This window comes from Falco cherrug, chromosome 7 (genome assembly GCF_023634085.1).
Source record: "Falco cherrug isolate bFalChe1 chromosome 7, bFalChe1.pri, whole genome shotgun sequence".
NCBI classification, from domain to species: domain Eukaryota; kingdom Metazoa; phylum Chordata; class Aves; order Falconiformes; family Falconidae; genus Falco; species Falco cherrug.
In genome coordinates this window covers 31,707,455-31,981,852 of record NC_073703.1, presented here as the reverse complement: position 1 = coordinate 31,981,852, position 274,398 = coordinate 31,707,455, and the positions used below count along the sequence as shown (strand labels likewise).

At 44.4% G+C, this 274,398-nt stretch overlaps 6 protein-coding genes across 14 annotated transcripts; 3 read left to right on the top strand and 3 right to left on the bottom strand.

Moving 5' to 3' along the window:
- The first annotated feature begins 4,546 nt into the window (after nt 1–4,546).
- SIX6 (SIX homeobox 6) lies at nt 4,547–7,247 on the top strand. Its single transcript, XM_055717413.1, has 2 exons — nt 4,547–5,526; nt 6,871–7,247. The coding sequence occupies exons 1-2, from the start codon at nt 4,955–4,957 to the stop codon at nt 7,037–7,039; spliced, it is 741 nt and encodes a 246-aa protein (XP_055573388.1). The 5' UTR covers nt 4,547–4,954; the 3' UTR covers nt 7,040–7,247.
- A 38,351-nt stretch (nt 7,248–45,598) lies between these two features.
- Nucleotides 45,599–48,801, bottom strand: SIX1 (SIX homeobox 1). Its single transcript, XM_005437308.3, has 2 exons — nt 47,998–48,801; nt 45,599–46,977 (listed from the first exon to the last, which is right to left on the bottom strand). Exons 1-2 carry the CDS (start codon nt 48,555–48,557, stop codon nt 46,689–46,691), a joined length of 849 nt encoding a protein of 282 aa, XP_005437365.2. The 5' UTR covers nt 48,558–48,801; the 3' UTR covers nt 45,599–46,688.
- A 21,562-nt stretch (nt 48,802–70,363) lies between these two features.
- On the bottom strand, nt 70,364–81,808 carry SIX4 (SIX homeobox 4). The gene is made up of 3 exons (XM_005437296.4): nt 80,938–81,808; nt 78,614–79,302; nt 70,364–76,204 (listed from the first exon to the last, which is right to left on the bottom strand). The coding sequence occupies exons 1-3, from the start codon at nt 81,801–81,803 to the stop codon at nt 75,408–75,410; spliced, it is 2,352 nt and encodes a 783-aa protein (XP_005437353.1). The 5' UTR covers nt 81,804–81,808; the 3' UTR covers nt 70,364–75,407.
- Nucleotides 81,733–206,330, top strand: MNAT1 (MNAT1 component of CDK activating kinase). Of its 4 annotated transcripts, XM_055716749.1 has the most exons (9): nt 82,739–82,890; nt 118,739–118,891; nt 120,521–120,594; nt 129,237–129,340; nt 133,473–133,613; nt 139,309–139,434; nt 168,787–168,908; nt 176,021–176,114; nt 205,840–205,968. In XM_055716749.1, the coding sequence occupies exons 1-8, from the start codon at nt 82,802–82,804 to the stop codon at nt 176,076–176,078; spliced, it is 867 nt and encodes a 288-aa protein (XP_055572724.1). In that variant the 5' UTR covers nt 82,739–82,801; the 3' UTR covers nt 176,079–176,114; nt 205,840–205,968. The 4 variants fall into 4 exon arrangements, with proteins under 4 accessions (XP_027658361.1, XP_055572724.1, XP_055572723.1 ...); XM_027802560.2 differs by lacking the exons at nt 82,739–82,890; nt 176,021–176,114 and adding an exon at nt 81,733–81,809 and having other exon boundaries at nt 205,840–206,330; XM_055716748.1 differs by lacking the exon at nt 176,021–176,114 and having other exon boundaries at nt 205,840–206,330.
- A 146-nt stretch (nt 206,331–206,476) lies between these two features.
- On the top strand, nt 206,477–261,569 carry SLC38A6 (solute carrier family 38 member 6). 4 transcript variants are annotated; one of them, XM_055716745.1, is made up of 16 exons: nt 206,477–207,632; nt 216,941–217,062; nt 217,822–217,895; nt 222,124–222,176; nt 225,133–225,172; nt 236,071–236,149; nt 240,920–241,002; nt 241,473–241,531; nt 246,285–246,350; nt 246,540–246,593; nt 248,146–248,225; nt 248,888–248,988; nt 253,304–253,428; nt 254,260–254,404; nt 254,532–254,626; nt 255,756–261,569. In XM_055716745.1, exons 2-16 carry the CDS (start codon nt 216,989–216,991, stop codon nt 255,834–255,836), a joined length of 1,209 nt encoding a protein of 402 aa, XP_055572720.1. In that variant the 5' UTR covers nt 206,477–207,632; nt 216,941–216,988; the 3' UTR covers nt 255,837–261,569. The 4 variants fall into 4 exon arrangements, with proteins under 4 accessions (XP_055572720.1, XP_055572718.1, XP_055572719.1 ...); XM_055716743.1 differs by lacking the exon at nt 206,477–207,632 and adding an exon at nt 216,035–216,242; XM_055716744.1 differs by lacking the exon at nt 206,477–207,632 and adding an exon at nt 216,040–216,236.
- TRMT5 (tRNA methyltransferase 5) lies at nt 207,655–216,028 on the bottom strand. Of its 3 annotated transcripts, none has more exons than XM_027802556.2 (5): nt 215,238–215,891; nt 213,548–214,197; nt 213,008–213,132; nt 210,814–211,468; nt 207,655–209,832 (listed from the first exon to the last, which is right to left on the bottom strand). In XM_027802556.2, exons 2-5 carry the CDS (start codon nt 214,032–214,034, stop codon nt 209,768–209,770), a joined length of 1,332 nt encoding a protein of 443 aa, XP_027658357.2. In that variant the 5' UTR covers nt 214,035–214,197; nt 215,238–215,891; the 3' UTR covers nt 207,655–209,767. The 3 variants fall into 3 exon arrangements, with proteins under 3 accessions (XP_027658357.2, XP_005437352.2, XP_055572717.1); XM_055716742.1 differs by lacking the exon at nt 215,238–215,891 and adding an exon at nt 215,904–216,028 and having other exon boundaries at nt 207,656–209,832; XM_005437295.4 differs by lacking the exon at nt 215,238–215,891 and having other exon boundaries at nt 213,548–215,212.
- Nucleotides 261,570–274,398: the final 12,829 nt, after the last annotated feature.

Genomic DNA, 274,398 nt, shown 5'->3' with positions numbered 1-274,398 from the left:
TTTCCCCCCTCCCCCCCCCCCTTTCAGTGAAAACCCTGATAGAAATGGGGGGTTTTAAGCAACGTGAAGATTTTATTTAAAACACAACTTAGTTTAAAAGGAGGTAAAGGCAGCAGCCAAAGAAATCCCAACGGATTCGGGACTTTAAAACCAGGCCCATAACTACACCTTAAAGAAAATTAAAGATAAATCTTGGGCAGTAGACCTTTCTGCCTGCAGCCCTGGCCTTGACCAGGTTCGTGTACAAGGGAGGTCTTTCCTTTCAGTCCCAAAAATAATTCAGTTTTTTGAGTTTTCAGTGCTGCTTTATTCTAACATCAAATGTACCAGCCACGGTCTGATACTTTGTATTGCACGTAACCTAAATAACATGCCGAAGGACAAAGTTCTAATGAATAGACGGACTGAAAGTGGAAAGTGATGAACATCTCTGTCAGTCGCACAGCATTTTAGGGCGTCTTTGGTGCTTTCGATAGTTATCAGTAATTTAAGTGAGGATCCAACCTGCACACTCTCCCTAATATTAGGCAGATTAGAGCTTTAAACATAGCTCTTTTTAGGAAGAAAATGAGCAATTGATAGCTGCTATTTCAACAGTTATGGCACTCTTAAAAATAAAAAGGTGAGCACACGAACCACATCGAAACTCGGGTCGTTCCGCTATCAAGCATCCCCTGCCACATCATCCTGAGCTTGTAGTCCGCCCTCCACCGAAGCTCCCGGGTGGCTCGGTGGGAAACGCTCCCGAAACCCCCTGCCCTGGTCCCTGGAAGGGCTGACATTTCCAGTAACCTTTTCTATAGGCGACAGCAGGCACTCTCCTCCGGCTGAGCAAGCCTCCTCACTCCCCGGTGCCAGGTCCAGCCCTGCCAGACTCGGAGCGCTCCCCGCCACCAGGCCAGGTCCTGCCGGTACCGAATCAAGGCCAAAAAATTCCGGTTGATTTCCCAGGTACCCGCCCGAGGGACTGCCTGCCCTGCGGCGCTCAGCCAGCGCTGCAGAGTCGCTCAGCATCACCGAACTCCCCCATCTCCGGCAATCCTACCGACACCTTTACAGTGGGGCTTCTCATTCCCAGGGGTATTTTTTTAATGGAATACTTAACGCCAGTCAAAGGTTCGAAAAAATTATTCGCACCTCCGCTGCGTTTCGAAGTTCCATCCGCATAAATAATTCCCAGGGACTGAGATTCGGGGACCCAGGGTAGCTGATAACAGCTGATATAAAGGTATATAGATCCGTTGCTCAGCATATTTATGCTTGAAGGCTCAGTCTGTAGGCCAGAGAGCACACCGTGTCGATGCAGACCGGCGGGATGATATGGATTGCTGGCAGCCTTTTTGATAAATATTTTTTAACGTACAGTTTTATTCCTCGTTCTCCAGTGGGTTCATATCTGCAGGGTTAACTCCTCACGCTACCTGTAGCAAGGGTCAGAGCCGTGACCTAAATTAAGGTAGTCACCATTGCCGGCTATTAATGTCAGGAGTAGTGTCCCTAGTGTATGGGGAGAAAAGGAATAAAAAGGGGGAAACAAGAAAGCAGCAAAAAGCGGGCATGCCCGAGCTCACACCCAGGCTGGCAGGCAGCAATAACGAGCCCCGGGGCCCGAGCCAGGAGCCCGGGCACCGCGGACCCGGTGCTCTCCCGGGAGCCGCTCCCGGGGCACCGGCTCCCGCGGGGCTGGGGGGGCCGCTCCTGCGGGCAAAGCCCGGCCCGGCCCCGCAGCGAAGCTCCTCCGGGGGAACCTGCCGGGGTCCCGGCCACCGACGAAACTCTGAGGGGGTGGGGAAGGGACGGAGGGGCCCCTTGGAGCTGGTCTCTCTCTCGGCGCTGGTGGCCCAGAGCAAGGTCTTTCCCCAGCCAGGGACAAGCTGCTGCCCCCCCGCCCCGGACTGTGCCACTTCCCAAATGCAGACCCCAGCGTTCACAGCTGAAGAGGGCTCAGAGCTGCTGGGGCTGGGCTGGTTTTCCCCCTCGGGTCACCCTTTAAATGGTTTAGCACAGGGTTCCTGGGTCCATTTCGGTGTTGTCTTTTCTTTCTCTTCCTCTCCCCTCCCAGCAGAGCTGCCAGCATCTCACCGTTCGGGCCGGTTTCTGGGGAGGAAAAGCCGGGGATCGGGGGGGCAGCCCCTCGCCCCTGAGAACTGCTCTCGCTGCTCTTAATGAAGATTCATTTCTTTAGCCTACAGTCCTGGCTTTCATTATGGAGCCTGTCTCGCTCTGCTCATGATCATTAAGCTGCAGCCCAGTAACTCCCTCGCCAGATCATGTGCATGCTTTAAAAAAAAATGAAAAAAAAAAAATTAAAAGGGAAAAAAAGAGGGAAAAATAAAAAGAAAGACCATTAGTAATATTAGTCATCGTCGTCATCATCATCACCATCATCATCTGGCAGGTCTAAATTAGCTACCCATTATCACAGGCTTTCCACCTGTTTTTTCCCCACCAGCCCCCGTCCCGGGCCGCCCCCGAGCGGGGCTGCGGCGGGGCAGCAGCTCCCCTGCCCCGGGATTCGCCCGGCGCCGCGGGGGTCGCCGCCTCCTCCCCCGCTGCCGGGGCAGCGCGACGCTCACACCGCGAAGGTTTGGGCGGGGGCGATTCCTGTCCGAAAAGGTTATTTGGGATCTTCCATGGAGCTGCCCAAATTACTATTTTTCCCTAGCAGAGAGGACAGGGATGGGGTGGAAGGAAGGTCTCCCTCAGCAGTATCTATAGATAATATTTTCTTCTTCTCTGGCTTTTTCTTCCCATCTTTTTTCCCTGAGCAGATCGGCAAATCAAACCTGGGTCTGTAAAGTGATGCCGAAGAGTCTTCCCTTTTATTTTTTAAGTTTCTGTGGAGTGTCGCTGAACTCGTGAGTTTTGTGTGTGCTTTTATGTCTCCCCAGCTCTGTCGGGTTTTATGAAAATGAGCAGTATTGAAAGCTTTTCCATCCCGCTAGCTGTGAGCCTCACATAAATGATGTAAATGGCTCGAAGGGTTTTTTTCAAGTGAACTGTGTAGATCTGTGAAAATAATATCAGGGTTTTCCGTCAGAATGAGCTTAGCACTGTACTGAGGCGTACCATAATCTGACCCGACACCTCCGACCATCTGCGCTATCTATCTGCCTTCTGATTTACCAAATCTTCACAAGCAAAAGACAAATTGTACTTGATACTAAAGAAAAGACAGCGAGCCCCAGTCCAGCTCCATTTCTGCGGAGAAATGATTGGAGAAAATGTAAATCTGTTTAATTTCGGTCTACGGGCAACTAGCAAAGAAGCTTTCTTTAAGAAGGGAAGAAAGGAAAACAAAAAAAAAAAGGGGGGGTGGAGAAGAAAAGAGAAGGGGGAAAGAGACAGTAACAAGATATCAAATTAAGAAGGGATTTCTTTGACAAGCGTTCTAGGGAAAAAAAAATGCATTGCAAAAAGCAGAGGAGAGAACATACTGATCTTAATTCAAAATATATGCTGCCTTTCCGAGCATGGTCCCTAATGTTCTCGGGAAGAAATTGCCACTGAGCGGCTATATGTAGAATAAAGAATGGCTTCTTGATTCCTCCCCCCGCCCTTCTCTCCAGAAAACAAACCCTGTCCTCACAGCTTCCCGGAAAGCGGTTTCATCCCTGCCCCGGCTCGGCTGGGGGAGCCCCGCTCCTACGAGGGGGCGGCCGGGCGCTCACCTCGCCCCCCACCGGCAGCCGCTCGCTCGGGGCGCGGGGCGGGGGGAACCCGCGGGGAATGATTACTACTAGGTGATCAATATTTCAAAAGATTCCTGAAATCTGTGTAAGTCGCTGTCCTGACCTACAAATGACTTCTCACTCCCCGCGACTGTTCTCGGCGTCTATTCAGGACCATTCAGCCGAAAACAATAAGTTTTTAAATGTAGAAGAATAATAATAGTAATAGTAATGGTGGTAATAATAATAATAATAATAATAATAATAATAATAATAATAATAATAATAATTTAGTTGAACGGAGAAGGGCGCTGGGCTTTTTGCAGATAATGCCTTGTCGTAACAGAGACGGGAAGACACCTATAGGGGCAAGGGGGAGAGTTTTTTCCCTAAATCTTGGCTTTTCTCGCGGTCCTCCCGCTGCATCCATTGTCACCCGACACTCCCAGCATCACTGTTACTGTTACACAGCCGGTTTTTTAACTGATTTCTCAGCTCTGCCTTACTCCCCTCTCCGACCCTGGCTGCGCCAAGCTCCGTGCGTGCAGCACGGGGCCGGAGCGCCCGGCTGTACCGGGGAGGGGCGGGGGGGGTCCCCGCCATCTATCCCACTGCTGGGACCGCTCCCTCCAACTTTCAGGCAGCAAACCGCAGCGGGTGCCCCCTCCCCGCCCCGCCAGCCTACCGCTCTCCCCTGCCCGCAGCGGCGGCGGGGTGGCGGCCCTGGGGCGCGGAGCGGGACGGGACGGGGCGCCGCGGGGAGCGGGGCGGGGAGCGGGGCGGGGAGGTGCTGCGGCCGGCGGCGGGGGCCTTCCGCCGTGATTGGCAGCGGCTGGCAGTGAGTGGCAGCCCCGCCATGGAAACCCGGGAGCCAATCTGCCGAGCCCGGCAGCGAATCAGCCGCTCCCGCAGCAGCGCGGCGGCGGCGCGGAGCTGGGCTTGTGTCTTTTATTTTTTCCTTTTTTTCCCCCCCCTTTTTTTTTCCCTCTTTTTTTCCCCCCTTCCCGCCCTCCCCCCACGCCCGCCCTCCCCCCTGCTCCATCCTCCTCCTCCTCGCCCCTGCCCACCGCCCCCAGTCGCCGGAGCCGCCGAGCGCTCCCCATCGCCTCTCCGCCCTCCGCCGTCCCTCCCGCGGCAGCTCCGCCGGCGCCGGCGGAGGCAGAAGCGGAGCGAGGGGCGGCCGCGGGGGCCGCTGCCCGCTTCCCCGCCGCGGGGGTGTGCGCGGCGGCGGCGGGCATCGTCGGGGGTGCGCGGAGCGCGGAGCGGAGCCCGGCGCCGTCTCCATGTTCCAGCTGCCCATCCTCAATTTCAGCCCGCAGCAGGTGGCCGGGGTATGCGAGACCCTGGAGGAGAGCGGGGACATCGAGCGCCTGGGGCGCTTCCTCTGGTCCCTGCCCGTGGCCCCCGCGGCCTGCGAGGCCCTCAACAAGAACGAGTCGGTGCTGAGAGCCCGGGCCATCGTGGCCTTCCACACGGGGAACTACCGGGAGCTCTACCACATCCTGGAGAACCACAAGTTCACCAAGGAGTCCCACGCCAAACTGCAAGCCCTCTGGCTGGAAGCGCACTACCAGGAGGCGGAGAAGCTGCGGGGCCGACCCCTGGGGCCCGTGGACAAGTACCGGGTGAGGAAGAAGTTCCCGCTGCCCCGCACCATCTGGGACGGCGAGCAGAAGACGCATTGCTTCAAGGAGCGGACGAGGCATTTGCTGCGGGAGTGGTACCTGCAGGACCCTTACCCCAACCCTAGCAAAAAGCGGGAACTGGCTCAGGCCACGGGACTTACCCCCACGCAAGTGGGCAACTGGTTCAAAAACCGCAGGCAAAGGGACAGGGCAGCAGCCGCTAAGAACAGGTAAGGGGCTGCCCGTCCCGTCGGGGCATGGGCCCCTCTTCAGGGAGGCTTTGCCCCCGCCCGCCGAGGCCGGGGGGCTGTGGGGGCCGGTGCGGGGCACTGCGGCCAGCCCTGCCTCGGGACACGGGGAAACGAGCCCGGGAAGTTTCTCCCCGGGAAATGCAGCGACATAAAGTAAGAGCACTGGGAAAAGCCTACGGCTCTTTTATGTATCTATCTATCTATCTATCTATCTATCTATCTATCTATCTATCTATCTATCTATCTATCTATCTATCTATCTGTCTGTCTGTCTGTCTGTCTGTCTGTCTGTCTATCTATCTATCTATCTATCTATCTATCTATCTATCTATCTGTCTGTCTGTCTGTCTATCTATCTATCTATCTATCTATCTATCTATCTATTTATTTAAAAAAGGGGGGGGGGGGGGGGTCCTCCCCCCGGCTCCCCCTTGGCCGCTCCTGGGGGACCGGGGCGGGGGGGAAGGCGACAGCCCGCCCGGGCACCGTGGGCGGCGAAGCTGCCGTGACCCCGGCAGGACCTGGAGGCAGAAGGGCCGCAAGCAGCGGCCAAGCGGAGCGACCCCCGCTGCAAAGTTTTGCCCGGACATAGACGCACCCGATTCATGTATGTCCACCCGGAGCGGAGCCGGCAATGCCGCTCTGCGGACCCTGCTCGCTTGCAGGGAGCCGCCTTGCCCTAAACCTCAGCCGGAGCCAGCCGGCATCGTTTCTTGGGATATTTTTCTTATTTCTTTACTACTCCTCTTTTTTTTTTTTTTCCCTTTTAATCTTAAAAAAAAAAAAAAATCACGGCTCTAAATGCACGGTGCTACCCAGCACTAGCGGCAGAAGCAGGTGCCCCGGGAAGCGGGGAAGGGAGCAGTGTCCCCCGTTAGCTCCTCTCCAGGAGCCCGGAGCGGGATTCGCATTGTCACCCCGCAGCCCCACGGGCCACTGCGCGCAGCCGGGCGGCCGCACGTCTGGGAAAGGGGCGCTACCATCCGCAGCCCCTTCCCATCGCCTGGGGGGGGACAGGTGTAAAATCTGACGAGGGGGAACCGGGATCGGGGTACGCTGCTGGAATCACCGACCCTTCGGGTGAGGCCCGGTTCGGGGACAAGTTGCGGAGGGGGGTCACAGCCGCCCCGAGCTGTGCTGGCGGAGGAGCTGGGCTGGCCCTGGGGCGGGCGCCCCGGCAGAGCCGCCAGACTGGGGTAACTGGTGTGAGCTGGAGGTGGGGGCTCCGGTCGGGGGGGCCGTGTGGGGGAAGCGGGGGTTGCAGGCGGGTCCCCGGGGCGCGGAGGGCCGGGCGGTGATGCTGTGTGTGCCGGTTCCTTGCAGGCTACAGCAGCAGGTCCTAACGCAGGGCTCGGTGCGCTCGCTACAAGCGGAAGAGGAGAGCGGCGGGGAGGCGGTGGGGGCCGCCTCCAGCCCCGCGGCCAGCCTCTCCAGCAAAGCGGCCACCTCCGCCATCTCCATCACATCCAGCGACAGTGAATGTGACATCTGACACCACCGCCATGACAAACCGGGGGGAGCGGGAGGTCCAGCTAACCGGTGCCTGCCTGCCTGCCGACGCGACCGGAGCAGCGGGGCTGGCAATCGCCCGCCCGCGGTCGCCAAACCCGGGGTACGGGGCGCTCCCCAGCCACATGCCGCCCGCCCGCGCCTCCCGCCCAGTCCCGTAGCAGACTGCATTAAAAAACGTGATAAACATCGTTGTCGCCTTTATTTCGAGGGATTTGCAGAATTGATGCCTAAAAAAAAAAATATTAAAGAAAGCCCAGAAAACTTTAAACAAACAAAAAACAAAACAAACGGAATGCCAAGTTGCAAAATGTCTGAGCTCCTGCTCTTATCCCGCGGGGATGTTTCATGTTGAAAAGACGTTGTTCTTTTGGTTGGGTTTTGCTTTACTTTAAAGGGTTTTTATATATATATATAATGTTTATTTACTTATTTAAGGGATTGCTATGGTAGATTTTTTCTATTATTATTATTATTAATTATTATTATTATTTTTGGCTTGTTCTCTATGTGCACAGGTGACTTGTAGAGCATGTGCAGGACGAAACTGTATGAAGCAGCCTAAAACCATAATAAAATATTTGGTGAACGACCCTCGCATCTGCTTTGAAATGACGGTGTCGGTCTCAAGCCCGCCGGTTTACGCAGAGCAGATCTCCGAGGCCACGGGTATTTCAGCATCAGCTCGGCAGGAACAGAAATAACCGGCTCCCCGGGACCGGGGGTGATGGCTTTGCAAGATGGGGAGCCGGGGGGAGCCGGGATGAAGGGAGGGGAGCGGGGCCGGGGCTGGTGGAGGATGCAGGTGCCCAGGGAAGGGATCCTACAGCTTCTTTTCTGCCAAGGGCTGAGGCTTTTAGCATTATCGGCGGCAAATTTTCCGACGGGGACGAGGAAAAAGGAAAAAGGAGGGAAAAAGGGGGAGAGAACGGGTTAGGGAAAGCCCAGCTGGAGAAACCAAGCTTCCTCCCTCACCTGGCAAATGAGAGGAGAAGATGGGGAATTAAGAGCCCTCCATGCCTGGGGAGGGCCGGATCGGGGGCGAAATAATCCTAAATCCCGGCCCCTGCGATGTGCCAGGGACTGTCCCCACCATCCGCCTCCCTCGCTTTGTTTTGCGGCGGTTTTGCTCGAGGAGACCAAACGCCAGGTCTAAGGAGCGTGCTAAGCTTTTCCCCCCAGCAGAAGGATTTTATATTATACAATTTGACATTGATCTTTAAATCGCCTGAGCTGTGCTTTTTTTGTCTGCTCGGTCTCGTCGCGTTTACTTCCCTGTCCTCAGAGAGATGCCTCCCCGGTAAGCTGATTGCTCGGCTCGTTTGATTTAGCAGGCGAAGCCTTGCAGCGGGGGAAGCCGGGCAGAGCCGACCCGCAGCGGCTGCGGGAAATGCCTCAGCCGCTGCTCGGCTCCGCTCCCCTGCAAAGGCAAGGAGGCTGCCGGGCGGGCACGGGGGCTGCGGCAGCTCCCTGATAGATCAATCTGGTCGTGTTGCCTTTTATCGGGATGTACATTCCCGTCTCGGCAGCGGCTTTTCCCCCTCAGCCTAAATTTGCATTTAAAGCTTGAAAGGCGTTGCCATCGTCGATGGCTAAATCTGCGTTTCATCCCCAATGCATGCGCCTTGGTTTTCCTCACAGACCATCACAGGGACGGGGCAGGTAGCAGGTATTTATTAGCTGGTTTTTTAAGTCCATTTATAAGCAACTCTTTCCCTGGTGGTGTGTAATTCAGGGCGTCGGAAGAGGCAAGTAAGCCGTGTGTTGCGGGTGCGGGAGCAGCGGAGGGCAGGGGCGGGGAGCGGGGGCAGCGGGGGGGTTTCCAGCTCCCTTGGGGGGTACCCACCTGCGGGAGGGGCCGGAGCGCACCTTGCACCCCAACCTTGCGCCAGGTTTGTTGCCTCTTAAACCCCAGCGGCTTGGTCCCCGACTGAGCCATGCAAGAGGAGCCCGGCTTTGCTGCCCAAACCTCAAACGAAGTGAGGGGGTTTGCCTTGGTTTTGGCCATGGTGGCTTCGCTGGCGGGCAGCGCTTCCCAGCCACGAGGTTTTTGAAGGGAACAAAAGAGGGGTTTGCCCTTAAAACGGAGTCGGCTGAAACACACCGTCTTCGTCCTTTCCTTCCCCGGGAATCGGTGGAACGGCTGGCAATTTCTCCCCTGGCTTCTGCGGGCGCAGCAGCCGGCGCGTGTTGTGGGAATTAAAGCTTTTTAAAGAGACACAGGGAGCGGGGGAAGATGCTGTGAACACACACGCTCAGGCTCTGCTAACGTGGAATTTCTAACTAAAAAAGCTCTCATTTGGACAATAGGCAGCGGCGTGAATATTACCTGTTTCCACAGAGGGCTGTGCAAAGCGGTGCAAAGGCTGCTGTGCCTCCCGAGGGGGTTCCAGAGGGACCCTGCCGGGGATGCTCCGCGCCCCCCGCCAGCCGCAGCGCGGCCACACACCGACTCCTTCCCGAACGGCGGCCGGGGAGGGGAGCGGAGCACGGAGCCGCCCTGAGAAGAGCAGCCCCGCTCCCGGCCTTGCTCGGTGAGGGAGGATCAGCAGAGCCGAGCATCTCCCAGCCCCGCTTACCCACCGCCGGAGCTGCGCAGCGGCCGGAGCCGGGGCTGCGCCGGCCGCGTTTGGCTGTGCCGGTAAAACCCACGGAAGAAAAACACACCCCTTCCCCACTTTTTTTTTTTTTTTTCCTTCCCACATTGAAAGGCAATGCCCTTCCCCTGGCATTTTCGGTATTTTATTTTTTTTCCTGAAGATCAGCCCAAGCCGTCGCGCTCCGGAGCCTTCGGTTGTTTTTAAAATAATAATAATAATAATAATAATAATAATAATAATAATAATCAGGGAAGAGGGTGGGAGCTTGTATTTACATTAAACAAAACGCTCAGAAAAGGGTCGCTCAAAAGTCTGCCTTGACCCCTCTCTCCTGGGTTTAACAAAGAAGGAAAATATTGTATCAAAAGTGGAGTGAATGGGGAGGGCGGAGAAGAGAAACAGCTTTTCCTCTCTTCACTTGGGGGGGGGGGGGCGGGCGGGGGGGAGGGGATGGATGTTTGAATATTTCCGTTTCTTTTGAGAAGCGGGGCAGCTCCGGGCAGGGCTGAATGGGAAAGTCTTGTAAGCGGGCTGGGAGGCTGTCAAACTGCTCACAGTAATCACTGCTAATGAAGGGGTCTCCAGCCCTCCCTGGGACAAAGGATGCTTACGAGTGCTTGCCAGGGCTGAATAGCTAATAAGTTTGCAAGGGGGAAAAATGAGTGAGCTGTCCGTAAATTGATTTCGCAAGAGCTAAAAAAAAAAAAAAAAAAAAAAAGAAAGCAAAAGGCTTGCAGGTTGGGGAGAGCCTGGCCCCGGTGCAGCTGGGGACAGAAGGCCCACTTATCTGGGGCGCATTGTCCCAAGCTGGGTGCTACAGAGGAGGGCTGCTGCTGTTTGTGGTGGAAACCGGTGTGGAGGGAGGGGTGGGGGGTGGGCAATGCAGGAGCTCTAGAAAAACCACAGCAGCCTTTCCAGGCCAGGAGCAGTACCCCAGCTGCTGCTGGCACACATGGGTGCTCCCCGCACACCGATCTTCGTGCTCCAGTTTGCACGAGCCTTGCAGAACGCTCATCCTCCCCTGTCCTGCAGCCCAATCCCACAGAAGGGAGTGCCTGTTCCCTAATTCTTCTGCCACTGCCTTTTCCCTCTCATCTAACTGCAACATTTTCTCTGCAGAACAGAAAAAGGGGGGGGTGTCTGGAAAGCTATTGAATATTTTGCCACCACCAGCACCCCACTTGGCTGGGAAGGCTCCTTTACAATGGGTCTGCTTTGGCATGCTGGCCTGGGAGCTGGAGGTTAGAAAGGAGGCTGGGTTCATTGGGAAGCACCCTTGTGTGACAAGAAGACTGTATATGTCATAGCTGGGGGAAGCATGAGAGTGAGCTGCATTTTGGACCTTTCATGCATCCAATTAAAGGCTTGGGAGGATCAGACTATTGCAGATCCATTTACCCCTGGCCAAGGCAGGGGTAATACCGTGAGAGAGAGCATAATACTCCCCAGTGATGCCTGTGCCTGCCTGTCAGCAATGCTGGATACTGGCTTTTCTACATGCATGTTCTTTCTTTCTTTTCCAGGAAATCTAAATGTGTTTGCTGGAGGGGAAGGTAGAAATGTGGAAGGCTAAAGGGAAAAGGCACTGTGGGGTGCAGAAGCTGCCAAATTGACCTGTCCTCTCTCCTGTCCCCTCCGCAAAGCCACCCCACAGCCCCAGCACCCACAACACAGTCTGAACCCTGAGCTGACCTTGGGGGCCCAGAGGGCAAGACCTAGCTGGGAATCAAGGGAAGAAACATGTCATCTTAGATCCCCCGAGGGATACAGCACTTTGCACTCTATTGCCATTTATTCTCAGCATCAGGGTGACAGATAAAGCCCTTGGATTTCTGTTCCCTTCTGTATCAGGACAGGCTGAAAGACCCCCAATAAAAGGCCAGGAAATGGCTTCCCTTCCTTCATCACTTGCTGTATTCAGCCTAAGGCCCCATCAAAAGGCAGATATTCCTATTTTAACTCTGCTGCCTTCTGATCTGTGACACAGACTTCTCTGACACACACCTTTCCCTTCAAAAAATAAGATTTGGAGGGAAGTTTCCAACTTCAAACTTTATAAAAGCAAAGTGGGTTTACATATTTGTCCCCTCTGCCTCTTCCCAGAGGTGTGGGAGAGGGGCTGTGGCCTCCACACTTTGTTAGTTTGTCCCCTTACAATTAGCAGAGCTGGTGCCACTCCATCCTGTTGGAGTCAGCCCCGAGGCATCAGCTCTCACCACCACTTCCATTATTTCTGTCCCTAAAAACAATGCCAGTCACCCAGTGCTCTTGCCTTGCAGGCTCTTCTCACACGGTATAAAGTAAAACCCAAGGGGCTTTCCTTGCATTTTGGGATTGCCCCATAGTGCTGAGCTAAACCCACCCCCGTGGTCTTCCCTGCCATGACCCACACACATGGCAAATGGGTAGCATGGGATCTGCACCCTCCACACTTATGGCCAGAGAAAAAGCATCTCCTCTGCAGCAATGCCCAAGGAGGTGTTAGTGGGTCCTCCAGGACTGCCTTCCCACCGTGCCTATCCCAAGCCAAATAAAGACAGTGATGGTGTCAGACAGGAATGGGAGCTTGCTGTCACCAAAATCTGGATTTGAAGTTTACCTTCAGACAAGCAGGACAGCCTTGTCAGGAGGGTATCCACATGGAGACCAGGCTCATGAGGTGATCTCTCTCCCCCAGCATGCCTTCATCCAGCGCAGACTCCTGACTGGAAAGCATCTGGCAGCAGTTTAGTTCTTTATTGTCACAGTAGAGACATGTCATGGAGCAGGCAGCCACTTTGCCATGTCTGCACTATTAAATGACACGTCCTTGCAATGCTGCCTGCTGGTGGTGGGCCCTGCTCCATGCTTTTCAGCCCTCTCACCCTCCAAATTGGGTGGCAGTGTCCATCCTGCTGATGGGAAAGGCTCCGCACCCCATGCTAGCTGTTGAACTGGTCCCCAGGGACCATGTGGGACAGTTCTTCCCAGTGTGAGGCAACCCTGTGCCAGGGACTCTTCTAACGTTTTAATAGGATAAGTGTTGAACCTCAGTGCCCTTATATGTGTTCATGTACAGATACAGCCAGACTAAATCACTTGAGACATCACAAACAGCCTAAAGGATTTAGACACATCTCTTTATTTCCATTTAAAGCTGTTCCTCTTGATACTTTTTTTTGTTGTTGTTGTTATTTGTTAGTGGCCTGATATGAAGCGAAGATGTGAAAAGAGAGGTTATCATAATCTAGCAGTATGAGTAGAACAGGACATCCATTTGTCCTGAGCACCCACACCATATTTGCCCTAGTCTCAGAAGTTCAATCCCTTTGAAAACTTTACGCGAGCTGAATGCAGGTTTTGGAGGGGAGCCCCCAGGAGATACCGCCACTGCTGAGATCTGCATCTGCATCCTCACAGACAGGTATTGATCAGCAGAACAAGCTTCTCAGCCTTTATTCAATAACTCCATAGTAACCTGCAATGACACACTATTTGGGGCTTCACTAGGATAAGTGGGGAGTTTTATTCTAGCAGTACCATCTCTTTTTCAAGACCAGTTAATTTCAATGGAGAGCTCTACAATGGGAGAGCAGGGCATGATTTTTTTCAGCTGGAAGACTTTTGCTGTGTTGAATCTTCTTTCAATGACCATTAGTGACTTGATTCAGAACAAACCCACCCCTTTCCTCCCAAAGCAATTATTGAAACGCTTCCATACCACATAGTTGTAATACTAAGGTAGCCGAGGACAGTATGACAGGTCTTCTGGAACATCATACCATAGGGTAATTCCCTGTTACATGTGCAGTGAAGCCAACCACACAGAGACACACAGATCTGGTGCTTTCCAGGCACTTCAAAGGCACACAAGGACATGCAACCATTCCTCAGGGAGCAAACTGTCGTGTCTATAAGCTGGGGAAAAAGCCCTCTTATAAACATCTCTATTAGGACATTTATACTGGAAATGGCTCTTCAGGCCAGGTTGTATCTTAAGTCAGTTTGAAGGCTTTGTGCATTGTTCTTCAAAATTACTTTGGCTCGCAATCGCTTTCTCGTGTGCCTGCTCCTGTGCAGGTTGGCAGCCAGTCCCTGGAGCTGCTGTGGGGTTGATGTCCCCACAACTGACATGAAGGAGGTTGGTCTCTGCAGGACACCAGCACAGTCAGTAGAAGAGAGATGTTCTCAGGTAGATGGCTCAGAGCACCTAATCCCACCCTAGTTAGGCTAGCGCAGTAATCCAGCACTGTCACTCTGGCTCTGTTGCCCAGAGAGACCATCCCACCCTCCTCCCCCTCCATCCTTAGCAGGAAGAAGATCTAGACAGTTTTAAGCAAGATCAGATCTCTAATCAAGTTCACCGTCTGTGAAAGCTTTCCTCTGCCTATGGAGTTTCTGTGAGTATTGTTCTCTCTCAATCAGTGATCCTTTTTATCCCTTGACATCCGCAAGCACTGAAGGAGTGATGCTAATCAATTTAGTTGTTAAATGTAAACTGCTGGAGTATTTCCCAGGAGACTTGTTTGGCAGGTCACTCTTGAGTCAGAAGTACTTCAGGACTTCAGTGGTGTCTTCTGTAGGGAATGGCTCTTGAAGCAATACTAGAATCACATTGGTACTTATGAGCACATGGTTCATGGCTCCTTGGTGAATCTGCTCACCCATTTCCAACTTTTTGAAGCTGTTTTTCCCAGTAATATTTCATTTAATTACTATGCAATGCTAATACACATTAACAGAATCCCAGAATGGTTGGGGTTGGAAGAGACCTCTGGAGGTCACCCAGCCCAATCCCCTGCTAAAGCAGGGTCACCTACAGCAGGCTGCACAGAGCCGCATCCAGGGGGGGTTTGAATGTCTCCAGAGGAGACCCCACAGCCTCTCTGGGCAGCCTGTGCCAGCACTCGGTTACCCTCAAAGTAAAGAAGTTCTTCCTCATATTCAGGTGGAACTTCTTGTGTTGCAGTTTGTGCCCGTTGCCCCTTGTCCTGTCGCTGGGCACCGCTGAAAGAGCCCGGCCCCGTCCTCTTGGCACCAGCCCTTCAGGTGTTTGCATACAGCGCTAAGGTCCCCTCTCAGTCTTCTCTTCTCCAGGCCAAGCAGCCCCAGCTCTCTCAGCCTTTCCTCAGAAGGGAGATGCTCCAGTGCCCTCATCATCTTCATAGCCCTCAGCTGGAACCTCTCCAGTAGTTCCTTATCTTTCTTGAACCCAGAAGGTTCTTGAGTCCAGAACTGGACACAATACCTACTACAGTATTTTAGCTGGTGTCTACCATTTTCTTTTGGCTTTGCTTCTGCTGGAAACTCACTGTCTCCAAGAGCTGAGAAGTCAACAGACTCACTTCTCTGTTCCTAAAACTCTTCATTAAAGAGCTGAGCTGCAGGAACTCAGCTAAAAATCTTCCTTACATGGCATCATTGGTGTGCACAGGACTTGGATATGGTTCTTCACCCTGGGTCCCTGCAGTGTTAGGACTTGCCTGTCACCCATCTTTCATCACCCATTGACTTTCAAGTGTCTTATCTCCAAAGTAAGTGTTTGTAGGACTGGGGCTTTAAACAGATGAAATATAGAACATTAAGGTTTGTAATGCAGCCTGAGAGTAAAGTGAATGAGCTGCTCTGTCTGTGGCTTGTTTTTTTAGAGACAAGTATTTGTTCTATTACTTATTGATGTTGCTAATTGCCATCTGAGGATTTGGATGGGAGGGGGAGCAGGCTGCATTGCTGAATGTGAAGCCCTCCTGAGATAAATGAGGTCTGAGAAGTAAAGAATTTGCTGTAGCAGTCCTGGAATATGTGCTGCATTTTGCAAAGGCACCCAGTGCTCTGCTTCTCCATGCAGAAAGATTGCTGCCAGTCCTCAGCTCTTTTATTTAGAAAGCCACAAAAACTAGTTTCTTCATTTTAAAGTCCTAAATTTGAAAATGCTCACCCAAGAACTCAGGTTTGGGGCATGTTTGAAGGGAGAAAAAAATCAATTTTAAAACATTTTTTAAATATCTTTGATTTGTAAAATCACATTTAAATATGTTTTCTCAGTGTGGGATCAGAACACCCCAGCTAGGAAATGTTTGCTTTTCTGAATCAAAGGCAAAAGTCTTCTCCCTTTCTCATGCCCACACACATTACACACACATACACACACAGAGGGAGGAGGATACGAGGGATGGAGCTCTTAGTGTTCTGTCTAAACTAAATGTTCATTACAGAAATAAACGTGCTTAGAGGAGAAAAAATCACGATTGCATCCACATTCGACATTTAATAGGTTATTTCTTTACATGTATAGCAAACATCTTTTTATATAGCTGATATCTCTCGTATCGGAGCATGAACATTAACCTCCTACAATTCACCTTGGTTTGCAAACTGTAAGAATCAATTCACCTAAGATGGATGTTCACATCTAGTTAGCTTTCTGCATTATCTCAGCTGGAGAGGTCACTAAAAATAGTTGTATAGCACTTTAAATTTTCAACAGGGAGACTTTATTATCGTTTAGATCCATCATCGTTACTTTACCTACCATGGTTCTTCCAGCTGAAATAATGCACAGAGCTGGTAGTGGCTAAGTGTTTTCAGAGTTCATGCACTGATGAGCAGGACAGCTTGGACAATATCTGAATTGCTAGCAACAGCAAACTGAGCAAGCTGCATGGACAGTGTAACACTGGTTCAGTAAATCCCCACTGCTTCAACTATTTCATCAAGAACTGCCTCTTTTTTTCTGCTCTCTTGCACCACAGAAACAGGAGTGAGCTGTCACTGTGTGCTACCCTGATAGGGCAAACTGTTATCTTCATGACTAGCGGACCTCAGCCTCCCTCTGGTCCCACTGAAGTCAACGGGGTATCTGTGCCAAGAAGTATCGAGGGGCTGCACAGTCACATCCACATTGTGTGAGACAGGGTCACAGAAGAAAGGCTGTTCTTAGTGGTGCAGCATGATTTTAATTTGCTATTTTTATTACTTTTAACAATTTCCTGTGTTTTCTTAGGAACAAGTCACCTTGCTGAGGCTCTCAGGGCCTTTCAGGCATTAGAACTTGCTGTTCACATAGCCTGTGCTGTACATACATATGGATGCGGGTATATGTTTGGGCTGTTCAGGTTTCGTTGTGGTACTAGATTGACCCAGTCATTATAAAGTTCTTAAGCTTCACCTTCCAAGCACACACACGTGACAGCACAGTGCCTTGGCGCAGCTGCTCACACTGGCATTGCTGATCCTGTTTGCAGTTGTTGCAGATATTTATTTAAGTGATGGGGGTAAGGCTTAGAGAAGACATGAAATGCCTGGGAGCATCAGCCACGTATCAGAAGACGCAAAGAGCAATGGAGCAGACTCCCTCATTACATTGCAAAGTAGGTGTAATTAATGAAATGCTTCTTTCATTTCTTTAATAGAATGGTATTAATTATTTGTTGCATAGATAAATGTTCTTTCCTTCAGCATTAGTTGCTGAGCTCTATGTCGCATCTCGCTGTCAGTTCATGCCATATCCAAACACATCTTAAGATTAGCAACAGGTTCCTGTTGACTTCAGTGGCCATTAGATTGGGTCCTGCTACAGCCACACAAACCGGCAGTTTTCTGAGGTTTAATTAACTGGACGTAAAAAACTTTGTAACAAGCTGCACAATAGAGCCTAAGAGAAATCTCCTTCCACCCTTGCAGTTCTGCATCATAACTCTGGAAGAGGCTGTGCTAGCAGGCGCTAAGGAAATCCAGGCAGTATCTCACTGTCTTGGGGCTTGCTGAAATGGGCTACAGCTTGTCTCCCAGAAGCAGAAGGAAACTGTCTCGGGGTGGGTATCAAAATGAACAGGACTTTGGCCATGTCAAAGAAAAGGTGTAGACTTAACTTTCTCAGTCTGAGTGGTATATAAGTCAAATGGAAGTTAGCCATCGAGCAGGAGTTTGGGAACATTTTCAACTGCTAGCATCTTCTTGAATGATGGAAGAAATACACATCTGTGGTCATTGTGTGGTCATTTTCCTGTCTCCCATTTCTGCCCCAGAGAAGTTTCAGGAACTGGTCTTAGAAAAATGAGCTACCTGAATTTTTTATCCTGCAAAGGTTTGTTTATGAGGAGAATCCTTCAATTCCTGCTGTTCATACAAGTCAGGACCAACCATACCCAGCTGGCATCTTCTAATAGCCCAAGGATGAAAGTTCCAGGTTCCAAGGAAGTTGATGGACCTTCAAGTCAGGAATACACCAGATTAACAAAGCTCTTAGTAAAAGTCAGCAAACGCAGAAGTCTGTAAACTGGGGGCTATATTGACATGATGGGTTAAACACGGCTTTTGTGTCCAACAAGGATGAGGCACACAGATGGTCTAGCATTACACACACTCACAGAACAGCTGTGTCCCTGCCTCAGCCCCTGATCCCAGCCTCCCAGGCTCAAACTGCATCCCAATGGTCTCTGCCAGCCACCCCAGCATACCGGCATCCCTGTGGCACTGAGACACTAGAGGTGCCAGATCCCAAAGCCAACAGGAATTGGTGCGAGTCTGAGGCACTTGAGGGAAGTGCTTGGGTGTTTGCATGGTGGATCCTCTGCCCTGCAGTGGTTGCCTGTTTGCTCATGACAAACCCCACCTTGTCCATGTGCTCTTTGCTTTAGTATCATTTCAAACCCCATGGTCCCCTCCTTCCTGCTTTTCCTCCTCCCCAGCCCTCTCCCATCACCCACTGAGAGCCCTTCTCCCTTATCTCTCTGGAGCTTATCTAATCCCCACCTAGGCTCACAAAAACACCTGGCACCAACATACTGCTGTCATATGGACCCCTCTGCTAATGCTACACACCTTCTTCTCACCCCCTGTCTGCCCTCACCATACTGAGCCCAGAGGTCAACATGACCTGACAGCAGCAGAAGATGCCAGGAAAGAACAGAAGAATATCACAGTCCTGTAAGGCTCCCCCTCAGCTGGGGACTTTCCAAGCCAGAAGAGGATTTCTCTACTGCAAACCTCCCTTTGAATGGTGAAAACTGTTTACTAACTGTAGCATCTCATGTCTCAGCATATGGAGCCCATGGTCAGCACAATGGGTTCTTGTCCAGTTCATAGACACTCCTGTTCCACAAAGAATTATATCCTAATTCTTGGTCGAGCTGCGTTAATTGTCACAGCATCACCTGTCTGGAGGCTCTGCCATGATCACTTTTTTTGCATCACATGTAAGAAGAAATACAAACAAAGCATTGTTTATCTCCTGCTGTAACAATCACTCATCTCTTAGAATCACACAAATCCCATGAATTTTCCCCATTCAATTATTAACAATTAAAGCATTGATTGTTTTCAATGTGGATGTCTTCTTGATGCGAAAGGCCCAAGTAAAAACAAAGACCACCACACGAGAGTTACAAACTCTGTGGATAATGCATTTTAATCAACACTGGATCCCTCTTTTTTTTTTTTTTTTAGTTTATTTTGTGGAGTTTAGGGCTGCAGGTGAAAGATTTAGCTAGCTGGAGAAAAGCCTAATAGCACTGAAAGAAACAGGGGTGATTTCAATTCTCCTTTGAAAGAGAGATTCTCCTAATGGTTTTTCAGTCTCTACTCTCATTCTATAGAAAGACTGATTTCTGTGCCATACCTCAAAGGAGCATTTCCACATGGAATTCCCAGCAAAGTGGTGGGCAAGTGAGCATGGGGCTGCAGACGCCTCAGTCCATGTCGAGTGCAGAGCCTACCAAAGCTCTGAAGGTGGTCTTGGTGGAACAAAGGGACAAAGACATGATGGTAAGCAAGAAGCAGAGGAGCCAGTACCTGACATACAGACCCTGACGGGTGCTATAACACATTTAGATTTATTTGCACCCCCGTTTGCATCCATAGTCCTCTGGTAGCTCCTCCGAGTGTGCACAAGGGAAGAGGTTGGCACCGACCCCTGTGTCTGTGCAGCTGATTTCAGACCCCAAGGACAAGCATCTACTATTTCTCCAGTAGCACGAGCGGGTCCCCTGGCACTGCCTCTGGAATAAAAATGCATAAATTCAGGCTGAGGAGAGGAGATGATGCTGGAGCACACAAAAACCAGCCGGTGGGGACTATCCCTTTGCCTTTTGGGAAGGGGCAGCAGCCTGGATTAGGGTTAAACGGATTTGTGCTTGCAGGACCCTGGGCCTCTAATTGGTTTTTTTTTTTAATTCCTGTAATCCTGGATGATTTGGAGCAGATGCTTCGAGATTACTGCCAAGGCCCAAAGGTGACTGCAGGAAGAAAACAGTCCGTGCCTGGCTGGCAGCAGTGCAGCAGGCTGGGGGTCTCACTATGTTAGGGGGGCTTCTCCCCTTTTCCACTGCTCAGAGGGGCTGCGACACCAGTGGGATTGGTCTGAGCTGGGTTTTGGTCCTGCGCCAGGATTTTGGGTGACTGGAAGTCGCCTTTGCCATCCCAGCAGCCTGCAGGCATGAGAGGATGGAGCCCATTCCCCAGGAGGTGGCTGATGGGAAAGACAAAACCATACGGAGTTGCCAGAGAGAGTTTATTTTTCCTGCCTGCTCCCAAGCACGTGTGAAAATCCCCTGGGTGTTGGCAGAAACCCTCGCACCTGAAACCCCAACGCAAGGCCGCGAAGGCACCCCAGCAGCCAGCCACAGCCTTGGTGGGTCCTGTGGAGAGACTTCTGTATTACCCAGCATCACAGGAGGAGGCTTCAACTGCTGTCAAATACAACACACCAAATATTGACGGGAACAGACTTTTTGATAGGGCCCGTTGTGATAGGACAAGGGGTAAGGTTTTTAAACCAAAGGAGGATAGCTTTAGACCAGATCTAAGGAAGAAATTTTTTACAATGAGGGTGGTGAAACACTGGAGCAGGTTGCCTGGAGGGATGGTAGATGCCCCATCCCTGGAAACATTCAACGTCAGGTTGGACAGGGCTCTGAGCAACCTGATCTAGTAGAAGATGTCCCTGCCCACTGCTGGGGATTGGACTAGATGGCCTTTAAAGGTCCTTTCCAGCCCAAACCATTCTGTGATTCTGTGATTCTATGATAACCTATTATACAGGGGCTTGTTCTTGGCTTAGCATCATCTTGAAGCTTTTCTCCAGGTCACCTCTGGAACTGGGCAGCTCCTGCCCAGCTTTCACAGGAAAGACCAAGGGGCAGCATTGGACAGAGGTGTGGGAGAGGAGGGCAGTGAGTTTGGTCCACAGGATAAGTGAAAATGAAGTTTCTCCTATACCAGTTCAGGGACTTCTGAGGATATCTCAAAAAAAACCCAGCCTATAACCACCTTCTTCACAATGTAAAAATTAATTTAAGACGATGCCCAAGAATACTTGGTGAAGTCCTTGGGTTTTGTTGGCCCAACAAGACTCCTTGCTGTCCACTCACTAGCTCTTCCATCCTCTGCCTCTTTAGAGCTCCAGGTAGGATGAGATGTAACCTGGATTTGATCTTTGGGAAGCGGTTGCCTAACCTGATATAAAATATTAGGAGCCTGCGTTCAAAACCAATTCTGTCTTTGTCTGTGGATTCCAGCAGTAACTCTGCAAGTCTCTAATGCTGCAACTTCAAGCAACCATTTAGGCTAAAATTTCTTCTCTGATTTTAAATATTTAACAAATACCATACAAAGATATGTGGTATCTGCAATATTCATAGCCCTGGTGGCAGGCTGAAAACCTTTGGATTTGGCATGGGGTTATTTGAGGTTTTCCTTTGAAGATCAGTAGATTTCTGTTGTTTCTTTGTCATTGAACATTCCCATAAAACATTAATAACATGTAACTGATAATTCATAGCCCATTTGCGATAATCTGATGGCCCAGAGATGGTTGCAGTAAACAAAAGCATATCTTAAATAGCTTAAAGCAAGATGTGTGTACAGGCTGACTTGTATGTGGCAGAGATTAACTACGATTATTAATAATTACAAGCCCCAAGCCAGGAAAGCACTTAAGCACAATCTTATGCCCCATTGGCTTCCCAGGGCAGCCTCTCCATCAACACCCGGGAGACTTCAGCATGTACCGAGGCTCAGCGCCGGCCTGGGGTGCGTCGGAGCCAGGACCACTGTGCCAGGGCTGCAAGGACCCCCTAGCATGAAAGCTGCCATGCAGGTGGGTGGCAGCAATGCCTTCCTCATGAGATGGGTGTTGCTTGGAAAGGAAGAGTTTCTCTGGTAACGTTAACATTAAAGGTTTGGATAGAAAAGCTTACAGCCAGGCAGTTTTATCGCTGCTCAACAAAGCCGGCTGCTTAGAGAGGCTTTGGCTCGGGCTATTTAAAGGTGCCATTGATCCCCAGCCTGCTGCCTGCTGCTAGAATCTCCTGGGCTGCAAGGGAGTGAGACCTCAGGCCGGCTGAGGGTGGCAGGGAGAAACGGGGTCCAGGCCACACGGGCCCCAGGAAAGCATGGCCATGTGGGAGCACTGAAGGTGTTCATGGTGATGTTGGCCACCAGAAGGAGACCCATGAGCGGTGCTGTGGCTGTGTCCTCACACACAGTGTCATGCTCCGGAGCTGTCTCGGTGTCCAGGCAGGGCTCGTCCAGCTGGCACCAAGTGTCACCTCCCACGACACAGCAGTAACCGCAGGGATCAGCCACACAAATACCGGCCTTACCGGTCCTGAACCGTGCTGGGGCCGGGCCAGCCCAGGTGGCGGCAGGGGCAGGCAGCAGCAGCGGCGGGTCCCCCCGCTCGGGGGGGAGTGTCTGCAGGGGACCCCACGGCCAGGGCGAGGGCAGAAGGAACCGGAACCGCCGGGTCTTTGTCAATTCTATTTTCTCCCAGACAGGACCAGCTGAAGCCAAGTTCTGGGTAAGGCTCTGGGCTCCAGTTCCCACTTCAGCCTGCCCCCACCTGATTAAAGCTGCTCCCACTGACACAGCCCCTGACTCCTGGCCCCGCCCAGGAGCAAAAGAGTCTGAACTGGGGGGGGGGCACCCGCGCACTGTGCCGGTGCCCTGCGGCAGCTGCTGGCCCCCTCCGGCCGCCGCTCAACCCAAATCCCGGCTCCCAGCCTGCGGAAGGAAAGGGAATCCCTGCCGGGCGGGCGGGGAGAGCGGGGCAGCGGGGGGGGCGGCAGCGGGGGAGCGGGGCAGCGGCGGGGGGGAGAGGGGCAGCGGGGGTGGGGGGCAGCGGGGGAGCGGGGCAGCGGGATAGCGGAGCGGCGGAGCCCCCGCTGCGGCCCCGGCCCCGGCCCTGGCGCGGAGCAACAGCTCCACCGTGTGCAGAGACGGGAGCCTGAGGACACCGGCCGCGCTCAGCCACCCCTTGTCACATCTATGCCTTCATTTACTTCTTTTCTTCCTTTAATTGAAGGAAAAAAAAAAAAAAAAAGAAAAAAAAAAGCAAGCCAAGACACCGCCGCTGTTTCAAAGGGCACCTCCGCAGCCGGCGCTGCAGGAGCGGTACCTTCGGCACTGCGGGGCTGGGGAACGCGGTGCCTGGCACTGCCGAATACAGCCGGCACAATCCTGCTGCACGGCGTCTTGCCAGGGCCTGCCGCAACACTGCGTGGGCCCCGTTATTTGCTTTTAGCCCACTTTTGAACACTTGCCAAGGGACAGATTCTCCCTGATTACCCTTTTCTGCTTCTTCCAAAAGGACAAGGTCGCAGATTTGTCATTCTTTTGGTTTGACTTGTCATTCCTCCAAGGGCTGCAACCGTTCAACAGTCCCATCGGAGTCTACCTCTTGCCAAAACAGTCCAAACACAACAAACCACAAAACCGTATTTTGTGCTCACTCAAATATGCTTAATCAGTGTCTGAGGCCATCCTTTTGACAGACCTCTCAGCTGGGTGCCAAGCACGGCCGGGTCCATGCTCACCCAGGGCAGCCTCAGAGCGCTGCAGGATGGTGTTTCTCATCCACATAGCTTAGCAGGAGCCTGGGCAAATGCTCCAGTTGGAGCACAATTACAATTACAATTAGCCGTGCCTGTGTGATGCCAGGTATCGCTCTGGCTGGTGGCTGTGACGGGGCAGTGTTTGAGGCCACTGCTCCTACTGGGCTGGGACCAGCTCTGGGAAACTCCGGGAAACCCCAGGGATGGTTTGTAGGGTAAGGGTTGGCAAACCTCACCTCCCAGCCTGGTGAATGAAAACACGGGGCCATGCTAGAGCTATATAAGAAGGAGGATCTCTGGGGGCAAATAGGCTGTGTTCATTGTTCCCCACTCCCTGGGGGTTTTCTCTGGCTTTGCTGCCCTGCAAAAGGCAAACCTGCCTCACATGGCTATGTCAGTTCTGGGTCAAGTTATAAGGCTGTTTCTTCCTGATGTTTTTGGTATCTGCTGCCATTCCCACAGACACACACAGCGAGATCCCCTTGCTACAGTTGTTTGCAGGGAGGGAAGCACATTTATTTCCCTAGTGATCTCTGCAGATGTTTGTTGCCCTTCCCCAATGAGGTCGGGTGGCCAAACACCCCTGTAGCCCCCAGGAAGGCAGCAGTGGGTGTCAGGGTTGAGGGTTGAGCGTTCCAGGCCAAATCCCTGACAAAAAAGCACTTCACACAGCCTTCCCTCTTTCCAGAGATGTCTCTGGCTGCAGCTGATGCCAAACCATCTCAGGAAAGCTCTAAATCCTGTGGAGTCTGAGCTTTGGAGGGGAAGCCCAGGTCTTTTGATGCCACCTTGTGGAAACCTCACTATCCTGCCATCACCAGTGCCAGTGTCACCCGTGGGCCAGGTCTGTGGGCAGCAGGTTGGAGTGCCGATGGCTGGGGAATATTTTGGGATGAGGTTGGGTGCAGCTGATATCATTTAGGCTCAGACATGCAAATAAAAGCTGCTCTGGAGAGTCGATTATCCCAGCCGAGCAGGCGTGTGAGAGGAGTGCAGGACAGTCTACTGGCTGTTGGCAGGAGTTGTGTTGTGATCACAGTGGTGGTGAGAGACAAGATGAAGATCAGGAGCCTTATATCAGATCAAATGATACACTCGGGGAAAAAACAAATCAGCTGTTGGGCGTGTGAGTGCTCTGGCTTGTGCTCCTGGTACTCCTTGATCCTCTTGTGGCAAGTGGTGTGGCAAGAAAAGCAGCTGTTCTGAAAAGGATGGAGAAACCTTGAACAAGCTTTAGCCATGTAAATCCAAAACTGCAGTGCAAACCCGTGCAAGCTCAGCAGCCAGCCAGCAAGGTCCAAATTCCTGCCCATGCTGCCTGGAACAGAAAATCCTCCATGCCTGCACTGCTGTGCACGTCTGTGCTGGCCTGAGGTGAGCAGCAGCCCCCTGGCCAAGTCCTCTCCCATGAAGGGGAACTGGGTAAATCACGGTGGGACGACATCACCAGGAGTGCCCTTGGCATTTTAACATCTGGACAGGATCAAGATCCTTATTAAATGCAATCACAAGTGCTTTCTGTTCATAAAAGCTATCCCAAAAAGAGGGGGAGCTGAGTGTGCCCCTATCCACTGCAGCCCTAAGAACTTCAAATGCATTCTGCCCAGGAGACTATCTTTGCCAGCAGGTTACAAGCTGCAGGATACTGGATTTATTGGAGGATAAGAAGGGAACATCTTCCCTCCTGTTGAATCTGGACAACAGCAAAGTCAAGAATTTTCCTCCACTCAACAGTAGAGGAACAGTTTACTGTCTCCAGTATGCAAAGATTTTGGCTAACCTGCCAGGTAAAGTTAGTGCCTGCGTGGCACTTCTCTGAAAGACAGGCAGAGCTTTTCTCAGCCATCACATGGCGTCAGACATCCCCCAGATTACAAAATTTGCACAATCTATGCCTTAAAACTTTTGGAATACCTTTCTTTAAGCTTATACACCCTGATTACATGCAAGCTCAGTAATTCACCTCATATCAGTATCTTCTGATACCCAGTACAAGCAGCTTTATGTAATTTTTAATTTGCAAAGTATAGACAATGAACCTTTAAAATCTGAAAATAAATAGGAAGAGGATGTATTTTTGTGTGTTTTCCTGTATTTAACTTCATCTTCCCTTTATGGTGACATGGTCTGGCTTACAGTTTAGAAACCACAATAACTTCAAGGACAGCAAAAGCTGCAAATTAAATTACCATAAATCAGGTGCCCACATCAAATACAGTCAGTGAAACCTGGCTGATTTACATCCAAGTTGTATTTCAGGACATTGGCTTTTTCAGTGTACTCTTGCAAACTCCTATTACCACCTGGGGTACTTTGGAGGAGTACAATCCACATAGGAGGTCAGCAGCAAAATAGCACTTGTTTTCCAGATGCAGAACTGGAAACGCAGCAGCATGATTGCTGCTTTGGGATTGAAGTCCCAGGGATGCCACCCTGCCATTTGCATGATTGAAAAGGGGATTTATGAGAGAATGAGGGAATACCTGCTAAGATCTGTCCTGTACCGTGAACCTGCAACAAGCTGGATACCAGCAAGTGTGAAATCCCATGGAAGAAGACATAACTAACGCCAAGACAAAAGCTGTGAAAACGGGACCCTCTGAAAAGTCAGGCTAGGATTTCTTTTTTAGCAGCAGTCAGTTTGCAGCATGGTATAAATGTTACCACTTGAACATCCCTTCGTTTGTACCATTGGGATCACATTTGAAAAGGAGCAGTATGCTTTCATGTTTTCCTTTCCTTTAAAAACCTTTAGGATTGAACCACAAATGTATTTTCACATGAAATCCAGCTCCTCTGCCTGAGAGACCGCATAGACGGTCAGTAATATAATGTTCCTTCCCAGGTCTGACGGAAATGTGCCTGCATTCATAAATTTAAACATCTGGCTCCACTGCAAAGTAGGTCAGAGCTCATCTGTCAAAGAAGGGTTTGCCAGAGATACAGGGAATTGCATTTTCTCCCTCCTGTCTTATTTGTGCAGCAGCAAAGGGAGAGCAGCCATTCCCCCCATAGGTGCTGGGAGGTGGTGGCTGTCCCCCAAGAGTGAAAATATTTCCCTGCAGTGGAATTAGACCAGTCCCTTGCCAGTGTGTCCTGTACAGCTCCCTTTTAGGTGACGCTCCTCAGATTTTTCTGTGATGCCACATCAGTTTGTACCAGTCCAACCCAGCACACAGATTTGCTGCCCTGAGCCTTGGCAGCACAATGAGAAGGAGAGATCATGGGAGAAAGTCTGTGTATCGGCTGGTGCTTTGGCTACTGCTGGGTGTTGGCAACGTGCTGCAGGCACAGCTATCACCCCATCATTTAGGTGCCATCAGGTATGACCATGGCCAACTCTGCATTGACCAACTCTGGGATGCCTCTCTCTTTAACCTGAGCATCATTCCAGCCCAGCAAAAAAGGCTTTCCAAAAAAATTTATAACTACAGAAAATGACCAGAAAACAGTTGTCTCTCTGACAGCCTGCTCTGGGAGGCAAAACCCCCAGGTCTGGGTGCAATCTCTCCAGCTCATCGGTGTGGTTGCCGGCACCTGGTCAGCCCTGTGTTATCAGCCTGGCCACATCCAGCCCCACAAGCACGTGCCCTTCCTCGTGCTGTCAGCAGAGCCCCCCTCCCCGCAACGCACAACCCTTGGCACCGGCTTTGCGTCTCCTGCCCAGAAAGCTGCAGCGGGAGCATTTCGGGTTGTGTCAGGGAATGTCTCAGTCCAGCTGTATTGCCCACTCCGAGCAGCTTCCAGCTGCTGATCCTGCCCTGCACATCTGTACCCATGCCCCGTGCTGGGAACAGGTCCCAGAAACACTTCAGACACCTCCCAGCCTAAGAAAATAAATACCCAAGGCACATGCTGCAGCCCAGAGGTAGCACAGCAGGGCCACTGTTGTCTCCCAGGCCTGGCAAATCCCCCAGTAATTAAAATCATTTCCCTGCAGTCAGCAAAGGGAAATGCTGTGGTTCCCAGCACCGGCGTCAGGGAGCTGACTCAGGGGTAGGTGAGTGCATTGGGCTGAGCCCCCTGGGGCGAGGGGGCTGCTTACGAAACAGACACCCACAGAAGTGACCACGCTGGCTGGCAGCTGCTTCCCCTCTGAAAACAGCCAGCTGGGGAAGGGCTAACCTCTGGTCCTTTCTGGGAAAGCCAGTGTCATCGGCGCTCCCAAGATAAGGGTCATCCAGCTTTGCATCACTGGGCTGGAGCTGGTGCTGAGCTCAGGCAGGGTGGCAGGGGAGGTTAATGCTGATTTGGATCCAGAGCAAAGCCCGAGCCAGCAGTCTGACCCCGATTTACTGCAGAGCTGCAGAAAATTGGCAGCAATCAGTTCCAATCCCGGCTTTCCAGGGAGGGTTATCCAGCTAAAACCAGAGTGATGGGGTGTGAATGATCCCGGAATCTCAGCAAAAAGCTACTGAGGAAGAAGAAATGGGGGAATGTTGAGAGACACAAGGAAAGCATCAGTCATGAGATAGAAGGGTTCAATAAGGAGTAATAAATCCCCCACCCTTCTCTTTACAATTAAGAGGGGTCAAAAGGAAAGTGTGGAGTTGAGCCTGGGTGTAAGGCCATCCACCTCACCCACACCACAAATGGGATGCACTGCCAAGCCCCCTTCCAGCACTACCCCTTCGAGACTTCATTTGCATTTTTTCAGAGGAGGCTGGCATTGCCTCGATGCTCCCCACCAGAGCAGAGTCCCGCTGTGTCTGCGGGAAGAGGCAGTCCCTGCCCCATTGCTTCCCCAGCCTCCGCAAACGCAGCTGGAGCAGGGCTCCGGGAACTGCTGCCTTCAGATTATTTCCATTTAGCCAAACAGCTTGGGAGGGAAATGGCCGGCTCTGCCAGGGAAATCTCACCCTCAGCCCTGCCCTGGCTCACTCTCCCTGGTGCAGCAAGGAGCAGGCACGACATGGAACAGCCATGAAGCATCTGCAGGCACGTGTGGGTCTCACTCATGGATGGAAAACAGCTACGGAGGGTGCTGTGGTGGAGGACGGAGCAGTGCAGAGAGAGGGACGCCTTCCCACACCAGTGCCAGCCTCTCCTGGAAATTTTTCTTTCAAATAATTTAACATGAGCAGTAAAAAGCAACAGAAGGGACACAGTGTCCTCACTGTGGCCAGGAGCAGAGATGCTGCTGGGGCTGTGGGTCAACAGAGGCACCAGGGCACAGGTAGGCACCAGCTCCAGGAGCATAGTGGTACCTGGGGACGGACCTCACCTCGGCTTGCACATCAGCTCATGGACCACTCAGGACACCATCAGCTTTCTACAGAAAAGCCAAATTTGTTTGAGCCTTCAGAAGTTCAGCCCATTTGGAGCGGGGTGAGCTGTGTCCATGGAGGTGGCATGCAGGGATGCCCTTTTGGGGGCTGTACCCCACAGCGATGGGTTGGAAATAGAGGAGGAAGAGGTTAGACCCAAAAACATAAGATGTCTGAGAGATGCCCATGTGCACATACGGCTATATATTTGCAGCCCTCAGCTGCTACAAATGATGGCAGTCAGTGTTTTCCTACCCGGGGGTAACGGCATGTATACGTAAGCATGTGTGCCCATATGCAAGGGAGTCAAAAGAGATGGCAGAGAAACTGGGCAATCGGGCAAATATGTCCAATTTTTACTGTGAGGAAGGACAAGAAAGGATGCCTGTAAGCATGTCGTAGATGTCCTGCGCTGTATGTGATTTCCTGGAGGAGGCCGAGCATTATTTCTGAAAGCAAATGACCCAAACTTCTCCACATTAAAACATGAATGAAATTTCTCCCATGAATTTCCAACACTCACTTTCATCCCAAACAGTGAGCAAGCTACAAAATATCAGCCCTGCCTGTGGAATAAAAAATCCAGAAAAAATGCACATGCAGAAAACTCAAATTTATTGCTAAGTTTTCAGGCAGGAGGGATGTGACTTGGGTGAAACATTTACATTTCTTCTGCCGAATCATATTCAGACTGGAGTGTGACAGTCAGGAGCCCCAGCCCTTAGGGACAGACCCGCAAGGAGCACTCTGCCCTCGTCAGCCCTTGGATGGGGCTCTCTGTCCCTGTGCGTGGTCCAGCAGCTGGTCTGCACCTAGAGACGTGACCTGCTGTTGGGTCCAACTCACGCAAGGAGTTGATGTCCACAGCACCTGGACTTCAGCTCTCGTGAACCCCTGCAGGCAGCTGGACCTTGGCCTCAAACTGACCCAAAATTGCTGTTTTGGGTTCCTTTCAGCAAACTGAAGGGTTTTTCATTTTGATCCATCCCCCACCCAAACCTAAAGGATCCTGACAGCTTGGACTATTGTGTCAGCTGACTTCTCCATCCAAAAATAATAATAGTTTTGGTGCAAAATCCTCAGCCTGCTCTGTTTTAACTGTCCCCAGAGCCCTGTAACTGGGAGGGGTTGGGGGTGGGGGTGGCGGGGATGCCTTTGTGTCCTCTGGCATGCTTTTGCACATGGAAAGAAGAAAAAGCTTTTCCTTACCTGAACGCTCGTTCGTGTTACTGAACCTCTTTGAAGCTGAGCAATAAAAAGCCCCTATATCCAGGAGCAGGGCTCCCTACCAGCCCTTTAAAGTCTCAAATGCAAATTTCACCGTAACCATACAGAAAATGTGGAAGGCTGCTCCAGACTATTGCATTGCTGTCACAAGTGAGTGGTTCTTCAAATAAATACCCTTGGACCAGGGAAGAGCCTCATCCCACCTGCTGGGTATGAGCATCTCCTTGCCAGGGGCTCCCTCAGCTACAGGGCTGCGGTAGGCCCATGGCCACGTGGCTCTCGGCAGCTCACTGGCAAAAAGGCTGTAGGATGGCAAGAGGAACACGGATGAATGCCAAAATAATAAAATAAATAAAAAGCTGTGCCCTTGCACTGGAATAAATAATTTAACAAGGGAAGCTGGGACAGTCCTTGCAGAAAATGCAAGCGTGTGCTTGTGTTTATCTGAAATTCAGCAGCGGTGGCGGGGGACGCGAGCTGTGTATAGGTACAATAAAATACCCAGAGCCACCACAGATCTCTAGCACGAGATACTGCAGTGGCTTTTTCACATTGCTTCATTTTCCTTCCAATTAGACAGAAAATGGAGCAAAAGCCAGGGGTGAGGGGTGGCAGTCGGTGAGAGCAAAGCCTCATTCGCACAAGGGAGTGCACAGTTAGCACCCATCACCCTGTTCAAATGCACCCTCCAGTCCCTGCCTCCAAAACCAGGAGCAATAATAGACCTCAATCACATATGTGGTCTTAGCCTGTAGGCCCATGGAGCAATGTAATGGCTCTTTCCATCTGCTCCATGGGGATATGTCTTAGCTGGAGCCCAAAAGAAGCTTGAGAAACATATCTGAATGAGCAGGGAAAAGAAGATGCACAGAGATATCCAGTCACAGCATGTGTGGGAGAATGATGAGCATGGAAGGAACAGAGCCAGATTTGGGTGTGTTCATCCTAGAGTGAGGCAAAGAGAAAACTTTTAAAGTTTTAGTAGGTGGAGGCACTGAACCACCATGCCTGAAATTCAGGACACCTCAAGGCACAACAACACTGGCAACCAGGTCAAATGGACACATGGGAAGAGCATCTCTCAGAGCTGCTAGAGATCCTCCACATGGCCTTGGGTACATCACTCTGTCTCCCCTTGAGTTCCTCAGAGACAGTTCCTTCTCTGCCCCGCCCCCCTTCTTTACCCTACTGCTAGCTCTTATATTAAAGGAGCTGCCACATTCATATACCAGCTGCACTCCTAAATGGGCCGATCACTCCACTTACTCTTGGCAAGAGCTGAGTTGCCCAGGTAAGAAAGAGAACAGGCAGAAAAACAGGCTACAGTGCCCAGGTCTTCTTCTTTCCTGGACCAGCCTGGTTCCTCCAGGTGATGGTCCAGCAGCTGGTCCCAGCCCAGCTCTGTGAGAGCGCCTGCCCGGTCCAAACACAGACCTCTGCCCAGCTACAGCCAGGAGGCACCTTGGGAAAGTATGAAAACAAGCAGGGAGAATAAACATCCGGATGAGGGCTGAGGAGGGAAACCAAAACACTGGGAGAAGCCAGGAATAATAAGAACCAAAAACAAATAGAAAAGAACTAACGGGAGCAGCAGATCTAAAAATAAAATGAAAGAACAACAGCAGGGTGGAGGGACCAAGATATTTCAGGGGACTGGCAAGGCATGTAGAGCTTTCAGGGCTCAGTTTTACTCACCCCTGGGGCATAGCCAGCCTCTCCTCTCACTGCCTTTTCTCCCAGATGTAGGGGAGGATGGGGAGAGTAGGCTGGGACTCCCAGGAGCTGTTTGAGTTGTAGGATCGACAGCAGCCTGCTGCCCACCCTTGCCACATCTCCCCTGGGGACAAATGAGTTTGCTATCCAGGAGCAGGATGCAGACGTTTTCCCAGGAGCAGATGCCCCATCCAAAGCCCTTCTTAGCTCCTGCTGGAGATTGCTCATCCCTCTGACCCACCTACGTGCTGGCCCATGGGGCTCGGTGAGGCAGGCACCACAGCTGCTCAACCCAAGTCTGGAGGGAGAAGACGTGTCTCCTATGCACCCCAAATCAGTGTTGTCGTGGCTGGAGCTGAATGCTGGTTATCCCAGGAACTGTCCCAGGATGGCTCTGCAAATCCTGTCAATTCAGAGCCATTCACTTACTCTAACATTTATATCCAAAGATGAAACCACTGAAAATCAAACCCTGAAACATCCTTTGTTGGCTCAGATTGCCTGAAGCACACTGGCCGCTCAGGCCTAGATCATACAGAATCAGTAGGAGAAAGGAAATAATTTATTTTTTCTTTTTCTCCCCAAGGAATTACCTCAGCTCTCAGTGGGAAGGCTGTACAGGACAGACTCTGTCCTGGCTGGACCGTATGGGCAGGGAGCGTGGGGTGCCCAAGCCTCCTGTGGGGAGGCAGTTTCAGAGATGGGCATGGGGCCATTCAGAGGTGGCTTGAAACCTTCCCCTGGCAGCTGCAGCAGGGCTGGGACCTGCCTCCACTTTACCCAGGCTGCCCACAGGGCTTCTCGATAAACACATGCTCTCCAAGGAGGGTCCAAACTCCTCCAGCACAGAGGCCCTACATGGAATATTCAGACATTTGTTTTTCCTTTGGGATTTCCCCCATTTTTCACCTGTTGCTCAGGGCTGGGAGCCTGCCCTTCTCTGCCACCAGTTACCCATTCACCCTGCCACCAGCACTGGCTCCTTGAGGTGGCATTTCCACGATGGGACTCCAGGAGCTGCAGGGAGTCCAGAATCGCACTGGATTAAGAGAAAACACTTCAGCCACCTCTTGGCCCTTGACTCAGAGCAGTTCCCCTCTCTCGAAAGCAAGATGAACTGGGTCTTCTGAGCTGGGTTGTGCTGCTGCCACCAGACGCACCACACCACACCTCCCCTTTCCTGCTCTTGGAAACCCTCTGGTCTCACCAAGGCTGCAAGTCCACGGCCACCTAATTAAAACCAATGGTGAATTTTAAAGACGAGAGAAAATAGAACAATAAAAATAAAAGAAATCAGTCTGGACAGAAGGCCAAGGAGGCCATGTGCCAGGAAAGTGAGCTGCCTGCCAGTTTGGCACAGAGTGAATGCTTGGCCTGTTGAGATGAGATGCTGGAGTGGGGTGCACTGAAAAGGCACTTACTGTCTTCGAGGGGCAAAGGAGCGGTGGGGAAGGGGCCAGGGATGAGGACCAGACAGAGCCCGAATGATGGCCAAATCCCAAACACGCACTCACAGATGAAGATGGGTGGTGGGGGAAGATCAAGACGTGTCCCCGCCAGGGACTTGGGTGGTGTTTGTCAGCACAGCCTCATAAATGACAATACTGTAGCTGCTGCAGACAAGCTCCCACCAAAACCAGAGCTGGAGATACACAGAGTGAAGGACAGTCCCCACCAAGCACGCTGAGGGTATTGGGCTGTGGAGCAGCAGGAAAAGGCTCCCAGCAAGCCGGGGAGCACGCAGCAATGGGGCAAGGAAGGGAGGGATGCAGCCAAGAGCAGCATGTGATGCACCAACCCTAAGAGTCAGGGATTCGAAGGATGGTGAAGGCCCCAAACGCCTTTGCCCTGTGTGGGAACAAGACACTCAAACCAGCACTGGGTGCTGAAATGGGGGTGTGAGGTGGGCAGTTGCCCAGGTGCTTCCCATGCACGCCACACCTTGGCAGGGTGGCAGCCTACAGGTTCCCCCCAGGCCGCCCGACACCAGCAGTGGAGGAGGTGAGGAGGCTGTGCATGACTTTCCCTGCTTCCCACCTCTGGCAGCGCATGCTGGCAGGCGGCATGGGCTGCTTTCCAGGATCCGGTCTCTCCTTGGCCCCTTTCCCCAGCTCCCCAGGACACAGCACAGCAGACAGTAACATGCCCGCCTCTCCGTGGGCTGGTTTCTTATGACCCAATGAGAGGAGCCTGTGAAAGGAGCAGCTGCAGCCAAGTTTCCCCTTGTTTTTACTTTCCCTGTTTCATTTTGTCTGGGTCCAAGTGGTGGGTTTCGAATCCAGCCTTTTCCTTTTGCGGCTCTCCTCCGCTGGTCCCAGTGGCACTGTAAGAAAATGTTAAGTTGGAGACAGCCGGCACCTCCCTGGCTCTGAAAGCTGCACCCAGCAGGATCCCAGCCGGATCCTGGGTTGGGCTTGCAGAGGGTAGATGGAAACACACCGCCATTTCACATCTCTGCTGGGGAAAAAGGAAAGCGAGTTGTTCAATGTGCAAGTCTGAGCTGTCAAAGATGGGATTTTCCTCCCAAAAGTCCCCTATTTCTGTCTATACACTTCCAGATGTGTGGCCGCAGCAAGGCTGGACTGGCTGAGCTTTTCCAGCAGGTTTCCCCTAAAAACCCTGGCAGGCTCCTCCACCGGCCCTTGTGCACCCCATGCCCTGGTCGTGCGCTGCTGTAGCTGCACCCTTCACCCTGCAGCCTACTCAGGATCAGGCCCTTTGCAGCCCTCCTTCCAAAAGTGGGTTGCCCGTGAGAAATTAGCGTATTTCATACACAAACGCACATGGGTAGAAGATTAAAAGGCAAACACGGGCTTGTTGCTCTCTCCCGAGGCCTCCCGGCTGCGTCCAGATTTGCTGGGGCTGCGTCCCCTCCCCTGCTCTCCTCTGGGCATTGCCTGCCCAGCTGCACAGCATCTCGGCAAGCCGACAGGACGAGTGACGGGTAAACAGAGCTTTTCCATGGAAACATTTGTTCAACAAGGAATTGCAAATTGTCATGGCGAGTATCTGGTTTCCTCCAAAGTTTTTTGTTGTTGTTTCTGAAAGCTGCCCGGCCACTCTGGCTTTTGTGACCATTTTTTTCCCCCTAATGCTTAATTTTCAGCAGCTAGGATCTCCTTGCTACTTTTCTGTTTACCTCTTCCTTGGGTTTCCATCTTTTTTTTAACATAAACAGAGGCAATGGCATCTCCTTTGGGCTTTTCTCCAGAGCACAAACCCTCTACCACACTGAGAGGCTAATGGCAATGACTCAGGACAGGACACTTGGCTTTTGAGTCTGAGAAGAGTCTGAATTGGAGAGGTGGGACTGGGCAACCTGCTCTGGGCCACATCAGCACAGGGACACGGAGGAAAAATCCTGGTTCCTCACAGAGCCTGTAAGAAGCAGCGATAATTTGGGCTAACGCTGGCTAAAGCTCCTAAATGACACACTTAAGCACAGGAGGAAGCAAGAGCCCACATCAGACTATCCAGAAGGAGATAAGAGACAATGTCTGCATGGTGCTTGGGTCTACTCGGAGTGCTGTGACAGTGTGTGTGGGTCCCCAGGCACGGGGACCCCAGCCCAGCCCCGTGGGCACATCTCACCCCATCCCCTTGACGCCACGCTGCTTTTTCTCCCGCTGGCTTTTTCCTGCTTAACTTGGATGGTTTTTTTTTTTCCCCGAGCAGTTCTGGGTGTCCCCCGGCATGTGCTCAAGGGGCCAGCGGGGTCCCCAGCAGCGGGCGGCGGTGACAGCAGGTGGCACTGCAGCCCCAGAAACGCGCCGCAGCCGCCCCGGGAGCTGCCGTCCTGCCCAGCCACACTCACACTCCCACCCCCACCCACACTCCCACCTATACTCACCCCCACCCACACTCACACCCACACTCCCACTTCCACCCACACTCACACTCCCACACACACTCACACTCACATCCACACTCACACCCACACTCACACTCACAGTCCCAGACCCGGGCTCAGGCAAAGCAACCCCCTGCACCCTGGGGCGCATCCCCTGCGTGGGACCACACCAACCCTCACAATTTCACACGCCGTGAAGCACAAGAACATGGGTTATTATTCTTAACCCATGCCAGAGCAGGGTGTCCAGGGGAAATCCTGTGCTTGAGTGGGGGTTTGATACTGGGATGAGACCTGGAGCAGAGACCCTTGCTCCTCTGGCAATGGGACTTACCGCTCGCTTTTTGGGGTGCAAGAGGCTGAACATGCATGTTTCTTGCAAACAGGGAAAGTGGGAGGAGGCAAGCAGTCCAAGAAATCAAGGTAGCCCACACAAAGCGCAAGTACTGGCTGCCACAAACCAGGGGGATTTAGGGAAGGAGCCCAAGCTGCTGTAAAACAGTGAATGTGAACACAGGGTTTAAAAACCCCAACAACATCCTTGCATGAACTATACTGATTTATGCCAGTAAATTTCTACCACTCTCTCCTGTTGTGCCTACTAAGAACATAACGAGGGATGCACCACAGCCTCTGTTCCCATCCTATAACCACTCTGCGAGTTCAGGCTTTATTTTTAGCCCGGCTTCTCCGGGGCTTTGTCTGATCTGATTTCTCTGGAGAGAAGATTTTTTCTGCTAAATGCCACCCTCCTGCTAGAAACTCCCGTTCTCCCTAGCATTGCTGAAGGGGTTGACCTTTCCAAGCACATTTGAAAGATAATCGGGTCAAATTTGGAAAAAACTGGCAGCCAAATAGAGGAGAGAGAGACCTAAAAGAGCATCCCAGATAAACAAGCGGGCCTCAGACATTGGAGTAGCTGGTCGGTGGCCTGGGGGAAGTCAGGCTTGCTGCAAGAGGAAGGAAAAAAGGATATTTTCCTTCTTTCTTTCTTTGATTTGGCTGGTGTATTATTGCCAAGCTCTTTGTGACTTGCTTTCAAGCAGTTTGCTGTGAGTGTTCAGTGTTGGTTAGTGGTGTTTGGTCTCGTGATGTTGTTTCTGGCTGGCAGTTGGTTGAGCTCATGTCTTGTAATTAGTGGGTGGGCTTGAGGAGACCACTGCGGCTTCCGATCTCTCAAGGAAAGGGAGAAAATAAGCAGGATTAAGGAATTTTAGAAAATTATAGACATTTTCATTTCACGTAAGCTTTGCCAGGAACACCAAGCCCTGGAGGATGTCCACTGCAGGGTGCGTTGCCCATGGGCAGGACTAAAAAACTTTGTTTCTCATCATAGGCACCCAAATAACTCTATGTGTGTCTGTGTGTGTGTGCACACAAACCCAGCATTGCCTGCCCAGTGGTCCATGGGCCAGCAGTGGCTGTGGGAACACCGTACCCTGCAAGATTAAAGGGATACAGGATACATTCCATCTGCAAACAGAGTTTTACACAGATTTCTTTTTTATAGCAGGATTACTGTAACTAGAGGGACCTCAGGGATGTGGAGGGATGTTAGAGCAGGCAGAACGCTGGCTCTTGTTCACTTTTAATCAAGCTGGTCTGTTGAGATGACAATGCTGCGTGTCCAGACCAGCCCACCTGAGCTGTTGGACCCCACTCGAGCTAATCCCCTGCTCATTCACATGGTCATTCCTGCAGCAGAGAGAGACACAAAACCAGCCACAAATGCACCAGGAAAATGCCAATTGCGAAGCTGCAACAACTGAGCAAGACGCATAGGAATAGACATAGCACTCAAAACTGCTTTTCACTGGGGTGTCTATTTGTCGCTGGTTTAGGGACCTGGTAGGGAACTAGGACCCCAGCTCCCCAGCCTGTCTCATCCAATACTCCAGCGGACATTTCCGCTACACATATTCGTTCAGAAGCATTTAAAACTCAAAAATAGTTAGTACTTGGTGCTAAACATGCAAAATAAATGCAAATGCTGTTTCAGGTGGGCATTTACGCTCCTGCATCTGCTGCAGGTTGCGGGATCAGGCCATCCCATTCCCATCTCAGTGGAAGGAGGTGCCACCTCCAACATTACCAAGAAATCCCTGGTTGCTATTTTTCCCAAATAAGTTTTTTCTGGACAAGATTTGATAACAAGTTTTGTCTTGAGAGAAGGACTGACCTGGCATTCAGAGCAGAAGGGATCTCATCAGCCAGACACAGGCACGTGCCCCAAAACAAGGCTTTTTGAACTACAGTAGATACAAAAAAATGATGTCTACTTTATAACTACAAACACGGATCTAATCCTGCACATCTTGCTCATGGGAACAAGTTGTTCTATGGAGTGGCTCTATCAAGTGCATTTATCTCTATATATACATGTATACATATATGATATGTTTATGTATTCTGTCTCCCATTCAGTGTAGATATTAACCATGTGCTGTTCCACCCAAACAATGTTAGAAGTGGCCTATGCCTTGCTGGCGATGACTGCTTCCACCATCACTCACATGGTTCTTGTTTGCAGGGTTATTGCACGAGAGCTGCCAATTGCAAGTCCCTTGGCCCTAAAAGAAAGGGGTTTTACTAAAAACCAGTCAACTTTGGGCAAGAGCCCATTGCTTTCCTACAGCAGGGCGTCAGGCAGCAACTGTCACCCCATGGGGACATCTCACCCCTGAGATGGTGTCCTTCACCGGCATCCCTGTCGTGCTGCATCCATCCAGAACTGGGGAAGTACTCCAAACCAGTCAAGGACCTCTCTCCCTCCCCCCTCCCCCTTTAATACAGCAAAATAACCGTGCGATTATTTTTCCACATGAAAGTGCCCCGGTGTTCAGGTGGACAATCTGACTCCGGCTGAGCTGCCTGGAATCCCTGTGGTTTTGATTTTCAGCAGAGAACAATCTTATCAGCCCAGATTGTACACAGAGATAGGGAGCCTTGGGGTAGGGTTGCATAAGCGCAGATTGCCTCAGCTGGGATGGGGAAGGCTCCTCACTCGCTGTATTTATTTGTTTTCCCCACCGCGGGTTTCAGGTTCTCCCGGTGACCATCATTTCAGCTTTCTTTCCCCGCTCATTGTTTGAGCAGCCGAGCCTTCCTCATGGATCACTGGGCAGGACGTTCGGTTTAAGCCTGGCCTCAGCCCTCAGCCGCTTGCACACTGCCTTCAGAGCTTTCTTGCAAATAGGGCGTTTTTCCCCCCATCCCACTATGATTCTTCTCCAGGCAAGGATAGGATGGGCCCCAGTTTGGGATGGATGTGATTTCCCCCTCCCTCGGCACACCCGTTTTGGCCTCTTCCCCTCCTGCCAGCTCCTCTTTCAAATCTGGCAATTGCGTGGGCACCTTGTCTCCGATTGCAAAGGCAGGATATACAGTTTCCGCGGAGGCCATTAGCAAATAGTTGTGGCTCCGTAACCCTGGCAGAAGAGGGGGATGAGGATGGAGAGGCATCCTGAGCAACGCAAAGCCCCCCAGCCATCACTCATGAGAGCACTGGGGGTGCAGACCCAGAGACTCGGGCATCCGAGGACGGCAGATGCTGCAGTGCTGACGTGGGGGTCCCATCCCATGCCATAAGATGCTCCTCTCCCAGGGCAGTCCCCTCGTGTGCCACCCAAGGGCATGCAGCAGCAGGGACTGAATGCACCCACGCAACCTCTGTGCTGGGGCTCTGGGATGTCACTGGGACCTGGCATAAAAAGTCACCATGCAAGTTGGAGTGTGAGTGTGTCTTTCAGAAAACATTTTAAGTTTGAAGTTAGCCCTGCAGTGGCATGGGAGCCATCATGTGCGCATTGAACTCCCCTTGCTGTTGGAAAACCTTAGGTCTCGGTTCTATCCACAGCTTTTGCTCCTTTTGTGTCTTTTTCTCCTGGTTTAGAGGACTTTAAGAAATCTGCCTTGTACTGATGCCTTCAGATCATGCAACTTACCTCTTTTCCTTCTCTAGGATAAATTACCAAACCTGACACACCCAGTACCCAGAAGGGACCACTGTGACTACCTGGTTGGATGTCTGGTGTGCCATGAGCCCAGATCAAGCCTGCTAAACATCTCCTAGAAACTCATCACAGTGCAGGGGGTTGATTCTTCTCCCTGCTAAAATGTACACCTCCCTTTTAGGCTTGAATTAGGCCATGAGTGGGTGCAGGCCAGAGTGGGGTAGTGGGGGTGACCAGCTGCTGGACATCCTTACCATGATCATCATGTTTGCTGTCACAGGCTTTGGCCACAACACTGTCGTCCCCCCACCTGGTACCAAGTTCCCACCGGCTGGTGACAGTTGAGCAGGCCAGCAGCAGAGCCCCAGAGCCCCTTTGCTGAAGGTGTCCTCCAGCCCCAGCCCTGCCTGTAGGTGGGGAGCTCAGAGGCAGAGCAGAGGTGGGGGTCTCCAAGGAAGCAGACTGCAGATTTCTCTTCCCGTGCCCTGCTTTGCCTTTGCCCTTCTGGGGGCTCTTTGAACCTCATCCAAGTTACCCTTCGGACCTGGAGGCCTCAGAAGCAGGTTCTGCACACCAAGGTAATAGATGGGGCTGGTACAGCCCAGGGTGGCATCAGCTTCTTGGCCAACATGTTTCACCAAATATGTCTGTCCTCTTCATTACGCACCGTGTCTCCTGGGGACAGCACAGCTCCAGCAACCCCACGTCCTTTACCTGCACTCTTCCCTCCAAGAAATAATCTCACATCCCTGTCAAGCACCTCCTGGGTCTTTGGGGAAGTTGGCTTGCAGGGCACTTCAGCCAACAGATTCCTCCTGGCTCAAGCCTCAGCATCTCCCCCTCCCGCAGTGGCAGCAGTGATGCTGTCCCAGCAGTAGAAAACCACCATGTGCTTTCACCCCCATGCACCCAACAGATGCCAGACATCCAGAGGAGCATGGAGCAGACCAGGGCATCCCCACCCCAGCTCCACTGCAAACAGCATGTGGTGCAAACCATCAACGGTCCTGTGTTGGTTGGAACAGGGTTGGAAGTCACCACACTGGGGGACAGAAGTGTCCCCTGCAGCTGAGTGCTGCTGAGCCCGCACCCTGTTCCTGGCTCCTGCTCGCTTCAGTTCTGCTCCTGCAGAGGAAGGGCTGAAGGGAAACCCTTCCAAGGCAGGCAGAACGCAACCTCTGGCTATGGAGAACCAAGCAGCCCGTGGCCAAACGCTTGGGCAAGTTCTGCAGTTTCTTTGTGCGGGTGCCTCTGCCCAGCCCTGGAGGGCTCGCAGGAAGGGAACAGCAGTTTTTAAGCTGGTTTTCCCTCCCTCTTGCACTCTTTCTCTCCCTGCTTCCCCGTCGGCTCCAGGAGATTAGGCATACGAAGATCTTAATTCCCTAAATACATCTCTGATTTGTTCTAGCATGACACAGCTCTTCTGTTCAATGAGACACACGCCAAGGCTACGCCTGTCCACGGCCCTGGCACTGCCACAAAATCCCTCCCGTGCCCACAGGGGCAGTGCTGTGGGTTCCCGTGGCACCCACCACCCCGTACAGGGCAGCAGGAGCAGCAGGAGGGGACAGGCATCCTTCGGGGCTCAGGAGAAGTGCCCTGATGGTTTGCAGATGTGATTTCATTTTTCAATTGTTTCTAATTTGCTTGGGTTTGGGGTTGGGTTTTTTTTTTCAGTTCTAGAAAAGAGACAATTTCTTCAGGGAGTGTTAGCCACAAGCCTCATTTGGCATTGTTTTTTAGTCAATTGGTTTTGTCTTGTATTATTAGGAATATTGTATTACATAATGATAAGCTGCGGCAACTTATTATGGGGGCTATAAAGGGAGGCAGCGTGGGCGCGCGGAGCACCAGCCGCCGGCGTGGGGCAGCCACCCTCCCCGCTTTGTCATCTGCCCTTGCTCTGACCTTCAGCAGGTCTGCTGTCTCCCTGGGTCTCAGTCTTCCCTCCTGTAAATCAGAGCCAATACACGCTCCAGCTATTAGCTTAAAAGCTTTTCCATCCTTAAGTCAGAAAAAGACATTTTTCTCCTTTCTTCCACCCTGAGTGGCAGGCGTGAGGAGCTCCTATACCTTTTCTACCACGGCCGAAAGCTGTCAGAGACTGGACAGAGCCCTGCAGCAAAGCAATCCTGATCCCTGCAGAACCAGGCTGTGGATGAGAAGCTAAGGCAGAGCTGGGAAGGAGCCGCTCTGCCCACGGAGGTTTTGTCCAAAAGCACTGGACAAGTGAAAACAGGAAATTGTAATTGAACTAAATCTGCCTCTTTAACCTCATTATTAGGATTGGGATTATATGCTTCAGAGAAAGTTCAACCTCTGTTTAAAATCTGGGGAGGTGGGAGCAAATACTACAGCAAAAACCATAGAGAGAGAGGAAACGTTCCTGCACATGGAGACAAGACCAGTTGAAAGGACAGGGTGACACGGGGTGGGGGTTCAGCCTGATGCCCACTTTCCAGACAGCATCCAACCGCTGTCAGGGTGAGCGCTGAGAATCTCTGGGGAACCTGGTAATTTGCTCTCTCTGCCTGAAGATTAAAGCAAATTTTCCTCCATTTCCATATTTAAAATTGTGTCCACGTCCAGTTGGGAAAGATGACGGTGTCTCAGGTTACTGTGTACACTTGAGCTGAACCAAAGTTCCCATAGATCCGGCCTCCGCCACCTCTACTCTCCCCACACAGCACCTGGTGCCCTCAGAGAACCTGATGGCTTTGACCCCAAGCAGGAATAGCAAAATCCACCCTTGAAGACAGATTGCCACAGCCAGGCCAGCCAAGCACTGCACCGGCTGTACCTTTACTGCTGCTAAAGACGTCCCGGTGTGTCAGGCAGGTTAGAGCACCTGCCTGCCAAGGCAGCGTCTACAGAGACCCAGCCTCCAGCAGTTTCACCCCATAGCGAGCTCTTCCTCAGGTGTAAAATCACCGGTGGTGAAGCACTCCGGGTAGGCAGCCAAGGAGGTTTTCCACCTGCGCACCATCCATGAGCTGCTCTCTATGGAAAAGTAGGAGTAAGGGAGAAGCTCAGAGGTGAAGAGTTATCTCAGGGCACGTGCTGTTTTCTTTACAGGTCTGCAGAGTCCGAAGCACTTCAATAACAGTTAAACAATTGTTAAATAGTACTTTATCTTCAGGCCGGGTAACAGCACAAGCAGCCACTGGCTGTCTGGTGACAGGCGGCTGGATAAAACCATCTACCCGGGCAGGAGGCTGTCCAGATGCCTTGGCCCAACGCTGCCTGTACCGCACACCCTGCCTCTTTCCTGCCACTGACATTTCCAAACCCATGTGCTCAAAATGAAGCTCTGACGTCTGGCTGGGCAGGCCTTGTCTGCAAAGACACAGAGCACAAAGGTCTCCAAAACCGCATCCCAGCTCTGGGCTCCCAGCGTGGCAGCTGAGGATGCACAAGCTTTAGGGAGCAAGGCCTGGAAATGTTGTCTTGAAACCCACCAGCTGAGCGACTCTCGGCTCCTCACCAAGGGCCTCTGCGGAGGATTTGCCAGCACGTGGCTCAGGGTTGTGGGGGCCAAGCGAGGGACCGTACCTGGCCCTCTGCGGGGCCAGGGGGTGTTGGGGAAGGGGAGCCGGGCAGGGGCAGGGGCAGACAGGCAGCTCGTGCATGGGACAACGCTGGCTCAGCGTGACCCGGGAAATGAAATGAGGAGAGAGGAGGGGGGCTGGCTTTCTCCTTTGGTGTTTGTTTTTATACACTGAATTTCCTGCTCAGGGAATCTAAGAGTAACCCCCCTCCTCTGGGCTGCCCCCCGACGCAGAGGTGAGCTGGGGAGAAGCAGGCTGCCCGCCTGACTCTGCCGGAGGAAGAGACGCTTACTGTAGAGGTGACCTTTCTAAATCCCTGCTTTGGACAGACATTTCCAATAAGTGCTGAAGAAAAGCCTGCCAGTTCCAGCTTTCTCAGCCTGCTCTCCATTTTCCTTCCATCCTCTCCAGGCTGAATTTAATCCGAGAAGGTTCCTTTGAGCTTTTGTGTGTTGCTGGGGGAGATGTGGGCGCACAAGGGATCGCGTTACAACTTTCATTTCCTGAAATGTTTGAGGGAACATCCAGGGTTTTATCCACACATCAGGCAAAGTTGAGGGCTCGGGTTTCAGGTCTTGTCACTCAGCTGTCACCAAACAAATGAGCCTCTCAGAGCTGGAGACTGAGAGAGCTACCTGCTATTCGTGACCCCGAAAGCAGGTGATCACTCATGGGAAAAGCAGGTAGAATTAATCATTCCGCTGTTCTCCATTTCCTCCCCTTTTTTGGCTGACCTGGACACAGTGTGAAATCTGTCCTGGGGGGTGAGCAGGAGCGGGGCGGGGGAGTTGGGGGGTGGGGGGGTGGATTAACTCCTTCCTGCCAGTGGGAATACAAAGCAGAGCTAGGTGAGAAACAGCCCTGGGCTGCCCCTCCCCGGGCTGACTTTGCTGTGAAAAGCTTGCTGCGAGGTCAAGCCTAACCGAGGACAGCTCAGCAACCTGCGCCTGGCTCAGCTCCAGCGCCTCCCCGGTCCTACCTCCCTGCCGGGGAGGCCCTCGGCACCCTCCACCCCTCCTCGCCACCACCCGCCTGTTGGTAGCCTCGCTCCTCGCCCTGTCAGGGAAACGGAGGGTCGGGGCGCGGGCAGGGCTCTGCAGGCGGGGGGGCGCAACGTGCACCGGGCTGCGCGGTGTCGCGCTGCAGCCGGCGGGCCTGGCAGCAGCCCCGGTCTGCACTGAAGGGGGGATGTGGGCGAGGGGACACCCCCTGGAAGCTTCTTCCCCCCCCCCCCCGCCCCCGAAAGTCAGCCCTGACTACTGCCTGCGCGCAGGAAGCGCCTCTGCGCGGTTTGCTTTGAAAATAACCCCTGGTTTGGGAGTCCCCGCTTGGCTTTTCCGCAGCGCGGGGCTGGAGCCCCGGGCAATATTTATCCTTCCTCCTCACCGAGCCCATGGCTTGGAAAAAACTCCTGGAGCTGGAGCTTATCCATCCTCGGGGCGCAGAGCCCGCGGCTGCTCACCCTGAAACCTTCCCTCATTTCCCTGGGGGTTCCCCGCTTTCTGCCCGAGGCGCTGGGGGCGGCTGCGCTGCTTCATGGCGGATCACGGCGGGGCTGCATGAGCCCACCGGGAAGGGCGGTGAGGGCCGCCGGCGAGAGCGATGAGGGTCCCCGGGAAGGGCGATGAGGACGAGACGGACCGTCCCCCAGGGCGCCCGCGGGGAGCGGAGCGGGGCCCGACTCCGGGTCCCCTCCCCGGCCGGGCTGCCGGGGCCGGGCTCGCTGCAGACGGAGGGGGCTCCGTGCTCGGCCCCCGACGTCGGGTTTTGCCTCGGTTCCCCCAGCGGTCGCAGATGCCCTCCCACCCGCGCAGTCTGCGCACTCAAGCGCGGCATTTGCGCCCTCCGCCCTGCTCCCACGGAGCCACGTTGGGTTCTGCCCCGGGGGCGGGGGCCCCCCCCCCTGCCCCGGCCATGCTCCCCCAAAGAGTCGTGGGCGCAGGAAGCCCGCCGGGGTCCGGGCCAGGCGCCTCGAGGGGGCGGCTGGTGCCAGGCCGGAGAGAGGAGGGAAACCATCTCCGCAGCCTGGGCCCCGGGCCCCTGGCTTCCCCGCAGCCAGAGCCAAAGAGGGCGGGGGGGGGGGGGGGGGGGAAGGATCCGCCGCCCAGTCCCGGCTCGGGTGGGGGGGGCGGTCCGCGGGGGGTTCTGGAGCGTGCCCGGCTGCCGGCGGGCCCGTTTGAGGACCGAGCGGGAGGGCGCGGAGCGCTCCGGCCCGGCAAGACCCTCCTGCAGAGGGTGACATTTCTCCACGGCCCAAGACCCCGAGAACAAACACGGCAGCGACTTAAATAAACACGCACTTAATGATGCAAAACGCTAACAGGGGGGACCGGCACCAGCGGCCGGGCCGCAGCGAGGCCCCGACGGGGTGGGCGGCGGGGGGCAGCCGCTCCCTCACGGCCGGGCGCCCGGCTCCCACGGGGCGGCCCCAGGCGAGGCGCTCCGGCGGGTCCCCTGTCCCCATCCTTCCTCGGGTACCAAGGCACCGGCTCCGCTGCAGCCTGTCGGCTGGGGGGTAAGGGTGGCCAGAGGGACACGGGCTGGCCCTTGCAAAGAAAAGCGCAGCCTGGGTGTTCTGCCATCAGCGTTGTTTAATTTAGACTGTTTAGGTACAATAGAAAATAAACCTGAAAGCACATGCGATTTTTGGTAACAAATACTCGAGACAGACAGCGTCGTCCGCGGGCTCTCTGCAAGCCGGAGGAGGAAGGCGGTGAACGGGGACAGACGGGAGCAGGCGACGTGGAGCTGGCGGGACAGCCTGAAGAATACTCGTTCAGGAGGAAACGGCCGTCGACTTTTATTAGTAGTATCCTAATCTTTAGCCACATCGATGCATTTCACCACCGAGGAGAGGGAAGCTGGGGGCGCGGGCCCCCGGGAGCTCTCTCGCAAACTGCCTCGCACAGCCGCGTTAAGACATAGGCACTTGTTAAAACTCTAATACTGCAGCTTTTGCTTCCCGCCCCCCCTTTTTTTTTTAATTTAAACTACATCGAAATCTTTCTGGTAAGGCTAAATATGAAAAATGTAAACGTAATTTCCCCTCCCTCATCCCGCTATAACACAGGGCTCAGGACTGCGGTTCGCTCCCTCTGCCTCCGTCCCGGCTCCTCGCCGGCCCCGCGGGACCCGGCCGGGCTGCAGCAAGGATGCGCCGGCCGCCCCTGCCCCACCGCGCTGCGGGACTGGGATTTATTTGGCTGGAATCGGGTCCAAGTGGGTTGTTTGGTTGTTCTTTTTGTTTTAGTTGGTTTTGGGTTTTTTTGTTTGGGGTGGGGTTTTTTTTTTGTTTGGTTGTGGGTTTGGGGTTTTTTTGTTGTTTGGGGTTTTTTTTGGGTTTGTTTTTTTTTTTTTTTTTTTAATTCCCGTTGGGACTAGCTCGTTTGAACTCGAAGGGCTGAGGGTTTCTGCCGTTCTCTGCGTTTGGCTACGTGGAAAAAATAAAAATCATGGTGATAGTGGGAGACGCTGGGGGGGGGGGATGGGGACATGGACACTGGACCAAGAGCCGAAGTGGGGTTGTGTGAAAAGAGCCGAGAGTCCCGTCAAGAATCAGCGGGTGAGCTGTAAAACCGGGTGCTGTCCTTTATGTACAACCCAGAGCCTCTGTCCCCAAGCAGAACCTCCTCTCCCGATCCTCCGCCCGCCCGCCGCGGGCCTTTAGGATCCCAGATCCACCAGGCTGGACGTGAGGGGTCCCAGCAGCGAGTCCTGGAGCTGGTGGCCTTGGAGGCTGTGAGGGGTCTGGGATGCGGCTAAGCCGCTCAGGGTGTAGCCGGAGCTCCTGGCGTGGCTGAGGTTCCCCTGCAAGAGCAGGACCGAGTTCTGATCTGGGCTTTGGGGAGGAGAAAACTCTTCCTCGGAGCTGGACATGAGGGGTTTGCTCCCATCCAGAGGCGAGAGTTGGTTCGGTTTGTTGGTGGCCGCGTTGTTGTTTTCCGTGTTCTCCCTGGGGAAGGGGGTGGGGGTGGGGGGAACAAAAACAACAACAAAAAAAAAACCCCAACGGGGATGTTACGGCGGGCGGGAAGCGCCGGGGCTGGGCGCTGTGCTAATGCCCCCAGTAAATCCTTCGCGTTTGATTTCATCGTGGGAGCAGATGCCTCTCCCCAGGAAAAAAGCGCCTAATATTATCATAACGGATCGTCCGCGTTTCTTTTTGCCCCCTAGAAATAGGTGTACACCGCACAGCCCGCTAGTTTGGGTGAGGCGGAAAAGTGGGAGAAGGTGGGGGATTTTGGGGGGGCGACTTTTCTCTTTTAATTGAAAGTGAAAGCGCAGCTCGGGGACGAGCAGGGTGCGGGATTTTCTCCAGGAGGCTCGGTGGGGAGGTTGCCAGAGGAGACAAAAAGTGGGGCGATGCCCTCCGTGGCCAGCTGCTTTGCCGGGCCGAGCCGCCGCCCCGCACCGAGGCCACCGCGAGCGGCACCGGCCGGGGTGGCCTCGGTGCGGGGCGGCGGCTCGGCCCGGGCAGCGCGGCTCCATCCCCGTCTCCCTCCGGTTCCTCCCTTCTCCGTCCCGGAGCTTCATCTGTCTCCTCCTCCGGGCTTCGGAGCTGCCCTGCCCGATCCCCGGCAATACCCGCCCGCTTCCCCGGGGCTCCGGGACCGCAGGCAGCAAACAAAGGCGGCCCAGCGGCCTGAGGAGGCCGGTGAGGGTCTCGCCGCTCCCCCGGGCAGGTGGGGTCGAGCGGCGGGGAGCTGGGTCCGCTGGATCGCTGGTGGAAAACCCACTTGGGTTTCCACGGAGGGGCAAAACGCAACGCGGTTTAGGAAAAACTGGGATTTGGAAGGAGCGAGGTATTTTCGCCGCTCCCACGCCATCCGCCGCCGGGCGCTCGCCGCGCTCCCGGTCGCCCCCGGCACGAGGAAGCGGGGAGAAAAGGGGAGAACGGATGGGAGGGAGGGGGCACGGGGAAGCGGGGAGAAAAGGGGAGAACCGAGAGGAGGGGGTGGGGGGCGGCACGTACCTTTCCTTCGCCTCCGCCGCTCGGTCCCGCTGCCGCCGGTTCTTGAACCAGTTGCTGACCTGGGTGGTGGTGAGACCGGTGGCTTCCGCCAACTCCCGCTTCTCCCGGGGGGACGGGTAGGGGTTGTGGGCGTACCATTCCCGCAGCACGCCCCGGGATTTCTCCTTGAAGCAGTAGCTGGTTTCCTCGCCGTCCCAGATGGTGCGGGGCAAAGGGAATTTTCGGCGGACGCGGTATTTGCCGACGGCGCCCAAGGGTCTGCCCCGCAGTTTCTCGGCTTCCACGTAATGTGCCTTCAGCCAGAGCTGCTGAAGCTTGGGATGGTTGTGGGGGGAGAACTGGTGGCTCTCCAGGATCTTGTAGAGCTCGCGGAAGTTGCCCCGGTGGAAGGCCACCACCGCCTTGGCCTTCAGGACGCTCTCGTTCTTGTGCAGGTGGTCGCAGGCCGGCAGCGACCAGAGGAACCGGCCCAGCCTCTCTAGGTTCCCCCCTTGCTGCAGCACCTCGCAGACGCAGGCGACCTGCTCCTGCGTGAAGCCAAACGACGGCAACATCGACATGGCCGAGGGCGGCGGCAGCGGCAGGAGGCGGTGGCGGGCACCCCGCGGGAGCGCGGCGGCGAAGGGGCGTGGGGGAGCCGCCCGCCGGTCCCGGTCCCGGTCCTGGGCCCGGCCCCAGAGCGGGGAGGCGCGGCGGCAGCCGGGGGCGGGCGAGCGGGGATGCTCGTCGCGGCGCCGGGGGGACTTTGTCCCAGCTCCGCCGCCGCCGCGCTTAAAGCGCCCGAGCCCCCGCGCCGCGCTGATTGGGCGCCCGCGGCTCGGCCCCCGCCGCGGCGGGCCCGGCCCGGCCCGGCCCAGCCCAGCCCAGCCCAGCCCAGCCCAGCCCAGCCCAGCCCGGCCCGGCGGGCAGAGCCTCGGCACGGGCGGGCGGGGCCTGGCGGCGAGGACACGGCCCCGGCCTCTGCCGCCGCGGCTGCGCTTCTCGCCGCCGCCTCTGCGCGGGTGCGGCCCCGGCGGCGGCTGCGGGGGGCGCCCCGTCGCCCCGCACCCCCCGGGCGCATCCCTGGGGAAGCTGCTCCCGGCGGGCTTCGCCTTTCTTTCTTCCACTCTCCTTCCCACCACCCCCCGTCCCAAACCCCTGCGCCCCCTCCCCCGCCAAGCCGGCCCGTATTTAATTACATTAACGCTGGGGATGAATAAATAATGTTTTAGCGAGTAGCTAAATAACGCGCGGGGCCGTGCGCCCCCGCTACCCCCGTGCGGCCCCCCTGCCCCCGCTGTGGCCGCTGGGCCGCGGGGGGGTCCCGGCGCGGCAGGTCGGGGCGGCCCCGGGGAGCCCCCGCGGAAGCCGCGCAGGCGGCGGGCGGCAAAACTGCACCGGCCGGCGGCGCTTTAATTAGCCTCATCCTCATTTACACACCTCGCTCAAAAGCAATTATTTGAAAAATTAGAAAACAATTAGGCTCCCTTAGCAAAGGTAATCTATTGTCGGTAGCAGGGCCGGGCTGGGAGATGAGGACAATGCGGTGAGATAAGGGCAGGGAGCGCTGGGAAGAGGGTGTCTTTATGGCTGTATTTATCTTTGATTAGATAAGTCGAAAGCCGCGTTTTAAGCACACTCCAGAACGCTCCTGATTCAAGAACGAGTGCGCTCCGCGGGTGCTAATAACCATCGCGGGGCTCTTTAAAACCTGTTTGTCTTCGCCAGAGACGTTGGGATTTATTGGACTTCAGATGCTGGAAGGGAAGAGCAGCCCGGCTGCGGCCGAGGCGGAGCAGGGCTCGGAGCCGGGGCGGCGGCGCTCCCCTGCCCGCTCCCTGCCCGCGGCACGGCGCCGTGCGGCACGGCACGGGAAAGGCCGGTCCCGGGATTTTCCCTAAATCCGGATTGTTGTTTCTCCCATGTACTTCGCGCCTCGGGGCTGTTTAAAATAAGCCCCTGCCACCCAGTCTGTACAGTGCCTTTACTATGTGCGCTGGAGTCAGGGCGCTTCTATATCCCATGACCATGTGTCTGGTAATTTTCCCTTGCCATTTTATTTTAGTACTTATGATGTTGCAGATGAAGTCTTAAAGAGCTGCAATGTCCTCCCAGAAGGAATGTCTGCTTGGAACAGATCCTTATTGACAAGGCAGCTGTGTGGGGACCGGAACGGAGCCTTAAACCCGGCTCTAAAAGCAACTAATACCCTAAAGTCTGGAGCAAGTGCGCAGAATTATAACGCATGGACTCGCAGCCGCCCGCGGCCGCGTCCTGCAGGAGCAGTGCCCTGCCCCGCCTGGGAGATGGCCTCCCCCGTCCCTCCTTTTCTATTGTTATTCATTTAAAATATTTTTCTTTCTTTCTTTCGAACAAGGCGCTCAGCTCAGGAAAAGCACGGACCTGAGGTTTTGTACCTTCAGGATGACAGAAGTGCAAAGCGGGGCTGGGGAAGCTCCTTGCCATCTTAACGACAGCGCGTTTCTCTTGCCCTCACATTTCTCCTCTCTCCCCCTCTTTTCCCCTTTAAAAGGCCGACAAGAACACACACCGCTCCGGCTGGGAATAAGCAAATTATTCCGATGCGGCCGACGGCGGAGCTGACAGGGACGGGCGAGGGCTGAGCTGAGGCTTCCCCGCGATTTCTAAGCGGGGCTTTATGCTTGTGTGTCACTAAAATTCACCCAAGAAGGGGACAGACTCGCTGGGCTCTACCTGAGAGTTATACACTGCGGAAGAAAACCGGTCAGCATCCATGTTAATTATTGCCCGGGGCTGGTTTTCCTGAGAATTGGAAACCTTCCACTTCAAACCACGGGAAAAGGTAGATGAATTCCCAGACCACCCCATCCCATTTAGCCCTTGAAAAATCACCCAGAAAAAACAGTTTCGAGCCACTATAAAAAAAAAAAAGCAGATGCAAATAACTAAATAACAACACAACGGCGCGGAGCTGCCGCCGGCCGCTCCTCGGTGATTTATTTTGTTTCTCGGCGGCGATGGCGCAGCGCGGGGGGCTCTCCCCGCTGCCCACCCCGGGGGCAGCGCTTGGCTTCGCACCCCCGGCGGGCTCCCCACCGCCGGGCCTGGCAGCTCCGCGCCCGCGGAGAGACGGCGGCTGCCCGAGGGGCCGGTACGCGGCCGCGGGGTCCTCCGCGCCTCGGGGCGCCGGTCGGCGCCGTTTGTGCTGGAAATTAATTTATTCGCTTGTTTATTCGATGCGGCGTTACAGCGCGCAGAGCGGGGATGGAGGCGGATCCCACGCAACGCTCTGCCGGTTTTCCTCGATTTCGCCAGAAAACCCAAAGCAAAGCGCAAAAAATAACCCGAACACGACTCCCATCTCCCCCCCTCCCCCCCCTTAGAAATAAAGTTTTTCCCCAACCAAATTTTTTTTTTCTTTAAGTGTGAGGGTCTGGAGGAAACAAATAGCGCAGCAAAATAAAATCAGCGGCATTTTTTTCGGAGCCCCGTCTCGGCGCGGTGATAACGGGGGCTGGAGGCTGGGAGCCGCCGGGGCAGTAACACAACGCTGCCCCTTTCCGAACCTTTCGAAGGCGAAATCCAAAACCGACCCATTAAGTCAATGAGGTTTGTGTTGTAGAGGGCTCCTTTCCCATCCACTTGCTGTTCTGAAAAATAGATCGCATTTCGTTATCTCGAGTGAGGATCTGCAACGTGATACCGGATCCGCGCTGCCTTCCCTGCCGAACGCGAGGCGCAGGGGAGACAGCCAGCTTCCCCGGCTTATTCCTGAACAATAAAGGATTTGTATTTTCTTTCTCTCCCTCTTTTCCCCCTCCTTTATTATTCTATTTTTTAATGAGGAAGGACGAACCCTCTCCATATGCATCGCTCCTCTCCTGCAAGAGCCTTTGGCCCGGTGCGCCTGCAAACCGGTGCAACCTTTAATTACTTGTTAGTAAATTGCCCTCCAGACACCTGTAAAAACAAAGCCGGTGTCCACGGGGCGTGGGCCGTGTCCCTGGCCGGGCCCCCCGCTCCTGCGCCCGGGGGTGCCCGGCGGCGGGGGTCCCCCGCCCCGAGCGGGGTCAGGCCGGGCCGGGGCTGCCGGAGGAGGGACGGGACGGGACGGGGCGGCTGGGCGAGGGGCACGGCGAGGCCTTCCCGGCGTGGCCGATCCCCAGGGCACAAAGGGCTCTTTCTTCGCGCACTTAGCGGGACATTTTTCAAAGGATAAGAGGTGACCACACGTTGGGTTTTTTTCTCTCCGAGGGCCGACATGTCTGTCTGTCCCTGTCCCCCCACACCCTTATTTTGTCCCGGTTCCCCCCCGCCCCCCCCCTTGCCTGCTCCTTCATGTACCTCCTGGATGCTGACTCTTTTAAGCTACGAAGAATTTCCTTTGGGGAGGTGAAACCCTCCAGCTCCTCCTGTTCAGAGGAAAGTGCTAGTGATGGTAATACGGGGTGACACTAAATAAACAGTTAAAGCAGGACTGGAAAGATGGAGTTAATTATCCAGTGAGCTACATTTAAACCGAGACCAGGAGGGGCTGATTTGTTTTGGCGCAGGGAACTGAGGAGACGAGCCACCAAGGTCTCCTTGCTCCTCTTTGGAGGCTTCTTAGTTGTCCTTGCTGTCGCCGGCTCAGGGACCAGCGTCCTCTGGCCCGGGTGGGCGAGCCCGGCAGGGCCCCCCCGCGCCGCCTGCCCAGCCCCGGGGCCGCGGCGCTGGGCAGCTTCGGTGCGTGCGAGCGGGAGGCTTCAGGGGGTCCAGAGGTGGGCTTTTTCCATGTTTGTTTGCTTTTTCCTTCCCCAGAAGTTAGATAAATTACCGTCTGTGCGGCTCGCCAGTGCCTCTGCTCCTCAGGTAAGTCTGCATACGAGCAGCAGCCCCGCGATCAGCTTTTGTTTTTTTCAATTTTCCCTCCTCCTTCCTTCTTTTTTCTCCTCTTTTTTTTTTTTTTTTTTTTAAGAAGTCTGATATTAATAATCCCCGTATGCCCCGCTTTCCGGGTCATTACGGTACTGCTGGTCTCTAATCAATCCTAATGCGATGGCAATTGGAGTCTCTGATGAATGCATCTCAGGTTTCTTGTAATGGCTCTACCACATTTTCCTGGACCTCCTTCTTTAACCTGAGATGCCAGGGGGACGTCTCCGTTCTCAGCTGCTGATTACTTCAAGATGTTTGGGCTGGTGTGGGGAGAGAGGGAGCGAGCGAGGCAGCCTGCCCCTGAATAAGCTGGAACCGAATTGGATGAGCCGTTTCCTAAATCAAAGGACAGCGGCGGGGTTTAACTCCTTTTCTGCACGGGAGCCCGGGCTCTCCTTCCAGCGGCACCGGCCCCGCTGCACCCCCCCTGCGTGGTCGTGTCTGCCTGCGTGACACGACGCTCGGGGACCCACGCGCCTCCGGGTGCGCAGCTCCCCCATCAGCTGCCGTGTACCCCCCGCAAAAGAGGACCCCTCCCCGCCATCCCCAGCCGCTCACATCTCCCCAACACCCCCAGTGCTGCTGGCGGGCCCGCCACCCCCCCCCTCCCCCACCACCGGGGGCTGGGAGCTTCCTGCGGGCTCGCAGGGACCGCGCAGCAGCAGCGCGGTATTAGCGAGGCGATTCGCGTTTTCGCGGCATTGTTTTCCTCCCATTTCTCAGCATAATGGCATTTGCCGTAACCCGAGACAATGATAATTGCATCTTCGGGCGTGGGTTTTTTTTGTGTGTTTGGTTGTTGTTTGTTTTTTTGTAGTTTTTTTGGGTGTTTTTTTGGTTTTTTTGTTTTTCTTTTTTAAATAAAATAATGTCGCTCGGATTAGGCTGCGGCCAAGGTGGGCGCTGGGCTGCCGCCGGACCGATCGCTGCTTCCCCGGGGCACCAGCTCTTCCCCGCACCGGCGAGAGGTCCCTCCGTGGGAGCGAACCCCCCCGCAGGCCCCCCGCGGCCGGCAGCGCCACATGCCCCCATCGCCACCCGGCCCGGGGGGCGGCCCCGCCTGCGCGCCGATGAAACGCGGGTGTGCCTGGGGGGGATACGTATTCCAAACGAATAATTTAATTTCTCTGCGCCGGGACGCGATGTAAAGATTAATCCCCAGCAGGAGAGCAGCGAGGGTGAAAGACAGCCCCTTCTCCCGGGGGGCTGGGCTCTGCGTGGGCAGGCAGGAGCACGGCCGCGGGTGGGATGTATGTACCGCGGGTGGGATGTATGTACCGCGGGTGGGTGGGTCCCAGCTGTACCTCAGCGGTGCCACATGCGCCGTGAATGAGTCATTCGCAAAACCGAAACAAACCACGCACGCCTGCTCGCCCGGGCGAGGCTGCTTCGCCGGGCCGGTACGCGCCCCCTCCGCCGTGAGCGGCGGAGCGCGGGACCCCCCGGGGGGGGGAGGCTGCGGGGCACCGCGCCGATACGCGCAGGACAGAGCGCGGGCGCGCAGGGCTGCGCGGTGCGCGCAGCTGGGAGCTGCGGGGCGGGACGGGGCCCTTCGGGGCGGGCGGGGGAACCGGGAGTGCGGGGGCAGCGCCGCTGCAGCCACACCGTGCACACGTGTAGCGCGCACACGCGTGTGCGCCCACCACCCCCTCGCACCCCCCGCTCCGTGAGCTCACCACCCCCCTGTGGCCCACCCCCCGGACTGACCCCCCAACGTCCACCCACGTGCACACCATTGCCTACGAAGGCGTGTGCGCAGACACGCGTGTGAATGGTGGCTCACGTGTGCACAGACATCCCTGTCCACACCCACGTGTGCATGCCCACCCCCCCATGCTCCCACCCACTCACAGGTGGGCAGGTGCCCATGGGCACACACGTCGAGCCCTGTGAATCCTCCCACAGCCCTGTGTGCATGTTCCCACCCACGTGCCCACACCCCACCCATGCGTGTGCCACCCACATACACCAGTGACACCCACCAGTGTGCACACGGGTCTTCCCCACAGGAGTCTGGGGCAAGCTGGGTGCTCCGGAGTGGCATGTGGGTGGGTCCTGTCCATCTCCCCCTTAGGTGGGGGCTGGGGCAGCAGGGTGCTGGACACTGGGAAAGCTGAAAAAAAATCTCAGATCCCCTATTTTTGGGGGGAAAAAAAGGCAGGGGGTGTGCAGTGGTTTTTTTCTGCAAGACATTGCAATGTTTTTTGTGCAAAATGCTGAAAAAAAAATTCAGAGGGGAAAAAAACCAAAGCCATTTGGAAGGGGGCTGCCAGGCCCCCCCTCCCCCCCACCCCTCCAGGTTGAGGAAAGTGGCCCAGGGCTGGTGGTGTCCCCCTTGCCACCCCACAGGGCCCCCACCAAGGCCCGGCCACCCGGTCCCCACAGCTGCAGTGGGACGGGGGGTCAAACCTGGTCCTGCTCGCTGTGCCCTAAGCCCCCTCCCACAGCACCACCCTCACACGCTCATAGCCCGCTCCCAAAGCAGGCGCTGCGGGGGGCCGTGGGTGGGCGCCGGAGTTCACATGCAGGGCTCTGTCTGCTGCGCGCTTTGTGTTCGGGCATCGGACAAATACTGTCATTGCTGGGGGACTGCGCTGATTGCAGTTGGGCCAAGGGGAGAAGCACCGTCAGCCCTTTGGATGGGCACGCGTGTGGTTTTGGGAGGGTGGCTGGGCAGCGGGTGCCTGTCCGTGGGGATGCAGGGTCGGGGGCCTGTCCCGCACCCGCTGCCTCAGTGGGTTTCTGAGCGAGCTGCAAGAAAGGGACCTTTCACCTCTCATTAGTGATGCCATCAGCGGCTTGGCAGAGCAGAGCTGAGGTCATGTTACATATGGCACACAGTCTGTTCAGTGCCGGCAACGCCAGCTTTGAAATTTTAGAGAGGGGAAAGGTCACCTTGCGTAAGCTGAGGTCTGGGGGTCCTCCACTCTGTCTGCGCCTTGGGTGGGTCTCCATATGCCTCCATTGTCGCCAGCCTTGCTCCGTCTGGCCCTGAGAGATGCTCAGCCTGTCTCCTCTTCAGCCTCCTGAATTTGCAGGGAATCACTTAAATGAAGGGAATATTTTCACACTGCCTTTTCTTTTCCCTTACAGAAAGTCTCTCCCAGCACTGTTGGTTTTTTTTCTCCTTTCTCTTCCCAGCATAAACCTGTCTCTAATGACTGATTATTTTTCCAAACAACATATAATGCAGCTTTCCAGGAGAAAATTAGTTGTCTTTGTTTATCAGCAGATCTGCCCAGATGGATAAGTTTACCTTTCTCAGATGTGGGTATATAATTTCATAGACCTTCAAAAGTGTCGTGCTTCCATGGTGATTAAAACTTCTCGCTTCTGGATCTTGCTGGGGTATTTCAGGTTTCATGCCACTAGATCTTAGAAAAGCACATCTGTACAGTCATATTTCTTTCATGTGAAGAGCCAAAAAAAAAGCAAACCCAATGTATTTTATGTTTGGAAAGATATGACACATTATGTTAAATTAATTCCTGGTGTAATTCACTATGTTGAATTTTGGTAGGATCCTGTCAGGACTTCATCTGGAATGATTCTGGAGGTGGTGATTGTGGGGAAGAAATGACCGTTTTCCCACGTACGATGGCCAACAGCATAAGTTCATGACCCTTCTCAGCCCCACTGCAAAATCTTATTTTGCAAACTTAATTTTTTAAATACATGGGGCCTGATTCTTAAGCTCTTAAAGTAACTGGGATAGGAGTTTCTGGCATGCAGCTGTTGCAGAGAGATCTTCAAAAGGACATTTGCTTCTACACAGGTCATAACTAAAAAGGCTCTAAATGAAATAGATGCTTATCTTGAGAATCCTGGGGAAGCTGGAGCTGAACCAACATGCGGTGTGGATTCAGGATACACCTTTCTGCCTGCTCCAGTGAGGCATCCAAACAGCCACATTAAAGGGAGCTCATTCCAATTTCCTACTAATAGGGCTACTTGCGTGGATTTTAATTTTTAAATAGGAATAATCTGCTGCTGCCTGTCAAAGAGAAGGGTTGGGAGCAGAGGTATGAGACGGCTTATTTTCAGAAGTGGGGATGCTGAGATCTGTCTGCTTTTTGTCACAAATGATGTTTTCCTAGCATGGGGCTGAACTGCACTCTTGGTTATTGAGTGCAAATCTGTTGATTTAAATGGAGTTTGTTGCAAGTGGGAACAGGATTTAGCCATAATTTTCCACTGCTCTCTAATCACTGTAGTCTGAGGAAAGCAACATATGTATAGTGGTAGCTGAGATACAGGAGGGGTGGAAGCTTTCTACCAATGAGAACCACATTAAATAATTAATTCCCAATTGCCTTTCTACATTAGTGCTTTCAGCTAAAAAAGCTGGTTGGCTTTGTAAAGCCCCAGGCAATGAAACATTTGGTGCATTGTCAGTCCAGAAGTGGAGGTAATAGATACCCAGGGTGGCTGGAAAAGTGCTGCTCTCCATCCTGCCATTTACATATTCCAGCTGCACAGCCTCATTCTTCATCCCCTCCTTTGCCTTACTTAAGTTTAAGAGGATAGCATCTCTTCTGAGGTGGCTGCTGAGGAAGCCAAAAGTGTATTTATTTTACCCAAACCAGAAGAACTTAATGTTTGAGTCTAAAACCGGAGTATACAAAAGTTGTTCTCTTTTTTTACCAGCAGACCAAACCTGATGGGTTAATAAGGAAAGGGATGAATTTCCCCCTCCTTTCCCATTTGCCCCCCTTGCCCCAGCTGCTGGTCCCCCAAGCTCAGCCTGTCTTCTCAGGTCAGGTTGGGATCTTCTGGGCTTGTACATCATTTTCAATAAAGATCTTGCCATGAGAAATGAGTTAACAAGCCTTTTGATGTGCAAGTCATCAGAGACCGCTCCGCTCACCTTCTGAGATAAATATACGTGTGCGTGTGTGTATAAAGCTGAAGAAGAAAAGGAAGCGTTGGAATAAATTGCCTAGGGAGGTGGGAGATTCTCTGTTCAAAACAGGTCTAGACAAACATCTGTCAGAAAATACCGACATCTATTTGATCTTGTCTTGGAGCTGGGGAAAAGAGTGAATGGTGTTGTCAAGTCCTTTCCAGCCCTGAGAGACCAGAGGTGTGTGTATGTACGTGTGCATGTGTGTAGGTGTGTATGTGTGTGTGTGTATATATTTTCACACTTTTGGTGACAAGCTTTTGGCCTCCATGATATGTTGTAGCAGTGAATCTTGTAGCCTCATAACACACAGGTTTTCTGTCTCTCGGTTTCATTAAATTTGAGTTTTGATTCCGTTTAATGTCCTTTGTGCCTCCAGTGGATCAGATCACAGTGTTTAATCTCCTGGCTGTATTTTTCTCCACTCCCCTTTTCTTCAGCTCGTTTCACACCAAGTGAAGTTCCTTCAATTCTGGGAGCTTTTTGATGACTTCACTTACTCCCAGAGCGCATCTGCGAACCCACTTGGGGCTACACTTCTTGAGGTAAGGTCATGACAGTAGAAACTTCTCTTTATTACTAGATGCAATAGACAGGTGCCTGGAGAAGCTGTTCGGCTGAGCAAGGGGATGGCATGAAAGATTTGGGATTTTTTAATTATTATCTTTGTACACAAACACTTTCCAAAGCATTCCTGTGCTTTAAAGACAATGTGGTCATTGCTTCTGCTGGCATCCCTGTAACTTCTTTTCAAGCATGCAAACCTCAGCAGGACTGCTGGAGCTGCAGGCTGTGTTTGAGGAGTGTGTTGGCAGCTTGCTTGTGTTTATGCATGGAGGACAGGGAGCTACCAAGGGCCAGGACTTGGGGCCCTTTACACGGGAGTCAGTATTAAATGCTTCTCTTCAAATTCATTTGAAAGCAAGTTTTATCACTGTGACACATGGAGGCTTCCCTAAAGACGGGGTCTTGTGCAACTCAGCGTTGGAGACAGAGGAGAGGTGGTTCTGTGATAGAAAGTTTGTACTCCAGGTAGGTGTAAAAGGGTTTTGCAGGGCTGGTGTGGAGGAAACTATACAGTAGTAATTCCTCTGTCACTAGCCCCAGAGCACACTTACACCAGGTGATGCTGATATTCCCTGCAACACCTCCGTCCCCCAGAAGCTGCACCCCTGGACTGTGGTGCACCACTGCAGCTCCCTGGTGAGCCTGACTGGAAGTATGAGATGCTGCAGTGAGCTGCAGGAATTAACACCAAACTTTGTAGCAGAAATTGAACTCTGAATTTCTGAAGCCAAATGCTGCGGTGAATCAGGCTGCAAAACTCTTTGTGATCTAGGCTTTTAGCCCTCCCACTAGCCTTGGTGAGGTTTAAAAGCTGACTTCTCTTACCTATCCATCCTATCCTTCCGAAAGATATTTGTCCCCCACAGCAAAGGCGTGAGAACAAAATCTAGCAACCGCATTTGTAACCTGACTTACTAGCTGAAGTCCCCAGCTGCTGCAGAGTATGTTAGTGCGGCAGGTTGTACTCTGGGATGGTGGTGAAGGGAGCACACCGCTGCTTCTCCAAGGACACGGCGAGGCAGCAGCCTCCAGCCTGAGGACATGCAGGGGCCGTAAGCCCTGTTACTGCCTGAGCATGAGCAGCCAGAGCCTGTGAGTCTGTCCATGGGCAGGGTTTGAAAAGTAGCTGTGAGTCAAGCCCGCTTCTTGGACTTACCCTCCCGGCAGATGGGGAGCTGAGCTCTCCTGTGTGTTCCTTCAAGGACTGAGAGCAACAGGGAGAAGAAGGTGGTTTATGAGCTCCTTGGGTAGCAGGGTGTACAAAACCAGCAGGGCTCTTCCAGGTTACGCTACATCTCAGCTCATGGTGGCATAATATAGTTTTGACATCAGGACAAGGAATTCCTTGCAAGCCAAACTCTGGCAGAGCTTCTGTAGGCAGCCCAGTAAAGCCAGAGGGGACAGAGGGGAATGTGACTGTCCCCTGTCAACACGCCTGAGAGGAAAAAGCTATTTAAGGGGAAGGACAAAATAGGCACAGGACAGATGGGCACAGGCTAGCTGTGAGCACACGTGAGCGGGACATTGGAACAGGGTCTGTAGCTATCGGTACGTGATGCTGTGCAGCAAGGATGAGAGAAATTGCGCTGGTTTTACAAAGGAGCTCAGAGTGTGTATGAAAGGGCTGAGATGGGGTGGCCCCTGCTCTAACCCTTAGTATTTAAGCATCACTTTTCATGAAGTTTGCTTGCGCAGGGTCAGGCAGGCATGACAGCAAAGGCAGAACTGCCTGGCCAGCGAGTCCTATCAGCCCTTCCAGCAGTGGCACATCTGCAGGTACCGGAGGCATCAGCCATGTCAGATGGTCTTTCTGGGGAAGGAGGAGGAGGAAGGAGTGGTCTTGCCCTCATTTTGTTTTCTACATTCCTTTTGCTAGTGAAGGGCTACCGTTGTGGCTGGGGCAGTGTGTCTGATGCCTCTTGGGCTTGTACTGCAGCCAGCGCTTCTGATTCTGTCTGGCCACATATTGTATTTGGCTGGTTGGCTTTCTCTAAAAACTCCTCTTTTTTTTCTTTTTTCCTTTGTGGCATCTTTATATCTTACAACAGGCACCTTTACAAGAGATTAAAGGTCTAAAACTAAACAGCTGTTTCATAGGCAAGCTTTAACACAGGTAACAAGTAAGAACCCCTCGTAAAAGAGAATTTTGGGGGAGTGCAGGTAGCACTTTTAGAACATTTATTCCATAATAATGAGGAATTACAAACAATTCTCTGTATGTCATGCTAACCAGCAGGAATTATTCAGGTAATTAAAGACTTAAAACTATTTTAGGAGAAACTAGGAGAGAGTGAAGCTACGTGGACCCCAAAAAGTTTCTCCAGTGATGAGAGAAAATCCATATGTGTTTGAATGGGGAGTGGATGCAGTTCAGCTATGGGCAAGGGACGAGAGGAGCCACAGGTCCTTTATGCTATTTATTTGTTTAACCCTCTGGTAGAAAAAAACCCATTGGAAATGTAGTCAGGGCTGTGCTGGAAAGGGCTTAGCACCGTAGGCCCAGTATACTGAGCTTAGTGGAAGCACTTCAGAGCCTCGCTGGGCCCTGGGAAGAGGGGAGAGCTGGATGGCCAGGACAGGGCAGCCACCAGACCGGTGCAAGGAGCAGGGATCCCTTGACAGGGAGATCAGGAGTGGCTTTGTCCTACTGTGGACTTTTGTAAATGCAGTTTTAACTCAAGCCCCTTCCTTTCAGTGATTTAGAGTAGATCTTTGCCCTCCCTCACCTAAGAGGATTTTTGGGGGCAGGTATAGTTCCCGTGTTCTCCTGTTCTCCATAAAACTCTCTGGCTGGTAAGTCTGGGGAGCTGCTCGCCTGGTGGGGAGTTTTCTCCTCCGGCATCCATCCTCTCCTGCTTGGCACAGGGGTGGGACATGTTAGCAGGTGCTGGGAACCCGCAGGAAGGCCAGGCTGGGGGTGACCGTGGCTCAAAGCCCTTCCCAAGGGCTGGTTTTGGCAAATGCCAGCCTGAGCCAAGGGCACAGAGAACTCCTCACCCCAAGGGAACAGCTTGGTCCTAGCCGCGTGAAGATGGCTCTGAACGGAGCTGGTGGGCTGCAGAACAGGCTGAGGCTGCGGCCGTGCTGCGAGGTGCTTGGTTACAAGGAGTCCAGGGCAGTGGTGAAATGAAATGCAAGGGGACAGTAGCGTGGAGGTGGATTGGGTAATTAATGCACAGCTTGATTAGGAACCAGAGCCAGGTATGTGAGTCCTGCTCTCCTCTTCTCCTGTTCCTGGTGCTGACCCCTCTTGCCATGCCTGCGATGTAGGAGGCTGCTGGAGTACACTATAGGAAAAGTAAATATTGTTGTTTCAAATAGAGAATGTTTTTTTCTATAGCAGAACAGAGGGTGCCTTCTCTTTCAGAAGCCACACTGAGCTTGGGGGGGATTGTAACCCACACAGCTGCCAGCGAGACTGCTCTTTCTGATAGCTGCAAGCCCTGGTGCCTGGCATGCCACCTTAAACACACAGGTGACAAGAGTGTGTGACAAGGTGTGTGTGGGGCTGGTGTGAACACATCCAGTGGCTCAGAGACAGTCCCATCACCTCCTTCCTGCAAGCGGGTCCTTTGCTAGTGTTTGGGCTCAGTGTTAAGCAAGGTGCCCAGGGCAGGATGGAGTTGCTGCGGTGCTGATGGGAGCTGTGTGGTACATTGCAACAGGAGCAGGCACTGAAGCCAGTGATGCTGGGGGAGAGGAGGAGTACGAGCTCTGCCCTTCCTCACTGAAGCTGTGCAACCCTTTGTATAATCCCTTTAGCTTTGATGGCACCGTAGTGATTTACAGCACTAACGCTTTGATCCAGAACATGTTGGACCATGGGACACGAATTAAACTATGAGAGATGACTGTAAAGCACAAGTTTCCATTTGTGGCCAGCTATTTTGTGAAGACGTGACCGCAGCCTGGTGTGAAGATCTTGCAGGAGATGAGGGAAAACCAAGCCAGTCTCAACAGATTTGTTAGAATGTGAATGGGAGCGCAGCAGTGTAAGTGCTATTAATAGGATTTACACAGATTAGTAAACTAATCTGTGCATTTCAGATTGGATTTCATAGTATGGAAAAGAAAATTAAGCCACATACCATGTAGACTTTCCAGGCAGTGATTTGTGAGTATGATCTATTTGCTGGTAGAAGTGGCTGCTCAGAAAAGTTGTGGCAGCTCCATCGGCTGAGGCAGTGACACCCACTGTGAACACGGGGGAGGAGAGCATGGTGTAGGGTGCAGAGCTGTGCTTCTGGATTTGGGAGGCAGACAACAAAAGGAGTAGCACCACAGTCAGTTTAAGTAGTGGCTCTTAAAAGCCACTACCAGGTAGTGAAGCAGTGTCCAGGCTTGGTTCTACCACCACTGGTGCAGAGTGGTCCCCCTGGCTCAGCGAAAATGGATGGGGAAGAGAGATGGGAAGAAGAAAGGCTGGTAAATAACTTTCCCTTCTCTGTACATGGCCTGGAGAGGAGCAGAATTGGGCAAATGTTGTTGAAGTGGGAAGTAAAAGGCCTTATCGAAGGGGAAGGGCAGGGTGCTATTGCTGCATCCTGCTCTTGCTCCTCCTGGTGCCAGGGTATGGAAGGTGGGAGGTGGGCAGGCACAGGGGGGCGCGAGGCATTGGCATAGCTTACAGAGGGACCGAGCACCCAGGCCAGTTCTGGGAACTCACCGGAGTAAGGGGTAAGTTTAATAGTATCCTAACAATGCAATATATAAGAAATATATTTCAATATATATTATTTGTTCCATCAGTAGGGTCTAGCTTAGTATTTCAACTGTGCCATTCCATCTGGGTGAATCTTAGCCTGGCTATACCTCTGGCCAGGAGGGATGGAAGTGCGATTACTGCTGTTGTACTAATGGGGAGATGGAAATCCAGATGTTTAGAAACTGGACTTTTGGTTCCCTGCGGTTAACATCAGCTAATCTCGGGAGATAGTTACAGTTCAAGTCGTCTCTGGGTCAGGCTTGAAAAATAAAGGATAACCCATCTTTCTCTTTGTGCTCCCTCTTATTTTGCAAAAATACAAGCATCTGGAACACTTCAACCCCCATTACAGTCAGGGCCAGGGGAAAAACATCATTACCCTTTCAAATTACTGTTTTAGGCCAAAGCTTTAAAACGCAGAGTAAGCCGAGCAGCTCAGTGATTTTTGCTTCTTGCAGCAAATAAAAATCTCAAAGTTGATTTGGTTTGTGTGGGAGAACAAGTGCTTCAGGGTTTTCTTGGGCCAGGGTTGAAGGTGGTAGCTAATACAAGGCGCGTGGTGAAGGTTTCTCTCCTGATTAGCCTGCCTCCTTTCCCGCAGCCCTTGAGGTTTGTCTTGTCTTTGCTCTCAGTGATAACTCAGCTGACAACTATTTGTTACAACTAGGAACCATTTGCTTGTGATAATTATGGCTACACTGAAATGCAGGTTTGTAGGCAGAGGTGTATGTAGGTGCAACATTGAATCGGGGTCTTGAGTAACCCGGATGGGGCTCCTTGTGCTGCCAGCCTTGGTGGGAGCTGCCAGGCACAGGATGCTCTGGAAATCCTGCCTGGGTATACAGGGACATAGAGTGGGTTTGCTCGAGTTCCTTAAAAACAAAACTGATGTTCTAATTGCTGATTTTAAGAAATGCATCTGTATGCTGTTTGAGGGTGGGTGAGCGGTTTGTTTTTAGGTCTGTGAAATGTTTCCCTAACTTGAGTTATACAGAGGTTTTTTAAAAATCAGCTGATACCTTTACTGATTAGGCTGCATCAGTCTAGTAAATTAACCCAGAATCTAATTTTAAGTTTATGGGAATTTGAATCCCAAGGCAGCTTTGACAAAAATTCTCCTAAATTTTTAGACCATTTATTGATTTTATTTCTAAAATGATACCTTTTTGATACCCTGGTTTATTCTCTTGGAGTGTCTTGTTGTGCACAGTATTAACAGACCCAAAGGTTCAGAGCATAAGGTAACACCAGCTTTGACACAAAAGGCTTGTGTACAGTTAGATAGACAAATGTGAGATACCCATATTTATATGTATTCTGATCTGGAGACCTTCAGCACCTCCAAATTTATTTATATGTTTTTTAAACCCAGGAATTTAAGAACAAAGTTTTAATTCCTAATTTCTTAAATTAGGAAGCTGCAGCCATAACCCCCCTGCCTGCTTCCCTTCTCTCACCAGCTACTAAATATCGCAAAGCTCATAAATTGTGAAAGCTGGCAAATCAGAACATTGCTTAGGTTTAAGACTGGGACCTGGGGCCAGGAGGTTTCAGTCCTGTATTACCTGGAATATATTGTTACTGACAGACTCCCTGGGATTCAGTTTCTACCAGCTATGAAGTGGGATTCTCAAATTATGTCATGCCAGCCTAGTTGCCTTTGATAACATGATAAGCCGTTTGGAAAGGGAAGAACCATTAGATGTGACACAACTTGGCATGCGTCAGCCTTTTCATGCCGTTCCATGCCCTGACGAACTGAGGAAATGTGATCTGGGCAAAGCCCCCGTAGGATGGGTGGGAAATTGTTCTGAAACAGCGATTATCTTGTGGTTCCAGGTCAGAATACCACGATCTCTTGAGCAAGGGTTTCTACTCAGCATGGTGCTAGTCAGTATTTTCAGGAACACCCTGGATGTTGGAAAAGGGCGTGCTTATTAAATATAGAAAATACACTAAGAGGAGGAAGACTGGAAGACAAGCTGGCGATTCTGGATGAGTGTCACAGGGTCCTGAAACACGGGCTGTGTCTGTAATGGAAGTAGAGCTTGCAAGACAGGAGGCACTCCTTCCACTGGGCTTGGCTCTGCTAAAACCTAAGCAGGAGTGTTTAGTTTTGGGCTTAGGTATGGCTCTCCTAATGCCTTCCAGTCTTGTGAGTCAATGTTGTTGGCAGCTGCTTATTTCACAGGGATATTTAATTTATTGTGGCTTGTAAAAAGATCCTAAGAATTGAGAATAGTTACAAAATGAAGTAGGCTCCACACTGTACTTTAATCTGAGGGGCTAGTCCTCCAGTCCGCCAGCAAATGAATATTCCTTCTTCATTGTAAGCATCGTTCACCTGAACAATGTAGCCCAAACTGCAAAGATTCAGATCTTTGCAGGGAAATTTGAAAGAAACAGGAACACTTCCAAGCTATGTATATGTTAGCTATACTTGCTGCCATTACTGGATAACAAGCCTAAACCAAGAACAACCAGTCAAGAAGTCTCATTTGCTGGGACTGCCATTTCCAGAGGAACAGCACAGAGCTCTCCTGGCTGGATACTTCGGCTAGCCCTGCCTTTGGTTTGTACAAAAAAACCCCAGGAGCTGTAAGAAGTTATTCCTAGAAGCTAAGGTCAGAAGGGGTTTACTGAGGCTGCCAGCCCCGATGCCGTGTGTAGCAGGACATGCCAAATGCCCGCCTGGCACCTCTCTCCTGGGCCAGTAAATTGTTGGCGTTGCCCTGGCAGAGCCTGAGGAGGGCTGGCTGGCATGGCCCTACCTCTGTCCTGGGACCAGTCCTGGGACTGCTGGCCAGTGCAAGGCGATACTGGCCAGTGCCTGGCATGTGCAGCGTGCCCCATGCTCCCAGGAGCGCTTCCAGCAAGGCTGGGCAGTTCTTGATAGTGATAGCTGGAAATAGGCAGCTGTTGGCAGCCCGCTTCCAGGTACCGTTGTTTTGGGGAGCCCTGGGTACCGCTTCCCTTGTGTCACAGGGGGCTGAGGGGCTATGGGGAAGATGGCAAATGACACCAGCCCCTAAACACCCCCCAAACACCCCCCTGGGAATTTATCTGGAGGGTCCTGAGGGGTCCTAACCAAAAGGAGCTGTGGGCAAGACACTGTGAGGGCTCAGCTGAAATGCCTCAGTGCTTGCTGACCTGGGGATGGAGCTGCTGTGGTCTCTCATCCAGCCCTCGTCCTCGTGGGCAGATGTGTAAAAGTGTGCCTTACTTCCCTGGCCCAGCCGTGGCTGCTTTCTTGGCCAATCTGGGGGAGACCAAGCCCTGCAGGCAGCGTAAGAAGCAGAAACACAGCAAACAACGTTTTGAAGCTCTGGGGAGAACATTATTACATTTATAGGCAAGAGGAGGAGAAGGGCTATAGTAGCCTTCAGGAAGCTAATGCCATTCCCTATATAGGGGTGATATGTGTGCAAATCCCTCCACATGCAGATGATGTCACGCTCCTAGAGTTTGCAGCTCTTACTGAGACTGCTCCAGCAGGCTTCTGCTCCGAGCATGGCACTAACAGGGCAGTTAACCCCTGCTGCCTCTGCTGTTCTGCCACAAGCTTTGAGCAAGGGGACGACATGCTCCTGCGCTGTTTAGTAGCAGACCAGGAATCTGCACCTGTCTGGGAGTGCTGAGCCTCAGCCTGGTTCACTTGCTGAATTTTGGGACCAGGCTCTGTTCTACGTTGCCTGCAAGAGAAAGCAGAGGCTGCCTCTTCAGCAACTTCATAGTGAAGCTTAAAATAATTTATTTTTTGAGAGACTTAATCCAGTCAGTGCTCACTTCCACCTGCATTCACACTGTCCATATCCTTACCTATATCCATACGCGTCCATTGCAAATGTGCTCGGGTTGGTATAGAAGGTGTTGCCTTCCAGAGCCACCTTCTGATCCCCCTGCCTGCCCTTGTTTGCTTAGGCAGCAGTAAACAGCAAAACCCCCAGCATCTTCCTAGGACATGGGTAGGCTTTTAGTCATCTTTTGTTCTTGGTTTATTATTTTAAGAAACCACTGGCTTAGGACATGCAAGAGCATGCACAGCTCAGGCTCTGCACTAACCCATCCTCACCTCCCGTTAGCATCTCTCTCCCTCAGCTCCTCAGACTTGGTGGGAGACAAGTCAAACCTTTCTCAAATTGCCTTGGTCTGGAAGTGGATGGCTTCGGAGTCGTTCAGGGCCCACGTGTGCAGCATCCTGGTGGGGCAATTCAGGCAGGAGCGGTTTCTCTGGAGCCTGAGTGTTTGCAGGCTCGGTGATCCCGGTCCAGGGCCAGTCTAGTTATCCACAGGGCTTCGCTAGAGGCGTAGGTCGCTATCGGTTGGCATCAGAAGGTGGCTGTAAATATATTAAATAAATGAAAGAAGCAAACTCAGCTGCGGCGTAAGCAGCAAGTCCTCCTGCTGCTGTCAGGGGGCATTGCATCCGAGCCGGATTGGGCTCCTGGGGAGGCGGCGTGAGCCAGTGGGCAAAGCAACAGGGGGAGTCAGAGACCTGGCTTTGCAACCTGCCTGCCACCCACTGCCAGCATCGCCCCGGGCAGATCGCCTCTTCTCCCCTGCCCTCCCTGCCTGGGTTGCTTTTATTTCTGTATCCTGTAAGCTCCGCAGGGGAGGGGCTGCATTTTCCATCTGCAAGCGGGATAAGGATACCACTAACACCGAAATAATTGGCTGTCAGTTTGCAGAGTAGAAAAGAAAATGGTGCAGTGTAACATTTTGAAGTCCTTTTGGGTAATATAAGATCTATTGCAAAGCACTTTGGCTGCAACAACAAAGCTTATCGATTAGCCTGAAGTGTTCCAAATTGGGTCTTTCTGCCCGAGAAGTAGCAGGATGAAGAATTAAAGTACTTACACAAGAGAATATTGTACATGAGTTATTGAGTAACCATCAGCTCTACTCCAGCGCTGCTCAGTTCCTCTGGACTGTGTGCAACTTCTGAACATTTTATCTTTTTCCTTCAGCATTCGCGTGCGTGTGCCAGCTTCTGCAGCATATAAACTAGGTGCTATTTTTATTGAATCTGGCTTTAATGTAGTAGATTTTTCACACGTGTGTTGGTTTTTTTTTTTATTGTTGGTCTCATTCCTGAACTTTCTGGCACCTCTGAGTGTAAAGTCAGTTATGTGCACATTGTTTGGCAGATGAATTCCTATTTCTGGGAATCATTTTCCTTCTAAAATGTATTTTTGTATTAAAAATGTGATCTGTATCCATAACTGAGATATACTGTCCTAAGACTCCAGCCCAAAGATTTCTGCAGCCAGAGACCACAACAGGGGATGCAGCCCTGTAAGGAGACCTACACTTTCCAAGCTGTGAGCATTAATATGATGATCTTTTTTTACTGACCCAACCTCTGCCTCTTGGAGCAGGAAAATTCCCTTCTGATCTGGCATCAGGGAAAATCCAGCCAGAAACAGAAGGTAAGAAGTGTTGTTTCCCTTCCCAGCTAGTCTCCCTGTTAGATCAAGAGCAACCACCTATCTCACCGAACCTCCCTACTATCAGCTTTATCCCAGCTACTGCCTTGGCAGTCCTTGGTCCCCACTCCAGCAACCCCAGGCCCTGTGGGAAACGCTCAGGGAGCCAGCTGCCCACCCTTCTGAAGGTGCTGTCCCCCTTTTCTCCATCTGCGCACAAGCTGCCAGGGAAGAAGTAACCGTGGCTGTGTGTGGTTTTCTCGCCCAGGGTGACCTGGAACACATCTGCAAAGCCCTCCAAAGTAGCAGGAATGCGCTCCGTTAGGACATGATTCATCCTGCATACCGCATGGGTGGCTGCTCAGGGAGAATTTTGACATTTGCATACGCTGAGACTTACCGCTTCTCAGTTGCCCTCGAACCCCTGCACTTTGTCTGGTCGAGCGTGCGGCAGCTGCGCAACAGAAACCCCCTCCCGGAGGGGATCTCCCCCAGCTGGAGCCAGCCCAGCAGCGGTGGTTCTCCCCCCAGCTGCGTCATGGGGCAGGAATGAGAGAAGCCGCTCACAGCCAGGTTGAAGGATGGCTTTAGACCCTCAGCCCCTGCTCCAAGCAAAACTGGGATGGAGCTGCTGTCCAGGGCTTGATCAGGAATTTGATATCTGCAGGGCAGGAAAATATTATCACAATCCTACTGCTCAGGCAAAAACAAAGCATGGCAAAGGGAACCACTACAAACAGGACTGAGTCACGCGCGCCGCTTCTGGGAAGGAAAAGGAGTTGGGCAACAAGGCAATTGTCTCTCTCTACCTTAGGGCTGCTCCCGGCAAACTGGATTTACTTTGGCAGCTGCAGAGCGCAAGGCAGGTCAGCCCTAGGCAGAGAAGGGAGATGGTCCCAGGGCCGGGAGGTGACTACCTGCGCTTTGCCACCGGGCCCGCTGTCAGCGGCACCGCGCAGAGCAAGCAGGATGCAGCTGCAATAGATGGGAAAGACGGAGGAACTGTGAGTAACAGTAAGAAAAGGTAATGTCTTAGTAACGATTAAAAATATAATAGGTATATACAACTGGATCTAACCATTTAAAAAAAAAAATTCATCTCACAGACCTCATCTGGCTTCCTATGGCCTAAATACAATTTAGGGGGTGAAAAGGTGTTTTCCTGCTGGCATGTGTAGGCTGTTAAGTATCTCTAAAGTATATATAGCTTCATTGAGGGAAACTATTTCACCTGTACAGGTTAGTCTCCTTGAACTTACCGTCAGTCATTTTGGCATCAAAACCGTAACTAGGCAATCCTGGTACTTGGAGCACAAATCTAAAGTAATATGGCAATGTGTTTACAGCCTTTAATATCAAGGGAACAGAAATTTCAGGCTGTTCTCAGAAGTGCCAAAACCAGGCCTGATACCAAGTGCAACACTTTAAAGAAAAAATTCAGCAAATACGAATTTAGCAGATAGGAATTTACCCACCTACACAGAAACCCTGACACAGAAAGCATCCCAATGCCATGGGAGCCACCAGTAAACACTGACTAGTTCTCACTAGTAGGTGGGAATATGTTCCTATAGTATCTATCTAATTATGGTATAAATTTGGTTTCAGATACAGATGTAATAGCTAGGTTTGATATGAAACAGATTTATGGTTTTTAATTTTGTATTTTAGAAACAAAGTTAGGGTCTGAAAAAACCCACTCAAGCCAATAGAAAGTCTCATTCTAGCCTACGTAGGCTTTAGACCAATTCCCTGGTGAGCACAGGTGTTCCTAGGTGCCACCACCATCATGATGAGTCATTAAAAGCTGTTTCTAGTTTAGATTGCTTTTCTAACACAACATTCAAAGCCCTCACATGATATCCAAATAGAAGTATTTACACAAGATGTGTATAAATATAAAGTTTATTCAGTATAGTGTTTAGAAAAATAAGTTCACATCATCTCAGAATACAAATAAAACACTTAACTGTCCAGGCACAAACCCCTATTACAGTACAACAAACATACATACTTTAGATCTCTTTGGTTGGGTAATTAAGCACAGATATGTTTGATGATACACTCTGGGGCGGCATCACCTAACAGTGCAGTAAAGTCTCTGATTATTCCCTCCTCTAATGCATACATTCCGCTTAAGTTTCATATTTGTTGTAAGGCACAATAAACCCATATCACAGAAATAACTGGTTAGTTCTGGGCAAACAGTACATGCAGCAAAAGAACAATCATCCTCTGAATGTGAATCCTGAAAGTCAGAAGATTCACCCCCTCGAGTTCAGAAATTTAAGAAGCTAGTTTTAAATTATATGAAACATACAAGTAAGGTATAAAATATCCTTCAAGATAACTGCTAGGAGATACAGGAAGACTTCAGTTCTCCTTGCTTGTAAAACATCATTACTTTTGTTTCCAGAGTTATAAAATCACTATTCTTTTTACAATTTGAGATGCTTCTTGACCACAAGCACTAGGTGATTCATGCCCCTGTGAGTCCTGCACAAGTACTTTGTATGAAACTGGAGGGATACACCTTCTCGGTTGTTCATCTGCCCTTGCTAAGAAACGTGCACAGGCACTGGAAATCTACATACGGGAAAAGCTCCTGTGCACATGGGGCCAAATTCTGCCCTGTTCAATTTAACTAAGAACAGTTACTGAGGTGGTTTTGCAGGATTTAAAGTCAGAACCTGTCAAGTTATCATTAATCTCAGATTGATGGTAGTAACAATAAAGAAGGTTCCAGCCTTACTTCTGGGTAAGGTAGCTTTCCAAATGAGTCTTCCTGAATCCACAGGTAGGGTAAAGTAGTAAATGGAAAGAGGTATATGTTTCAATAGGCTGTGACTGTTAGGTTATAACTGTCTGAGTGTCAGCCTTCTGCACTGGTTCATACTGCCACCGTGTACTGGGCCAAATCCGTCCCTGACCCAACTCCAGTGAAATGAATGGACCATATTCTCGGCTGGCGTGAAAGTCAATGGAACTGTGCTAGTTTAGCCCAGCCGAGGACCTGGCCGATACATGTCCTTGATTTATGGGGCTGAAATGTCCTTTTAGGTAACACCACAGGAATAATGCTGCGAATAGTCCAGACAGAGCATTCAATTTAATGTATTTCTGGTTCTCTGCAAAACTCTGGGTGAAAGAGGCAGCCTTAATTAAAAGTAGTAAAGAACAAAGGGTTTTTTAACATCATGCTTTGTAGGAATTTGCTTAAACTTTAAGTGTATTTTTCAAAGCTGGGTCTGGGATCAGAAAAGTAGTAGAATTTGGCAATGTTTCCTGTAAGATTTCCAGTGGACTTACAAGTTACAAACATATGTGAAGCTGAAACGATCCTTTATTCTCATCTGTAACAGAGAGGGAGGGAGAAGGAATATGTATGACATACCTTCCATTTAAGGAACACAATGTGATAATAAGGACTGTGGGACTTGGACACTCACTGCCATTCATGAGTGTAAGAAATGAGCATCCACATCCCCTAAACACTGTGTAAAATCCTCAGTTTTGGAATCAGTGGAGCAATGCCTTATTTACAGCAGCCGAAGATCCGGCCCCAGATACTTTTCGGGGCTTTGTGTACTGTCTATTTAGAGCAGTTAGCCTGCTTGCTTGAGGGCCACATAATAAAAACTGACCCTTATTTTACAGTAGGATTAAAACTACTATTTAAATATCTATTTTAAAAACACTGTACCGTGCAATGAGTTTTTATATTGTGCATATGTACCTGCAGAAAACATGAGGTTATAACTACATTATCTGGAGGGAATGACAATGGGAGAAAGAAAGAGTAAAACATAATAATAAAATAAGTTACTTGATATCTGGAAGACTAGAATAGATTAATCTTACTTTGTCCCAAACCACTGCTTTTATGTACATCCTCCACTCCCACTGAGGAGCGGGAAGTCTATTAGAAGTACCAGACACTCCAAGATACGCACCACTGTAACAACATACAGAGTTTTCATGTCAACTGTGCTGCAAAGTCATGGAATTCAGAGCCTCAGTAACACAATGAATGCAAAGGAGAAAAAAATATAGAAAAAAAAGTAACAGGTACTGGTGTAACACCACATTCTTTTCAGTTATGAGACCTGATCGCATCAACAACAAGAGTGCTCCGAAATACTCTGTAGTTTGCCTCCAAATACAGTCTGAGCTTCACGGGCCAAATGTTAAGGCCCAAACAACTCCTTCAGAGCCACGCACACATGCTCCATTAATACAACAACGACACAGGGTCCTTCTAATTTTCCAAAGGGTTGAACAAATGAATGCAAAGCAGATACAGCTACTGTTACTGTCATCATCATCTTGGTTTTACGGGTGAAGAAGAGGTGGGAAGCAGATTGCTCATGCTGGAGCCCAGAGATAAACAAGCAGAGTGGAGAGGAGAACTTTGGACCATCAGATTCCCTACTCATGCAGAGATCCCATGAATGTGAAGGGAAATTGTGCCAAGGGAACATACAGCTCCACGTTCTGCTTGCGATAATCTCCACTTTAAAGCACTTGCCTTAGACACTCTTTTTGCTTGGGAGCATGCGGGGACAGCCAACTGCTAATGGGTTGTTTCTGTTTGCATAGCATCAGCATCTCCGTACAGCTGCAAAGCACACCCCTTGCACACTCGCTCTTCCCTTTCCCTGCAGCCCTAGAGACTCCGGCTCACAGCGTGGCCTCCAGTGCTCACCAAGAGCTCAGCTTCAAGGTTCCACAGAATACCTTGCAAAACGTGCTGTATTCAATATAGTGCAAAACAATAGCAAGGATGCCTACGCCATGCTCACAGCGCACAGAAAACCCCCTTCATTCTGCGAAGGCCTTCCACAGAACCAGTTAACACCAAGACAGAAACAGACTGGGTTTTCTTTCCTTTCCATTTTTTTGTCCTTTATAAATGATCTTGTTTTGTCCTAAACACAATTCAGAGCCCAAGAAGCTTATGAAAACATTTCCCATTGCCTTCCAAAGGCTTCAGACCAGGCTCCTGATGAGGATGAATACATGCTTTCGTTACTGTATATATTCACATTAGAATAAAAAAATAACAAAACCAAACCACAACGATTAACAGCATGTAATTTTTACACATCTGCATTCTTCTTAATATTTTAAAGCTTAAGGATGTGCTTTTCCATGCTACAAAAACTCCTCTGGAGGAAAGGTAAGACGTGTTCCACCTGCCCAGAGCCCTTCTGCCTCTGCTGTCCTCAGCACAGCACAAAGGGGCGAAGGAAGAGGAGACCCAGCTGCAGCCAGGCGGAGACCCTGCCTGCTCCCACAAGCCCTTTGGGCAGCTGCAGTTCCCCCCATCAGCCTCCACACGGCTTATTCTGGAAGGATATATAAATACACGCTTAAGTGCACTCCTGGATGGGGGCCTGCTTGCCTGAACAGCAGCTGAAGCCCTCCCACACGGGCTGTGTGGCCAATGGGTTCGTGTAAACATGGGGCTCCCTTCCCTGGCCTGCCCATCCAACCTTTCCTGCTCATCTGCCTGAGGCTAAGACCTTTCCCTCAGCATGACAGCTCAGCCCATGGTCCCTCTTTGGACTCCTCCTGCCCTGTTGACATGGTGCAGAAGGACCTATCTTTGGCTCTCTGCACCGCTAGTAAATGTCACCCATGATGACCGCAAGACTTAAAAACTCTTCTTACTCGTGCAAGTAGGGGCACTGAGGTCAGCGAGTCTACTTGCAGAAGTAAGGCATCAGGATTTGGCCCTGAGGACGGATATATGCAAATCAGTGTTTTTATTCCTCCTGCCACTGTGCTTTAGTAACAAAGATAAGGCCACTAGGAAGAAAGGCACATGGAATCCTGTAAAAAATACACAAAAAGGTTCAACTAATTCGCAAATTACTAACAAAACAAACAAAAAACCCCTGAACACAAAGACAGAGGGGGTAGAGACAGGGACCTCCTGGGTTTGTGAGACTGGGAGTTCATTTTCTAGTTTCAGTGTGATTAACATTTTACTTTTACAGTCTATTGCTTGAAAAACTACAAAAAAGTAAAACCTTGTCAGAAATAACTACGTTTACTTCCTGCTCAAACAATAAAAATAAATTAAACAGCCAGAAAACGTTTTTCTTTTCAATGCATTGTGTCTAAAGTGAAAGGGAACATAAACCATAAATAAAATCCATTGTACTAATTAAAAAAAAAAAAGTCTCCTTTATAACAACTGAAACAATATTTACATTCATACCGGAGAAAAAGCTTCTGAGTTGCATAATTAGAGTTTCAGATGATGCTTTTTCTGGTGCACTGACAAAATGCTAGCTGTAGCATTTAGAAGCCTGTACACATTTGATGCGAGATTTTTGGTTTGAAAGCAAGTCTGCTGGAAAAAAGCAAACACACCAGTAACAATATTACTTATGATTTTGTTTCATTTCTTAACCTCAAACAACATAAAAGTAGCCGGTGAGGTATCGTCTAGAGATCCTTAAAAGTTTCTCAATGCCCACGGACTAGAAGTAAACAGCAAAAATGACTGCATTGTTTCTACCTTTTCGGAGCGAGATTTTTGTTTTCTATCTAAAGTTAGGAGTGTATACTTACTGTTGAGAGTATGTTGTACTACGAAGAGTCTAGTTAAATTATCAGGGTAGTATCTCATAGCCAAATCTGTACCCATTCGCTCGGTATTTGCCCTGGCATTTTCTTTCTCCTTTAATCTGCCTAAGAGAAAACTGCATGCAAACCAAGGGTGGCAACCTAATTCCATTGCCAGAGATTCCTCTGTACATTGATTCAGACCACTTAAATGTTCTTCTGTTTTCTTTAAATGAAAAAAACACCCAAACCCCACCAAACAAAAAAACCCCAACAACCCAAAACAAACCCACTTTGGGATTGTTAGGGCCTCAACAGGAGACTTATCTATTAAAACAGAAAGCAAGAAAAAAAGTTACAAGTCTTGCATATCTTCATCCATCTGAACTGTCTGCAGTTTGGCAAGTTCTTTTTTGTCTGTTTCCAGTTCTTCACAAACTGTGTCAACCATGTTACTCATAACATACTTGGATTTTGAATCCATCATCATTAAATTGCCAGTTGACTTACTCTCAGCATTAGGTAAGAAATTCTCTTTGACATCAGGTACGGCTTGCAGAACTAACCTGTGCTCTCTGACAAAATCTTGATGTACTTGTGCAGAGGAGTGGCTGACACGGTCTCCACTTGTAGAAACTATTTCTCCAAGTGTGGGCTGTGCTGTAGAAATGGACAACAGATCTTGACTGGTAATGAGGGAACAGTTCTGAAGGGTTGCATAGTTAGTGTTGCTGATAGATATCACCGTAGAGGTACTGGTCACAGGCGACGACATGGACTGGCTCTCTGAGATACCAGAGTTCAGTTCTGCAGCATTTAAGAGAGTTGGTGGTGTGAGGGAAAAGTTATGTGAGGGCGTTACATTCACTAAGGAGGAGGCCAGGGACTGGAGTCCTCCGCTGGATATATTTTCAGAAGACATGTTTACATTTAGTTGCGTGTTCTGACTGACTGGCATCAACTGAGAAAACACAAGGCTTCTTTCCAGTCCTTCTTGCTTGACAGAGCCTACCGCCTGGCCTGAATTGGGAACTGTATAAACAACTGCACTTGGAGCAAGGGGGCTGAAGAAGACCTTTCCCTGCTGCACTGCTGAAGATTCAGTTGTAAAAGTTCCTCCATCAGACGTGCTGGGATTTACTGAAACGTTACCTAGAAAACCAGAAGCAAAAGAAAGGAAAACACAGATTATAGCTGGCAAAGAGCTGTGCGGGCGTTTTGTTAAGATGTTTTGGTCTTTTTCATGTCTGCAGTAATGCCACACAGAATAGTGTTGTTTGTAACAGGTGAGAGAAAATTTGGTATAAAGAAATAAAAGCCATTAATAGAAAGTGCTTCTAGAAAGGAAAAAAAAAAAAAAAAAAAAAAAGGAAAAGGTTCTGGTATACGAGGTATCTTTCAGACTCTCATTAAGGGGCAAACAGTCCCCAGTCATGTGATTAAAATGAACGTGCTTTGGCCTTCGCTAGTTGCCACCACTCAATTTCTAAGAATAGAAGCATGAAAAGCTATTAAAGATAGTTCAGTGACAGACTACAGCTTGTGTGTGGGAACTGGAGACACGTCACATGAAATCCACTACTGGATTTCTGCTGGGCAGAATCTACTGAAGTCAACCTGCAAAAAAACCACCAAAACCCAGTAACTTCTATTGGGTTAACTAGGTAGTCTGTCCATCAAGCCCTCAGATGTAACATCTTTCACCTTGCTTTATTGTGTGTTTCTAAAAACCTAACCCTACCACATCTACCACGCCACGAAAATTCACCCAGCGACTGCCTACCCTCACTGAAAGCCATGGCACTGCTCATGTGATAATGTAGCTAGCCAAAGCAGGAAGAGGCAGCCAGAGGTGACCCGAAGTTGGTTTTACTGGACATGCCATGAAAGTTACACCTCTCTTTCTCAAAAGCAGTTTAATCGTTATTTTAAGAAGCTACAGTTGGAGACACCTGAATTTTTTACAACCGCATTGAAAAAGCGTTTCTCACCTGGGGAGTATATTAACTCCCTATTAATTTCTGTTGATCAATGATGATTTTTTAGAAGATCTTACTCATATGTATAAGCTAGAAGAATAAAGCAAGACAACTTGAAGTTACCTGGCAGTAAGATATAATTTACTGTACTGTAGCTTGCTTAAAATAGCCTGCAGCACACCACTTGGAATAGACAGCCAGCTATCCATCCATCTCATGTTAAGAAAAAGAAATCAAAGCAGCAAGTACAGATCCTGACTTCTTACTGCACCAGGCTAGACACACAGTGGATCACTCTCCAGTGGGCATTGGCATTTTTAACAATGGGAAACATGTTCAGAGAAGAGCTTATTATTAATCCTAAGACTTTCAAATACAACAGTCCCACACTAGTTAAGGGACAGAACTTCCTCACCTTTCCTGGCTGTCCATTTATGCCTTGGAGCACACGGATTAAATGGCTTTTATAATTACAGGTCGTATTCAGACCAAATGTCTTCTCTTTTTCATCTTGTTTAAACTATGCACAAATAAATTCCAGTGACTGCGAGTGCCGCATTTTAGGATCTTTTAATTATGCATCCATTTAAAATGTATTTGTACAGCTTCAGTGTTCCTCCCTGTCTTACAGCAAGAATAACTCACATAAGCTAACATGAGCACAATTTGATTTTCATTATAATACTCACAGCTCCTGAAACTAGGGATTCGTTCCAGTTTCATCATTTTCATAACCAAAGATACAGTGGCTAATGAGTAACAAAGCTGTTGGGTTGTGCTTTATAACTGACCTGCTTCAAAACAAGGATCCAGAACTAGGCTTGTGCTCCCCAGGGATTCTTCCTGGCTGGCTGCAAGTTTCAGTCTATGGTATGTTAAGACAAACTCCAAAGCAAGCTTGGGGAGGAGCCTGCACACTTGGCACGTGAACCTGCCATGACGTATTTCCCTTGGACCGAGGGCAGTTTTATCCAAATACCCTCGCGTTTTCTATCTACAAGCTATTGCACATTTCTATTGTTTCCCTGCAGTTTAGCCTTTCTTAATTATAAGACAGAAAATGTAAGAGTGTAACTGCTTGGTCTTGTTCTGTCTATAGTCACTTAAAATTTATTTTTATGAAATGCTTTGGTTAAAAAAACCCAAAAAACAAAACAACCACCACAAGAACAACAGTAACAATTTCCAGCTGCTGCAATTTTCATCTTTATGAACCTTCTCATTAAAAGAATTCAATGGCAAATGGGGGATATTCTGAATTACTGAAACGTGTAAAGTTTACAGATATTTGTGAAGGCTGGTATCACAGACCTCTTGACAACAGTGTGAGATGAAAGGGCTGTAAATTACCAGACCTCCTTCTCTGCTCTTAGTAGAGGAGCTCAGCCTCGTGTAACAGTCTGCCCATGAGCATAACACACAATAAAGGCAAGCAAAAGGTACTGTTTTAGGTACTGCGCATGGCTGTGGCTGAGATACATTCCCAGTACCTTGGAGGAAAAAAGACCACAGCTTTTAAAACGCTATGTGTGCCTGATTCCAACGTTTTCTCATACCTCTTGCTGTAAGACAAAACTCTTACCTTGTGAAGCTGCCACAGAAACAGGAGGCAGCTGCAGAGAAGAAAAACCGATGCTTCCGTTCAGCAGCTGGCCATTTGTTCCTGAATTGGGGATCTGGACAATGCCATATTGGTTTATTTGGACAGGAGCAGTAAAAGTAACTACGGAGCCTCCATCTTGGGAAGCAGCAGTTTGTATGCTTTCCCTTTTCACCTCTGAGCTTGGTATCAATCCTGGAAAGGAGACCGGGATGTTGCTGGGGCTGAAGGTGGCTGCTGCCGCATTGGGGACCGAAGCCTGAAGGAGTTTGAAGTCCTTGACATCATCTGATGAAGACGACAGTATGTCAGTAATGGACACCCCATTGCTTACAACGCTCGACGTGGTTTTGGGCGAATTTAAGGTAACCGTCTGCGAAGCCCCCACGCTGAGTCCGTTGAGAATGACACCGTTGGGTCCCTGAAGAAAAGAGCTACCATTGAGAAAGACAGGAGAGGTACTGGCAGGCACGAGGTTTCCATTCAACAAGACGCCAGATGAGCTCAAGGCTATTTTAGTGTTTCCGAGCTGCTGCATGTAGACGGGCTCCATGTGGCTGGGAAGGCTGAGGCTGGTAACGCCATCGGATGAGCTGGAGAGCGGATGGGGAGATAAATCCTCCTGCCCCTTACTGGATTCATCTTCCGTGCTAGGGTTGCCGTCAGACTCGCTATGGGAAAAGACGGAGATGACACTGCATTACCACAGCCTGCCAGCAAGCCCTGCACCCAGGGGGGCTCCTTGCTCCCAGGCACTTTGGGAGAGTTTTCCCGAACGATTTTTCTCCAGCGTTTTGCCTTTGCAAGGCACTTTAAAGGAATTTAAAGTCAAGGGGGATGTTTCTTAGAAAAGGGCACATCAAACGCTGGCCGAGGAGGAACTTTAAAGACAGGGTGATAGACTTGTAACCCCCCCACCCCCCGCCCCGGCCAGCCCCGCCGGGCGGGCGAGCCGGCTGCCGGGCCCCCCCGCCGGCCTGGGGTGCCCACACGTGCGGGCCCGGCTGCAGCCATTTGGTAACTCGCTGGGCAGCAGCTGCGGGAGGCGAGAGCGGGCCGGGAAGCGCCGCCCGACCCTCCCGGCTTCAGCCCGCCGCCCCCGCCGGGCCGACCCCGGGCCCCCGGCCGCGGGAAGGGGGGAGGCCCCGCAGGGGGCCCGGCCCGCGCTGCCCCCAGGTGCCGCCGGCGGCACCTCGGGAGGGGGTGGGGGGCGGCCTTTGTGCGGCGCCCCGCGGGGCCGCCCCGGCCCCGCCGAGCCCCTCCGCCCCGGCCCCGCCGGGCTTTTTTTGCTGACTGGTCCGCCCTCGACTGCATTTTTCGGTCGCTCCCTCCCTCCCCCCTCGCCCTTTGATGTGTCCCGCGGAGAGGGGGCCGCGGCGGCACAATCGCGCCCTTGGTTGAGAAATGCCTTGGGGCCCTCCGCCGGCCGCCGCTTTTTTCCCTCCTTTCCTCTCCTCTCCCTTCCTCCCCCTCTCCCCGCTCTTTCTCCCCCCCCCCCCCGCCTCTCCCCTCCCTTCCCGTCCCTGCCCCGGAGGAAGGCGGGGGGCGGGAGCAGGGAGGTCACCTCCACCTGCCCGCCTCGCGGCGCCGAGCCCCCGCCGCGGCCCCTCCGCCCGCGGGGAGGGAGGGAGGGAGCACGGCGCGGGGGGGTGCCGAGGCAGAGCCCCCGGGCCGGGCGCGGGCGGAGCGCGGCCGGGCTGGGGAGGCTCTCCCACCCCGCGGGGAGCGGCCGGCCGCGGGGCTGGAGGCGGAGGCCTGCGGCGGGCCGGGTCAGGCGGTGCGGCCGCTGAGGCCCGGCGCGGCCGGCCCCGCTCCCCCGCTGAAACCCGAGCCCGGCCCGCTCCCGAGTCAGGTTTCAAAACAGAGCGAGCGGCGGGACCCCACACCCCCGCGCGTCCTCCGGCCGCCGTCAATGATTAACTCTGTCAGGCGCGACAATTAAATAAAAACAAGGCGGGGAAGCGACCCCCCCCCCCCCCCTCCCGCCGCCCTTCCCTTCGCCGCCGCGCCGCCCGGCGGGTCACTCGGCCCGGGGAAGGGGTGGCGGCGCGGGCCGGGCGCGGCGGGAGCGCGGGGCGGCGGCGGGGCCCGGAGAAGTTTCCCCGCGCTGCCGCCGCGGCGCGGCTCCCTCCCATGCCTGCGTGCCCGGGCCGGGTGGGTGTGTTGGGAGCGAGGGAGCGGGGAGGGGGAAGGAGGGGAGGACGAGGCGCACCGAAGGTAAGCGCCATGTTTGCAAGGGAAGAAAGAGCCGGGAGAGGGAAGGCAGGCAGGCGGGAGAGGGGGCGGGGAGGAAAGTTTGCCCTCACCTTTTGGACTGGGTCTCCGAAGGGTTGCGGTCCCGCTGCCGGCGGTTTTTGAACCAGTTGCTGACCTGGGTGAGGGACAGCCCGGTGATCTTGGCCAGGTTGCGCTTTTCGGCCGGCGAGGGGTACCGGTTCTGCTTGTAGAGCTCCTTCAGCGCGTTGCGGGACTTTTCCTTGAAGCAGTAGACCGTCTCCTCGCCGTCCCAGATCGTCCTGGGCAGCGGGTATTTCCTCCGCAGCCTGTACTTGTCCACCGCCCCCAGGGGTCTGCCCCGGGCTCGCTCCGCCTCGGTGTAGCGAGCCTTGTACCAGAGCTCCTGCAGGAGCGGGTGGTTGGAGGAGTCGAAGTTGTGGCTCTCCAGGATGCTGTAGAGCTCGGCGTAGATGCCCTGGTGGAAAGCCACCAGCGCCCGGGCTTTCATAAGGCTCTCGTTGCCACGTAGCAGATCGCTCGGGGGCAAAGACCACAGGAACCTGGCCAGGCGGTCCAGGTTCCCACCTTGCTGCAGCGCCTCGCACACGCAGGCGACGTGGTCCGGGGAGAAAGCCAGGGGGGTCTGCGAGGAAGAGGAGGAGGAGGAAGAAGAAGAAGAGGAGGAGGGAGACGAGGCAGCGTGGTGATTCCTGGCCAGGAGTTCCGTGTGGAGCAGTACCTGGTCCGCGGCTCCCTCCTCCCCGGCGGCGGCGGAGCCTGCGTGCTCCATGGGGAACGGGGCAGCGGCGGGAGGGGGCGGCGGCGCGGGGTTCAGGGCTCCCGCCGCGGCCCCGTCGGGGGGCACCTTGCTGGCTTCAGAGAGGATTTCCATCACATTTTCCTGCTTGATCTCCACCGCGCTCGTAATCTCGTCCGTGGGGGAGGCAGAAGACATGTTTCGGTTTGTTTTCCTTTTTTTTTTTTTTTCTTTTTCTTTTTTTTTCCCCCCTTCCCCCCGTCCCCTTCTCCTCCTCTCCCCCCTTCCTATCTCTCTGGAAAGTCCACTCCTCCTCCTCCTCCTGCTCTCGGCCGGCTCTAGCCGATCAGGTTTCCTCCCGGCCACGCAATAACCATTAAAGATAGCTGCTATAGCAAAGTAGTGTAAACGGGCTCCTCTCCGCGGCTCCCCCCAACGTGACTCCCAGCCCCGCTGCAATACTATATGGCACCGCAGCCTGCTGGCCCGGCCGCGCCCGCCCATTGGCTGCGCCGCGCCGGGGGGGCGGGGGCTCCCGCGTCTCCAGGGCAACCGTCAATCAAGCGGCCCCGCTCCTCTCCTCTGCCCCCCACCCCGCTCCCTCCCCACCTCCACCTGGAGCGCGGCGCCCCACCACAGGGACGCCCCCGTGGGCGGCGGCTCCCCTCACCTGCGCCGCCGCCGAGCGTCTTTCCCCGGGCCGGGAGGGCGCTGGGCTGCGAAGAATGAAAACTGAGGGTGCGAGGCGCCGCCGCGGTAGTTACCCGCGGTGAGGTACGGCGTTTCGGCCGGGCCGGCAGCAGGGCTGAGGGGAGCCCCGCCAGGGAGCTACCGCCCCGCAGCGGCCTCCTGTTGATTATTCATTAGGCGGGAGCGCCCCCCGCCCCCCCCCGTTACAACCGGAGCTCTCGGGCCGGCCCGGCCTGCCCCCCTTCGCGCCCCGGCGCCAGGCAGGTGCTGCCCGGGGCGGCTCGTACCTGCTGGGCCCGGCCGCCGTGGCCCTCGCCGCCGCCGGCTGGCCCTGCCTGATAGTGCTCGAGGCCGGGAGGGGTGCGGAGCGAGCCGGGCCGGGCCCCCGCGGCGGGCGGAACGAGCAGGGCGGCAGGCGGTGCCGACGGGCCCCTTTGGCGGGGGCACCGCGCGGCGGAAGGCGGAAGGCGCGGAGGGAAGGAGAGAGGGAGGGGGAGGCGGCGGCCATGGATGACCAGGGCTGCCCGCGGTGCAAGACCACTAAGTACCGCAACCCCTCCTTGAAGCTGATGGTCAACGTCTGCGGGCACACGCTGTGAGTGGGGCCGCCGCCGCGCCCTGAGGGGGGCCGGGGGGAACGGACGCGGTGAGGGGAGAGGCGCCCCGGCCTGGGGCTGCTCCTCAGCGAGGGGGACCGGGCGGCGGGGCCTGAGGGGAGCGGTCACTCGCCCGGCCCCGCCAGTCCCGTGCGGGCGTTTGCGAGGCGGCTGCGGGCCGCCCTGTGCCCCCGTTGGCCTCTCCCGGCGGCAGCGCTGCAGCCGGCCGTTCCGCTAGGGGCCGGGGGCTGGGTCGCGGTGCGCGGCTGAAGCACTGCTGGCGGCCGCTGCTCCGGAGCGAAACGCTCGCGGGGAGCACACGGGGCCCGGCTGTGGGGCTGGTCACCGGCTCCTGCCTCGAAGGGGTGTGAGGCCTCGGGTATGAAACGCGGAACGTGGAGAAAGATACGCGTTCATCAATTTAAACACTTATTGTTTCTATTTAATACTGTGCTTGGATAATTAAGGAAAGAGCCCCACCTGGTTTCTTTTGGTTTTTTGTCGTGTTAATCCTCCTGAATGAGGAATGCTTTGCCTGAAGGCTTGATGCTGGTTTCAATGTTGGAAAATCCTCTCGTGAACCTGTGGTGATTGTGTTGTTTACTCATTCGGTATTTTTTTGCAGCAAGAGTCATGGTTTTTTTTCTTTTTCCCCAAGGTTGAAAGGTTAAATAATTCCCACCACTGGCTTTAGCTGATTTAAGTCATATGTAGTCTGAACTCATTCACTTTCAGATCTGGATGTCTTCAGTGTGCAAGTTTTCAAGACTAAATTCTTTCTGGGCACACATTTTAGAAGCCTCATACTGCAGTAGTAGCCCTTTCTGGTTTTTCAGTTGTTTTGTTTGTTTTTTGTGTCTTTTCATCTTTCTGGTGATGTGTGTATTGAGCTATTTATATTTTCAAACTACATGTGAATTACATTCAAAAGATGCAGCCCAAAAGCTTTTCTTAACTTGATATAGTACTGCAAGCAAAGCAGAATGAACTGGGTTGCAACAAAGGATTTTAAGTTATTTCCTTAGAAAAAAATGTTAGTTTTCATCCAGTTGCCTGACTTGCGTTGCTACGAGGGAAGGTGTGGGAAAGCAGCAGATGATCTCCTGGTAGTGGTGGTATAGGAGAGGGTGGTGGTATCAGGAGTGCCCCATTGGTGACAGTGATGCTGGCTGTGTAGAAGTGCAGCATTAGTTGGAGTTCAGAAGGTAACAGCCACATTCAGCCAAGGCTGTGCAGCTTTAAAATGATGCTTCTATCTTCTATTTCAAGGAAGATCGAAGGGCTAGTGGTCTAGATGACCTTTTGCTTTCAAGCTCCTCCAGAGCCACTTCCAGCAGAGGACAGCATGTTTCAGTTTGCTCTCCTGCTTTGGTTTTCAGTGGGTTCTTTTTGTAGCTGAGCTTTGCATAAGAAAACTAGTCATGTTTCACGCTTTACTGGGTCCAGCTGCTGACACCGTATTTGGGGTCTTGTCTTGCTTTCCTTGTTCCTTGCCAGTTGCCCAAGGACTGCCTCTGCTTCCCCCAGCTCTTGTTGTTTGCACTTCTGCATTTGCCAAGCATTTTATCCAAGGCCAGATCAGTAGCCTGCATTCTGCATGGCCCAGGGTTGAGCCAGCCGGGTATCTCTGCAGGGTGCTTGCCAGGAGAGGCCTATGCAGGCCCACCCAGTCTGACCTTACCTGGACCCAGCAAGGTCTGTTAGCCCCTCCTTTACCTTCCCAGCAAAGTGTGTCTATGCAGCTGGGCACCGCTGTTTTAAAGTGTATGTGTAGTGAGGGTAAAGTTGAAGTCACTGTGTGCGTAGGATCTCTGGATTTCTTTGTTTTTGTTGTAATTAAGGACTCAGTCTTGATGTGGTTCAAGTGGGGTCACTTTTCCACTGTAATATCATTCCAATAATTCCTTTAAAGGTTATGTTTTTATCATTATTTCCATATGATGTTACAAAGCCTTAATGGTGGAAGTAATTTTTTAGTAATGGTTAATAAATTGTCATAATAACTGATCTAGAAGCTGGAAGCTCAGATGAGGTACCTGTGAATGAAGTATGAGGGGAAAAAGGGGAGGTAATTGATATTTGTTCTTCCATAAATTCACCGTGTTTCAGGCATGAGGAAAGAATGTTTAACTCTCAAAGCAAGTGAGCTAATATAAGTTTCTGATGGAGATTTACCCTTCTTAGGCAATCTATTCCAATAGTTTGCTGTTCTTGCCATTGAAAATACTTCTTCTAATTTCAAATCCAATTTATTTGATATAATTTAAGCATTTAAGAATTCTATTTGTGCATTTTATACACCTTGTGAACTCTGTTACACCTCTTCTGTAGGAATGTGTCGCATGTTTTGGGGGCTTTCTCTTTGGTATTTTCCACACTTAAGAAATCCCATTCCTTCAGTCTCATCTCTTCAGTGGTTTTTTTTTATTATTTTTTAAAATTTTTTTTTCTTACATCTGTGGGCTATTCTCACTGCTTTTCTTGAGGCTTTTTCCACTTGGTTTGCATTTTTCTGGAACACTGGAACTGGACACGGTGCTCTATCTGAGTCCTTAGTACAACAGGCAGAGCCAAAATTACTTTGTGTTCTTTTCATATGATACTTGCATTTTGTATATCTTAATAGGACAATGAGTCTCTGCATATTTATTTATCTTTTTTCAGTGATATGTGTGATTTATGTTCTGCATAAGCCCCAGATTCTTTAGCGCTTTACCACTCAACATATCTCTGGGCAGAACAGTATTTAACCTTGCCTTCTGTGTTGTGTTATGCAGCTGATTATTCTTACCTTTTTGCTCTGTCAAACAACATATTTCAAGTGACTTTTGCACTTGCTTCAAGTGACTTTGGATTCTGAGTCCCTCCATTAAAGTGCTTGTGACTGTCCCAGATTTTCCTCTGTTAACTTAAGAAAATGACCTTTCTTTCTGTCCTGATATTTTCCAAGAGGTCTGGGAGATCTTCAGAGTTATTGCTTGTGACCATAAGAAATTAAAGTAAAGCACAGCAAAATACAGGCTTGCCTGCAATAGGTTCCTTGCTAAATAGCCTTCCCACCCCAAGTTACCTTTTGTAGCAGTGGAGAATGCTAAAAGATTAGAGCTGTGTGAATGGGCTCAGTACCTATTTTCTCTCTGACTGACATAATGATAACTTATCTCTGGGTATGGGTTTCTAGTCATCTCTCAGTACTTCAGCATGTACTGCATTCGTTTAGGTTATATGGCTGTCAGTTTAAGAGTGTCAAAAGTCCAGTTAAACCAAAACGATATTGCCTTTAGTTGCGGTTTTTCTACCTATGTTGTTACAGTGTCATTGGAAGAAATGGTATTTGCTTGATAAGATTTGTTCTTAAAAAATTTTGTGTTGAATCTTAACGTTTCATTATCTGAAATACGCAGGTTGTTTGATTATTTCAGCATCTTCCCAGGATCTGTTGGTAACCCTGGCTGGTCCATGTTTCCCTGTGTATTTGGTTTCTTGTTCTTTAGAGGCAGGTGCTTTTGCCCTTCTTCAGGCTGTTGAAACATAATGCAGAGAGCAGAGATGATTGTTGAGGACTGCGTTTGTCAGTTTTCAAAGGGTAAATATATGTCTACCAGATTCGACAACCTTGAAGTACTCTTTTAATGCTGTAACCCCTCAATATAGTCCATAGGTTTATGGAAGCTTATTAGGTTGTTTGCAGAAGCATATTGCCTTTATCATGCTTTCTGTTTGAAGTTTGCCAACAAATACGCATGGGAAATTCAGAGTCTTGTCTTTGTTGCCTTGGGAGGTTTGGAGCAGTTGCTCTAATGTGTTTCCCAGTTCTAGCTTGCGTTCTTGCTCCTTTTGCTCTGGTATGAGTTACGTTAGCCAGGTAATACATTTTAGTGAATGAAGATCAATACAGAAAATGTCCCAGGTATTTTGGCATCATCTGTTAGAGATTTTTCCTTCTCGTTGAATAGTGGGTCGATGTGCTCCTTTTTAACGGCTCACTCTTTCACTGCAGACCTTCTGAAGGAATATTTTCATGTTACCTTCAGTGTTGCCTCTCAGTAGTTTCTTTCCTAATGCTTTGATCTTTCCCGTTTTGTTAACTGTGCTGTTCAGTTTATTAAGTGACCTTCAGTGATTTGATTGTGCAAAATCTTTTGAAACTCAAATCATTAAAGAGCCTATACTGTAGCGGAGATGATTTGTTGGTAAGCTTCAGATCTTCCTCCTGGGTTTCAGATAGCTTGTGGTTTTACTGCTAGTTCATTTTCTTTATTTTGTAGCACTGTTTTGCCCTTCTGAAGGATTGCAAGAGTTGCCTTCTTATGCTTTTTGTCAGCCGAGTTGTTTCAACTTTCATGTTCTTAGCTGGTTCTTCCCCTTTGATTAGAATGAAACTAGAAGAGCCTTTTTTATTGTTTGTTTGGTTCCTTTTTCTTCTAGTCTCCTATATAAACAAAGTTAATCCCAAAGTATTTGACAGTTTGTTGGGCAACGTGTGGCCTGTTTGTTCCTTCTTCTCTGACAGAGGCCTGCAGTGAGGGTTCCCCTTGCTGTGAAGTCCTGTGCTTTGGAGATTTGGCTGTTCTTTCTTCTCCCCTTCCCCACTTAAATCTCTCATCTGGGGTAGATACTATGTGTTAGAGTGCCTGTCCTGGGCTCCCATCTCTCTCTTAGTGTGACCTTATTCCTGCCAACACGTTTTGTCTGGATCTTAGCACCAACTTATGCAGATAGCATTTCTCCTCCCTTGTCCTTTACCTGTGTCAGTGTGCTTGACCCTATGTTAGAAGAACTCACAGTGACTTTCTCCTCATGCTGCATGTTTGCCATGCTCAGTTTCCCTGTGGTCAGTGGGGCTCTGTAATGTGTTCGTGGCCACTTGTGGCAGGACAGGGTTCATGTGCTGATAAGCACAGTGGTGCCGTGGTGGAGATAAGGTACAGGCAGATGAGTGCGAGAGTGAAATTGGACAGTGTGTCTTGACTGTAAACATCCTTCAAGTTGGGCTTCCGTTGCAGTTTATTCCAACGGAACTAAGCCAAGCCTTACTTACAGTTATGGCAATGGGTTTTTTTGGGGGGGTTATTTCTTAGGATTTTGTTTTCCTTGGTTATTGCTTCTCAACCAGTATCACCAAAAGTGTAATACCATGTGTTTTTGGCATTAGAGTAATGTTAAATAGGCCTTTTCCACTATAAATCTTCCCTGTCACTGGAAGGGAGAATGATAAATTAGCAGTTAAAAGTTGTTCTAGGATGAGACTTAGTATGGAAATGCTCAGTTCAAGAAAAATGAATGTCTTTTAAAGTTTATTTTCTTAAGTATAACAGAGGTTCAAGGCATCAGATACTTGGCTTTAGAGATGCTTTTGTGCAGGGGAAAGTGTGTCTGATTATGGAGCAATGCTTGATTAAAGTTCTGCAAGTTTGTAAGGTGCACTGATGGTTTTGCCTTCTTTTAAAAGTTCACTATCAAGGATTGTATTCAAAAACCTTTGTGTGTGCATGACCATGTTTGATTATTCAGGAGGTTCCTAATGTCTTTTCTGAGCGTACAGATGCTGGGTGTGTGCTTGCCAATGGAGTTGTAATCCACCTGGCTTCATTTGAGACCATGAATTATCTTTTACTCTGCCTGCCTGGATTTCATTGCCTGTGTTGAGTTTTAGGAGGCAGGTTAAGCATATCCCACTGATTTACTTACATAAAGAGGAAAGGAAATGCATCCACCAAAAGCTGCATTAAAAGAATGTTAAGGTTGTTACTGCAAACAGGACTGGGTAAAGAGATTTACTGTTGGCTGTAAACTTGGACCATATGGTCTCCAACAATCAGACACAAAAGTCTTAGGTAAAAAAAGTAGTTAATTGGGGCTGCTGGTTTAGCTTTGTTGTCCCACTGCCCACTATAGGGAGGAGGGGGGAAACTGGTACGTAAAGCTCTCTTTAGGAGCCAGTCTTGCTGCTCCAGCTACCTGTGACCTATCCTGACTTGTAGAGAGGAAATGTGGGTGTCTACAGACCAACGAAAGGAAAGAAACTCGCTTTCCTCCCCAGTGTCGTACCAGCTGTTGTGCTGTCTCTGCGAAGTGTCTTTCCCATGCTTGACATCTCTGGGAGACAGGGGCACAGGTACCAGCACAGCCTCTGCAGAAACTGATAGGCTTGATTTCAGCTGCTGCCAGTGTAGTATTTTTCAGTTTTCTGCAATCTTATATGGTAGTTAATGAACTTGCTCTGTTAGAAGCTTTTCTGGTGCCTTTTTCCTGTCTGAGAGAGACTTAACGGAAAGGTGTCCAGACTTCTTATTAAAATGTCTTTTTTTCCTTTGTTTTCCCAGAGGGACATGTGTTTATTTCTTGTTTAATTTGTTAATAAGGTTTCCAAATGAAGACAGCAAAAACACCAATGCTTACTATCTCTAGGCCCGGCTTTGTGTTGCTCAGGGGAGACATCAATTTACCGAGTTGTGTTGTGGGGATTCTGTAATCTGCCCTGCACCCTGTTATGACTGTTCCAGGGATTCATTAGGGGGTAAGTGCATCCTCCGAGAACATTAATTGCAGTGCCAACGGCTGCTAAAATGAAGAAACGGAGGTTTCATTATTTGTATATTTATTTTAATGTTAGGAGCATTTGGAGTTTTGCGGCTGTCAAATTCCCCAGGAGTTGGAAGTAGGAACATCCCTGGTGAATAGGGGGGAGAGGGGTTTCATGCCAATGTGTGGGGCTGGAGTTGTTGGAAAAAAGTTCAGAATCTTCTTGTTTAAACTCCTTCCAAGTTAAAGGATTGCTTGGCTTCCTGCTGCATTCTTCTCTGCAGTGTGGTTCAAGAAAATGCCTTTCTTCTAAGATGGGGGGGGAAGCCCTGGAGACTGTGGAAAATAGCGTAAAATTGTATTTCAGCCAAGTGAGTTTGAGTGAAGAAGTCTAACTAGAGGTAGGCAGTGAGGATCTGTCAGACCTGTAACTTTTACCTTGAGCATGTGGGAATTAGGTGCTTAAATACATATTTAATTTTATTTGGCAAGCTTTTTTTCCTAAAGAAAGTATCTTACATGCAAGGTATACAAGCACAATGATACTGTAGTCAGGGCTGTCATTTGGAATGTAAAGGTTGGCTGTGGTGTATATGATTTTTAGGGCACCAGTTTTCTTTTAATACAAAAGTGGTATGCGAGCTCGTGAGTGTAGATGGTATGAGTAGTGCTGGTTGAACTATAGAAATCTGCATGTAGATGCAGAACTTGTGAACAGGCAGCAGGCACAAGGAAAGAGCCACCAGCCTCTGGTACTTACTGGACCCTTGCAGGAGCTGATCTAGCTTGCTAACCTAGCAGAAAATAAACTTTTTTTTTCAGGTTATTGTGGTGGTGTTTGTACAGGTCTAGTGAGTTGAAGTGGCTTGTGAATGGTTAGACAGGCATCAGAGATGGTGCAGGGTAGTCTGTAGGAGCATGTGTCCACAAGTAAGGTAGGAATAGGGTTGAAGGAAGAACCTTCCTATAGCATAATGGTAATTTAGCTTGCACCATTTTGTGAAGCTGCATGCTTAAAAAGCTGGCTTGTCTGAGAGAGAAAGTGCTCTGTTTTGTCTCTTAGGCTTGTTTTCTTGCTGCTCTTGCCATATCACATCTCAAATTAGATTCCTGGGTGGGAGATCCTTACTTGGATGAAAAGCATAAGTACTCTTGGTGGACTAAAGCAGATTGGGACTACATATAGCTAAAAATCTCAACCAGAACAGGAACTTTGTGTGGTCCTAAAAATGCCTACTTTGCTTTGGGGAGATAAGTAATGAAAACTCTGTAATGTATTTAATTCCCAACAATTTACATCTCAAGAGAATTCTCTTCGTTTCTTCTGGGGGAGATGGGAGACACGCCAGGGAGGTTTTTAGTCACGTTTGTCAGTTCTGCCATGGGAGGTTAGATTAACTGGTGCTTATTTGAAATAGTTGCACAATCATAGTCTGTCTGCATCCTCAAAGTGAGAAACTTTTTAAAAGTGGAATGTATTCTCTCAGAAAGAAAGCTTTTTCCTGACTTCTTAGGGAATAAAAATCTAGGTCATCTTTCTTCTGTGTCTTTTTGGAGTTATTCCTGTTTTTATTAATTGGGATTAGATGCTCTTTGGACTCCGTTCCATCCCATTACTCTTCCAAAGTCTCTCCGAGTTAGTCATGGGAGGTGATTAAATCACTGCTGAAATGCCCAAGAGGTTATTTCCTTCTGCCATCTAGTTTTGACAGTGAATATTTTCTTTTAAATTTGGCTCTGAATCATGGTCTTAATACTTCTGAGGATCAGAAGTGGTGTTAATGTTTCAGTTACATTATTCTTTTGGTTTAAAACTGACATATTTAGAAAGTCTTTCTCTGAGCTATCAGTTGGCATGTCTGCTCAGCAAAGCTTGCAGAGCTCTATTCTTCATTTCTATTAAGTACATTTTGGAAATTTAAGTTGCAGTTCTGCTTGTGAGATGTGACTTTGGCAAAAGGAAAGCTATTGCTTGTATCCTGGGTCTCCAACGAGTAAATTGAAAAGTAAAATCTTCTTTGATTCTGAAAATTCAGTCTGGCTAAGTCTGCAGCCTGGGATCCTGTAGATGGCTAATGGGTTTGGGTGTCCAGCTTCAAACATGCTCGACCCTTTTTGTTGGCTAAATGCTTACCACGGTAAGGTTGAGTATGGTAAATGTTCAGTATGGTAACGGTCTAACACAGGTGTGGTAGATCTCTATGGTTAAAATAAGCGTTTCTCAAAAAGATGGCAAACACAACATTTTAAACAATTTGATATTAGACAGCTTTTTCTTTTTTCTTTTAATTGCATCTACTGCATTATAATTCAAGCCAACAATTCTGTGGGTTTGTGAGGAAGAAGGACATTTGACTTGCTTCTGTGTGGTTGCATTAGCTGTCAAATGTTAATAAGCCATATGCATAGATTTAATATTTATGAAATTAAGCAAATATATTCGTGAGTAATTTAAAAAAGCATGTCTCAGTAATTGTAAATTCACAGTAGAGCAGATCTGAAAGGTCCCTCCTGGCGTACTCAGGAGTTGCATTTGTGTGTGTGCTTTTTGTTGGAGGAAGGATTGTTTTTTTTTTTCCCCGGGACAACTGAAAGCGATGTTTGAAGAAAAGCTAGTTCAGCAACATATCCAGTGTTCAGATCTAGTTAGGAAATTAAGAAATAAAGAAAAAATGTCTTCCCTGATAGTAACAGGGTATGGGACAGGCAGGGTGCTGAGCTTGTGTTGTGAATGCCTAAGTTTCATGTTGCTGGTTCCCTTTTTGGTGTGATGATATACAGGAAACAGTGGATGTTTCTTCACGGAAAGGCCACTCTGGCTGTAGTAAAAATCATAAGTAGTAGTCCTTAGGGTGAATTGAATTTTGTAATGACATCTACTTGGTTTTTCTTTTTCAAAATTTTTGCAAGAATTACATTTTACCAGACCAGATCTGAGCAGAGACCTTAGGAATTGCTCCGGTATATGACAAAATTAGACTGTAATTGTTGTAGCCAAGAACATTTTTTGATACTTGAAAATTATATTCTAAGTTGTTCTTCCTTTGAGTATAACACTTATTGGGGGAGAGAGAATTTTTTGGGAATTCTTGCAGTCTTTTTCCAGTGGAATACAGCTAAGTTCAGAGAGGTGAGAACAAGATGCCTGTGCCACAAAGGAACAATGAGCAAATTCATCTGATCTGATAAATATTTTGGCTCCAAATTGGGAAACATGTAGATAATGATTCTTGCTGTTCCCACAGTCCTGCCACAATGATTGGCACTCAGGTTAAATTCTATATCTAAGCATTTGCAGAACCCTGGACTTAATGAGAGCATGACAACTTCTTCAACATTATAGAGGAAGACAGTGTTTCTGCAGAGAGTTAGGAAATAATGGGGATGGGGCAGAGTGAGAAACAGGTGTTTTTTTGTTTGTGTTGTGTGTTTGGTTTTTTAAGAAGCAGTGTTGAGGTAGAAGTTCCAAAGCCCTAAGAATATTCGTGTCTCCATTTTTTTATTAATGCCAAGCCAGGCAGCTAGGCTGTCAGTTTGGGTGGCGAAGAAGGACTGGTGTTCCTAGACAGCAAAAGGCAAGGGAGTGGTTTGGCTAATGTTGACACCTCCAGACTGCTGAGCTGGAATGGGAAGTGCTGGGTCTAATTGGGCAGGAAGGTTTGGCACTGGGGTTAAATGTGTCGTAAGAGCCGTTAGCAGAGCTGGGGTGAAGAAGGATGACCTCTGGTCCCAGACAAGTGCAGGCAGACTCTCATTTAGTGTCTTTGTCATCCTTACTTGCAATGTGTTGTGTGTCTTCTGTAAATAAAAAATAGTTACCTTTGTGGGGATTAGGAGCTGAACAATTTGTAGGGGTAACTAACAACTAGATAGTCTTTAGTGTGAGTATACGAATAGCCCTGTGTGAATAGAATTGTTCAGATTCTTTTGGGAGTAGCTGTCTGTAGGCTTAAAAAGACTAAAAAAAGTAGTCCTTACACACCTTGGATGGTGTCAGGGAGGACTGTTGATGGCAGTTGTGTAGTTTGATAGGCCTGTGACTGATGTACTGTGAACTGGAGGAGGGAGGCTGCCTTTAAATGCCCGAGATCCCCTTTTTCCTGGAAAAAAATGAAAAGTTATCTTTAGTTTTGGGATATGGTTGTATTCTGTAAGGGGGGGAGAGAGGTTAACAGAACTGAGAGCAGTGGCAGGATGAGTTGCTGTTGCTGTGAATGTCATCAGCTGAGCAGACTTGCAGGAATTGAGGAGCTGGAGAGATACTTGTCTGTTGAGCTTGATCTAGAATTACTGTGTTTGTTTGAACCCTTTTGTTTCCACTTTTGCAACAAACCCTGGGCTAAAATTTTGCTAAACAAATCCCTGGTTTTGGGGAAAGGTAATACAGGACAGAACAGCAGACGTGGCCACACTTAGCTGTCTCCACATGGGCAGTATCTCAATGGTGTATGAGTGGAACAGCCCCATGGAGGTTTATTTCTTGTGGTGAGGTTAGGGAACTCAAATTGCATGGAGTCTGTGTGGGAACCTTTGCTGCTAGCTGACAGCTTTTGCAAAGGAGCCTTCTCTTTTGCAAGGAACATGTGAGTGGGAAACATCTCGTGGCTTTTTGGGAAACTCTGTTATGCTGTAAGGGTGTTGAAAGGGGAGGCTGACTCCCAGTCTTAACTGTGTGGCAGTAAAAATCATGAGGGGGGCTTGCTTAGAGGGAGGGGTATAACTATGTGAGGACTTGGGAGGAGGGTTTAGGACCACCTGGGAAGACTGAGGAGAAACTGGAGCTAAAGAACCGGAGGAAGTTGTGAGGTTCTAGAAGGCTGAATGCATGGGGAGCTGGCGGCTATGGGAAGAGCAGAGGTAAGGATGGTGCGTGCACATGTCTGTGTGCTTGCACGTGGGGTGAAGGGGTGTAGGTGTCTAAATGGAAATTAGCTGGGCAAGGAGTCTGTGTCTGGATCCAAAAGTCTTGGTCAGGGGAAGAAGGAAGGGTGCAGAAGGGGTTGGCGTTCTGGTATTTGGCCTTCCCTCATTGGGCTGGAGCAGCACCCGAGGTGTTTGAGTTACTTTACAGAGCCCTGGGGTGGAGTTGGCTGAGTTCCTGGAGCCTGGCATTTCACAGGGGCTCCAGCTGTGCCCCTTGGACTGCCCTGAAGCACAGCCTGTGTGCAACTGCTCCTGCGCTCGCTGGGAGCTGTGCTTTGAGCAGAGGAAATCCTATATAGCACTAATGCTAATCAACTCTCAAATCAGGAATGTGAAATTTGGGCATGCTTCAAGCATTAATTACTGTGGCTTAATTTCCTTATCTGGTAATGTGGGGATAATACTACCTCATGGTGGTTTTGAGAAGGTCAGTTATTTAATGCTGACTATGCATGCCAAAGAAAACTAGAGGTGGAAAAGAAAAAGTCAATGTGTCGAAGCAGGATTTGAACAGGGCAGAATAAACAAGGTCTGAGGAGAAACCAGCATTGTCTGCATGCACGTTAGTGGAGCATTGCCTATCCGGAGGGCTGAAAGAGGTGGCAATCCTAACAAGCTGGAAAGAGCAGCCCTACATCTCTGTTCCTGGCAGGCTGTGCACGTTAACTGTAAGGAAAACATGTAATGCCTGGGCCATATATTGTGCAGGCTTGTTAGAGGAATAACATGACACTGAGGCCTCTATCCTGCTGCCTGACTTAGTTGACATAAGGTAATGGATATCGAGGGAGTGGATGGGGAGGAGCTGAGTAACTGCCTGATTGCATAACCCTTTTTTTCCAAAGGAAACTGGGCTAACGTAATGTGGAGATATAATAAATTTATACTGTAGTGCATGACCACAAGAGGGATCAGACCACTTGAATTTTCACTTCTGCATTTTTGATTCTGCGTTCTTTCATATAGCTTGGTTATGGGTGTTTTATGTATGGAGATTTTAGTTGTCTGACTTGCTGGTAACGCTGGAGATCTAATTGAACAGTGTCTAGTTTATTTATTTTCTGTCACAGGTCTTTTTCTTGGTTTCAGTCTCTGTAGTAAAAATAAGACTGTATTACTGTGTGACTTTGGTTGTTTTACGTTTCTACTTGCACAAGAGGTTATGTCTATTATTTGCTAGGTAAGACTTCATTTCCAATACTCTTGTTACATCTTCTTAAGTGAATATTTTGAAGATGACTCTGCCATTAAGTGAGTTCAGAACCCATACAGAGTCTGTATTTTATATGAGCTTGATCATTCAAACCTGTTTTCTAACTTTCTTCCAATTCCTCTCTTGTATAATTGGCAAATGTATACAATACAAGTGCTGATCTGAAAGTAGTCATTCATTGAACATAATGGACCACAACTGCTTTCTCTTACACCTAATTAGTCCAACATTTCATTTTAAAATCCATATGTATTTTAGGGTAGTAGAAAGATGCAAAATTGCCTGAAGGAGAATTGCCCCAACTTTTTTCTACTCTGTGTCCTTCCTTCACAAATATAGAAGCAGCTATATCATTGAAAATTTAATGAAGCTTTCATCAATATAATGCTGTGCCTCTACATTCTCTGAAACATATTCATATTTAATGAGCTTCTAATTCTAATTTCAGGTAACAGGAACAACTGAATATAACCATAAATCTGATTTGTTTGTGAACAGCGTGTCCCATGTCATTTACAATTCATAAAGTAGTCATTGGTGACCAGTGTGGTAAAGCACAGGAAGAGTTGTACATCTGAGCATCAAGCAGCTGCTATTTAAATCTGCTTTTTGGTAGTTTGTTAAAAAAGTTTTCTCAGACCCTTATTTTTATTTTTTCATAAAAATATCACAAAAACCGCCTCAACAATGACCCTAAAGCAATGAGGTTGTTGTCAGTGTCATATTTGAGTATTTCTATTTCATGGAGTTTTTTAATTCTTAGCAAGCCTTAGTTAAGTTAGCTCCTTAGTTAAAAATGTACAATAGTGGGAAAATATTTTTGGATGTGTGGGAGAGCTGGTAATTCTGAACAAAATATAGAATTGTGTATAATTAATTACAGGAGATGGAAATAGTCTAGGAATAACTGTGAAAATATCCTACTGCACTCTGGACAGTCTCAAACTGAAGGTTTCTATAGAGCATGAAATAATGTTGCAGTGCTAGGCTTGGCTGGAGGCAGCAACAAGGCTTGTTTTGGCTCTTTCTTACTGGGAGTGAATTGTAATGCTGAAAAGATGGTATTGTTTACCAAATTTTATGCAATAACAACACCTATGAGTGCATAATTACATTTTCAATTAAAATAAGAAAACATTAACACTGAAACATTGTTTTGATCATGTGAAAATACTTTATTGTTCTGTCTTCATTATTTAATTTATGGTCCTTTTATTGTTTCTCATAATCATAATTGACGTTAATCCATTAATATTTAATTTGTGTTTTGGAGGTTAATTGCAGAAAAAGGCCATATAATGTGATGCCATTGAATATAGAAACATAAATTTTAATAACCGAAAACATTGTCTACTACACATAGTATTGCCTTTGTAATAATACAAAAGGCAATGTAGAGAATAGTATTCACTCCACCCCCTTTTTTGGCAGTATGCAATTTTCTGTTTCATCTGTTAAGAAGTTTTTTTTTTAATATTTAATAAAACTACACTTGCATGACATGTTAATATCCTGGTAGTTTTTGATTATTCTTATTTTCTCGTGTTAATTTACTTGGAGCATTACGTTAGCAGGGCTAATCAGACTGTTTTCCCACATATATTTTTAACCAACTTTTTATGCACACTTCAGAAGCCTCACAAATGAAACACTGTATGTTGAGAGTATTCTGTGGATATTCTTACTGTTTTGAGTATGTGTAGCAGCCCCAGAACCTTATTCAATCTTTAGCAAGACTTAACACCTGACCTTCATGGTCTCCTCTTGGAGCAGACTGAGAGTTGTTGGACTGGCATCCCTTGGGAGGTGCAGCTCTGGTGCTGGTGTCCTTGGAGCTGCCAGTGTGCTCTGATTGCCACTGGCACAGGCTTGTGGGGAGTCGGTGAGAGCGGTGGTACACAGCCAGATAGGATGGGGCAGGAGTGATCTGCCTTTTGTCTCCTCAATCAGCTGTGCCCTGCTGCGATTTGAGCCCTTGCCCAGGGGAAGCTGTAGCAAATGCAGCGCAGCCTTCAGTCAAGGACTCTGTTGTAATCCCTGGTCCTGATGGTCTCCCAGCCCCTTGCACATGTGCCAGCAAGAATGCTGCTTTTTTACCTTCTTAATTCTTCCTTTACCTGATTTTAAAGGCTTTCAGAAACTCTTTCCTCACGAGAAAAGATCTGGTGTGGGCAAGTAGATCTGGCATCTCTTGAAGAAGGAAAATGAATTTGTTTGCTGTACCAGTCTGTTCTAGGCATTTCATGCTGGGCCATGTCAGATATGTATCGGTGGTAGATACTTCCACTGTATACTGATTTCTTTATTTACTGAATTCATGATGCCAATTAAAAAATACAAATTTCTAATTAAAATTCTTGTTTCCTAGCTGTTTGGGATGCAGAGCAGTTCAACAGCAGCGTGGATGAAAGAACAGTGTTAATAAGACTGTTGTCTCAAAAGACTACCTCAGTTCATCAGGTGCTTGAATGCCACTGTAGTCTTACTCATGTAAGTAGCCCATGGAAACAGACTCCTCATGTGAGGATTATTTTTAGGATCAAAACCATACTATTTATTTTTACTTCTAAAAATTGTACATCAGTTTTTCTGACAGTTGTTTTTCTGTGAAATAGTTTACTTAACACATACAGACAGTTTATTTAAGATAAGTTGATAGGAGTAGACTCGGAGTTTGTCCTAATGCAGTCACTTTTCATATTTAGCTTGGATTATACAGTAGAAGCTGAAGGTGGTTGAGATGAGGGAGTTGTGTGTAGGGTGTTTCGTGTTGTGGGTTCCCCCTGCCCCCCTTTAAATATTACTGGTGCAAAAGTCTTAAATGGCTGTTCCTCATCTTCTCCTGAGTGACATCTGATCTTTTTATTTGGCAGTCTTAAGCACTGACCTCTTTTGACTAGGGGATTGTAATAAATATACCAGTCCATTTCATGATGAGAGTGCCTTGTTTTGTGCAAGTTTGGAGGGGCTACCTTAATAAAACTCTTGATTTCTGCAGATTTTTTTTCAGATTCTTTGAAGATAACTTAAGTATTTTTACCTGGAGTGTCTTGTACATCAAAACAAAGCTTGGAATGTAGCTTTTGAATTTAAAACCCAGAAGGTAGAAAATTCCAGAAAAAGGATTTCTTGTTCAATATTAGCTTGGTTCCTCTGTATATATGGTAGCATGCTATTATTGATGTAGACTGCTAATTTTCAGCTTGCAGGACCTGTTTTGTACCATATTCAGGGAATATTTTGATTAGTTATTTTCTAGACATTATCAGGCATATTCCCTTTCTGTAGTGCTCAGTGTTTCTGCATATACAACCTTTTATGCCCATGTATTTCTCCTGTGATGTAAAAAAGCATTGCTACCTCTGTCTTACTGATGAGAAAAATCATGATGATTTTACAGGGCTCTCTAAATTTTGAAGTGTGGTATAAGTGGCATGTTAGAACGTCTTTCGCATCTACCCTTCGTCTTCAAACATAACCTGCTTCCGCAGCAAACAAAAATAGCCTTTTGAGAGCCTTGTAATGAAAAGTGTTAAACTTAGACTGTGCCAATCCTATGAATAGCTGTTGGGCACTCCAGAAAAAGGTATTTGCATTAGTTAAGGTAATTATATTTCAGCTTTGCTCTGTGGTATAGTTTTGGAGTTTTTTAGAGGTTTTACTTTGTGTTACAACACTGAGCTCACAAATAACTTGTGATTTGTGCAACCTGGTGTTTGGGCAGGTAATCCACTGGATCATCTCAGTGCTACTGACCAAGATGAAAACTGAGGTTTTGGTCCTTGGAAAAGGAAATTGGGTTTAAAAAGCAGAGTTTCAAAAGGAGTGGGGTTTTTAGGGTCATGAGGTGTTTTTTGCTTTGTTTTTCTTTTATCCGCCCCCCCCCGATTATTTTTTCTGTTATGCTTTGTTATCCAGTCTCTCACACAGTTATATTGGCACATCTGAGGGGCAGCAAGCTACAATGCCAGGGCAGCAGGTACAGGGAAGGGATGGGGATATGCAGCAGCAAGGTCTGTTTTGCCACGAGAGAAAACCTATTGTGCAGCTGCCCCTCTGTGTGTGTTTTTTCTGTGGGTCCTCTTTCTGAGACTCTGGTAGCCATGTGCCTTCACATGCTGGTTTTGACTATGTATTTTTAAGCTGAATCATGAACAGAAGGGTTGCACTTTGCCAAGCATCTGCGTTCGTGCCCTTTCAGTGGTATTGTTACTGCTTGTGCTCAAGATGTTGTTACTCTTCCTGCACTCTGCTGCTAGTGCATACAAGCTTTTTGTCTGGCCTTGTTGGTCTAAAGTATTTTTATGCTTTGTACATGAAGATGTAGATGTCAGATATCACAGGTTATGTATAAAGGCTACAGGAAGAAAAGAGGAACCGTGATGTGGTTAAAACACAAATGTGTGTTGACTTCCACTTGAGTCTCCATGGTTCCCTGTGTCACATGCCTGTCGCATCCTTGAGTTCCTAACCTCTTTATCTTGACAGTGAATGGTGAACTGGTTCAGGGAGGTGATCCATTTTCAGGTTTTAGACTAGTTATCGGCTGATTTAGCTCCTTGTACTATTCCTGGGCACATATACTGTTGTACAGGTACTAGGACTTGAATGTGGGGTGGGAAACTATGACAGCCCAGATTTAAAAGTAGGATAAGCTACTGTAGGACTAGATGCTACCTTGCACTTGTAGTAGCCACATGTGATGCCAGCAAAAATAAATAAGTAAGTGTCTGTATTAAGTACTTGTATGTGTGTCTGTTGATAGCTTCAGTGCTGTGGAAGGAGGGTGTTGTCTTGGTAGCATTCCTACAGCATACAGTGGCCATGTAGGTGTGTGGCAGCCATGCAGAAAAAAATCTTTGATCTTAGATGATCCCACACCATTTCCCCAATGCATACTGTGGGAGTTCAGATGTTTGGTTTAGTTGACAGCCTGAGAATGCAGAGGCTCTGTTTTTCTTTTGCTCAAATGCTGTATAGCTTGGATTTGGATTTAGCTTAAACAAATTGCAAGGAACTGTCTCTTTATGTTATGTAAAGTTCATGTTCCTGAAAATAAAAGGATCACTTGTGGATTACTGGAAGTGTTGCAATTTGATGAAAGACTGTGCTGGGGAGGATACAACTTTCTCCTTGAAGTAGGAAGAGTTTTCAGATTGCTTCTCATTCAGATCTTTTAATAGTCCTTTCAAAGCCTGGGTGGTGGTTGTGTGTGTGTTTGGTTTACAGTGACCTTCTAGCATTGTCACCAGTGTGAATGAAAAGCTGGCATTAGATATTACTGAGGAAGATGGTCATTGCACCTTATGGTATTTGATAAGAGTGATGGTTTTCATTTTACTTAGCTTTCTTTTTTACAGAAATGAAAGTGAAGATAATACAAAGCAAAATCTGTTTGGATGGTAGGGGGAATGGAAAAAGCCTTGAATTGGCTGTAGTCTGAAAAGCAAACTAATTTTGGCAGGGGAGGTGAAGATACAGCAGGAACAAAAAAGCACCATTGTCTCCTGACTGAGTTGATAGTGTCTTGTGCTAACTGAAGTGCTGTTTCAGTTTTGAGCTGCAGGGTGGGATGGGGAGTAACACTGACATTTGAGCTTTGTGGAGCATACATTTAAGCAATAGTTTATTGTGTTTACAGCTCTTAATATCTATGCTGTTTTTCTTTCCCCCTGGGAGTAGAGTAGGTGGGCTGGTGTCAGGGAGCGTTTGTGCTGTGTCAGAGGGTGATATGCATGTATGCAAGTCATCTTTGTCCCCTGTCTTTGGAAGCTATCCCACAACTTTGATCTGCAATGTGTGCAGGTGGAAAGAAGGACAAGGAAAAGTCTTGCTCACATTAGCCTCTTGAAAATACTTTGTGTCCCTGGCGTGCTAAACTTGGGGTCTTTTCAAAGGGTAATAGATGCCATATAGGTGAGTCAGCCTTTTGTGCTGAGGGCCAGGTGCTTGACTTATTTTCAAGCTGGCATGCTAGGACACACTGGCATTCATCACGTTTTTAAACACTCCTCAAAGCTGAGGAAGGCTTTTGTCTTGTAACCGGTTTTCCTTAATGCTCTGGGAGTGACTGGCTTGACACAGCCTATGAAATACAGAGGAAGCATTTCTGCTGCGACCTTTACAGCAGGGTGATCTTCACAAGGACAACCAAGAGCGGGCACCTTTGTATTTTTGGTACTTTGCCCCAATATGTACACTTTTGACTCCAGAAGAGGGAATGAAAGCCTTCATGTCTTGGACCAGTCTTTTGAGCAAGGCAGTTCTTGTCCTTCTTCTTCTGCTATATCAGAAATTGACAGGTCATTGCTGCAGAACAGGAAAAAAGTAACTTTTGGGTTTTTTAGCTGTGGAAAGATTGTTGCTGTATTGCCGACTGGAGCAGAGCAGGGCTGTAGTCTGTTGGGCTGAGTTTTGTGTCAAGTTTAGGAAGGTTTTCAGAAGCAGTATTCCAGCTCCTCACCCTCTATAGCCTTTGTTTTTGAACAAAAACTTGACAGTGTTTGTAGCAAAGAACAAGTGAAAAGTAGTTCCTGATGAGTTTTCCCCAAACTTTGGTGTAAGTGTGGCCTTGCTGTTAGGGCTGCTTGCAAAGGGGAACACTGGGCAGTCTTAGATCCACATTGTGCTCTAGGGAAAGCAAAATCTCCAGTTACATGGGAATTTTCCAATACATATACTAAGTATTTTCTCAAGTGTCTGGATCTGTCGTTCGATTTTTTTTTTTTTATTATTTTCTCCTTTCTATGTAGTGTTTTTTTGTTTGTTTGCTTTCAGTAGGCCATTGTCTTGAGGGGCCTGATCTTGCAAACTGTAATGAACAGAGTTTTGTTTACTGGTGATACCTGTGGGACTGTTCAAATAAGTATATGGAACTGAATCCAAGACCTCCTTGAAGCCCACCAAATATTGAGGTTTTGTTTTCACTCCTTACTTGAGACTTCTATTCCCAGAGGGCTGTGAAGCCAGCTTGCCTCTCCAGTAGTAGCTGCCTGAAGGATTAGGATTTTTTTCATAGTAAAAAAGAGCTGAACATATTCACATTTTGACATGTTATGTCTGAGAGTGGCTAAGCAACAATTTACAGCTTTTACACACATTTTTAACTTATGTATGATGAAGTATTGAGTTTTAACATGCCTCTTAAAGGGGCATGTTGAGGATGGAAAAAGTGACTTAATTGTATATTGTCAGAACCAACGAACTTCTTTTGACATGGTCATTTAATGGACAATTTAGCATCACTTGAATTTGGCTTTGCTAAAAGCTGCTGAGCAGAAATTGCATGGGTTTGTCTTTCATTGTCATCTGTTTGCTGTGTAGGTGGGGGTACGATGCAGGTGCTGGTGGCAGTTTGAACTGTTTGACTTTGTGCCCAGAGTGACAATTGGTGCCTAGCTAGCAGAACCGAAACATACTATTATCTCATTAGTGCATTCACATCTTTATGCAATTACACCACATTACATTTATGCTGCCTCTACTATACACGTTCCCACAGCTTTAACACTTCATCATTTAAAGCCAATGAGAATTTGACTGAGATTTAATTCCACATATACAGTCTGGGTGGCAGTTGAGTGTGATTGTATCTATGTGGTTGAGGGTGGCTGCCCTGAGAAGGGAGAGTGCACAAATCAGTATTATCAAGGTCTTCAGCAACCAGATAAGAAAGACTGACTGGCAGGAAATAGCCCTTCATGGGGGAGAGATGCTTTCTTTCATGGGAGGACTTTCACATAAGAGGTGAAAATTTATCATCTTGATATTCAGTTGCATTAAATTTACATAAGGGCCGACCAGCAAAGTAGTTTCTTTGGAGTGTTTAATAATGCTGATTTCTGCAGTTAAAGAAAACCCAGTATTTCACAGGTGCTTCAGTTCCATTGTTTGAAAGTTTTGCAGCCAAGTACTTGGCAGTTCTGGAAACTATGATGTAAATTGCTATTAAAGGTGATATTTTGGGGGTGGAGCATTTTTTGAGTAAGCATATACATCTTTAAACCATCTGAGTCATGTATTCTATTTTTTAATACAAAACAGTTTTGAAGACTCAGCATGTCATGCTGATACAGGACAGAGCATAAGGTAGCATGTAAAGGCCTCTGAAAAGGAGGGGAAAGAAGGGAGAGTCTTACATACATCCCTAGGATTACTGAGTTAATTTACACATTTATTTATTTCTAATGACCCTGTCTGACACACTCCTGTCCCGCTTAACCAGGTTGCTAAGGGAAGGTGATAATGGTAGGGCAGCAGGTAATTGTTACGCTTCACCAGTACAGAAAGAGATGTGTGTGTTTCTATGTTGGGTTCAGTCATCTCTGGAATGTGGCCTGATCTTCGATTTTCATGACCGACTGTAACATGTTATTTTACTGGGGAATTTTGTTAGACCGGTTAACTTTGTACATTGGGTTCAGGCTGTGCTGCAGCGGGTGTCACCAAACTTGTTTTACTGGGTTTTCCAAGGAAAACACCCAGTATGGTGTTTTCTGCCCCAGGTAGACTGATAGGCTGTAAATGCAAAAAGCTGCTGTTGCTTTGCAAATATTTCTGTTGCACAATGGCACCATCAGTCATGAACTGCAGTCTGTGCCAGTAACTGGATTCTTTTCAGGGTTTAATTGTTGAGTGCCTGATAACTGCAATAGCCAGGGTGCAGTCTTCAGTATCTACAAACAAGCCATCTCTTCCTTTGGATCCCTTTTTTTATTTTTGACTAGTAAACTTGACTTGTGTCCTTTGTGGAAGTAGGTAAGATAATGACTTTTCTGTAGCATCGTAATGTTTTTTGGAGAAAATGCTGGTAAACATAAACGGTAGAGTGAGTACCTTGTACCTCTATTCAAAATGTTGCATGTGGTTTTAGGGGGTGGAAGTAGCCTGGATTGCCCTTTAGATAAAAGTGGCAAAGTTAAGGAAGTAGCTTAAGTTCATGGGGATCTGAGAACTTTGGAGAACTTACTGGAATTGTATAATAAGTAGCAGGAGTGTAGGTTTAAATGAAGATGGCTAATGATGGGGATTGGTGATGAGTTGAAGGACTTTATCATGCAAGTATGGACTGTGACAAAAAGGTCTTTCTTGTACTCACGAGTAACAGCAGTGAAACTGAATATGAGAAGGACCTTCATTTTTTGTAAATATTAGGTTTATCTTCAAAGGGGAGAGTGAACCTTTACATGGGAAAAGTTATCGTATAACCGCATTACAGAACACTCATGGCCCTCAGCACACAAGGAACGACCTAAACAAATGTGTGCCACAGGGCTGAGCTCACGCTTTCAAATCTGAAAAATTCAGATTTCACACAACTATTCCAAAAACTAAGCCCTAGTGGAAGAAGTCTTGTTTGCCCAGGTTATCCCTGTTGGACATCAAGGACAGTTTGTACATTAAGCTTGCAGAATTGAGCCCAATAATTCATAGTAATAATTAATTCCATAAAATGCTGAGAGTAGGTAATTCAATCTGGGATCTCCTTAGAGACTCATTTTCAAGTAGAGAGAACTTTTTGTTTTGCACATATGGAGATTGCTTTGGCCAAGGAAGTTAAAGGTGGTCAGTGTTCAGTGGGTACCTCCAGAATGTCAGCAACTGGAGGGGTTGTTGCTTTCTGAAAAACTGATCCTTTTTTTTTTTTTTTTTTTCCCTTAATTGAGTCCCCCAGTCTGTTGGTCATTGTGGAATTTGCTAGTGGTGGTTGCTTTCTTGGTCTGCAGAATCAAAAATTCACATGTAAAATAGATGTTTTTTTATTTTTTTGGTGGGTGGTGGATAATGAAGAAATCCTTTTCATTATTGTCCATAAGCTTATTACTTGAATGAGGCTAGGAGCGTTACAAAAAGCATAAAATTAGATGTTCAAAGGCTTTCAGTTTTCCTGGAGTTATGTGCCCAACAGTGTACTCTTCTGATTTGTTTTAATTTGATTGCTTTAGTGGCACTAGATAATATCAAGCGTTTATTGTGTGTGATTTATATGGATAAGGAAAATAGTCTTCGCTGTTTCTCAGATCAGGAACAATGTTCTTTACATGGCTTTGATACAGCTGTTGTGAGCCTAAACAAATGCTGCTTTTCAATATGCATGCAGATTCTGTATAATTTATAGAGCAGTGTGGTGTTTATGAGAGAACCTGCAGCATTGTTGAATTTTTTCTCATCTGATGTTTGGATAAAACAGATAAGCTGAAACTGATCAGTCTGGAACTGATCATTTGAATCTTGGGCCAGATTTCCATTTCCTTACTGGTTTTCAATGTCTTTTTACTTAATTAGTGGGCTATGGTGCCATGCAGCAGAAGACTGTAACCATGGACAATGGTGGGTTTTGGTTGTCTGTATAATATTAACAGCTGAACTAGTGAATGGAAATGTTAATGACTTCTTTCAGTTAACGTTATGCAGAGATAGGAATGACCAAAAATATTCTGCAAAACGATTAAGTTAGACCTGTCTTAAAGGGGGTGGCACGTGGGGTTTATGATTAAACAGGCATTCAAAAATACTTCTTCCAAGCTATTTGCACACACGAGTAATGAGTCACACGCAAATGCCCAACAAATCTGTGCTCAGAGTTTGGTGTTTATGCATTGGGAGGAACTCCACGTAATGAAGAACAGATTTGTGGATATTTATCTGACTTAGGATCGTTTGACAACAATTACATCGTGATCAGCTTAGCAATGTGGGGAGGCTGCTGTGTGTCCTCCTCCACATATGCCCTGCAGTTTCTTGCCCCAGTGTCTGCATCCACTGCTGAGTAACTGCACTGGGATGTTCTGTTTTGTGTGGTTTGTGGCATAACAGGTACTGATATAAACACAAACAAGAATAGAATTATTTTGGTAAAATATTATTTTTTGCTTTTGTCACTTTGATCCTCTGTTAACACATGCTGTCTTTTCTTGCTCCCACACTGTGCAACTGATTCTCCTTGTTGTCTCTCCCACTAACAAATACTAAAAGAACGAATATGCATTACGACTGTCATCATAAGATTGTTCATAATGTGCTGCAACTTTTGAGAGAACGGTTTGTGTTATGTCTTTGGTATGGTGAGTAATGTATTTGCGTACTTTGAGTCCTGTTTGATAACCTGTGAAGCTACCTCCAACTTCACTGACACAGGGCTGGGTTTTTATTCCCTACAATCTGTAGGAAATGGTTGAGATGCCAGCATAGCTAATGAAGGTCTGACACATGCCCTCCTTATTTATATTTAATACCTTCCTCTGAAAGTAGTTGTATTGAATGTACTCTTACAATTTAACTTCAGAAAGTTTGCATAATTTTCACCAACTGATTTAATGTACTAAAATAGCAACTGCTGTTTATTTTTAAGCTTGAGGAAAAAGCGTTTTTTTGAATGATTAAATTTACAATGCAAAAAAATGTTCCCTACCAGGCTTTAAGTAGGTCAAGATCTCTGCCACCCTTAAAAAGGAAATTGCAATCTGACCTGCAATGACCAGCATGGGAGGCAGGGAGGAGGTTTTGGTGTGTTTTTCCTTTCTTTTTTTAATAAGTCAAAACATATTTGTATTTGAGATTGTTTCACTGGCCATGTATGTATATTGTATGTATTTCAAGACATCCCTGAAATATTTATCATGCTGTGTCCCACCAAGAATGTAATCTTAAGGTCTCCACTGTTTATGAAGCACAGTCTATATTTTATCCCATGCTGAGAAAAGATGTGATAATGGTTGTTTAGGGATTATGTGAAAATGAAGTGAGGAATGACCCTTAAAAATTGGTAGGAAGTAGGAGATTCCCAAATGAGACTAGGGAGGGGAGGAAGCTGTTTGAATTGCTGCTGTTGGAATTTTCTAATGACTATCTCCTTTGCACTTATAGTGGTCAAAATGAAGATTGGTGAGATAAAGCAGCTTTTCAAGAAAATGCAATAAAAATCTATTGGATTACAGAAACTGAAACTAAACCTGTAACTCTAGTAACTTACCTTTATTAGTGCTGCAGTTTCAGAGTTTGCAGCTACAGAGCTTGATAAGGTGCCTGTGATGCTAAAGAGCATTAGTGGATCAGAAGTGCTGGCTTTGGGAAGTGATATGATGCAAATGAGCTTTAGACACAAGGCTAACGTAGACACTGCTAAATAGGCGATCCACTGCAACAAGAGATACCTTGGTTTTGGGTTCATTCTTTACATGTCCTTTAGCTTTTTTAGGTTAAAAATCAAGTAGCTTTGTCAGAACCTTAGTGCTGAGTTGCAAAGCTCTGTGTGATCTGTGGCTTGTTCATGGGCAAATGTTCTGCAGATTTCTCTGGACAGTCTAATGCATGGCTCTAGAAATGCAGGGAATGACCCCAGGGGTCTGTTGGTGCCCCTGTTTCTGTTAGTGATTATGTTGAAGTGACCTTGTTCAGCAAGCTCTGAATGGTTTGTTAGATTTTTTTTTTTATATATATATTATGTATATTATGTCTTCTGTGTCAAATATGGTTTTTTTCATGTTTTCAAAACCAGAAATACACAAACCTTTCACTCTTCGCAAGTGGATTTCTCTTTTCTTTTAAATGCCAGTCTGTCTTTTTCAAAGATACTTGCCCAGGCTTATTTTTTTAAGGATTGTCTATATTTGCTTGAAAGATGGCAATAAAATGTTATTGAGTTGGGTTTTTTGCTCATTTTTCTTCTGATGAGACTTTTGTGCAACCTCATGTGAAGAATAACCTAGACTCTGCTCTGTAAGGTATTTAAGGACTGCAAGAATTCATTTTTCCTTCTCTGACATCCAGCTATTCAAACTGTAATAGTAAAGGCAACAGAGATTTAGCAAGTCATTTTAAATGGTGCTTTAGGGCAGGAAATAAAGCTCCAATCAGTTGAAATTCCAGTAGGGAATTAGGGATGTGATGTAAAGTTACCTACACTAGTCTGGGAAACCTGTGTGCTCTCAACAACAAAAATACTGCTGAGTCCTTCGTAGTCAAAGGGTACTGGTGCTTTTGCTCTGTCTCACTGGAAAGGCAGCAGTCTTGGGCAGTAGTTTGTTCCCTCAGGCGGTATCAGACTGATGAAGGGAATGGGGATTTGTTGAGTCGTGACCACCACCTTTTGCTGCACAACCGTCGTTCATCTAAACTTGTTCTACTTGTGAGCTAAGGCATGGCGTGGTACAAGGTGTACAGAGGTACGAATCAGCTAATATGTACTTGCTACCAGAAGACTTTTTTATGTGCTAGTAGAATATATATCCGTATTAAATTACATGTACTATCTGAAATAAGACAAGCTGAGAATGCTTACTCTCATTTCCTTCTGTGTTGCTATATTGGTTATTAAAGACAAGCAGAATTGTATGATCTTACCTTATCTCTTTTTCTACAAGGTGAAAAAATTGATCTAAGTGAATCAAGTTTGGATCTCTGAGACATCTACACATTATGGCCAGATAAGACAAATTAATTGGTTATTGATAAAAGAGTATGAATCTGTGTAGTTTATGAAAGACTGCTTTAGAGACTGATGGTTAGGAGTTGTTTCTGTTATGAGCAGAAGGAGCAGATGCTAGAACATCTGTGCTGTGCATGTTGCCCTTTAAAAATAATTTTCAGTGTTCAAGGATGCATTTAATATTTCAGTGTCTTCACCAAATTTAGCTTTTCTCTTTTCTTTTTTGTTTTTCTTCCTGAGTTGTTGTCTTGGGGTTTCAGAATTTAGAGCACATAACTAGGACCACAGATATGACTGGAGTCACCTTGGTTATCAAATCTAGTTACCTGTTGAAGACAATCAGATAATCAAATCCTCCTCACAAGCTTATAAAACTTCATTTTGAAATTAATTTTTGCCCTGTTATTTCTATTGGATGTGGTTCCAGCCTCTCACTATTATGGCTGGTGAGAACTACAGTTTCCAGTATAAATTTTTACTGTAGTGTTTGGACCTGTTTGTTTTAGTTTAAGTAGCTTCTTGTATGTCTCTTCTGATAAACCAATCTTCCCAATCTTTTGATCATCCTAGTCATCCTTTTCTGCATTTATATGGTAAGCTCATCTGTCTTGAGTGACCAGAACCGCACATGTTGTTTTGGGTGAAGTCTCCTCACATCGTCCTGTAACTCTGTCTTTCTGACAACAGCAGCTCTTCTGATACATCTGTGGGTTGCATGTGCCTTTTCATGACTGCATCACATTGCAGAGGGACCATGCAATACTGTTTAATTGATATAGGGATGTCTGTTCCACTCCTTGGCGCTCTTTAAATGATGAACTCCCAATAACTTGTTTCAAATGCATGAATTTCTTTTGTTCAGTTATGTTCCCTTCTGTTTCTTTTGTGGAAGGACTTGCCTGTAAAGTAATATTGTATGCTTTGTTTAAAATATTCTGAAGTAATGTGACATGCTAAAAACAAGAGAGCCAAAGAGCCGTTCTGAAAAATACTTTTCCTCTGTCTGTACCCCACCTGTTCTTGTATAGCTTGTGTTGTAATTGTGCTTCAGCTCATCTTTGTAGAGGTGTGTTGATCAAGTAGCTCTTAGGGTACCCTGGAATAAAGATGGACACTGCTTGGATTGTGTTCTCTCCTTACACTTTTGGATCAAGCTAAAATAGCTAGGTATACCTTACAAGTTTTGTAAGAGGGAATAAAAAAGACAAATTTCAAAAAACAGCATTGGATGCTGTTTGAATTCAGAGCTTGGGAAGAGAGGAACAGCTTTCTATGCTCTCCCAGCCAGTGACTATCTCTGGTAACTTCTTTAAACTGAAAGGGACCTTTCTGGCATCCTTGGCCATGATGAGCATCTTCACAGGTTTGATTTACTGTGGTTAGTTTTGTCAATGCTGGTGAGGAGTTCTCTTCCAGGGGAACTGTTTCTCCCAGAGTTGAGTTGTCTTGCCTCAGATGTTGTTACACAGTTTGTAAAGAGTGTGCCTAATGCTGGGGAGGGTCTTTTGTTGCCAAAGGTTTTGACGATGTGATCTTATATCAGCCTAAGCCGTTCAGAGATTGCCTTTTGTGGTGCTGTCCTCTTCCTTGCTTTGCAGCACAGCTGTGCTGGTGCTCATGTCAGGGGCATGTTGGCAACTGGGGTATCTCCCTTTGTCAAAGCCCTCTCGGTGTCAGTACGCAGGTGGAAGCTGCTTGAATGGGAACATTGTTCGTGGGGTGCCCTAACCTGTCTGAAATCTGCAGGAAGTTTGGCTGCTCAACTTGTTGGGACCTGGAGTTCACTTGAGGGTTCTCCTAGATCCACTTTGAGAGCTGTGTAGCTATGTAGTGGTGTTTACAAAAGTGCCTGCCCACGCTGCCGGGCACTAAGTGCATTGTCTGGTACTAAACTGTCCTTGTTCTCTTCATGCTTCAGCTTCCCTAATGAGTGAGTCTTAAACGCGTCTGGCTTTCAAGACTTTCATGACAGTGGTGTGATATGCTTGTTTTGCCTGGGATTTTATACTTGACAACATCCTGCTTCAGCTTTCTCACCCTGGTTACTCATTTCTACCTTCACTTTGCCCATTGCTATGTGCTTGTCCAAGCATTTGTGAACTATGTGGTGAACCAAATGGGAGAGTTCATCTGGCTGAAAAATAACCCAGCAAATAACCATGTGGCTGCACAAATGTTTTTCTGGCCTGTGGAGGATGACAGCAGCAGCAGGACAGTGTATGGCAGCATGAGGGCAGATTACAGCAGCTTCTTTGGCATCGGTGCCAACTTAAAATGCAGAAATGCAATTTTGGTGTTCCTAGTCTGCGTATATAAACTCAAGGTTGTTAGGACTTTTGTTGCTCATCAGAATGGGAGTTGGTGTCTTCACCTTTGAGTTTGGTCACTCATTTCTGACAAATTACATAAAACCAGACAGTAGAATGTATTGTATCATAAAACAAGATTTATGCAGGAGCTCTCATGTAGCACTTTGTCATGGCAGATTGTTCTTTCAGTGTTTTCAAACCAAGCAAGCTTAGTGGTAGAGGTTCTCACACATTGCGTTTTGAGCACTGATGGTGTTTCCAGAGCTATCCAGGACACGGATGATGCAGTTATTGCTCCAACAGGCTGTTTTTGCAGTTGTTTTTAATTGTGTGTAGATACACCCACACTGTCTCTCTGTATTTGAATAGCTTAAGGAAACAGGACTGTGTACTTTTTAATGCTTCAAGTGAAATACAAGCCTATGCTCTTGACAAAAATTCTGCTCGGTTCCTCCCAATATCTGGGAGAGATAAACCAACATATGCAGATCATTCAACAGGTATGTTTGCAGGAGATCAGTAACGGTTTTGATTTTTGAGAAAGTTTTATGCACTTGCATGTTTCCCCTTGAGACCCCGGATCACTGTTATTTTTATGGAAAACCTTGGTTTCCAAGTCTGGTTTTCTTATAGATATGTGTCTTATCAATTTATCTTCTCACTTTCTGAGATTAGACATGAATTTGAAGTATGGGAGTGTCTTGTGACAAGCCCTCAGTAATGTGCTCAGGATATCCCATCATGCCACAATACCTTTTAATTATTTTTTCCTCCTTTTACCATAAAGCTGCATTTCCTTATCTTGCTTCCATATGCTATTGCTGTACTGTAAAATGTGTTGAAAGTACAGAACAAAAGGTAGAAGCCTTGTTCTGGATCAAGTGAAAGATTTGTTGTGACTGTTTTGGGTCCCCAAAGCATTTATTTTCTGTTGTCTGTGTATTAGTTTTTTCCAGTGTGATTTGTGGTCTATGGAGGTGTTTTGTAAGACTCAGTAAGTGAATGCTCAAAATACTTATGTGCATTAGACCTGCCACCTGAACTGGGGGCAGTTCAACCCACACCATGGCTTAGCCTCACAAGGTTACAGATGGGTAGGAAGGAGAAGGGAGCCATGTGTCTTGTATGGAGTTTGGTGTGAGATCTTAAACTTGTTAATGGTAAGTTTGTCTTGTGAGACAATGGGCAATGTTGAACTGGATGATGTCTAAAAAAGTGCGGTTTCTGCATTTTAAACAGACGTGGAAAATTCTGTAGTTGTGCCTTAAGTTCAGGTGTGCTGTGGGCAGCTGCCAATCCTGATAGCTGCTTAGTTTGATGTTTGAGAACGCTGAAAAGTTGCAAAGGTGTATTTTTTTAATTATGCTTTGTTTTATTCAAAGAGAATAAGCATAATAAAAAGGTTATTGACATAGTTGAATTGCTATTTTAGTGCATGTGTTTGCCCAGTAGACTGTAATGGATTTGAAGTAGTTGTTCTGGTACGTTGGGTAAATTCTTTAATTTTGGTATGCCTAGTCATTGTGAAAGCACTTATTTCTCAATGTCACACAGCTGCTTTTAAAGTGTCAAGAATTGGCCTGTCAAGTATTGGCCTGTTGTTTGACCAAATTGTCATAATTGTGCTGTAAGACATGTTTTTTATGATTGTGTGCTTAGTTGACTAGGCAGCAGTATATAGTAAAGAACCACTTTTATATAAACGCCTATAGAAATATTTTTCTCTATACTATCCAGAGTTAATACCATAAAAGGTCTTTATATTTTTTTTTTCCCCTCGGGGAAAAAAGAAAAGACTCATCTGTACTGGATAAATGTGAATTAAGTTTCAGCTTGCTGCAAACTTTCTTGTCAGGTCCAAGCCACTTGAAATGGTTTAGTAGTGGAGATGTTGAAATACAGTGGGTGGTGGAAATGTTTCTGTTTATTATTAATTGACTCAGTATGTCTTTTTTTTTTTTTTTTTTCTTCCCACCACCCCTTGACATGCCAGTCATTCAAGGCTGTAGTTCAACAGCTACCCGGTTTGCTTTCTTTTTCTTTTCTTTTGTTTTTCAGTGCATGTTACTGTGGGCTGACTAGCGAGGAGCTGCAGACAACTGAAGATAGCTTATCAACAGTTGAAGAACCAAAAATTCTCATCTGTTGATTGATAGACTTGTGATTTCTGCCTGAAACCCAAAGTGTGTCTTATTGCCATAATGAGCTGTAATCTCTACGTGGCGTGTGGGCTGCTTGTGAGACTTGTTTATTTACTAGTTGAAGACAGACCCATTGTGGGTTTTTTTTGCCAATTGAGGTTTTGAGAGCATTCTGAAGTTGTCTCCTTACCAGGTGAGAACAGCAAAATCTCCATTGGTGGGAACTTCACAGGATCTGAACAAAGGAAGAGGGAAAGAGTAATTGGTATCTTCTCCCTTCTCCCACTTGTATTTGGTGGACAGGGAAGAGATGGCCCAAAACAGACAGGCAGCTGCTTCTGCAAAGGCTTGAATAAGGATTTCGGAATTTCTGAAGCTGAGGTGTAAAAAGGAAAAGTCTTATTTTTGTTTCCAATTCCCTACTCATCTGAGAGTTGTTGATCTCGTAAGCTCCTTTGTTCCAAGGCTTTCAGAAGCTTTTGGTGTCACTGCAGTCAGTCTCTTTCCCCAGCTTTTCATCCCTAACCAGTAACATGGGGAAAAAAATTGCTTTTGTTCAATTCCCCTAGCTTTTTGGATCACAGATGTCATCATTGCTGCAGACTCTAGGAAGAACCTGCCTTCTAGGCTGTCTCTATTAGTCCATCAGCCTAGAAAATAAACTTGCAGTTGCCAACTGTAAATAGTAGATGAACTCTTGGCAATACAGCAGAAACCACTGTGGGTTATGAAGACTTGCTAAATGTACTGAAGGTTGCGAAATAAACAGGTTTGACAGCTGCTTGCTCCAAATTGGGCTGTTCTTGTCTCAGTTCAAGAATCTCTGTATGTGAACACAAAATGATCTAACCCAAGCTAAGTAAAAAGCCTGTGACTGTTTCTAGAACCATCTCAGATTTAGAGATCTAGATGTCTTTCTGGTAGCTTTCTCGTGTATGTGTTTTCCATTGGTTTTTAATGTTCCCTTGCCATAAATCAAGAGTAATTCTATTTCTGTAAGTAAATTTCCCTCTGACATCAGAATTGAGGAACAAGTGAAAACACATCTCTCTTGCTGATTCTTTCCATTCCATTTGTTTGTGGTTCAGATCTCGGGTATATGTTGAAGGCTGTATTACTATTTTTTAATCTAAACTTTTTTCTGTAGTAGAGAGGTTCATTTGGTTTGCATATTACTTTAAATAACAGAAATGTCTTGGTATGAAAGCTGAAGAAGAGGGGCTTAGAGTTTCTAAATATTTTATACTTTTTAATAAGTTTATCTACTAAAAATAACCTTTGTAGAGAAGGGTAGTAGCTCATTCTGTAATATTCCTAGTCAACAGCAAAAGCCATAAAGATTTTTTTCCTGAAATGATTAATGGCTGCATATCTAAAGTCCTGCAAGTTTTTGCTATGCTTAGCAAAATCTAAAATTTTATAAGAAAGGGTATCTGGTACTCCTGCTTGTGAAAACTGTTCTTCCTTTATTCTGTTTTGTTTTCTCTCTTGTCAGCCAAGCTAGAAAAGAAAGCAGCACCATCAAGCCATGCTAATGTTGTAAGCCATTTTCATCTGTTCAGTGTCCAAGAGGCTTGATTCCTTATCTGCCATCATCCCTCCATGAGGTGTATATGTGGGGAATGCAGGACTGGGCACAAATCTTCTACCCTTTGAAGGCACTTTGTCCAAAACAAACACTCAGTTCCAGTAAGTGTAATTTAGTTGATAAATATCTAACAGTTTTCTGGAGAGGAACTTCTGCTTGTTTTCTGCAAAGTACCAAAAGCATTTTTAGTACAGTCCTGATACTGAAGCCCTTGAACACTGACATGAGGGCATGTAGTGCCAAACCATCTAGACACCTTATTTACTTTCCTCAAAAATGTGGCCTTGTTCTAGACTGCTTAGAGACTGGACTGAGCCATTTGTCTAGTATTTCATGGTCATGAAAGAACAAGAGAGATCAAACCAATGTCCATGGAAATGAAAATGAGCATACTGACGATTATTATCCTGGTGTGGAAGACCAGAGACTTGATTGTTCCTGGAGGTATTGATTGCTTTTGTTGGTGACATTACTAGTAAGTCTTGCCCTGTCATCTGTGTGTGTTAACTCCCTGGGCATTTTCTATTTATATCTTCAGCCAGATTATGTTTGTATCCTGAGAATAGGTAAATCCAAAAGGTAATGAAAGATTTTAGTGGATATATGAAATAGAATACAGATCACAGAGGCTGTACAACCTCAATGTGAAGAGAGGAATTGGCAGTATCACATCCTGAGGGTTCATTTAGACCTCATGTGAAGCTGTTGCCTTCAGATGTATTCAGTGTTTAACAAATACATAGACTTGACTTTTAAGCAAGAACATTTGTCATTGTTAGTTTATATATTTAGTGTGGATGCATACATAATACATATGCGTATTAAAATTGCTGATACAAGGCTTCTAATTTAAGAAAACACATGGACACCTGTTTTGGCCATGATTTGAAGGGGAGTTAAGCAGGTGTTTCCGTGCTTTGCTCATTTGGGGAAAGCCATGTATGATGAGTTGGCCAATAAAAGATGCACTGAAGGATGTCCTGCTTCCGTAGTCAGACTGCCCTTACACAAAGGAAAATGGAGAAGAGTTGGACTTACAAAGAAATGGAGGATCACCTGAATTGATGTGGTCTGTGTGCCATGAGGGAGCTCTGTAATGCCAGCTGTGGTGTTGAGGTGTCCCCCTGTGCTGCCCACGATGTCTGGTTATTGCATGGGTTGGGTATCTTTGAAGTAGCAAAAATTGTTGCATCTTTTTTTTTTTTTTTTAAATCATGCTGTATCTTTAAATTTTACCATGTGAGATAAAATTTTTTCAAGTCACATTTTGAAATTATTTCAAGACATGAAATAAATTATTAAATCCACCTTTACTGAATTCTGTCTTCCTGGTGCTTGCATATGCCCTGACTTCAGCAGTGTGCAGTGAAATCAAAAGGAAAATGTTTGAGAGGGATTTGAGAGATGGCTTTTTTCCTTCCTCAGATGGAATTGTGTGACCAGACGTGCCTGCCATTGCTGTTAAAGCAACTGTGGTTTGTGGGGGCAAGAATGGCAGACCTGCTAGGAAGTAAACTTGGGGTCTAGCTGTGCATACTAAATCTCTGGAGATGGAGGGGAGGCAGGATTTGGCCAGAGTCCAGGTCTGCCCTTGACTTATCCCCTATAACTGTAACCTCTTTTGAATTCAGAAGGAATTATTTATGAGTAAATATAAGGGTGGATGTGCATGAGTGAGTGCGAATGTGATCACCTGGTGTGGGATTCCCAGAGTGAGTGTTGACTCATCTTTTTTTGTATGAAAAGCTGTTTTGCAGCCTAAGAACCACTGGTTCCAGTTTGGGAAAGCATTGAAGCACCTGTACAAGGTGGTTTTCCAAGGAGGGCTTTTTTTCCATAGTCAAGTCCTATGTAAGCTTGAAATGTCTTAGATTTAGGGAAGAGATGAGGGGGGGGGAAAAGTGAAGTAGTTCGAGGTGCTACTGTCTGCATATCTTGCACATGGAGACCCTGTTCTGTTGGTCCTTAGGCAATACCATGATAAAAAAAAATATAAACACCTGCACTTGGATCCACCTGCTAAATTCTGTAGCTTTACACTCCCTTTTCTATAACTTAAAAATAGGAAAGAGAAGGCAGGTTTTTTTTGCTGTGCTTTGGCTGCTGTGTTGAGGCAGACATGCAAACAGCATGAGCTGCCAAAATGAAGGAGACTGTGAAACTGTCCTTATGTACCGGTGGCTGTTGCATGCACAGACAGGTCGGGAGAGGAAGGAGAAAACCTTTTCCCTGCCTTGTTTTCTCTCTTGAATTTAATGTTGCTTATTCCATAGTGACAAGCTAAATTATTTTCATAAAGCAGCATACTTCTTGAGTTGATATCCCAGTAACTTCTGAATTTCGGGCCTAGTGTGCTAAAAGGTTTGATCTTTCCCTTCCCGGAGAAACTGTATTTAAACGTGCTTGGTTTTCTGACTGAAGGAATTCTGAAGCAGGAAAATGTCCAAGTAAATTCCAGGTTTGCTTTGTAACTTTGGCAGCTGCTGTGCAAGATGTATTTTGAAACTGTAGTTCTACTTGTGTTAACACAAAAAATAAAGCTCTAATTTTTCTTTTTTAATTGTAAGATACAATTGTGTTTGTTTTGTACTTTCTAGTCTTGAAAACAGAAGCTGGGTAAAACTGGCTGGCTCTACCCAGCTCTGCCTCTGTAAGTACTGGAACCAGTTTAGTTGGGGGTAGGTTAGCAGAGTGAAAGTTTTGTTTAAGATTCTTTGCTACCATGTCAATATTGTTTCTCTTGTTTAGCTTTTGTGCAGGGTTTGTGAAGGTATAATACAGCTTAGCCCTTAATGTACAACTGTTGGCTTCAGTATAGCCAAGCTATAAATAAACACCCCCTTGCCTCCCCAGTGGTAGGAAATGACTGCAGCAGGTGGTGTCCTCTGCGAGAAATTTGCACATTATCCATACCCAAGTACTTTTTTTTTTAAAATGGCTTTCTTGTTGTGTGTTTTTCCTTTATTAAATGATAACTGACTGGTCAGCAAACATCTTGTTAAAATCTGAAATCTTCATTGAGACAAAATAAATAAAACCAGAAAGATATTTTTGGTTTATTTCTTTGCAGCCTTTATGTAAAGTGTATTTTATGTGCAATTTTAAAGGTATTAACAGAAGAACTGCATAATGCCAGTCACTGGTTAAAATGGTATTTTAGGTTTGGTTTTTTTTAGCTATGTTGGGCTGGAGTTTAGCTCAGGTTTGTTATAGCAGTTCCTCTATGGTAGTACTGGTAGATGCTTGGAAGGCTGCAGGCAAGATTTGTATCCCTGCTTGCGTTGAATAATACCTTGCACTGTGAATGGCATCAAGAAAATAAATGTGCCTTTTTGTGCCACATGGTAATATTCGGAGTAAATCAGGGTATTGCAGTCTGGTCCATGCAAAATGAGTTGGATGGTGTCAACAAACAAGCTTCCTCTTGACATAAACCCCATCATTGTATTTGGATTAATGTTCAGTCTCAGCGAAGAGGCTGAGTTATTTGGGCAAGGAGAATAAATGCATTTGTGCTGCTGACATTGTTTCCTTCCAGCCGTGCTGGAGAAGCCCTCGCCTCCTTGCCACTGTTGGGTGCTAAAGAAATAGTGGAATCAAAGGGAGATGCACTGTGGGCTTAGTGTGTGTGTGTGTGTAAACAAGAAAAAAGGGGAACAATCCTGTGTTTCGGTTACTGTTTAACATGTATCTGCCTTTATACCCCTTCCTTTCTCCTGCAGATGTGAGAGCTGTGTGGAACTGCTGTTTGTGAGAGGGGCTGGGAATTGCCAGGAGTGTGATACCCCCCTGCGGAAGAGTAACTTCAGGGTACAGCTCTTTGAGGATCCTGCTATTGACAAGGAAGTGGAAATTCGGAAGAAAGTGTTGAAAATGTGAGTGTCACCAGTTAAAAGAGCAGAAGGTGGATGTATTTTAAATTTTAAAGAATTGCCTTACTCCTCCAGTAGTACAGAGGAGGTATTTTTTTTAAGTGACAAGCTATAAAACTTGACTCCATTTAACGTGGAGGGATTTCAAAGAACCTGATTTTATGCACAACTGAGGGCTGAATTCACAATTTAGCCTTGAGGGATTCCTGCTTAGCATTAGAAAATGCTGGGTGTTTCTATGTGGCCTCCTTTGGCAAAGACTTACCTCCTAAATTGAGATGATTTTTATTGAGGACTACTGTTGCTTTCCCTTTGAGGAGCTGAACATGGGAGTGGGGCAAGAAACAGGACCTTGATTTTTTCCTGGGGACCTGTTCTGAGAGTTGAAGGTCAGTTTCCCTTCAAAACAAAAATGGACAAAAGAAGCAGCTATGTTCACATTGTTCTCTACTTCACACAGCAATTATTACTGGAAATGCTTCCTTATAAGCCTTGTTTTACTAGTCTGTCATGCAGATTTGAGAGCTCTTGGAATAGAGATTGAATGATGTCTAAAATTGCATCTCACTCCTTGTGGCCAAGAAACATTTTATAAGAAAAATAACTGAGCCAGTTGATGTTTTGGTAGAAGAGGGTCTGATGGGATATAACAAACCTGGAGGAGTTGTATGTGCAAAAGTGAACATACAGGTAAATTGCAAGCTTGACAGCCTTTATATAAGACTTAATACAATACTAAATTAGTCGTTTGATGATGCTGAGATGTGAGGAAATTGCGTTGTTGAATACCAAGATGCTGAAGTGGCCGTAATTTTGAAGTTTGATTATAAAGTCTACTGAAGTTAACGAAAGTCAAACTGGAATGAAGTCAACTTAGTTGAGTAAACATGGAATGACGTGTAGTTAGAAAACATAAAATGCTTGGCCCCTTGGATTGCCTGGATTTTAGTTTTTAGTAGGCAGAAAGAATGTTTGCGAATTGGATTTTGGCCTGAATTCTTGGTATTAGATTTTTATGCTCCTGGGTGTCGTGTGTCTTGGTCCACAGAGCAGGCAGAATCTCAACTTTATGTTTTTTTGGGAGGGAAGCCTACATGTCTTGACCTTCAGAGGCTGTCCATGTTCTAGCCAGTTGTTCCTTCATCTTTTTACTTTTTTCAGCTATCAAGGGTTGGATAAATGAGTTCTGGAATGGTCTATTGATATGAAATAAGATAATTGTGTAGCATTTTCATCTTGCTGCTGACATATGCTTTCTGTTGTTGGCGCAAAGCCAAACTCCCTTTTCTGATATTTCTGGAAGAGCTTTTCTTGTGGGTGTTACTGTTCTGCCGTTGTTAACAGGTTTCTCATGCTGAAGGAGTGGCTTGGAGTTAGTAGTATGTCCTAGTCTCTGGGCTTCTCTTTGCAAACAGTGGGCAAAAGTAGCACCAATTTATGCCAGGCTGGCTCCATTCCTTTGAAACAAGCACTTCTGTCTCCTTTTAAAGATTCTGTATGTTGGTCAGTTCTGGGAGCCACAAAGCGCATAGTTGATAAAACTAGGTCAATATTTAATATGCTTGCAGCAAGAGCCTTCTTGAAATTGCGTCTTTGTGTGTTGTATAAATACTTGTTTCTCTTATCTCAAAGATACAATAAAAGAGAGGACGACTTTCCCAGTCTAAGTGAATATAATGATTTCCTGGAAGAAATAGAAGAAATTGGTAAGTCTTAAGGCTTGCATTTTTGGTGTGCTGTGCTCATGAGACCATAGGCTTTTATCTTCTGACTCAGCTGCCTGTGAGAATGTCTAAGTTGAGTTTCTGTAATAGGATTTATCATAGTATCAGATGTTTATCTAATTACTCTTTTCTGTACATTTAAAATCATATTTGCTGAACTGTAGGACATCAATAAGTAAAACATTTTATCTGCCAGAGAAAAAACATGATTTGAAGAGGAAGTGTAATGCTTTATAGCTGGAAAAAAAAGGCTTGCAGGGGACTGTTGGTGCTGCACTGGGAAAGATTAAACAAAGAGAGGAGAAATTGAAATTTTCATTATATGCCTCCATAAGCTTTATCTACCATGACAGAAGCCATATGGTGTCTTTCATCATTTTTGCTTCTGCAAGTACAGTAGTTGAAGCTGCTTTGAAGCTGATGACCTTACATACCGTGGTGGTAGCATTTTATGTTGCTGTGCAGAAGGAGAAGGTTTAGGAACAGACATTGATTTCTTTCTCTTTGGATTAGTTAAAGGAGAACTTTGCCCTTTGGGGAAGGGACTGCATTATCAACAGAGTTTGTTTTCTTCTTAGGATGACTTGTGATTTATGGTGAAGTGATGGATTTTGCTTAGAAAAACATGGATGTGTTCAAAGGAGGCTCTAAATGGTTTGTTTCTTGGGTTTTATGAGCTTCTAAGGTTTGGGGCTTTTTTTTTTTTGTCCTGGAGGAAGAAGAGGTGGCTTAGAACATGTGGGAGGGGCAGTGAATGTGATTCGAAGGAAAACATGAAGATGCTATTCCCCTTCAGTTTCTCAAAGGAGTCCTTGCTCCTCTTTGCACTGTGGCATTTTGTAGATACGTATCTGATAGGCTTACTGCTGTGAGTAATGTATCATGTTTTTGTTGGCATCAGAATGCTGAGGCTGGAGAGCTAAATCATGTGGCTGGGAAACACCAGGCACGCTTATATGGGTCCAGATATCTGGAGGAGACTGTGTGGGTGTAGTTGTGTTTGTATATTTTTTTGAATGGTGCGGGGGAAGGAGGGAATTAGTAGAAAGAATGGTTGCATCTTAGCCAGAGGATCCTGGAAGAATCTGTGCACTCATGGAAAGGAAAACTGCTTCTATTTATGTAGCATTACATACAGGTTTCCCGCTTACTGCTGTTGCAGGGGTTTTTAGCATCTGCAACAAGGGAGTTGAAGTTTTGCTTGAAATTTCCTTAACCTCATCATTTGTGCAGAATGTTATGATGCTGTAGCTCTTGGGATTAGGTTCTTAAATTTAAAATGGTTCCAGAGCCTGCACTGGTAACTTGGTTTAGAAGCAGCAGAAATCACAGCTGGTCTCTGTAACCTTGTGAAGAAGAGTGAGTTTGTCAGTAATTGTGCTGGCCCTGCAAATGCATAATGAAGAAGTTTGATGGAATTGTTAGGAATTGGAGTTAGTTGCCTGGAAGGGGCATCTGAAATACTGAAAGTAGTAGAAGTTCCAACTACCTTCTGCTTGCTTCTTGTAGCAGCCAGGGTGATGAGAGGAAAGAAGGGGTGCAGTCAGAAGGCTCTTAATTTTCACCTTCAAAGGGGTACTTTATGATCTACTAAGAATACCACATGGGTTATGAATTCAAGCCCTGTTCTCCTTTCCTCGGTGACAAAGCACAGGCCCTTCCCTGCTTTCACCCCTGGGCAGAGTCCTCCACCTGACAAGTACCTGGTACGTAGTGAGAGTGTGACTTCTTCCCATGTTTTTTGCTGTGCGTGTTGTTTGTGGCGTGACTGAACAATGCATTAAAGGTGCCTTTAACTCTGTATGATTAGTTCACGTTTTTCTGCTGAGAGTAGTTGTTTCACTTTTTTTGTATGTGTGTGAATTCCCTGCTCGTTTGTGCATGTGAAAAATTAGCCTGCAAGATGGGAAAGAAAGGGTGTATTCATGCAGCACAAGGTTTTGCCTCGTGGATCCCGGTGAACAGCAGGTTGGCAGTAGCTGGTGGTGGTGTTCAAGCTGCCAGGTTAGGAAGCTAGAGAGCCAGAGAACTGGGTTTTCCCTCTCTCTCCCTGCCCCAAACTCTCAATTTTTCTGCGGGAATGTTGAAGTGCAGCTTTACCCTGTTTTCTCTTTACTAGTAAGTTTTGTTTTGTAAGTTGTTGTGGGGGTTTAAATGAAGTAGTTGCTTGGCAGAAACAAAATGTGAATGCCCTGTATAAGTATACTTCATGTGACCCTGGCTCAGTTCTTACAGTTTTTCCAAATGTTTCAGGTACGTCAGCTCCCACATTTGCAGCAATTGCGCTGTCTTATTCCATTGATGTGATATATGACCTCACTTGAAACACATTTTTTACCTTCATATCAGGCATGTTATACCTACAGACTTTTTCTATTTAAAGAAGGAGTTGGGTGGTACGGCAGAAGTGTGTGTGTGGGAAGGTCAAACAAACATTAGGGTGGTCACCTCTTAAGATTTCTGTTATAAAAAACACATTTTTGAAGTGGTTTAGAATGTAGCCACTAAATAATGCTTTGGGCTAAAATGTGTTATACAAGGCTTTAAATAGAAACCACATTTTAAAGCAGGTTTTCCCCAGAAGAAAAATCAGTTGGACAATTTGAGAACATTGTAAACACTGTTTGTTGTCATTAACGCTAGGAAGAAAAATACAGTGAAAGGGTTAAAACCTGTCTTTGGGAGAGGTGTGGACAACATCTACTGGAAAAAGTCAGGTCTATGCCCTTATGAGAGGGGCAAGGTTAAACCTTAGAGCATTGTCACAAGTTGCAATCTCTGGACATAATGCAAATTTTTCTCGCTCTTTCTGTAAGGTTTTCTTCTTCCCCCAAGGTTTTCTTCTTCCCCAGAGTGTAGCTATATCCAGCTTTCCAAAATGTGGTGTGTAAGCTCTCCAGAGCCCAGCCTGCCTCCTAGCATGTGTATACACACTGCCTGGCACCGTTCTCCTGATACCTGCATGAGGCCTCTAGGCTTTACCGCAACACAGTTGTTAATAGTAATTATTTCTTTTTAAAAACATTCAGTACATTCCACTTGGAAGTAGACTACTGTATTTGTGCCCTTTGGATTCATGTATCTTCTTACTCCTCTAAGACTTTATGCAATACCAGCTGCCTAGTGACTTGTCTTGCTCAGAACATTTATCTCGCAAGCGATCCTTGGATAGAAGGGATTTTGGTATCTATGATCACTTGTGGGTTATGTTGTTTAATGTTTTGTGGTTTTTTTCCTCTGTGTGTGCGCACAAGGATGGTGTTGCTGGTCCTGACAATGGGAATAACCCAAATGGAAATTGAGCAGCTTTATCAAAGATCCATTTCAGTCATCTCATCTGAACAAAGATTTCAGTGCCATACTGTTCTGACGAAAATGATCTTTTTTTGGACTGATGGGGCTGAATGATTTCAATCATTCTTTATTATGCTAAGGTATTTTTCTGGAAAATTACTGACCCAGTAAAACACAACTGCAGATAAACAGAAATCATTATTAATACCTAACTAGGTTTTTCTGGCTTAGTTGTGGGTTTTCTTTTTTTTTTTTTTTTTTTTTTTTCATAATTATTTTGTTGTTATCACAGAAATTTTGGTTGGAAGGGCCCTGTTAAAATTTACTCCATTTTTTCTCTGCTTTATCCCCCTTCTACTGGTCTTACAAGCGCAGGCATCAGGCATTGAGAGCACTGACAGAAGGTGCCATACTGGCTTTGGATTACACAGGCAGGCTGAGGATGTAGTTGTGTCTCTCTTTGTAGCTCTCTGCTCAAAGCAGTTGCTCTTCTGCCATTCCCAATCTCTAGCTGGCAATTTATGAAGAGGATAATTAAGAAGCTGTTTGTAGTAGAGTTGGAGGAATACTGTTTATTACAAACTAATATTACTAATTTTTAAATTTTCAGCTGGCTCATACCAGCAGTGCAGATTACTCTGCTGACAGAGCTTGATCTGCTGTCTTGCCACAGAGGCAATGTTCCTACTATTTGAATAGCAAATATTTTTTTACACGGTAACACTATCTCTTAAGGAACTCGGAGAAGTCTCAGAAAATTTGCGATGTCTCAGACTAAAACGGGGAGATTTTGGTGGACTTAGTCCTGCAGTGGAGTGATATTCATTCATACTGCTGCATCTCTGGACAGATTATTGTGCCATATAATTAAAATCTTTGTCTCATTTTCTTTTTTCTTTTATAACTAGGAAAATGTTTTTCCATTTGTTGCAGAATTGCATAATGAATGTTGTTGTTTTGAAAAGCAGTGAAAGTCTCCCTGTAGAGGCTGAATTTCAGAAGCAGGGAGTTTTACCTAAATAGAATGAAATGTTTCAGAAAAACACAATAGTCTTCCTGTTATACTTCAACAGATGTCTCAAGGCAAGTCATTTTATAAACCAACCAATGTGAGATGGATAAGTAGATAAATAATTGTTGCATACAAAACGGCTTCTGTTTCTTTTCCCTGAAGGGTTTCAGGCCTCTTATATCGGCTTATGCTATATTTCAACATGGACAAAATAAGTCTGGCTTCTCTTTGAAACCTTTTCAAACTAGCCATCTGCTTTGCCAGTCATATTCAGATCTATACCAATATTTTTTCAGGGTAGGTGTAGCACATGAGTTAAGGTTTTTTTTTTTTTTTTTTTTTTACTCTTTCTGATTCTTGTAGTTTTATAATTTGTTTTGTTGTATTTTTTTAAAGAAAGGGAACATTTGGAAGAAATATATTTAGAATAATTTTCTGGCAAAACTCAAAGCAGACTGAATAAAAAAAAGCATAGTCCTAGCTATGTAAAAGGTAGGATGCTGAGTATTAGTGACTGTGTGTTTTCATTTGATACTTGTTGGCATTTAAAATGCCAAGTAATTTGTAGAGGGGACAAGGGTGAAAAAGAAATAATCTTAATTATTTTTCGTGGCCTGGCACCCCTTACAAAATGGACTTGTCAGCTGTAATTGCAACGGTACAATGAAAAGAATTTGTATTCTCTGAATATTGACAAAAAGACATTTGAAGCACATGAAAAATATGTTGGAAGACTTTTTTGGCTGGCTGGTTGGCCACTGACCATGCAGTGTCAAAGAGCACAGTTGGATTTGCTGCTAGGGTGTTTATTGTAGGAGGGAAGATATTCTTTTCATTTATTAAAGGTCAACTATTGACACTGATGTTGATACAGAGATATCCAGTTCTTAACATTGTTGCAACAAAATGTAGCTCTTCAATATTTTAAGTCTGGAAATGTGGACAACTTAGTGTTGAGGAGCAGATGCTTATGACCAAGATAACGTTCCTTTTCAATGACTATGAATCAGTATTCAGTGGGAGAATCCTGGCCTTAGAGGCTGCTGGCAGTATGAATCTTTGTGTTTGGTGTACTACCATATTCTCAACTGCAGAGCAGAATAAGACTGACAGAGCAGAATCAACATGGTATGACCAGATCTGACTCTTGAGAGGGTTTTACCTGTGCTTTGCTTCCAGTCACAGCAGGAAAACAGAAGGGGAAATAAACCATCTTTCACCTTGCTGCGAGCAGAGCAGTGGGCATTTAAGGTGGCTATGCAGGTGGCTACTCAAGATTTATCAAACATTGATGCAGAAACATATCTCTTACATAGAAATGTTACTTCATACCAAGCAGCAAAGTAACACCACTTTTGTAAGTAGTTCTAAATAAAGACAGGTATCTGCACATGTTTAAAACTTGCCTACTTTCCCCAGAATGAGTTTTAAATCTTGTAGTTTTTGTTTTACAAACCCAAGTTGTGACTAGTTGAACCTTTGAAGATAACTGAGAAAGGAGAAAAAAAACTCCTCAATGTTTCAAGCAGCAGTAGTTGCAAAACCTATATCATCAGCTTATTGTGGGATTATTTTTAGAGAGATACCAAAGATATTCAGGAGCCTAAGGGCATTTGGCATCTCATCTTGCTCCTCCTCTTGCACCTGAAGGTGGCATCTGAGCATCCTGCTAGCACAGCATGTCTCATATGCTATTTCTTTCTTGTGTCATCATTGAAGAGTTTAGAGAGCTGGTGCATGGATTTAAGTTGAAGGAAGTGCTGACATTCCTGTGCAGCTGCTGTCATTGCAGAGCCCTGGTCTGATTGTATGCCAGCATTGTCACATGACAGTTCTCTGCTCTAATACTTAAATATTAAGCTGTATATCAGCTGGGAACTTTAGGCTGGAAATTTGGAGGTCAGCACTCCCTTGAAAATACTAAAAATTTAGACTAAAATAATGTGTTACTACGGAAATGTTGCTACAACCAGAAAGTGTATGTTAGTTGCAACATGTTGTTACGCCTTTTGGAGGAAAAAAAAAAACCCCCACCAAACATGAAATAGGTAATTGGCTTCCAAAAACCAAGGAGCTGAACTCTGAACAGTTTGTTTGGGTTACAGTAGTGCCCAGAGGTTCTACCTGAGATGAGATCAAGACTATGGAGACTGGTGCTGCATATAGCTGTAGTATGGAGGTACGGCAGGTGATGTATAGGAGAAAGAAAACTTTATTCGTCTTCTCCTGCTTCTTACTGATGGGAGACCTCTAGGGTAGAGGCCTAGTGACCTGCCCAGGAGCAGTAGCAAAGCTGGAAACTGAACTCAGGTGTTGATTCCGAATCAAATGCTTAAACCACAAAATGAACCTCCACCTCAGATCTTCCTTCTGAGGTGAGGGTGATGGGGTGGGGATGGAGGAGTTCAGCTGATTTAGGAACCCGGCTGCATTAAAATGTCAGATCCCTTGATATTGCTCATTATTCGGAAAAAAAAAGAAGTACAGCGTTTTTGCTTAAGGTTAGGAATTTCTTCAGCTGGATCTTGCCTAGTGCTTCTTTTGCAGTTTGAGGAAGGACTGAACACTTTTGATAAGAGTAAGGTGATGTAGTGGTTCAATTCTCCTGGAAAGACAGTATCCTGTTCCTATCTGTCCACTTTTATTTCTTCCCATGTACCATCTCTGGCACTTTCCTGACCTCTTTATTGAGCCAGTTCAGGTTACTGGAGGGTTTCTGTTGACACTCTAAAGCATCCAGGGAGTCCTGGAGTCAGAGCAGGGGAGAGTGAGACTTGTGCCTGGGAAGAGGGATGTAAGAGCAGGACTACCCCTTTTTGGCAGTGAGCTGCTGTACGGCTGGGTTTGTAGAACTGAGCTGTATTCCACAACTCTAGCATTTTAGACCTTCCCTGTTTTCTCCCCCCACCCTGTTTGCTCCATGCTTTGATTTCTTGCTGTTCTCCCTGCTGCTCACAACTGGTTTGCCAGTCTAGGCTATTCATGGTTTGGTTTACCTAGAACCCACCTAAAAGCTCACTTCTGCGCTGTTACCTGTGGAGAGGATGAGAGAAGGGTTATAATTTTTACCAAACTGAGATGTGTGCTATCCTGGTGAGTAACAGCAGACTTCATGCTTCCTTCTTCTGTTCCTTTCTATCAGCCTTATACAAATTACTTGGCTGTGGTGCATGTGCTCAGGGTTCATTTGACACTAGTCGCTTGAGAACTTAAGAAGAAAGTATTGAACCAAAATCTTCCAAGTCCCGTGCTGGCATTTTCACGAGAAACTCCTTCCCTTCCTCAGGGTTTGGTTTAGCGCAATCCCTGTGCTGTTGTTTCCTTGTGAAGGATTTATCAATGGTAGCGTAGGTTTCTCTGCTGCTCTTGTAAATTTACTGTAGCCACGTGATGAAGCTCTTTGAGGCTTTGACTGTTGCACATTGGCAGTCTTCAATAGCTTTAAGGCCATGGGCATGAGCCCAGCATCCACTCTGGATGGTGATCACCAAGTAACTTCCCCAATTTCAGTTGGAATTCACTTGACCCACAATTGAACCAGTGACCTAGAGGTGAAAGGCTCAGACATTGTATCAAATTACTAATCACCCAAACCATCTACATCTTTCAAGCTGTTGATTATAGAAACTTTTCAATTTCTTGAGGTATCTTCCATGTGATGTGTAGATAATTGGGAATGCTGTGCTGAAGTGTAGAGCTTGCTGGTTGATCCTGCTTGCTCATAGTTACGTGAGATATAGTCTTATTATTGAAACACAGGAAAAGAATTTCACTTAACCTATTAATCTGGATGCATCTGCAGATTCCTTATAATACAAGTAATTGTATGTTGGTGCCCTTTTAAGTTATCAAGTAATGTGAAATTTTTTTGTGTACCTGAGAATTCAAACAGTCTCTGTAGGCTTCATGTATTAGATAATGGAATGAGATGGAATTACTTGATTTTTAACTTTCTTTATATGTATGCGTTTAGTCTAATTTTACAGGAATCGCTGTAACTGCTACTTGAAAAGGTCAATGTTTTACAAATAATATTATGACTATTCTTGTGTATCATTGTCAGTATCAAAAAATAAGATGCAAGACTCAAATTTTCATCTCCTACAGATGTATAAACCTAAAGGAACTCTGTTGGCTTCTGTTGAAGTTTGCAGTGATCTAGCAGGTTGTCTCTTTGTTGACAGGGCATATTTAATTAAATTATGTTACTGCAATGTTTGGTGCTAGAAGGGGTAGAGAATGTAGGAATAGTATTTCTTTGTCAGTCATGCATACTGACCTAATACTTCTGCTTTCTGTCTTTCTAATGTTTATGCAGTATTTAACTTAACCAACAATGTGGATCTGGAGAACACTAAAAGGAAAATGGAGCTGTACCAGAAGGATAACAAAGAAGTCATTCAGAAAAATAAGATAAAACTGGTTAGTTAACCTCTCCTCTCCCCTGCAATTTTTATTCATTAGTTAAAGAATCAAAGGATTTTTGGAGTACTTTCTGTAATGTCTTAAAAACAAGTCAAAGCTGAAGGCACTGTGCAGATTTCACTTTAGCATATTATGGGTTTTAAATACAATATTCTGTGATACTGATATTTAGTGCTGTATAAAGAGATGAAATGTAGATATGCTTTATTTTGGGAAGGGCTTGAAAAGAGGGACAGGCAGTAAAGTCTGCATCTAATAGATCAACACCGCATGCATGCTGGCAGTGTCATTGGACAATATCCAGGAGAGATGAAGTTCGTTCCTATACCAGGACAATCATTCCTTTCTCATCTGAAGGAAGAAAGGAATCCAGACGCAGACATTATGAAGCTCCCAGGAGAGAGTTGTAAAATTGAGTCTGGTTTATGCAAAATTTGAAATGAAAGATGTTGAAACAAACGTTAAAACTTTTGTTTAAAAGCTGATAACAATAACATCAGGAGTACTGTATATGTGATCTGTATGCAAAGGACAGGGTTTGAACGTTCATTCATTAAAATATGGCTCAGATATAATGTTGTTCTTTAAAATAAACTTGTAAGCATTTCTTTCTGTAAGAAAAGCTTAATCTGTTAAATATTTTTTCAGTATAAAAGTTCACATTGTTACCAGTTCTTGAAGGAAAATGTCTGCCCAGAGTGTGACATAACAAGGTTTTGTGTTTGTATTCCAGTTGCACTAACGACTTGCTTTCAAATCAGTAGGGGTGAAATCCTCACTCCCGTGAAGTCTGTGGCAAAACTCCTAGTGATTTCTTTAGCTCTAGGATTTCACAGGAGGAGATTGGAATCTGAAAAATGTTTGTTTGAACCTCTTCCTTTTATAGGCAAGGAAATTTCCCTAGGGGTCCATCTCTGATCTGTTATCCTGTCTCTGACACTGTGCAATATCCTATGCTTCAGAGCTTGAAGAGACCTGCCAAATCTTTGGCTACGTGTCTTATTTTACAGTGTAGGTGCAACCTCTTAGGGTCACCATGAGAACAAGTGTGCTTTGCCTGCAGCCCACCTTCTGTTCATGTACATGTCTTGCAGGCAGCCTGTGCACTACTCTGTGATCATATCAAGCAGCACAGTAATACTTGGTACCCACCCGAGCCCCCTGGGCCTTCTGTTCCTCTGTACTGTATGGTCTTGCTATGCTAGAGGCTGTCTGGTGGAAGCTGGGCAAGCCTGCGTGAATCCAGACTTACTGGAGATCTGGAGACATTTCTTTTTTTATTTCTTTTTCAACAATTGAAACATAATAATAGACTTGACGCAGTTGCTATTACAAAAACTGCATGATCTTGCCCATAAATTTACCCCTTTCCCAAAAACTGGAAGGGTGCTTTCTCTCTCTAGCGCTTTTTGTCAGGTTTTGGAATGTCTTTACTCCATAAATGGTAAAAGGTGTCCTAATTTCTTGCCTAAACTTCTTATGGCCAGTCATTGTCCCTTCATTCTTAGACTGACGTAAATTTTTCTGTCCATCGTAATAATTTGCTTCTGAGGAATATAGATATTCTCAGTCCTGCTTGGTGTTTCTGTTCCCCTTTGCCTGTTCCAGTTTGAATTTGTGTTTGGCAAGCCAAAGGGACCAGAATTGAATGCTGTATTGTAGCTGAGATCTTAACAGCTTCTTATGAAAGATCACTGTTTTCCCATCTCAACTGGAAATATGTTGATGTGATCCAAAGACTATTTTCTTGTAGCACTGTCATACGGGAGGTTCAAAATCAGCAGTGGTCAAGTACTGCAAGTTTTCTCCTCTTTGGTTTCTAACTGATGAATTACTTTCCAAATCTGTTGCCTTGTAAGTTATTTTGATCTCACTTCTGCTACTCATGTCCTCGTAAGTATGTTGTTCTTTCTTACAAATCCAAATACTAAGTTACCGAACCTCAGGATTTGAATAACTGCTTGTTCTTCTGTCGATACAAGCCCTATTTTTCTTCTTTGTAGTCAGTTCCCAATGACCTTGCTTACTCACCTACTAACCCAGCTGTTAGATATGTGGATTTGATGCAAGACCATGCAGAGAAAAAGTAGACAGGTTTGGATAAAAAGGTGAAGAACAATTAGAAAAGGGGTTCTTATAAATTGATTTGTATGTATATATTTATACATACTTTATATATATATTTATATCTAAAACCTTGCACTCTGAGTGGACTAGTTTTCCCAAATGTGCTTTCTTCCTTAAATATCTGCTATATTCTCCAGTCACAGGGTAACTTGTTACTTTCTACTTTGATACTAGATGTTTAATTTTTCTTTTTGCTTTGTTTCGTCTTGAAATAGTTTTGCTTGAATCCCGTGATGTGAATTGTTTTAAGCTTTCTTGATTGTCCATTCTTAAATGTGGCAAAATGTTACTACACTTTCTGTTTATTCTTTCCACTTGTCGTCTTGAGTTTATTCCAGACTTTCCTGTGATCGTCTTTATTTCTTTAGGTAATGGGATTGTGTCTAGGTTATCTCTAAGCTTGGCACAACCCTCGCTGCCTATTGAACTGGTCTTTCTTCTGTATTACTGTTTTGTGTGGTCTGCCTGTCAGAATTTGGTCTGACTTGTGGTAATTCTTCCTTTTTCCTGTAGTCTGATCTGGTTTAGGTTTGTATACCAGTTTACTTATTTCTGACTAGTTTTTCTGGGCTAGTTCTTCAGACTAGGTCTGTCGGCGCTTCCCTACAAGTTTTCTTCTGTTTCAGTGCAAATTTCAGGCGGTCTTTAGACAAACATGGAAGAGGCTTGTAACGTCTTAAAGACCTCAAGCCCTTCAGTTCCGTTGACTGAACTAAATCCCTTAATTTTCAGATAGCAACTTGGGGATTTTCTTGTTTGTTTCCTTTCATAAAATGCAAAGAGAATCCATTTTCGAGTGGTCATTGGTTGGTGACCAGCTTTTTACTAGTGTCACTGCTAGTTACAAAATGAAAGCAGCTTCTGTTGGCTCAGTGGCAGGTGATGAGGTCTGTGAGCTCTTGCATCCAGGAGTGACTGGGCCTCGCTGGGACCCATTGGCTTGATCTGCCTGATAAAGGGATGTTTTTCAGCATATTCTGGCCTGTATCAGATAGCTATGCTTTATGGTTTAACTTTGATAAGAACAAATTTTACTAAGCTCTTGCCTGCAATGTTACCTTGCTGAAACTGCTTCCATCAGTAAATTATCCATTTAAGGTTTATGGAATCTTATCTCTGATTTTTTACTGAAACCCGCTTTGCTTCGATATTTTTGTTGGGGAAGATTTAGAAAATATTTCCTCTGTTTTGTCCTATACCTTCTTAAAACCAAACTGACATTCTTTTGATTCCCTCTTCTGTATAAAATTGTTTAATCCTTCTTTTTTTTCCTCTTGTCTCTAAGCCCTCTTCTTTTTTTTTACTTTCACTGTGATTTTCAAATACATATTACTTAACAGTTTACTGGTTAAAAAACACTTCTCAAACTAGTCACTTTGTATTAGTAATCTCTTTTCATCTCATGTCACATGACTGCAATCCAGGTTCTAGGAAAAATCCTTCATTTTCTGGGAATGTGACATTTTCACAGTTCATGCTTAAATACGTTTTAGCTTATAAGCTTCTCTAATGTTCATAGATTTGTAATTTCTTATTTTTCTTCTACACCACTGATAAGCATATAATGTACTTTGCGCAGAAGGTGCAGCTGATGGAGGTGACCAGGAACAGTATAGTGGGTTTATATTTTTTTGGTCACCCCACTTATATCACTTGAGAAGTAGGATGTGTGGGAGCAAAGAGGTGTCCATTTTAGAGTGAAGGTGTAAGAAAAACCCATTGTTATCCTCTAACGTTTAAAGAGCCAAGATCCAGATGGTTGCTTCCTGCTGCAAAAAGCATCAAGGAGAAAATCTGACTTTGCGCTGGGCGGTAAGAGGAGGTAGAATAATCAGCCATAATCACCTTAAAATTCTACAATTCTATCTTGAAAGGTAGAATTTGGCTGCTTTCCTACAGCTTGGTCTGTCCTAGGTCCTTTGGTAGGCAGTGGAGCTGTGGGCAAGCTCTGTCCACCCAAGGAGAAAGATTGCTATGAGTTGATTTCTAATTTCCATTTCAGACGCGGGAGCAGGAAGAGCTGGAGGAGGCTTTGGAGGTGGAGCGACAGGAAAATGAACAAAGGCGACTGCTCATACAGAAAGAACAACAACAACAACAGATGCTAAAAAGGAAGAATAAGCAGGCGCTCCTGGATGATCTGGTGAGTAACAAAACCAAAGGCTTTGAATGATCAGTAGCAAAGCAAACAGCTAGTACATCGATACTCATCTCTACCATGGTTAACTGTGTGGAATTAACATGTCTGTCCCTTTCCTTTTCCCTGTCTTCCATGTTCTGTGTTACTGTTCTCTCACCTGTTATTCAGTGTTACTAACAACTCTGGTTTTGGTAAGCTAAGGGCTGGAGGAAGAGTGCTTCTGGGATTCATAGACTTAGTTGGACTCATTGTCCAGAATGACCAGTGCTGGTTACAAACTAATTCTAGGAAGGCTTTCTTGGCTGTTCCAACACAAAATTAATCCTGGATAAGATTCTAGAAAAGAAAAATGCAGGTGGTGGTTTTTTGGTGTTTGGAGAAGGTTGTTTTCCTGGTTCTGTCTGTCTTTTTTCTTTTTTTTTTTTATTATTTTTTTTATTTCCTAGTGAGCTCCCTTTGAAAGCTCTTTTCCTGCTGCTAATCAACATGTGGAGGGATCTTTCAGAAATCACTTTAGCGATTCCAGCCACTACCAGTTTACTTATTAGTTGACATTCCTCTGCATATCTGAAGAAGAGCTAATATAAAAGTGTAGATTTCAGTTTAATGAACTGACAGTATGAAAGTCACAGGCTTTGACTGTGATCAAGGGTAGCTTGCGTTAGCATAGCTGATACAGTGACGACTACACCTTGAACCTGACGTATGATGGGTGAGGTTCTGTCATGTCTGAGGCCCTCTAACTGCCTGCTTGTTTTGCCTTCAGCTGGTGACAGTTGCATCTGCTTTGGTGCATGGCTGATCATGCAATTTGTCAGGGGGGTAGAGAGGAGTTACTAAGTTGGCCTAGCCATAATGTGAACTCTTACCGCTGTTGGCTTGTTAAGCAGTCCTGAATAGTAGTGGTTCATAAACTGGTGTGTTGAAGCAAAATGGTAATCAGGAGCTACTTCATGAGCTCAGCCACCTCTGCAATGGGAAGATGATGGAGAACAGGGGACAGTAACTCATAAGTTATTCAAGTGTTAGTCAACCATTTTTTGAGTTGGAGCACATAAATCATGGGTGGTTGCTTTGTATTCAAAAAGTACTAAAAGAAAAAGATTTCTTGCCTTGAGTGTGTCATCTTCTCTTACTGCAAACTTTTTGTGTATGAGTTGCTCCCTTTGAAGTGAATGAAGCTTGAATTCAAGTAGTGTAGAGACAACTGAAGAAAAACTTGGGCTACTTTCGGAAATTGTAGTAATGTTTGGCTGAATTTACTACTGATTGTGCATCTAAAATGCAGTGATGGTATGTAGCCATAGAGGCTCAATAAATGTGTTGTTTAAACAAGACTCATGAATTTTTTTTAGTACAAATGTGTACAGACATGCATGCATAGACATTCATGTGCTCGAACACCCATGAGAACAGTGTGTGTGCAACCTTGAAGGATATCAGAAAAAAGTAAGTATATATGCATGCATATGTGCAGCTGTGTCAGCGTCATTTAAAGCTGCTTGGTAGATGTAAACCAGAATTTATCTCTTATTTCAGTTTCTTGCATTAATAGAATACAAAGCAGAAATTAAGACTATTTCTCAGTTGTTATTCAAAACACAGATGCCTTTCTACTTTTTGTGGAAAAGCAGACTTCCTCCTTGAACCAGTGCAGAAGGAACTGACATGAGGAGAGGGCATTGATGTGCAGTTTAAGAGTTTCAGGGCCTCCTGAAGAGCTGCCTTTTTCTAAGCCAGGAGTCCTGGCAACCTGTCTCTGGTTTTGCTGAAAGGAGCTGGTGTTTCATTTTTTTTCGGTTGTTGTTGTTGTTTTTTTTTTTTTTTTTTTTTTGTAGACAAAGAGCAGAGATGAGCAGAAAGGGTTTTGAAAATCCCTCAGGTCTGTAACTTGGCATCCATCCAGGCTCTTTTCATTTTAAAGGTGAAAGTGCTTACAATCTACACAATTAAGAATAGTTTGAGTAGTGGATCAGTTAATAAAAACTCCACTATGAACTTGAATTTAATGGCTCAGAATAGGGATTTTGAACTGGTTTCTGACTTATTTCAATCCTGTTTTAAAACACACTCTTAACTTACTGGAGACCAGTGGTGGGGTGTGTGTATTCTTTTTTTTATTATTATTTTTTAAAACACAGCAGTTGGTTTTACTGGAAACCTATTTCATCAGATGGCTTGCGGAAAGAATGGTTATAAATAATCCTTAAAACTTGACCAAAATAGGTAGTTTTAGCTGTGATTGCGTATGCTGTTAAAACATATAAATGTATCTTAATATTCTAAAAACAACAGAAAGGTGATTTTTTTTAAAAGGCTGAGGAAGGCAACTGGGCAGTTTTAAGTTGTGTTTCTGTTTATCAAGGGGCACTGTCAGCTTAAATTTGAGCCAAAACTTGTTTTGTAGTACTGAAGTTTTATAAAACCAGCACTGAAGTGTTTGTATAATGACTTACAAAGTCTCTGGAAAACCAGCAGTTGTTAAACAAATAAACATTTCCTATGGTCCTTGAAATCCCTCTAATGCTGCGCTGCAAATCTGAAAATGAAGCTGATCGTAAGTAAAACTTAATTGAGAAGTGCAGCAAAAATAAGCATAAGCAGTACCAGTGTAAAGAATTACATGGAAAAAAATCTTATATCTGTGGTTGCTGATACTGTGCTAAAAAACCAACAAGGATTAAGTTCTGGCTACAGTGATACCAGTGGCAAAACTACTGACTCTGCAGGATTGTAAGCAGAGAGGAAGGTGAGAAGCCAGCATTTCATCCATTGGTTTTGAATAGTCTCTTTTGAATGCATCACCTGGCATTGAGAACCTACAGCCCATGTGACCTGGGTCTTGGTAATGTTTTTCAAGATTCCCCCTCATACTGGGCAACAAGAGAAAATTTCAGACAGATTTTTTTGTGTGGTGCAGGTAGAGATGTTGGGTCTTCCCTCTTCCAAGAAGAGAATTTTACTGTTGGTGTTAAATCCTAATGACTGAGGAAATTCATAATTTCTTATGTGCATTATTTATGATATTAGCATGTTGAGTAGAGGTCTCAGTTGTTTACAAAAGTGTATAAGAATACTGTCCCATCTTCAAAGAGCATAAAATGTAGATAGTCCGGAGGCAGGGAAAAAGGCACAGAAATGTTTGGTATTTAAAATGTTGTGCAGCAGGCTCTGGCCTCCTGGTCAGCCTGGGGAGTGCACTGGCTCATGCAGAAAGGACGGGACCTGGGGCCAAGGCTCCATGAACCCATCCTTAACTGGGAGCAAGGAGGGGAAGGCCAGTGTCACTTGCTGGGGAGGTGAGCAAGGCATTGTGGGTGGCTCAGGCTCTGCAGGTTACTGGAAGAGCAATCAGGTGCTTTGCCTAGGCTGTTAACTGTTGCCTGTTTTGCTTTACAGAGCTAAATTAGGCAGATTTTATATTACCTTCATTATAAGTGACCTCTTTTACAATAAAACCTCTCACTTTAAAAGCACACCACCTTGCAATTTAGACTTGGAGTCTCAAATGCTTTTTACATATTCTTGGAAGAGGCATGCATGTGTGTGTTTTTGTTTGCGTTTTTCTTTTGTCTTTTTAACCTTCTAGTCTTGCATAATCAGGGCTGAGTAAGATATTAAAGCACTTCCTTTATTTACTATATTAACTCTCTCACCTGTATACAGAGGATTATAGATCTTTTAGATGTCTTCTGTGTTGTGGGACTTGCAGTCTCCTCTTTAAGAGCCTATGCTTCCCAGACGTGAGCAAAATGGCATTGCAGCCCAGGGCAGAGGGACGGGTTTTGCCGAGGCCCTGGCATGGCTTGGAGTCAAGCGAAGGGCAAGGTGGCTTGAAGACGTCAAGTGTCCTCACTTTTTTACCAGAACCCCAGGGTTTCTGAGACAATCTTTCAGAAATTTTTTTATATAACGAGCTTTGTTCATACTGTTAGACAGCTTGTTTTCCCATACAGAAATCTGCTAGTATGGATACCTGTTTACAGGATTGGACCTTTCATGTATGTTAATAGTTAACAGAAGGGCTGTGTGCATATTTGAAAGGACAAACAATCACGGATGTGGTGGCTTGCTGGCATGGTGTGGGTTTCCCACAGTTGTGTAATCTGGTTTACCGGTCATTGTGTGAAGCCTTGAGAAGTTGGTACAAAAATTGGCTTCCTTTGGTTATTGTATTAGAAATGCAGTGAACGTTTAAGCAGTATGAGAGGACAAAATGAACTAGAGAATGCTTCCTGCTCTTCCCTTCTTCCCCAGCATATTAAATTTGATGATTAAAGGAATCCAACGTCCTTAAACCCTGCCGATAGCTGGCAGCACGTGTTGCTGCGTGGTGATTACAGACATGTGCAGCACTTCGAAGATGCAGACTGTAAATTAGTGTATTTGTTGTCCAAATTTTCTCCCAGTTGTACAGAAATTAGGCATCTCTTATAATTTGTCTTGAATCTCTTGCCTCCCCTCCTCCCATTTAATCGTAGAAATGCAAGTAGGATCCTGTGCTGTAGTTGTATTTGTGACTCTAGACCAGATCTTGTCATGTGAGATTTTTCTGCTTTTAGCACTTGTAATCTAGTTGTGAGACAAAATATATAAGAAAATAGGAAAGAGGACTGGAGAGTGATGTGAAAAATCAGTGTACAACATGACTGTTCATGATCACTTCAGAAGACTTCCCTAGGATATTATGAAAAACAGGTTGTCTTCAAGCATTAAAAACTTCCAACTTCTTCTCCTGAACTGAATAAGTAAAAAAACCACAGTCCAGTTTATTAAAGTTTGTTTGGTTTTGAGAGTAACAAATATGGTTTACAGTTCAGGAATTGCTTGGTTCCATGAAACAGAAGTATATGAGATGTTTGAGGGCCTTAGGAGTAAAATACTGTGAGAGAGCAGCCTGAGAAGAATCTGTCTGAGCTTCTTCCCTGCTCTCAACTTCATGCATTCTAGCTAGGAAGTCTCAAGGATTTCAGTGTGCATGTGGATAGTCACATTAGTTTATTAGAAAATTACTCGACCAATAATTTTCTGACTGTCAAGAATGTAGTTACCTATATGTATGTTAATAATCGTTCTGTTCTGAGAGTTTTTAAGTAGTCCTCTTGCTTAACTGTTCATTTTAGTACTACTTATATTTTTAAAAAAAATTGGCTGGCTTCCTTAAAAATAAGTTGGCGAAGGAGAAAATAAATATGCTGTTGGTTGCACTTACAATAGTGCCATTGTGCACAGCAGAGCAAGGATCATTTCCAAACGGCCTCAGGTGAAATCTAATGGGAAACAATTTCAAACTGGTCTGAGTTCATTGGTAGAGAGAATTCGTCTTAGATAAACATCTGATCCAAGTTATACTACTTGGTGGTATTCCTTCTCTGATTAAGTTCTATTTTTTTTTTATTTTAATAAATATAGTTGCATTGGCCAGTTGGAGTAAGGAGCCTGTTATATTGTCTTTAATGTGGATTCTATAAAAATAGTTGTTTGCAGGTTACTCTGATTTATGGGGTTGCTGCAGCTTTTTCTTATTACTGAAAATGATTGTTTTCTGTAAGCTGGTTCTCCTAGAGAGGATACTTAGCATTATGCTGCTCTGCTAGTGATGGCCTTTTAGACACAATTTGCAATTTTGAAAAGTATGCAGTATTAATTAATATTTATTTTGGTTTAGCATTCAGATTTGTTCCTCATATATTTACAGGAGAGCTCCAACCTTCCTGCTTCACTGCTTTTAGCTCAGCATAAGGACAGATCTACTCAGCTAGAAATGCAACTGGAAAAACCCAAACCTGTCAAACCAGTCACATTTTCCACTGGCATCAAAATGGTAAGGCTTGTTTGTTTCTTTTTTTCAATGCCTTTCAAAAGACTGAGAATTTCCTCATATGAAATTTAGGAGTTATTTAAACCTGAGTTGTATATTACATGGAATACGCTGTTCCTCTTTCAATTAAGTAATTGGGAGTTAATAAATTTCATCATTCTGCTGGTTGGAATATATGAAATAATTGTATTGCATAGTTGTCAAAAAACAAGCTATACCTCTTTCCCTGCAAAGTTTTCGTGTCCTTGAATTATTTTTGTCTCATTTGTGTACCAGTTCTGGAAATTGAAACTTTGGAGTTCAACAATGAGCTGCACTTTCTTCAGATTTACTTTAAGCACTGGAATAAGCTGTGAGTATGAGATGGACAGTGTAGAAAATGATGCTGAGTGGTTAAGGACACTATTTTAATTGTTACTGGACTCTAGGAAGCAACAAGTACTTTTGCAAATGTGTTACCGCTACAGTGACAACTCAAAATCTGTCAGCGTTCCTGTTCTTTTATCATGACATGGTACACGTACACATCAACCTGTGTGTGGAAATGTGAAATTTTTTGTGGGGGTGGGTTTAGGGGTGGGAGAACGAGTTACTCATCTGCTTTGCACCTTACTGGTTTCCTGTTTTGTTTTAAATTTCTGCACTTTTTTTAGACTCTTTATTTTAGAATTGGTATCATGGTAAATGGTATCTTGAAAATAACAAACGTTTGACACCTTCCTCAACAACGAAAGAAGTCAGCAAAGCAAAAACCTTTGCATCAAACTAGTCTTCCATCAATTCATGTATTTTCTCAGGGATATCTGTGCTGTGTTCATTATCCCCCAAAGGGTTCACAGTGTAGAAGCATTTGCAGCTTATTTTTCGAAAAGCAGTATCAGCTTTTGCAGAGTTGTGCAGGTTGTTTTCTTGTTTTCCTGTAGTATAAACTCTGTCTTCTTCCTTTTTCTTTTAAAATCTACGAGTGTGGGGGTGATTGATATGCTTCATGAGATGCTTTCTGTTTGTATAGAAAAGCTAGTGGACAGAAAATGTTTGTTGTTCGGTTCAAAAAATACTCTTAACTGAATGCCTGTACTTTACTGTTAAAATATGTTGTTAGTATTTCTTAAAGCCGTTGGGCTTTCTTCTGGGAAAGGGAAGAAGATAAGCTTATGCTACCTGAGGACAATGGAAGTGCTTTTTAATGCATTTGTAAATGGATATTAAATGCAGTATGCGGTAGTGGACATTTCAATTCTGCAGCCCTAAGTAAACTTCATCCAGGAATGGTGAAAGACTTGGATGAGGCAGTTTCTAGTATCATGACATTTAAATTTTAATGTTGGGAGTAATGGATAATCCAAATAACTGATTGCTACTTTATCAGTGTTCAGAAAGTGTGAGCAGATAGTCTAATTTAATTTGTTCGCTCCCAGACAAACAAAAATGCTCACCCTGACTGACCTTAGTCCTAGAATGAAAAAGAACAACTTAAAACAAAATTAGGAATAAGTACAGCTAACAGTTAAAGTTAGGGATGTTTGAAGTTGCTGACTGCCATTTATGGAAAACTGATTATATCAAGCAAAACAGATTTTATACCTATAAAATTACAGGTTTTGTTGAGAAAGATTAATGTTTCCATGTTTTCTTTATAGGGTGCTTGATTTAGTTATTACATGGCATAAATTTTTAGAATTATACAGACATTACATTACACAATAATAGCAATATCGAGATTCTGCACAATAAATGAATTAACTGATTACCTTGTAATTTCTAAAGTAGTTATATAGTTACCACAGCATGGGAATATTTCTGTGGGTGTTCTGGTAGGACACAGTTCAGTATTTGAAAGCAGATGTTGCATTTCTGTGGATGACATGCAAGTTGGCAGTTTACAGGGCTGCTTTGACAAGCTGGCCTCATTTGAATGAAATATGTTTTAATATGGCTAAACGCAAAATTATAAATAGAAAAATAAATAACAGGCTCAGTGATGAGGATTTGGAAGTTTAGCTAAGCAAGTAAACCAGTTTGACCCTTAGCCACGATGTGGGTACGTGGGGTCCTCGGGTATGTGAATAGTACAGCCATAAATAGGAAAGGACTTCTCCTTCTGAATGCAATATTGGGAAGACTCATGGACTAAAGAGTTCTGCTGACAGTATTTGGAATGAGAAAATCAGGAGGAGTGCAAAGAGCAGTCACAAAGGTCTGTTCAAAGGCAGAAGGATGGGAAGGCTAAGACATGACTCGGCTTACAGTAGGTACCTCCTTAACACAGACCATGCCAAATCTGAAGAATGCAACAGTAAATGTAGCAAGAACCAGTAACCTTAGCTAAACAAATAGGATCTAAATAAGAGCTGAAGGAACAAATAAGACTGAAAGTTTACAGTGGTTAATTGGCCTCACTGTTAAAATTGCCTCTGGAATGCAATGAGATCTCTAATTCTTGATGTTTCCAGATTAGGACTGGGATGCATCTTGGGAAATTATTGTAGTCAAATTGAAATTGTTTGGTTCAGAACAGAGTTAGTTTTGTAAAAAGCAACACTGCTCACTGTACATGATCTGGTGGTGTTGATGATCCATGACAGTCTATTCTAGTGACAGCGTAAGGTGAATTCCCACCTGGGCACCTTATGACATGCTTATTTTCCAAGTTGAGTGTTTTTTCTAAAAACCCCAGATGCTCAGTCCATTTGTTTTGCATAGGTGTACGCTTGAAATAGGTAGAGCTTTTGTTGCGCTGCCCTTCAAGGGCAGCACTCTTTAGAGTTGCTTTAGCTTTGTTCCTCTCTAAGCCATGGGGTTCACAACACTTATATAAGTGGGGGCAGCTCTAGGGCAGTACTAAATTTCTTCAAAAATACAGTTCTAATTAATGCTCTGTTTGGCTCAACGGTTCTGCAAATTAAGTATAGTTTCTGTGACAAGTCTATTTTGTGCTCACTGTTAAGTTTTGGCAGCACACACTTAATGAATCACTATGTGCGTTCTTCCCCTGTGCTTTTATTTTTTCCTAATAGTTTGGCCACTGACCTTTTCTGGTGGGTGCTTTCCTTAATTTTGTTTCAAAAGAAGGGATTGCAGATAGAGCTAGCTGAGATGCTGGCTAATCCAGATCTTACGTTTACACAAAGGCTGTGAAAATATGCCAGTTCAGCTAGAATGTGAGTGTTTTTCCCGGGATGGTCTTGGTCAAAGATGTTCTTCAGCCTGACTGATAATCAGACATGTTTCTCAGCTTCTGAATTGAGGCATGCCCATTCTAGTCTCCTGGGCAATGCTCAAGGAAGTTGGCTCATTTAAGGTGTCCTATTAGTGCTGTGGAGTTCTAAGCTTGCAGCAGGAGGAGGGAGCGTTTTTCACTTGTAAGCTAAGCAAGAGCATCCCCTATAGCACAAGACAGACAATTAGCTTATGAGGATAGGGTCTCTCCTTCAGTTTTCCTTTTGTTAAATAGGTTTTTTTTTTTTTTTTTTTTGCTACTTTCCAGTGGAAGCTGTTTTTTCTTTGCAGTCTGCTCATTAACTTTTGAATTTTAATTCAGTAAATTATATCTGCCGTGCACGAAGCATACCTTCCTAATCAATCAGTTTGATTTACTTCTCTGAGTGGGGGAAGAAAGTGCTTCAGAGTTTTCTGCTTATCATGCTCATCATGTTAAAAATATGCTGAACGAGTATCTGAATATTTAAAACAGTCTTATTAAGTCTAAGCTCAAATCATTGTAAAGCTAAAAAAGAAACTGTAGCAATTTTAATTGTTGCAGTAGCGCTAAAAATACTATTTTCCCTCAATGCTTGTACTTTACATTTTAGTAACTGTCAAAAAGAGCAAAGGTTGTTGAAATGAATGACATTTCTAGCATTTCTAGCATTTCTAGGGCTTGTCAGGGTGTGCAGAATGAATCTAAGGTCTTTCTGTTTCTTGGTGAATATAGCAACAGTTTCTGGTGGGGGGTTGACTTTAATGTGAAGCTAATTTTAACGTGTAAGAGGTGCTCATATGCGCTGCACATGAATGGCAGTTTGCAAATGCAGCAGGAATTAATTTCATTACGGTAATTTAGTTTTCTTTCTATGTCTCTGTTGTTTACAGGGCTGTAGGAGCCTTTTGGTGCTTGTATGTCTGTGTTTTACATCACCATTGCGGTTAAAAATGCGTAGGAGTGTGCATGTATTTAACTCCTCTTTAATTCATTGAACTGGGAACATGCAAACCTTTGAGTCTGTGGCCCAGCTATTTACATGTTTGTAAAAAATATGAATGCCTTGGACTGGCTCAGCTGTATGCTCTCTTCAGTGTGTTTCAGGCTGTGTGCCCTGTCCCTGTTCTGTTCTTTCCAGTTCTATAATGTTTCTTTGCTCCCTTCCCCCAGCCTCCCAGGAGACTTAGCCTCTAGTGGTGGCATTCATGAAGCAATTTTGTAGAGTTAAAAACTCAATTACCTCTAATTGGATTGCCCAAATATGCAGGAAAACAGCATAGGTGTTCTCTAGCCTGCTATCATTTGGGAGAGTTTGCCTTTTTACATTTTATACCGGAATACCTAAAAACTACTATGATGCATCACTGACTGTTCAATTTCTGTAGTGCTTTTTGTTTTATTACTTAATAGCAGTGGGAATATTTATTAGTAGAAATATTAGTGTAGTGTTGTACATTGCTTCGTCATTACCAAGATGGTTGCTACCTCTCTGAATTTGCAGTTTAAATAGATGTGTCAGGGAGGGAGGGGAACCAGATGCCTGGAGGGGATGTACGAGCCCAGGATTAGACAGCAGGGCAGTGGCGGAAGGAGGAATAGGATCCAGCCCTCCTAAATTCCTAACCTCGGGTCTCTTCCGCTGAGCCGGGCTTCATCTCCTGTCAACAGCACCCCTGAATGGCAGCAAATTAAGAGTGAAATACCTGCTTCAGCTTTGGCTTCCCTGTTCAAATCACAACAGTGATGTTATATTTCACTTTCTGTGCGTCTGAATATTACCAGGATTTTATTCCAGTTCTTGTAGTTTCAGGCTGTTAGCAGCTGAATGCTGAGAAGAGCAATGTACAGTCTGAAGCAGCCGGAGCTGGCAGGAGGGAGCAGTTGAATCAGTATTTCAGAGGAATGGATCAGTGTCAGACACAGGATGTCTAGGACACCTCAGGAATGCACGTTACCGCTAAGCTGAGCATAGCAAGTGTTAGGGAATAGATTTTTGTGCAGCGTTACACTTGCAGCATTATTCTAATGGGAAATAATGTTCTTATTTTAAGTTATGTGGAGCTATTTTTTTAAAAACATTGACCTCATCAGCTCAGGTCAAATTAACTGTTCTTCATTATTGCCTTTTCCTACAATATTGCTTCCTGTGCAAACAACTGTTCAGTGCCTGCTCCTGTTATTCAGTCTGTTTCTTTTATAGCTTGTGGAGCAATTATCCAAAATCCTGTTCCAAATGCAAAAAAAGTCTGTCAAAATACCTTTTTAATCAGTTGTGCTCCTTCAAAGTTGCTTAGACATATGCCAGGTACTCTGAGGTAAGTGAAGTGCATGTTGTGCTACGGTTTAGACTACAACTACTCTGCAGCTCCCAGGAGTGCTTCGCTGCCCTGTCTGTGTGACCGGGAAGTGTTTCAGCCTTCCAGCCTTGCTTTGCCAATTCTTACTGCTCTGGTTTAGTTGGTTTGTTTGTTGGTTTTGGTGTGGCGTGTTTTAATATGTGTGTTTTTGGGGGTGGGTGGGCTGTTTGGTTTTTTTTTTTAAAGTGCTTTTACTATTTGCCCAAAGTTAATTAAAAAAAAAAAAAATCAAGCCTATTTCCTTCCTTCACTATTAGCTCAGCTGGTCTATCTTCAGGCTGAAACACTTCAGATGGAATTGATTTCTTTGAGATGTATGCCAGTCTGAGTTTAATTGGTGTTTTGTTTTTAATCTTCATTTGGCTCATACTAAACCCAGTTCTTCTTTGCAGCTGGGTGCAATATTTCCCTTTTCACAACACTTCATAGTTTAGAATCACAACAGTTATTTTCAAGAGGGAGTAGTGTATTTAGGCGTATAGACCCTCTTGGAATAGATGTATTTGTTTTAGAAAGCCTGCATGTAAAGTTTTCCGTGGCACTGAGCGTTATCTAGACCTCCAGCAGGAGCCTGGCTGAATCTCTTGTACAAGGTCGCTGCATTGCCCTCGCAGCCTCGGTGTCTGTGTGCGTGGTGGTGGCTGTATCCCAGCTCCCGGGCACACTGGGCTGGGCGTCAGTCCCGTGAAGCAGAGTCCCATGGCAGAGGAAACCCAAATGTGCCAGTGAGAGGGCAGTCACAGTGCTTTCCCGCGGGTCTCTGGAGGAAGATGCTCAGAGAACCAGCATTCTTGCCAAGCAGCTTCCCTGAAGTGGAGATTTACAGGGGCTGTGTGTCTGGAGAGCAGGTGCATGTAGTCCTGTAATGCCAGCTCTGCTGGTAGGATTCTAGTTGCTAAGCACCTTCTCATGATTCCTAGTAAAATATATCTATTGCATGTTGCTTTAGCTTTGAATTTGTCATCAATAGCTGTAGCTTTTTTTAAACAATGAGCATTGCATTGATCTGCTGAGAAGGATACCTGTTTCTGAAAAGAAAAAGGGAAAAGAAATTGCAGCTGCTGTATCTCCACCATCTCTGACAATACGTGATAGGGAATTCAAGCATGTGAACTGAGGGACACCAAAAATGCAGAATGATAGAATTTAAGTTAAAGCTAACGTGCTGGCTTTAAACAGTGATCTAGAGTCCTGTGATCCACATACTGCTCACTTAAATCTCATTGGATTATATACACAATATGCCTGCAGCTTCAGAGTAGCATGATGGAGAATGATTAGCAGTAGTAAATATATTTGTCATACTAAATCTCTACCCCTCTGTTTAAATAAAGATGTTTTGTTAAGAGTCAAGCACATACATGCAGAACTGTGCTTAAAGTTTTTGAACACTGGTTTTGAAGTGTGTGCCAGATAAACTTTAAGCGATCTATCATCGGAATGCTTCCTGTGCACTCCAGCCCACAGACTGAAGTCTAAAACATTTAATTGGTTTCTGGCCTTACTAAGTAATTACTAATATATCAAAGTGCATAAACAGTAAGCACATTATATTGAATTTTTTTCCTAATGTAGGTAAGAAATGTTTGTTTTTTTTCTTTTGGGGGAGGTGAATTAAGTGATAGTACCTGTAATGTCCCCTCTCCTCATTTATGCAATGCTGGCCTTGGAAAAGGAAACTGGATTTTGAAAATACAGGTTTATGTCTCCCTGTATCTTTACAGGATTTCTGTTTGGAATGCCTTAGGAAAGATGCCATAGTCAAAATTAAGCTGTTTGGTGGACAGACATAATCAAAACTGTTTGACCTGATTCTGTTTTATGGTTGGGCTCTCTTATACTGCTCTGTTAGAATAAATATTTGTTCATTTGCTTTAAGGCTCCTTTACATGGCTAAAGCAGCACATGTTTATATACACATATTAGTATAAATACAAATCAGGCCCGTAAGTTTGCACAGCTGTAACGACTGGAATTTAGTAAATGAAATAGTGCCAACACTGTTAATTGTTCAGGAGTGAACAGCAAGGCCAATGTACTTGTTAGTAAAGTGGCTGTAGCTGGCAGTGGAGCAAATCTGTTCTGCAGCAGTCACTTTTTGCAATGGAACTGTTCTTAGGGTTTGGGTGTTTTGGGGTTTTCTCTCTATTCTTCAACACCCCCCACCCCCCGTTTGTTTTTTTAATCTTCTGTTTGATTTATGGACTTGGCCAAGAGCCTGCTTGCCTGCCTCTTTACCAACACATTTCAGGAGTACATCTGTGTGTCATGCAGCATGTTTTTTGGTCCCATGAAAAGGTGCTGCATAGGATGAGGCTTGTAGGGAGAAGGCTGCATGAAGGGTTCAGTCAGGCTGTCATTTTCTTCCCTGCTCATATGAGAGCAGGCAATGGGATAGAGCAGCAGAAACTGGGCTTTAGATCTTAATGTAGGATGCCCAAATTCCATCCTAAGCAACAGCCAGACCTGCCACTAGCTATGATAGCACAAAGACACATTGTAAAGTGATCTAAGGAAAATGCCATTGAAATCATCCTGAGATCTTCCTATTTCTGAGTCTTATAGTTCTGAATATGCTATTGCTTGAGTAGGTGTTACTGTGAGCAATAAGGAGAGAGCTGACTGAAAGAAAGAAGGTGGCTGAGAGGAGAGTCCAAAAAAACAGCTGGCAGGGAAATAAAGAATAATAAAAAATTTCTCAATCATTGTTTGTTTTGGAAAGATCATGCTTTAAGCACATGGAAATACTTTACACATTTGAGAAGTGCTGACTTCCTACATGCCTTGTGAAGGAACAGCAAATCATTCATATAATGTAAACACATTTATAGATTGTTCCAATATAACTTTTTTCAGTGCTGCTGTTCTTTTTAACAAGATACAATTTAGTGCATATATGCTCTTTTGATACTACACTTTGGGCAAGAGTTGCAAGCATCATAAATGTTAAGTATCAGAGTTTGTGCTAAATGAGCAGCGTGAAGTTATTGAACCACATTTTTAATGCAAAAAAGTTGTTAAATAGTGCTACTTGATGCACAGTTTAAAAGTAAACATACCAGAAAGTAGTGCTGGGGTGAAACAGAAATAGCTAGCTTGTCTAAAAGTGTGAGTATAAGCAGTCTCATTATGTCTTGCTAGAGATGATATTAAAAAAAAAAAAAAAAAAAAGAGGACAAAGTTCCTCTGTAAGGGTAGAATTTTAAACTGGGGAAGAAAAATTAGTAAAATGAGAAGCTTTGGTGCCAAAACTGCAGTGGGTATATTGTGGAGCATGCAGTGGAATTGTATAATCATAGTGCTGGGTGGGGATCTTGAGGTCGTGGGGTCCTTCCTGCTGCTGTGAGGCAGAGCTTGGGGGTACTTAATGACAGGGACCTGCCTAACCTGGTCTTCCAGACCTCTGGAGATGAGACTCTGCAGTTTCCTGGGCAGCCTCTGGTAGTACTTACTCCCTTGCTTTTACATTTTAGGGGAAACTTAGCAACTGCACATTTCCTTGACCTTGTGCAAGTTCATTTTCTATCTAGGTAGATGCCAAAAGCAGGTTGTTCTCTGCCTCTCTGTAGGAACTTTTTATGCACTTGAAGATGACTATGTAAACAGGACTTCACAGAACTAAATATTTTAGAATTTAGATCTTAAAATAGTTCAGATGCCTTAATTGTTACTTAACAATGAAAGCATTGATTTCTTCTGAAAATGGTTGATAGACTGTCTCCGTTCTACAGACTAGATGTGAAATGACGTTCATCAGCTGAGAAGAGGCCTTTTTAGAGAAGAAATTTTTTTTAAAGGGAGCAGTTAAGAAGATTTAAAGAATTCTAGTAAGAGCAATGGAGGATCTGAAGCCATTTAGGCAAGCTGAAGTAATATATTTGTTTGTTTGCATAGAAGAATGTGATCTTTCTGCCATGATCCTTTTTTCTCCGCACTTATCTGCATTTATGAGAACACTACATGTTTCCTTCTAATCCTTTCTTCTGTTGCTGCTGCTGAAAGTACTTTTGTGTCATTCTTCATCTTTTGTTGTTTACCTGGAGGAGAGCTGGTGACCTGGAAAGGCAGGGCTGGGCCAGTGGCTTCACAGGTTCCTCTGAGTCAGCGGTCAGTTGGGTTGTGTCTGTTTGGTTTTGAGAGACTTGTCTATTAGGCACGTGTGTGCAGACCTCCCTCTCAGACTAGTTTTATTCATGAGTTATTCCATTTCTCAATGAACTAGAGCCTATTTGCCTATGTTGTAGAGTATATTGACCTTGCAGCACAGTTAAAAGATCTCCCATATGCCTGTATTTTCTTCCTTGCCTGTTCTCAGGGCATTCTTCGGACAAATTTGGGGTAAGCATGGCCTACAGCTGGCTTTTCTGAAATTCTTGCCAGACTTGAAAAGTCATGCAAGGGGAGCCAAAAGGAGGACAAGAGGGATGGCTGTAGTGGGAGGTAGTCACTGGAAGAAATGTGGCAGGGAAGTCAGTTTTAAGTGCTGGCAGCAGCAGCAGCGGTGGTTATCATGGTGGAGCACAGGCTCAGGGCTTGTGGGGATGGGGAAGCACAGGGCAGCAGGTGAGGTGGGTGCAGGAGGTGGTGGGAACTCGGATGTGAGGTGCTCTGAGCGGGGAGGTCTGGGCAGAGTTTGGCAGAAAGGTGGGTGGGAGCGGGGAGTTTCTTGGAAGGAGGACTGAGGGGCTCCTGCATGGGCTTGGGAATTACAGAGAGCTCTGGGACAGAAGGATTTGGGGAACTGGGGGTTCTGGTACTCGCCTGTCTGGATCTGTTCCTGTGTAGGAAGTCTAGGCTCTTGAGGGCAGCAGGGGATGGTGTGTGCACACTTGGGTGGTTTCAAATGTGACACCCCCCTCCCACCCCCCTTGTTAACAAAAGGTTCTGGCTGTAGGTAGGGGTGTACATGCAGGGACCTGTGTTTCCCACAACATCTTCTGTTTTGCCTTCATCTCTGTTACTAGATACACCAGCCTTGCTAATATATTAATTCCCTACAAGGAAAAAATCTTCAGCGTGTTGATTGAAGCCATGCTCTGTGTGTGTGTGTGTGTACACGTACAACCTTTCTGCACCTTAAGTGGTGCCTAAGTGAACAGAGCAGATAAATGAATGCTTGCTACAGGGTCTTGGAGAGTCAAGTTTTGAGTTTTAAAATAGCACATTTGTAAATTAAAAATACACTTAATAAAGATGTATTTCAAAGGAGCTGTTGGGGGCCCTGGTTTTTAATAGTCCGTACTCATCCAAGGTGCACTTGTATTGCGCTAGGGTACTTGCAGCAAAAGATGTTTGCATCAAAGAGACAATGTTCTGTACCAAGGAGACTTCAAAAGTAATTTTCCTCAAGAATGTTTGTTCAGGTGCAGAGGGTGGGAGAAAGGAATATTGTTGTAGGCAATCTGCATTGGACATCAAAAGGTGAATTTCCCCATATATACCTAGTCTGGACTCAGTGTGTCAGGCAAGGTGTCGCTGGAAAGGAATATTGACAGCATTGGCTGCTAATGAAAGAGAAATTATCCTCATGAAATGCCTGGGTCGCTGAAAGTTTGTCTTATCTTTATTCTTCTTCAGTGTTTTGGGTTTTCTTTTGGGGTGTTTTTCTCTTTTACAGAAGATAAACGTGGATAGTGGAGTACATCAAAGTGGAGAATTGACTGTTTTATTGTTCTGCTTTGCCTGCACGTAGTTGCTACACAGGTAACTTGTATTTTGGGGAAATGCGAGGCTCAGGGGTAGTTTGTGATGTGTGTTACAGTTCAGCAGAATCTGTGGCAGAGCATTAAAATCCTCTCCCTCTTGCAAAGTGGATAATAGCGCGGTAATAGGTTGTATTTTATGCGGGCTCTTTTTTAAAAATATAAAATACATAAGAATATTGTGACTACAAAGAAACCTGCTTTGACTCACTTTAGACAAATGTGTGTAGTGGTATGGGCAGGAAATGGAAGGACAGAGAGCACATGTGGAACCATCTATCTAAATTAGCTGGATGGGGGCCAGGAAACTGAAACTTGCAACATTTGCAATGATTAGTAGAAAATGAAATGATGGCTTTCTAGAAAAATAATGATTCTTGTATTATTCTAGGACATTGAGGTAGATCCTGCAGGAGACTGACAGTATGTTTGAAGGTGGTGCATGTGGAATTGGAAGGCAGTGGAAAGGTAAATAGGAGGGAGGAACAATTTAAAACTGAGGGCCGTGCACAGGAGGAAAGCAGCATGTATTTTTAGGGCTGAGGTCCATTCTCCTGTTTCATCTCTTTAGAGAGGCATAAATAAATAGAGCCCTACTCACTTCTCCGAAGCATAGAAAGAGACTTACAGAAATGTGATCGTCTGCAAGACTGTCAGAGACAGTGCTCAAGTAAACAAGAGCTGCTGATCTGTGCTGGGTAGATGTGCTGACAGACCTAAAAGGGATCAATGTAGGTATCTGATCCTCGCCATCGTTAGGCAGTCAGGCAGTCTTTGGCACTGCAGCTTAGGGCTGCTTGTGTACCTATGGGCATGTGTACACAGCTAGCATTAAAAAAAAAAAGCCACATACATTCAGGACTATGTATAAAGCTGGCCAGATTGTAATGCTTCCCTGTGATAGGCCCTTTGAGTTCAGGCAAGCAAAGTTTGAATAGTCGATTAGCAAATATTTGAAGAATTTTCTGCCTTTCCACAAAGATGGCAGTTTCTCTAAGAGCACGATGGTAGTGCCACTGGGAGTGGCAGCATTTTCTCCACTTTCATTTGGCGCAGGATTTGAGCCAGATCATGACTACAAGTTCAGAAAAGGAATAACCTGGGGAGTTTTCTTGTTGGATTTTCCATCAGCCACATACAAACGTAATAAGGGATGGAGCTGGAGATCTTCAGGGTTGTCTGCTTGACAGAGGAGATGCTGCAATAGATCTTTGACATCTAGATCCTGGTGCTCAAGATCTGTTGGCACTGGCTTGGCCATGCATGCACACCAAGGATTTGCCTTTGTGGTTGTTGCCAGTAAAACATGATTAGGGTTTTCTTTATTGGGGGTGTGTGAGAAGAGGGCTTGGCTTGAGAGAGCTCATGGGAGGATGTAGGAGGGATTGCAGTGGGAACTTCATGCTTCCTTTGTCTTCACCCATTCAGTTTTCACTTACCTTAGTCTGCTGCTTCGTGGGATGATGCCTTGAGCTTGAATTCCCATTTTAATTTATGTAGGATCTGAAGCCTAGGCAGGATTAGGTCAAGAATTCATCTCAGATCAGGCAATTCTAAAATCTGGTTGGAATAAGGAATGAAAAACCCAAACCACTACAATGCAGTTTATATTAAAGCTTAATGTTGTATCAGTTTAGTTTCACTGATAGTGTTGTGTACAGCATCTACTTTATGCTATTTGTTAACCTGTTTTGTGTCTAGTTAGTTAAATGGACTTGAAATACAAAATTAAATAGATGTCACACTTAAAGTAGCAGAAATACTCCTGAAGAGTACTGTACCCATTTAACTGTTGTTGCTTTTAAATTCTGTGTAACTAACTTCAGCTGTAGCTGAGGTGCCAAGTATAAATTTGGTAATGAAGTGTGTTTATCACCTAATTGAAAACCTGTGGAGTTTTTTTAAAGAAAAGGAACCCGAATAAAACATAGGTGGTACCTGAGTTTTGTTTGGCATGAAGAACAAAGTATATATGTGGCTGCACTTCTAATTAATTTTTTATTTAGTTTATTTTTATTTATGAAGAGGCAAAGTATACAGCAAATGCAACTTTTCAAAATGTGAAATTTCTTCTGTAGGAAGAGCCCCCCTTTAGAACTCTGCAGTCTTTAATCTTTGCTTTTAAATACAACACTACGTGACCATGCTGGTTTACCTTCTCTTATCTTCAGCCCATCTCTGCTCCATCTCATTGGTAGCATCAGGCTTAGAAAGGAAGGCAGGAGAGTGTATTTTCAGATATTTTTTGTATGGGTACATTTTCACTATAGTGCAGTCTGTTGTCTTTGATTTTGCTGGCAGAAAAGGAGGAGCAGGAAAGCTAAGGAATGGCCAGCTGAGACTTGGAAAGGGGAGAGAGAACCCATACCTGACATCGCCTGTGGGTGACAGGGAGAGACGCACACAGCAGTTCTTTATTTTTGCAGTTGGAGGTGTGCGTGCATTGTCAATTGCGTGACAGCTAGTACTGAGGGGAGGGAGCTTTTGGGGGGAATTCAGAGATTTAGATCAGGGAATATTTGCTTCAATCAAAATGCTTCATTTCCAGTTAATACCGAGTGACTATTGGGTAAAGCAAGTTCGAACATAATTTTTGGACTGGAGTGTCAATGCAACTTTGAGTGTGGGGTGTTTTTTTCATTTGGTTTGGTTACCCCCTCCTCTAGCAGGGCATGTTTTGCTGAAGGATCAGTTAGAAAACCCAAAGGAATGTGGATAATGTGAATGATAGGGTTACTACTCTGACCACTTTAGCAGATTGAATGAATCTATAAACTATACCCCTTTCACAATTCTCTTATGCTTTTATATTTTTTGATTCAATTAATCTTGAATTTTTTTGTTTGCATAGGGCACACAAAGTATTAAGCTAAGGCCATGGAAAATAACTTTGTAAATGCTTTCTTACTGTTCTGAAATCTAATTAAAAACCTGCAAACTTTGTCATTCATCATTTTACTATAGGAGTGTATTTCTTATGGAGACAGTCTAATATCCTGGAGCAACTTCATGGCATTACAAAAATAATTAATGGACCCTTTTAGGGCAGTGTGTGTTGCTACAATGTGGAATAATACTTCAGTGTTGTAAGTGAATGGTGTGCTAGGAAACACTAATCCCTTGTGTATAGTAACAGGAAGTATGAATATTACTTATTAATAATAATATAAAACACCTTCGGACACATACTTTTTTCTGTGCATGTCTACCTTTTTGTAAACAACTGTGAATTTTAATTACAGAAAATTTGGTGAGAAGCAAAAATGATTTGTATAATTAAGATGATCTGTTTATTTAAAAGCCTTCAGAAGTTGTAAGAGATGGAACTTGGCTGTATGCGAGGGATGAATGTTGTGCAATAATGCCCCTTCATTCCCCTTTCATAATAAATCTCCGCAGAGTATTCATCTAAAGGACTGGATGCCAAAAAGAACAGGTTCGACTTGTCTGTGAGGATTTACACCACAGTAAAATGCACAACTGCTTTTGTAGAGGTCATTGTGAAGGTCACGGAGCCAGTATGCACCACTCAATGAGAGCAGCCTGTAACAATGGTGTGAGAGGTTGGACTGGGTGAAATCAATATTTAAAACCTCAGATGAAATGTAGCAATGAGCTGGAACCATTAAAACACATGACTTAAGAGACTGTATGCTGTTTTGCAAGAAATGAATAGCCTCTTTTCTGTAAGTTTGCATCTCATACCCTCTGCTGAATGTAGCTCCTAGGTCAGAATGCAAGTGTGCTCGATTCCTGACAACTAAAATTGAAATAACTTATTATGTCTAATAGAAACACTCTCAAACTGTTAGTAATCGGCTCTGTCCAGTTAAAAAAAAAAAAGCCCTCATTGATTTTGAAGTGGTTTTAATTACCTGAAATTTGTCATACCTTTTTTTACAAATAAGGTCTGAGTTTGACCATAGGGTCACTATGTCTTTAAATAAAAGATGATGATCATTTCAAATGGCAACCAGCCATCAATGGGGTTTAGTGCAGAGATTAATTAGTAAACTTTGGAATGCGCTACAGCAAATGCAGCTGATTGGCAATAGCATGTGGAGTAGCAACTGGTGGAAAGCTGGTGCTGCTGAGCAGCAGAGGTATTTCCAAAAAGACTTAAGAGTGCTGTGATATGATGTGCTTTAAATGGCACTGTGCTAGTTGCATCAAACCACTGGTTTTCTATTTAGGCAGTTAAGTAAATGCACAAACTAGAGAATTCTGATGTGCATTTGGAAAGAAAGCAAGTTTTATTCTTTTGATGTGATTAGGTGTACCTCATCAATAAACAGTGAAGTCCCTGAACGTCAGTTTACAGAGGACTGTGGTTTGTCTGCAGTGCGTTTTTTGATATTTTTTTTTTTAACTAGGGAGACAAATGTCAAGGTTACCGTCAAATGCTGAGCTAGGAATTAGACAAAAAAAAGTCACTGAAGTAAATATGATTAATTCAGTGGCTATGGCAGTAAGTAATTTCTTAGAATTCTAGTCTGCTTTTTAAAATGCTATGGATTACTGAGTATGTGTGCTTGTACAATTTATAATTGCTTACTGTTTTCCTTTTAAGGTTTTAAATACATGATTAGAGAAATTCGGAAACTTTCTCTGTAAATTAGCTTTCTAAGGATGCTTGATCTATTTAGTATGAGTAATAGACCCCATTATATATAGTCCCTAGGGGGACTGTTTTCTCCATTTGTGTAGGCCATAGGATTGGAGACCAGATAATAAAACTAAGATGATTTACGTAATAAATAACTGCTCTTGAGAGATTACTTGGAAGCACTGTATACTTCCTAAAATTTCTCTTAATATTATTGTATTAGTCTTTTGATGCCCACCTTCAGTTAGAGGGGCATGGTCAAGCATCCATTTAAATCAGTAAAAAACCCACATCATATCAGTGGGTCTTTGATTCAGAAATGGCCCATGCAACTTGTCTGGCATGGTAAAATTCATCTTACTATATGTATCCTGAGTACTGAGCAAAAGCCTACCCTTGTGGACTAGTTAATGGTATCACTGAAATAGTCATACACAATTTTTGATCTAGAACTGGGGGAGGTGCTTGATCTCTTAAGATACGGATCATCCTGGCTTTGACCCAGAAAACCCTTAAGCATGTGCTTTAAAATTAAGCAAGCATGTGCTCCTCTTGGCTTAACTCTCAGCTCTGTTACTTTGTCCACGTTGCATTTGAGTCCCTGGGGCCCGTCGATGTATTGTGGTGAATCTGTGGACCAGGCAATAGTACATGCTGTTGTTTAATACCTGGTTGTGAGCTATTTCACTTCTGAGCTGTTGGAACTGTCTATGGAAGGATGAGGAGTGGAGACCGGAGCCGCCAGGGTGCTGGTTGTTTCTCTGGGGGCCTGTTTCTGCAAGCCTCTGCTTCCTAGACCATTGTGTTTATTGCCATAGGTAATTGCAGCTAAGCGGATGGGCTCAGTTTACGCAATCAGGTTCAGGCTTGCTTGGCTTTGTTGGACTGGACTTGTAGGCCACAATCCAGACAAAGTAATCAGTATGTGACTGTGCCTTTGACTTTGCAAGGCTCTTTGTGTGCTTAAAGCTGGGTAGTTTTCCAAGCTGAGTGTTGCTGAATCTGGGTCTAAACCCCAAGTAACTGAATGATAAAATTTCCTAATATCAAATGGATTTGTTAGCTTGACATGTCTTTAAAGGAATCCTGTATGTAAATGTGCAGAGGATTGGGGCATTACACCTTGCAAAATGTTCGGTGATAGCATTTGTTAAAAACTTTCACTCTTGCCCTTTGATTGTGTGTGTATCTCTGTGTATACATATTTAACGAACACCCATGCACACAAAAAGCATCTCATTTAAAGACATAGTATTTGAGCACTGCAAACAACTCTCTAATCACTGAGACTATTTTCTTAAAACTAAATCTGCGGTGTGTATGTACAATATATGCATCCAAGTACATTACAAAGCATTATGAATAATTAAAAGCAAACTCCAGCCCTTTACAGAAACAAACGTAGGTACATTCAGCGATGCATAGAGTGCTCTTTGTAGCACTTGGGGGTTGCCTTTTAGTATTGGTCTAAATCTAAGATATGTAAAGTTAAACAAAGTCTGAACTTCCTTGACTTAATAGCAGCAAACAGTCCCTGCAACTCCCTACTTTTGCTAATGCCCCGAGGCAGACCAGTGTAGCTGCTGGGGTAGGCTGGGGCTTGAGGTTAGGTGATTTCACAAGGTGAGCTGCTTTTAGGCTCTGGCGGGCTTTCTTCCTTCCTAGGTCTTTTAGACTTTTTCCTTTCTTCCTAGGTTTCTTAGACATGCCAGCTGTCAATGTTCATCCCAGCAATGAGTGTTTCAGCCAATACAGCAACGGCTGTGAAAAGGAGATGAGGGGGAAGAAAAGCTGATGCAGTGTTGTGTTTTAACTGTGATGCAAGATGAATGTGAGACCAAAGGAGAAAACATGATTTTGTCAGTGTAATTACCCTTTGATAGAAGTTTATATCCAGAGCTAGGGCTAAGTTATTTGGGCTGCTGGGGATTTAAAGGGATTGGTTGGTTGTTAAAGCTTTTAGGTACGGTCTTGCCCCCTTTTGCTGAAAATACTGTCTTCCTGAAGGTTATACATCTTACCTTCACTTTCTTTTTTTTTGTCAAATCTTGGACAGTTCAAAACAAACCCAGAGAACCTACCCCAAATTATTAACACAAACATGCTGTGAAAGCTCCTTGAGCACCTTGCCTTGGCACGATGATATTAGTGTGAGTAAAGTCCAGCAGTTGGGGGAAGGGGGAGAGAAATACCCCTCCAAACTGTCAGCACTTGGGAAAGGAAACACAAAAACCTGTTATTATTCATATGTACTCTAGAGTTTCTGATTTGCTCCCATTGACTTGAGTGGTACGGTATCAGTTACTCCAATGCCTGTAGTGACGGGTTTGTATTTCATGTAATGAAGTGGAACAGCAATGCAGATGCACAGTAGCCCAGTGTTGCTGGATGGATGGCTTCCAGGTAGATGAAGACTTGGACTGACTGGCTTAGGAGGCAATTATCTGTGGTCAGCCAAAGATCGGCTCTTGCTGGTGAGTCTGGAAGTGTGTGCGCATGCTCTGAGTCAGTCTCTTATATACCTTTACGATTGTACCACTGATTAGACTCAAAAATCTTGGCAAATCCTATTTGTGTGGGAAGCTCAAGTGCAAAAACTGGCCTAATTTACTTTATGTAAATCAATATAATCCTGCTTAAGGCCTTTTGGAAAGCACATCTGAGTGAACAGTGTTTTAAGTTAATACAGTGTCTTTCGTGTTCACAGTAACAGCTAGTTTCACTTGAAAAGGGTGTGCTTATGGTTACCTTCTACAAACTTTAGCCATTTTAAACATGGAAGGATGCAATTCTCCTGCATGCACGCATCGTCTTTTGTGAAATGGGTACTTCGAAGATTTAGTATCTTCCAAGTTTGCTTTATGATCAGCAATTCTTTGAACTTGCAAACAAGAAAGTGTGGATAACTTCAAATACCTATTTGAAGTCTCTTTCTAAGGAATGCTTATGTTGGTTTTGACTCTACTATGTGAAGTTTGATCTCTGCCTCAGAACTGGAGTATTGTAGTGGAAATGTAAATACAGTCTGAACTTTTTTGTGATATTTTTAAAATATGCTTTGTCTCTTAAAGACAGAGACTTTATCGCAGAGATCCTGGATATTCAAACCATGGAAACCTGTTTCTGTTCACAAAGGCCCAGATTCAGCAGCTGATCTCTAATCAGCAAAGCTCACTAGCATGTGCATTTGTGCAGGGGACCCTAAACTGTGGTGGTTTAGGCTTGAATATAACATTTTTGGTAATTGTGAAGCTTCATAGAATAGAGAAGGGCCAAGGGTGGAAGCTGACTGAGATGATTTAGAGTTTTATATAAGCACATAAAGCTGCAAGTTGTCTTGTTGTGTTTGGTTTTGAAAAACACTTATTAACTACTTTGACATCTCGCTTTTATTCTCAAACATCTGCTTTAGATTGGTTGCCGTAAAAGTGTAATAATTAATCTTGCCCTCATTTTTGTTATTGCTACCAGAAACCAAACTATTTTTATTACTACTTGTATAGGGATTTGGACCCTGAACTATTTTCAGAGTTGAGAAGAAAATGAGTTTGTATTTTATTTTATCTTTTCTCCCTCACATTCCCCCCAAGCTTACAGGTAAAGTTAATTATATTATAGTTTGTAAGTGCACAAAGATGTTAAGCATGGCTTGTTAAACTGTATAATAAGTTCTACTTTATTTGGTCCAATATTATGAGTTTTAAGGGAATTCAAATGATCACCTTGTTTTGGTTTGTTTCTTAGAGCAGCAGCTGCCCTGAGCCAGCGTAAGATATTTGCATCATCTGTGGAGAGCTTAGCACATATTTTACTGTATGGAAATAATATATGAAAGTCAAAGAAATGAAAACCTTCCTATATGTTTAGTCCTTTGATTAACAAATGTTTTTAATATTTGTTCTTGGGGCTTCCTTTTTCTTGGATTACAACTTGTGTTGTTTCCCAAGAAGCAGTAAGTTGTGTGGCATGCAATGTCAGTATAAGCCCTGATCTCCAGCATGCTGCGTTTGAGTGATTTCTTTCCCTGTGTTGCGTATTATTAAATTTCAGGGCATTCTGCTGATGTGGGTTCATCTAGTACTTATGTCAGAGCATGCAGGAATCTTCCTTTCTACAATGGAAGTGTTGTTTTTAAGGCAAAACTGTCTTGTTATAAACCTATAGTAGGAAATACTCAGGCAGCCTTTCTGACTTGTTCGAAAGCTGATGTTTGTGCTGCAGTTGCTTTCACAGCAGTCTCCTCTTTCAGAATCTGTGGCGACACTTGCTTTAGCAAAAGGTTTCACAAAGGAGCCAGTGACCAAGATGAAACAGATGAGGCATCTCTTTATTTTATAAATAGATAAATAGGATTTTTCTGGGACTAAGTGAAATTGCCATGTGATTGTATTGCTGTTTTGCTGCCAGCTTCTGTTTGCTCTAAGTGAGATGGTAGATTTTTCATGGCAGGAACCATTCCCTTTTCTTTGTCCTAAGGATCCCTTAGATGTTCCTGGTTACTGTGCTTTAAGGAGTTACAAAGGTATAGCTGCTGAAACTCGAGTGATGCGGAAGGCCATGGTAGTTCTTCGGTACGTGGAGGGACTTTCTGCAACACCCTCTGGACCAGCCAGGGCTTACAAATAAGACTTTCTGATCCTGTGAACTTCTGTGAATCCTGACCAAAGTGCTGCTAAAATTCAGGTGCCGTTGGAAGTATACACATCTTTAAAAGCTGTTGTGTCTGTGGTTCAGATTTAAGCATCATTTTGATATAGTCACCTAAACCGTAGATGGAAACTTGCACGGAAAGAAATTAAACCTCGCTGGAAGGACAAAAGACTGTTTTGTGCAGATTAATTTTTTTCAAACTAAACAAGAAAACTCCCTGGGGTAGAAGCAACTGCATTTTTAATGTGTATTTTTCAAAGCAGTGCTGTCAACTGTTAGGTTTGCAGTGTCTCTTCCTGTACCCAGAATAATCAGCTAATGTCTACTTGCATGCTCTGCACGCACATTAGGAAAACAGGCTAGAAATAAACTACCTTCCGCTTTATGTTAAACGTAGTAATTCCTAAATATATTAAGAGGTTGCTGTTTTCATTTAAAACTTGTAGTAAATGTAGCACACAAATACTGTGAGGATGTATCACGTACAGCTCATCTCTGACACTTGAATTTTTTTACTTTAGACTTCAGTTTTTCTAAATGCTTTCTTCTTATATTTTTGCCTGTTTCTAATAATTCCTTGTCTTCTCTTCCTGTTTTTCCTTTTCTATTTGTGTTTTTCTGTTCATCTGCCTGTATTGTCCTTTTCTTCATATTTTATGCCTTTTTTTCAGTCCCTCTTGCTATAAAAACTTCTCTGTTTTCTTTTGTCAGACGATTATCGACCTTTAGCAGTCCCTCCTTAAAATGTAGCTATTCAAGGAATCTCACTTTATTTCTTCTCTTTATCAGGCTGACATAAGCCATGCTGAATGTGATGTTCTGCATCTTTATCAACAGTTATCTGGGTCTAGGCTGTGTGTATGCTCAGTAAAACAGGGAATATGTCTCTGACTTTCACACACACGCAGTTTCTCATCTTCCACAGACTGAGGTCAGCTTTCTGTTCAGTTTTGTTATTTTAAGCAGTCTTTCTTTTTAAGTCATCCATCAGACTCTACATTCCTTAAAAACGATGTTGTGTAGCTGTGGCTGTTTGGATGGGGGGGAAGCAGCTTTCGAGGATCCCAGGAAAGAACAGATAGTGGAGTACAGTGATGTATGGTTATGAGCTTCTGTTTTACTAATAAAGCAGCTAATTTTTGAAGTTTACTGTTCTCTAGGAATTCCTAAATAACTTTCTTGCTTAATGGAGGGATCATATCAGCGTAACACTCAGCTTAATGCAACAAAATAGGAATACCGGTAGATTGAGCTGTACTAAGACTCAAACAATTGTTGCTGGACGGTGAGTGATGTGCAGTTATTGCTGTGTTCTGATCTCCGCTGGTGTGTCTGTCCCTTTCTTAGCGTTATGCGTCTCGATACACAAAGTGGCATTTGTCAGATTGATTTCTACTTCATGTCCCTTGAAAAATTGGGCCCTTAAAAGGGTAGTTAAAACAATGCTATATTAAAGCCTTTAATCCAGTAATTAGGCTGGCTACTGCAGAGCTTGTGCTTTGTTGATAGTCAAATCAAAATGACCAAGGCTCCAGCAGTTTGGTGGTAGAGATGCAACAAAAGTTTGCTTAATTTTGCTTAATGTTGTATTACTGACATAGCACATTGGGAGCTGGCATAACAAACTGAACACAGCATCGACTTTGAGTCATCTGCGGTGAAATGTTGTCCCTGGAGAATGGCAAGAACCTATAGTTGTACGCTGAGAAGGGCCGTCTCCAGCCCTGTGAAAGCCACAGTAGGAAAAAGAATTGTGTGAGTTGACAGGTTTACGAATGCAATTGGCATGCCCAGGGTGCCCGAATACCACACAGCAGCCAGTTCATGGCATGGCTGTTCAGTCTAGCTGAATGTGGTCAGATGCCGTGTGCAAGGTAGAGGTCCTGGGAACCAGAACAAAAGGTGCAGAAGCATTTGAACTTCTGTGTACAGTAAGGTGGACTGCACAGAAGTGAGTTAAGCCCATAAGAGCCAAGACCAAGTTTGGAACAAGATAGAGAACAGAGTGCTGAAAACCAGAAGGGTGACCAGTGGGTTTATTAGTTACGTGAAAATGCTGTTGTGTTTTAATTTTCTGTTTCCAAAAATGATGCTGTCTTGTGTGCCAGGCTGTCCTTTGAACAGCGCTGGAGATTTTGAGGAAAGCTTGGCAGTTCCTGCCAGAACTCTCGAGTCTCGGCTGAAAACAAGTGAGTGACTTGTTGCAGCAAACATCCAGACTATCTCCTGAATCCTAAACTGGGCTTCAGCAGACAGTGCTGGAGAGGACAGTACCAAACAGGCGCTGTGATCCATTGGTTTGAAGAAAGGACACTGGGCTTTTCTGTGAAGAGAGTACTCTTTAAATCTTCCCGTGCTGGCACTCTCCTGGAAGAACTGTATTTTGGCATGTTAGATGGACCTGAGCTGTCTTCTGAGAGATTAGAGGAATGGGGCTTTTTGGCTGGAGCTTAAAGATAAGTGTGGTCAGGTAATTACTTATGTCAGAAAGTTGTAGAGGAAAATTTTGGACGCAAGTAGAACTGATGGTGTGATTTAGCCAGTGTTGCTTTGCGGTTAATTTCCCAGGTAATTGTGTGTAACAAATCACATATATGTGACCGTCCTTAAGAGTTTTGTAGGTGCTGTTGATCCCATACTTTATTTCTGCCATTCCTGAAGAAAGCACATCTTTTAAATTTGTTTTGGCACCCAAAAATCAAATTAAGTTACTGTGGAGGAAAAATAAGTCTATATTTAGTCAGATCGTTACTAAACATTTGAAATAATCTACCCCACAGGGAAGGGGGTGTATGTGACAACCTTGTATCTCTTGTCCTGACACATGTAGCCACTCTGTTTTCGAGAACAACAGGAATAAGTTGATTTTGTTGGTTTCTGTCAGATCATTTGTTTTCTTTCTGTTTTACTACTGGGATATCCTCATAGCACTTTTCATAATTGAATAAAGAAATTGGATTTATTGTTGTCAAGAGCAGAAGAAAGAGCAGTTGGTTTCAGATACTTAAGTCTTTGGAAAAGCCTCACTTGCACAGGAATTTTAGGCTAAAGAATGGAATTATGCATTTTAGTTTGACATTCTTCATGTTTATTTAAAAAAGCTGTGGAAGGCATGGAGGGTAAAGGTTAAGATAATATTAACTGAGCCCTCCAAATCTATCAGTTTTAATTCTTCTTTTCCTGAGTGTCACTGCAGTCAAAGTAGTTAATGAGAATCAGAAAGCCATATTAGCATTGCTGACATGGATTTGTCAATAGTGAATTGGGAGGGTGAATACTGGAGAAAAAAACCTAAACCAAACAACTTAGCTTTTGGCTCAGGCCATGTTGCTTAAGCTATTTACATTACTATTGTTCTGTAAGAAATTCTGTTAAATGAAATCTTTCCAGAACTTGAATTCTGTTGTGAGTTTAACAGTAAAATAGTTTCCTAAGACTACTTATATTGAAAAATTCAAGGAATTTATAGTTCTGTTTTAACATTCACTTGAAAGCATTGGGATAATTACACACTCGGATGCTGGTGTATCAAAAAGGGTCTTTGTTAACCACTCCATCATGCTGCATACAATCAAAGTGATGTTGAGGGTGTGTTTTAGCAGTGTCATGCCCTGGCATCCCATGGTGCTCATTTGTTGGTTTTTTTCTCAGCTGGCTGTGTGCTCCTTAGTCCAGGCTGGGGAGGGAGACCTGGTGGTGAAAAGAATTAAATATAGGTATTATTACTGCAAATTGACTTAATGCAGTGTTGTGATGTAGTGCACAAATACTACTATTTCTGTAACCTGAGGTGCTGTGTTCTGGTAGTGTGGTAATAGCAGACCTGAGTAAGTTCCTAAGCAGAGAGAAATTAAAAAAGCAAAAAGATTGGCAACATCATCTAGTCCAGCCACTTCTAGTACAGAAACATGCTTTGTCTGGACAAGTTTTACTGACCCCAATCTCTGGCTTCTGTCTCTTGCCTGGGGATGTTTTTGTGGCATAGCTGTTCCTCCTCTTTCCCCTACTAGTGCATTTTTGGTGTCAGTCTCCTTTCTCCACCTCCTTGGCACTTGAGAGATTTCAGAGAAGCCTGTCAGTTGTTATTTCTTTTTGCTGCCAAGAGAAGGAGATGAAGGAAGGCAGTGTCATTTTGGAGATGGGGAAGGGGAGAGATGACAGGATGGGAAGAAGTGTGAACACTGCACCTTGAGCTGATACTTCTGGACGTTGTGTTCTAAAATAACCTCTTTTTGCTGGCAGGCAAATACCTAGCATTTGCCAAGAGTCTCTCCCCAAATCCCTTTGTGAAAGGTGCACTGAAACACTGTAATTTTGATGCTCTTAATATTTGTGACTCTTCCTAAAAGACATTGATTTTGTTTAAAATAAGCCCCTTGTCACTGCAAGGGCAGCTCTTTTCTGTATGTAATCCATGGCTTTTTTTCCTTAATGCCATGTTGTATCACAGCCTAAAACAAAAATTGGCTACTGCTTCTGTTTCTTATTTTTTAACTGAGATATGTCTCAAACAGTGTGTCTAGGATAGTAAACAGTATATCACCCAGTCAGTTTTATTTGTAATGTAAAGATGTTATTGACCCTCCCTCCCAGTTTAATCCTGTATTTTTCTCATCTAAAACCATATAGTACATGAATGGAAAATCAGTTGCTCACAAATCCATTGCTGTGCAGTCTTTTACATAAACAAAGTCGTAAGGATAAGCAAATGCCTTTCTTCTAATTAGCAGTGTGTTTTGTGGTTCCATGCATTCCAAAATGTAATAGACAGCTACGGTGCCTAAAATAATCCCAGAGAAAAAGCTCTTATGCCACGAAGATAGGGGTGGGAGAGAGAGGAGGCAGGAAAATCTGTTGTCTGTGTTCTTGGAAGCCTTTTCTATCTCCATTTGGATGCTGTCAGCTTCTTTTACACAAACATTACGACATCCAAGGGGAATTAGAAATACTTACCCATGACCACAACGTCAGATCTTGGGTTTGTCAGGAGAAAGCAATGCAAAAGGCAGGATCTTGGACCTGCTGCTTTCATTTTGGTTTTAGCATGCTGATAAATGCCTCCTAATGCTGGAAAGAGGTAAGGCTGGCTGTCTAGGTGGAATACAGGAAATATGAAAATCTTACCTCATAGACGTGAAATGGTCTTTGAATCTGTAAAAATGCTGTGTAAGCCCTAAGTAACAGTTATTGTCTTTTGTGATCTCTCTAAAGTTACACAACAGCTTCCCTCTTATACCAGTCACTTAATGAAATGACTAGGGACCACTCAGGGCAGAGACACAAAACCGAGATGCTACTGGCCAGATGGCTTTTAACTGAGACAATATTGGCCAAATTGAGCCTTTTAACTTCAATAAGATTTTTTTGTAAATGCACCTTATCCCAATATCAGTGGAAATAGGAAAGGCAACACTTTTCACCAGTGAGTTTTCATATGTTTCCATCCCAGCCTTTTTGCACAGATCTGTCATACCCAGGGTTGTGAACACACTGTAACCTGTTCAGGGCTAAACAACTTGGAAGCCCGTGAGCTCAGGAGCCTGCACGGCCACGCTGCTGTACTTGCATTGCAAGGGGTTGGCAGTGTCTATACAGCCTGTTCGTGTCCAAAACATCTACAGAGCTGATGTGATTGCAGAGCTTGACCAGGCTTCGGGCCCTTTCGGGTGGGAATGCGTGTCATAACTTACACTTCCATGTAACCCTTTCCCAAATCAAGGCAGATGAAAATCCAGTTTATAGGAAAAAGCCTTTACCTAAAGACCAGACAGCTATAGGGCAGGAACATCAGCCAGTTGTGGTTCCCTCACTGCCCGCCACCCCCCCCCCCCCCCCCCCCCCCCCCGCATTGCTAAGTGGAATGTAATCCATGTTGCCAAAGCCCATCAGCTAAAGATGTGATTTTGGGAAATAAAAACAAACGAGCTGTGTCATAAAGCTGCACAGCCGCCTCGAGGTACGGATCTGCTGGCTGGACACAAACCAGTGCAGTCGTTGTGCCGTGCAAAAGTACGTAGTGGTTCCTAATGCTTGCACCTTGGCCCAGGGTGTAAGTGAGAAAGATGTAGGAGAGAGCCAGTGCTTTGAAACTGATCTTGATGAACAAGAAATGAGCTGCCAATATTTAATGGTGAGAATAATTAACTATTGGAACAACTTATCTAAGGGATGTGCCTGGACCTTTATGATTTGAAATCTTTAAGTCTAGGTTGGATGTCTTTCAAAAGAAGGTGCTTTGGCTGAACTGCGAGTGTTTGGGCTTTGTACAGGAAAGCAAAATATCCTGACCTGTGCTGGACATGAGGTCAAACCAGCTAAAGGACGGACAGTTTCTCTGTGCTGCTCTTCTGATGATGATCTACTGCTGCTCTCCAGGCCACCACAGTGTGTTGTTTTTGCAATACCACACCTCACAGAAAGGTCCTGCCATGGTTCCACTGGCTTCCCCATGATCCATATGCTGGTGCCCACCATACAGCTGATGTGCTGACCAGCCAGCCTCCCAGTCATTCATAGGCAGCTCCTTTACAGTTACTGGTTGATCATCTGAGAGTAAATGACCATTGCGGTCCCTTCTGACCTCTGGCACCTTAGGAATTCCAAAAAGAGAGAAAAACTAATGAAACGTTTTCATCCTGTCCTTCCAGGAGTTCCCGGGGATGGCATCTGTAGCAGCGTAAAGGGTGATGGGTAAAGAGGCTTGTGATGAGCCTGGTCCATTTGTCAGTAGCCTTCATGTGTCTCTTGGCCAGTGTTGGGAGAAGTCACTCTCGTTAAAAAAAGTGTTAGGAATGCATCAGTGGCAACTCCACTAACAGCGAGCAGCTGTTCTGGTGATGCCCTCCAGAGATGTGGCTTCTGCAATCTGAGCTGCTCCCTTTTTCCACACACAAGTAATTTCCAAAAATATTTATCATGGTTTTGATCTTTGCCTGAAACTGAATTTTCTTTTCTATGACTGGAACAAAATTGCTCTGGATTTGGAAAGACTGGCACTTTTTTGCTCACTAGATGAGGGTGTCCACATGTAAATTGTTGGTATTTCTTTCTTTTCGGTTTGGTTAAAGACAAAGATACTGTTAAATTAAAATCCAAAAGTATTTAAACATTAATTTCTTAAGGTGGGTGTAACATGCCCACATAAATGTACTTACAAAGTATAGTATTTTCATGAACTTGAATAGATTGTAAATTGACAACTTCTAGCAATACAAAAAGACCCTGCGTTTGTTCTAAAATACTGTGAAGTTGCATTAAAGCTGAATTTTTAACCTTTGTTTTCTTACCTTTTTTTTTTAATGTGTGGTTGCCTGCTTTTAATGTTGCAGCAGTAGTTTGTGGCACAGAAATAACAGTATGGTAACCATGAAAGTTGGAGTGACTCACGGTTGACTTCAGAACTTTTTTCACCACGTTTTGCTTTCAGGAGACTATCACCTGGTGATAGCAGCAGCCCCTCCAGGCTCCCAGGCAGTGAACTATCTGTTGTTACCATGCATACAGAGCCCTTTCAATGGAAAACTTGAGCTGCTGCTATTTCCATAGAGATCGGCCTAGATCCATGATACTTCTCAAGGACTTACCTCTTCAATTTTCTTAGCTATTTTCTGCAGCTCTCTAAACAAAAATATCTATGCTCCAAATTCAGAAAGGTCACTGTCTTCAACCACAAATTTAATTAACAGCTTTCCCCTTCTACTGACTTTTTTTTTTTTTTTCCCCCCTCTTTAGTTAATTTTAACCTGATGTCCCACATTAGGAGCCTTTAGTTTCCACTTGAGGGAGTAGATGCTTATATGAGTGGCCCCAGGGAAGTGAGCTCAGTAAGTGATCACCAGTGGGAGCCAGGGTTATACATGGCATTACACCGTGGAAAGCTTCCGATCTCCTGTTGCAGACAAAATGTCTACAAAAACAATACTACTACTTTCCTAAATTCCTGCGTTTTGCAGATGTGAAGCTCAGTTTCGGCAGGGGAAGCCAGGCTGTTTCGGGGGAGCTCATAGTGCTGTGTCTTTTTGCTGCTGCTGCTAATTTTTGTGAGCACCATAGAATACAGGAGAAAATTGAAACTGTGTGAAAGATCAACAAATCAGTGTAGAATGTCACGCAGCAACATCTGTTAACTTTGGCTCTATCTCATATCCTCCTGACCCCTCCTTCCTAGCCACAAGTCTCCTGTTTTGTGAGGGCTCGGAATGATAGGAGCTTGGAGGGGTGGGGGAAATGTCTAGCTGTTTCTCAGTGGTCTGAAGGGCTTGCAAAAGTACCATCTGGAATGAAAGGTTTATGTTTGTGTGTTTCTATATTTTTAGTTATGAAACAAATGGGAATTTGCTGAATGAATTAATTGTATTGTGCTGTAAAAGTCTTATTTTGAGAGCTATTATGTATGGGAGCTTACAAAGCCTGCAGAGAGAAATGAAAGCGGTTTCCCTTTCTCATTAGGGCTTTCAGGAAATCGTTGATTACGGAATCAAATAGGGTTGCTCAGAGACTTTTGTTTGATATTACTTCTGATAAATGAAATTTTTACCTAATAATAATAGTGACACTGAAAGCAGCTGTACTCTCTGATAGTAACCTTGTTTCAATAGAACTTCCCCCTTTCCTCTTACCTCCTCCAAAGTTACAGCTAATGAAACATGACTTGCAAGCTGTAGATCCCAGTAAAAAAATTAAATCATGAAGGAGTGGGTGATACAGTAGACAGTATGTTCTTAATGGGATGGTCTTTGTCTGGGCCAGGTTAATGGTATAAGCTTGTTCTTGAATTGCATTTTAAAACTGTCAAAACAAAACCTTGACCTGGTATGTGAATTTTTTTTTTTTAAACAGGGTCAGCATATTTCACTAGCTCCTGTTCAGAAGCTAGAGGAAACTTTGTATGAGTATCAGCCTCTGCAAGTGGAGACATATGGACCACAGGTTCCAGAACTTGAAATGCTGGGCAGGCTGGGGTAAGTAACACTGCAAGTTTTAATTCCTATTTCATGGCATTATAGCTGGGACTGTTACCATCTTCGGTTTGCTAGCACGTAGGGGTCTTTTTTTTTTTTTTTTTTATTAAGGATCTTAACGAAATACTAGACTTCCTGCCCAACCAACATTTTGTTTGGGTGGATAAGCTGAAAATTTTGGTCCTCTAGCCTTTATAGACCTATTGAGAGCTGGACTGGATTGCATTAGTGTTTTTAAGGTTGTCCTTGGCAGTCATAGTGAAGTAGCTGTTCATTTTCAGTTGCACGGTATTAAAAAATAAATAAATAAAAATCTGGGGCTTAATTTACCCAGCTGTAAGCCAGTAAAAATATTAAAGTTGGGCTGAGTGCCATGGAAAAGGGTAGATTTACTTGTCGACTGTTGTCTGCAGTCAAACTGCATTTGTGAGAAATGAAGCACAGATCTTAACTTTGTCAAAAAATATAATGCTGGGCTGGTCCAGCAGCTTGGTGGCATTGTGGTGTGCAGTCATGTTTGGAAGGGAGTATGGAGCCTGCTGTGCCTGGTTAATGGAGGCTGGGAAGTCCAAAAGTGATGTGTCTGCTCTCTAGAGACGTGTTTGTAGCTGAAACGCCACCTGAAAATGTGTAGCTACTGGGATAGTGAGTGTCACCCAACTTGTCATGGCCTAACTTTCAAAGACAACAGCACTTACAGTACCTGGAGAACTATGTGGCAGAACAAATGTGCAAGGCAAGAAAGAGTTTAAAAAATAACAGTTTGTGTTTGACTGTGCAATATGGGAAAACTGAAGCCACAAAGTACTGAACGATGTTGAGACAATTTAGTATGCAGTTTCAGAGAGCACCGAAATCCAAACAGGAATCTCATCTAATTCGCTGGCACAAGAGATGTACCTCATCCAGAAAATGACAGAGGTAGGTAGATTTTTAAGCAATCTCATGGTGCTTCAGAAAATTCAAGGCTGTCTGGAGCTGAGGTTGTCTCCGTTTTTATTATTTGTGTCCTTCTGATGCCTATGACTTTTATTATCTGATACCAAACTTCTGAGACCAAATATTAATTAGCAGTTTAAACTTGGGCAGAGTCAGATTTTAGCCTTCACCACCTGTTTGGATGGAGCGCAGCTGTGAGGGACCTCCAATGTGAGGCGAGCTTTGAGACCCTCTGAGCCCTAAGCCTCATCACAAGTTGAAATGTTTGGGGGGGGTGTGTGTGTGACTTGTGCAGGGAGGATTCCCAGTCCTTGTCCCTTTGTCTGCCCTTGTAAAGTGAGTGCTGGTGTCCAGATCTGGAAGGAGCCCTGTTCAATCCGTGTCTGTGCCATGGGATTGCCTGTGACACCAGTTTAAAGGCAACCCAACACCTTGAGGCAGGGGGGAATAAAAAAAGTCCATTAAATATTGCATTGCAGCATCTGTGTGTGAATGTATTTGGGCAGGGTTTGCAAACAGTGCTCACAGATGGGTCTGTTCTTGGAGACGTTTTGACACACGTGTCATTTTACTCCTCTGCGCATGAACAGCCAGGGTTGTTCGGCTTGGCCGTGGAGGCGATGAAAGAGTTAAGAGCGGCAGGGGTGCTGGGTGCCTGTGGTAGTAAGGGGAGGTGCATAGGTGGGTACCCACCAGAAGAGTTCTTCTGAGGCTGTTTACAATTCCAAAACAAATACATTGATGCTTTGGGTTCCCAGCCGGTACAACTCTAACCCTATTCCGTGGGGTGCCTGAAATACCTTAAACCATGTGAGGCTGCTGGTTTATAGATTTGTGTTGCTGTGTTTATATGAACTCGCGCGCATTTCCTGTTGATGATGAATGCTTAACTAATGTGCCTCCGTCCCTGCTTGGGGGTTTTTCAGGCAGCTGCATACAGCTGCCTGGGTGAGGCAGAAGAGCTGGGCGCAAGGTTATCCACTCCTGCTAAAGATTTTTAGTTTCCACTTCATTTGCACTCATATAAGGACAGGTTAAATCTAAATTTATTTGATTTCCCCCCCCCCTTGTTTCTCCCTCTTTTCACGTTCTTGTTAATAATTTTGCAGTCTGGCTATTTATTGCTGCTAAATAGTTCCCTTAAATGTGCCGGCTGTTATCTGAGTTGCTGGAGCCAGAATTATTGCAAAGATATTGCCAACCTGGAGTTAATTCACTTCTGGTAGAATAATTTATTGACCTTTTTTTTTAAAGATAACATTTTATTGTCTTTGAAACGCTCAGTAGAATGGGCTTTTTGAATATTCATGTCTTAACCTCGTACCTTCTGCAGGACTCGCTTCAGGTTTCAGCATCAGTGTTGCTTTTATTAGTAAACTGCTGTAATGAAGGAGAGAGCTAGCAAGGAGGCTTTTAGTAAGAAGAGCAAGAAAAAGGACGAATCCTTAAGGGATCATTTAGAACATTTGTTAGGGATCTTATATAATTAAAGAAAAATGCTTTTTAAGATGACTTGTATTATTTTCTCGTTAGGCTTTACAAGAAACTTTGCATACAGTCCAATAAACTTGATTTGGCATCCTCTCACTGCTCTTCTGTGTGGATTTTGCATGTTTTGCGAAAAAACGAAATTTATGTTCAAACTGGTCTTAGAAATTTGTTTTCAGTTTCTCTTGGGGTTGTACATTTTCTGTGTACTGCAGAAAAGCATTAACATCCTTATTGATGCATTTATTTGCTATTGTGTTGGAAGTCTGAGAATAATGAAGAAATAGATTCCCCGCACCCCAGCCCCAACAGAAATGATTGGTATAATTTCCTTTTTTTAAATGGAGGAATATTTTCTGGAAGTAATGAAATATAGGCGATAATCCTGAATTACACGGCTTTCTGGGAGCAACATGTATGACACTTAAGTTGTAGACAGTATTTAACCTCATGGCAGGGGGGAGTGAAGCTTTCTCGGAGCCAGCCTCTCTCAGAAATTACCTTGACTATATGTCTGTGGGGTTACTGCAAGAAAGTCTCAATGGCTGATGGTCCCATGAATACATACTTGAGTGTGCCAGGTTGGTGATGGTTTGATCTAGGTGGTAAAGCTGGAGAACCAGCTCATGCCTGACTCAGCAGTCAAGTGGAAATGTGACTTGAAGAAAGGGAGAAGACATATGAGCATCTCCCATCTGTAGGGTACCACGCCTGGAGACAAGTGGAGTTTTGAATGACTGTAACATACCCATCTTGGAGGCAGGCTCCACAGCTGCCTGTCCTTCCATGACAACTAATAGTCCTGGGTCTGTCACTTGGTCACTACTCTAAATTACTGAAGTGTTCAGTGACACGCGTTGGGAAAATGTTGGTTTCTGGGTGGAGTTGAAGGCAACCTGCTAATGGGAGTCATGTTAGAGAGCACAGTCTTATCAGTGGCCTACTGGCACTTCTGCCATCACCAGAAATGGCTAGGCTGGTGTAGTTTGGCAAAAATGGGGAGTGTCATCTTTTGGTTCAAACTCATCCAAATCTGTTGAACTGCAAAAGTCATTGCAAGGCTGTGGGACTTTGCTTGGCTTTTGGGGAGCAGAGGTGTGTGGTTGTAAGAGAGAGCATGACTGCCTGGATGCTCAGGCACTCGCTGCCATTACTTCAAGGTTTTCTTCGAGGGGTAAAAAAAAGCCTGTCTTCCCCACCCTGCCTTTTTTTTGGTGTTGTTTCTTCTAATATTTTAGTTGAGCTTACTGAATTTGTGTGGTTGGAGGTCTGGATTTTTCTTAGTGCGAAACAAAAGAGATGAAAAATACAACAAACTCTGACATACCAAGTAGCGAGAGACCAAAACAGGATGGGGATGGGAATTGGTTTGTTGTTTTAAAAATGTATGTTTGTTATGTAGGTTCGATTAAAGAAAACCCACAAACAAACACAAAACCAAAAAATCCTGTGAGGATCAAAATTCTGTTTGTTTGAGGTCCTGAAAAATGTAAAGACATTCTTGGCATTAAATGTAAGTATGAATGGCTAGCAGGAGTGGCCACACAGTGTTTTCACACCAAGTATTTACAGCTGTGGAGTACACAAGCTACTTAAACTGACTATAAATCAAAAATCTGCTTAGGCAATTAACATTTCGGGTAAAGGTGCGTGAACTTCATGTCTCAGTTTAGAAGCAGTCTTTTGCAATCCCAAGTGGATCTTACTCTTAACATGGCACCAGTCCTATTCTCACCATTCCTGCAAAACAGAGGTAATTTACAAGTAAGATTAAAAATTCGTTTGCGCTCCACTTAAATTCTCTGCATTAATAGAGAATTTTTGTGCAGACCTTGTAATCAAGTCAAGCCTGAGCTGCTTAAAATAATATTTTGTTTGCCTGCTTAACTTTATCTGGAGAGATACATCCCAAATACAGGATTTTTTTTTTAATGTATTTTGATGAATATATTTATATATGAATATGTGAAAAAAATCAGGTTTGCTCCAAAAATCTTTGCTTTTCTTTAGGGAATAATGTGACTTCTCTATCAACTTGTTTTCACGTATAACCACATTGTTAGGAGCACTCCAGTTAATTACTGTTTTGTTTAAAAATGATGCAAAAAAATGAAGTTCAGTGGTGAACACTAATGAGGATAGGTAATACACTCTGATAATTTAAATCTAAGCAAAATGCCATTGTAAGTGTTGAGGGTAAGTACTGGAGCAAAATCAGAGTGCTGTGGAAGTCTGTATATACAACAAATGTAGTTTAGCCCACTGTGCTATTTATAACGAACAACGGGATTGATACATTCCTTTTTTTCCTAGCGTAGGAGGGCTCAGTCATTTTAAATTTTGAATTAAGATGAGGAGGTTTGATTTCATATCTTAGAGCTTTGTTAGCATTAAATTTTTAACCTTCATTTCAAGTGGAAAGTTTCTGCATATTTCTTTGTTGTACAGTGTTGTAGTGTAATTTGAAACACATGTAGAGTTCTGGCACTTAATGCAGAAGTGACTCGTGTAACTTCTTTGCTGTCAATCATAGGGATTTTATTTTTTAAGTGAGGCAATAGTAAGGATGCTCTCCAAATTATTCTTAAACTATAGTTGAATCTGGTCTTTGGCTGGATTAGTTTTTGCTAAAACCCTGTCAGTGTCTGTGTTGGGTTCAAGACAGTGAAATAACTGAGAATTGATTTTGAATGGGTGACAGGACTGCTGGGCTTTAAAAGTTGTAGCAGGTGATTTTTCACATCTGCTTTCTTTGTCATTGGGGTATGTGGATATTTCTTGAATCTTGGAAAAGGAGAAAAGCCACAAATGAAGGGCTTATTTGATCTGCTCTGGCCCGTTGATTTTGAACACTGAATTCATTCTCCTCCTTTGAATAGAATATAGTTTCTCAATAAGCTCAGTAGTCAGAGTCAAAAGATTGAGTAAGAGCACTGAAAGCTTGTCTTGCTTTGGAGGGCATGTAGAGGGCTGCACTCCTTGCTGGAATTCTCTTGCCTACCAAGGCATATGGTCTGAATTTCCCAGTGTCTCCTGTTGCAGGGGCTGATCCTCAGTAGAAAGATTTGTCGGCTGCAATGCATTTTGAATCGGGTGCCTAATGAATGAGAATTGGCAGGTAAAAAGTGCTTATTGATTTAAAGTCACAGCTACATTTGCATACAGCCTTTTGAAGTGAAGTATTTTTTGCTCATTTTATCATGAATGATTGAATAAAAACCTGCGAATGACAGTAGAGGTACTGTGTGGGTACACTTTCTTTGGAATGGTGTGAAATGGCCAAGTGTGCTGTCTTTTTCAAGAGCGGATAGAACAAGGAAACAGAACTGTGTGTAAACCACCTTAATTTGATTTGATGTAGAAACTGTGTTGTATTGTTTTAGTGTACTACAGAAATTCTATAGGTTTTGTCGTAGGGTTTGGAAGGACACAAATTTAATATAGGGGAGGTAGATTAGCACCAATTTTTTCCAGCTGAATGGAAATCAAGGAAAGCAGTACAGCCTTTAGTGAGTCTGAAATCTTACTGTTTAAGAAATCAGCTTTCTGGCAGAAATGTCTATGAACATTTCAAACGACACCCTGTAGTATATGGTGTTTTGCATGGAGCTCTTCTGTCAAGGTCATTAGCAATTGAATATATTAGAAGTGGACTGCTTATGAAATGGAGAGTTTTGCTTCCTGCCCGCCCACCTGTGGGTATAGTGTGGGTTCTGTAACTGTAAAAGGTCTCAGGAGGGTTATAAAAGCAGAGAATATGGAAAATATATAAAGAAACAAAGAAGGAAGCCTGCATACACCATGAAGTTTCTTACATGTGAAGCTGGCTGTAGTTGTATACGTACCACTAAATTAACCTCAAATGCTGGCCATGACAGCAGAATGTCCATAGTAATTGTTTTTGTTGGCATTTGGATTCAGAATTAACTCATCGATCTAACATGAGTCTCTGTACTCAGAATACTGGTCTGGAAATGTTTTTTTACTTTTTCATGCAATCATGGAAAAAATATGTTTCTGCTCGAAGCAGTTGTCAAACAAGCTTCTTTCATCGACAATCAGACGCAGGGCAGCTGAGTAAGGCTGTTTAGTCTAGAATAAATACTCAAGAGATTACAAGGTCGCTGTAGGAAATGTAATTATACCATTTATTCCAGAATAGTCTTTTTGTAGTGTGGGCTTGCAGAATACTAAATCATGCGTTTATTAAAATACATATAATATGAAGAAAAAATAATTTGGAGCCTTAACATAAGGAATGGAGAATTGTCTTGCAAACTGCACAAGAGGATTAACCAGTAAATATTTACAACTGCTTCAGAAAATCAGGATGATAATATTGGCTTTATTATTGGAAATTGGTAGGAAGCAAACCCTGAATTGTCTCTGCAGGTGCAGGGGCAATGCTGCTAAGTAGGCAGCTAAAACAGTGTCAGGCAAAGCTGCTGTTGTATTGTAACGTGGTGGGAGGCATCCAGCAACTGTGCGGTCCAAATGCCCTATTTTCTGCACCCTGTCTCACCCAATCAAAGCCTTGTTACTACCAGCCACTTAAAAGTATCTGATCATCTGTGGTAGATCTTATCTGTTACTGAAAGCCCTACTTTTCTTTCGTCCTTCCCTTCATCTCCTGCATTGATAGCGCTGTTTATGTGTGGTTCTCCTGTGACTTTTTATGTCCACAGACTTTATTCCTTATTTGTTCTCCATCAGCTTAGAAAAACACATTTTGCCAGAAGTTAAATTTCAGATCTTCTGTTGCTTCTTTGAATTTATGTGGTAAGTTTGAGGTCAGTAGTTTTGTGCTCAGTATTTTCTTTTTCTGTACTTTTTTCCTTCCTTGCTTGTCCTGCACTCCATCATATTGCCTGTTTTGAGTCTTTCTCTGACTCCGCAGCCAGATGTATAATTGCACTGAGAATTATGTAGTTGCCACAAGAAAAACAATACGTTTTGCATGTGCAGGAGGGATTTTTCAAGCTTACCTCTCACTTCAGTGACAGAAGGGCCTCAGTGTCCTCAGGTTTTGTAGTTCTTTTCCAGGACAGAGCCCCCAGATGCTTTCTTTAAGCCCAGTGTTACACTACAGAGGCAGGAACACCTTAGCGATGATGGTCATAAAGAATATGGGAACTCATTGAGGACCATTGCTGAGAGGAAGAGCTCCTCCTTTTGATCAATATCTGAGCATCACTCGTGCTCTGTAAAGAATGAGAGAGGTCATGACAAGGAGTTGCTCTGGGGCAGTCCAGGCAAACACTGTGATTGTTTCCTGAAGGGTCTGTTTAGGTGCACTGATCTCTTACATTAATTATTTATTTTCAGTTGTAGTTCAAGTAGAAAGCTGAGGAGCGTCCTTTAAGAATCCCTTGTAATAAAAATGCAAGAAGGAAGTCCGAAAAGAGGAGACCCTTTGCTGTTGTTTTAGGAAGGGGGAGTTATGTATAACAAAAATACTTGGACTGAGTGGGACAGCCAGCAAAATAGACCCCTAAAGAGGAAAATAAAGCCATAAATTGTGCATCTCCTTGACTCTGACACTGATAAACATAGTTGTAAAGCAACCTTCCAAATAAAAATTGTTTGTTCAGGTGAATTGCAGGCTTCCTGAAATGGCAGAGGGAAGCATGGGGGTCTCTTGCTTGAAGCTTTACGCAGCTTTTCAAGCTGCTGCTCCTGATCTTTTCATGCACTTCAGGTAGCTTTGTTGCACTTTTATTCTTGATGACTAGTAGTTCTCACAGTGAACAGGAGTCAACAATGTTTAAAGCTTCTCTGAAGAGTGCTAAGTGCTAGGAGTGAGATTTCTTCTTGGAGGAACGTGCCATTTGCCAAAGTCAGTAATTCAATTCATAAGTTTGATTGTATGTAACTGATCTTACACCTGATATGATGGATGGCAAGATTTTGAAGGGTTGAGTTGGTAGTATCTGTTTTCTTATTTTAATAGTGACCCTCATGTCCCCCAGATTATATCATACTGGAGGAAGTTTTTGGAGAAGTGGAACTGGAGAGCTTTTCTTAGAGTTAATGGTATCTGATCATGTGTTCTCGTCTTTATTTTTCCTAGTTGTCTTTGAAAGGAAAATAAAATACCCAGATCTTAATGGACTCTGATTCTTACAGGTGTGTAGCTCCTTCCACTCCAGCAGTTCACTGATTGCAGTCACGTTTCGTGCAGCAGCAGAGATTTTAGGGGTAACTAAGAACCTAGCCGCTGCATGAAAAGGAGTGGTTAGATATGGAGGGAGGACCCTAAAAGTACCTTGATTAACAAAAAAACTGCCTGGTAAGCTTATGACTTATTAGCCACCAGAGAAGCTGCATGGAGTGAGACACTTCATAGATGTCCTAACTGCTAGAGAAAAGCTTTAGTCAGAGCTTGTAAGCACCCACAAGGCCAAGCTGTGGGAAGCCAGACTGCATTAGTTCTCGTGTCACGGCAGTACTTAAAAAGAAAAGAGAAGAAAACTGAAGCTTTTTGGATCTTTGAAATCAGAAGATGTCCAAGGATGGGTAAAAGATTATTAGCTCAGGTGTCTTCTGTAGTTAGTCATGTATGTATGTTGGGTCAAACGGGCAAAAGAGGAACCCAAGCCTTTTACAAACAAGCAAGCAAAATGCAAAACAAAAACCAACCAAACAAAAAAACCCCCGCAGCACAACTGTTCTTAAAACTTTCTGTGTTCCATACCACTTCTATTCATCGTGAACACTGGTAACATGGGGTGCTCTTAATTCAAAGTCTCTTAAATGCCAGTATTTGCAGGATGGGGTTATAATCAATGAATTCTCTAAATGCTAGTCATTTATAAGCATCCACTGCTTTCATTTCAAATTACCCTCTGTATCAAATGATTGAGATGTTACCCAGTTGCTCAATACCTGCAATAGTGTCGCTGGCTGTGCTGAAGCTGGCTTGTGGTGCTGTCTGCACAGTGCTTTGCCTTAGCCAGTACAGCCCACTGCAAGGCCAGTAAAGCTGTCCATTGACACGTGCAGAGCGTGCAGCAGCACCTGCTTGGGCTGAGAAAGGGAGGACTGATCCCTGAACGGACACTGGTCTTGTAAAGAGTGGTGGAACAGCTACAGAGGTGATTTATTAATTCAGCATTTTTTTAAATACACCCTTTTTTCCTTCCTTGGGTAAGGGATATAATATGTTTCCTATCATGCTCTGTAGCTTTGATTTTTTTTTTTTTTAATTATTTTATATTTTTTTTAGTGGGATGGCTTACAGGGCTTGAGAAAAGCACCCGCAATTAAGTTGGTTGGCTGGAGATTATATACACACATTTAGGAACTGATTTTCATGGCTTTGGTTTTAAAGCCTTGCTAATAGTTGGTTGAAAACTGTTTTAGGTAAACAAACCATGTAGTGCCAGGCTTCCAGAAAGAATTGAGCTGTTCACTCCTCTCTCTTCCATATTGAGGCATTGGACTTAGGCCACATTTCTAATAACAAAATAGGGGTTTGAACATAATCGGACTTCACAGATGAACTATTGCTCAGGCTTGAAGGTAACGCCACCATATTTTTGTTTCTCTACCTAACTGGTATTAAATGTAAAAAACATAAATCCTTTTCAGTGGGAGAGGAGAAGGGGAGATGGTTTTCATTTGGCATAATTTCCTGTGAGACGTAGTTCTAAACAAGGCCCATATTTACACAAGACAATACAGTTTTACATGTACTAGTGTATCCAGCACATTTTAAAATTGTTTAGCCAGCCCTGGGTATTAAATACCTTCACAATAAATGTGTTTAATAAAAGTAGATGAAGTTTGAAATAATTTTTGAATAATTTTACAGTAGAAACACCAGCTAAATCAACCCCATTGCAGTAATAAATGTCACAAAAACAATTAATTATACTTGCTTGCCACTGCAAAATCAATTGTGTAACTGTTCTTCTAAAACTGACTTTTACATTACTAAATCCTAAACACTACACTTCTGTAACTTGTCAGAATCAGGTTTTGGTTAATAGATATTTTCAGTGATGTAATGGGAAATTCTGGCATGGAGTCAGAATATAATGGACTGTGATTAATGTTTTAATAAGCACTTTTCTTCTACTTATGATGCAGCAGTGAAATGGTTTCCTGCTTAGATTGATAGAACAGCAGGTGTGCATACATACTTTTTTTCTTTCAGTAAGAATAAAGTTTTCAATTCTTTTGCTTGAAAACATTTAATGTTTTTCCTTGAGTCAAACGCTGCTGATTTGGGGGTTTCAGTTTGTTTGGTTTAAATGCAGCAATTGCTGATATTTGTCATTTGGAAGTGGGGGATGCCATGGAAACCTTTTCAGTACTTCAAATGCTTTCTGTAAGAGGAAACTCATTAGTTTAAAAAATAGTTTTGATATATTGATGTTTTCTTCAGTGAAATGATTTGTTTAAAAATACTGTTAGAGTAACTCAAAAGTGTGTGAGAACAAAGTACAGTGTTGAAAATATTAGATGGTTAGATTTATTATTTAAGTTGATGTAATACACTTGCTACATACTTGGTTACTTTTGTACTGGAAGTGGTTGTGTTTTTCTATATTTAAAATATTTCTACACCCCCACCCCCAAAAAATTTCAGTTATGGCTTTTAACATCAATCCAGATTTGTTGCAGGGATAGTTTTATTGCTTAGGGATCCAGTCATCTGCTGTCCTGATGTAGAGGTGGTGTTTCTTCTAAGATGCTGCTTAGAGTGAGCATATTTTCTGTGCTCTTAACATCCTACTTATACCAGGTGGTGGCTGTGCACTTGGTCTTCACTGCTCTGCAGAGGAACATATATAATAAGTATATTTATAAAATACTTTTTTTAAAAAAAAAACAAACCACAGAGCATGAGGACTACCTTCTGACACAAAGTAGTCTCACTTCTTTCCTTCTCTGTCCTTTAGGCTGGATGGTAGCAATCAATATACCTGTGATGGAGAGAGGAGAAAGAGGGTGAACGCTGTAGAAAGAGGACGTCCCGTGTTTGGGTATTGTTGGCATTAGTCCACTAGACAAGACTCTAGGCACCTCTGGTCTCTTACTTCAAAAAGTTTGATGAGCCTTTCTGGCTTTGGTTCTGGCTCTAATGCAGGTGCTCTTCTCTCTTCTGGAGTCTGTTGACATTGATATTCAAGATTACAGGTAGTTTCTTCATCTCTTTGTTCTTTCCCCTAAACCTGGGAATCTTACTGATTCCTCTATTCTCAGGGGCATCAACCCATGCTTTAATTTTTCCATCACCTTTGGAAAAAATGCAGATATCGGCATACTCATGTTTTTAGTATTTATTGAGAATTTCACAGCCAGCCTCTGTATCTTGATTTTATGCAAACTCTCTGTACTGGGGTAGCATCTGCCTTGCTTAGAGAAGTTTATTTGTGTATTTCCTTTATTTGCTACTGCTGCATTTGTCTAGTTCTCCCTTAAAAAGATGCAGAAAGTGAGTTCTGGCTGCTATCTTTATTTCTTGACTCTCTTCCAGAATTCATGAGGAAATGCTCATATATAAAGCCAAAAAAAATCTACACCTCTTCTCCCCTTCCTGTCATTAGAAGGTTCCCTCTCTCCTCCTCTTTTCACATTTAGGCTCTGATGGATTGGGCAGACTTCTTGCTCTGTGGTCATTGATTCTGTTAATTGTCAAGAAGTATTCCAGAAAGGAGAGAAGAGGAGATCTGCACTCTGAGGCCATCTCAAAACTTGGAAGCATAAAGGCTCTGCTGTTCCAGACTCTCTCAGCACACAGTTAATTTTGGAATGAATAGTCCTGCAGATACAGAGTCTGCAAACAATCTGAAATATGGAAAGAAAATTTTGCCTTTAATTTTGCCTTTCTTCCTCCCCCTTATTTCATGATGTAGGTGGATCTTGCTTTTTTTTCCTCACCAGAAGGGAAGCAAGCATTGCTGGGAAGGTGTGAGTACGATAGGGGAGTTCGTTTTCAAGACTCTCCTGGGAATGAGCAGTACTCTGCCTTGAGCAGTCCAGGCAGTAGGACCCCTCTTCTTGATCTTTTGGCTTTTGTCTGAGAGCAGTCACCAAAGTGATATTTTTGTGAAACTTCTCTGTTGTTCTTGCTCACCCAGAAACAATCTGTAGACTTTTTAGGTCTGCTGTATTTGCTCAATTTATCCAGGCCTTGAATGTGCTTGGAAAAACATGAACGGGCAGAAGAACAGATAAAACTGGTGTTGTCCAGTTCTACAAACACCTGAACAATCGATAGTGCCCTAACGGTTGGTACTGACCCTGGAGATGAAAGCAGTGAGTTCTCGCAGGTAATGCCTGCCTTCTCCAAAGAGCTGTAGGAAGTTCACGTGTTCCCTGACCTGTGTTTAGCTCTAGTGTGAACGTACTACTCTGAAAAATTCTTATTGAACTTACTTTGGTGCTGAGGGTGGCAGGCTTAAAAATAAATAAAAGCTGAATGTAGGTCCAGTTCTGCTCCTGGCCCTGGCAGAGGGGATTTGCAGTGGTTTCTGTGGGAACAGGATTAGGCGTACAGAAGCGCCTTTAACGTTCTTACCCTTGGGCAGTTACGTGTGGACACAACTTTCCTTTGCAACACAGTGTGTGAACTGTGTGTGCTCACAGGCACTTCCATAACTGAGGAGTGTGCTCCACATTGCTCAGGGATGTTTGTAAATGAAGCAAAGGAATGTGGCTACCTATATGAGAGCTGTGGCAGACAAGCGGTGTGCTAGTGCTGCAGGCTGTTTGTCGGGCCAAATTAGTAGGTACTTGGCTTTACTGGGAATGGTTAGCTGCTGGTTGACTTTCCTGTATTTCAAAACAAATGCAGAAAAACTGTCTGGAGCTATCTGCTAAGATCAGCGGCCCATATGTACTACAGGAGCAGGTTTTACAGCTTGTCTGCCCTGGGAATTAAAGATAGGAAAAAAAAGTCTTTTCCTTTGATGCTATTTTTATCCCCTTAGAAAAATACTTTCTGAATAGGACCAGCAAGTGTATGAGATTTCAATAGTCGTGTATGGGTCCATTTCATACCTTCACCCTGTATGTGCACACCTCTTGTTTCTGTGGGAGTAGTGGAGCAGAAAAGGAGTTTAATGTCTTAGCATCTACCCAGCAGCCCTGCTGAGGGATGACACGTAGGTGCAGCAGGGACTCTATAATCTAGAAGACCTCCAGACAGGGGGCTGCTTTCACCACCTCACTGCTGCTTTTCAGTGAGCATGGGAAACCTAGTAAGGTAAAATTTCTGAAATCTATGGTAGTTATACATCTGAGCTCCTTATGAGCCTGTGCTTCTAATTTCTTCCTCTTCCTCCCCCCATCCCGTTGGTACTTTCATTCCTTATCTGCAAAAATGGGAATATCTATTTTGAAGTATCAGCATTAGGCTCTGGGAAGTACTTGCTACTTAGAGTAGAGGGGACCACATAAGCTGGAATGGCTGGGTGGAGGTGATAATAGAGGCTACTGGTGTTTTCAAAGAATAGTGTGTACTCTATTTTGGGCTGCTTTGAAAGATGGTTATTTGCAACAAATCCCAGTGTTTTTGTTGACTCATGACTAATTTTGGTTTTATTCAGCATTTTTTTGCCCTTCTGAGGGCTTCAACAGCTGAAACAGCATCATCTTGCCACACAGCAGTTTCAGCTGAGCCTGGTGTTTGAAATGGCAACACTGCTAAATGTTTGTGACTTGTTTTTAGAACTGCATTTCAGCTGCCAGGTTTCTTAAGAAAGCAAAAACACTATGAAAAGCAAGAAATACCAATAAAGGAGAAGCTTTAGAATACTTCCGATGTAAAAGATAATAATAATTATCAAACTAAAAAAAGGTTCAGAAGGCATGCTAAATTTAGCAAAATTTCTTGAAGTAACAGGAAGGCAACATCTAAATAAGCATGTGTGCTCCTTGATTCTCTTCACCTTCTTTCCTTCCTCTTTTCTCCATCCCACACATAAACTCATAGATTAAATTTTCTTTTAATGAGCTGTTCCCAAAAATTTTGCTTTTCCTCTGGTAAAAGGTTTGGGTGCTCCCAGAAGAATAGCTGCCACATGGTAGGGATAAATGTAGGGGGGAGTGAGAGCTCCCCAAAATTCTCTACTTCCTTGCAAAGTGGTAAAGAAACTGCAGTGGTGTCATTAATTCTTCCAAGTACAGGGCAGGACTTAGGGCATCAAGAATATTTGCTTTGAGGGCGTCCTCTGTGCACCCAGCAAAAGCAGTAATTTCTACTGGAATGGATATTATTGATGCATGTGTTTGTGTGTATGCACATATCATTACATAAAATTTTACATTTACAGTGTAATAACTCTTTTTTATTGCTGTCATATTATTGCATGTTTCTGTAAGCATGTCAATGCGTCGATTGTTTTAGCAACTACAGCTGAAGATAGGTGTTTTGCCCCAGAAGAGAGAAGCTAATGCTCAGAGAACTTTTTGCAGAAAAACAGGTTGAATACTGAATAGACAAAGGTAACGTTTTCTAGAGCAACTAATTGAATGAAGAGTCTGTCTTCCTACTTCTAATGAACTGTAGGCTCTGAATTGATTAAAAACGTGTACTAGCTTAGGATAATCAGACTAGACAAGGAAAGGTGTTGGAAACATGGTGTTAGTGTAAAAGGATGTATTGGTGCATGGGGCAGTGTGTGCTGCTTGGAAGGGTGCTTGCACAGCCACAGAGGAAGAGGCCAGCCATGCGGAGAGATGGATGGATCAGATCTAATCCTGTAGCAGATTCCTTTATAGTCTTTGTTAAATCAGGTAGACTAAAATCCTCAAAGGGGATTTGGTTAAGCACCAAAATACCTTTGGAGTTTGGCTTCAGTGCATTTGTAAATCCTTCTCTCCCCGCGCCCCACTCTCTTACCCTGCTTGATATTTCTTGGTGTATGTATCCACCTCCTTAGCTACAGAAGTAACCAGAGCTCAGGTTTTGTAAGTTGGCCACCATTACCTTTATGATGTTTCCACAATTAATTGATTTGTGTAGTGCCATGTCTTGTGTGACCTGTGTTCTTTGCTCCTAGCTGCATGACCTTTGCTATTAAGCTGTCTCTAGTTGGAAGAAGTCCGTATCAGTAAGTGCTACAGATTAGCCTGAATAATTTATTTATTTTCCCAGCCCCCTCAGATTTTTTGACAGCTTCACATTTTACAAGGAATGACTTTTATATTTGCTTTCAAATCATAGATGGAAGTTGTTGAATATCACTGGGATAAAATGAGATCCCTGTAGGGAAAATACCTTGTTGGATGATGTATCCCCATTTACACTTATTTCTTGAGATCTATCAGTGTAAATCATGCTTAAATATTTTTTTGTTGTTGTAGCACCCATGAAACCAATTTGAATGTGGTACTTTAAGAAACAAAAATTACTGCTTGTTTTTCTTATAAACCTAAAGGTAGGTGAGCTTGAGGTGTGTCACTGAGTGATGTGTAAGTTCTTGGGGTGAAGAAATTTGAGACCAGTGTTGGTTAAACAAATCCATAGGTCAGTGTAGAATATATACAGTGGCAGTGCATTAAACGGACAGAGCATATAGTGGGAGCTTTTGTAGTCTAGTGGGATTAAGAGGTAGTCATTCTGATGCAAAAAGATAACTAACTCAGGAATAAGACCCATAGCGTTCCTGTGGAAATCTTAGTGAATAGATTTTTTCCCTTGAAAAAATGGAATGTACTTTTTATGTAAAAAAGTGAGGAATTTGCTTTGATGCAGCTTTAACCCTCTGTAAAGAGTTACAGAAAAATAGTGTAGAGCTGCACTCGTGCTAAGGTGCATGTGGGGTTTGAGATGCTTCTCAAATGTTTGAGATGGCTTCTAGGGCAGCTTGGACTTGTATGTGCTCCAGTGCATGTTGGAATACCACAGAAGTGGTCTGGGAAGAGCCAGCTCTGCTTCTCTTGTGGTTTTTGCTCTTCAGTGTCTTCAGCTGATAGAACCTTTGTAGTAGTACAAGTAGTTCTCAGTCATGAAGGGCGTCACATTAGCCCATAGTATATATATGTGCCAAAATGTTATTGAAGTCTTTGAAAACCTCCGTAGCACTTGTGTGGCAGATCATACTTCTATGTAGCTGCTTTAAATTCAGCTTACTAGAGTGCTTGTCCTGCTGATGGGAGAGATCAATATGGGCCTTTGCTCTCTTCCCTTAAGTCACATCAGCAGCCTGTCAGATGTGATGCACTGCGCTTGACCAGCTCAATAGAAATTATTAGCTTTATTTGGTTAGTAAAGAAATTTTATTTGATCAAACCCTGTTTCTCACCAGAATGTCGGAGTGCTTTGGAGTAGACTATAGCTCTTTACTTCAGCATAGGTCCATGCCCAAATTAAAGTGACTGGTTTTCTTCTGTGATGTATTTTTCCATGCTGCTGAGGGACTTAAAAACTGAGGGGTGTAGGTGCACAGGGACCCTGACGTTGTTACCCAGTTACACATCCAGTGAGTACTCCCAGTTCCTGACTGCCATCCGAGAGAGCTGGAGTACTGGTCCAGTTGCTTTTAATGGTTGATTACGAGGAAATGCATTTTGATAGGAAAGTTTTTTCAACACTTGCATTATCCACCATGCTGCTCTGTATTCACTTATGTTTTAACTGAAGAACTGCATTAATCACATTGTATACGTTACCTTTCTCTCTGCTGCATTTAATTAGGAGGTTTATACATTGATGTGCAACAAACATTAAATTTGGGCTAATGGGAAATGGCTTTGGACTTGAGTTATAGTAACCATAAAATGTGGTGAGATCTGGCACTTGATTTAATGATGCCAAAGAGTGGCATGGCACGTAATCTAATGACACCACATTGTATGGTGTTGCGTAACGCACTAATATTTTATGTAGTCTTAAAAAAGAAAAAAGCTTGGTTATAACATTCAGTGCACGTTTGTGCACAAACATGCATATACCTGTTTATGGCTGTGGCTCACACTGGGTTTGAAATTTCTTGTTATAGAAAGCAGGTTTTATATCTTAATAATATGAGAAATTAAGCAGTTCAAGAGCATAAAGCAGGAAAATGACCTTTAATTTTCTACAGATGTTTGATGATTGAAGACTAAAAGAGTTTCATAATGAAATGGCAAATTGCATGAAAGAAGTTAAACTTCAGTACAAAGATACGCTGTGTCTTAATATTCCAGGGGAGTCTTATCAAGTACTAATATAATAATCTCTCACCTCTTGTCTTGCAGCTTTTTGACTTGATGTAGCCATGGAACTTCCCTTTAAAGCACAGTAATTTCTCTAAAACCTGTTTGATCTGTCAAATAGGTGCAGAAGCTTGTGTCACACATGAAGAAGATGGCAAATTCAGCTCTGACAGATGATACAAATACAGTGAAGTTAATTGACTTCGCCAAGGGAGAAAAATTCTTCCTCCCAATTATGTCAAATGCCAGTCAACTTTTCAGAGGTGGGGAGGGAAACGTGCCTAAAGGACAATACTGATACAGTGCTTTTCTAGTAGGTGCTTTCTGTGCTTAATTTTTATTTTTACTTTTTCTATTTAAGCTTTCAGGGATAAAATAATAAAATCAATTAGCTCAGTTGTATCTATGTTGGGATTCTCAGACCCCACAAATCCGTTGTCCTTCTGTGGTCTTTCAGGATTTTCTGCCTGTTTTTGTAAAGATAAAACTTTCAGAAGATTCTGTGAAGCAATGAAGTCTTGGACTACTTACTTTTCTGCCACTTTTAGCTGTTCTGCTTCTTTGACTTCATATTGGTATAATTTAAACCCTGTCAAAGTCACAGGTTTCTATCACATTCCAAGTTTTTAGTATTTGGAAGGCAAAGGAGAGGATTGGGCTCTGTACTTTGTTTGTTAATCCCTGGTCAGGACTATAACCTGTCTCATATATGAAGCGCTGCAGTTTCGTGTTCTAGCACCACATGATTCTTTTACAAAAATTTCCTGTCAGTGGAGAAGGAGCCAAGCGGGGCTGTCATGGTAGGGGTTCTTGTTTTGAGGAATCAAACTCACGTTTTCTCCACTCTGACACCTTTCGCTCCCTCAGCTTAGTTTTTGTTTTTAGTTTGTGGGTTTTTCCACTGCAACTCATGGTAAGTATTATTGCCAAGAAAGTATAAATAAATAATAAAAAGGGATTGATGTAGGCAATTTTTAATTCTGTCCCCTTCTGAGATTGTGATGCATGACAGAGCAGAGTGGCGGACAGTTTGTGTGTGCAGACGTTTACACAAACACTTAGCATGTCCAACAGGATTATCTGTACTGCGGTTAAAAGGGACTATGTCTCTGATATATCGAAGTTCATCCGTAGTGAGGCTGGGTACCCAGCCTGCATTCCCTCTCCCTGGTAGGTACGACAGGTAGCCACGTGTTGTAGCAGAACAAAGATAAAACTGTCCCAGGAGTTAGTTTTTCACAGGCTCGGAAGACCTGCCTGGCTGGCAAGCCTTAGGTTTTCTGCCCACTGGATGGGTTTCTTTCTCACTGGATGAGCCCTTTAAGTCATCAAGGCTGAGGATGGTTGCCATTAATTAAGGCTGCAAGCTAATATTTTTGGGGGAAAAAAGAACAAAAGAAATCACAACACTGTCTTCAGGTTATTTTCACAGTGAAGGTAGAATCTGTTCCCATTGTCCTTTTCTTTTGTAGCACAACTCTACTATATATAGCCGGTCTTTTTGTGTCTTACTGTTCAGTGACCCTTATGTTTTTTTCAAGAGTATGTTGGTAAATCTGATAGTGTTTATATTTTGTATGGTTAGAATTTTTGTTATTTATTGCTGCATTTTTCACTTTACAAAAGTGCCTAGGAACATATTGTGCAAGTCCATCATATTAGACACTGTACAGTGATTTAGATATGTGTTGAGGAACAGTCCATGCCCCAAACTGCCTAAAAGTAGAGGATGCCATCTTTAAAAGAAAAAAAAATATTTAAAATGAAAACATGCAACAGTAACAAACTAGCTCCTTTCTTGTTTCCCTTGCACTTGACTCTCTTCTTGCTAAATGTGGCAATACTATCAAAACTTTTCATTCTTATGGCTTCTGCCTGTCAGTGTAACTGTTCCAGACCTTTCAGTGGCAAAGAACTTGATTCCATTTGTGGATTCCAACTTTTTACTCATCCTTGCATCTGGTTTTGTTGCCTTACAACTCAGATATTTTCAGATTGACACAATATTGATCACAGTTGCATTTAGTTAAATTTGAGGTTAGTTTACACGAGTCAATGATGAAATTTCATGTGACACTCTTTTGGACATCAGGCATTCATTATGTTTAGAAGTTGGGGAACTTTATTCAGCCACTAAATGTACTAAAAGGCCTTTATTAAAACAAGACCTTAGTATGCATAATTTAGATTTGAATCATGGTAAGTTTGTTTTTTCACATTTCTTGGAATGTTCTTTCAGTTTAGCTAAACAACATTCTATTTAGGGCATAATTTTAAGAATAATTTTTGTAATTCTGGCAGCAAATGCTGTAACATTATAATTATGCCATAAGCATTCAATGTTTTTCCATCATAAACTGGCTATAATCCCAGTTCTGGAATACAGCTTTCTTGTTGCTCTCATTTCTTCAAGTGAAGGTGCGTTTTTGTCCACAGAAGTGATTTCTTAATGAAGTTCACCATTTGGGTTAGTTACTAAAGCGGTTCAAAAAGAAATGTCTGTCTGTCCCTCTGAAGTCATAAATGATTTTTGAGCTTTCCTTAGAGGAAATTCACTTTTAAGAATGAGTTAAGCCAGCAGTTACTATTCAGAAACAGGCTGATTCGTGCATATATTAAAATACTGTGCTCATATAACCGTCTTAGTTTAAAAATGGGAACTAGTTGAACCAATACAATCTAGTGACATTAACATACCTGTTAAGTGTTGTGGATTTCAGAGCAAAACAGGGTCTAGTGCTATACCCCTGGGGTCAATACTGGGACCAGTACTGCTTAGCCTCTTCATTACTGCCTGGCTGATGGGAAAGAGTGCATCCTCAGCAAGTTTGCAGGCGATATAAAGTTCAGAGGAGCAGCTTGTGCACCAGATGGTTGTGCTGCCCTTCAAAGGGACCTCGACAGGCTGGAGAAATGGTCTGACAGCAATCTTGTGAAGTTCAGCAAAGTCCTGCACCTGGGAGGAATAACCCCATGTACCAGTACAGGCTGGGGACTGATCAGCTGGAAAGCAGCTTTGCACAGAAGGCCTTGGAGCACACTAAGTTGACCATGAGGCAGCAATGTGTGTCCTTGTGGAAATAAGGCTAGCAGCCTCCTGGGCTGCATTAGGCAGAGTGTTGCCAGCAGGTCCAGGGAGGTGAGCCTTCCCCTCTGCTCAGCACTGGTGAGACGCACATCTGGAATACGAGGTCTGGTCCTGGGCTCACCAGTGCAGGAGGCATGGACACACTGGAGTGGGTAAGGACTTGGGGTATCTGTCAGGTGAGGCTGGATTGAGGGAGCTGGAACTGTTTAATCTGGAGAAGGGAAGTATTAGAAGGATCTTGTCAATGTGTGTAAATACCCAATTGGGGGGCTGGGAGGAGAGGGGACAGAGCCAAGACCCTTCTCCGTGGTGACCAGTGCAAGGGCGAGAGGCAGTGGGCACAAATGGAAATGCAGGGAATTCCATTAAAACATGTTCACTCTGAGGGAAGTCATGTGCTGGAGCAGGTGGTTCAGAGAGTGTGAGAAGTCTTTCTCCTTGCAGATACTCAAAACTTGACTGGACATGGCCTGAAGCAACTTACTTGAGCTGACCCTGTTTGAGCAGGGGGGCTGGACTGAATGGGCTCCATATGTGCCTTCCAGCCTCAAAGCTTTTCTGTTTTATGGCCTTTATGTCTGTCTGCTCTGACTCTGCATGACAAGATGAAAAAATTGCATCAAATAATCTCAGCATCAAGCTATGTAAAATAACTACCTACAAAAAAAAAAAGTATTTATTTCAAATGGAGGACTTCTAAACCAGAATCTACCAGAAAGTGTCTGTCAGCAGGCTACCTTTATCTTAATTACTTTTTGCAGAGGTCTCAGAGGTTGTCCGTGGGTATAGTCCACCAGTTTCTGAAGCTGTGTGTTAGATGCTGAGACTTGAGTTGCCATCAGGTGTAGGCTTGCTCACAAGACATTGGCTTTCTGTTCATATACTGCCCTGTCAATTACATACTTTCACCACTGAGTTTAAACTTTCCAGGAAGAAACAAATACTGAAATAAAAAGCTACATCTGCTCGTAAAATAGGAGCAGATTGTCATATTGTCCTGCTGGTCGCACTGGAGCTGTCAGTCTCCCGTGCGCTCCCTTTTCTGCTCCTGGAGAGGCTGGCTGGGGTGGAGGGAGCATTGGTCTGACCCAGTGCAGCTTTCCTTGTGTTAAATGCCTTTCTCTAGTTCTTATTCAGGGTACAATACTGAACGTGCATATTGCCAACCACATAATAATCCAGTTGTCCGTGGTAAAGTGAATGGCGTTCGCTGCTTTGTAGCAAAAAGCAATAGTGTTTGTTGTGCCTTTGATCTCTATAAAGTGCTCTGATGTGGTGAGATCATCTTGAGGAAGCACTAACAGGTCTTTCCTTGCATTTTGTCTTCAACTCAATGTAAAAGGAAGAAGGAAAAATGGAATTGAATGTGTACTTACTGTGATAATTCATTTCAGTCAATAATTAGCTTGTTTTTCAGAGTTGCTGTACAGGACTTGGTATCAGAATGACTTTATTAGTTTTCACTGAAAATTAATGTCTGTCAGCTTTTCACTGTGGAGCTGGTTTTGTTTTCCAGATCAGTAAGACTGCTGGCTTCACTTTCAAAACTAATTTTCTCTATCGGTGTATTTGCTTATGTGTCTTGATAATTCTTCCAGTTACTGCTGTAGAAGATGTGGGAAGGGGAGGAATACTTGTTCCCTAAAGGTTACTGTAAACCAGTCATTGCTACTATGATACTCGATGAATGAAATATTTTCATACACCATAAAATTTCATCTTAAAGTCTTGAGAAGTTAAAATAATGGTAAATATTCTGTAGACTAACTTTTGCAAGGGCTAAATAGCCTGGCCTTGATCCAGAAAGGCACTTAACAATGTGCTTAACTTTAAGCGCATTGAATATTCTTACTGGCATAAGTGAAAAATCAATGAGGCTACTCACATGCTTAAAATAAGGCATGTGCTTAAGTGTCTTTCTGGACCTCAGCCAGAGCATTCAGCCTGTGAGATGGGCTGAATTCTAATTGTGGGCAAAAGCCAGTAGTGTTTCATTTTGCTTGTCTTGTGTGTTTCTGAAGAATTCATTGATACTGTCTGTGTTTATTTTAATTGGCCTCCATTTCCCATCTAAGCCCTACCAACTCCAAAGCTCTGGGAGTAAAATAGATGTGCAACTTAGGGTTGTCAAACAGCTTGTCAGGGATAGTACTTAGACTGTATATATTGCTACAGAGCAGGGACTGAACTTCAGAAAAGCTGGGAAAAGATGAGGTGAAACATGATTGTTTTCTTTGGTAGCCAAGGTTTTAATATGGAGAGAAAATGAAGAGGAGAGAAGAGAAGAGTTGGTGACACATCGCACCTTTTCAGTTAACATAGTTGCTTCTTAGGAAACATTAAAGAATGCAGACAGATGCATTAATAATCTGCTGGCAGTGGCTGTAGCCTTGGCAAGTAGGCTTTCCTACCTACTATTGATTTTTCTGACTCTCAGGCAGCAATTTGCAATGGGTGGCTTGATCCCTTACCCTCAAAATCAGCAGTGAGATGAGTTGTCACAGCCAAAACAATTTTTGCTTTCTAACCAATCCCTCCTGTTTCTTCAACAGCATCTTTTACTGCTTAGATGACAATTTCCCCTGCTGACAACTGTGAATGATAAAATATACTATATTTAAACACAAAGAGCTTCCATGCTTAAAGGTGCGAAGCAACTCCGCCGCAATGCTACTGAGCTCTTAGTTGGCACCAGCTGCCCTTGCAGAACCCACCTAGTGTGCTATAAATCTGGGACGTTGCTGGTTGGCAAGTGGAAAAGCAGTGGAACTGGAGTGATCTAGAAGAAAACTTTGCCGTCAGCCCTAACCTATTTGTCTATGGAAACAGCATGTAGTTCTTCCTACCACCCCCTTTTAGTTTTCAGCATCTTGTCTTCCACTTTAGCTTCCTGCTTGTGGCTTCCTCCTTACATCTGACATTGCTGTTTGCTTTCTTTTCTGCCAGCGTGTTAGAGCCCACACAACAAATTCTTTGTATACTGCCTTTGAGTTGTGATTGTTGATACTTATTCACCTGTCTTTTTTTTACTGGAAACTGAGATTTTTGTTTCCTTAAATATATTGGATTTAAACTAGATGAGAGAGAAATTTAAAGAGCGGTTGAAAAGAGTGGCCAGAATAAACGAAAAACAAGCATAAACGCTTTTAAAAGGGTTAATTATGTAAAACAAGAAGAAACCAGTTGACACCACAGAATTTTATATGTAATTATAAAAATGTCTCCTGAAAATGCATCTCTATGAAGGAACATCTGCCATTTTTAGGACAGCTCTTCCACAGTGAGCCTTGAGCAGTTTTGAGTGAGTTAGTTTGGAAGTTGTTGGTTTTCTTTCAGCTGCAGAAGCGTGCTTGCTGTAGCGCTCCAAGTTCAATTTCAGGTATCTTTCAAGGTTATTAGCAGTACATGTTTTTGTTGCATACTTTCCCTAATGGCCATTTATTTCTTTAAACTGTGAATTCCTTTTTTAAGTAAAAGCTTAGTAGAATCACCCATCACAGACAGAATTTCACCTGAATTGAATAAGAGGTGTTTAAAGGTTCAAGTTTAGAGGGTGTATTCTGATTCAGGGATAGCCAGTGAGTGATCTTTTAAACGGTGAAATGATGCGTGCTAAAGGTATTGGAGCCAGAATTAGAAGAGGAAGAGTGGATGGTAAATGCTCTTTTATAGCTATTTTGCTTTCAACTGTTTTCTCCTGAGCTTTTCTGAAATCAAGTGTCAAGCTTAAGTCTAGGTCTATGAGTGTATCTGTTTGCAGGTGTCTTCAATGTGACAGAGCCTTCTGCCACCTAGTGTTAATGTGAGTTCTCTCCTCAGCAGGGTATCATCAGATAATTTATTAAATGTCATTATTTATTAATAATCCCCCGCCCCGCAATTGCTAGGCACTCTCTGTGAATGTTTAAAAATGCAGTTTCTGCACCAGAGGATTTCAGAATCAATTTAATCAGTATGCACAACTTCTTTGGGTGTGTTTATTGAGGATGTAGTTTGCAAGGTGAGTTAAGTTGTTATGCAAATAATCCGTGGCAAATTTCAGCAATTGTGAATGTCCCTTCTCTGCAACAACTCTCTTAGCTCTTTTCACCCCCAGGTGAAACTTAAAGAGATTCTGCCTAACTCAGCACACTTCTGCTTTGATATCTGTGTTCCTGCTGGTTCAGGAAACTGTATTAGACTGAAAGCAGCAGAGAATAAAAATTAATTTAACAGAAATTATATAAAATAAAGAATGATTCCATTTACACACTTAACTCATTGTCTTTTTAGAAGAGTGAAATTAAAATCTCCCATCATCACTGCTTTTTCCCCTCTGGAAATTCCACCAGGGCACAATAGAGAAGGACAATAAAATCCAGAGAATTATACCCTAATTTCACAATAGAAATGTCAAACTATTAAAATAGAAAAATAGGCTTGATGATACTTTATATTTAAGCCAAATAATAATAGCTCATACCATATGTTGACAGATAGGAGGAAACCACTTAGCATTGAAGCAGTGGTTTTTTTCCTTCATTTATTCCTCTGTAAAAGGAATAATGTTTTCAAATGAAAAATGTTTTCAGGGGAACAGAGCAACTCTTGCCCCTTCTCCCCTCCACCTCTGTGAGCTGTGTTTTAACTGCTCTCTGATAGAGTGGGGCTAATCTGTTCCTTTGTATGGGTGTTGGAGAGCTCGGCCTCAACGGCTGAGCAGCCCAGGACTTGAGCTGATGCTTCTAATTCTTGACCCAGCCGTGGTTCTGAGGAGAAGCCCTCACTCCTAGCTCCTGCCCTCCTCTCCTTTCTCCCTCCCGCCTCTTCCAGGCCTTCCTGAGGAGCAAATGCCGGCATGGCTGAGAGCTGTAAACTTGATCCTCAACATCAGACTGAAATGCTGACCAGATCAGCAGCAACCAGAACCTGAAGCAGCAGAGGGTCTAATGCATTAGAGCATTAGTCAGCTGCGATACCAGGCAGGCTGTTTTTTTCACCTTCTTTTGACCTGAGCAGCCTCATCTTCTTTAAATAGTGTCATTCAAACTGCAATCTTTTTGCAGATACTGCCTAAAGAAAATAACTTTGGGATCTTATTATCTCAAATGAATAACTATGAAAGCAAGTTAAAAACTTGCTCTGTGCTGGTAGTTATTCATTTGAGATAATTACTAGGTTTGGCAACTTACTTACCTGATCAGTATCAGAGGTTAAAAACCCTCTAGAAATTCATGTGCATCTTGTGCTGTTTTGTTTTGAGTCATATTAAACTGGGATTGCCGTACAACATGAATTCATTGCTACGCTGTCAGAACAGGATGCTATGTCACAGTGAAAACAGAATAGACTGGCTGACCAGGGGAGACTGCATGCCAAAGCTGAGGTTAAGTACAGCTTTTTCTTTGTTCAGATGATGTTTTTTCCATCAGAAGTGATTTGGGGGCAAAGCCTGTGGCTGTGGTAAATGTGTTTCTGGTGGTGTTTTCCTGCTCTCAGTCCTTTATGCTGGCAGGGGGGAGAAGGTGATGTTTCTTCTTTCCCCTTAGGTGCAGCCTCACCGTTCTCGCTGAGATTGGTGCCCTGCAGTGGCATTTCAGTGCTGTGCAACAGAGCAGGTAGATGGAAGAGGCAAACTGGGGGAGGACACGGGGGCAAAGTAGGCTGTTGACCTCCATTAGTATGCAGCCTGGCTGTGACCATGGCTGACAACTGAGTCACTCAGGGGCTCTGTCCTCCCCTGCCAGGTCTGAAACACAGTCCTTCAAGGCAAAAAACCCACTTTGTTTGCTGGCCAGACCACTTTCCAGCCTTGGGCTCAAAGTCAAGGTCCCTAACAGCACTCCTGGGGCAAAAATATCTCCTCTCTGCTTGCAGCAGGGCATCCTGTGCTCTGCAGTTGTGGTACAACCATGACCATCCTTGTGGCCTCTTTCAACAGAGCTGCGCATCAAGCAAAATGTACTGAAAAAGAGGGGGTGGGGGAAAGTCTCTGTGCATCTCCATCCCCTCTTTCTGTAGGTGCTCCTGACTGAGCTCTCTGTTCAGAAAGGGCTCAGTTTCCTTCACAGCTGCATAATTTACGTGGAAGCTGGTCCAGGAGGAATCTCTTTCATGTAGCTCACTGAAAGCTCCAGTTCATCAATATGGATTGCTTGCCATGCACTGGGGGATTTATGGTACGCAGTAGGGTGTGCGGAAGTTGGAGAAAAAGGCAGAGTGAGGAACAGTAGGGAATTTTTATCCTAAAAGAAGAATTTTTGTGTCCAAAAGAACTGTCTTTTATTTTGAAAGTTCTGTTCTCCCCCCCCCCCTACAGAAAGATACTGTTATCACTGTATCCCTGGAGTCAAACCCCAGGACACATTCCCCTAGTCATGGGGGAAGACACAGTGATGTATTTAAGACTGAACTTGCCCTAGCCTTAAAAGAAAACCAAATAAACAAAAAACCCAAACAAACAACCTCTGTGAAAACACTTCTGACTCAGGTAGTAAGTTACAAAACAATGCTTAACTTCTGCATAATAATAATAATAATTATACAAACATACCCACTTTCTTCTGGCAACCTTTGTCCTAAACATAGCAGATGGGAGGAAGAGCGGGGTTAGAGGGCAGCGGGAAAGGTGAAGGATTTGAAGATCAAGCCATGCCAAAACATTTCTGCAACATGTTAAAAAGAGAGCTACTTTGCAGTTACAGAAACGATGGCTTAGTGGTCTTTTTTAGCCATTGAAAAGAAAAAAATACAAGACGATAACTGAGAAAAGGCCCTTGTGTTCAATGACATTCTTCTCGGGGTCAAGTGCGAGTGGAGCCTCATTTAGTCATAGACTAAATGTAGCTGCAGTTCTGCAGTCCTCCAAAGTGTAATCTATACTAGTCATGCAGAGCGAGTGCTTTGCTGGATTCCAGCTAGGACTGCAGTGTCCTTGTTATGCAGCAAGGCTGCTCAAGGGTGTTAAAATGCTTACTTGCAGTTGTTTGATCAGTTTCTGTGATGGCTGATTGATTTACTGTATCTGGAAGTTCAGACCTGGAAACTTGAGCGAGGGAGAATGCCTTCACCCGTGGTGTTGGGGCTGGGTGTTGAGAGGACGGACAGCTGGTGGGTGACCTCAGGAAGATGACAAATGGGGGACCAGGTGCCCCTGCTCATCCAAGAGCTCTCCCAGCCTCTCTGCTCGCAGAGGCGTGAGGCACGGAAGTCACTTGCACTGAAGGAAGGCTTCCTATGAGCAAGGTTTCTAGAAATAAACATTAACCTTTTGTTACCAGCTAAGTACACAGGGATAATGAATTCAAGCAGCTATTTGGGAATGAGTTTAAGCAGGAATCCTTTCAGTTTGAAGGGGAAAAAAAAAAGCCCCACACCAACAAACAATCATCCAAATGATAGTGGTTGTGTATATTTTGGAAATGGTATCTGGAATGCCGGCAGGAATGTGTGGTGCTGAGATAGTGGTTAGCAGCAAGAAGCAAACTGTTTACACACCGCAATCAGTGATGGTTCTTGACTGACGTGTGGAGCCAGTAAAACGACTAAATAAATATATTACTGGGAGGAAAGTGGGATGTGAGGAAGCCCCCCAAAAACTGAGGACGGAAAAGTCAGCATGGAACTTATTAAAATATCCTTTATAGAGTTGAAACACATGAACAAAATGAAATTGTGTAGCTTTTGGTTTTCCTTTGCTTGCAGAGGATTATTGTGTTTGCAGGTTCTGCTTTCTATTTCCCATTTTTATTTTAAAACAGGCAGTCGCGTGCTAAAATGAGAACTTTCAGATAATTGTTTTGAATCTGCCCTGAAACAGCACAGAAATCTATGAACTGTGTTGACTTACACCAGCTGAGAATGTGCCTCCCTTCTCTGAAGCTTGCCTGTTGGGGATTATGGCATACTCTAGCAGCTTCAGGGTTTTCTTTTTTTTTCTTCTTTTTTTGTAACCAAAGCATGAACAAAACAATATCACCTCTTTCATTGTCTTAACTTTTGAAAGTGCATTTGAGATTTCCTGCATTAGCTCAGATCACTGAATCTACTGCAAAGACAGGCATGGCTGCTCCCTTGCACTGGTATTTACATTTCTAAGGTTGAAACTGTTACACCTCATCTGAAGCGATGCTGCCTGGTCAAATGTTAAGAGAACCTGATTAGACGAAGCATTTGATTGTTAGCAAAAGAAATATGCAGACAGCCATTGTGAATTCTGGGCTTACATGAGTTGTAAAATGTGTTTATCAAACATGCATTGGATTTACACACACAAATTCTTGTTGAATGTAAATCTCTAGCTTGCATAACACCTTGGTGGAAAGAGGAGGTTTATTTAAGTTGTTAACATTTTTGACATATTGTACTGGTATAATTGAATTTGCAGTTCCTTTGAAGATGGGTATAGGTCCGCTTGCACCATTTAAGGGGTTTATGTCCCATTTCAGAATGCTTTAAGTCTGTAGTCTTTTATGTCTGTAGTCTACAGTGCTTTAAGTTGATAGTCTCTAAGTCTATAGTCCGTAGTATTTTGAGTCTATAGTCTTTTCCTGCATGAAATAATTGTGTCAAGGCTGGTGCCTTCCTCGGATAGGAACCTGGGGGTGGGACTGGAGTTGTCTAAAAGTTGTTGTGGCAGTACCTGCAGAAACCTGTACGAACAGTCTGCAAGTGGCATCCCAGGACTGGCATTTAGCCTGTGGCATGGAAAAGGCAGAAAATGCATATTAGGTCAGAGTAATACAAAGCTTCCTTTATTCTGTAAAACCCTTTCCCTTACTAATTTGTCGTCTTTACACTTTAAAACATCTATTTCTTTTAAAATTATATCAGACTGTTTCTGTGGAGCAGAAGGCATTTCTCCTTGTTCTTTGATATTAATTTCTCCATGCTTTTTTATCATATGTTTAGGCAATAGTATTTGCTTCTCAGTTACTCCAAATGCAAATGTTTTTCTCTGTGTTAAATAAATGTGAATACCTGATTCTGGTCTCACATCTTTTTAAAAACTAGACAGCAGTAGAATTGCAGGGCTCGGAAAATGCTGGAGAACCAGGTGCTCTCTAAAAGTTTTCTTACTTTGAACTTTTTTTACCACTAGTTGGGTTTTTTATGACACATTCACTTAGGAGCACTGAAGATGTATTTTGAGATAGCTGTCAGAAGAAAATTTCCCTCCATTCCATCCCCCTGTGTATTGGCTTTTCAGTGGAAATGTTTGCTCTCTGGAGTCTGGATTTCATCACAAAAAGAGGAAGTTTTCAGGGAAAGCAGTATGGGAAAATTTGATTCTGTCCCTGTCCCCCCCTGCAACAAGGATGGCTTCTTTGACTTTGTGTTGTTGCATTTAGAGATTTTTTTGCTGCAGGGTTCACAACTGTACTCACCAATGTCATAGGTAATTTGCAATAAAATCTCTGATATGCATAATTACATGTACCTTGCAGTTTATATATGTGTTTCATCATTCAAAGAGGAAACAGTTTATGTGAAACATGAAATAAATGTGCCTTAGTGTTAATGTTAGACACTCCAGAGATTCTTTTATTGGTCACTGCAGTAGCTGAATGGTAAGGAGCGAAGCTGCTGAAACCTCGAGATGCTGCTGGGTTGCTGTTGCAGCAGGACGTGTGTGGCTTTGGGCTGCCAGGATCTGAAATGTTTGACCTTTCATATGAGGGAGAAGAGTAATGGGGGGAAAGAAGGAGAAATAACTCATTACTGATTTCTACCTTTGGAGTCAGAGCTGAGTTTATCAGCAACAGCTGTTTCATGGCTAATATTATTAATAATATTCTAGGCTTTTTTTTTCCTCCTTCAGTGTCCAGTAGCAGACCTCTGAATCTTAGCTGAGGTGTGCTGTGGCAGACCTGTTTTGTTTTAAAGAACTTTGTTTTGCCACACGCAGTTGAGGTGTACTCCTGCCCAGAGGAACTCTGACAGCATTTGAAACAAATTGCTATTTAGAAGAAGCTGATGGAAGGGGCTGAAAAGAATCACTGAGGTGCTAGATTTCTTTTATTGATTTGGTGGATTGGGGGTTTCTTGGCTTTCCTACTGGGAAAAGTTATTTCTGTTAGAACAAAGTTCTTCATTTAGATTTCTGGTAGAACAAAGTTCTTCACTTAGAAGACCTAACCTGAGAAATAAAAGTCCTAGGAGCTATGAGCTCAAACTCCCAATTAAGAAGTTTTTTCTTAAATCTTCACTGTGATAGAGACCCATTAGTCAGTAGGCATCTCATTGTGAAGAGTTTAGAAGACTAACTTCTGCTTATTGGAAAGCTGGTTGAAGTTTTCCTCTGAAGTAAAAGGGGGAAAAATACTCAAACATCATCTAAGTGTAGGTATGTTTATTTCCAAGCAATTCAAGTGAGTCCCTGGAAATGTCATTGAAGGTAAAGTCCCTTGGAACCAGAGAGTTTGCTCGTAGTACCAGCTGTGCATTCAGCAGTCAGCTCTGACAGCTTCAGCCCCAAATAAGCTAATCACTCTGGTGTGTCCTGCATTGGAGGCATAGGTGGTGGTTTTACAAGCACGCTGTAAGCTTCTACACCTGATCACATGCTGGTTTGAATGAGAGGAACTCTGGGCACAGCTCTGCAAATCGTGCTAAGTGACAGTTCTGTGGCAGTTTTTTGGGCCACGGGTATGTGAAATGGGCTGAGCAAGTTTGTGATATGGAAAAGGTTGGGGTCTGGCACTCATCTTACACCTTGGTGAGCAATTTCTGCTCACTAAGCCCTCGGAAAACTAGCATAGCTAAACAGTGTTAATAACAAAAGTAGACCTTACTAAGCCGAACCTGAACTGGTCAATATGCTGTCTGCAGGTGGGATTGCTGGGGCGTCAAGGGTGTTGGTTATGGTAGCTCTTGTCTTTAGCAAGATTGTTCAGTAGCCAAAACTGTATTGTGTTTAGAGTGACTTTTCCTTGTACCTCTGCACTGTGGGCTGGATTTGGTCTTGTGCTGCAAGACTAACAGGTGACATAATCTGGTTAAAAATATATTCTTTTTCTGTCTGCCTTGGAATCTGTCTTATTTAGACCTCATCATGCTTAGCAGTTTTTTTGACATTCACATTGATTGCTGCAATTGTATGCACAGAGGCATAATGTCTAGAGGCATTAAAAAAACCCCAATAAACACACACACACACTCTCCCCAGCTATTACATTGGGTAGCTGCCTGCTTGTTTGCAGGTGCTTGCAGCAAACCCTACACTGCAATCATTTGTTGTCCTTTTTATTTTTATTTTTTTTGCTTCCTGATCACATTCAAATGAAAGTAATTAATACTATTGTGCTGTATTTATCAACCAAATGACATCTTGGTTCCTTGAGGCAGCCGTGGACCTATTCCTTTCCAGGGAACAGTTTTCCCCATTCAACTCTTAAATAGATTTTTCCTACTTAATCCTTGTTGTCTTGGAGGGCAGAGGAGATGCGTGGCTGATGGTAGGTGCCTTGCTGCTGTCAGGGCTGGAAGCGTGACCTCTGGCACGGTGCAAGGCCTGCCAGAGGTGTTGAGTTGGGCTCGTGAGCAGCCCTTGAGTTCATGGTGGTGGTAAAGTTGCATTATGTGTTGGAACTGGCTGTGCTGGCTGGTGTTCAGCAGGAATTACCAACACCAATAATAGCTGGTTTGTTTGTTGAGGTCTAAATACAACAATTATGCCCAAAGAGTGTCTGCTAAACGAGGTGAAAGATTGCTTTTTGACTTTTGAGGACTTGGGATCAGATTTGTAGCCGGTCTGTGGAAGGATGAACTGCTATTCTGGATTTTTCTGAGTACCAGCTTTATGTGGTCGTGTGCTTTTGTCCTGCCTTAGACATCACAGTCTCAGAGATGTGGAGAGCCATATCATATCTGAATAACGCCTAGCGAAGTCTGATTCTGAATTTAACAGGTCTATTTAACAAAGAACAGCAATGAACTCTATGCATTTTACAAACAAATTCTGCTTTGGCTGCATGGACCAACTGTGTGGTAGAATTGGTTCAGACAAAACCAGAGTTGAGTGGAAGAGCTCAGTTTGTGCCTGGTTGGGGGCTTAGAGTAACCGAGGCTACACATTCCTCAACAGAAAACAGGCCAGAGGAAACCCAGTTTCTTACGTGCCCCTCTTGTCTGATAAGATCCAGTTCTCTGCCAAGAATACTGCAAATAATGCATTGATAGATCGTCTTAGAGACTTGGTAAATCTAATGAAAACACAGTCTCCAGAAAGATTCAGGAATGCAGCATATGCTGCTGTGTTACTAATGCTTTACACAGCTTTCCAGACTGGAGTATTTTGCTTGCTTTCATGCAACCACTATTTATTATTTAAATGATGAATCTGGAAAATTTCCCAGATCTAATGTCTGCCCCATTACTTTCTGTCTTGGATACTGCAGATAATCAGATGAGCAGTAAATCTATTCTGTGGAATAGAATTACATTATCTTTTTTTTTTTCTGTCAAACAACTTGTGAATGATTTTTCTTTTCTTCACCCCCATAAAATACCTAATAGATCAAAAAAAAAGTAAAATCTGTGTGCCAAATACACAGTGCTCCACATGTACCTCCAATGATTCATCTGCAGAAACACCGGTGCAAGTGTATTTATCTTGGGTAGATGGGGGAAGGTTGCGCGAATTCATCCCGAGAACTGATCCTTTCAGTTGGGTGTGGGGGGGGAAGTACTGTGGGAGTTTTTGTGGCTTGTTGGTTGGATGTTTTGGGGTGTTTGTTGGGGGTGGGTTGTTTTTTCTTTTTATTTTTCTTTTCTTTCCTTTTTTTTCTTTTTTCCTGGTTTGATTATGCTGTTTCTCCATCTGCTCTGATTGTTTCTGAAGTCTTTCCTGAGTGTCTCTGAAGAGAGACTGCCCTATTAAGCAGTGAGGGGACATTTGCCAACGGTCTTGGATGTTACGGGCTGATGAGCTGTTGTTGGGTCCTCTGGCCCTTAGAAACGGCAGTGCCAAGTGGTGCAGGGGGTGGAAAGGCATGGGGAACTGAGTGCTGCTGCCTAGTTCCCCAGCAGTCCCAGTTATTCCTGATGAAGTGCTGGTGACACAGCCTTCGGGAAAGAGAAAACATGAAGGAAACCTGCCCCCAGGAATGACTGGCTTGATTCTGAACTTCAGCACCAAGTGTGAATTACACTTCTTTCCTTGAAAACAGGAGGCTTACCCTGCACACACACATGCACACACACACGCACACGCACACACTCCCCCTGCCCAATGGTGATGAGAAACTAAAGGTCAGGAATGAGCCCCCTGAAGGCTCATGAAGAACAAAATACGATGTGTTTTAACTGATGTGAAAGGTTAATGGGGAAGATCAACATCCAATGGCAGCAGCTAAGGAAAGGGGGCTTGTTTGGGCAGAGCCTAGGCATTACGGTGGCTGGGAAGTGTGAAACCGTGAGGCAGAGAACACACAGCCCTTTAGCCCTGCTCTAAAAGTAATAGTGCAGGCTTTTTTTAACTCCAGAGTTTAGTCTGCCCTCAGTAAAAACAAGTTACGTTAAAAAACCGTGCACCAGAAAAAGCAAACCTCTTTTTCCTGGTTTCTGCTTATAAGATTTACAGGTACTTAAAATAAACCTATGAAAAACAGACCTAGTGTGCTGGAATTTGCTAACTAGTGAGAGCAATTACCTCCAGGTCCTAAGACCTAATGGAGCTTGACTTTTTGGAAATAAAACTTGGCAAGCGCTTCTTCCTGCTGCTGTTATAAAGGTGTACATGAAAAGATGTGCTGACCTCTGCCAGAAACCCCAGGAATCCAGTTCAGAGAGATTCTCCTGTGAAGGGCACGGCCAGATTCAAACAGCACAGATGGGGATCAGTGTGGAAAAGCCGGTGAAACATTCGCTTCTCATTGTGTGGCTTCAGTGTGGCAGATTCTTTGCAGTTGCCTGGTGTACCACAGTAATTAAATGGGTCAAGAGCAGTAAGTTTAGATACTTAACAAGAAAATAAAGACCTCACTTGACAGCCAGCAGCGTGTCGTGCTTGTTTCACAGGAGTAAGGAGAATTAATGCAGGTTGCCATAGTAAAAGTTGGTCTGAGCCTTTTTGACAATGATTTCGTATTACTTCAAAGATCACATACCAACTGACTATAAATAGTCAGCTGTAATAGCTGTAAATCAGGTTGTCTTATGAAACTAATGTCCCAATTTCAGATGACCTAAAAAAAAAAAAAAAAAAGGGAAACAGTAGACGCTGCCTCTCTCCTTGTAGTGATACATAAGGGAAAAAAAGATAAGTAATGAAAAACACACAACCAACCTTTGTTAATATAGAAATGTAAAATAATCCTCTATTTTCTCTGGACTGTTTCATGCATGAGTGGAAAATGAAGTTTGTGCAATGAAATAAACACGATAGAAGTGAAATCTGAGATGGGAATTGATTTGTATAAGACTTTCCAGTTTGGAGGATGGAAGTAGTTTCACACCAGCGTTTTGAAGGAAATTATTTGTTGTTGTCAGTATCCCTTCGTTGTTCCTGGCTGGGGGAATGAGCTCCTGTTCCCCACAGCAGCTGTAAGAGGCCTTTGGGAAGGATGAGATATTAAGGGACAAATAGCAAGAAAGGTAAATTATGGTTTTTTAAATCCATTAAATGGATTGTCCCATGAAACAGGAGCTCTTTGCAAACCATCTTCCCTTGCAAATGAAGAGGTGGGACCAGCTTTGCTGTGTTTGTAGATTCTCTGTGGACCAAATGCTATTAAAAGCATTTGTGCCCTAATGTCTGCGCCCGTGGTGATGGGAACCAGCGCCCAGCAGTGAGGCCCGGACTATGTCACAAGTTGGTGCAAAGCAGCAGAGCTCATCTCAGCTTAGCCCCTGGAGGCAAATTTGGTCTGTCACCTTCAGCATCTCACCGACAATCACTCAGAAACGTTGCTCATGTCTGTGCATTGTAGTTATTAGGTGCAAGAAATGCAGTTCTAAAACTAATTAATCATTTCTAAGTAACCTCTTTTTCTACATGTTTATGGCATCGATGGGTACAACTGTTTATTATGTCTTACCTATAAAATCTGACCTGTTTTATATACTCTTTATGGAAACAGTGTACAGTCATAAATTAAAAGATGCAACTGTTTTGGATATTTTACTGGTGGTCCTGTATTTTCCTGCCAAAAGTGCAGCTGTTTTAGGTTTCTCAGGATAACATTATAAAAGGCTGTATGCATTTTGCAAGTTTATGCTTGAATTGCCAAGCCAGAGGTGGAATGACTCAACCTTCCCAGGAGCAACACGTACCAAGCGATGAATCAAAACAGCTAGCTGAAGCTCAGTGGCTTACGTGGCCACTGAAAAGCAGTTCTCGTTTATGGTATTTTATCTGGTGTTCAGAATTTGAGACTGACATTGTGCCGATAGTGCTACAGCCTGCCTCTGTCATTGTATTTGATGGGGTTTTGGTATAAAACTAGCTGAGAATCTAGTCTTGGGTCTGTCGTATGTGGGCTGCAAGAACTATAGGGTCACAGCACCGAATGAAACCCATTCAAGCCGCCCTGAGCAGACACCTTTACTGGGAGCTCTCAGCGTGCGTGGCTGGGTTGGAGCCCTTGGAAGGAGCTAGGGGAGCCAAGAGTTTGGGGCAGTGCCAGTGTAGGTAGCATGTTTCAATGTCAACTGATCAGTCTGGCTGGTTTGGTTTAAAATTAGATGGCTCTGCAAATGAGTGATGGTGCTTAATTAATGGTGAAGTTTAGAGGCTTCTTTAGCCAAAATGTTGATGACAGCCTCCTACAGATCTAATTCCCTGGTGTCGGTGGACTTATTCCAGATACAGATAGGCCCAAGAGCAGAACGTTCATCCCTGTTGTCATCAGAGCAACCGGCACAGTTGGCTCTGGGGAGTGCCCAGCAGTAATGGGACAGAGCTGAAACTCCCCGATTCCAGCGGGAGTGCAGGAGAGCTTCTGCTGTCATCGTCATTGTCTTAGAAGGAACTACCGAAGGGGGGGGAGGATGCAACCCTCCCCCCAGAGCTAGCACAGAAAATACAAACCAGGGAGTGTACTTAACGCTGCGCAACCTATTGCAAAGAGCTGAGCTTTTTCAGTGTGTGTGTTGGGCAGCTTGTCTGAAGGTGCATCGGCATCATCATTGCTTTAACTAAGGGAAGTTTCATACTGGTGGCTGGCAGTAGGCAGCTCCCCTTCCTTGCTTTCTCCCAAAAAGTAACCTCAACCTCACTGTACTGTGGACTAGCAGGTGTTCGACCTGTTTATTTCTGTTCTGAAATAATGCTTTTCCTTGTTTCAGGTATCTCAACCATGTACGAGCCGCCTCTCCGCAGGATCTGGCTGGGGGCTACACTTCTTCCCTTGCTTGTCACCGAGCCTTACAGGATGCTTTCAGTGGTCTTTTCTGGCACCCCAGTTAGCCAGTGCGCATTAGCCCTTAGTCACGGGACACCGAATGGAGAGAGAAGCAAATCAAACCAGCAAAGGCTGGGTAAAATTGCTGCCATCTGCATAATGGCTAAGTTGCAGTCACTTTTCTGCGTAAAACCAGCTGTGTTTAAGTGTTAAAGGGGGAAAGGAAAAAAAAAAGTCTGCACGAGAGCTTTGTAAAATTGTAGATACATTTTTGTGGAGGGGGAAACTCGTTAGTCATGTGGCACTTTGCTGAGGGAGGCTGAAGCAATAAGCCACATCTAATGGAAGATGTGAATAACTCAGCTGTGTATGTTTGAGGTTTAAAGAAACACACTTGTAAATTTTTTCTAAATAAAGCCAGACTTTTTTATTAAAGTTTGTGGTTTTACTCTTATTGCAGGGTTTTATTTGCACAAGCATTTAAATGCCATTTTGATTATAACATTTAGTGTCAATATTCAAGCCTACACTTTCTTCCCATAAAACTAGTTTCCCCAGTTTGGACAAGTGGGTTTTTCCTCCTGCCAGCTGGATGAGATGAGAAACCCTGAAACTATGCTGACACAACTCTTATGCAGGATCCTTCCGGATGCCACTTGGTTCTTACCTTTGCCTGGAAAACAAATCTTTAGCTGAATGTCTTTCAACTGAGTTCCTTTAGAAGCAATTTAGGAAGCCTTGATAAAAGGCTGGGTCATTAAAGTAGTCAAAATTGGGTTTGGTTTTCTTCCCTGTTTAGCTCTGTCCGCAACTTTTCTGTCGTGCGTTCAGGAGCTTCTTTTGGCAGGAACATCCCTTTGCCTGGCTCTTGGGATGACCCTTGCCACTTGATCTACTGCTTTTACAGATTTCTTCCCCTTTCCCTGTAGTGGAACGTGGACTAACGTGGCCGAGATGGGCTTCCTGCAGCCGAACTGGCCTTTGCCACGGGTGTGTATGAACTGCAGGAGACTGGAAACTGCTCAGGACAGCGAGCGCCTCTGCAGTAAAGCCGGGACCCCGTTTTATGGGTCATCCCTTAATAGCTGTTGGAATGCTGCTCTCGGAAGTGTATTAAGTGAATGTATTTTTTCTGTGTTGTAATAAAGAGTAAGCTCTATTCCAGACTTGATGCTTCCTTTATTAAGGGGAGGGAGGCACCAACATCTCCATTGCCTTTTCCCTGAAACCCTGCTGTTTGTGCCCAGAATAGTTGCTGGCAGGTAATATTATGCACGAGGCACAGGTGTAGAAAAGATTGTAGCCTGTGGAGTACTGCTCCCTGCCAGGGGCAGGTGGCCTGGCTGCAGACAGAAAGCCCATCACTGGGTGTTGTAAGGCTCAGCCGCGTGGCGCATGTGAGAGGCCACTCATACACTCGCACTTGTGTGGTAGTTCAGCCCCGAGACGAGAGCTGCTTCCCACCTGGCGTCCTTCCTCCTGCCCTCTCAGGTGCCCTTTATTTGTCCCTTCCCTCGCTCATAGTAGATGGCTGCCACCAGGGCTTAGCTGACGGTTTCTCTAGCAGCCAGAAGCTGTGGGAGTTCCTTCCTCCGTCACAGATGGCTGACAGCCTCTCCTCTGTTCCCAGATGCGATAGCAGCAATAGCAGCGGTCCTCCTGGGATTCAGCTCGGGACCCTGGCAGGAAGTAGCAGCAGCCAGGGGAGTCTTCACCATTTCGGGCTCACCCAGTAAGGTACACCTCACCGATGACCTGCTTCGTTTTCGGTTTGTAAAGCCTCAGATTGTTGTGCTAGTGAATGCAGAACTGCATATGCCTATTAATATAGATGATTTAAATATGCTTATGTAACTTGTGTGTATGTTGGCTGTTGTTTGCTATTTCATGTGGAAGGGTTATACGCAGAAGTGGCAATTGCACAGAAAAATACAGAACCCCCCCGGTTACTGCAGTAGCTGCATATGATCTGTTGACTTGCATCTAAAGTTATACTGCTACCCGTAAGTGAGCAAAACTTGTAAGAACTAAGAACTTCCCTGCCCTGCGATATGCAAGTCACGTGCTGAAAATCAGAGTTAGGTAGTTGACTTGCATAACACAGAAACGGTGATCGCAGCCAGGTCTCTGTTAGTGCAGTAGGGCCAAGAAGCCCTGAATTTGGACTGAGGCAATGAGTACAAAGGGACCTGCGGTCTCTGGCAGTACGCAGGTGTGTTAGCATGGATCATTCCAGAACGGTCAGGGGCCTTAGCACTACAGCAGTGTTTAGGGAGGGCTCTGAAGAACAAGAGCAGCTTTTGAATGTTTATGGGAAATCCGCAGGGCAGCGGTAGGGAAGCACACAGTGGTGTTAGAGAATGTAACAGACAGCAGATAGCATCAAAGGCTGGAGGCAAGAGTCCAGCACTTGCTCTTAGAAGAGCAGTGACTGGTAGGGAGAGGATACGATGTGCCTGTCACTGATGGTGAGGACAAATAGGTTAAAGCTGTTGAGATACCATTTTAAAGGCCAGTGGGGGAATGCTCGGGCTGGAGCAGCAGGCCAGGGAGGTAATCTGCACAGCAGCTTTCCAGATAGTACAAGTGAGTCATGATGATTTTTTTTTCCCCCTGGTTTGATAAAAGCGATCCAGTGGTACCAAGCTGTGAAGGCTTGCTCAAAAGCACTGGCCGTGTAAGCCAAGGGAAGGGCTGTCACACAGAGCTGTGAGCAAAACAAATCCACAGGCCTTAGCAGTTGTTTGGGTGAGAACCAAGACATCAGGTTGCAGGCCCCAGTGATGGAGCCACAGCAGCAGAGCCAGGGAGGGTAAGAGACATCTGGTAACTGAGTGGCCAGGCGTGAGCTCTGAACTTGGACCGAAGGAAGATAGCTGAAACCAACAGGGTGATCCGAGTTCTCTGTCCAAATAAACTATTTGTGGTTGACATTGCCCAACAATAGTTTGGATGGGCAAGAAAGAGAAACCAGAGACAGAGGCTTTTCAAATCCCTGCAGAATACAAGCAGCCAGTCAGAGGGATCATCCAGGGACTGCAGCAGAGGAGCAGTCAGAGAGGTAGGGGGAAAGCTGCGAGGCAGCAGAGGCACAAAAGCCACAGGGGGACGCAGTCTCAAGACAGGACTGTTCAGCCGGGTACTGGTTTTCAGTCTAGCGCTTCAATGCAAGCATGTACTTCATCTGCAAATGTGCAAATGGCCTTCAGTACTTCCTGCTTTAATGGTGGGCAAACACTTAAGTTAGAAGTCAACTAATCCCCAACTAAATCTCAGTGTTAAAAAGCATTTATTACTCAAAAGCCTAGGAACAAGTATATATGGCTATTTGGGCCTTTTTGTATCTTGGGTGAAGTTTTTGAAAGGTTACCTTGCTAACACGAGAGCTGTTTGTGCATCTGCTAACAGTAATCCAATAGTCTTAAACACCAAAATCATTTGTTAGGGAGAATCCAATGCACAAGTTATTACAAAGTCAGCTTGCTAGAATTGACAAAATAAAAAAATCTATCTCACCACAAACCGCCCAGTATCAAAATGACATGGCAAAATCTATCCTAATCTGTGTCACCGAGTTATCATGGAGTTTGAAAAAATAGAGAGCAAAAAAGTACCAAAACACATTTGTTACAAAAAAGCAAAGTTTAATTCTTTTTAGTAACAACAATTTTAATCTGCCTATCGATCTCACAGTTAAAAAAAGGTAAATGCAGGAATCAAGGCTGACAAAGGAAAGCTGCAACACACATCACATCTTGGCACCTGAGATGGGCAACACAGGTATGCTTCAAATAATTCATGGGGTAAACCAGAGGTAACCTAAGTATACCTTACGCAAACTACTAAGGTAGTTGCCATAACTCTTGAAGTCTTCAGCTCAGCAACTTTTCTTCAGAAGAATCTTTGCTGGCACGCAGGCGTTTAGAGGCTGGTTTTCCTGGAAGAAAGTTAGAAAAAGTAAGCTATGTAATGTACAGTAACCAGACTGAACTAAACCACAAGCCGCGTACCACAGGATTTAACAGGAAGAGATGAGAGTTAAAATCAGGATTAACAGTCACAAATGAAAACTTACAGCAGTAATGGGGGGGGGGGTCTTTACTAAATGCCAAAAAAGACTTTCAAAACACCTGTACTGAGCTACACTTTGACCTACATCTCGGTGCTACCCAACAACAGCGCAAAAATAAGATTCATGGCATTAAAACTTTATCAAAAACTTTGTTCCTCCAGCCCATGTAACTGCAGACTGAAAGCTTCTCCTGTCTCCTCCCCCATCAGGCAGCAGAAAGTCCAAAATCACAAACTAGCTTCTATGAGTACTTCAAGAAATAAATGACCAATTGTGTAATATATATATATATATATTCGGCATTAAAGATCTCTAAGGATACCTGTTTCTCAATTAAATTGTACAGAACCCAATTCTGCTGACGTAGTGACTCCAGACCTAATCTAAGTCCATGCAAGCATAAGGGAGAAGGTTAGAACTGGGATCAGCCACTTGGAAGTATGCTGCTCTACCCTGGGTGAAAACGAAGCTCCAGTTCTTACGTATTTAGTGAACAGAAATGTGTGCTTGGCGTCAGATACCCCATCCTCCCCCAGTATGCAATCTGAGGCATGAAGGCCTGGTCTATGGCCTGTGGGATGATCCTATCCAGTCCACTTTTTCTGTGGAGGCTCATGCTGGGATCAGAGGAGCAGACCGCTGTTACCCAGAGCGCATGAAGCCCTGCACAGCTGCTGCACACGTGCAGGCGCTCAGTCCTGTCAGCCACCTCTGAGCTCACAACCAAACACAGAATCGCTGTCACATGGCTGGAGTGGCCCACAGGGCTGACAAGGTGGGACCAGCCCGAGGCAGTAAAAGGTGTAGTCTGTAATCCAAGCACCACGCAGGAGGCTCGTTCCTTACCTTCATCAGGGCAGGGCCTCTTGTACAGCACATCTGCTGGAATCTGGAAACTAATGCACAGCATCTCCTTGTTCGGTGCAACATTTCTAACTAGGTGAGTAGAACAGCGTCCATCCAAGGAGGTTCCCAGTGAAGCTTCAGCTCGTTCTTGAATATCTTTGGCTGGGTCACCATGTTTGGAGAAACCGTAGCAGTGCACCATGGGAAGGCCAGCAGTGCTGCACGGCTCTCCAACTAAGAGATGCCTGAAAACATCTAGAAATTCAATAGCCAAAGCTGGCAAATTCATGACTATATGAAAAGAGGTTTTCGGTTCTTCTTTCAGAAGTGGGAGCTCTTTACTTAGTTCTTCTCTTACTGGCCCCAGGAGGAAGTCCCTGCCATCCATATTGAACGCTTTTATTTTGTTGTCTACTTTGTTTAGTTTGCAGTTGTGCAGGAGCCAGTTGTAGGATTCAGGATTGAGATCATTTGCAAATACGTGGCATTTTTTCTTTGCTGCTGGAATAGCAAAAGGTCCGATCCCAGCAAAGACATCGAAAAGGACATCACTGGGCTTTAAAAGCTCAACAATGCGGCTGTGTTCTGTGGAAAGACGTGGGTTCCAGTAGACTTTAGAAAAGTCCAATTCATATGCAATATTATTTTCTTTGACCTGAAAGTCCAAAACACTTGCTTAAGCCTCATGTGTTCAAATTCCAGGCATGTTTAAGCATTATCAGTAATTAAGACAGCTAAAACCCAAGGTGCTTTATCAAAAAGTAATGTCTACATTGACATTTGTCCCATGAATCTTGCATAAACAGACCTACTCATCAGAAATAGCTATAAGGAATGTTCCAACTGTCAATCCAGGTGGCTGGCTTATGCATCTCTCAATCACCCGGTGGAAATAAAGCAGAAACTTAAAATGACCATAAAAAAAAAATATCTGAGGCTTTTCAAGAGCTTTGTGGCTGGCTGACAACTCCTTTATTGAAAGCAGATCTTGGGAAGATGGCTCAAGCCCTCCTTAGCAGAGGCCACATAGTAAATAAGCGTCTGAAAATGATACAGCGCAAGAATGGCAACAGCCAGACAAATTCAAAGCAACTGGGAGCCTTGAATTCTGCAGTTTGAAAAAAATACTGTATTTTATCTCTCAAGGTGACAAGAGTCTGGAAACTAATCCAAACCCAAACTTTGGGATGACCACTATCTTAAGAACAGACCTAAAAAGAAAGAGTATTTATTCAGATGAGAACGGGATGCAAGATAATACTTTGCACCCCACTTGAATTGTGTGACTGAAGTAAGTAACTGCAGATCCAAATCACTGCATCATTTACTTTGCCAGCAAGAAACATGCTGCAGTGTGTATCTGCACTCCTCGGTATGCAGCTCAGTGGTATGCTAGATGTATGCTCAATGAGCTAATACCATCTGCGTAATATTTGATTGTCACTTCTGCCTTGTCAATTCAAATGCCTTATCTGTGCACGTACAAGATGTTCTACCACACTACTCAACTTTTTACTTAGTACTCTAATGTTTTCTAAAAGTATAAAGCTACTAACAGTTAGGAAAAATATTTTTTGGTCGAACCAGTGGCCAAGTTTCCAGCTAAAGACAAGAAACCCTACACGAAGAATACTTGGCAGTTACATAGTGCTTTACACCTGAAAAATGTCAAAACAGAGGAGAGATGAGGTCTGTCTTGCTGCTGACAGAAAAGGAAAAAAGCCATAGGCAAAATCTTGCCTAAGCTGCAAAGCCAGTGAGATTTAAAAACACAGCCTTACATTCTGTACCAGCCACTGTGCTAGGCTTGGTGAAATTAAGAAACAGCATTTTCTTAGCTCAAAACCACGAAGTGTTTTGGCTTTAGAGCCAGAAACGTCCCCTGCTACAAGTTTGTAATTAGTATCCCTGTAAGAAACCTTTACTTCACTGCTTTTACATATCATTAAAATCTAGGCTATGAACTTGAAAGAATATGTATCTTCACAATCCCTATGGTTGTGAGTTTGCTCTTGGCAGACCATGACAAATGAATGTAGAACTAAATGCTGACTCTTACACTGTAAAACAGGTATCAGGAAGGGCCCTGTGCAAAGGAATGGTCGCAATACTGTCTCCTCATCACATCTTTCCAGTAGATGCCTTTGGGTTTCAGCTTATTAAATTTAAAATAAAAGGGGAAAACACCCTGTACCTTGGTTATCAGGTTGCCCTCTCCAGCGAGCACTTCCATTTGAAAATTTCTGTATGTGCTGTCAATAATATTGGTTTTATTCACTACACAGGTGATTCCTGGATTCTTGTCAATTATAACCTGGCCTGAAAGAGAGGGCAAAAGTTATTCCGGTTAAAGGACGACAACCTTTGATGTTCTACAAGAGACACAAACATTGCTGCTTACTGTGAAATTAACAAAAGTAAGCACATATTAGAATAACCCTCCTCTAATAATTCACAGTTGCAGATGTGACATCTTTCTAAGGTGCATACTTTACCCTGACCCAATGCTCAGTGAAGTGAGACCAGTTACTGTAAGAGGAGGCAACTGTGCCTTTTGTGCACAACTACACCATCCGCACAAAGCTATTTAAAGTCAAAATATAAAGCAATGAATAGTGCTCAAAAGTTTACTTTGTACAAATAATAATTTATCAGTAGAATAATTGTTGAAATATCTTTTAAGCAATATACAAACTACATTAATTACTTTTCTGAGAAGAGTCATTTTACCTACCAATCAAATGTCTGTACGGTAGCTGATGATCTCTAAGATTCAAATGAGCTATGTGACCAACACGGCTAAATCCAGAGGTGACTTCTTGACCTTCAGGAAGGACTGCTCGTAGGATCTCTTCTGACTTGAAATTCTCGTAAGTCAGCTCCAAGTTATACTTGGACACCTCAGGACAAACATTAAGCTCTTTTAATATCTCTTGCTCCGATTCTCCCAACGAGAATCCTGGTATTTTATGAGGATCCAGAATAACAAGTCTACTGTCCCCATCTTCTGGATCCTCAGCCACTCGCTTTAGACCAGGACGCTGTAGTACCGTATGTTTTAAAGACTTCAGCACAGTATTTACAATTTCTTTCTTGACTTTAAGAACTGGAACAATGACTGTCCTTTTAAAAGCTTCTCTGTCGAGTAGTGTCATCCCACGCACTTCAGGATGTGGTGAATACAGTTCTAGATTAGCTTTATCCTCCACGGTTTCAGGCATTGTAAAAAACCTATTTTTTTTAACTACTAAAAAGAGACCAGGTATTCTGCCAGAATATTGTGCTGATAGAATCCAAACTGCTGGAAATGATGTATTTAATGCAGCTGTCCTAAAATGATTAGTTTTCAGTAGTCTGGCAGAGTATCCAAATCTCCATAAAGTCCTAGAAGAAAAATTATTCATTTTATAGACGTTATGTAATCATTCCATTAAAAAGGCTGCAAATCACATGGATTTGCTGTTCTCTTAAACTAGAATTTCCATCTGTATGAAACAATTCACAACAGTTTACTAAAGGCCTTTGTTATGAATTATGTACTACAAATTTCTGTCCTTTTGCAAATGTATTTTTTGACTTAAACACTAACTTTAAGCAGTGAGATAATCCCCTCCTGCCGAAAAACCAATGACCTCTCTTTGTTCTAATAAAAGTGGTATTAATCCCAGTAAGCCAAATGGAGTTTTCTATTGTCTTGATCCTACTGTTGGATCCCTTCTGTCTCTGATAAAATTAATCACCAAGCAGTGGTTGCTAGAAAACGGTTATTAGCAATAGCAGTCATAATCACTCTTCAGCAATTTCTGCCTCCTGTACCCCAGTGGTAAGGTGTTACACACTGTAGCATCTTTGCTCCATGAGCTGTATGCCAGAAACACCATGAATTAAATGCAGAATTCCCCTAAAGGAATGAGGAAGCATTACTAATGTCTGCTCAAGCGACTGAACCCCTCTCCACAGTTCATTCATAGGATAGGGACTTGAAAAGTAGCTTTATGCTTCTCTGTCTACATGATTTCCCTGAGTAGAGACAGTCTCAATGGGGCGCAAATTTCCTGACTCTGCATCGGCCGCTCCTAGGCAGGAACCAATGATTAGGTAGTGCTTGAGGCTGACATTTCTCCTGACTTCTTGGGATGTTTGTTTTAAGACTGGGGGTTGATAGGAAAGGTGCAAACTAGCTCTGAAAGGAAACCAGCTCTTTTGCCTGCCTCAGACATCTGCACTCCAACGTACAGGCCACTGCCCTCCTTCAGCACAACGAGCCATGCAGTCTCTTCTTAAGAAAAGATGCTACATCCGAGCCCTAGCAAAGCTGCCACCGCTCCCATCCTCCCTCCCGCACAAATCCCAGCTCCTTGCTGGGACTCCCTGCATCTCCCAGCCAGTTCATTTCCCTGAGCCAAGCTTTTGGCAAAGCACACCTCCTTTTCCCTGCTGACTCAAAAAATAAACATCACATTCTTCACATCTGCTAGAGAGGAGAAATCCTTCATTCAGAGGCCAGTGCACCCCGGTGTTTTTCTTAGGTATTCCCCTCCTAGCTGGAAACTGCGGGCCTAGTTCGCGCAGGCTTCTCGGTCCCAGGCGAGCCCCACGCCGGGTCCGGTGGGAGGTCACCGCCGCCACGCTGCCGTGAGGGCCGGCATCTTTCCCAAGTGCCCAGGGCAGGCCTGCCTTTCCTCCCGACCGACATCCCCGCTTGCCCCGTTCATCCCTCAGTGACCTGAGGTGAATCAGGGGCCGGGGGCTGCGGCTCGGCCCAGCTCCCCCAGCAACACCAGGCACCGCGCACGCACCCCCGGGCGGGCCGGGGAGGCGCCGGTCAGGCCTCACCCGGGGAAGGGACCGTCGCCGGGGGGATCCGTGGCGGGGGCCTCACCGCCCGCCCCTGAGGGGAGCCCCGCTGGCAGCCGCCGCCTCAGGCAGGCCCGCCGCAGCCTGGGCCGCCCGCCGCTGGCCGGAGGTGAGCGGGCCCGCCCGGGGGCTGCGGGGCCGGGGGCTGCGGGGCTGGGCCGCCCCGCACGCAGGCCGCAGCCGGAGCCACCCCGTTGCTACAGCTACCGGCCCCCCAGCCCCCCAGCCCTCACCTCATGCCGAGCGCCGGCGGCCTCGCACGTCACCAACGCTCCGTGACGCCGCGCCGCCGCGCCGCTCCGTGTGGCCGCGCCGAGCGGGAGGGCGGGGCAGCCGCTCCAGCCCCGCCCCCTCCACGGCCCCGCGGCCCCGCCCCCCGGCGGCGTTCCCCTCAGAGGCGAGGCGGCGGGGCGCGGGGTGCCATGGCGCCGGCGCAGCGGGGGGCCGGGCGGCTCCTGGCCGAGCGGGGCTGGTACCTGTCCGCCCGCGAGCAGCAGCAGCAGCAGGAGGAGGAGGCAGACGAGGACGGGGAGTCCGCCCCGCTGCTGCCGCCGCCGCCGGGCAGCGTGCGTGTGAGGGGCGGCGGGGAGGGGAGCGCCCTGAGGGGGCTGCAGCGCGGGGCGGACTCGGCTTCCCGCGCTTTCCCCCAGCGCGGGCCCGCGGCGCGGCGGCTCCCGGGGCGGGAGCTTGCGGGGTTGGCTGCCCCGGCCGCGCTCGGTTGTGAGAAGTGCGGCGGGGCGCGGGGCCTCGGGCTCGAAGGTCGGGCGGGTGGATGGAGCTCGGCGGAGGGCGGGCGCTGCGGGGCGGCTCCGTGCGGGACGGCGCCCGGGGGGTGGTACCTGGCGAGGGCGGCGGGAGGGTCCGGGCGGGGGCTGGGGGGCGCGGGGCAGCGCCGGGCCCCTGAAGCTGAACAGCTGGTCCTGGTGCCGCTTCTGGCCCGTTTCGGTCCTCGACTGCTGAATCGCTGCCATTTGCCCAGCTGCTCGCCCCTCCGAGGGCCGGGGGCTGCTTGCTTCCGAGCTTTGCATCTAGCCGCTCGCTGGTTGCGCTCTGCTATCCCTGTACTCAGAGTTGTAGGCGTCTTGAGATCCTTACGGGGCAGCGTCGTGTGATTGTGTGTGCACGAGGGCTTGCGTGGGCATAGAACGAGAAAAGAGATTTACTAATGAGGGAAGGAAAAGTTGACTGTCTCCCCCTCCCTTCAATTTCCGCCTGTGAAAGACCAAGACACCTCTTGCACTAACTGTACTTTGTTCTGCCCTTTTTACAGAATCCTCCTAGTCGTGGTTCTTCCTTTGGTTTCTCAGTATTTAATTTAATGAATGCCATCATGGGAAGTGGGATACTTGGCTTATCCTATGCTATGGCCAACACAGGGATCATGGGGTTTAGGTAAGTTTTTGGTTTTTACGTACACCTATTTTTAAACTCAGCTTGTAGCTTTAAATGGAACAAAAATTGATTACTAAGACTCCTGTGCAAAAGCTGAGGAAGAAATAAATAACTTGTGCTTTTCAGCATTGTTGAATAAGATCTTCCTTCTCTGGTTTAGTCATCCAAATCTGGCCTAACGTAAGTACTGCCCAGATATTGCATTAAATTGCCACATGGTGGCAAGTTTTTGGCCATTACTCCTAATAGACTGAAATTTACATTCCCAAACTGCTATCTCCTTTAGTTCCAGTAATGGGCCTTCTAGAGTAGGATGGCTGCGTTACTGAAAAATGTGAATCCACTTGTGCTTTTGTTTGCACTTCTGCATGTTGTACATGCTGACCTATGGATAACAGGGCCAAGGTCATCAGAAATGTTATTTTTACCATTTTCTAAGCATTAGATTTATTTCATTAGAAGATGCATATTTGTCTGTGTGTATGTATACAAACTCCTGTGTTTATATCCTCTTTGTAATTCATATATCAGGCCTTTACTCTGTAGTATACAATCTGCTTTGATGAACAATGTAAGAAGAAGCGGAACTTCAAGTATTGGGAAGGTCAGAGACCATATGAACCATAGTCTGCAGATACAAGCCATAAAAATGAGGAAATTGTCTTGTGGTAGCTTACTTCTTGCAAAAGTAGCATTCTGAAAGATAGATTGTGTATGGTACTGTAAAAGTGCTGTAACTGAGTATTTTGTGTTCTTTAGTATCTTGCTGCTGATTGTTGCCAGCCTTGCGACTTACTCTGTATTTCTTCTGCTCAGTATGTGCACCCAGACTGGTAAGTGAAGAGGACTTGACTAACAGTGATCTCTGAAATACTTCCTCACCTATATCACAAAGACATGACCCAGTATAATTACTATAATTAACAGCATGTAAACAGATAGCTGTGTGTGGTTCACTGATGTTGAAATAGTTAACATTTTTAATGATTACTATTTGCCATTTAAAAATACAGTTTGGAAACTTCTTATGAAAAGTCAGTGCCAGACTGACCAGTTTCTAGATTTTCAGCTTTAATTTTTTCAAAATGCCTCTTTCATCTTTCCAAAAAGATAGATCCTGTATTTCTGTAGCAAAATTATTTTGGTGCTGGCTGAGCTGTGCTACTTCAGTGTGTGTGGTTGCCTTCAGTGAAGGCTTAATAGCAATAAAATAGCAGACACTGAATCTTCTACTTGTAATACATATTTTCTTTATGGTTTGAAAGGGATACCTTTCAGGTGTTGTAATCGTAGTGGATTATTGTAATTCTTGTGGCACTTTATAGATGTAGGTGTTTACAGCTTTTTTGACACTGAATGAGTAGTCACGTTGCAGTCCTTCAAAATTACACTGCTTTGAGAATGTTCAAACAGTAGATTCTAGTATCTGCAATCTAATCTGCTAATGTTTTTATTTTGTTTCTTTTAATTGATACTGAAACAACTGACTATTTTCTTGACTTATCATACACAAAGATACCAGTTATAGCCAGAAATCTCCATCTCTTTCAGTCACCTGGTTATTGTTTCCCTCTCATCTGTTTTCCTCTCTTTTCAAAGGTGGTGGGAGAAAGCTTCCACTTCTTTCCTTACTGGCTTTGTTTTCTGTAGCTAGCTTTGGTCTCAGATGGTTGCTTCCTGATTCTTCTTAGATCTGCTGCTCCTGTCTTCACCTGTTGAGCGATCTTCTTCATACATTCTTAAAAAATATTCTTCAGAGGTAGGGTTACTTTTATGATTGATACTGTTGGCTGCTTGGTGATCTGGGACTAAGTCTGTGGTAATTTCTTTCTCCTCTTGGAGCTCTGCTTGTTATAAAGGAACCAGAACCTGAAATAAGTAGCTGTAAAGAAGCAAAAAAAAGGGGGAACTTGAAGTAATTTGATCTTTGTTTGCCTGTTATTTGAAGCTGAAAAGTTCTGTATTGCATAGACACTAAGTGGTATTATGTTGTTATCTGGCTGAATAACAATCAAAGAGATCCTTGCAAAAGAACTGCTATTGAGAGGGGAAAACTAAGGTTTTAAACTTTTAGAAGTAAGAAAAGTTTTGTTGTTAGGAACTTAGACCCAATATACAGGAATGGTTTCATTCCTCAGTTATTGACCAAAGGCAGCAGTCCACCTTGAGAACGCATTTTTTAAAATACGCACAACCGACAGCAAGGAATACCACTGAAGTGACAGGACTAAGTATTTCTCTTGTCTGAAACCAGCACTTTACAGTTAATAATTAGTTATCGCCTAATGCTGACAGGTAGTACAAGCACCAGAACTATGTCTAGAAATGTTTGCTGGATTTACGGCTTTCTGTTTCAATTTTTTTTTAAAGTAAGATTTCTCTCTGATTATATTTTCTATAATTCTTGTAAATTATTGAAGTAATTAAATTCCAGGTTTTTCCTTGGAATGTTGCCTTTTAAAAGTGAGAAATATGACCTGTTGTGCCTCAACAAAGTAAAGTCTGTGTACGTTTGCTTCCAAAGCAGATAATTGAACGTTTTTCTTGATAAAACCTACATGCACTTGTGAACCATGTTACAGTTTTAAGCTTAATCCATGGCAATGAATTGGAAAGAAATTTTAGTTATTTTATTAAAAGATGAGCTAGAAAAATTTAAAGGCAGAAGAAGAAAAACCTGTGAAAGTGTTTGTAAACTACTCATTCAGGTATTCAAATCATTAAAGTAATCTTAGGAAAGAGCTGATCTATAAAATACCTTCTGGAGAGAAAGTTCCAATATTCCTTTCTAAAGACAGACCAGGATTTATTAAGCACAGGTATTTCATTTGTAATTTAAAAATAAAGAAGTGTCTTCAACTTTTAAATTATGTTGGTCTGGACTTCGACAAAATCAAATTATTTGTGTAGACCAAAAGGCTTGGCAAAAAACCCCACAATATTTCCTCATGTCAGGTGTTAAGATTTGCGTTAGTTTAGACAATGTTTTCTCCTGGTGTTTAGTACGACCTATGTTTTTTTGGAGATGAGGCTGACAAAAGGCTAAGCTTACTCTGTAAAGCAGAGGAATTGGAAATTTATGTGGGATGTACTTTGAAGTTTAGTGGCTTGTTTTTCTTTTCATTTTATGAGTTGGTCATAAGTATTGCTCCTACTATACTTGCCAATTTCATTTTGCATTTAAACGGATGATTTCCATTTAATGTTAATAATGTAACAGAAATCAAACCACAGGCAGAACTTATCTTTATATCAATTGTTCTTAGTATTTTCTTCTATATATTCTTGAAATTGCAAAAGTAGTCTTGAGTATTAGGACTTCCCAGTATTCACAGGGCTAAATTGATTACAGAGACAAGAGTTACTACAGAAAATATTCTTAAGGTTTCATATTGCTGTTTTGGAATTGTGTGGAAAGTTTTGTTCTCTTTGTTGGTAACTCCTCATATGTGTGTGTTGTGTATTTGTTCCCATGTGGTAAAACCAACTCTGCTAAATATGTTTAACATTTTACTGTGTTTTGGTTCTGGGTTTTTTATGCCATTGTAAATGGTCTTCTAAAATTATTTTTTTTTTGCGATCAACAATTTTATAAATAGAAATCTATGAAAAATACAGGGTAAAATCTAGTAAGATTTACTGCTGGTTTTAATTATATCTGTATATAACTTGTGTCAGTGTAATAGCAGTTGTAAGAGATTAATCCAGGTTTATGCCGAGAGCTGATGTTGTTACAGCATATTGATGTCCCTAGTAGAGCAGAACAGGAAACATTGCCCTTGAGAAGATCATATAAAAAATGTAATGGAAATGTGGGGGATTTTTTTATTTTTTTCCTTCCCGCCCCCCCCTGGAATATTGATCTGATTGTGTGCAGAACTTTAGTGAAATAAAACTGCCTGAGCTTGGGCAGTTGGCAGTCAGAGGCTCCAGTCCTGTCATTTGATCTCTATAAATCGCCTGTCTCCCATGTGTCCTTCCATTTACTTCAGTGGGACTTCACTCAGGTGTGAAGGTCTGCCCCCAGCAGCTCAAATCGCAGGGCTGGGCCCTAAATTAAGATGTGACAGGAGTCGAACCAGTAGTGCACCAAGTAGAACCAAGGAAGAGAAAGCAAGCGGTGTGACAATAAAATTACGTGGGTTTTGAGATTGTTTTTGCCCTTTGAGGCATTTACAACTGCAGACCGTTTTATTATATATGGAGAAAGTGAGTGGTATTTCTCAGAAAACTTTAATCTTTTTGATATTGCTTGAGTTTCTAATAACAAAATACAGAGCAACAATGAAAGACTTTAATATGACTTCCTTCTTTATGAGAAGGGATTGGTTTGAATTACCAGCAATATTAGAAGTGAGCTTCATCTAAAACTCAACAAAAGCATACAGGAAACCACAGGCTATTTTAATGTGATTATGTAAGTCAGGTGCAGGTAAGGGCAGGATTTTTGTTTTGTTTTGCTTGAGTGTGTTTTGGTTTTGGGTTTTTTTAATAACAGATTTCATCCCAGGAAGGAGTTTACCTTCAGCTGTCTTGAAAATAAATAGTGCTGAATTTTTAACTGCTGGTAAGATGGTGATTGATGTATATATTCATAGAAAGATGAAAATGGATTCTTTTATCTTCATTAAAAAAAGTGTATTCTCTTCACAAATTAAATGTGGGGATATCTGATACTAAATCGTTGAAGCTACTTCAGAATTCTTCATCTATAATATTACTTGGAAAAATCTTTGGGAGAAGGCAATTTGCCATTAATGTATTATTATTTAAAAAAATACTACTATTTTTAATATTAAAATTGAGTTTCTGGAGCGTTTCTGAATGGTTGAGCATATATCTGTATTTTGTAGCAGAAGTACAGGTGTATATAAAAGCTATTTTGTAAATAAAAAATACTATAAAATACTCCTTTTTTTTTTAAATTCTGTCCTGAATTATGTTCATTTAAAAAGGGAAAAAAGGCAAAGCTAGAGCTTTCAAGTGATTTTAAAGGTATAAAGGTATAAATATTTCAGCTTTTTTCTGTTTTGGTTTTTTTTTTATTGTTCTTACTAACAGCTGTCACTTCTTATGAAGACCTTGGCCTGTTTGCATTTGGATCAACTGGAAAGGTGAGTATTTTTGACCGTGTGTTTTTCTTCTTGATCTCATGCTTCTGACATAACATCTGTTACGTTTCAGTTAGTGTGTCTAGTCTGTGGAAGCCTAAACTTTAATTAACTGTAAAGTAGATGTTCCTTAAATGCAAGATTTTGTGATACTTTCCTGTCAGTGTGTTCATTTTTTTTAGTGTTATGTACAAATACATGTTCACTGGCATTGTTGTCAAGTCGGCTCAGCGATCTGTTTCAGGTTTGTTAAGAGTCCTGTCGTACTTCTGCTGTAAACTGTTCAGAGAAAGGCAAGTTTTACTGTTGGTGTTCTAGCATTTAAGAGAGATCGAAGATAAGTGTTTGTCTTTTAGGTAGTTTCCACAATAGGAACAAATGAGAGTCTGTTTATATGCATGTTAATTTTTTTGTTCTGTTTAATAAACTGTTCAGATGAACATTCCTTAGTTGTTGTGTTACGTCGTGATGCAAAACAAAGGAAAAAACCCACCAGTGAACTAGCCATTCTTGGTATAAGACTAACCAAAACATAAGCCTTGCCTTTTTAGTAGTGTGTACTGAATCTTTTTTTTTTCCTAATAGATAATGTTGTCCTGTAATACTGGGTGCACAGGAAATACTACTTGTGAATACTCCACATTTAATATTATAACATCTGTGTTCTGTGTTCTGTGTATGATACTAAAAGCAGATTTTACCACACAGAAGTGCGGTTTTAATGGTTTACTGAAACAACGTACCCTTTTTTTTTAAAAAAATCAGTTCTGGTTAATAGACTAGAGTCTAATTTCTTCTGTTATAATGTCACTGAGAATTAAATCTGAGCTATTGGGTGTTTGTAAGAATTCCATTTGCATTAATAAGCAGATACGAGAGTAGTCTGTGAGGATCAATATTTATCGATCAAAGTTAAGATGTGATCAACCTCAAGAGATAATAAACCTTGATATTAGTAAGGTATGAAATAAAATTATTGTTTGCAGGAGCTGTTCTGTACGCATTAACCACAAGCCATTAGATGCAGAAGTCATAGAAATGTAGATCTTAAGGAGATATTAAATGTGATTTAGTCTGCCTTTGCTCTGAAGCAGGGCTAAACATACGTAACCCATTCTTGGCAGATCTTTGTCTAATCTGTTATTGAAAAGCTTAAATGAAGGAGATTTCACAGCTTCATTATGTAGTCAACATCAGTAATTTTTTTTTATTCCCCCTCAAACTTTTTCATAATTTTCAGTTTAAATAATTTGGGCTAAAAATCATCTGGTCTTTTAATTTCAGTGTGCATGGAGAGCACTGGAATATTTCTAGGTTAGGAAGCTGTTGTTTTTATAAAACAATTAACCAAAGTTCACCAAGTTTTCCTGATGAGCTGACGTTTTTTGGAACACTTACCTTTCTCTCTTGAAGTACATTTGATATTTATACACCTTTCTTAAACCTTGCCTGCAAAATGGAGCACAGTAAGCTGGCTGAGAACTCGACCATGACAAGAAATGTAATTATTACCTATATTTTAGGTAGAAAATGGCCTGCACCATGTCCCAAAGCAAGATTTGCTGTTTCTGTGGGTGCTTTGTGCTGCTGATTGTGTTATCTGAAACTATTTTCTCTATTTTGCAATCTCGTAACTCCTAGGTCCTGTATTTTAGATCCATAGGAATACTTCCTATATGCATTGCTTTTAACTGATATTGTTGGTTTTTAGACTTCAGTAGTTTACCACAACCGTTCTGAATTCTAATCCTGTCCTGAAAGCACCGCACTTCAGTCAGGCAGACATGGCTTTTTTTTTCCTTTGCTTTTATAGTAGTACTACCTTGCTTGAGCTGGCATCTTAGGCTGACAGTAAACTGCTGGTTAACTGCTCTCGAAGTAGAGCAGTTATTCAACCTTACGGTGATTTCCTGTCAAACATGTTTTTTTCTGAGATTTGTGAGATTGGAGATTTTCTGATATTGGAAGATTGCTTATTCTCCCTTTTCAAAGGCATGAAGTATTTATTTCCATCTATGGCAAACTCAAAGATACCGTATTTTTTTCTTCTTTTCTCACCCCCCCCCCCCCCCCCCCCCTTCCCTTGGTGACTTTTAAACTGACTTTGTTTAAAACCTGATATGAATTTCTAGCTCATCAATTGGAAAAATGGCAACTCTGGTTTCAGATTTTATTCGAAAGTACAAATCTGTTTTTCTTCTCTTAACTGTGGCTTAATTTTTTCCAAGTTGACTTAATGGTAGCAGTCATGTAGACAGGTCCTGCTACATCAAGAGCTGCAGCGGGTGAAAAGAAAAACTGTACTAGATGGTTATATTATTTAAGAACTGAACTGAAAACACTGGGTAAACTTTAGACACTTGTAGGATTTTCCAGTTGGAAGTTAATTCTTTGGATTTGCTTAAATATTTGAATAGCCTGTGGTCATTTCTACTTCCGTATCAGTCGAGTATGAATAATCACAGATACTAAAGAAAGGTCTATCTAAATTGCAAGTTTAAAAGAATAATGACATTCATGACAGTTAAAAATACTCAGGTTTTTGGAGTGAGGAAGTAGCTTGTACAAATCTCTGCTGTCTGTCTTTTCAGAGATACATAATTGTTTTCCTTTGTGCTCACCTGATGCCAGTTAGAATGCGCTTACGTATTTCAGTGATTTTTTTTTTTTTTTTGAAAAAACCTCACCCTTTGCAGAACAGGCTTCATTTCAACTTACCTTGTCATCTTAGAATGAAAATGTGGTATTTTCTGGGAGATTTTTTGCTTTTATATTCATCTGAGATTGCGTTGGTTTCCATGTGTTAAACTCTTCACTAAAGAGATGTCCTTCCTTTCAGTACTGGTTATTGCTTCTACATCTGGTCTGTTTAAGATAATACATATGTTTTATGACTGCTATAGGCATACGATTTTAGTTATCCTTACTCTTTCTAAAGAAATCAATTTTTTTTTTATAGGTCCTTGTTGCAACTACAATAATTATCCAGAATATTGGAGGTAAGAAAACTTCATATGCTCAATATTAACCAAGTGGAGTATAACCTCTGCAGTCTACAAAGCTCCACAAACACAAAAGGCAGTAATTAAAGCGTTCTTGAGACTGATTAAAAGGACGGAAAGCATAAAGAAAAAGCTTATGTGATCATGCTAAGCAAAAGTGCTGTAGTTGTGGGTTAGATGGGGGGACTTGGGGGTGTTGAATTGTACGTCTGATACGGCATCACAGGATGTGGAGCACAGCCATTGTAGCTGTGGGAATGGGAAGGGGCTGAGGAAGCATGATCTCGCCACTGTTCTCTATGTTTGCATCTGGTAGCTACCTTTTATCATATCATATGTTTTGGGTTTTGGTGTTGGAACTTGCTTATGCATTTTAGTGATTTGTGTAACAACTGAACGTTGACTTAGCCATGAAGTTTCATATGTTTTTTATTAATGGTAGCTTTTTTTATTAGTTCAGTATCTTGTTTTTTGCGTGGGGGGTAGGGTGAATGGTGTTGGGTGTTGTTTAGTTTGCTGACTTTCATCACGTGGGCTGATAATCTGTGTTGTCATATACTGGGCTGTCCAGTTACATTATTCTTATTTTGTCTTCCTTGGTGCATGACCTACGAGATACAGGTATAATAAAATAACACTAGCTGTCTTTATATTTAAAAAATTGCCGAAGCATTTAAACTATCTTGGGTATGTTCTCATATTTGACAGCTACCAAGTACTAGTGCCCTTAGAAATTAATTGTCTGAACGTAAAAGTGTTCTGTTAAACACTAGTATTTTTTTCCGACTGTAAATGTTTTGGATACTTTCTTTTAGATGAGGGAATGAGGTGAAAGCTCCCTCCTTTGTCCCCTACCCCCAAGAAGATACACATGTGCGCATATGCTGACAGAAGCAAATGGTGTTCCAGCACTGCTGTTCTTACCTTTAGCATTATCTGTCAAGTCCATACAATTCAGTGATTGTTGTTTTTTGTCACTATGCAGAGACCTAGAACTAGACCAAATAACTGCTTTTATGATAAAATTGGAATCTTTTCTTATATTAAAAGCTCCAATAATAAAAACTGTCTAACTGAAATTGCTATAAAACCCCAAGCATTAATTTCAGGCAAGAGTGAACATATTCCAAGATTAAGGATTATTTATTCATACAGGTTTTAGAGTATGTTCTGTAGCAATGAACAAATTTTTTAATTTCCTTTCCCGTTTGAGTGGACCTCTAAATAAACAGTGCTAGAGAAGAAGGGATACACAGTACAGGTTCTGGAGGCTCTGGGATCACATACAAGACTGTGTGGTCAAAGGAAATATGACTCTCATTTCTTCCTCATAGCAGTTCATAACCTTCTCTGTGTCATTTTTAATAAAATTCAGCTCAGTAACTCTAGATCCTGAAACTAGTGTCTGCTGGGTATTATCAAACTACTTACTCTGTCTTCAGCAGTGGCCTTCTTTGCTGACAAGTTGGGCCTGGTTTGCCAACCAGTGGTGTTCCCTTTAACTAGTTGCAAAGTTTGGTTTTGGCAGTTGAAACAATTGTTTCAAGTATTTTCAGTGGCTTCATTTAGATGGGAGCTTTCCAAACTTTTTTGGTGCTTCTGGTTCCAAGGGCAGTATCTTCCATTGAGATGCTTCATGCACCTGGTATGGTCACTTGCAAGGATGACTTCGTTTCAAATGCACTGAAGAGAGAAAGCTGACTTTCCTTCTCCAATTTGGTGTTAGTAGTGCCTAAATGTGCCCTGGTCTGTGAGGGGGGGTGATCTGTGGAAACATGGGTTGCAAGTCTGGCCTCCTTGGCACCTTCTCCCCATATGGAAGATGTATTGTGCTGTCATTGCAAGGAGCTATCACAGCTTCTGTTTAGTATTTAGCTTTCTGTTTGGGAGCAGAGCTCCCAGCTGTGTTATTTTTCTCCTTAACAACTGCCTTTGGCAGAATCTTGGGATGCTGCGGCTCAAGTCAGCAGAGCAGCACTGGGTCAGGAATTGTCTCTGAAGATGACTATGCTGCAGGCTAAGGGGCTCTTAAAAAAATGTAGGGATAAAGAGTTCTCTTCACCTTTCACAGAGCCTTGACTTTTGAAGAAATGCTTAGAAAGGAATTTTTCTTGCCTTTCTGGTCCTTCAGCAGATTTTAATTGGGAGTCATGAAACTGTGGAGCATGGTTTGTCCTGAATGGGAGCCATGCTGGAATGAAGTGTAAAATTTCGGTTCTGCCCTTAGTGCACTTCGGTAGGTGTTCCCCTCTTTTTGTTTTTTCTCCTCCATTTGAAGGAACTAGAGCACCCTGCCTGTTGGGCAGACGTCCAGACTCTGTCAACGCCTTTAATTTCAGAGTAAGGCTAAAAATAAAATTGTTTTCTGTTACCTCCTCCATCATTAGACCTTGGTACATTGCATCATATGGTATCTTATTTCAAAAGTGATTGGAGAGCATGAGATAATGAGTGATGTTTTGTGATTAAAATAAGCAACTTCACTAGGGTTATTGTCACTATCTGCATCTAGTCTGGGCTTTTTTAAAGGTTGGTCTGATCACTTCTAAAAATAATTTAAGTGTGGAAGTGATTTACATTCATTTGTCGTGGAGAGAGCGCTGTAATACAGTTACGCATTCCAATTTGTCATCTTTTCAAGCTTCCTCTTTAAAAAAGCAGTGCAAATTTGAATTTGACATCCTAATTGCATACACTTACAGATTTGTGTAGGTAGGAGAGCTGATTTTTCTACTAGCAGGCTACCCAAATAAAAAAGGATTTTTGTACAGCTACTGGAAAGCACTGGTTGGTCAAATGTGGAATTTGGAAGGTTAAAAAAAGTAAATTTCAAGTACATTGCTTGCAGTTTTAACATGTATCTTTAACAGGAGCATTCAACTTCCTTGCAGAATTTTAATAGTCTTTTGAAACACTTTGTGTTACGTAAATGTAAGGTAACACAAATCAAATACTAAAATCCATTTAAGTACCAAGGATTAACTAAGGATGCATCAGGATAATGCATTAACTTCGCAATATCCAAATGTAAATTAAGGTAATCTTAAATACTGTGACTTAAAGACTTAATGGAACATACACAAATTCTTAGCTTAGAGGGATTGAACTGAGAATATTTGTCTGGCTTTCCTTACATTGATATGTACGTGTTCTTGCAATATAGGTATTTGTTAATAAAGCGAAACCAAAAGGTTGAATGGGATGGCCAGTGCTACTCATTTTTGTATTGTTCCATTTGTCAGTATTTTGGCCCAGTCCAGCAGCCCTTTAATCTAAAGAACTGGTGATGAGTTTCCATGTGGACTGCCTTGTTCTTGAAAGAGGGAGTTCGTCTGTCTGTGGGGTTGCAAAGCAGATCCTAGAAGCTGTCAAATTGCGTGCTACAGGCTGTCCCTTTGTTCGTCCTCTCCTCCTGACCCTTTCCTTTCAGCCCTTCTGTTTGAGTGATCTGCCCAAGGCCCGTGTCTTCCCGCTGTGCAGAAAATGATCTTGAAGGATTTCAGATCTTGTCCTGTGCCCTCAGAGAGGGGGGTCCTTGGGGAAGCTGTATGCCTGGAGGTGTAGAAGGAGTGAGGGGGGCTTCTGTCAAAAACACGGTTCCATGGCTCCGCTGGCTCTTTATGTAATCCTTCCCAGGAGCGACTGGAGTTGGACGGAGTCCCGCTATTGTTTTAATAGTGTTGTGCTTCTAGGAAGTGATGGATGAGGCACAGTGGGCCAAAGCCGTGGCTCAGCGTCATGCAACCCTTCCCCCTCTTCTGCCAGGGAAGTTCTGGGAGCTTCCTAGATGCTTTGCGAAGGGGGGTGGGGGAAGGAAGACCCGGAATGTCTCCTCTTGGAATTGTCCTCTCTGTGGATTGTGACTGGAAGAGGTCAGCCCCCAGCAGTGTGTCCAAGAGAAAATTGGTAGGAATCTTAAAGTGTATGTAATGAAGTTAGAGAAGGAATTATTTTCGCCAGGCTGGTGGAAAAACGGAGACAAACACAATAAAGTATTGCACAAGAGCAGCTCTCCGCCTGGTGCCAACACTAACAAATGTTCAGCATTGAGGTCGAGTGGGAAGCATGCGGGGAGTTTTACGGCGTGCTTCTCTGGGCTGCGGGCTGATATCAGCTGAAGGTCACTGCTGCAGGGACATACGGGTCTGGGGGCAGGGGGGGCCGGTAGCTGTGTGCCACCGAAACATACATTGAAACTGCTGAGAACATGAGTGTAATTATTTAAAATTTATTAGCAGCGGGTGCAGCAGGGGAACCTGCAGTACTGCCACATAGCATAGGTGCTCTGGGTGTGCGTGGTGAGCAGCAGGCTTTGTTTTTTCCCGGTTTCTTTCCACGAGGCCGAGATTCCCAGGGGAGTTCTGGTGCTGCGGGGCTGTAGGAGCGCCTGGCCTGGCCTGTACCCAAGTCGCTGTTGCAGTCACTTGTTGGAACTGAGCTTTCCAGGCAGCTATCTGAAGAATTACTTGCTTTCTAGTATAAATACAGTTAAATTAAGTGCAGTTTCTGGAATGGGTGCTTGCAGATTTTGTTTCAGTATTCTGCAAGTAACATGCCCTCAGAGGCACACAATTTTCTTTTTTGCAAGAATAAGGGATGAGGATAAGAGATGGGGAGCTCTGCTCATCCTTGGAGTGCCATAGGCAGTAAATCGAAGTTACAGGATTAGTTCTGAGGGGAGATTCCGTCCTGGAGCTGAATTTTACGGCGAGTTGACACAGTCAAGGTGAGGGGCAATACACAAAGCCTTGCTATTACCGTAGGACGCGCTGAATCTGCACCGTGGGGCTGGTGGGTGTATTTTCCAGCGTGCCGAAGCCGGCCCGGGGCGGCCGCGCTGCCGCAACACCATCTGCTGGCCTGGCCCGGCCTCGCACGGCTGCCTCCAGCCTCGCCTGCCTGCGGGGCTCCGCGGCACCCCCCCCCCCCCTTTTTTTTTTTCCTGTGAGGTAAACGATGACATATTTAACCTATGAATTTGCTTGGGGGTTCGGGGAGCAGGGTATATCCGTGCTTTGTGTGAGCCAGGACTTGTAAGTGCTGTGTGTGGACTCGAAAAAATACCGAACACCCCACCTCATTTTATTTATTAGGCAATTTTCTTTTGCAAATTACTGTTTTTTTTCTCCAGAGTTGATCCATTCTGCAACTGAGCTTTTAAAGTATTTACAAAATGTCTCATTTTAAATGGGGCAAATGTTTGTTTTGGGGTTATTTTTGTTTTTTTGTGTGTTTTTTTTTTTTAATGGAGTATTTAGGTGGGAATAACCTCTTTGTACTCGGGGTACTCTACAAACTTTGAAAATAAAATGAATGGTGCAAATCTTAGAAGAATAAAATACATGCTGAGACCTGCATCGTTAATACCTGAAGAAGTCACTGGGCTTTCTTTAGGTATGGGAAATCTAATTGTGTTTTCAAACAAACGGGAATGTTTGTTTTCACAATGTGGTTTGCTTTTGACCTGAAAGCCTAATTGTCCTTACTGATGCAAAGTGAGGATTTCCAGTGCAGAGCTGCCTTAATTAAGGGTGGGTTTGTCAGCTCCTGTACTAATTTAACAATTGATGACCCATGCTCTTGTGTTTTCCTTTTGCAGTGATTGGGTGTTGGAAGGTTTGATATTGTAAAGAATATTAAACTTGTTTTAAATAATTAAAAAAAAATATTCAAAAATCCCAACCTGCAGCTATGCCTCGGAATATATGATGAGCTGTGTAGAAAACTTCTCAGTTGTGTCAGCATAACCGTACAAAAACTCATGAAGTTTTGCCAAAATAAATCTGCTGCCCCATGTTTCCTGTGGAATAAGAAGGACCTCCTCCCCCCGGTAAGTTTCAGAGTAATTGAGGTAAAAGCTAAAGTTAGAAGGAAGGAGAAGCAGAAATTCATCAGGATGAGTACCCATAGCATGAAGACTAGCAAAGAAGTTGACAACCTATTTCTGTTCTCAGAACTTTTCCCTATGAACAAGCATTACATCTCTCTTCACACACTCCATTCTACATCTGTATTTAAAAACAAATGATCCCAAAAATTTTTTTCACTTTTTTTAACCTTCCACTAACAGGAAATACTAAAAATACATCCAGTAATTGGGAGACTTCCTAAAATTGAGCGTATGAGACGTTCATTACAAATGAAAACAAGAGCATACTCTTAAGGCTATATGGTGTGAGGGCTAAAATAGTTGATGGTTTTCAGTGGCATCCATGCATCATTCCTGATGTTTCCACAAGTCATATTACTTACAAGGGACTCAATGCAATACTGAGGAACTTCCTATCTTGCTTTTCCATTCTAATTCTTTGACAGACAAAATGGGAGCTTGCCCAAAATCCGCTCTAGTTTAATTTTCTTTCTTGAAATCCTTTCCTGCTTTCCTTTAACATTGTCACATTGTTTAGATTAAGACAGATTCAATTTTAAGCAAACTCCATACCAGCAAAGGGAGACACAAGCCCAAAGGGGTTTGTCACGTGCAGTTGCTATGAAAGAGCCAGCTCAGTTGGGTGGGAGCGTGCAGGGACTGGTAGTGTTTGTTCTGCTATTTCTGCCTTTCAGCCTCTAATCTTTTCAGTATTTTGGGAGAAATGGGGATCTTACTGACTGAACTTAAAGGTTGAAAGTTACAGGCATTTTCATCTATTTAAATTATCTGTAGGCATTTGTGAGGAATCTGTATCTTACCTGGTACTGAGTATGCCTTATTTTATGTAGGAGCGGAAGAGCCAGTGTGGCTGGCTGTGTTGGTACACTCTGTTTTTCCCCAGCCCTCTGCCTTCCCTTGTGTGAAGTCGGGGAGCTAGCTTGGTTCCATTTTTGCATGGTGCTTAATAACGCAAGTCATCTCTGTACTGCTCTAATATGATCAGCTACAGCGGTAGATAAGGAGAAACTAACCAGAAGAGTGAGACTCGGTCCCTTCAATTAAATGGGAGGGATTTAGCACAACCATTTTCTATGGAAGTAATAAATTATATATTTATTTTAGATGTTATATTTAAACACATAAATCTAATGCACATATTCTCTTGCATCACTGCTGTGGACTTCAGCAATTGATCTTTTTGGGGTAGGATATTAAGGAAAAGTTACACTACTTTTTCTGGTAACTAAAAAGCCACTCGATTTTAAGATTGGGCTAGTTTGGAAGATGTATTTTGAGAACTGTTTTAAAAACATAACCTTGGCTTCCCTTTTCTCCAGCAGCTACTGTTTTTTCAGGTAGGGGCACATATGCTCAGTATTAAACAATATTGTAGCACATTAGGGATATTCTGAATAATGTATGCATAATATGTTTATTGAGTCATATCTCATGGTGGCACTACAGGTTATAATAATGAAAGTATAAAACAAGTGCCCTATTGTGTGTTTTAACAGACATCTCTTTTTCTGTTGAAGAGCTAATACCAAATTTTCAGAACATGGCAGTGCGCTATGTATCTTAAGAATGTAATTTTTTGCTGCTTTCAAGACAGTGGTAAGCCTGTTGAATAATAAAATAGCAATATAATTTTGATTTCTGCTGAATGCTGTTTCATGGCATTTCTGTGACTAGGCCTCTTGAGAAGTTCAGACCTACTTTGTTCTCCATCAGGTAGCTCTTGGTGCATACTGAAAATGATTTAAAGTAGCGTTGTATGCAAATTCAGGATCTGAAAATTAGGAAGTGACTATCTGAAGGTTGTAGTTCACGCAGTTGTAGTTCAGCACTGGTGGCATCTGCATATTGCTAAAGGCTCAACTACGTCAATGTACACCATTCGTTCTGCAGGAAACCTGTCTCATTCAGTGCTAAAGATAGAAGTCTCATGTTGCAGAGAGGTGATACGAAGAAAACATAACATTCTTTCTTAATTTAGGGGATGAGACTGGGTTGCAAGAGCACCAAGTTCTGCTCTCCCGTACTAGGCATCTGCAGGGGGGTGAACTTTGAAGGGAACGTTGCTTCTGATGCTTGCTAATTTTTTTCAACGCTTCTAAAGATGAATGTGTGTTATAATTTTTGTATGTGATAAAAGGTGCCTTAAAAGTTAGCCATTAAAACATTGAAATATTGACTTCCTCTGTCATTCTGATAATTTCAAAGTAGAATAAATCAAAGCACAGTGTAAGCTTTTTTGTTGTGTTCACTTGTGTCACAGTTTAGCTTTGTGACTGTGTAATCTCTTCCTTCCGTTATACATTAAGACTGCCAAGGGTAGCTTATGTTTAATTTTTACAATGTAACTTGACATGCCTTCAGTTGCAGTGGCGTCAGGGAAGTGAAGGAAAACTTCGAATTTGGAGCAAAGGATACGTGACGTTTTCTCTGTGTTGTATGCACTTTATTCCCACTTGAGAGAATTTTTTCAGGTTGCTGTGACATTTCTGAAGGTGCTTGGCTGTTTTGGCTTTAGCTTTAAAAAACAATCAATGTTCCTTGCTCACTTTGTAGGGTGTTTCAGAGAGTTCTAGAGTGGTTAGTGTCTCTTCTTTCATGCTGTGTAAAGCTACAAGGAGCTGTTGCTCGTGAGGAGAATTACAACTGTGTAAGTGAAGAAAAAGCAGGATTTGACTTTTTAAACTCTTATTTAGCGTGAGTGTACTGCTCAGGCTTACGTACGAGATTCATGTCTTACCTAATCATCAGGATATAAACAATTTTCTTTGTATTTTCCTCATCTTCTGAAGCAAACAAGAGAATATATACTGGGGGGAAAAAATCCTGCTATGTGAGATTGTTTCCCATATGCCCAGAGAAAGGAAGAAAGATGCATACAAATGTTTAGCATGTGCAAGTTTCTTGGTGCATGATTGGTTTCCTTCTTAGGAGTGGAATTCAGTGAAATAGGACTCCTCTTTTAAAAACAAAGAGTAAGCGCACAACAAAGGATAAGTGATCAAATGATTAGCCAGAGGCTAATAGGAATGCAGGGGAAGAGTGACAGATTGCATATTAGGAGGAAATCTGATCTGGAAATTAATTTGAAGCTTTCTGCAGCTGAGGCTGCAAAAGAACTAATTTTGAAATCTTTCTGAAGGATGTAAATATATGAAAATTTTGACTTGCTTTTGTATAAAGTATTGTATAATACAAGAAAGAAGGCTAATGATGAATAAAGTAGAATTATAATTTAGAGGAATTTTCCTTCTTCCCTTACCCCAATCTAATTTTTTTAAAAGTCTCCCTTTGCTTAGGGTGAAATATGCATCTGCCTGTAGCTTAGCATGAGAAATTGTGTTAATCTACTTACAAATTTTGGTGATTTAGAAATATGCATGCTGTAAGGTTCTCTGTGGTTGAATGTACGTTCTGTTGTACGCAAACAGGAGAATAAAATCAAGATAGCAGATAAACACCTCACCAGACACAATCACCAGCTACATGTCAACAGGGAAATATACTTGAATATTGGAAAACCCATAGCTTTTAATTATGAAGAAGTGAATATTTCCTTATTTAGCGACCTACCAAATGGTTTTAATTTAACCTTGCGGTAGGTAGATGTCACTTTGTATTAATTGAATTTGCTTTCTTTATAGAGACTGCATTACTTTTCTTTAAATTTAACATTAACTGCTGTAGTACAGCAGTGTCTGAGTCCACACATTTTTTTTTAAAGTTCAAAACATTCCTTAAAAAAAACCCCAAACCTCACAAACTAATTAAAAAAAAAAAATCAGCTTATGGAAGTTTGCTGGTTTACCTTTTAAAAATATATGTTTTAATTTTAAAGCACTAATAAATACACCCTGGTAAAATTCCAAAGAATTACTAAATACAGAACAGTAAAATTTGAATGCAACAGATGAATTTTTTTCAAGCTTTAAATGTACCTAAACTACTGTTGGCACGTTACTAAAATTACTTGCTGCTGAAGGATGGAAATTAGTTTCATGTAGGCTTTGATACTCGTTGAAGCTGTTTGTAAGGCTTATTTTTTTTTTTCTGAGTAATTCTCTGCTGGTTTTTGATTTATAGAAATACTTGCTGCTTATGTAAAAGAAAAAAGTGACACAACACTATATGAAGGATCAGGTTAAGTTTAAGTTTAAATTCTAACTTAAAAACTCTCATTTATGCCTTTAATTTTATATAGTAAAGGAGAAAAATGATAGTGAAGTAGCTTTTGAATATATATGTATGCATCATTGCTTTCTTCTGAACAGAACTATAAACGCTTCATTGCAAGTCGATAGTCCTATAAGAGTAACTTAACAATTTCTCTTCTGATTCGCAGTTCGTGTATAGTTTTGCATTTGACATTGTTGTTGGCGTCCTCTTGGTGGTGGGTTTAGCTGAGAAGCAGAGATCTGTCACTGATAATTCTCTTGCCTCTAAGGGCCAAACCATGAAGTATATATAAAAAACCCCCACCTTTGAAGTTCTATTCTTGTCTTTAAATTTCTATCGTGTATTTATTTACTACAGCAGCAGTTGAACAACAATAAAACCCTAGTCTTTAAAAACCCAATTGTATTAATGGAAACAAATCTTACTATTTACTCTTGTCGTTAACAATGACTTGTAAAGAATAAAGAGGAAGGAGAAGTGCGGCAGCCTTGCAGTCTGTCTCTAGCCTGTAGGTCCGTGTTCCCAAGTAAAAGGTCAGGCCTGTATTTTATATTGTTTTGCCTTTTAGTTCTTTAGATTATGCTTTCCTTGTTTCAAGACTCACATCATATCAGTCTCTTTGGAGGCATTAGCTAACATCGGTACAATACTGCGGGATTTGCAGCTATTTCTGAAGGAAGTATATGAGAAAATAAATTCTGGTTCTGGTGCCATAGTGTCTAATATATAGCTGAGATGTTCCAGTCGTAATCCCTCTGGTTAAGCCGTGCTAATTGTTACAGCCAGGGATATTGGTATTCCACTACTAAATCTGTTCTGCTTCTGTTTGCAGCTATGTCATCTTATCTTTTTATTGTTAAGTCTGAACTTCCTGGTGCTGTTGCGGGGTTCTTAAGTGGAGACGAAAGTGGGTAAGGAAAAACGCTTCATACATTCTGTATTTGTCTTGAGGAAGAGTGTGGTTCAGGACTGTTGAAGGAGATGGGTACTGACATTTCCCTCTGATCTCACATGCTAAAATAATCAGTTATTTACTGGAGTTATTGGAATATGAAATGTATTTGGCATGTGCGAGCCTGCTGTGGCACATAGACACAGAGCGCAATTCTTTCCTCACAGCAATTTCTCATCAGACGACCTTAAAGCCAGTGGCAAAACTCCATCCACAGAAATCTCCCTTCTGTAAAAATTTAAAAGGGGAAGCAGGAGGGGACAGGAGGGAGAGGAGGAGAAACATTTAAACTGCTGTCATGTTATCACTTCACATATTTCGAACCCACAGTACAAAAACCGGCAGACGTTTAAATATTTTGTTGTCTTGCTCCAGTAATCGGACTTGTCTTGGGGAAAAATGCCAGGTTTCCAGACTTGGTTTATAATTCCTTAACTTGGCTCCCAGTAAAGAAATTATTCTTTGCAATTGAGCTATAAAGCTGTATGTAAGGAGTGTGTCCCTCAGATTTCTATCAAAACTGTCGCAAGAAATCTGTGCCTGTACTAAGACAAACATTGCAGCTCCAGCACAGAAATATCTTGCTTGAGTTGTTCCAGTGCTGCTGTCATTCATGGCAGTGTATCTTAGATTGTGTTACAGCTGTTTTTTGGAACTGCTATTTTCAGATGCTTTGAGCTCAATACTTTCTCTGGATTGAAATGTGGTAAAATCATCTCAAGGTGGTGTGGTGCTTGTACTATTTCTGAATGTTGTGGGGGAATTTTAAGTTTTAAATCAGTTTTCCAAAAGGTACTCTAGTTCATTTTATATTTTGTAATTTCTGACTTTCCCATGTTGTCGCGAACATTTTGAGAACTGAAGTGTGGTGGTAATCTTGCTTTCTGTCTTTCTGCCATGCTGGCCCTTGCAATGATAAATTTTTAGTAAGGGATTTTTTGAATTTTTTTTAAACTATTATGTTTTATGTGTATATGTCATTTTTAGCCTCTTCCAGCTGGGGTAGTCGTCGGCTTTTCATGTGGATGCTATCACCTTCTTCAAGACCTTACTTTTAACTCCACTCTTCATACACAGCAGTGTTGAGCCTGCTGCTGTATCTGCTGAACGTGCATTCCAGTCTGTCCCCAAATTTAGCATATAACATCACTTCCTACTGTTTTGAATTTTGTCAACCCTGTTTATGCAAAGTGTTTTTTCTTACCAAAGATACACTTGTGTTGGGTAGGATCTGGAGGTCCTGCATGCATGCATACTACTCAAAGGGTTGTTCTGCTAAAAAAGGTAGTATAAACAACTTCTTGATGAAGGTGCCTATTTTATAACACTCCCACCCGCTTTGTTTGTCAAGGTGCTAGCACAGATCTTGCATCACAGATTGGATGTGAGCACCTATGAGCTCACAAACAGGTTACAGTGGTTTAACTGGTTATTACGAATTGTCGAAGCCATTGTAATTCTTAGTGCGCTGTCAGCACTGCCACCACCCATACTTTTTCCTGAGCCAAAATTACAGTTTGAGATGGAAATGAAGTTCAGATTTGCATTTAGAAAGCTGAAATTGTCCATAGGAATACTGACCCCAGCCCAGGTGGTAGGCTTATGTCAGCCCAGGTCTCGTCCTGTTTCTGCCTCTGTTACTGGGAGATCTTGCACTGATAAATGTTCGTTTGACACAGTTTGCGGCCTCTATTCTTTGCCCAAGCAAATGTTTCAAATGCAGTGGTCAAGCAGTATTCCAGGTACATGCACACAGGTGACCTTCTCTGTACACCCACATCTATATTTCATATATTTTGCCGTATTAATTGCCGTGGTAGATCATAATATTTTGTTTCTGTACATTTATTTGCAGATGTTTAGAGTAGTTTCTTACTAACAGAGTTTTTGAATTGTAGGAAATTGTTGAACAAAAATAGATAATAAAATATCAAGCCTAAGTAGCAACTTATTTATGCAAGGAGCGTAAAGATTGACTAGTTTGATTAAACTTCTTTAGCTGGACCACTTGTTTCCAGATGTTGCTGCATGGCTCTTCTGGTTTCATTAAGTTGTTATAGCATCTCATACGTTTTCATTTGGGTGCAGAATTTATCTTTTAACTGTAGTTAGAATGTATCAAAAGTGTCAGTTAAACTATCTGTGAAGATATTTTATATGTATTAACCCTCCCAAGCCATACATTTGGGAAAGCCATTTAAAGAATGTTTTGCACATTGAATTTATTTTTATAGGTAAAGGTTAGCAGGTGTGCATGTGTTTGAAAGATTCAGAGCCAGTGTGTAATACATCTTCAGGTCTTTATCGAAAAACAGAAACATACAATGTGAACACTTGTTAATTGTGAGTTGAGATGTTGCAGTCTGTCTGCATAACAAGAATTCCACATAGTTTTCATGACATAAATGTAGTTTCAAATGAGGATTGTGTTAAAAAGTTGTAATTTGTGAGCCCTCTGTTAACATTTAATGACCCTGTCAGGAGGATATGATTGATGCAATTAAGTTGTCTTGCTTGTGTGTTATATAATTGATATGGACTGAGAGTAAGATCCTAATTTAGAACATATGAACCTCTTGTCCTGTTGCATTCAGGAATGAAATTAAAGCGATTTATAAATGTCTGCTTTTAGTTAAAATGGGGAGGGAGAAGGAGCATCTGCATGCCGAAGCGTTTTCAGTAGGGTCAAGGATTTATATTCTGTATTTCATACTTGAAATGCTTTTACCATATAGGATTAAATTTGCAGATCACACTGATTTTCAAGGCAATATCAAAACATTTATTTTGCCTTTGGAAATGTGTATTTCTACAACAGTATTTTGAGGAAAAAATGGATGCATTTTTTTATAATCAGTAAATGATCCGCTATTCAGTTTTTTGAGATGTTTTTAAATAAAATAATTAGTATTCCAAAATGAAGCAGTCTACAAAATTTTCTTTTTCCCATCAATTCACTGCAGTTTTCCTCTCTCTTTTCCTCCCCCCCCCCCCCCCCCCCCCAATGTTTTTTCATTTACCATAAAGTAACCAAAATATTTTTTTCTCTGTCCTGCTGAGCTTGTGAGCTACAATGGCAGTTGGGGATTTGCTGCATGTTTGGAATCAGGAGACTTAAACCAGAGGTCCCACATGTACACATAGTACAGCATTCATTGTACTTTTGCCTACTGCTATGATACTGTTCCTCCTAATCTGAACATCCACCATACTAGATAGGAAAAGTTTTAAAAACACATGGATGCTAAATGCTAACAACACAAACATACTACAGCAGGGAGGTGATCTTGGCAAAGTTGCTTTTCACTGCAGTAGTAGTGAAATACTTTATAATACTTTTTTTTAGATTTTATTTTTTATTATTTTTAATTTTTTTTTAAGAATAATGTATTTTGAGTAATTTTTGATATAGACATTGTTGCTTGCGGAGTGCTTTGATTTTGATATGGTGAAGATGCCCTCAACCTTGAAATGTCTCTGTTCATTTATATTACATATTTTTTCAAATGAGTGACACAAGTGGTTGTCCACAATGTACGACAGCAGTTAATCTACATACATGGTAATTTTTCTTTAACACAGGTGTTGTGCTACTTTCCTTATGATAACTTGAGGTGCCGCCTGTTTATTAGGTGCTAACCATATCCTGGACTAAATAAACTTGAAGGTCAAAGGCCAAGGTGTTTATAGGTAGTAAAGTTGGAGGCTGATGTGCAAGATGTTTATCAGTACAGGATATTATGGTTATTACCAAGTTAGGGGGAGATGTTTCTGTTTCTTAACAACTTATCCATCTGTACCTTCCTCAATTTGGAGACGAGATTTTGATGCTTTGAATAGATTTCAAATGCATTAAAACTTCATATGCCTCTACAATGCTTTTTTACTATTTGTAGTTTTATGTTTAAACGCTATAGTGGATTTCATTATCATAATTTCCATTCCTTCTGTCCTTTAATTCTTGTGTGGATGTACGCAAAGAGTAAGTGATTGCTTTGTGTGAAGTTAAAGATAAGTCCTCCTTATTGCTGTTCTTCCTTATATCACCATTGGACAGAAAACATAATTTCAAATTAACTGAAAGTTGATTTATTTCTTGCTTTCTTCTATTATTTGAATGCTGTGATGATAGGTGTAATGAAACTTGGGCTGATGTTTAGAAAACATAACTGAATTTCCAAACAGATAGGTTGGGTAGCATAGCTTTCTATTTCACAGCTCTTGGAAATGGTAAGCAGCTAGGGTCATGTAGGAGTAATAAACTGGAAGGGAAGTTCACCAGTAAGTGGGAATTGACATCGTTGTTTCTTCCAATTATGTAAATATGCAACTCAGTATAATCCAATTCAAGATATGTGTAGAAGTACTATATAAGTACTTCTGTTGGAAATTGTAGAGTACAAAATACTCTTGCCCTCTGATCATTGCTTTGAATAAAGGCAGCGATTTGCATGTTGTGTGGCTGAGAAATAACTACACACATGAGACTTAGGATCCATGCAAACACTTGCCTATGGAACGTTGTCTGCAATGTTGGTTTGTTAGAGGATGATGCTCTGCATCCTCGTTTATCTGGGAGCTCTATTTTATGTCACTGTACAGAAACTAGGAATACAGATTAATGTAAATAGCATGTCAGACTGGAAATTATTTGTTTTTTCTTGTCCTAGTGATTGTTTTTTAGGACTCTGGAGCTTTTTGTATTAATCACAAATAGGTTTTCCAACAGGTCTTGGTACCTTGATGGGAGACTGCTGCTACTGATTACTTCAGTCTGCATTGTTTTTCCTCTTGCGCTTCTTCCTAAAATTGGTGAGTAATTAACGGAGAGTAGCGAATATTATTCTACTTTAGTAGCAATTACAGTTGAAGACTTTAAAACCTTAATGGGTTATTTATTTATTTTAACTGGCAGGGGTCTGGTGATGGTGGGGATTACTTAAGTTGTTGTAGTGTGTTCTGCCTTCCAGCCCTGCCTAGTTAACCTATTACTTGGGTTGCAGTAGTATTTTGTCTGCAATACTAAAATAAAATCTTTACAGCAGAACATTAAAGAGCTGCATTTACTTACAGCATGCCATTAGTGGTAAGCCAGTTCTAATTCTGCCCTACAAAACTACATAAATGATCTGTGACAGGCAGTTGGAATGTTGTTATTCTGAGTCCTAAGCCCCAGATACCAAGCACTGTAATAGAAAACATGCCTAAAATGTAAAGCTTTAGCTGTACATTAGGATCACTTTCCTTATAAATTCTCTTTTATTTTTACTGTTATTTTACAGGCTTTCTTGGCTACACAAGTAGTTTATCATTTTTCTTTATGGTGTACTTTGCTCTTGTGGTAAGTTAAAAATCTGTGCACAGCTTATCTATTTTTTTTCTTATTGTTTGAATGTTTTCATAAGCCTGTTTTTAAATGAATTGTCTTTCCCCTCCCCCCTTAACTTTTTATGTGAAATTTAGAGATTTCCTTAAGTTCGGTATGTGCTTGCTTGGACAGATTACGTTTATTTTGCTGAGGCATGGAAATGTGTATGAACTTTCAAGCATGTGAAAAGATTTAAAATAATTATATTTTGGACTGGTAAATGTAACAATATTTTTGTTTTGCTGACGGTGCAGTGAAGGGAGCTGGCACATACACTTTTGTTTCCCTACTGGTAGTGGAATGGAATTCTGTTTTCTTAGCTTCTAACTATTACTTACTGCAACTAGTGCAGAAGAAAATTTAATATACTCCAAATAAATTAAATTTACATGTATAATGGAGTGACAGAGTTCAAAAAAAGGCAAAGAAAACTAGAACTTCATTAAGGCATTTTACAAGATTCATTAATACGTCAATGACCTTATTCTTCTTTCCCGCTGAAAGGAAAAGTTTTTCTCTGAGCCATATGGGGTTTTTTGACCCTGATGTTCACCCTCTCAAGGCCCTTGTGAGGTTGATGTTTCCAAATACCAAAATTGAGACCTGCTAGGCAGATCTAAGAGGGAAAATGTGACTTTAAGTTGCACTGTTGTTCTTTTTACAGGGAAAAAGTATGTTAATGCCCATGTGTAATACATAGTACAACCAAGCAACTCACACTCTGTCATCTAGGTATAGAAACAAGAATCTTATTTGGGACCCTGGAAAAAATGTTCCCCCTCTCCCCTGTCATTCTGGCTTGCATTGACTTGCATTTAATACCTGTTTTACAAAGGGATAAACAGAGTTGAAGGCAAGTTGAACAAACATGCCATCCAGGAGACCAAGGCAATCCATTAGGAACTAAACCATGTGATAAAACCAAACTTCAAAGCTGTCAAAACATCTCCCTAGGGTATCCCTGGAGAATTGCAGTGTTTGTAGGACCTTGGGAAGTATTCTTCTTAAGCTGAACATTGAGGAGCAGCCACAGCCTCTCCAGAGCTAATGGAAATGCAGTTGTAATATTTATAAATTGCCTTAACTTTTGACCCCTCTCTTAAAATTTATCTTAAAAAAAAAAAAAAGAAAGAAAAAGCATGAACTGTAATGCTGAAATAGGCCTTAGGCTGAAGCTAGTTGCAAGCATTTTAAAACAAATTCAACTCCTGGATTTCAGTGGGAACGTGCATGCATCTCTGAAGAAAGCTGTTGTAATGGGTGAATGCATTTGAAAACAATGTTGGGCTCCAAAAAAGCAAGTGTGTAAGCAAAACTTGTGTGCAGACACGTCAAGCTGGGATGATTTAAGCTAGGGTTTAGTTTTGATTCTCTGTCAAAAAAGTAGGTAGAAAGTGCTAATGAAAGAGTATACAGACTACTGGATTTCTTATGAAATGACTGAATTTGTATGCTTACTCTTTGTTGTTAAATGACAAAGAAGCAGCCACAGTAAATCTAATAGAGGTCAAAATTATGGATATATTAAATATCCAGTTATGGATATTTAAAGAAAACTAATATTCTTCCCAGAATATTCTCTGTGACTTCTTTAGGCACCAAAACTCAAAGGCATTAACTGTGGTTTAGTTTTTCTATCTAATTGCTTTGAAGTGGGTGGTATGTGCTGTTGAAATGGTGTTTTAGTTTGCACAATGTTCATTTCTGTATGGCAGATAGGTTTTAATTTGTTCCAGAAGAAAACTGTGTTAGTCATATGGAAGTAATACAATTATATTTTGCATATACAATAATTCTGTGCATTTTCAAGTGCATACCATCTGTTCAGCTTTTTGCCAGCAAACTGGAGTTCTAATACAGCCTGCAGAAAAGATAGGTACAACAGACAGCATGTGTCTTGGTCAGTAGGGTCTAGTGAGTGCACTGAGCAAAAGGTCTAGAGACTACTCTTTGTTCTCTGTTCTCTGCTGTGGGGCTTTGGCAGGTCACATTATCTCTTCTCTGTGCTTCAGTATCTTCCTTTAAAGTTAGTGTAGTGTTTGTAGGCCTCACTTCGAAAAAAGTGAAAACACTGAGACGAGCTGATCTGGAAGAAAAACAAATATATGTAACTATTAATTCAAAGCCAGATTCTGTGAGGTCCTGAGAACTTTTGTTTCTGATTGTTGAATACTTCCCTGACTTGAATCCTAAGTGAAAAGAAATTAAATGTGATCGTTAAACTTTTTTTTTATTGCCTCCCCTCTTGCTATATTAAATATTGGTGAAGAGTAAAGACAGATTTTTCTTTTTTTTTTTTGTGGAGACAGTCCTATTGGTAGCCTGTTCGACAAAGGTGTTAATGATTCCTGATGGTATTTTTATAAATCTCTTATGTTCCCAGAAGAAAATGTGATGCAGATTGGGAACCTGCCATATGTAATGAATGATGTTATGCACAGAGAGCCCCTCTTTGCTGAGTGTTGTCAGTACTGCTGGAATAAAGGGATTCCTGTTTTCCCTCTACAGGATACGGAAAAGCAACATCACTGAGAATATTAGAACATTTTGAGCCTCTATTTTATTTTTTTTAGCAATGCTTTTGGTGTGGGTTTGAAATACCCTGTTTCCACTAGGATCTCTTTAGGTTTTAGGGTTTTTTCACTTAAAACCAAATGTTTGTTATATTCAAAAGACAACATTTACATGAAATAAGTTTAAAGTTCCTGAGGAAGATTGTGCTGCCTGCATGACTGCCCAGCTAACTGCCAACTTAAAAATTTCTCCCCGTTGTACGGGGATCTCATTAGACTACAATTGGAAAGCCAAACAGATTTGAATAATTAAGCAGGCAGGCAAATATAACTACAGATTTTAAATGCACCTACTGCATTTTATTTTGTCTCCTTTTATTTCTATTTCAATCTGTCTTTAATCTGTATTAATTTTATTTTAGAAAAAATGTTCTTCAGCTTTTTTGGTTTGGCTTGTCTTGCCCTCCCTCTGCAGTGTTGGTATATAACTTTGCTCTTTAGCTTGCAGGAAGCCCTGCCCCCCACCACTGCCAAGCACACTTTACTTTCCCCAAAGCTTGCCCTTTAGCTTTATGCCCCTTTTCATTTCTCAGGAGGCCTATTCCAATTTTAGCCGGAGTTCCTACAAAGCCTTCTACTTTGGAGCCTTCAAAGCCACTCCTTTATTTCCCCTGTCTGGGTGCCTTGAAATACAGAGAGATCTTCTTGAAAAATTATTTTGCTGCCTTGCTCAGCCTTATAAATGTCTTCAGCTAGCCAGCAAGCTTGGCCTTCCTGGGGAGGTAGCACAGCCATGCATCCCTGGTTGTGGTCCTACAGCAGCAGTAGTCTGCATCTGTGTCTCAGCTCACAGCTTCTTGCTGCTTAGTGCACAAGGAAGAGATGAAGCAGGGGAGACACATGTGACAGTCACGCACATGTGTGATACAGGCCCAAGGCGCATTGTTAGTGTTTGGTCCTTTCCTCCTCCTCCCTTGATTGCTCTTAGGTTGAACTTCTTGGTATGCTACTAGCATGTCCTTGTCCCTTCTTACACCCTTCCTTAGATGAGGTTGCAGTTCACACTGCACAGAGGGAGGCAGTTTAGCCAAGCAATAAGGGGGCAAGAACAGATCTCCTGGTGTAAAGCAGTACCACTTTAGCATCAGAAGCACGGTTGGAGGATTTCCATTGAGAATCCTTTTTCACAAAGCTTGCAGGCTGCTGTTGAGCAAACTAATACGTAGTTCTGTAACTTGAGTTGTCGTAATTTGTTCTCAGTCATGCAATTTAAGATGTGTTACTGCCACAATGGACTTAGCATGCTGTGTACCCGCAGTTTCCTTTCCCCACGTTTTGTCCAGAGGTAGCATTTGTTTGCTTCTCCTGGCACTGGTAACAAGAGGGAGCATCTAATCCTTATCCGTTGGAAAACACCACTTGGCTGCAAGCAAGAGCTAGTTCTCTGAGCCAGGAGAAGCGCTCTCTTCCATGTTATTCTTCTCGCGAATCTGAGTCTTTAATTAAGTTTTTAATTATTTGCTCTAGGCTTCAAAAGAATTATAACTGCTGAAGCCAGGCAACTACAATAGGAAATTAATTAGGGTGAGGAGAGCAATGCAACTATCATTTTAAACCAGGTTCCTCCAAAAAGGAGGTAACATTTCTTATTTTAATTTCCCTTTGATTTTCAGCCCTGTTACTTGGCAGTCCCTAAACCAGCAGGGTGTAGCTAAAGCCCCAATGACATTCTGGGACAATGATTGCATTTATTGTTTTTCCTTTGCTTTCTAGTCCAAACCATATGTTTCTGCCTTTTAAGATTAGCCCTAGGCTCTGATCTATCTCTGTTAAGGGCTTGTCTACTTAGGGAAAGAGCCTGGGATAGCGAACACAGCAGCTATTCTGCACGGGAGGCAGTTAGCGTGGCACACAGAGAGTGAACGCAGGGTGCTAGTTGTATTTCAGTTAATGTCAGAGCTCATTTCCATCTAGCACCTCCGGACAGGCATGCCATAAGGCTGCCAGCTGTGCAGAGTAAGCAGCTGTATGCAATGGCACTGACAAGTTCTGCTGTCAAGTTTCCTTCACTATCTACCAGTCAAGCCTGTTAATTTACTATGGGTGTAGCTCCCTGCTTTGTATATGTAGGTAAAATATCAGACTGTTTGTATATCTAAATTTAAACTGATTTTTAGTGTGTCATTCATACATTAAATATACTGTCTTTGCAGATTATGATAAAAAAATGGTCGATCCCTTGTCCTCTACCTCTAAGCAGTGCCATAGAGACTTTACAGGTAAAGTGCATGCTGTTTTGAAGTTCTAATTTTATTAGTAACTGTAATACTTTTTTGACATTAACACTTTCAGAATCACTTGTAATTTAAATTCCTCCTTTTCTTAATCATCACAGAAATGAAAAAGTTTCACGTCTGTGGTTTGGGTTTATTCTTTCGTTATGCCATTTTTTTGCGTTTGTCTTACAGGTTTCAAATTCTACTGGGGATTGTAAAGCAAAGCTCTTTCATCTTTCAAAAGAGGTAATCTCTATTAACAATATGCAAACTTAAAGGGGGTTGGTGGTTTTTAAAGAATGGGGTTTAAACTCTATCAAGGGTAAGCTATTCTTCTGTAAAACTAGTTATAGGCTGTTGAAATATTTCCTATACCTGCTGCCAAGTGGTATCCCGGCTCACTTTTTCTTTTTTATATGAAGACTGGCTGTCCAAGTTAGCATTTATGAAAACATTTTGCAAGTATGACCAAAGTATAAAGTATAACAGATGCAGCAGTGGTCAGCCTCATGATGCAGTCAGATCAAGCCAACTTAATATGCCTTCAGCTGGAAGTCAGTGCTACTTGGCTGTATGCACACTTTCAGTTCCTGGCGAAGTAGAACAGGTTTCTTGAAACTGCCTGGGCCTTATCTTAGTTTTTTCTTACCTGAAGCTTAATTCTTCAGGCCTAATGCAGTCTTGTGCATTTCATTAAATGCCAGCTCTGGTATTTGTTAATTAATGTGGCATTTACATCATGTCACCACCCATCAAGGCTGGTAGGAGAGGAAGTATCATGTAGAACTCCAGGCTCTGTGGAGTGAGGAGAAACAGAAAAAGGTAAGAATAAATCTGGGATAGGCCTGTAGTGTAGTGGAATTTAGGAGGGACACAGTTGCATTTGTCAGAAGAAACAAAATCCACCCCCACCCTCCCAAGAAAAAGAGAAATAAAGAAAATAAAAGCTTGGGCAATGCAAACATGACGTAAAAGTTATCTATAGATCAAAGAAGAAATTTTGCTTTGACCAGAAATACCTACTTTGAGGTTCTAGCCTTTTGTGCTTTGAAGAGTCTTGGGACTCATCTTTATTTTTAAATTTTAACTTTATCAGTGGAAAGTGCACATTTTTGCCAGTATGGGCCCGATTATGTCAGCACAAAGTGTTTGTTATAGTTCAGCTTATTCCACTTGGCAAATGAATAAGCTGTACTAGATGATTCATCTCTTCTGTTACAAGTTTTTGGAATAATATACCACTAATTGTGTGGTTGCAACTTTAATTATGTAACTATCTTAATATGCTTTGACATCTAAAGTTTTATATTTTCTGGATGTGGTATTCAAGTTTTTGTGAAGGAGTAATTGAAAAATACTGAAGTCAAGGTGAAGGAATCAGTAATTTGACAGGTAGCTATGGGTATTAGAGTTTATAAAACTTCTCAGAAAATTTCATGAATGATAGATACACTGGGTCTGGGGCAGATCCTGCTCTTTCTGCGTAAGCATTTGACCCCAATATAGCTAGAAAAGAATCTTTCAGTTGTTGGCTTACAGACAGCGTGATTTTTTCCTGGTTGTACAATAGTAAGCTATGACCACCACTTGAAGAGGTACTAGTTGAAAAGGTCCATTTTTTTGTTGAATGATTCAGAGGTGCCATTCAGTGTTGTAGAGATTTACCTTAAAGCATTAATGTGTAAAGGTTTCCACTGACTTCCAAGGCTTTAACTAAATTCTGAATTCATCCAGATATTTTTCCAACCATCTGTAAGAGCAAACAACCTACAAGATGTTTTTCTTCTACTTATTTTAGAGTGCTTATGCGATACCAACTATGGCCTTCTCTTTTCTCTGCCATACCTCAGTTTTACCCATCTATTGTGAGCTCCGAAGGTAATGTATGAAAACACATGCAATATTAAAATATAAAGATAGTATTTCTGTAATATTTTCTCTAATCCTGGATAATTTTTATTTTCAAGTCAGTGGCATCAAACAATGCAAGCTAAGTAGCTGTCATGTCTTGGGGAAATGTACAGTTGTAGTCTGTACTGGCTTTTCCTCTCTTACAGGAGAGAAAAGTAGCAAATATGGTCCCATCATCAATGTCAGTACATTGTCCTGGCCTGGCCAATCTGGAGAAAAAAGGTCATTTGCTAAGGTACTTACTAGTTAATTTTTATTGCTGTAACTGAATCTGCATTTGGCCACATCTGATTCAGTGGGTTTTTTGACCCTGTTCCTGGATCTGAATATATATCATCTTGTATAAATCAAAATTTTGATTTATATCTATCTCTGGTATCTCTAAATTCCTCTCAAGATGAGGAAAATGAAGTTGTCTGTATGAAAAGTGCCCTTTAATTACCAGATTAAAAACACTTTAAAAGCCCCTAAATATTACTGACAGTGCAGACCTCAGCAAATACTCAGTAGCCATAAATTAAGACAATGCTTTCTAATGAACGGCAACTTGCCATGTAGATTACATTGTGTTTTAGTAGTCCGTAACACAAGGTCAAGCAACACTAATTTTCTGGCTTTTTGCATTTTAGTCCATCCAAAAGTAGAATGCAGAATGTAACTGTCACAGGAATTGGTCTGAGTTTCCTAATTTACTTTATGTCTGCTCTATTTGGGTACCTGACATTTTATGGTAAGTATATTCTTCAAGTACTTTTTAGAATGAAGGCTAATAATAAATGGTAAATGCGTTCTGTCTGGAGTACTTCAGCCTTGTTTGTGCATTGATACACATGAATCCTCAGAAATCTTCCTGTGAAGACTTAAGAATGTGCCTAACACTGCAAAGTATTACAGTCTCGCGGACCTCCCAACATGTAATGTACCTAAACTTTGCTTAGTTTATGCCCTAAAATGCTATACAGACAAGATACTGGTTCCTAAACTGTAGCTGGTGGTCTGTTGATGTTTTCTAGTGCTATGTAGTTAAGATTACTGATGGCCACTATATGTTGGACTGTATAATACTTCCATTTAAAAGCTGGGAATGGATTTGTCATGGTCTATGAGAGATTTAGAGATCTGATAGTAGTCTGCTTGTCCAACAAGTTTGAAAGGTCTCTTGTAAGGCTATATCTTCTAGCCACGTTTATCATTCATTAACCCTGTGATATTCCAGCACATGTGTAGTCTCTCAGTAGCACTGAGGCCATTACTTTTTTATGAGGGGAATTGGACCCACAGCGAGCTAGCCCCAATGTTGGGTAGGCATGGAGGTTTGCAGCATATTTTCCCTGTCGGATACAGCTTGAGTGCAAAGCACGTATGGCTTCTTTCTTTTGTTTTTATATTTTTACAAATTAAATGCAACTAACACTAGCTATTTCACTAGAAATCTGCTGGAAGTGGGGAAAATATTCCCCACGAATCATCCAATTTAGAAAAGCTTTATTTTAAAGGATAGCACAGAGTGACTTGGTACTACAATACCTCTGTTTACATACAACATAAAGACACTACAGAACTCTGGAAAAAAATTGACAAGGAACATAAGAAAAGTAGAAGGCCTGGATCAGAGAAAGTGTGAGCCTTGACTTTAGGGGAAGGCAGTGACATAAGACTAGGGAAGGATTTAAAAACTGGAAAGGATAAGCTTGGAGTTGGGCTTCCTAGCACACGCTTCTGGTCTTCATTCGTGTTGCAAGCAGATCCTCAGCCAGGGATGGTATCTGTCTGATGGTCAGCTAAACCAAGACATGCGTGTTTTTTAGAGGTGTTGTTGACATAGTGCTTGATGAAGTAAGTGTACCTTCCTATTTAACAAACAGAACTGGGTGGGGTATGACACCTGCCTTACCAAAATCTACAGACATCTTTCATTTTAATTTGCTGTGGAATTTACATGGCAATGTGCTTCAATACATTTATTACAATTATCAGTACAATTTAATAACTCTGCATTTGGACTTTAGAATACTTCGGAGTACAATTTTTTAATTGAGTTTAAACATAGATGACTTTATCTGGTATTCTTGCATCTCCCAAGTACGCAGAAAGATTGAGAACCCTTATCTACATAGTGACCTTTTTCTAAAGGTCTGTCATAACCTTGGCAGAAGAGGTGAGTGTCTGTTTCATAGAGCAGTTTTGGTATCCTGTAATATAACATCACAGTGTGATGCCTTTTCTAAGAACTACCATTTGGCTCTGTATCCTGCTGTAAATTTGTGTTACGGTGCATTTTGCTCACATAGCACACATTGTCAAATTGAATCACCTTTGCTTGGTGATCTGTCTTCTGGAGCAGTTTCATACAAATACCGTCACATAAATGCATCACAGTCATCTATGAGGATTCTTCTCATGTCTTCTGAAAACTCACCCTTTTAATGAGATGATCACATGCTAACCTGTGTTGATTGGAATGAATAAAAATTCTTGTAAGGGATAGTAAGGCAGTAAGACAAAGTGTTCTGATGAGGGTTTCCTCTCGAAGTGTTCTGTATTTGGATCACGGGGTTGAGATAGTGTCTGACAAAGCACTAAGAATATTGGATTTCAGCAGCTAATAATTCCAGATATCTAGGGAATTCTGCACCTTATTTCCCCAAGTATAAGTGTATGTCTGACCATAATTGTCTGAAAATGTTTCCTTGACACTCAGAATCCTTTGAAAAATCATATGGCAGTCTTGAAACCCCTAATAACATATAGGCCACTATTACTGTTTCCTGACTGTCTCCGTGTGGTTTGTAGGAAAATATGATTTGGAGTGCCACTCTGAGATCAGGCAGTGTGGGATAACCATCTGTCTCCAGATGAGAGCTCAAAAAAAAATTAAAAAGAAAAAAAACCAAAACACAGAAGAGGTGGGTGGGACAGATCCAGGGAACAGAACAGTGATAGTTGCAGAAACCAGACCAGTTCCTTCTACCTTCACTCTCATGTTTATTTTTCGGGACAGGAGCCTGTCTTGAATGTAGTCTTTTAGTCCGTTTCACTGGGAACTTTTCTGGTGTTCTGAAAGCCTGATTTCTTGTAGTAGCTCTTGGACTCAAAGAGCCTGAAACCCTGGAACCAACAGTGGGTGCCTGTAAGAGAGGGTTTGGGTTGCTTGCAAACTGCTTCTCCTTTTTTCACTCTTTGGTTGTCTTGTTTAACTAATTTCTTTAAGTATTAGAGAGAATATGTTCCCTGTTCCTAGAACAGCAGTCTGAGAAAATGTAAACACTTTTATTTTAAATTGAAAACAAAACAACAGATAAAGAGTTCCCTCTTTGAAATGAGACGTGCTTCATCTTTGTGTGGTTCAGATGGTTTGAAACTTTGGTTTCCAAAAAAGCATAGAGCCAAGGTGTGCGAGGAAAAAAAAAACCAAAACAGCCAGGGTAGCAGACCACTTTCAGGGCTCTGACTTTTACTGTTAACTTAGTAAAACTTTTCACCTTAAAGGGGCAAAAGTCAAAGGTGAAGGATTTATTGCTGATTCATCACATTTTGCCTCCATTCTGCCTTGAATAGTACAAAAGTAATGCTTCTGATGGTGTATCACAGCGTACAGTTCTACAGTAATTCCACAGCAGAGTCAGTTTTGCAAAGCTAAATGCGCTTGTGGTGGGATAGCACATGGAATTGCTACCACTGAAGAGAATGGAGCTGTCATTTGAAAGTGTTTGGCCTGGTTAGGTGCGATGCTGGTTGTCATGGTTTAACCCCAGGTGACAACTAAGTACCAGACAGCCACTTGCTCACTGCCCCATCCCCGCCCTGAAGGACAGGGGGGAGATCTAGGGAAAAAGAGAAAACTTGTGGGTTGAGATGAGAACAATTTAATAAATAACATAAAGTATAATAATAACGATCGTCATGAGAAGGAGAGAGAGGGAGAGAGGAATAAAATCCAAAAGGGGTGAAAACCCAAGTGATGCACGGTGCAGTTGCTCACTGCCAGCTGACCAATGCCCAGCCAGTCCCTGCGCAGCGATGGGCAGGCCTGGCCAGCCACCCCGTTTAATACAGAGCGTGACGGTCCATGGTATGGAATATCCCTTTGGCTGGTTCGGGTCAGCTGTCCTGGCTCTGCTCCCTCCCAGCTTCTCGTGCCCCTCCAGCCCTCTCACTGGCAGGGCCTGAGAAACTGCGAAGTCCTTGACTTGGTATAAACGTTAAAAACATCAGTGTGTTATCAACATTGTTCTCGTACTAAATCCAAGACACAGCACTGTACCAGCTGCTGAGAAGAAAATTAACTCTTTCCCCAGCCAAAACCATGACACTGGTGCAGTCCTCTGTTGTCCTTTGGGTACTGTAAGAATCCAAACTGACAGCCTTCAGGTGTCCTTGTGTTGTGCTTGTCTGCTCATTTACCATAGGGAGGAATCAGTCTCCATTGTCAGTAGTTTGGGGTTGTTTTTTTTTAAATAAAAAATATCTTTCTCAATGTCATCCAGCAATATATTGCTAAGTATAGCCAATAAAAGCACATACCCTAGCATTTTGAACATTTCTTTCTTCCTTTAAATTAGAATTGGAGCTTTTCTTTCAAAGCATGAAATTTTACCTTGCATGTCACTTAATGTTTCTGGGAAAGGAAATGCAATTCAGCCAGTTTAGCAAAATTAATTTGTTTCTGGTTTCCAGTTCAACTGAAAGAATCTAGTGTTGACTGTTTCAGAGACATAGAACGAGTTTTACTGTATACTTGGCTTCATGTCGTATCATCTTTCTTTTTAATGCTTTCTCCTTCATATGTGTATCTTCTCTTTAGGTAGCTTTGGCTTCAGCACAGGCTCGACAGAGCCTTGCCTCCTGAAGTTTTTTCAGTTTTCTCAAAGTTATGTATACTAGTGTCTCAGTAATGCCACAGGGATGCGTATGTGCAACCCCCCTTCACTCCGTGTTAGTCACAAGCAAATTGATCAATTTGAATGTAAGCTTCATATGTGTTTCTAATTATCTTAGTTCTCAAATGGTTAACAAAGCAATTACATTTTATTTTTTTTTTTCAGACGAAGTGGACTCTGAATTACTACAAGGTTACAGCAGGTACCTGCCACATGATACTGTCATCATGACTGTTAAACTAGCTATACTGTTTGCGGTGCTTTTGACAGTCCCTCTAATCCATTTCCCAGTAAGTACTCCTAAATGTTTTGAAGCTGGCAATAAGCAATGGTAGCGCTAATGTTTTGCAGACTGCAATATTTGAGTCACATCTAGTCTTGTGTATCTTAACTTGCTTGTCAAGTGATTGATCAAAGACCACATATTTGCATATGTTCCATGAGAGCTCCAAAATAACAAGTAACCACTAAGTTAATTTGTGCTCTTGAGACAGATTTCAGATTAAAACTAGCCCACTGCATTGTTTTTAATTTAGAGAATTCAGAACTTCTAAAGTTTATTCCGTTTGATTTCCCACCCACCCCCACTCCCCTTTAAATTGAGTTTTGCTGACTTGGTTTTTCCTTTCTACATGCACGCACCCGCAAACAAACACACTTATACTTGAAAACTCAATTTAATTGTAAATTAAAACCACATATTGACCTATTTCACAAAACCCCACCTACTTCAGTTTATCAATACCATGGTAGAACTGAAAATTCATTGTTAGGACCAAAAAAAATTGTGCATGCGAAACTATGTAGCGTATAGATTACGTATCAGTTGACAGTACACCGAGATTTGCTACGTGATCTTCCAGACCTCCTTTTGTCCCTACAAAAAAGAAATTCCTTAAAACTAGCGGCGGTGTGGTAAATACTGCTTTAATACTAGCATAAACTTTATGCTACAGAAAACCAAACCATTTAACTATTACTAAATTTTTTGCCTTTTCATTTTTAACATTTTCTTTCAATCTGGAATAACGTAATTCTTAAGTTTATGAAATTGAGATAAGGTCAAAATATATGTATGTGTATGTATTTACCCGTGCAATGTTTCTCTTCATGTTGTGTAGGCAAGGAAAGCTGTGTTGATGGTATTTTTCTCTCACCTTCCTGTGTCGTGGATTTGCCATATCCTTGTCACTTTAACACTGAATGCAATTGTTGTGTTGTTTGCAATGTACGTGCCAGACATTAAAAATGTATTTGGAGTAGTTGGTAAGTTGTGGTGGTGGTTGTGTGTTTGTTGTGTTTTTTTAACTTTTCTTCAAAAAATTCAATGTTGTGATAAGCTAATACACTTCAGTCTTGCTCTAAGTGAAGTTTTACTTTCTGTTCTTTAAAGGTTCAACCACATCAACATGTTTGCTTTTTGTATATCCTGGACTCTTTTATCTTAAACTTAGCAGAGAGGACTTTCTATCACCACAGAAACTTGGGGTATGCTTTTTTTTAATGTGTGCGCATTATATTTAAACAGACTCATTTTAGGTGCATCTTACTGTAGAGCACGTAATCCAAGGGGCAAAGTTCCTGGTTTTGTTGCAGTTCACAAAATCAGTGAGCATTTCCTTTTATCCTTCGTGATGGCTCTAGTCTTTCTGAAACTCCTTCACAAGACATTTTTGACTAGCAGTATGTCCATATGCTGGACTGTTGATCGGAATACATGCTTTTCCCTATAGTTTTCAGATGTTGACTTTTAATCCAATTTCTCCTCCGTTTTTACGCATTACTCTGATGTTGTCTGGGCAGTTGGGACAAAGCCAAACTGCATTTAAGCGAAACAGTGTTTATGCTTGTTTTCTGTGTAAGCCTTCTCAAAAACATCTCCCCCCACCCCCTTTTATTTTTTTTTCTCCTCTTTATGGTTTCTCTCTGTGTAGTATGTTAAGTCCTAGTTGGAATTTGTGCAGCAGCCTGCTTTTTGCACTGTAACTGGTTTGTCTTCACTTTAACCACTGCTCAGCAGAGCAACTTCATGACACTGGGTAAAATGCTGACAAGATGGTTATGCGTGGTCCTTCTGTTATTCTTATGATTCATAAGGCTGCTCTTCTATTGACAAAGTAGAGAATCTTAAAGAAAATCTAATCATGATGCTCTCTGACTGTTTAAAGTCTCGACTAGTTCAAATGGATTTGGGGCCTTGTTATACATCAGCAAGCTACTGTCTCCTGAACTGTAGTTTTATTACCATCTGGCTATTCAAAAATGTAAAGAATCCATTGTAACTTTAATTATATTTTGAGTAAAATGCAAATTCAGTTTCTTAATTCATTCCGAGTTATAAAGGGCAGATTTTTTTTTTTGCGGATGGATGGTATGAGCAAGCAAACCAGGCTGCTCTGAGAGTTCCCAATTAAACTATCCCAGAGCAGGCTTAGCTTTGTTTCCCCCTAAGCAGATAGCTTATGATTGAAGACTGTGTAATTTGAAACATTAAGTATTATTTTTAAAGCTATTTAAACCTGTTTTTACAGGTTTATTTAATCGTTAGTTATAAGCCTTAGAAATGTAAAATGCTTCCTTCAGTAAAACATTAATCTTTGCTTTTCTTTGTTCACAGGCATGTGCGTTGGTTATATTTGGCATTTGTGTTGGCCTTCTCAGTTTAGTTCTAATAATTTTCAGTTGGGTTGATCAATAACAGCCGATTGTCACTGTCAGAACTGAGCCTCAGAAGGACAGCGAGAACCAGAGGTGTGTCAAAACTACTGAAACGAATGCTGGACATCCTAAAGAAAACACTGACCAAAGCTGCCTGTGGAAGAAATAGTGCTCTTTTTCACTGCGTTAGTGATGCTCCTTCTTTAATCTTGCATCGCCCTCTTCAATTATTGGTCAATTAGTCTTCGTCATTCTAAAATACTAGTTTTTAATTTTGTAATCATGACAAGTAAAAAGGTCTCTTGAGAATTTCTGCAACACAAAAATGGTTTAGTGCACATGGTGAACATGACGTGCATATGTGCACATGTTATCCTAAGCCATGAAAGACTTCTGTTGCTTGAATAATTTCTAGAATTTCAGCCAGTCATATTAAGAACTTCCTGATTTCAAATGTTTACCCTCATTTATCCTAACATGGATCCAGAAACCAACTGCCTTAGCCCAGTTTAATGGGCACATGATAACATTTTTAAATTGTTTTTTGAAATGCAGTTTTTACACCTCATACTGAAGTCACTTTTAAATTAGAAGGCTTTGCCCATCTAGCTTAATAGCTTTTATAGTAGTATTAGGGAGTATTTCCATTTTGCAGTTAATAACAGACATTTTTCAATGAATACCTGCTTTTGAATATTATTTAGTGTGCTTCACTCTTCCTCCCAGTGAAAGACACTTTCTTTCTTACTCCTATTTTTAAGAGTGTTTCATATTTGAAATTGAGTATTTCTGTACTTTATGTACTGTTGTGTGTCAGAGAAGGTTTGGGCTTGAAAGGTGAAGTTGTGTCTCTGTTGAAGACAAAGGAATTCTTACGTTTATGGAATCCTAATTTTACCTCGGATCTCTGTATACTTCCATGTACCCTTTCATAATTCCTTTTTTTTTTCTAAATGAAATGTGAATGCAATTTTCAACACCAACTGGGCTCTGTTAATATGGTATTGAGAGCACATCACGGAAGTTCCTCATGTTAGTAGAATGAAAGCAGTGGCCCATATCATGGTAAGGGTTTTAAAATTTGTTTCTGTCTGATAGCATCCGATTCCTTTAAAATAGCCTAATCTCTTCAGAGACTTTATGCTCTATGCCCTAAGGGAGCTAAGCCTCCACAGAAACGGCTTGTGTAAAGTTAAGAAATTAGGCCTGAGACCCAAATCGCAGGATTTAGACAGTGAGTAAGTTCTTAATTATTTCCAGATGCAGTATTTCTTTTAATTTAGCTTAGTACTTTTACATCTGAGAAGCAGGAATAAGACACAAGTGAATCATAGCAAAGTAATACATTTATGTAGAATGAAAGCAGCTAGTCAGTGACATTAAAATTAATTTTTCTGTCTGTAAGGTGCACAGTTAGCACTTCAGTTTGACTGTTGCTAGAAAGTCTGCTGAGACAGTTCTGTTAACACGCTAACTTATGTTTACCAGTTGAGATATGGGAGATGCCCCAAAGCCTGGCATGTTTAACTTCTTGCCAGTGGGTCTGTGCTATTAACCTTTTTAATTAGTTAACATTGGATTTGAAAAAGTGATTGATGTGCCAACCTTAACATAACGCTGACCGAATGTGCTTGATCCTCACCTGTCTAATAGGGAGGAACAGTGAATAACAGGGTTGGAATCACTTTCTGTGTTCCTGAGCTGACAAACTAGGATTTCTCATGCTAATAGATCACTCTGCTCTCTCAGGATCCAGAAGATACTTTTCATTTTTGATGGATGGCCTGAAGGCACCCAGGTGTTGCAGCTTGGTACTGCTTCAGGAATCCTTTCTGCCTGGGGAATATCCTTCTATTACAAGTTTAATATAGACGTGTGTGGTGAGGCCTGGGAACTAACTCAGAAGTTTTGGTAGGATCCCAAAGAAAAGGATCCCTGGAAAAGACTGCAGTTATTTTTATGAAGTTTCTAGCAGGGGTTTCATGAGACAAGGTGGGCCATCTAATAGGTTGTCAGTACCAGAAACAGCATGTCTGCCCTTGGCCAGAAGTTCACAACTACTTCTGTGGAGCTGGCAGTGGCTCCTGCTTGGCGTGTTTAACTTGCAGGCGTGACTTATGATTTGTGAGATGTTACCTGCCAGAGAAACGAATGGAGTGAGCTCACTTCAGTGAAGGGGGGTGGTAGGTAGGAGTGGGACTACCTTTTCGAGCAGCAGCAGCAGCCATTAGGTAGCACGTTTTTCTCATAAAACCTCATGCTTTACCCAGCAGTTCTGCTTCAGCAGGCTGAAGTGTGCGCGTAGGTGATGCCTCTGACGTGAGAGGTCTCTGGTCTCCTCTGATCAAGGGATCGGTCAGGCTTTCTCAGCATTGTGTTAATGTTACTGGTTGAGGATTCCCATCTTGCCTTTAGTCTTGCAGTTCTCCCAGCTTGTGGAACTCTTAATAACCAGATGTAGCTGCCTTCCTGCATGTGGCTACCCTCTAGTAGCTGTGTTTCACAGGCTTCATTACACCGTAGGGATTCATCCATGCGGGGCGTCTCTGGCAGTAGTGTAAAAAGCTAAATACACACCTTGTAAGAGTGTACCTTGAGAAAGCAATGACAGCTGTACAGGAGGAAGTGATTTTGTCTGATTGAACCAAAGCTTTTTAGAAAAGCAGGAGAACTTCATGTGAATGAACTGTAGTATTTTCTTCAGACACTAGAATTTGAGGAGTATTTATTATAAATTTTATGGAAATTGTTTCTCATTTATCATATGCTCTTGTAGCATACTGTTGAGTAATACTCATAGGACATCACTGCAGTCACTTTATTTTAAACTCTAACCAGCAAGACTTAACACGGGAGGCTTAGATTATCTGTGAAGGTACAGAAGGTTGGCAAAGTTCTGCTGAGCTTTTGCTTTTTCCTCCTCACCCTGAGAAAGCAGAGTCTTGCCATGCACTGTAACGCTCTGTGTGTACACAGGCAGTTGGGTTTGTGTGCATCATCTTAAAAATGTGACAGAAAATACCTGAAATACAGTGTTAATTTTACAGTTGATTCTGGTAATGCTATGGAAATCACTACTTTATTGGCTTTTAATCCCTGAGTGTTATCCTAACTAGTGTGGCTATTAACTAACTATCTTAATAGTAGACTTTGGAATGATGAATGCTAGTGTTTGGAGTTAATACTTGATGAGGATGAATGGAAGCAATTCACACCTCTGCTGGAGCTCTATTATTACATTCTGGCTGCAGTGCAGAAAGGATAGCAGCACGGGGGGGGGGGGGGGGGGGGGGGGGGGGGGTGTTACAGAATGTGTATTATCTTTCAACTGAAAAAGCATTAGAAACACTACTACTTTTGAGTTTCCATGATACATAAAATATGGAGAGAGAGAGAGGGGCAGAAAGAGAAAGAATATCTATTTCCAAATTTAGAAAAAGGTATGAGTGTTTTCCACAATGAAAAAGCAGAATAAGGACACTATAATTTATTCTTTGCATCTCCCACATGCTGTTCTGTTTGGTGTGTCTGTGTAAGGGTTTCATTACAATTGTGCACTTCTATGAATTTTTGAGCAAAACAGGCCTTTGATCTGCAACTCTGCTCACTCAAATGCAGATAAATATATTGTTTACAGATACATTTTTTCTTCTGCATTTCCAGTTTTATAAATTTCAGTGGCTCTGTTTTATTACCTGCTGTTAGCATTTTCCAACCTTCTTTTATGAAGATTTGACAGGTATGGATGAAGGGGCCTGCAGCATTTTTGAACTCGCTTGGAAAGGTTGCCTGTCCCCAGCTGAACAAGAAGAACAATGTAGGAGCTGGAAATTAATTGGTTGCCTTTGATTTGTTTTCTTTTTCTCCTATTTCTGTTCCTTGTCCGTTTGAAGGCTGCTCAAATTTCAGGTGGACTGGTAAGCTGGGTGTGGAGAGCATCTTTTGTAAACAGCGTTGTAGGAATGAGAACTGCAAAACAAAGTGCTCTGAACCTGTCTTTGTATTGTGGCAGATGCTTATGGTTTCTTTTCATTTTTCTAAGCAGTTTGTCTCTTAAATACATTTCTTTTCATGGCAATAAGTTTGTTTAAAATTCTCTTTGGTGTTCCGAAAATTGAGACACTGAAACTGCTGTTCTCTCTCTGTCCCTGCTTCCACCTTCCCTGTTGCTTCAGTTTTGCATCGCTGTCAGTTACAGGGCACTGAGCAGGGACATGCTGTTAGCTGAACAGCCCAAGTGATCATGCGGGGGGCGCAGCCTGGGTGAGAGGGTGTGGATCAGGGAAAGCACTGCTGTATCTGTGCCCAGCAGGCTTCATTTTCACCAGGTGTCCACCGCTGCTCATCGCTGATGGTCAGTGCTAGACACAGCCCTTTTTGGTGTGCCCGTCTTTGTTCTTGTGAGAATTTGTCTTTTGGAAACACGGAGACGTCTTAACTTTGTAACATGGGAAGCCTGTGCTGATGTGGAGTTCTTAGATCATTTATACTGTGTGTAATATACTCGAGGTGCCATATTTCCTACCCTTGCAATCCTCCTAATGAGGGTGAAAACACGATGGTGCAGTGGGATCTGTCTGATGGAGCTGCTAGGGCAAACGTTAAATCCTTCACCAGCTCGTAAGTGCATTGTTTGCATGAGGGAGAATATGGGCTCATACGCTGTTACTGTATTTCTCACGCTGCACGAAGTAGCATTTTGGTGTTGATCTGGAGATCAGTGCTCCAGCAGCTTTAGTCCGTGGGGGGTGCAGGGGAGCCGCCAGTCCACGCTTGCCTGTTGTGAGGCTGCTGGCCTCTCCTTTGGACAGGAGTGAGCAGAGTTACAGATCTGTGTGGGTGTTTTGCCTGACCCGGTATGGCCGGTCTCATTTAAAATAAATTCCTAAAACTGATTTTGAGGATTATTTGTGAAGAATCTGAAGCGCTTTTGTTAGTGTCAGCCAATGCGTATTCAGCGTCATGTGTGGTATGTGAGGATGGCAGCATGTCTGTGGTGGGTAGCAGTGTCAGCGCCATCCCCGTGACGGTGGAGGGACACCTCCCTGGCAGTCCAGCTCCTGAGCCAAGGGGAGGCTCAGGATTCAGAGTCCTGCCAATTCAGCAGCCTGGGGTCTTCATGTGGCTTACCCTGATAGTTCTGTAAAATATAGACGGGTGATCGTATTTACCAATGCATCACTACAAATACTTGAAGATTTATCAACTTGTTTCCACGTGTCCCTACTTAAGGAGATGAAAATACTCTGATTTCTGTAGCGGGCATCCTAACGTGCTCTCTAAAGACTGAGATTCAGATCAGTCCAGGAGCTAAAGTAACATTGATAGTTGTAGAACTCCTTTCCCTATTAGATTTGATTTAATGCTTTACCTGAAATTGCTGTTTTACAGCTGGCTCTCATGTTGAAAGCAGCAGTCGTAGATGCTCTACGTACTGAAAAATTTTGATGCGTTTACTGCTACTTCCTAATGACTGCTGGTGGGAGAGCGTTTTCAGTATTACAAAAGTGCTGCCTAATTTCTACAGTTTGTGGTGGTGTTTTTGGTATTTGTGTTTCAGTAGTGATCATCCAACCATGCTTCATGTGCAATTTGACTTCTTTTTAAGAAGTTAATAATTATCTGTATGTAAAAATTGCTTAGCTCGTGTCAAATCTGTATGTTGTACAACAGATTTCCAATTTTGAGTTCTCCCTTCCTCCGATTTCCTGTGGAAGAGCCAGGGCATGTTCCAAAAAATGCAGAAAATAAAGAGCAGTACTTGTGTAACTCATGCAGTTGTCATTTTTGCTTTGTCCGTAACGTGCCTGCTTAGTGAAATAACCGAGGGTTGTTGTCTCTGCTGTTAGGTCCTGATGTGCAGGGATGTTGCTGCTCTAGCCCCAGCTCGGGCTGCAGCATCACTCTCCCAGGGGAGGGTGTCATTCTTAAAAATCATTCCCAGTCTGGTAATGGTGCCATACTTGTGCAGTTCCAAGTGTTCTTGTTCATCTGTGTACTTGTGTGCGATCCCTGCTCTGTTACGCAGGTGATGTCTTGCAGCACCCAGCTTGAAATGGATGCGTGATGTCGTCCGGGAAGCTGTTAGGAATTGCTGCCCCCAGACCTGTCTGCTCTCGGTGCTTCATTGCCCTGCGAACCATGCTCTCCAAAACACAGAGGATGCAGAAAAGAACTTGTCAGCTGCAGTTCTCACTGGACGTCCTTTCAGGTGTTGGTTTCATGGACCGCAAAGCGTGCCTCTTCGGTGCTGTTCTGCTCCCCTCTGTAAAACAAGAGGCCGCGGGAGAGCTCTCGCAGGCTGCAGCCCTGCAGCGTGTTGCCTGACGCCAGCACTGCCTGCAGGCTGTGGACCGCGGGCAAAAAAACTGCTCGTGGAAGCCCCTTTGGGAAGGGCCGGCATGTGCAGCAAGGTGAGGGTCAGCTGGGGAAGGCAGACCGTGTCGTTACGGGGTAGCAGCGGAGGGCTGGTGGTTGCCCTCGGAGGGCTCTGGAGCAGGGGTGCGCTTTTTGGTTGCGGATCGGGGTGCTCTCCTATAGCTGTGACTGGCAGCCTGCGAGCACAGCTCCAAGTGCTTTGCAGGGTCTAAGGGAGTCCTGAATAGAAGCAAAAAATGGGGAAAAAAATCCATTGTTATTGTGCTGCTGGTTCGATTCCAGAGCTGTATGAATGCTCACACACGTGGAAATGAGTATCAGCAAATTTGTATTCGTTTAATGATGTTTGCCCTGACTAAAACCGGTACCAAATAGCCAACCCCCAGCTTTTTCAAGCGTGATGCAGAGTTTTGTCTTGCCTCGCACCAGCTGCTGGTACCTGGTTTTGTTGCCAAGTGGGTCCTGTCCATGCTGGCATCTCTCTTGCCTCCAGCATCACTGCTCGCATGTTCGTGGTTTATACAGCAGCCGCACGACGCCAGGCAGCTCTCCACACCTGGTTTAAATTTAAAGCTCGTTTGCACATGATGTCACACTTTTATTGTCAGCCCAGTGAAGGTCAAGACAGTTCATTTTGGGAAGGTTTGCATTGTTGAGCCTTTACAGTGCTGCCATTAATGCCTTCGCCATCTGACTTACGTCTCCGTTTTCTGGCATGATGTAATTGAAGCCACTAGATACATACGATGAGCGGCGAGGCTGGTGCGGTGGCTGATCAGCCCAGGTCGCAGAACTACTTTTCTGGAGGCTGAGGGTGGAAATTACTGCTCCACGCATCATGTAGCAAATCGTGCATCTGGCCAGAGGAGAGTTAACAAGCCCTGGAAGCTCGGGGCGGTGGTTACAGGCTGTTGCCTTTCAGGAGCCCAGTCTTGCCGCTCCATCGACCGGAGTGGGACGGTGTTCCCAGGAGCACAGTCTCTCCACCCTCCCAGGTAGCTCCACTTGATAATGGGATTTACACACAGGGAAGGAGAAAAGATTTGGGATGTGGTTATGACCCGTAGAGCGTAGAACCCGTAGGGCTGGAGTTGGAGGGTGATGAAAATCTCAGGCCTTATTCTCGCCCCCCCAAGTCATGCTCTGCTGTTCCGTTTACGTGCTGGCCCGGGCGGCTGTAGCGTAGCGTTCCCCCAGCTGCGTTTGTGCAGCTTGTGGCTGGGAATCTCCTGGAGGAAGGGTTTAAGTAGCCTGCATGTTTTATAGCTCCCTCCAGGTCTGGCACCAGGGGTAGCTTGTGGGACACGTGTTTAGACTTTTGCTTTGGGATCTTGGTGAACAACTTCCTTCCCTGTTCAAGTGAGAAATGAGTGAATGCATGCTTTTTATTGTCTGCAATTCGCTTCTCTTGCTCCAAATATCCAAATCAGTATTTGATCCTGCAGGCCTGAGCTTTGAAGAACCTGAGCAGTGAGACAGAATCAGCTTCATGTTGGTGGGAACCAGATGCGGATGCAGAGACAGTCTGGGCAGAAGTTGTGCCATGGGGCTACCGTTAACCTGTGTGTATGGCACTGGGGCAAACTTCTGAAATAACGCCGACCTTCTCCTCTTGGCCCGTTTTGATTGCCGGTTGGCGTGTGGTCGTAGGAGGGCTCCTCACCCCTGCGCTGCGGGCAGGGCCGCAGGGGAATTTCCATGGTTGCTCCACTGACTGGGTGCTGACCTGGTTCATCAAGGCTTGGAGGTCAGAGGTGCAGGGGAGCTATAGGCGAAATCACAGGTGGTGGGTAGGGGATGAAGATTCCAGGTCTGTCTGGAGGTGACTTTGCTCAAACAGGGAAAGCTGAGGTCCCTAAAAAGCATCTGAGACTCAGTGCTTCCACAGTTGATCCCTCTGCCCGTGCTCCAGAGGGGGGCAACGGCCTTCGCTGCCCTTTTGATGTTGCCTGCCTGTGCAGGGTCACCATGCCATGTCTCTCAATGACACTATGTGGAATTTATGACCCAAACATTGCTGCATCTTCAGAATGTTTGTCCTTTTACCACTCCTGGGTGTGCCCTCTTCTCGGGAGCGATGCAGCGCAGGGAGGTCCTGCTGGTAGACTGGGACTTGCCAGGCACTAGCGGTAAGGAAAGGTGAAGAGCTAAAAGCCCTTTCGTTGGGTCACCTGATATTTACCCATAAACTCTGTATGTGAAAATGGGCTGCTGTGGATTTGGTGGGTGCCGAGACAGCTGAAGTGCAGACAGTCATTGCCGTGGCACTTCGGAGTTACCGGTTGTTGCTGCCGCCCCATCCCGAGGGTCAGAAGGGGGTTGGGGTGGGGATCAGTATGAAGAGCCTCGGCTGTTACGCAAGGATGATCCTGTCAAGGGCAACCAGACCTCTTGAATAACGTGGTCACGAGATAGGATTGAGGAGAAAGGTCCGCGCCTTGCGGGATGGCATTGCACAGCAAGGTGCACCCCGAGAGCTCTGCCGTGCTCCGCGGCAGCCGCGGCCGGACAGCGCTGGGTGGCTACGCTCATTTTTAATGCTCATCAGAGTGTTGCTGCTGGAGCCAGTTCCAAATTGTTGTTGAAATGGTACGGTTTTCCTTTTGGTATTTGCTGGCGCAGTTTCTGCTGCTGTTTACAAGTCGTTTCTTCTGGAACCATCTGAGCAACGGGAACATTTGTCTGGTCCTTTTCCAGGGGGAGATTATGATGGTGGAGAGACATTGTCTCGGCCTGGCTGCCAAATGTTAGTCGAAGATGTCTGTCTTGCCATTCCTTAATCTGACGGTTCAGTTTGGTGGGTCGGAAGCCAAGGAATGATGTTTCCCAAGGGGATGCAAACCCTCAGGCTGGAACTACATGGAACCCATGGACAGATTATTATTTTTTTTTCCCCACAAATTCAGTAAGTCAATATTCAACCTTCTTCCAGCCACTGAAGCCGTTCCACCAGGGCAGGGGCCTCGTGTTCGCCACGTCTTGTCTAAACAAGGCCTTTCCCTTCGAGCAGAGGTGCCACCGCACATTCTCCAGCGCGCTGCAAAGGGGGAAATATTTGGCTTAGAGCATTTCCCCACCACCCCTCGCTCCCTCTGCGGGGGTGGGATACAAACACGAGGGCCTTAGGGGTCCCCGGAGAGACCAAGTGAAATTCCTTTTTTGACATGAACGTTAATGCTGAGATATTGAGTCTTAAAAACGTAATGCGAAGCACAGCGTTTTGCTAGGCATAATGAAAATCCGCGTGCATTGGTGTTTTGATAGCTCAGCGTTATCCGTTAAGCTCCAGCATCGGGGGCTGGGGGGACCACGGGAGCAATCCCTCGCTTGGCAGTTGTGAGGCGGGTTTGTGCACACTGGAGCCCCAGCTTTGGGCTGCAGGGTTGGCCTCTCCCGGCTTCAAGCTGGATCAGTCTTTTGAAGGTGTTTGCTTTAGGGATCTTCCACCGGGAAAGTTGTAGCGGAGCAGCCTTGGCCACGTAAATCTATTTGGAAGTGACTTATAAAGTGCTTGATTTGCCTTCTATTAAAATTCCTCGTTGTCCCTCCAGCTCGCTGTTAAACAAGCTCTTGGGAAGCTGAGGACTGAAGTCCCTTTCTGTGCTGCAGAGGGAACATGCTGGACTGGAAAGGTCTGAAAAGCAGAGTCCGATGGATGTTGCCTGTGCAAGCAGGTGAGGTTTGTTGGTAATTAGGTGAATTTAAAAGCTTTTTGTTGTCCCGTGCCAGCCTGGGAGATTTGAGTGAGGATAAAGAGTGTGTGCGGGTGACATGGTCACCTGTGGGTCAAACCCCTTTTCTGGAGATGCCCTGCTACTGGGAAAGCAGTATTTAGGAGCCTAAATGCCAGAGGCTTTCGATGAAACCTGGTTCTTCAGGATCCAGCCCCTAAAGAGGGGCTCCTTTTGCCCAGGCTGGGCTCTGGCTCTGTTGCTCCAGCTGCAGAGAGAGGCCAAGGCTAAACATCACCAAGGCAAAGGGATTCCCCAGCGCTGCTGTTCCCCTGGGGCAGGGGGAAGAGGGCCAAAAGTGGAGAGGAGGAGGGAGCAAGGGGAGAGGAAGGATTTGTCAGGTTGCCTCTTGGAACTGTTGTTTTGCTGACCTGGAGCAGAGTGCACATTCAAAAGCGCGCAGCACCATCCCTGCTCTGCAGGGGATCTGTGGGGCTGGGATGGGGACATAGCCACACTGCTCTGTCACCCTGCGTGTCCCAGCTGCCTGCTCCTCCCTGTGATGGTTGCCTGGTCTGCCCTCACACCCCGCAATGGTCCTATTGTGGTGACCCATCTTGGAGCCTCATCCTTCTCCTTCAAGGAAACCAGAGGAGAGCCTGAGGTCAAATCCTGTCACTCGCCCCCTTCTGAGCTGGCCATAAACACGCTCGCCTGTCCCCGAGGCTTTAAAAAAGCCACAGGGGTGGCTCAGCGGGTGGGAGATGCTCCCAGTGCCAGCATGGCACCTCCCAGGCTGCTTCACCGAAACAACTCCGCCAGCATTAGTGCCAGGATTGTTTAACCACTGTCACTTCTCTGGGGACCAGGCAAAGCTGGCCATCACAGCCCTCTGTGATGGGCACCCTGCACGCGCGCAGCAGCTGCAGGGTTTGTTGCTGCATCCCAGCAGCTCCAGCCAGCTCAGTCTCTGCTGAGCTTCACTGAGCCAAAACTTCGGTGAGCAGCTGTGGGAGCTGCCTCTGTGCAGGGACACGTGCGGCGCTCGGGGCTGGGGCGGTGAGAGCACGAGGGACTGGGGCTGGTGCCCAGGACAGCTCTGCAGGCTGCTCACCCCCAGGCAAGAGGTCTTGGAGCAAAGTAAGCCTTATTTCTAACTTTCTTTACCAGGTGGTTAACGTTACTTGCTGCTGATAGTGATAAGCAGAACTTGGCTTAATGGGGGCCATTACAGCAAAGGTTTTGACACTTCCCACCCAGGCCGATCTGTTTAAAGACTCATCTTTTCTGGTTTAATTGGAACCACAGAAATGCCCAGGAATGCTGGAAGCATCTTTAAAATGAGCCCAGAAAGCAACAACTGTCATTAGCAGGAGCTGCTGTGCAAACACGCAGAGTTTAATAGGGTAGTGCAACTTTTTGCTTCTATTCCCCGGGGGGGGGGGGGGGGGAGGAAAGGGGGGGGGGGAAGTGGAGAGAACCATTTGCTGAACCTGCATATCTATTTTTACTCCCCTGCTCCACAATGTTCCTAGAATAATTTTTTTAGTGCACAGCAGGATAGGAAAAAACTAGTGCTGATGGCATCTCTGCTATCCCCATTGTGCTGCGAGGGAAGAGGGCAGCTGCTTTGCTGACCTGACCTGTCGCTTGCATAAACCCGCATTCCAGGTACAGAGGCCATTTGCTCATCAGGGTTTGACGAAATGGCCACCGGCTTTTATATATAGATCCTGCCTGTCCTGCCAAGTTGTCTTGAATTCTTGTAAGTTGAATGGAGTTGGAGGGGGTGGGAGAGGATCAGCTTGAAAAATAGAGCCGTTAATCTGCCAGTGTCTCTGGGAGAGCCTGCTGGGATGTCCCATCACCCCTGGGGCTTCAAGCATCCGCAGGCATCCTGCTGTGAGGGGGAAGCAGGTGGTGCCCCCGTGCCGGCCGGGGCTGTGGGTTGCTCCACAGAGGCTGCGGCCACTGCCGGGGTGCCAGGGGCTTGAGTGATGGGGGAAGGTTGGGAGGAGTATTTATAGCTTGTCTCAGCGCAGAGCCTGGGGGGCAGTCGCCTTCCCAGGGATGTGAAGGGCACAAGTGTTCGGGACAGCTCCCCAAGGACAGCAGGATGCAGGGACCCAGAGCACAAATGTCCTGACAGTGAGGGCAAGGGGTCTGCAGCACGGTCCCCCACGCCTTGTCAGGGCGAGCCCCCAGACCCTCCGGTCATGAGTGTTGAGCAGAGCAGGAGAAAACACTTGGGGTTGGGGGGAGACAGTTCATGCTCAGTGATGCCCCAGTGGACAGCCCCAGCCTCCACTAAAGACATCCCTTGGCTTGGGATGGGCTTGCCGTGCCCCAGGCACCCCTGGAGCTCTGCCCCTAGCTGGGAGTACAGTTACACCCTCAGCAGCCACTCTCTTGTTTATCTCAGCTCTTTTTGAGGATTGCATGGTTTCCTTTGGATTTGGTTTCTTTGGTTGTGCCAAAAACCCTCAGCAAAACAAAGGTTTTGCTGGTAGGAAAATGTTGCCCTGGCCCCCAGCATCATCGTGGTGGGAAAAGCCCAGAGCAGCCCTGGCCCCTGTGGCCAGGCCACGTCTGCCCCTGGGCATCTGCTGTCTTCCTCTGGAGATTTTGGGAAGTGACCAACAAGGGCTGGATCTGGTGTTAGTTCTTGTGTCTGCCTTATCTAAATAATTATTTTTCTTTTTTTTCCCTGCTGAAAATGCTATGAACATTTAGAGCATTTTTCACTTTTTCTTGAATGGAACAGATTTTGTTTATCTCCATCAGAATTCAAGTAGCTGCTTGATACTTAGTTAATGGCACTGATGTGGATTCTTTTTTTTTTTTTTTTTTTTTTTTTTAATGGTCCCGTGTCTGTGCCAAAATCTGAGTCGAAAGTCCTGGGGTGAGCAACAGAACTGTGCCACGTCACCAGTTTTCACCGCTTTGGTATGAATTAGCAATGCCTAAGGTCTTGCCAGCAGACAGAATTTTGTCTTTGAAAAGAAAAATTCTTTTACTTCTTGTGGTTGTAGAGCAGATCTGAGACCCAAAAGGACGGCAAAGGTGGGCTCAGTTTATCGTTGTGAAGAACCTTGTGGTGTTTAACGCCACTCGTGAGCAGGGCATGGGGCTGACCTGTGGGTTTGAATGCTTGGATTTGATGATGCCCTTGGTGGGCCTTTCAGTTTCATTTACAGATGAGCTTTTGAACAACGAGCCAGTGAGGGCAAGAGAGGCGGATGGCTTCAGCCCACCCTCAATAAAGAAGGGGGCAAGCTCGTGCGCAGAGCTAAGTGCATCCCTTCTGCTGCTTGTAGCGAGGGGGGAGCGTGTGTGCGTGCGCATGTCTCTTCTCTGACACAGGAAAGATGCTGAGGCTGCTTCGCCACGGTGATGCCGGGGGATTTGGGGTGGTTATTTTGGGGTTTAGGGAAGATGAACACCAGATGACTTGCCAGAGGCAGGTTCCACAGCACAGATGCCCTCGGCAGCCACTGCCTGCGAGCAGTGAGGTTTCATTCCTCGAACTTGACTTTGTTCGCTGCACAGGGATTATCTGACTCTCCAGTGATACATGCCTCGTTTGCTTTGTGTTTTGGCCAGCTCTGCTGGCAACTTGTCATTCCTCCCAAGGGTATCAGTACTGGAGACATTTCACTGACAAGTTTCCCTGTCCGTCCCCAGGCGCGGGCCAGGCACCTGTCTGCCCCGAGATTCCCCTGGCGTACGTGTGTCTGGGAGCCGTGGCTTTGTTCCTCGTGGAAGTCTGACTTTAGTTTCAGCTCAGATAAATTCCTCCCTTCCTCCCTGGGCTGCCAGGCCCGGTGCTGAGACTGGCCAGGTCTGGGAGCCCTGGGCAGATGCATCTGAGCTGTCAAAATCCACACAAAACTGTAAGTCCTGTTGCCTTTGCTGCTTTCTGCAGTGCAATGTAGTAGTCTTTGTGGGCACCAACGGGCAGGCTCAGTGTTCCCCTGCAGCGGAGACTTCGTACCTGCTGAACTGGCCACACAGTGACCTTGAGTATGGCCATGGTCAGTCTTCATCCTGGAAGAGGTAGGTTGCCACACTGTGGGCGTATCTTGATCTCCTCCAACCTGCTGGTAGCCCACCCTTTCAATAAACTGATATTGTTAAAAATGTGGCTAAATATTTATTTTTTTAAAGCCTCATAACTGGGCCAGCTTCCTGCAGTGATTTCAGAGCTACTTCTCCATGAACTGTTCATGTTGAGCCAAGCTCGGTCAATAACAGACCTCTGTAAGATGCGCTTGTCTGTGGTGTGTGTCCTCTGCTGTTCTGCTTGCACCTCAGGATTTGAGAAAATGTTACCCCAATCGTTCTGAAAGGTTTGGCTTTTTGTAAAGACTTACACCAAAAAATGTCAAACCTGGAAAGAAAATTTCTCAACTATTGCAGGTAACTGAAATCCGTGGGAGCTGATGGAAGTTTATCTTGAACCCGTCTGCTATTTGTCAGATACTGCTGCTCCTCATGCAATGTCGAGGGTAGCTGGTACCGTTGCTGGGACAGTAAGACCAGGGGGTCCTTGGTAGGCCTGCTTTGCGCAAAATTCTTTAGATGTCTGTGCTGGTATCTGCAATATAATTCAAGGCATTCCCAGTAAATTTCATGAAATTCATTGTCATTTTTATTAGTTAAAATACAAATAAGTTAAAATACAACTAAGTAATAAGCTTTCACGAGGTGGCCTCAGGTAAAACCACTGCTGCGGTCTGCCTGTCTAAGCTAATACATCTGCAAGAAACACCCAGGTTTGCATTACACTTTTAGCAGATTTTTTTTCTATTGACCAATGTTGTGAAGCCAGAAGAACCAGCTGCATAAGTCTCTGCTGACAGCACAAGTGAGTCTTGGTGGGAAACAGGACTTCAGGTGTGACTCTGAAGCACGTTTGAGCCTTTGATAACTATGACTAAAGTTATTCCTGATGTGGCTCACGCAGAGCACAGCGCATGTCATCTCAGTGTGGCACGGGAGGTTAGGCACTGGAGCCCTTGGGAACCCCCCCACCTACATCCCTTTGTTCATCCGGGACAGGGGGTATGGCTGAACCTGTGTATTCCCATTGATAATGTGGGAATGAGAGCAGGTCTCCACCTCGCAGGATCCCTTTGCTTGCAGGGAGGGTGGGCTCTTGGGCTGCAGCAGCCTTCAGAGCCCTGGGAAGGGACCCCCTCTTCAAGGTCCTCCTGCACGGAGGATGGGGAACATTGCAAATGCTATTGAATACTGCTGGCGATGTCTGTGCTGTTTGGTGGGGTGGTTCTGCTGCAACTTCAATGTGAGCTTTGTCTTAAAAATGCATGTATGTACCTCTCTATCTTCTAGTTCAAGCATCACTTTCTGAAATGTCCATCTAGAAAAAAACCTGGTCTGTGCTTTTGTGCTCTTGCTTTGTCCAGCTGTGAGCAGCAGCGTGTCCCACATACGCTGCTGGGGTGAGAAGGCTGAGGTTTGCTCTTATTCCAGGTCAGGCGCGCTTACCATGTAACCTTGATGGGGGAATAGTTCCCCTGACGTTGCAGTTTACTAATAGATGAACACTTTGTACATAGGTGGTGTGATGAAGTTGGTGCCCTGCAAGTGGCTTGTTTAGTGCAATAAAAATATATTGGGTTCCTAAGATGTTGACCAATGGGTTTGGGAAACAGATGATTGATTCACACAGCTGAGAAACAGGGATTGTAATATGTTTTGCCAGAGGAGACCAGTTTGACGGATGAGTTCATTTAAGGATTATGCTATAGATAGAGCTGTTGACAGAATGAATTTGTTTTTATTTTTCATCAGTAGGTATAACACAAAGCAGAACTAATTGAAAGTAGCTTCCTTGTGGCATCTGGTTGTGTTTCTTGCTTTAAGTCTTTCACACGCTGTAAAATTACACCAAGGGCTTTTCTTCACTTCCATTTGCTTTCCAAGTTTTCCATCACTGTTTTTCGAATGGGTTCCCAGTGTGTCGGACACATTAAGAAATTGCAGGCTACACAAGAAATGGAGCTGGGCCATCAATTCTGCTTATTGCACAAATGTTCTGGTGCGCATCACAAATCCACGCCTTGAGCAGACGCACTGAGTTGTCCTCACCTTAGGGCTGATGGCAAAACTGGAACATGAACACCCTTACTGATATTTTTGATGGCATTTTAAACTGTGACCTGTGCTAAATATCATTCCTGTGTGGACTGATCTCTTTCTGTGTAAGGCCCAAACCTGGAAGGTGATTATGTTTACCCAAGGAGGTGTTCTGAGGTTGAAGGAAGGTGTTAAGTTCTGGAAATAGCTTTTCCAAGCGGCTGGAGAGAACAAATCGCAGTGTTCCTTCAGGGATTTGGCTTGCTATGTTCATTGCTCTCCCAGCTGGACTGCTGTCGCCTGCCTGGCTCAGGCTGGGTGACTGCAGCAGGGTCTCGGCTCCGCAAGCGCTTCCTTCGGCTGTTGGTGGCGGTTGCGGGGACTGCAGCGGGATCTCTAAGCTGAGATCATGCCGGCTGTTGGGGTAGAAAACTCGACTCTGTGGTTCAAACCCATCCTACAAATTTGATCTGTGGGTTTTGGCTTGGGGTTGTTTTTTTTTTTTCTCTCTTTCCTTTCCAGTTGTGGTCAACTAAGAGTTTTTCAGAACTGACTCATGTCAGGCCGAAGAACAGGAATGCAGCAAGGACAGTGGCGCCTGCCAAACTGATGGGCTCGCAATTGCAACGGAGAAAATACCCCCAGGTCTCTGCCACAGAGTGTAATACCTGAGAAGAAAAGTCCATGTGATTTCAGGATTACATTGCAGGCTAAATTCTAGCCTTCACTTGGCCTCAGACCTGAACTTTAAGCACCAGCCAAAACATAATCCACATTTGAGCACTGGTTATTGGTCTGTCTCAACTTCTGCTCATCATATGTGCAGTCATTCAACAGAAGCTGAAATGTGTTTTGTCTGCCAAGAGCCGTTGGTTTCCAAACAACTACATCAGCGTGGTGAGTGATGGAGTTTCCATCAACTGCTCTAGGCTAGATGCAGTCATCTGAGTTCAGGTCTTGGCAGGTATAGAAGCTTGGAGTTGTCAATGACTTTTATATGAAATTGTACTTAATTACAATATCTTATTCTGTGCTTTAGTTCTGTTAAAGCTCTTGGAATTGTGGATGAATGGGAGCTTTTTATCTCTCTGCTAGTTAGATTTTCTGTTCTTTAATTGACCTTTAAAATCATTTAGCCTGGGCTTGGGTCTGGGTTAAATATAGCTGGTTATTTTCGCTCCGAATATGTAATACATGAAAGAACCTAGGTATCCTTTGAATGTGTTTTGACAAGTGCCCTGTCTGTGTGCAGGTATGTATTTATAAACATTTGCGCTGTGTGTATTAAAATGAAGCTTCCAAAATCAAGTAATTTCTCTCTCGTAGCAAAATACTTGTATGAATTGTAGGGTTGGGTTTCAAAAAAAATGGGCAGTTCAAAGAGAGTAAGACGCTCGTTGGAAAGAAGCGAGCAAGAAGGGGACACGGCTTGAGCCCTCAGTAGTTACCAAGTGAACACGGAGCTGTTACTCACTTTATCCCATAAAACCAGGACTAGGTGGTGCTACAGAAATTGCCTGACAGCAAGGTCAAAGGAAGCCAACGGAACTGCTTTGCTAACAGGCCATGGCACTGCAGGATGCCTTGCTAGTGATGTGATGGCTAAAGCTTTCACGGAAGAGGATTAAACAAACTCACAAGAAAACAGCACAAACAGTTGCCTGTTCACTGTGGAAGCCATATGGACACAACATCTGTCTTCAGAAGACCCTAAACTGCTGTGGGCTAGAAGCTGGGTGGGTGGGGGACAACTGCTCTTCCTTCTGATACTCCTTTCCAAAGCATTTGTTACTGACTACTGCCAGAGATGAGATGCTGAGCTCCTGGTCTTATAAAGTATGGTCATTCTTATCTCTCTAATTTATATGAAAAGCCCACAAATTCAAAGGAACTACGGCTTGCAAAATAGAAGAAAGATCCCAGCAGCTTCTTGCCTTCAATCCCTTGCCTAAGGCTAATTTCAGTTCAAAAAAAGAACAACAGAAAAAGGGGAGAATAAATTCAAAGTATTTGGCAGCAGTTTCCCCTGTGTTTTCCAGGCACAAAGTCCCTCTCCCTTGACTTTTTCTTCCCCTTTTCTTCCTGATAGCAGAGACACCCCATCCAACCTGGGACCCCCTCATTTTTCCATATGCCAGAGATGGAAAATATTTAGTTGATTTCTTTTTTTCCTGTGCCTGTAACTTCAGCTTCCAGTTTTAGAGACCATGGGCCTAACCAGTGTGAAGAGGATCAAGAACAGCAGCCTCCGGTGATGCCAACCCTCAGTATTTCGGATGTGTTAACTAGAGCAATGCCACGAGTTCTGGGGACAGCACTTTGTGCATGGATGAGGTCTTCACGCCAGTGATGTTCATTGTCTTGCAGGTTGCTCTGCTGGAAGGTTGGTTCAAGTGGATGCTTCTTCTGACAGCACTGCACGCAAGTAGGTATCTTCATGGCATTAAAATGGGG

Excerpts from the sequence above, each read along its gene's own strand:
- SIX6 (XM_055717413.1), top strand. The coding sequence starts at position 4,955 with ATGTTCCAGCTGCCCATCCTCAATTTCAGCCCGCAGCAGGTGGCCGGG. Across the intron at positions 5,527-6,870 it reads GCAGCAGCCGCTAAGAACAG|GCTACAGCAGCAGGTCCTAA; the intron begins GTAAGGGGCTGC and ends GGTTCCTTGCAG.
- SIX1 (XM_005437308.3), bottom strand. The coding sequence starts at position 48,557 with ATGTCGATGTTGCCGTCGTTTGGCTTCACGCAGGAGCAGGTCGCCTGC. Across the intron at positions 46,978-47,997 it reads GCGGCGGAGGCGAAGGAAAG|GGAGAACACGGAAAACAACA; the intron begins GTACGTGCCGCC and ends CCCCTTCCCCAG.
- SIX4 (XM_005437296.4), bottom strand. The coding sequence starts at position 81,803 with ATGTCTTCTGCCTCCCCCACGGACGAGATTACGAGCGCGGTGGAGATC. Across the intron at positions 79,303-80,937 it reads TCGGAGACCCAGTCCAAAAG|CGAGTCTGACGGCAACCCTA; the intron begins GTGAGGGCAAAC and ends CTTTTCCCATAG. Across the intron at positions 76,205-78,613 it reads TTCTGTGGCAGCTTCACAAG|GTAACGTTTCAGTAAATCCC; the intron begins GTAAGAGTTTTG and ends CTGGTTTTCTAG.
- MNAT1 (XM_055716748.1), top strand. The coding sequence starts at position 82,802 with ATGGATGACCAGGGCTGCCCGCGGTGCAAGACCACTAAGTACCGCAAC. Across the intron at positions 120,595-129,236 it reads GGAAGAAATAGAAGAAATTG|TATTTAACTTAACCAACAAT; the intron begins GTAAGTCTTAAG and ends ATGTTTATGCAG. Across the intron at positions 133,614-139,308 it reads AGGCGCTCCTGGATGATCTG|GAGAGCTCCAACCTTCCTGC; the intron begins GTGAGTAACAAA and ends ATATATTTACAG.
- TRMT5 (XM_005437295.4), bottom strand. The coding sequence starts at position 214,217 with ATGAATAATTTTTCTTCTAGGACTTTATGGAGATTTGGATACTCTGCC. Across the intron at positions 213,133-213,547 it reads ACCGTACAGACATTTGATTG|GCCAGGTTATAATTGACAAG; the intron begins GTAGGTAAAATG and ends CCTCTCTTTCAG. Across the intron at positions 209,833-210,813 it reads GAGGCCCTGCCCTGATGAAG|GAAAACCAGCCTCTAAACGC; the intron begins GTAAGGAACGAG and ends ACTTTCTTCCAG.
- SLC38A6 (XM_055716743.1), top strand. The coding sequence starts at position 216,093 with ATGGCGCCGGCGCAGCGGGGGGCCGGGCGGCTCCTGGCCGAGCGGGGC. Across the intron at positions 222,177-225,132 it reads CATTTGGATCAACTGGAAAG|GTCCTTGTTGCAACTACAAT; the intron begins GTGAGTATTTTT and ends TTTTTTTTATAG. Across the intron at positions 225,173-236,070 it reads AATTATCCAGAATATTGGAG|CTATGTCATCTTATCTTTTT; the intron begins GTAAGAAAACTT and ends TTCTGTTTGCAG.